The sequence below is a fragment of the Myotis nattereri genome (assembly GCF_964212035.1).
Source record: "Myotis nattereri genome assembly, chromosome: 9".
Classification (NCBI taxonomy): Eukaryota; Metazoa; Chordata; class Mammalia; order Chiroptera; family Vespertilionidae; genus Myotis; species Myotis nattereri.
Genome location: NC_138084.1, coordinates 22,198,497 through 22,486,854, shown reverse-complemented (window position 1 = coordinate 22,486,854; position 288,358 = coordinate 22,198,497). Strand labels below are relative to the sequence as shown.

The 288,358-nt window shown below is 41.3% G+C and overlaps 2 protein-coding genes across 7 annotated transcripts in view; one reads left to right on the top strand and one right to left on the bottom strand.

Annotated features, from left to right (window-relative positions):
- The window catches only part of ARL14EP (ARF like GTPase 14 effector protein), a 9,635-nt gene extending 3,769 nt beyond the window's left edge, over nucleotides 1-5,866 (top strand). For both annotated transcript variants that reach the window (XM_081098167.1, XM_081098168.1), the window contains exons 2-4: nucleotides 864-1,365; nucleotides 3,075-3,202; nucleotides 4,260-5,866. In XM_081098167.1, coding sequence (XP_080954293.1) covers nucleotides 940-1,365; nucleotides 3,075-3,202; nucleotides 4,260-4,488 — 783 coding nt within the window. In that variant the 5' untranslated portion in view covers nucleotides 864-939 and the 3' untranslated portion in view covers nucleotides 4,489-5,866. The remainder of the gene's footprint in view (nucleotides 1-863; nucleotides 1,366-3,074; nucleotides 3,203-4,259) is intronic.
- A 70,821-nt stretch (nucleotides 5,867-76,687) lies between these two features.
- On the bottom strand, nucleotides 76,688-246,614 carry MPPED2 (metallophosphoesterase domain containing 2). 5 transcript variants are annotated; one of them, XM_081099567.1, is made up of 7 exons: nucleotides 246,521-246,583; nucleotides 241,572-241,820; nucleotides 194,244-194,425; nucleotides 157,459-157,684; nucleotides 84,297-84,412; nucleotides 81,100-81,213; nucleotides 76,688-78,081 (listed from the first exon to the last, which is right to left on the bottom strand). In XM_081099567.1, the coding sequence occupies exons 2-7, from the start codon at nucleotides 241,697-241,699 to the stop codon at nucleotides 77,963-77,965; spliced, it is 885 nt and encodes a 294-aa protein (XP_080955693.1). In that variant the 5' UTR covers nucleotides 241,700-241,820; nucleotides 246,521-246,583; the 3' UTR covers nucleotides 76,688-77,962. The 5 variants fall into 5 exon arrangements, with proteins under 5 accessions (XP_080955693.1, XP_080955694.1, XP_080955695.1 ...); XM_081099568.1 differs by lacking the exon at nucleotides 246,521-246,583 and adding an exon at nucleotides 245,697-246,084; XM_081099569.1 differs by lacking the exon at nucleotides 246,521-246,583 and adding an exon at nucleotides 245,430-245,505.
- Between the last annotated feature and the right edge of the window lie 41,744 nt (nucleotides 246,615-288,358).

Sequence of the window (288,358 nt, the reverse complement as noted above, 5' to 3'; positions counted from 1 at the left end):
TGCCTTTTTCCACATGGTTAGGCAGTTTTCCAAGCATCTTTCATTAAATCCTTCTTCCATTAATGTGTAATGCCCACTGATTTATAATACCATATGTTATACATCTTCCTCTTTTCATGGATCTATTTGTCTATATTATGCTGATACCAGTTTTCATTATAATAGTTTTATAGTAAATGTCTTATTCTGTTTTTCTTCATGATTCTCTTGGCTTACTTGGACCTTTACCCTTCCATGTAAACCATTTTACTAAATTCCAAGAGGAAGTAGGCGGAACACCTGATGGGATTTTTATTAGAATAGTTTTGAATTTATAAATTCCTGGAGAATTGACATATTTACTATAGACTTTCCAAGGCATATTTCTTCAGCATTTATTAAAAGTATCTTTTTTGTCTTTCTGTTTGATAATTTTGCCATAAAAGCCTTAGGTGTCTTTTTTAAGTTTTATATGTTTTGTAAGGTATCTTAAAGTGCTTTTGGTTTCCAATATTTTTGTTGAATTATCTTGCTACTTCTAATAGTTTGCTAAAACCTCATATTTTCCATGTAGATAGTTAAATAATCTTTGAGTAATATTTCTTGTTTCTTTCTTTTCAATTCTGATACCTTTTAATATGGTGTTAAATGGAAGCTGTGACAGCAGGTATTACGTAGTTCTGACTTTAAAGGAAATGCTTCTGATGCTTCATGATTAAATATAATAATATTTCTTGTATACTTTTTGTTAAATACCTTTCTTTTCCTTTTTTGCTAAGAGTTTTCTTTCTTTTAAACAAGTATTGAGTTTTATCAAATGCCTTTCAGTTTCCCAGATAAAACATTTACAGCACAAATCTGACTCTCTTTAATATTTTCTTCAGGGTGACCAGCATATCACTTATTGGAGAGAGGTCAGTTGCTCGACAGAATTAAACAGGAAATTTGCTAGAATCAAGAATGATGGATCCGTGTTCAGTTGGAGTTCAGCTTCGTACCACAAATGAGTGCCATAAAACTTTCTATACTCGTCATACAGGTTTCAAGACTTTGCAAGAATTGTCATCAAATGATATGCTTTTACTTCAACTTAGAACTGGAATGACACTTTCTGGGAACAATACAATTTGCTTTCATCATGCAAAAATTTACATTGACAGATTTGAGGATTTGCAGAAGTCATGTTGTGACCCCTTTAACATCCATAAAAAACTAGCCAAAAAAAACTTGCATGTAATTGACTTAGATGATGCCACTTTCCTGAGTGCAAAATTTGGCAGACAGCTTGTACCTGGTTGGAAGCTTTGTCCAAAATGCACACAGATAATCAATGGAAGTGTGGATGTTGATTCTGAAGACCGGCAAAAAAGAAAACCTGATTCAGATGTATGTATAGTAGTTATTTTTTTCTGCTATGTTATTTCTACACCATGGGGTTTTGTTTAACTATAAGGAAATCATATTTACATTATTGTTTACTAGAGGCCCAGTGCACGAATTCATGCACCAGTGGCGTCCCTCGGCCTGGCTGGCGGGATCAGGCCGAAACCAGCTCCCTGACATCTCGCCTGGATTGCGAGAAGGCACAGGCCAGGCCAAGGGACACCACCAGTGCACGATCGGGACCAGGGAGGGATGCGGGAGGTTGGCCAGCCGGGGAGGGACTGCGGGAGAGCTCTAGGGCATCTCGGGCCTATCTTGCTCAGTCCTGATCAGCCAGAACCCAGCAGCAAGCTAACCTACCGGTCGGAGCATCTGCCCCCTGGTGGTCAGTGTACGTCATAGCAAGCGATTGAGTGGCCTTAGCATATCATTAGCATATTACACTTTGATTGAACGGATGACCAGACACTTAGCATATTAGGCTGTTATTGTATAGGATTATACTAATCAGCATGCAGTGAATGTAAAGTTGGGGAAGTGAAAATAAATGGTGTTTCTAAATATTTCTAGATACCTAGATCAGGGATTTTCAACCTTTCATCTCATAGCATACATAAAGTAATTTCTAAAGTTCTGTGGCACACCAAAAAAGATATATTTTTGGCCAATGGACAAAATATACAGTTATAATTTTTATTTCATTTACACTGGACAGCTGTTGTTGTGTTGGCTGTTGTCGTTTCTTTATTTGACAGTTTAAGGGGAAAGAGGTCAGTTCCCCTGACTAAATAGTCCAGTATTGCATGTTTTAAAAATTCTTGCAGCACACCAGTGTGCGGGGGCACACCAGTTGAAAATCTCTGACCTAGATTGAATGATAAAGAAAGTAAGTTTGGGAAAGGAATAACATAATATGCCCAAGACTCTCTTTAACCATATTAAAACAACTTAAGATTTCATAAAGCTCTCTTTGGTGTAGAACAAGGACAAATATGTCAAAGGAGCACTGCTTAAAATTTCTATTTGTAATTAATTTATAATTCTTGCAGCTGGGAAGAATTGTAATTTTTCATTATATTAATAAGTCAAGAGGTAACTAAAATTTAAATTATGTATAGTGCTTTCCTTTGGTGCTCCCCCTAGAGGCATATCTCCAGGACTCAGTGGTATCTTGCAGTTCATACTAAGTACTTGCTACTGTCACTTCACCAGTTTATTTATCCATTGCTCTTGAGGAATGTATCACATAAAGCTGTTTCCCCCAAGTAACAAACTTAAACTCTTCACCATCAAAATTTGTAATGCATTTTAGGACTTATTCTCTGCTTTTGAAAACATAATAACAAGAGAAACTTTTCTTAAGGACTCAGGATCATTAGTAGGACCCTCAGGTTATAAAGCAGTTTTTCTGACTTCTCTCACATGTTGGCAACAGCTATTTCAGTTTTCACCGTGTCTGTGCCCTTCCTCTCCTATATGCCAGAAATTAAAATTAGGTAATGAAAATATTACATGTAAATTACCAATAAATTTTTAATATGGTCCAGGGCTGTAAATTTTGTTGTACTTGGGCTCTAAAACCTTTTTTTTCTTTTTTTTTTGTGAGTTCGAGACTGTCTTCCAGGTTAAGGAATAATCTGGATTAACAGTAAGTGAAATAGTAATAAAATATGACCTGATGTCAAATTGGTAATTTGTTTACCTTTATTCAGGGAAGAACTGCTAAAGCTTTGAAATCATTACAGTTTGCAAATCCAGGAAAGCAAACTGAATTTCCTCCAGAAACTGGTAAAAGAGAAAAAAGAAGGCTTACAAAAAGTGTAACCTCCAGTTCAGACAGGTAGGCTATGTGTTACTTCCGACATATGTTAACTTTCTGACTCATATCTGTGTTGTTCTCCTATCTTTCTCTTAAGTTTTGAATTTTCTGGGTTAGTATTTTAAATTGGATAATCTGGAATTGGTAAGAATATCTGAAGGCCTCATAAATAATTGACATCTTTTTCAACTTGAAAAATTTGTTTCTAAGAAAGTATCAATGAAGTGAACAAGATAATATTTTTGCATAAGAATTAAAATAATTTAAACAAATTATTAGAATTAAAGTAATTGAATTTTTTGAAAAGCATTGATATTATATAATTGGTATATCTGCTGTATGAGTGGCAGCAGGAAAGTAAATTTTATGAGAAACTTTATAGGTATGAAATGGAAAAGTTATGGTACAGTCACCAGAGTGAATGAGGAAACTAAATTGTTTAGATGTGACTTTTTAAATTGAGCATTTCTAAAATATAAATTGATAAAGAAATATTAGTATAATCATTCAGAATTTTCTACAGATTGCATTTATTCTATCTTAAGGTTTTCTGTTGAGTCATATAAGTATTTTTAAGTCAGATTTGCTGTAATCCATCAAAGAACTTGAAACAGATTAGTTGCAGCATAAAAACCAGTAGGGTAGTACACTGTAATAAAAATAAAATGATATTCACAAAGCAGTAAAGAGATTGGTAGCCAACAAAAAGTACCTCTATTAACTACCCACTTTCCTTTTCTTAACGGTAAGGGAAGTTTTAACAGAAATATACCTATTTTTGGACAAAGTTCTTGTCCATTCTTTTGTTGAGTTGATTTTTCAATGGACTTTGAGAGGAATTTTAGGCTTATTGTATTTGTGTCAGTTCTTCAGAGTAGTGTCTCTTCTGACGAGGAGTTCATACTACTCTAACTGTAGAGTAGCCTTGAGTCTGGTAAGTCATGTACCAGTCTGGTAGGACTTCATCCCTAATTCAGAATATTTTATCTCCTTAAATTTTTCCATTACCTTATTTTCAATTAAGTATTCAAAAAGTAATATACTTGTGAGGTGTAATTCGCCTGTGTTTATTTTACAGACAAGTGATACCAGCCAAGAGTAAGGTCTATGATAGCCAGGGTCTCCTGATTTTCAGCGGAATGGACCTCTGCGACTGCCTGGATGAAGATTGCTTAGGGTGTTTCTATGCTTGTCCTGCCTGTGGTTCCACCAAATGTGGAGCTGAATGCCGCTGTGACCGCAAGTGGCTCTATGAGCAAATCGAAATTGAAGGGGGAGAAATAATTCATAACAAACATGCCGGATAATTTGTAGCATTTCATTATGGGATCTTTAAAGTACTTTCTCTATTTCTAAAAGTCTGTCATTCTTAAATGCATTTTAAAGTTGATTGCCAAATGACAAAAATTTGAAAACTACCTTAACATGCACTCAACCAGCGCTAATATTGTGAATTTATTTCAGCAGCCACTTAGAGCCTATCTGGGCCAATGTAAACAAGTAAGGCATAAGCACTCCTCAATTTGCACAATTCACAAAGCCACAAATTCCGATAACAATGATTTAGTTGAATAACACCAGTTCCCTAACAGTACAGTTCAAATTTCAGTTTCCAGGATATATTAACCGTGAGTAAAGTACATGAAGTAGTCACTGTGAATAACAGATGTATTTTATGATCAGTGGCCAATCACATTACTTCTCAAATTCTGCTGGAGGTTGGTCACTGCACATCTGTTAATCAGCCCACTTTCAGACAGCAAAGCATACAGGTATATTTTCTTGCCCCACATGTGACATTTTATAAAAGTAGGTAATGGAAAGAATGGGCAAATAAATTAAAAGTGATAATGCCAGACAGAATTGAGATTCGAGGTGAACGTTAATGGAGTTGTAGAAGAAGTCGCTGATCATGGGAATGTTGACAGTGCTGCTTTTCAACCTAGAGCCTCTGGATATGCAGCCAGAGAAATTTAGTGGCAGCAAACTTCCCAGCATAAATGAGGAAAGGTTTTGTCCCCGAGGAAGTGATGTTAGAAACTTCACATTAAAGGAAATTGCAGAAATATTTTACGACATTCAAAGTACAAATGCTGAAATATGGAAACTAATCCAAATTTAAAGGAGAATGACAATTTGCTATGGTATAAGTTACTGGACAAAAAAAAGCAAGCACTGTTTAAATGACTAGATTAATTTTTTACAATGAAAGAACATGAATTCTCAATCTTTCTAATGTTTTAAATTACAGTGTACTAAATACTTTTATAATTTTTCCATTTACATTTTAACTGAACAGAACAAGTATCATTTTCCTCATTGATTATTAACAAAGATTGGCCATTTTTTTATGATCCCATACTATCATGCAAGGCAAGAACTGCCTGTAACTGAGAAAAGTGCTTACTTTAGGAAAAATTAATTTTGATGCAGTGGTTGAGTACTAAACTGTTTTGGGAATAATCCACATATCTGTACTAAAATATGCCATTTCTTCTCCCCACTTAAACTCTTCAAATAAATGTTTTAATACTGTAAACCTTTCATTGTTTAGACCATGCTTTCTTGGTGAAAATGTGTTCTTTGTCGCAAAAATCTTATTTCTGTATTTAAAGCAAAAATATACATAAGTATATAAATAGATGTTGATTGCAATTAGAGGACTAAAAAAAGACTCCTTAAGGGAATAATAATAACAAATAGAGAACACTGGTTGAGACTATAAATTATTTGGAAATTGAAACTTGATGTTGGGATTTTTGTGGGTGTTGTTTGGAGGATGGGGGTGGGTGATAACTTCTCTCTGCCCTTTATTTTTTTAAAACATAAAAAAATATGTTTTAAAATACCTGTTCTAAATCTTTCATTATCTAGGATACTGCCACTAATCTAGATTTTTGTCTTGTCTTCCCTAAATATAGTACTTTAGTTGAATCAGATGAGCTTAAAACAACTTGAGATATTTTTTAGCCATTGAAACTATAAATTTATACAACCAGTTTTATTGACCAATAGAGGTTTATTTTTATTTTTGTACACTCTTAGTATCTCTTTACTTTGTTGGAATGCCATTTTCAGCCATGAAATTAACAGTCATTTTTAAGATATAATTGTTCACTGACCTAGTTATCAAAAGTACAGTTAATTCCTTCATTTAAACGTTTCAACACCACTGGCAAAAAGAATATTTTAGCTTCATATGCTTAAATAGCTAAATTTTCTTAAATTAAGGAAATATGTTCTTATAAAGGACTTAAACATAGACTCCAATTTTGTCTGAACTTCCAGGATCATTAGACCTTCTTAATTGCATTTCTGCCATCATTTCTTAGAGACTGTTTAAAACGAATATTTTTTCAACAGAATACATGACTTTAAAAAATTCAAATATTTTAATTTCAGCATTACTTAGTAGAACACTTTTGTGTTATTTTCAAAGATAGTAAGTTTTTCAAGGGAAAATTTTTTGGAGAACAATTATCAATTATGCTAGTATTTCTTTATTGTGCCTATTTAGGTGACCAAGTTTTTAACGAGCATGCTAAAGGTTTGTAGAGAACGATATATCTGATTTTTATCACAAGTCCACTTACTGTTTTTTAATTTCAGAAATACAGAAAACAATAAAATTTTAACATTTTGCGGATGATTCAAGGTGGCTAAATTGTTTTAGAATGCTATTACTCTTTTAAAAAGCAAAAATATAAGTTTAGTAACATTTAACGTCTGCTGTATGTGGCTCCTGGTGGAGAAGTTAATATGAGACCACAAACATTGATCTTACACAATGTTTTGGCCACAAATGTTAAAAGTAAAAATGTGTGTATACTTTATATTTGAATAAAATAAATGGCATCCCATGTGATTTTTCTCCTGTGTCTTTTTCAAATATAAGAAAATAACTTTGGAATATTTTATGTACGATTCTTCTGTTTTTAAAATATTACATCTAGTTCAATGTAACAGGCTATTCTAAAACTGCCTGGCATGGATTCAACTAAGTAATTTTTAGCAGATGTATTTTGAAGCATACATATATGTATACATATATAGGCAGTGATTTATTAATACAGAATATAATTTTAGTAAGTTCTAGCATAGTTCTTAACTTTTTGGAGATCAGAGACCCCTGTGAAAAGTTGATGAAAGCTATGAACTCTCCCCAGAAAACTAATATTCATGTACAGTAGGTCCTCCGGTTACATCAGAGATCCGTTCCTACTGATTTTGCCAAAAGTCGGAACCACCTACATAAGCACCTACTTTACTCACATGGAGCACATACTCAGTTCCATGTGATGAAGTGAAACAGTAAAAAAAAATTAAAAGATAATTCCTGACCTTTATTTGTGGTAAGTAATAGAAAACATAAAGCACATACATACATACATCTAAATGATGGAACTTTTTTTTATAAATACTGTAAATGGGAGATGGCAACGTCACCATGAAACAACATATGTCGAGTCCGATGTAACCCACATAACCCGAGTGAAGCATCCATCATATATAAAAACTGCTGTTTGAAATTTTAACCCTGCTATTTCTGGCTTCTGTAAATGCTTGCTGGCTTAAATAATAAGGAAAATAAGACTACTCCCATTTCGGAGACGTCATTAAACCTTCTCCAGACGAAGTTATTAGTGCTGGCGTCAGGCCAAGCCTTTGGTAGAGGTCCCAAAGCCCCAGCACATAGGGCCCTTTAAGATCTTGCAAAGGGAACCGGAAAAACCCCATATTTGAGAGACAAAGGTAAAATAGTATAAATATGGGAAACTTCGTGTGTGATGGCACCCAGAATTTGAGAGACATTTTCCTCTGGGCTCCCGCGTAATAATAAATGTAACTCGCCGGAACCGGTTTGGCTCGGTGGATGGAGCGTCGGCCTGCAGACTGAGGGGTCCCAGGTTCGATTCCGGTCAAGGGCATGTACCTGGATTGCGGGCATATCCCCAGTAGGAGATGTGCAGGAGGCAGCTGATGGATGTTTCTCTCTCATCGATGTTTCTGACTCTCTATCTCTCTCCCTTCCTCTCTGTAGAAAATCAATGGGATATATTTAACAAAATAAATAAATAAATAAATGTAACTCCATCTCTCTAAGCGTTGCTTGGTTCTTCTCTGGTTTTTTTGTAACACGAGGATTGTTTGTACTCACAAATGTTCCATGTTCAGAATCCCTGAACATGGATTGGAGTTCCTGAGTAATAGGAAATATTCTCTAAACCATTTAGTTTTTTTTTTAACCAAAGGTGGCTGTCTGAAGTGTACTTTGGTTTGTTGAAGGTGGCTTTTCTTTTTTTTTTTTAACAAAATTGGAGCAATTCAGTTTTTTGAAGGAGCTGTTCCAAAAACTCAGCTCCCACTGTGGCCTCTCATTCTCACCCCTGCCTCCGCTACCCTTTCCCCCGCCCCCCAAAAGGAAATTTACAAATCAAGTAACAATGTAGAAAACAGGTGTCTTCAATGGACGAGGCTCTAGTAATTAGAGATTTTCCATTTCACTGTGGGTTACCCTACTACAAAGAGTTTAACATCCTCCTTGCGAATGCGTGTGGTACTGCCTTGGTTTTTGCTGACATCTGCTGGTATCTTCATGAAAATAAACCACAGCTACTACTGGCCACTTACTCTCATCTCTTCTAGGTCAAACTTTAAACACTGGTAATTACATTGAAGTGGGAAATTAAAACAAAAATTCTAAAAGTAGAAAAGCTTCTCCTGTTAGCCTTCTTAGGACTTGCCCAGCAGTTGTCCACCATGGTAGGTTTAACTTTTAAAAATATGAGTGAGGATGCAAAAGCATGCATAGGCACTTTTTGGGTTGCTTTTATTTTTATAAAGTGGCAAAACTTAGAAAAATGATGTTTTTATCTACGTATCTTTTTTAAATTGTCAAACACTTCATTGAATGCTTTCTTGATTTAAAAGGTGTAATAGGCTTCCATAGAATATGTATCCCAACTTGTAAACTTTTTGTGATGGTAAAGTGCTGAGGTTTGACTCATTTTACCAAGATAATTTAACTTCTAGAAGATGGAGGAAATTGACCAGATAAAGCAATTGGGTTAATAATGCTATATCTTTAAATGCAATTTGAAAATATTTAACTACAGCTTATGAAGTGGCACAATTAAAATACATTGTTTTTCCCCGTGATTGACACCATGAGGGAATACTTCCTTCGTGACACCTAATGACTAGAAACTTCAATTTTTCATTTCATCTCACTACAAGCAAACAACTGTTTTATTCAGGAGTTGCCAGAGTTTTATTCAAGGGTTTCTAGGCTATGGTTTTGAGATAAACGGGCTTACTAAAAATAAAGTGTGTGCAAGCATTGATAAAACTGCCAAAACCTGAAACTATCAACTTCAACGGCTAACATTTGCAAACACAAAAGAAGTTGTAGGCTCATGATCTTCATTGGAAGCATGCTGGATAATACTTTTTTTTACCCAATTCTTTTCACAGGCACACTTTACTTTAATGAAATAAAATAAAAACCAGACGTTAGCTCAGGGTTCAGGATCTTTGTCCTTTCAAGAGAAAGAAAACATCTAAAATCAAGTTTGAAAACCTCAATACAGTCTTTAATTGGAGACCGTTTGAAACAATTCAAAATGTAAATAGGGGCTCTGTAAATACCTCTTGTTATCAACAAACAATCAGAACAATGAGATAAATCCAAATTAAATTGGTTTTAATTGTTTTAAATTCTGGTAGCTGAAATTTATTATTTGGACTTCAAGGTAGTATTTACTTGTATTCTTTGATGGCCTAAGATAAAATAAGGGTGATACTGGTACCGTGTAAAAGGTTTTTATGAGATTCTGGGTAAAGCACAAACTTAATTTTGGCATTAAGATAGGTAAAGTTGAGTCCTAGCGGGTTTGGCTCAGTGGATAGAGCATCAGCCTGCAGACTGAAGGGTCCTGGGTATTTCAGTCAAGGGCATGTACCTCAGTTGCAGGTTGGATCCCTGGCCCCAGTCAGGGCACATGCGGGAGGCAAGTAATTGATGTCTCTCTCTCACAACGGTGTTTTTCTCTGTCTCTCCCCGTCTCTTCCACCTGCTCTAAAAATCAATGGAAAAATATCCTGAGGTGGGGATTAAAAAAAAAAAAAAGTGATTCAGGATGTTCAGTGAACTGTGGCATCATTAAGGTTTTTATCTCAGACTTCCCCAAAGGTTAGTTGGCCTTTTGATTTGGATTGCACTTTTACTGTTTTTCAGTTTAGCATAATATAGTGAGATCAAATCGCTTAAGAAACGAGAGCTTAGACTGCCAGTCTGAAATGACCTGGAGAGAATTGTCCACTTGAGTTTTTTTTTTTTTTCTTTTTGGGAAATGAGGTTTTTAAAAATGCCAACAGCTTCTAGTCACTCAAGGCTTAGTGAATGAGATTATGCAAAGAGAATTTCTGCATAAAATATAGGCCCTACTATTTGGGGCATGCAAATCAGATTTCTTTTTCCAAAATAATTTGGCTCATGGCATTCCTAAATTGGGCCACAAGAGGACGTTCCTATAGGAAATGTTGAAATGAAAAAAGAAACATTTCCAAAAATTTTCAGCAAAAGTTTGCAACTCATTCCAAAAGGTATAGTTGAACAAATGCATATATTCTCTTTGATGTATTTGTATCAAAGAACTACACATAGATTTAAGCATCAGAGAACAGATGAAGATCCCTAAGAAACCAAGCCTCACAACTGTGACACCCACAACCCACGTTAGAAGGCTCCTCTTTTAAAAGAAATGGCCCTAGGAGATTCTTTACACTCCAAATTTCATTTTCTCCTGCTCCCAACTGATTGGGTTGGTGGGAGACCTGACCCAAGGAAAGCTAATCTTTATCTTGGCCAGAGGCTTATAAGTTGGACAAATGTAAAGGAAACACTGCTCAAAGGAGAAGGTGATTAACTGCACCAATCAGATTTGGGAATTTATTTATTGAAATTTTTAAGAATTTATCTTTATTGTTGAAAGTATTTCCCATTGACCCCCTCCACCCAGCACCCACCCCATCCCAGGCCTTCACCACACTATTGTCTGTGTCCATAGGTTATGCATATATGCATATAAATTCTATGGTTAATGCCCCCCCTCCTCAAACCCCCAGAAGGTAAGGAGGAAAGAATTCAGTTTATATTAGGAGAGATGAATTGACAGAATAGCTAAGGCACTCTAATAGAATGCTAGGGTTCTATACATAAACACTCGGGAGGCAGCAATTGCTAGGGCTGCCACTGAGTTATGGGAGCTGCTACGAGATTTATACATCTGTTATGTCTCAGAAATAGCCAGTCTCAATGAGGCCTGGCCACACAGTCAAGATCCCTCTTATTTGTGTACTAGAGGCCTGATGCATGAAATTCGTGCATCACAGCCCCAGCTGCCTTGGCTGGCCCTCGCAGCCCCGGCTTCGTCCAGAAGGTCATCTGGACAGTTGTTCTGCTGTTTGGTCTAATTAGCATATTAGCTCTTTATTATATAGGATGAATACATCCAACAAACACTCCATTACTAAAGAGAATCTTAAGGAGTTAGTTCATTCACCCGAAGAGCTTTACTAATGAATACTCTGCCCTTCTGGTTTAGAGAGAAGAGACTGGGGGTGAAATGTCATGCTGCTGCATGTTAGTAGGTCTGGAGTAGGAGCAGAACATTTGCATTTCTAGCCAGTTTGCAGGGGAGGTCGAAGTGGCTAGTCTGGGAACCACACTTGAAGAACCACTGCTCTTCAAGGGTGGTTCTCAACCTTGTATGCACATAGAAATAACTTATGGAACATCAAAAAAATTCCTTTACGTTGGCCTTACCTCCCAGACACTTGATTTCATTGGCCTTGGGTTTAGACCCAAACTGAGCATTGAGAGGCCATCTTCCTCATAGCTCAATGTGGGGATCACTCAATTCAAGAAGATAACTGTGACAGCTGATTTTATGTGTCTACTTGGCTAGGCCATGGTATCCAATATTTGGTCAAACATGACTCTTGATGTTCCTGTGAAGTTTTTTTTAGATGTGGTTAGCATTTGTATCAGCAGACTTTGAATTAAGCAGATTACCTCCCATAATGTGAGGGCCCCTCATCCAATCAGTTGAAGGCCTTAAAAATACTGATGTGCCCCAAGGAAGAAGGAATCCCACCTCCAGACTGTCTTCAGACTCAAGCTGCACCATCAACTCTTCCCTTGGTCCCCAGAATGCAGATTTTTGGCTTCCCAATCCCCAGTTTTGTGATCCAATTCCTTACAATAAATCTTTCTCTCTATACATCTTCTTGCTTTTATTTCTTTGGAGAACCCTGGCTAGTACAATAACCTAATTAGTCTCCATTCCAAATTGGTTCTCAGAAAGTCCTGGCTCTAAATCAAAGAGTATAAACCCTTAACTATGTTTTTTCCCTTATATCCAGCCTTCACGTTAATATTAACGTTAAAAAAACCCAAAAAAACATTGAAACCTGTAAAGAATATTTGTGAGTTTATTTGAGCCAAACTGTCAGCATATGTCAAGAAGCAGAACCTCAATGAATTGAGATAATGCTCCGGAGAATGGGGAGTAATATCTTGTTTTTATAAATTACCATCCAAAGGAAAATACCTAAGTGGGCTACATGAAATCCTTTATCTGGCCAAGATAAAGATTAGCTTTCCTTGGGTCAGGTCTTCCACCAACCCAATCAGTTGGGAGCAGGAGAAAATGAAATTTGGAGTGTAAAGAATCTCCTAGGGCCATTTCTTTTAAAAGAGGATTTCAAGAGGATTAAGGAGGTGGAATAAAGCAAAGCGGGGAAACTTCTCGGATAAGATAAAAAGTGAAATGATGGACATGTGTTTCTTTTACATAGATGGATACAGGACAGTTTAACATAATTAACAGAACAGTGAGGGAATGTCCTGGTGCCATTTGTTGTGCCCTGAGGGGTCCGGGAAAAAAAGGGAAGTTACAAGTTACCCAGACATTTCACAGATATGTTATCTTTGAGGCAAAAAGACAAATGGGCTCAGTAAAGATCTAAGTTGATCTTTGTCAGGGAAAATACTGGCCTAGGATATGACTACCCACTATATAACCTGTTTGTAAATATTTAATTTTCAGACCATCTTTTGTGGTTATTGTAGGTCTTTGAGTTTGCACAACCACCATGCAGGCCTTCCCTGAACTAGTCAGGTTAGCATATGGTCCCTTTTGTCCACAATATATAAGCATTCTTGAATCTGTTTTAGGTTTTTTGTTCATTTTTTCTCTACCACCCAGTTAAAAATCTATAGTGTATTTTAAGCCCAGTATTAATTCCCCTTTTTGCTGTTAGCACTTAATTTAACTTTCAGCAGCCACCCTTTTACTCTCAGACCATGTAGTTCAAATGGCATTGACCTCTGTGGTTCCAGGGGCGGGCGCAGCACTAAGTCCTGGCCTTTGAGAATGCAGCATCTCCCCAGCCTTAGAGAATGTTTTAAGGGCAGGTACATGACTAGCCAGGCCAATCAAAGCCAATAAACATCAGCTTTGCTGGGGCTAGAGAAAAAGAGATGCTCTTTTTTCAAGGAGGCTTGCTAAGCTTATAGATTTAAGACTGGATCTATTGGTGGCTGATCTGGACAAGATTTAAGAAAAATCTGCCTTAGAATGAAAACGGAAGTAAAACAGAAGCCACAGTCCATGACAGACAGGATATGAGTACCTGGATTTAGTTACATTGGAAGTCAACCTTGAACTCAGTTACATCAGCCAATCATTTTCTCATTTTCCCCACGGTTGTCCCTTAGGTGAATACAAGGTAGTGACCAGATGGAGAGTTAGCTCTGTTCATATAAGTATAAACCTCACCAGCGTTCAAAGGTAAAATGGCCTGTTTAAAACCCCTGCCCTGAACACTTACATACAGTCATCCCCCCTTATCCAACAGTTTCGCTTTCTGCACTTTCTGTTACCTGAGGTCAACCACGGTCTGAAAATATTTAATGGAAAATTTCAGAAATAATCTATAATGGTTGCCATTCTGAGTAGCGTGATGAAATCTCGCAGGGCCACTCCTTCCCGCCGCCCCCGCCCTCCCCCCCTCCCCCCCTCCCCCCCTCCCCCCCTCCCCCCCTCCCCCCAATGGGAATCATCCAGCCTCTCCACCCTGTGCAGGCCCCCACCCGTCAGTCACTTAGGAGCCGTCGGGGTTCTCATACTGACTGTGGTGGTATCACAGCGCTTGTGTTCAAGCCACCCTTATTTTACTTAATAATGTCCCCAAGGCGCAAGAGTGGTAATGCTGGCAATTCAGATAAACACCATGAAAAGCCCTAAAGTGCTTCCTTCGGTGAAAAGGGTGAAAGTTCTTGACTTCATAAGGAAAGGAAAAGAATCATACACAGAGGTTGGTAAGGTTTAAGGTGAGAACGAATCTATCCAGGAAATTGTGAGACGAACCTATCTATGGAATTGTGAAAAAGAGAAAAAGGAACTTGTGTTGGTTTTGCTGTCACACCTCAAACTGCAGAGTTACAGCCACCATGCATGATGTGCTTCGCTAAGATGGAAAAGGCATTAAACTTTATCATTGGCATGTGTGTATAGGAACAGGCATAGTCTATATGCCTGAAACTGTCCACTGTTTCAGGCGTCCGCTGGGGGTTGAAACATATCCCCCGAGGAACAGGTAGGGGAGGGGGAGCTACTGTACATTTTAAGGAGGGGGAGCAAGCAGCTGTGACCTACAACTATATATTTCTCCAAATCCTTGCAGAATCTTGTCGCTCACGGACCTTAACTCCACTTTCTTTTAAGGACAAATGTAGCATACACTGTGGTAATTTGCTACTCAGGTCTGAAATGTTATAATTAAAAATAAGATATTTGTAATTAATAATTAATGATAAAGAAACAGACTATCAATGTTTGGTAGTTTGGTTGGTATTCTTTGCTTTTTAAAAAATATATATATTTTGTTGATTTTGACAGAGAGGAAGGGAGAGGGATAGAGAGTTAGAAACATCAATGAGAGAGAAACATCAACCAGCGGCCTCCTGCATGGCCCCAACTGGAGATCAAGCCTGCAATCAAGGTGCATGCCCTTGACTGCAACCGAACCCAGTGCCCTTCAGTCTACAGGCTGGTGCTCTGTCCATTGAGCCAAACCAGTTAGGGCAGTATTACTTGCTTTCTAAGCACTTAGAGTGTTTGAAAGTTGTTTGCGTACCTGAAGCATTCTCTCTGTGATTCTATGTTTCATAGCTACAATTCAGTTGTTGGGGGAATGACCAGAGATTTTTAATAGCTCAGTCTGAATTAATTAACTTGTCAGGCAATTAAAGGTATTTAATTGCCTCAAATCTGTGATTTGTAATACATTGCTAGGAAAGTTAAATTTAAGCATTAACAGCCTTGATTCTCCTTCCCTCTGCCCTTACAAGACACAATTCTGCGTGACCGAAGGGAGACTGAGGCAGAGGCTCCCACCAGAAGAAGGGGAACTCAACACCCACTCAGCACTTTCCGTGTGTCACTTCCAGTGATAACGGTGCCAGATAATTAAATGTGTAGTGACTTTCTGGTATTTGATAGTCTTTTAGAAAGCTGCAATTTTACTTATGATAGGGATATTTAGATGCTTTCATCTTTTTTTGATGTTCTATATTGATGCATTTTTAAACTTTTTTTAAATTTTAAAATTCAATAAAATAAATATAGATTATCCATGCCATGAATTTCATAGGTTCACATATTTCATAGGTTCACAGGTTTCTGCTCCAGATATAATTGATTCCCTTGGAAAAGTATACACCTCTAAAATGTAGATAATTTAGAGAAATATTTGGTTTGTTAAACCTTTGCCACTAGTCAAAACTTCTGTAAAAATAAAGAGACTTCAAGGAAAGAACTTGTTTTTATATTTCTGATTGTTGGCTTTGGACTTCAAAACTTAAAAAGCTGATTCTATGCAATTAACTACTGGGAGAGACCTAATAATGAAATACCCGTTCACACATATTGAGTCCAACTCTTAGCAATGCGCTACCTTTCTTAAGCTTTATCTCACTTCACTTTCACAGGTGGGAAAATCTATTAGGTCTTCCCATCTAAGTCCTACTTACCTGCTACTCCCCCCCCCCCACCAGTTTTACAATACAATACAGTGTTATCAACTATAACCACCATGTTTTACATTGTATCCTTAGAACTATTCATCTTATTGCTGAAAATTTGTACACTTTTACTAACCTTTCCCTCTCCCCTCCCCCCAGCCCTTGAAAAACCACTCTTTAAATCATTATTTCTAAGAGCTTGACTGCTATTGTTTTTAATTCCACATATAAGTGATCCTATGCAGTCTTTGTCTTTCTTAGTCTGGTTTATTTCACTTAAGCTGCTGCTTTTATAATTATGACTTAACAGATGAAGAACCTGAGGCTCAAATAATTTAATAACTTGCCTAAGCTCAGATAGCTTATAAATGGAAGAGAGGGAAATCAAATGAGGCCTGTTGACTCCAAAGTGCAAATGCCAACCTATATTCATTATATCATACTTTTTTCATTTATCCTACACATATGATAGTCTTCCTATTCAGGGTTCATTGGAGCTATTTGATGGTTTAGGTATTATTATAATTTATTACTATAGCATTATTATAGTTAGGTATTGTTATGGGTAGTTAAGGTGTGTTCTGTAGTTAAAACTTTTACCTACTCCTACCCCAGCACTAAGCCACCTCCATAAAAATTATTGCTCTGCCATTTCCAAAATGTTTTTGTTTCCATTATGAGGAGACACTTTGAAGAATAAAATGTACTCATGATAAGTGCTAACAACAGCTTTTCATTGTCATTGGGCACATAATTGAATTGTGTTTTAGCTCTAACTTAAAAAAAATATTGATTTTAGCAAGGAAGGGAGAGAGAGAGAGAGAGAGAGAGAGAGATAGAATCACCAATGATGAGAGAGAATCATTGATTGGCTGCCTCCTGCACGCCCCCTACTGGGGTTGGAGCCCGCAACACAGGCATGTGCCCCTGACCAGAATCAAACCTGGGACCCTTCAGTCCACAGGCCGACGCTCTATCCACTGAGCCAAACAAGCTAGGGCTTAGCTATAACTTTTAAAAATCCTTTGTGTCCACCTCCAATTGTATGATGCCTATATGTCCAGCAGAGGGTGATGTTTCTCTACAAACTTCCAATGAGACTTCTGACCTGCTTTGCAGAAGATAACCATTTAGAAACCAGATTTCTTAAGGAAGAGTCAGAGTGTTATTTGCTTAAATGCTGTAGGAGGAAAATGTTTCTTCTAAATATTATGTAGAGAAGAGAAACATTTTCTTTCTCAATCACCTCATTTTAATATAAGTAGTTCTTTCACCTGGAAGTCAAATATTCTATTGAAGTTCAGATTGTAGGGGAATATTTCAGAATCAGTTCATACTTCAGTTACAAGTCTTTATAATCTAAAGAGAAGAATGTAGGCTTTGGTGTTAGACAAACCTGAGTTTGAATGCTGTCCCTACTACGTCCTAAGTTCTGTGACTTCTGACAAATTGCCTGGTTGCTAGAGGCCTCAATTTCCTTGCATGCAAATTAGATGAAGAGCTTAATTACAGACATTCGCTCAATAAAGGGCAATATTCTAAATTTCTGAATCAGCAGCCAATCTGAGCAAAAGTATATGAAATCTGCCTTGAGGATGAGCCTTGTCATTTCTATTGTGTTGCATAAAACACAGTGCTTGGCACATACTACATATTCAATAAATTTTGTTGAATAAAATGTTTTAAAATATGAAAAGAAACCAGGAAGCTCAAGATAAAACTAATATTGGAGTATAACAGGTGTATTTCATTTCCTTTCCTTTCTTTTCCCTGCTAAAAAAAGTTCCCTCCTTTCTTCTTTGAGTGGGGAAAGTGAATTTGACCAAGTAAGAGTAAGGTTTGAAGAATGAAAGAAGGGAAAAGGAAATAAAAGGAGGAGCACAGGTGCCCAGATCTGGGCAGGAGGGAGGCACTCTTGGTTGGGCTATCCAACTCAACTCCCACCACGGAGACATGGAGGTGAAGGGGAACTAAAAGGGATGTGAGCCACAACATCAGAGATTTAGATTAAATGCTTCATTTAGAGGCCCCACAGGAAAATAATATCAGGAGAATCCCTTCAGAATAAAACAGGAAATAAAGAGCTCCTGTGACTCTCTATGCAAAGGCCACCTGAGCAAAATCTGACCATGGTTGGGTTTACCAAATGCATTTTCCTCCCTGTTGCCCTATCTTATTCCAAAGTTCCTACCTACGCAGCCTGAACCACCAGAAACTATGTATCCGATTCACTGGGTCCCATCAAGGAATAAATACCCTTCAAGAATTTTCTGAAAACTAGGGTTTGGAGAGAGTCTAAATATAAAGAAACAAACCTGAGTTGTTGTTTTTTTTTAAATTTAGAAACAAGGTGGAATATTGTTTTATTCTTTTGTATAAGTCTGAGCCAGGTCCCAGTCTTATGAGCTAGGTGCTTCAATTATTTCAATTTGAAATTCCATGCAATAGCTTTATTTTGTTCATTCCTTTGTCTGAGTACCTGCACACCAGCTGACTCAGTAAACATGTTGCTTCAATGAATGAAGTTAAGCAATATGCATAAGCCACACCATTGGTTAGAGGTGAAGCTGGGGTCACACCTAGGCTGGCCTAACTCCAGAGACTGAATTCTAGACAGTGCCCAATCTATTCAAAAGTGAACAGACAGAGTTTGCATCTCTCTGTGTGATCAGCATCAAGCAGCCTGTGTTGGTTGAAAAGATTCATTACCTGGAGAACTTAAAAGGCAGGATGAACAACTTCAATTTAGATCATTGTTGGATGTGATGGAGTGCTCTTCAAATGGGTTTGCATGGAGTGAGGGCAGGGGTGGGGAGAAGCACCATCCACTAAGCCCTGGAAAAGTGCTCAAAACCCAAGGCAACAAATACCTAAGTGGAGGAAGCAAGACATATGAGATCAGAAGCCCTGAGTTTCAGTTCAGGCTCCATTACTAGCTGAGTAGCCTCAGGCAAAATCACTCAGTGTCTTTGAGGTCAGTTTTGTCATTGGTGAAAGTGGCAATGACCATGTCTAACATTCAAGTTGTAAGGATGCAGTGAGATGGTTGAGGCTACCTTGTAAGTGCTCTGTACAAGTCTTAGAATCATCATCATCATCATCATCATCATCATCATCATCATCATCACTACACAAGGTTCAACAGAATTACAATATGAGCGAGACCTTGCATTTCCATCCAGTCTTACAGAACCTGAAGTTAGTACAATCTTGAGGGCCCCTTAAAGGAAAGAATATAAAATTATAAATAACCATTCAGTACACTGTTTGAAAGGGCTTTGTTGGGTCCACAGCAAATGCACCTCTGCCTCCCTGAGAAGTGGTGTAAGAGTTGTCAGGAGCATGGACTCAGGGAGGCACACTACCTGGGTTCAAATCCTGACTTAGCTGTAGGACCTTGAGCAAGCTACTAAACCAATCTGTGCCTTAGTTTTTTATCTGTAAAAAGGGTTGCCATGAGGATTAAATAACATATGTAGTGGTGTTGGCACATAGTATGAAATATATGTGCTCACAGCCATCATTTTTTCCAACCTCCTTTCAAGGATCATTTCACTTGGAAGAATGCAGTGTGTAGTGGGAGCTGTAAGGAAGTACAAACCTTGAGTTCTGGGCAGAGGAGAAGTTATATCTGCTTGGACAAATCAGGAAAGACTTCATCAAAGACAAACAGGGAAGATTTCAGGAGGCAGCACATTTGAGGCAGGGAAGTAGCCCCTACACAGACTTGGAGGCCAGACTTGGTTGACCTATTTTGGAACAACAAAGGTCTACACTCACAGACGAGGGAGGAAGTGAGATGAACCTGGAAAGGTAGATAGGGTCATAGTGTGAGGGGCCTTGGGTGCCGGGATGTGGAGTTGCAGGCAGGGGAGAGGGGATTGGAGCATGTGGGCTTGAGGAAGATTAACCCAGCAGCAGGACAGGTAGAGTGGGGTCAGTGCCTCTTAATCTTCCTGGCAGTAGGTAACAACAGTGACTGGAGTCCTTCTGCATTCACAACCCAGACAATGTGAGATATGCCACCAACAACACATTGGGGAAGGCAATCATTTCTTTCAAGTCTGACTGGAGAACTTCCAGTTTGTAGTTTTCTCATTTTTCCATTCTTATTAGTGACTGAATTGAGTTTCTCATACCAATTCCATGGATTTGAAAGGTTGGAGGGTTTCTGACTATGAGGGAATGGAATTGTCACTCATCCCAGTCCAGGGTCCTTGTAACCTAGACTCTGACCAAAGGCTGAGGAGGGCTTCTCTGGCATGGGCATACTAGTACTCTCTCTCCTATTGGAAACTTGTCCCATCCTCTCATCAAGACTACCATTTTGCAAGATGTATTTTGCTGCCACCTTTTAGGGTGCATTTTCTTGGGAAATGAAGTGCTTTCATGCAGCTGCCTGGCATGTCGTTTTCTCCCCAGGCAGGTGGGGCTCTTGTATATAGCACAGTGAGCAACCCACACAACTGTATGTGACAGCCCAGCCATGGGGCATTTGGCGTGGGGGGTGCTCCCACGTGTTTCCACCCCTCTGGGAAAGGCCATTGCTATGTGTCCCCCTGGGGATTCTGCCCCACTGGGCTCAGTTGGTTGGGGAGTAGGCATCTGATCTCAGTCAAGCCAATCAACAACCTTTCCTGGAATGTTTAGAATTGAAATTAAGGAGAGGATCAGCCTCCTTGGGTGGTGGGAGCTGTAGGATTTGAATATTGGGAACACCCACCAGCTAGGTTCCCAGGATATGGAATAAGATATTTGCTGAAACCGGTTTGGCTCAGTGGATAGAGCGTCAGCCTGCGGACTGAAAGGTCCCAGGTTCGATTCCAGTCAAGGGCATGTACGTGGGTTGCGGGCACATCCCCAGTAGGAGATGTGCAGGAGGCAGCTGATTGATGTTTCTCTCTCATCGATGTTTCTAACTCTCTATCTCTCTCCCTTCCTCTCTGTAAAAGTTCAATAAAATACATTTTAAAAAAAGAGAGATATCTACATAAAAGAGAAGGGTGCTCTCCCAGGAGAAAAGTGAAATGCTCGTTGAATTTGAGTGTCTTTTCCTATTTGCCCTGAGGACTAGCTCCACCCTTGTTCCACTCTAGGCTAAGTGTCTTGTCCTTTCAGAAAGTTCCTTCTTCTTTTTCCCAAACTATTTTGAGTTGGATATGCTTAACTTTTGATCATATACCCTTGCTCTCACCCTGAGCTCAATAATGAAAACTTACCCAACCTGTTTCCCTTCTTTTCAGTGTGCTAAGGGTTAAACAGATAACCTCATTACTGCTAACACAGAGAATGATGTGTTAAATCCTAATAATCACAGTGAGTGCTTTCATACTGCTTTTTAAGTTTCAAAATTTGAAGCCAAACATGATCTAAAATTATTCATTTTTTTAAATAATCACTCTCCCCTGCCCTGTATCAGTTATCTATTGCCACATAACAAGTTACTTTGAAACTTAGCAGCTTAGAATAACAAGCATTTATTAATTCACCCTTTTTGTGGGTCAGGAATCCAGGTGTCACTCATCAGGGTGCCTCTAACTTAAGGTATCTCCTGAGGTAGCAGCAGTTGTCAGGTGGGGCTGCAGGCTCATCTGAAGGCTTGACTGAATGATTATTTGCTTCCGAACTATAGGTAGGATTCCGTTCCTCATGGGCTGTTGGTGGAGAGCCTCAGTTCCTCCCTGGCTGTTGGCCAGAGACCTCCCTCAATTGCCACATGGTCTCTGCATAGAGCAGGTCACCATGGCAGCCGGCTTTCCCCAGAGTGAGCACCTGAGACAGCAAGACCAGAAAGCCCAGTGCAGAAGCCCCAAATACATTGTGTAACCTAATCTTGGAAGTGACATCCCATTACTTTTGCCATGTTCTATTCATCAGAAGCAAGTCAAAAGGTCCAGCCCACACTCAAACAGAAGAGATTACAAAAGGGTGTGCCCATCCAGAGACTGGAACCCCTGGATCCATTTTAGGGTTGCCTCTCACCTATCACATGCCCCAAATTAAAACTGCATCTTCAAGACGCCTAGGTGAAATAACTCTAGAGGTCAGGTTTTTAAGGAAAAACGGGGGTTGGGCGGCGGGGGGGGGGTTGTAAAGCAAAGAGGACTATTCATCCAAAAATTATAACTGGCAGCTTGTTTGATATTTTGAAAGCATCGTGCAAAGTGGACACGTCTCCCAGAGGGATCGCTCTGTGATTCTGCCATCCATCTCTCCCTCTCCTCAGAGCATGCTAATTTCATCATTTTTTTCCTTTCCATCTGAACTGAAAGTCTTGCCTTCCAGACAGCACGAGTGAATGGCACTGCCTGCATGTCAGAAATTGCTACTGACATTTCAATTTTGCTTAATTTTTTTTCTTTCTTTGAAAGTATTATGGAGAAAATTTACATTTGAATAAAAAGCAAATAGTGCATGTCAGAGTAAGCATCAGGGAATGTCAAATTGTTTTTTTCCAATTACAACTCTATTTCAAATAGGGTAATGCAATTAAAGGATAATTACTAGAAGCACAAAGCCAAGGTTACGATCAGAAATGGTTACCCTTTCACTTTAAGTCCTGTCTTGCTAAATAAAATATTCCTGAGGGGCAAGTTACTGTTTGAAAATAGAATACACTTATCCAGGAACAACCAAACACTTGGCAGTGTTGACCAAAACACGTATTTGTGCATAAATACGAGTGCTTTAAAGAGATGAAAAGACAAAAGGTGAGCCGCATTTCCCTTGGCTTTATCGCTCTGATTAATAATGTGATAAACTAGCTGTAGGATGCAATATTAATTAACAGTATATTAGTTGCATTTTATTGCCAATAACATAACAAGCTCTGAAATAGTAGTCAGACTAAACTGCTGACGTGGGCTCTCTGCAAACTGAGCTGTAGTTTGATTTCTCGTTTGTCCAAGTGAAGCATCAGCAACTGAGCAAAACCAATTACCTCCAAACCCACCAAGCCCTGGGCAGCAACTTAGTGCATCTGAGCTTTGCCCAAATGTTATTGCTTTCGAATTAGAGCCCGGTCTGAGATGGGGCACCGAAGAATTTCTACAGCTGAAAATAATTCAATACGGCAGTCTAGTTGTGCAACACTTCTCAGAGGCAAATAGAAAGCGAAGACGCCCTCCCACTTCCAGACATTTTGAAGCCATGTGTGTCCACCCACTTTTGGAAGGCAAGCCTGGAGGCACAGAAGTCAGATATGAAAAGAGGGGCGTTTTGCTGACTCCCTCAAGTCACACTGTTGTAGGAGAATTTCCAGGTTGTAGTGTTCATTTCTGAGGGGATGTCCTGGGTTTGGGTGGGGGACACTTTAGGAAAAAGATGCGAGGCCAGGAATGGGAAGGAATGAGGAGGCTCAGATAACGGAGGCGTTATCTCACCTCACTAGGTAGTGAGAAACTCTATAGCACAAACATTCAGGTAAAGAGAGAAATGATTGTGCTAACATACGGTCTGAGTAATTAAAGCATGGCAAGGTGCAGTATAGGTTCCTGGAGAAATCCCTGTTCGTTTATTTATTTACTCCTCTCCCCAACTTCCCTTTATTTCTCAGCTTCGCTCTGTCTCTCCCTCTCGCTCTGTTCCTCACGCTTACACACATACAGTCATTTTCTATCCTCTTATCTTGCTCAGTTTCTTTCACAGCACTTACCACTCTCCTAAATTACATTTCAGATCGTTTATTTTTTCACTTACTTGTTTATTGCTTGGGTTTCCACCAAACTATACAGTACACTCCATGAGGTCAGGGATGGGTCTGCCTGTGCGTTGCAGAACAGTGCCTGGCACATGCTAGGCACAGAACTAGTGGAACCAAAGAATGAACCCGTTCACCGAACTTACTCGTACCAAATGCCCAGCTCTGAGGGCAAAGGATTCCAACGTGATGCTAATCATAGCTGATCATTCGCTGGAGTTTACTAAGTGCCCTCACGAGCTCAAAGCTTTACGTACAGTATCCTATGTAATCTCACAGCAACTCTGCAAAGCATGTGTTTCTATTATCCTTTTAAAATTATTTTTTAATTTATTTTTATTATCAAAAGTATTACAGATATCCCCTTTGTTTTTGTTTCATTTTTTTCCCATTGACCTCCTCCAGCCCCCCACCCATTATTTTTAATTCAATTTTTTTTTCAAATAAGAACATAGAGGCTCAGAGAGCCTGGTTTTCTTAGTGCCACTCAGCTAGAAAAAGGTACATCCATGAATTCAATGGTGTTTGCCACTCCGACTCCAGGCATTGCATTCCAAGATGAGTATGATACAAACATCCTCCCTGACAATCTCACAGTCCTATACTTTGTCTTAGAAGCATCCTTGCCTTGCATGGCCAGGGGGAGAATGCAGCCCTGAATCCCAAAGGACTGGATATGGACCTTTGCCATTCAGGAAGGTCCCCGCTCCCGGCAGGACCTGGTGTCCCACGCTGTTCTGCCTGGGTGAGGTCAGATGCTGCTAGAGGCTCGTGAGAGCAGCCTACATCCTCACCGCCTGCTTCCAGGTCTGTGTGTGAGCCCAGCAGCTGTCAGGGATCCTATTTACTTTTAGTAAATCTAACAAATGGAGGATAAATAAGTGATGAGTCTTCTGCCTCAGAGAATCCAGCAGGGGCAGGACCCAGCCAGGTGCCTGGGAAGCCAAACTCTTTTCCAGCATTTATAGCTGAATTCCAAGCAGCCGATACCAGTTCAGACTGCAAAGTTTGTATGTATTTTACAGGTCACAAAACCATTCCTCTCTCTGGTCCTTTGGAATAAAGAAAGTCCCTCAGCCTAGTCATCCTACGAATTTTTTTCTCTAAAAGATTGAAAAAGGTCTCCCTCGGTTACAATGTTGTTCATGTCCTTTGACCAGAAAGACTTGGAGAAAAACTTCAGGATTGATCTGAGGGACGCAGAGCCCAGGTTCCATTAAAGTATATTAATGCCAAGGTCTGTGCAATTAGTGAAAAGTCAATTCCCATTACTAGTTAACACTATTGAATATCTGCTTTCTTTAATAAAAAGCCATGTCCAGCACAAAGAGAATAAATCAATAGGTTGGCTGCATTTAGATCTATTCTGCCTTCTTCGAAAATGCACAGAGAAACTCCCTGTCAGAGCTCCACTGTCTGTCTGCCAAGCTCCGTCTGTGAGCTGGCAGCCAGCCCTGCCGCCTTTGCCTGGAGTCTTTCATTAGCACGATCTCGCCTTAGCTCTCCTTTCTCTAATCAGAAAGTTGAGTTTTACCCTGTGCTTAAAAAAATCCTTTGTGTGAGCTTAACCTTGATCTGCCTCTGATTTGGACTTGCTCAGAAAACAAGCCATCAGCAGCTATGGATATACTTCTAAACCCCAGCGTTGGCTAGCATCAGCCCTTCCTCAGGCGAGGAGAGTGTGGGGTGGACACAACCTCCTACAAGAGGCCAAAGAACCCTTTGCAGTTGTTCTCAACCTTCCTTATGCCATGACCCTTTAATACAGTTCCTCATGTTGTGGTGACCCCCAATTTCATTGTTACAAATTGAAGATAATTAAAGCATAGTGATTAATCACAAAAACAATATGTAATTGCACAGTGGGACCTTGACTTACGAGTTTAATTCATTCTGAGACCGAGCTCGTTACGGAGCTCATTAAGGAGCTCGTTAACTCAAATTACTCTATCAACTCAATGCAAAACATCGGCTGAGAGACAGCTGGTATCTCAAAAAACTAGTTAGTCAGGACACTCGTAAGTCAAGGCCCCACTGTATATGAGTTTTCTGATGATCTTAGGCGACCCCTGTGAAAGGGTCGTGACCCACAGGTTGAGAACCACTGCTTTAGGGTGTCCCCTCAGGCACACCCTTTCCATTGTTTTACATCTGGATAGCCCTATCCACTGCCAATTTTGGAGGCAGCTGGAATGTTCCAGATTTTCAATTGCCAAGAGAAAAAAGAGATACACCTGCCCCTGAAGTTTCCAAGACCTCATGCAAAGTAAGGACATGCACCCGCTGCCATGGAGACTGCCCCTCCGTAGCTACGCCTGGCTATCCATCTTCCGTGTGGCCCACGAGAAGGGGGAAGCTGCTCATTATAATACTTAGTTTATTACAGATCACAAGGACCCTTGCACTCCACTGTCTCTCATGTCCTTGGTGATTATATGTAAGTTACCCTTAAGTTGGTACATTGTATTTCCATGAAAGTGAATCACATTTCCCCAAATCATTTTATTTTATTTACTAGAGTGCTCAGTTTTTTATTGAAAGGGGACTAATATCATTTTCTTCAGCTCAGGTTTACTGTGCAGAATTATTTGGTATTCTTTCTGTATCATTTGGACCTTATTTTTATCTGTTGGTCTGTATGCACTGGTTCAATACTTCTACACGCATTCTCCCTCCCAGAGCATCTGTTTGCAGGGGTTAGTAGGCTTGGTAGTGATACTAGTTTTTGTCATGGTTTCAGTGAAAGAAACTATTTGAATCTCATTCCTTTCAAGATTCAGCAAATCAGTATAGATTGCTCTAGGTTTTTCAATTACTTCAGGCCTATTATTTCTCTACCAAAGAAGGTAGATATATCTAAAGAAGTGAGAGCTGGCTGAACCTATATCTGCTTGTTCCTGTTGCAGGGACCCTCCGTGCCTCTTGCCCTGACCCCATTCATCATCCTCAGGTTTGGTCTGCCATGCCAACCATCACAAACCAGATGCTACACCGTGAAACCAAAGCATGAGCCACACTCCTGTTGTGGATGCTTCCAGAAGCCACTGAAGTCATCCACTGTGGTTGGAGAATTAAGGGGAGGGATTTCCTGTGCCATCTCATGGAGCAGCTTGTGGGGTAAAAGTAACTGGAGCAAACAGTGGCAATTCATTCCACGCTAATGCAAGGAGGGGAAGTGTTCGAGCATGAGGAGGCATTTATGGCTACGCAAATAGCTAGTTTTCCTTCGCAATCAAGGTGATAGATTTTGAAAAGGCAGGTTTATTAGGTAACAAGGCAAGATCAGACAGGATGGCAGAGTGTTCCCAATAGTTCCGATGCGTCTGCCAAAGGGATGCTGCCTCAGGAACAGGTGATTGGATCTTTGTCATCCCAAGTAGATGAAGGCTGTCTACTTGGCCGGAAGCAGTGACTGAGTTCCCATTTTGGGGTGGAGTTCACAAAGTGATAGGCAGGCATTATCAAGAAATGAATGCAGGATGAAGTATGGTAATTAATGTTGGGAAATGAATAAATGCAGTCCCAAGCATTCTGTCTGTATAATGTTTATATAGGAAAACTGCCTGTTAAGGGTTTGGCAGCTGTCTTTGGTCCTTTAGCAAATCCCCCTGAGAGAACACTGCAATGAATAGGAGGAGGCAGAATTGGATTAAACAATTTCACTTTTGCAAAATATGAAGAGATGTTTTAAAACTTCAAAATTCACAGAATTGTCTCAAATGCTGCAAACCTTATGAAACATCAAGCAGTTGACCTTTCTTGCCTTCAAGACAGTGTGTGTGTGTGTGTGTGTGGGCGGGGGGTGTTGGCTGGGAAGGCTGTGAGAGAGGTTCCCCACTCTGTAGCGCTCATCTTTGCAGGAGGCTCAAGTTGCCAAGCCAGAGTTGGCAGAAGAGCGGCCCTATAAAATAGCACAGAACGGAATGCACTCTCACCTTTGAGTTCAAGTGCATGTTGAGATTTTTATCTGAAATGAATTCTGATTAATATCAACTTGGACTGAAGGGGAAAAACATTCAAGCATGTGTTTATACTTGTTGATATGCATAAAGGATATACCTAAATCTGAGTCATAACCTGGAAGAAAAGACTGTTGAGAAATGCATACCACAGATACTGTCTTACCAAGAGAGTCAGTCTGCCATATCCTATGAGAGAAGGGAAATTTGTTTCAATGACATGTGTAATCTCCCTGCAGCCTTAAGAGCAAGCTATAGTTGAGGACCCTCAACCCTCCTCACAACACTTGGTTCTTTTCAGTTATTGATTCAGTTCCTCACTCTTACACTTCATTTTCCAATCATTTTGGAAATGGACATACCGTCCATGGGTGTTTTAAGCCTTGTTGCTAATACAGAGAGAGGAGAGAGGGCTGAGTTCCATGTTCTGAAGAGAGCATTGCATCCATGACCATGGACATCACACCCACAAACAAGAGGACAGTAAAACAAGCCCGCCTACGGTTGATGATAGCAGATTCATACCGTCTTCTCTCTCTATTAAACCTGAGCCTTTGCCTTCAGCCAAGTTAGATCTCTCAGTGGAGAGAAGATGGAATTTCCAAACTGGCAAGATTTGGAGCTTGGCTGGATAAGCCAAGAAGAAATAAGTTGTTTCCTACTTCTTCACTCTTAGCTTGCAGTTTTCATTCCCTGGATAGATAATCTTACATCATCTATTCCTCTTTCCATGTTTTTTTTTTGTTTTTTTTTACCAGAAATTATTTTAAAAGTTACAAATTAATGGTTTCCCATCTCACTCAGAGTAAAAGAAAAGTCTGTATAAGGACCTCATCATCAAGCCACCAGTCAACCCCTCACCCACCCGCATCATTCCTTTTCCAACCTCCAGGCGCCATGCCCTATGTGTTAGTTCTTGAACATTTAATGCATGTTTCTGTCTCAGGGCCTTTGCACTTGCTATTTTCTCTGTCTGAGTTGCTGTCGCTGCAGTGTACACATGGTGAAGTCAAGTCCTAATTGTAACTTTCTCAATGGAGACATCCTGAGCTACATTACCTAAAATTTTTACCTTCCCCTCCTCCCAAGAAATTCCTATCCTCTTTTCTGACACACCATATTATTTACTTTTTCACTCTTATTTAGTCTGGCTCCCCAATGGAATGAAGACAGTATTTTATTCATATCTATGTCCTTGGTGCCTAGAACAAAGCCTGGTATGTAGTAAGAACTCAATAAATATGTATTAAATTAGTGAATGACTATCAATAATTTACCTGGGAGATTTCCATCTCTCCTTCATTCACGTGTAAAGGCCAGGTGTTTTCATTGGAGACTAATAGCATCAACACCATGGACTTCATTGCAAATGACTACCAGCTCTTACTATGTGCCAAGCCTTATGTGAAATGCCATACATCAGTTATCTTATTTAATCTTAACAACCAACCCCTGAGCTGAGTGTGATCATCCCTGCTTTATAATGAATAAATAATGAGCCAAGGAGATCAAGTAACCTGCCAATGTTAGCATATTAGTATGAGGAGGAGCTCAAATACAAGTTGAAGTTAGTTTAACACGAGAGGATCTCAACGAGAGGGTAATTTTGCACCCTTCCCTGGACATTTGGTAATGTCTGGATTTATTTTTCACTGTCACAATCGGGGAATTGCTATTGGCAACTAATGGGCGCATATCAGAGATGCTGCTAAACTCCCACAATGCACAGGGCCATCTCTCCCACAGTGAAGAATTATCCAGCCCCAAAGGTCAATTGTGCTGAGGTTGAGAAACCCTGGTCTAACTCCATAAACTGTGTTTGTTCACTTTGCAGTTTTGCTTGATTAGTTGCTAGTGGGAGTGAAAATAGCACCAACCCTTTGTAAAGCAATATGACAGTATTTCTTGAGAGTGCCAAATGTTTTCATATCTTCTGACGCTGCAATCCTATTTCTGTAATTGTGGCCTAAGGAAATAATATGAAATGTGGGAAATGCCCACAAATATTTATCATGACATTATTTGTAAGAGCAAAAATCAAACCACCTAATGTTTGGTAATCAAGGAATCATTAAGTAAACTCTGGGATACCTATTTGTTGGAATATTAAGCAGCTATTAAAACTATATTTTTAAAAGTTTGTAAAGAGATGGAAAAATGCTTAGAAATGGTAAATTTAAAAAATTAGGTTTCAAAATTACCTATGCAGTATGATTGTTAAAAATAACAAAAATTATACATACAAAAGAGGTGAAGCAGAAATACACCCAGTGGTTGGCAAACTGCGGCTTGCGAGCCACATGCGGCTCTTTGGCCCCTTGAGTGTGGCTCTTCCACAAAATACCACGTGTGGGCGCGCATGTACAGTGCGATTGAAACTTCATGCCCCATGCGCAGAGGTCAGTCTTTTGTGGAAGAGCCACACTCAAGGGGCCAAAGAGCTGCATGTGGCTTGCAAGCCGCAGTTTGCCGACTGCTGCAAACTATTAATAGTGCGGTAGGACAAAGGCTGGTTAATTTCTTCCTTTTATCTTTCAGTACTTCCAAAATGTTCTTTAGTAATAATATACTCATTTTATAATGGGGAAAATATCATTTCAAAAAAGTAAGGTTTTGTGTGTGTGTGTGTGTGTGTGTGTGTTTGTTTTTTTTTTTGTAAAAAGAAAGAGAGGTGAAGAGAACAACATAGTACCTAAAGTGAACTTCAGACCTGTCATGGTGGATTTGGCTCTTATATGGATTTGTTAACTGTGTTTAATTAGTGTGTGTTATTATTTATTATTTCTTTTAAGTAATAAAAGAAAGGCATGCTAGTTATGTTGTGGTAGCTGGAATTAGCTTCATCATTGCCAGCTTATAGCTACCGAAAACATTGTACTCGCTTACCTGACATTTGTTTTGTAATGTTTTAAAAACATTTGGTTCCATTAAATCAAAGAATTCCAGTCTGAGAACCAGGACTGCTTTTGGGGCAGCTCTCTTTGGGGTCCAAAGGAGCACGTGGAGGGGAGGATGTGCCTGGTTAACCTCCTTGTGTGGACATCTGAAAGCGAGAGCTATGAGTCAGGTGGCTAAGAGCGTGAGCTCCGGACTCCAACAGGCCTTGACTCAAATCCCAGCCCCATGCTCCCAGAGTGTCCTTGAGTGCGTTCTTAAGCCTTCTGTGCCCTCTCTGGACCCCAGGCCTATGTTTAAAACCTCTAGGAAATGCTGTCACACCTCACACACGCTATGCTCTTTGAGTGCTGGGACTTGGGACCGATCACTTGAAAGCTGTCCTACAACCGGCCTAGTTCTTCATCCTCATCCTTCACCCCACTTTCCAGAGATGCCTTTAATCTCAAGAAAACTGGACGCTTAACACACAGAAAACATGACACCACCGCTGACAGCCTCATCCAGCGTGCTTTACCTTTTAGACTTTGGTTTCTATTCAGCCTGCCTGCATCCTGTGGACTGATGGGGGTAAGGCTTGGCTCTCTGGTCAACTACAGGCTGCAGCCTAGACGGAATAAGAAGAATAGACAAAGCAGCCACAGGGACAGCATCCTCACTCACTTAGACACTCTTTGGGAAATGAAAGAACAGAGAACTCAGTTATTTAATTAACCCTCAGAGTCTCTGGAATGTAAATATTGTCTTTGTAAAGCCCGGAGATCTCTCTTGTTTTCAACCCACAGGCCTTTATTTCTGCCTCTCCTTCTATTCTCTCTGCTCTTGACATCTCCCCTGTCCTCTGTAATGCATTGTTAGATGACTTGCTTGCACAGAGGGACAGGATTCCCCCCCCTCTCCAAATTCTTTAGGTGTTAGAAATTTTCTCCCTTATCAATTTTCCATGGACTGGCCCTCTATTCCCTAATGGCACTGGATTGGTACACACCGCAGACACTGGCCCAGAAACAAAAGGAAAAGCAAGAAGATAGAGATACACACAGCCAGCCTCCCTGGCTATTCCCAGTGTGTCCCACTGACAATGCTATGTGGAAGGGAAATTGTTCTATCAGCGACTGTGTTAGATTCATGACCCCACCACAACCTTGAATTGGCCTTTAGTTGTCGCTGATGGGAACTGAAGAACAGCGCCTGTCGACATGATTGCTACTCTCCAATGAATCAGAACATACAGGGCGAGGAGCAGCACATTAAACCAGCTACAGAAATATATCACTGTACTTTTATATAGATGTATTGCTTTTGCCCAGGCATATAAATGATTGGGCCAGCCACTTATTTTTTTTCCAAGGACTATAAATTTAAAATAAGCTAAGGGTTTTAAAATTATGTTCTTTTTAAAAAATCAAGGTAGCTATTTTAAGGCAACAGTCAAATATTTAAAGATCATCTTATATGGATATTTCAGCCACTGTCACTGGGAGGAAAATGAGCACTTGCCACGGGCACTCAGGTTACTTAACGCGCAGGCACCGACTGATCATGCGTTGTCATTTGCTAATTGATCTTTTAAAAAAGTAAATGTTTCCCATATTTACTTCCCTGCCTGCTTACTGGAGAAAGTATAGTTCACAAATTTAAGTTGTGATTTAAATGGACAGCGAGCATATCTACCAGCCTAGAACAAGGTGCTGTAAGAGTCAAGGCATTCAGAGAAAGCTAAGAGCTAGCAATCAATGACTCTTAAATGTGGAGGTTAAAGGGTCCTCTTGAGGCTGAAGCCAATGGACCCTCTTCCCAGAAGTGCACGTGTATGCTTTCACTTGTAAGCAAAATTTTTCATTTTACTTCAGGGTCTCACAAACTTTCTGAAGCCCCTCCCTGGAGCCCAGGTTGAGATGCCCTGCCTCTGAGATTATCTTCTAAAAGCTACTAGAGGCCTGATGCACAAAATTCGTGTAAGAGTAGGCCTTCCTTCCCCTGGCTGCTGACACCGGCTTCGCTCTGGCACCCGGGACCTGGGCTTTGTCCAGAAGGTCGTCCGGAAAGACGATAAAGTTGGGGCATACTGTGAAGAGGTGATCAGCTGTAAAACATGGCTCAAGTGGTTGATAACTAATAATAGGTAAAGCAGAGATGCTTGCAAATGGTTTACTTTGCAGAAGTATGTACAGGTGAGAAGATGCAAAGGTTTACTTATAACTGCATCAGTCTCACTAGTCACCATCGGTAATAAGACCTTATGTTGTCTAACCCCTGCCTACTTCCCTCACATTACCTCTTAACTCTTTTCTCCTCACTCCAAAAGTGCCATATGACCTCCCTTCTAATTTCTGGCTCACTACGTTTTTTCCTGCCTCGGGTTATTTTTACTGCTGGGCAAGCATTTTTAATGTTCTAGGCACAGTTTGAACAAGACCACAATATCCCTCTTTTGTGGATCTCATATTCTGTGGAGGGAAACAGACAAGAGATGCATGAATAAATCTATACGTTTGATCATCTCAAATGTTAGGAAGCAATTAAAGTAGGATGATGATGGGATGGATAGTGACTGATGAGTAGCCACATAATGCCTTTTGGGGGAGATTTTAGCTGAAATGGGAGAAATGAGGAACCGCTGCAGATTAAAGAAACCATTCTGCAGTAGCAAGTGCAAACGCCCTGAGGCTGGAAAGAACCCATAGTTTGGAAGGTCAGAAAGGAGGCCATGCAGCATCTGATATGCTCTCTCAAGGAGAAACTTAAAATCTATGCTGTTGCCCAACTCCTTGGCATGCCATAAGCAGTTGTGGTAATTACAAATTCAGTGCTTTATTTCCCTGCAATAATTTTGAGTTTTTGTTAGAGTCTGGATTTGGAAATTGAGGTAATTCAAGACATAATTTGAGACAGAGTGATATGAGGCCCAGAGTGGTTAAGTAATTTGCCCAAGGTCACACAGCTAGTTAAGGAGTTAGCTTAGTGGAAGAGACCAAAGGAAAACCCTGGCTTCTACATTTGCAGGGTAATGTTCTCACACCATACCACTCTGCCTACCACTCATCTTCATATAATTTACCCAAGTTGCTTTTTTCCTGAAAACCAGCCTGGAACTGGGCTCCATATGCAGCTATGGCCCTGAGACACGCCATCATGACATGATTTTTAACTTTTATGAAATGTTGTTAAAATCTAGCTCAGGGTTCCTGATTTTGTGACTTTACCTGTAGCTATAAATCAGCTAAAAATCCCTCAACCCTAAAGGAAACCAAACAGCAGCCTCCCTCTGGGCCAGGCATTATGATCAATGAGACTATTGCAGGTTCCGAGTTCTCACGAGCCTCTGCTTGGGCCTGCAATAGAGACAGATGGCCTCCCAGTACTGGGTGTCCATGTCAAAGAGGGTGACCTTCCCCCCACCCTCCTTTGTCCCACTGAGCTCCAAATAGTAACTGACCTGACAGCAGTCTTGATTCTCAACAAGCGTGGGAATTCTCTGATCTAATGGAATCAAATTATTTTTTAAATGTTAAAATATGGAGATGAAGCCCTAACGGTTTTGGCTTAGTGTATAGAGCATCGGCCTGTGGACTCAAGGGTCCCAGGTTCGATTCCAGTCAATGGCATGTACCTTGGTTGTGGGCACATACCCAGTAGGGAGTGTGCAGGAGGCAGCTGATCAATGTTTCTCTCTCATCGATGTTTCTAACTCTCTATCCCTCTCCCTTACTCTGTAAAAAATCGATAAAATATATTTAAACAAAAAATATGGAGATGGATGAGTGAAATATTTTGGGTAGCTATAAACTGGCAAAAACCGAGCTTAATTCCAGCCACTACTATATAATTAACCATTTTTTTGTACCAGTACTGAGTTTTTGCATGAAAAAATGCTAAGAAAGGGTCTAGTCCAGTCAGATATTGTATTGAAATGCCCTTTGGGTAACAAAATGTTAAGAAAAGTGAACTCTTCTCTAGTGCTTCTGATAAAGTTCAGGTTCACAGTCCTCTCCTTCAGCATCTGAAATCTATTCTCTCTCTCCAGCCAATTTCTCTCTCCATTTTTACCCTGCTGGTGGGAATGTAAATGAGCCGTTCCTCCACAGGCACAATTTGGCTAGTGGATATCAGGAAACTCTAAAATACTCTGTGGACTTTGACCCAACAATTGTACTTCTAAGATTTGATCATAAGGAAACCAGAGATGCCTACACAATAACATGGCAAGATTTATATGGCAAGATAGTTACAGCAACCTTATTTATGACTACAGTCCCATTGCAGGAAGATTCCTGCAAGAATAGGGCTTCCTGAGGCCAGAGCGAACAAGCCCGCCTTGGCTCCCTTCTCTGTGCCTCGCTCCCTCCCATCTCCACTGCCTCGCTCCCTCCCTTCTCTGCCACTTTGCTCCCTCCTGTCTCTGCTGCCTTGCTCTCTCCCATGTCTGCTGCCTCAGCTCCGCTCCCGTCTCCGCTACCTCAGCTCTGTTCCCTTCTCTGCCACTTTGCTCCCTTCTGCAGCGCTTGGCTTCCTGCTACACTGTCTTCAGTCTTCACTCTGGGCCTCTGTATGCAAATTAATCATCATCTTTGTTGGGTTAATTTGCATATCGCTCTGATTGGCTTGTGGGCATAGTGGAGGGATGGTCAATATGCATGTTTCTCTTTTATTAGTGTAGATAGTGAAAATAATCTAAAGGAGATTGGAATATCACAAAATGTGTTATGTAGAAACTGGTCTCCTAATAGTCTACACCAGGGGTGGGCAAACTTTTTGACTCAAGGGCCACAATGGGTTCTTAAACTGGACCAGAGGGCCAGAACAAAAGCATGGATGGATTGTTTGTGTGAACTAATATAAATTCAAAGTAAACATCATTACATAAAAGGGTATGGTCTTTTTTTTTTTTAGTTTTATTCATTTCAAATGGGCTGGATCCAGCCCGTGGGCCGTAGTTTGCCCATGGCTGGTCTACACACACACACACACACACACACACACACACACACACACTTGTTTAATTAAAAATATTTGAGATAAACATACTATAGCCCTCTTTTGAGGAGTTACAGACATATTAGCAAGAATTTTCTCTATAGAATTTCTGCAATAAAGAAATCTAACAATGGTTGAATTTACTGTTTCTCAAATTCATGTGGTCATGGAGCCTCTTTAACATAACATTTCATGATATGTCCTGCACAACATACATCAGGAACTGCTAGGTAAAATGAATTTCTATACCTGTATTATGGAATGCTTTGCTTCTATTGAAACAATGTAAAATAAGATTGATTTTATGGGATAAGTGCTGATGATGTATTGTTGAGTGGGTGGGTGGGGGAAGTAGATCACATAACATGAATATTTTATCAGCCTAATTTTGGAAAGAAGATGAAGGTGTATATAATTATAGCAGATTTGATCTCTCAGTGATGGAATTACTGATGGTTTTATTTTTCCTTTGTGCTTTTCTAAATGTTCCCAATTTTCTATAATTAATAGGTGTTAATTTTCCTAAGAGAAAAATATTATAGACCTTTAAATTTTTTATTTTGAAATAATTTTAAGAGTTACAGCTATAAACTGAATGTCTGTATCCTTCCAAAATTCTTATGTTGAAACATAATCTGAGCTGTGATGGTATTTGGAGGTGGAGCCTTTTGGAGATGATTAGGTCATAAGAATGGAGCCCTCATGAATGGAATCAATGCCCTTACAAAAGAGGCCCCAAAGGTCCCCTTACCCCTTTCTGCATATAAGAATACAACAAAAAGACAGCATCTATAAACCAGGAAGTGGGCTCTCACCAAGTCTGCTTGCACCTTGAACTTGAATTCCCCAGTCTCCAAAACTGTGAGAAATAAACTTATATTGTTTATAAGACACCAGGTTTATGGCTTTTTTGTCACATTCTGTGACAGTTTTTCAGTCTTTTCTTGTCTTTAATGAACTTGATTTTTTAGAGTCCTGCTGAGTTATTTGTAGGATGTTCCTCAACTTGAGTTTGTGAGAGTGCTTTCAGGCTGTGTTCATGCATTTCTTACATATTGGCAAACAGTATCACGGAAATCATGGTGTGTCCCTGTCAGCGCATCATATCAGAAGTTACATGATCCGGATCTATTTTATACTGCTCTTGTTAACCTTGGTCACTTAATCAGTATCTATGGGAAGATACTTTGAGATGATGAAAATCCTGACTCTCATCACACTTTCACCTACTAATTTTAGTATCCATCATGCTGTTTGTCTATAAAAGTTATCACTGTTGTGTTTTCTTAATGGTGATTTTTCTATTTTTATTATTCCACGTTTGCTAATCGGGAATCTACTGTATGAAAGAGTTGTCCCTTTGCCTCCATTTATGAACTCAATTATTTTATGTGGGTATAGACTAATGATTAGTTATTTTGTTCATTACTATGATTTTTTTTCTCAAACCAGACCAGAGTTGACCATTCAGAGCCCCTTCAAGTTCATTTCTGTGTCCTTTTAACATGCCCCCATCCTTTTTTAGTATTTCTTTACATCCTGGCACACAAAATATTCCAGAAGTATTCTGTGCTTTCCTTTCCCAACCCTTGAATCAAATATTTGTCTAAAGAAAAACCTATACCTGGGCACAAGACATGTCTGTTGCGACCAGGGTATCATTGCTTCTAGGCCCTATCGGTGGACAGAACTTGAAAATATACAAAGTGTTCTCACACATGCAATCATAAATATCTTCATTTTCAAGTCTACTGTGTATCTATCTATCTATCTATCTATCTATCTATCTATCTATCTATCATCTATTACCATGACTTCATGCTGATACCTGATTCTAATCAAGCTCTAAAATATTCATTCTGGCTTTTCCCCTTTTCTGTTTTAGAACCATTTTCTCCCACAGCAAGAGACCTGGCTCTCATTAACCACAATACATTCATTTATTTGTTTAAGCATAGAACATGTGTAAAGAGTTTCAGAATTGCCAGCTCATAGCCCTGTGAGAAAATTAAATTTACCAACTGAAATACAGTATCTGTATAGAATTATTTCTGTCTTTAGCTGAATAATAACCAAGTACTGCTTTCCAAAGTTACCTTGGTTCTTCTCTTCTCTCTTTTTCAGTATATATATTATTAATTTGTCATACAGTTAGGTTCATTTTTATTATTTGTATTCCATTGGGGATCTACTCACATCCTGGTTGATTTTAACTTTTTAAATTTATTTTGGGGATATGCTAAATATAACAGAGCTATTTATTTAAAATCTAGAGGCCCAATGCATGAAATCTGTGCAAGAGGCTCAGCCCTCGCAGCCACAGCTTTGTCTGGAAAAATGTCCAGAAGGTTGTTTGGCTGTCCAGTCTAATTAGCATATTATGCTTTTATTATTATAGATATACCCAGAGAAGTATCACTCTCCCCGACCCCAGCTACCCCTTTCCCATTATCCCATTCTTTCCATCCTCTTGCCACCCACCACCTCTCGGTAACTAATTCAATTAATTTCTAATTTTGCCTTTCTGTATTTCTTTTGCACAAATGAGCAGATGCATACATATATATGACTATAAATACCCTTTATAATTTGATTTTTTTAAATTTAACAACATATTCCAGAAGATAATTCAATTCCTTTTTTTTTTTCATGGTTATATATTGAATGTGCCTGCTACATATGTATGAGCATTTAAGTTTTTTATGATATTTTGCAATTACAAGTAATGAGGACATTGATGACCTTATGAATATGTATTTATAAATTGCTGGACATATATATTCAGTATAAATTCCTAGAAGTAAAATTGCTGAATCAAAAAATAAGTACATAGATAGATTTGTTAGGCATTGCCAAGTTATACTTAAGAATGGTTGTACCAATTTGGATTCCCATCAGTAATTTATATGAGTGCTTGTTTCTCCATAGTCTGCTGGTTAATTTCACCAATCTAATAGGCAAAAAAATGTATGTAGATGAATGTTAGTGCACTTCTCTAATAGTGATTGGTGGGTATTTTTTTTTATGTTTAAAAGCCATTCTATATCTATGTTTTGTTTTGCATTGTTGCATCATACATTTGATTCTTTTATCCTTCACATTTTAAGAGTTCTTTATGTTCTTAAGTGGATTAACCCATTGTGGTATATATAGCAAATATTTCTTTCCCAGTTTGTTAGTTATTTTTTGACCTTTTAAAAAGGTGTTTCTTGACTTGAGAATTTTAAATTTAATTTTATGTGGTCAAATTTACCAAACATTTTTTTGCCTCTAAATTTTATTATATACAACTAGAGGCCTGGTGCACAAAATTTGTTCACAGTGTGTGTGTGTGTGTGTGTGTGTGTGTGTGTCCCTCAGCCCAACCTGCACCCTCTTCAATCTGGGACCCCTTGAGGGATGTCTGACTGCCCTCCCCTGCAGGTCTGGTTCCCCCCAACTGCCCTCTCTTTCAGGCCTGGTCCCCCCAACTGTCCTCCCATGTTGGCCTGATCGCCCACAACTGTCCTCCACTGCTGGCCATCTTGTGGCGACATCTTGTGTCCACATGGGGGTGGCCATCTTGTGTGTTGGAGTGATGGTCAATTTGCATATTACTCTTTTATTAGATAGGATTTCAGTGCCAAGGAAAGTAAGAACTTACTCTAGGACCTTTTACACCTGAGAGAGAGTAGGGAAATGGAAGACTCAAACACTATGTAATAGTGGATTCTATTCCTGATAAAACGCTCATACATATGGAGCTGGCACATTCACTATATACCCATCATTTTAGCTGTCAGATCTTTAACAAAGTATTTAGCCTTTTGGAGCCTAGTTTTTCTCATCTGTAAAATGGGATGGTAATATGTACCTTTTACTGCCATGAGGATTTGAAACACTTAATTCACTGCTTGGTACTAAGGAGACATTATCATTATCATCATCATCATCATCATCATCATCCTTCTAATTCTGATATTTTGTTCTCATCATTATCTTTCCAAAACTACACCCCTCCAGAACCTTAGAGATTTTCACCCATTCACCTGTATGTTCATTTAAATTGTTCTCTTCCCTTCCTGAAATACTTTATCTTTTGAAATGCTCTCATGTCTTATTCTATAATAAATTTAGAGAAAGTTCTGAGGATGAATGAGTTAACATCCATGAGGCACTCCGAGCTGGGAGATAATAGCATCAAAATGAGTTTCATAAAGAATCCTAATTAACCCAATTTATTATCACCTTATCTCTCCAAAGCCCTTTCCTGGCCTCCAGCGCCAAGTTCAAAGTTTTGTGGTCATTCCCGAAGGACACATAATCCAAAGAACCAGGAATCATCAGCTGACTCTGGTTATTGTCACTACCATAAAGATACTCATTGGAATTCCTATGGTCAAATGCACTCTTCCTTAACAGGCAATTCCTGTTCAGTTTCCCTGTGAAACAAAACAGATGCCCACAGGGAAGTCTGATGACACCTTTGTTTTCAATACCATTCGAAGCAAACACAACCAAGACTATTCCCTTAATCCTTTGGCAGCTGCTTCTAAATTATTTGAACATGATGAAGTCCCCATCTACCAATAAGTTAAGTAGGTGGAGGTGCTTCCTTATAGAACACAGATGTCTTGCAGGGAAACAAAAATGTCTAAGGGCCCTGTGGGTGGGAATGGATTTTCTTTTAGTTAACTGATGTTTGCTTTTCTCATTGCCTTATTCCCAAGGCGGTGATTTGGACATAGTTGTCCTTCCACCCTTTTGTAAGTCCTCAGTGCATGCAAATGATGGAGGGAAACAAGAGTGGAAGTGACAAATGAAAGGTAACTAACTTTACACCTTTGCTGTAATCTGGGCACTACACAAAAAATATATTTCAGTGGTTCTTATTCAAAGAAATACTGCCCCTAAGTGACATCTGGAAAATTTGTAGAGCCACTTTTTGTTGTCATAATAATTGAAGAGTACTATTGACAGTTACAAGATGGTATAATAAAATGTAAATATTTGTTCTTTGCCCAAGTTTCCTGGCACAGAGACCCTAAAATCCTTGGAATCTTCAGAGTAATGAGTGTCTTTTGTGTTCTAATGAGATGGGTCTTAGGCGAGAGAGTCGGGGATGAGGTGGGGGTATGGTCCCTAGATAGCTTTAGAATGGATTCTAGTCACCAGAAAGGCAAGCCATAATTAGAAAATTAGAATTTTCAGCCCCACTCTGTATTCCAATTCTACCCCCACCTCTGGGGAGAGGGGAGGGGCTAGAGTTTAAGGTCAATTACTCATGGCCAATAATAAAATTATTCATGCCTAAGTAATTCTTAACGTAAAAAAAAATTGAAACCTGTAAACAATTTTTGTGAGTTTATTTGAGCCCAACTGTCGACATATGCCGGGAAGCAGAACCTCAATGAATTGAGATAATGCTCCAGAGAATGGCAGGTTACATTTGTATTTATACATTGCAATCAAAGGAGGGACGTAGGTGGGTTACATGAAATTCATTGGTGATAGATTAAGGAGGTGGGACATAAAGCAAAGTAGGGGAAACCCTGGGATTGGATAAAAAGTAAAATGATGGACACTTACTTAGGTGGGTGGGTGCAGGAACAATTAACATGATAATGAAGGAATTTGTGGTATCTGTCCTGGCGCCCAGCACATTTGGTTGTGCCCTACAGGGGCTCCAGAAAAAGGGAAGTTACAGGTTATCAGACATTTCAAGGGTATGTTATCATAGATGCAAAAAGACAGATAGGCTCAGTTAAGGTAAAAGTTGACCTTGTCAGTGAAGATACCAGCCCAGGATGTAACTGCCCACCATAATTGCTTTTAAAGTTTAATTTCAGACCATCTTTTGTGGTTACTTTAGGTCTCTGAGTTTGCAAGACTGCCATGCAGGCCTCCCCTGAGCTTGTCAAGTCAGCATGTGGCCCCTTTCGTCCACGTAATGAAACCCATAAACAATGGGATTTGGAGAGCTTCTGAGTTGGTGAACACATTTCCATCCAAAAGGGTGGCATGTCCAGAGATGGCATGGAAGCTGTGCACCTTCCTCCACCCCATACTTTGCCATATTTCTCTCTTCTATTTGGCTGTTCCTAAGTTGCATTCTTTATAATAAATCTTTAATAGGAATTAGTATAGCTCTTTCCTGAGTTCTGTCAAATTATTGAAGTTGGGGTGGGGTGATGGTAGTGACTCCCAAATTTTGATGGTCGAGAAAGATGGAATTATCTTTCTCTTCTTTCCTTAGAAAATACTACAAAATCATTGTCAAAGAGTTGTTTAGAATATTAATTCAAACAATGTAAGAATAAAATGTATCAGAGAGGCGCCCTGGTCCGTGTTGCTCAGTGGTTGGAGTGTTGGCCCGCACACTGAAGGGTCGTGGGTTTGATTCTCAGTCAAGAGCATATGCCTGGGTTGTGGGTTTGATCCCTGTCCCTGGTCAGGATGCATGCGGGGGCAACCAATGAATGTCTCTCTCACATCAATGTTTTTTTCTCTCTCTCTTTCTCTCTCCCTCCTTTCTACTCTCTCTACAAATCAGTGGAAAAAATATCCTTGGGTGAGGATTAACAACAACAACAATAATAATTAATAAGTAAATAAATAAATAAAATGTACCAGAGAGGTAAAGGTTGTAAGCATCCAATTCCAATGTGTGGCAGTGGGATTTCCTCCCACAAAGCAATTCTCGTATACCAGCTGGGTGTCCTATAATTCAATCCCATTCTGACACTGTACCTACAGATAGCATCAGATCCCACAGGCTAAATCCCACAAGACTGCCTCACTCCACTTCAAACACCACTGGCAAGTCCAGGATATTAGCTAGGCTTCTCACAGACCAACTACAGCCAGGAGAGTCCCATGACCCTCTCCTTAGGTTCTATTAACTTGCTAACGAGACTCACAGAACTCAAACATTTTAGTTACTAGATCACCAGTTTACTATATAAGGTTATAACTCAAGAACAGCCAGATGAAAGAGATGCATAGGACAGGATATGTGGAAAGGGTGGAGAGCACAGCACTTCCCCAAATTTCCACAGGTTCACCAACCCAATGTTGTGGGGGTTTTTTATGGAGGCTTCATTACATAAGCATCATTGATTAAATCATTGGCCATTGGCATTGATTCAACCTTCAGCACCTCTATTCTCTCCAAAGGTGTGTGTTGAGGGGGGTTGGGGGATTGGGGATTATGGACTGAAAATTCCAACCCTCTAATCATGAGGTTGGTTCTCCTAGCAACCGGCCCCCATCCTTAACTGCAGTCCAAAGTCACCTCATTAACATAACAGAAGACACCTTTATTATTATCGTCACTTAGAGCAGTGGTTCTCAACCTTCCTAATGCCACGACCCTTTAATACAGTTCCTCATGTTGTGGTGACCCTCAACCATAAAATTATTTTTGTTGCTACTTCATAACTGTAATTTTGCTACTGTTATGAATCGTAATGCAAATATCTGATATGCAGGATGTATTTTCATTGTTACAAATTGAACATAATTAAAGCATAGTGATTAATCACAAAAACAATATGTAATTATATATGTGTTTTCCGATGGTCTTAGGCAACCCCTGTGAAAGGGTCGTTTGACCCCCAAAGGGGTCGTGACCCACAGGTTGAGAACCGCTGACTTAGAGGAAATTCCAAGGGATTTAGGAGCCTTGTGCCAGGAAGGGGAGGAAATTCTAATATATTTTTCTTTTTTTTAAAAAAAAATATATCTTTATTGATTTCAGAGAGGAAGGGAGAGGGGAGAGAGAGATAGAAATATCAATGATGAGAGAGAATTATTGATCAGCTGCCTCCTACATGCACCCTACTGGGGCTAGAGCCTGCCACCCAGGCATGTGCCCTTGACGGGAATCAAACCCAGGATGCTTCAGTCCTTAGGCCAACTCTCTATCCACTGAGCCAAACCAGGTTGGGCTAATACTAATATATATTTCTTAATATAAATCACAATGTCACAGAGGTGTGTTGGACAAATAATAAAATTATGATGTTCTTTTCTGGAGTTTGTGATATTTTGGACTAGTGTCAGCTTTTTAAAATGTATGATTTGTTGTGATTTATTTTCTTATTCAAAATAAATACTTACTTTTGTACCTCACTTTGTATTAGGAATTTTATGTCTTTTTTCTTACAGAAGGCCTCTCAAATTGTATAAACTTCAGGTTTCACAAAACTTGGATTCATCCCTGCTCAGGAGGCCTTAGTTAGCTATTTTCAAAGTGCTATCAGGCAAATATGGTTTGTTTCATATGATACTAGAACTTTAATTAATGGTGGGAGCTACAGGACAGACTTAAGAAAAAATAATTTCATATTCAAAGCCTTCCAAAGATGAAGAGGGAAGTTATGCGGAGTAGTGCATTCCATGACAGTGGAACCATTTTAGTAAAAGTTTCATAATCATTTGGCATGGCCATTGTCATGTGGGCCCAAGCTTCGCAGCCTGGTTAGGTGTAATGAGCTTTCATATATACCTTGATGTAGAGTCTGTGCTTCTTCCTGTCTGTGTACCTTGGACCCCTCCTCATGCCCCCAACTTGGCTCTCACAATAGACTCTCAGGGAGTAGTGAGACAGGTCAGAGTAATGAGGGCAGAAAACAAGGAACACAGCAAACACAACAATCATTTTATGAAGAAGAACGGAAGTGAGCTTAATGGTGTGGCAGATTCAGCAGCTGAGAGGGAATTCACAGCAGACAGTGTCTAGAAACACCTTCTACCAGCTTCCCAAAGACCTAATCACGTCCTAAGGGAAAGGCCCAGTTTCTCACTAACAGTGAAGGCAGTTGCTTTGCCATTAACCTTTTTAAGGGGTCATTGCCACACCATGAGCTCAACATGCCACCCAGAAAATGTAACTGAACATCAGTTTTGCTGTTCCTCTTGCTTAACTGTTTTAAATGTCCTTGAACTGCATTTCTCCACCAGGCTTAATTTTATGGATTGTGGATTACATTTACTGCTCAGCAATTCTTGCTCAGCCCTGGACAATCGCAGGCCTACTGAGTTGTTAACTCACATGGTCAGCATTAATGGCTGAGACTAGTTATACCAAATGACTGCAGCATAGCGTCATTAACACCTGGCCTTCGAGCATCCCAATGAAATCAGCACTTTGGTTCTTCTTTTTCACCCAGCAAAACCCCGAGAGATGTGTGTAGGAGTAATGACTTGGGGTTAACTGTGCTTATCTTCCAAGAGTTCAAATTTCTACCCGAGCCTTACTAGCAGTCTTATCTTGGAAAATTGTATTTGAAAGCTGCAGGGAGGCCAGTTTTCCCATCTTCTGGGCTAGTTATAGAATTCTAGAGACATATGTGACTTCACTGTCCATGGAAATTCAGTAGGTTATCCTGCTCCATTTGTTGTTTCCACTGGCTCAAATCACGTGGTTAGAATTCCAAAAAGTTATTGTGGAAGCTACACAAAGCTTTAGGATAATATAATTTTATTTTTTTATTAGAGGCCCAGTGCACAAAACTTGTGTATGGGGGTGGGGGGGAGGGTCCTTCAGCCTGGCCTGCACCCTCTCATAATCCGGGACTCCTCGGACATCCCTCTTGCAATCCAGGACCGCTGGTTCCTAACTGCTCGCCTGCCTGCTTGTCTGATTGCCCCTAACCACTCTGCCTGCCTACCTGATCACCCCTAACCACTCACCTCCCTGCCTAATCATCCCTAACCAGTCTTCCTGCCTGCATAATCATCCCTAACTACTCACTTGCCTGCCTGATTGCCCCTAACCAGTCTGCCTGCCTGCCTGACTGCCTGATCACCTTTAACCGCCTCTGCATCAGCCCCCACCATGGTGGCTTTGTCCAGAAGGACGTCAGACATCCAGAAGGTCATTCGGCTGTCCAGTCTAATTAGCATATTATGCTTTTATTATTATAGATTTGTGTTGATCCTCACCCAAGGATATTTTTTCATTGATTTTTTAAGAGAGAGTGGAAGAGAGAGGGAAAGACAGAGAAATATTTATGTGAGAGAAACATATCAGTTGGTTGCCTCCTGCATGAGCTCTTACCAGGGCCCGGGCCAGGGAGGAGCCTACAACAGAGGTACGGAATTGAACCAGGACCAGTCTGCACGTTGATGCTCTATCTACTGAGTCAAACTGGCAGTGGCAGGATGATAGAATTTTAAAGTTGAAAAGAACCTTAAAAGGAATTTATTATTTGCATTGCTAGGTCTGAAACATCTCAAATAAAGGTGACTCAAACCTGCGCATATATGACCTACAGCCTAAACCACCATATCTATGGATCAGGATGAACACCCAACTCCTGTCAGATGAATGAGCCCAGGGGAGCATAGTGCAGTGAGCATAACTCGTCTCTGACGGGCATTTGAAATCATTACTAAAGGACTCCCAGTTCAGTGCTAATAACTTTGTCAACTTTTCCAGGTCTTTTTCTCATTTTGTCAGTCCCATTCAGAGGAGATTGTTGTTTTGTGAAAGGCTGACATGTGTCGGGATGCTCAGGTTAACGGTGTCTGCAATTCTATTTAGGAGGAGAACGATGTGCAGCTGCTGAGTGGCGAGTGGGGAGAGAATTCTGAAACGTCCTCTCCTGGTTCACTCAACCATCCCTCCCACTGCTCCCGTGAAGGGGAGGTTGACAAATTCCTGATATCAAAACCAGCTGTCAGGACAACACAGCCTAATAGCTGTCCTTGTCAAATGCACCAATTAATTCATCTGACTGTCAATGCTAGGATAATTGATAGACTGCACAATCTGGCTGAGTAATGAAAGTTGAAGGCATTACTAAGTCCATTTTACCTCCTAACAGGTCTTGTGGTAGAACTGGGGCTGTCAGAACTGGACCAAGAAACCTGTGTAAAAGTGTGTGTGTAGGCAGTGAGGGGAACTATAACTATGTGATTAGTTCCCCCAAAATATTGCCAGAAAATGCTCAAAGGAAAATATGGCAAGTAAGTAAACATTCTACTGCTTTATTCTGAAGTTTTCATATAGACACATTACTGCTTGAGGATGCCATTAAACACTGCAGTTGCCCAGGCTTTCTGCACTCTTTACTCACTTTGCCAGAAGTAGAAAATAGAAATCTGGATCAACAGAAGTCTAGCCAAAGGATTTGGTAGGAAATATTCTTTATTCTTATGACAGGATAATCCAATGACTAACATGCAATGAGAACACTCTCATGGCTAGAGATTTTTGCTGAATATATGAATGAATATATATATTCGATAGATAAATAGATAGATAGATATAGATATAGATTAGATATAGATATAGATATAGATATATGGCTAATATGCAAAGTATCCCCTCAAGAGTTCAACTGGGAGATCAGAGTTTGATCACTCGCTATGACACGTGCTGACCACCAGGGGGTGGCGCAGAATGAAGGAAGGCCCTGGATGGTAGCCAGAAGGCCCCAATCTGCCCCGATTGCCAGCCAGGCCTAGGGACTCTATCCATGCACAAATTTTGTGTACTGGGTCTCCAGTATAATATAAAACATTGTGGAATTCCAGGGTGACAGTCCCTATTACAAAGTTCTTGCAGGGAGGATAAGAACTATCTGATCTGGTAGACTCCCTAGTTCTGGTAGAGTTCCTAGGAGAGCAAAGGGTCATTTCTAATGAGGTCAGCTAGGAAAGGGTAAGTAATATAAGCATAACCAATGGACACAGATGCTAGGGGGTTGAGGGCATGTGCCGGGGGTGGGAGTGGATGGGGAGAGGTCAATGGGGGAAAAATGAGACATATGTAATACTTTAATCAATAAAGAATAATAAAAAAATGGGCAAGTAGGTACAGTAGTTCTAAGCAGGCAAAATGTTGAATGTAAGGGTCCCAAGATCTATACCTGTGAACAAGTTTGAACTCTTGTCTGTGCATTCTAACTTTGCTACATGTTTCTTATACTAATTTATACTATTTGCTGAATATGGGCCATCCTCAACCCAAAGGTGATAGTAATAACAATAATGTGATTTATTGAGCATTTACTACCTTCAGGAACTTTGCTTAGATTTTATATACATAATCTCATTTAATTCTCACAACAAACTTATGAATTAGATGTAAGTAAATAAACATTTTTAATGTGCACAGACTTCTAGCCCAGAAGAAACACCTGTGATTTCCATCTCAATTTTCTCCCTATTTCTCCATCCCAAAGAAGAGGGATTCTTCCTTGCTAGCAGATGGGCTAAACACTAATCTAATCAATTAAATTCTTATAGAGGAGAAAGGTGGAAGAATGCCTTGTTGATGGTTTTGAGGGGTGTAGGGTTTAATTTTTCAGAAGTATCTGAAGTGAGAGGCTTGGAGCAGCTGCAGGAAGTAGATTAAGTGGGAGGGGGAGTATAAGAATTGAATAAATATTGCTGTAATCCAAGTATTTAAATCATCTATAATGTCCTTTGAAGGATGCCAACAAAAACTAAAATAAATTTTCAACTCCTTTTGGGCTGTTGAAATCAGGGCTTATTATATGTGACATCACTCTGAGGTAGAACTCCATGATCTCTAAGTTCATGAGGATTAGGGCATAAATATATGTCTACCCATCAAAAGACAAGGATATTGAAACTCAGAGGAATACCATAACTCACCCAAAGCTTTCAGTACCTTTGTGAAACTGCGATTTAGCAGCACAGATGAAAATACCCTTTTTTACATTTTTCCCCGTGCTATTCTGAAACAGCCCCATATTCAACGATTTTACTTGGCCTCAAAGCCTCAACTCAGAATTTAACTGCTTTTTTCTCAGTAATAATAATACTTTTACACGTTGGGTACTTACTATGTGACAGGCTATCCCAAATACTTGACTTGTATTTTCTCACAGAATCCCCTGAAGTGGTTATTATCTCTGATAGACAGAAGGGAAACTGAGGCTGCGGGAGATTACGTACCTTGCTCAAGGCTGCACAGCTCCAGTACAGTGGTCGTCAAACTGCGGCTCGCGAGCCACATGCAGCTCTTTGGCCCTTTGACTGTGGGTCTCCCACAAAATACCACGCGCGGGCGCGCATGTACAGTGCGATTGAAACTTCGTGGCCCATGCGCAGAAGTCAGTATTTATATGGACCCAGCTCTGCCTAACTGCAAGTCCCTGTTCCCTCTCCTGCTTTAGGAACATTGTGATGCTCCAAGGAAATGCAAATCCTTACTCTTGGGAGTGACAGGTTGAATCTTGCCCAGAAACATTCTAGGCATCCTTCTCACCTTGGCCTGTTTTCTTTGTGATTGTTTGCCAGTTGGTCTACAATAGCCACATCATTGGAATAACTTGTGTACACAGAGGAGGGGATGTCCAGCGGGGGATCTGGCCCTGGGGATTAGCTTCCTTGGAGGAGCCTGATGGATAAGCTGGGATTTGTATAGGCAGGCAGTCTTCAATTTGGATTTGTCAGGATCAGGAGGACTTGTTTCTTTTCCGGCAGTAATGTGAGGCTTGGGGTGAGTTCAGTATAATGTTTATTCACCTTGACTATGATCTTTAAAATCATGACCATATTTCTCAAGCCATCACTTAAGAAAACACAGGCATAGATTTGTGTAGTGTTCCAGTGGAAAGTTTTTCTTGAAAAGTAAAACATTTTTCTTCTTACACTTCATGTTGAATGAAGTTATTTAATGAGGGGGAAAAAAGGAAGCAAGGTCCTGTCTTGATTTTTGCCCTAAGGATCATGACTATGAGGTCTCCTAATTGTACCAAGGTTCTTGCACTAGTGAAAAATAGGTATTTAGTGCCCAATAAATTTGTCCTTCCTCTTCTCACCCACCATTCCAATTCAGGAGGCTTTCATTTCATTTCATTTCATTTCATTTCATTTCATTTCATTTCATTTCATTTCATTTCATTTTTACATTGGCCAACTGAAGCTGTCATGTTTGAGAGCTAAATGTGTTGTCCTGCGTAGGCATCGCATCCATCAATTAATGTTTCTGCCTTCTGTGCTAAAGGAATTATCTCCAAGTTCATCTTGATGAATTTTTCTCTCTACCTCATTACCCAAGCTAGCTACAGCAGAGACTTGTCATGTTTAATGGCGACTATCTTACACACATTCTGATTCTTTTGAATGAACACGTGCCTGTTTTATAGAGGCCCATGAGCATCTCACTGGCTATTTTTGCATTAAAAACACTTAAATTGCAACAGCCATCCAAGACCCTTGTAAAATGAAATAAAAAATTATAGAAGTGTTGTTGTTTTAAGTGAAAGCCCTTGAATGTGAAATTCAGAATTTCTTCTGAATGCACAACTGAGAATTGAATCACACTATATTTACACTAATGAGCTTTGATTTTTAACTTACTTTTTTAAAAAATCTGAATACATAGTGGTAAAACGAACATTAATAACTACTAAGCTCCTAACATTTTTAGAATGCATTTAAGTTTTATAGCACAATCACATTTAATTCTTAATTGCTCCTCAGATGGACCTAAGAGATTTTATTAGAGGAGACCCTCAGTCACTAAGATCCCTAAAGTAAATTCCTTATATGTTTCTTTGTGTTTACTTGCCTGTTTTCTGGGTCTCTCAGTAGAATGCAAACTTCATGAAGGCAAGGGGTCCTGTCTATATCACTGTTTCCCCTGGTATATAGTAAGTGGTCAAAAATATTTGTGTACAAATAATCAATAAATAATTTGTTCTAAGTAGCTCTATTTTCTGGATAATTAACAGTGTGGATTTAAAAAATCTAAATGAATTTATTGCTGAGATGTACAAAAGGCTTTCTTGCCTTTTAAAATATAGCATATTGTTCATAATCTAGCTATTTCTTGGGTGTACAAATTATTGTTGAATTATTACCAACACCTTGTTATATATTTTACCACCATGATTTTAGGGCTCAAGACATATCAGGGTCTTTGCCTCTACCTTAACTGACCTAGACATTTAATATTTTGAATTCTTGTGTTTTCTGACTTTAATAATCAGTGGCAGTTGATAGCATCGATTTTATTTCAGTAACATATATTGAGTGCCTCTTATTTGCTAGATGTCATAATGATAAAAGACAAAATAAACAAACAAACAAACAACAAAACAAAGACACAGTTCCAATGCACAGGGATCGTGTAATTGTGTATCCCTGATGTCAGTGCCCAGGAATTCTTCTCATTTGAATTGGCTTTGACTCAGTAATGAATGTTATGTAGTGAGTTTGGGAATTAATAACCAAGTGTGTTGGCAATATGTGTAAAGCATGAGAAAGCAGGTTTAGAAATAAGGCGCCTTCTATTTGTCCTGTTAGGAGATTTTGTGTGTGGAGTGGATGCTAATATATAGCCTGGTGTTTATGGAGGACTTTGTTTAATAGCATCTGATTCTCAACCATGTTTAGAAGACCATGTTCTTTTTATTTTTATTTAGTTAGTTTTGTTAATCCTAGCCCATGGATATTTTTTCCATTGATTTTTTTTTTTTTTTAGAGAGAGTGGAAGGGAGAGGGAGAGACAGAGAAAGATAAACGTCAATTTGAGAGAGACACATTGGTTGCCTCCCACACTCGCCGCTACCAGAGACAGGGATAGAGCCTGCAACCAAGGTACATGGCCTTGACCAGAATCAAACCCAAGACACCCACTGAGCCAAGCCAGCTAGGGCGCGACCATGTTCTTTTTAGAAGAGGAGATCCATATGGTAGAAATGAAACTGAAACCTGAAAGAATAAATATCTTGTCTGACTTTACATTGCTAATTAGAAGCAGGGCCACAACCAAACCTTACCTTTCTTGATTGCTAATTCTATATATTCCCTACCAGATCACAGAATCACAAGACTTTGTTACGAAATGACAAGGCACCTGAGTAAGCCTTGTGTGCATCACTGTGTAATTCGGCCAGTAGCTTTCCAAAATAGGGGATAAGAGTCACTTGTCTTTTTCCTCATTAAGCAGCTGTCTTATGTAAATCTGTTAATATCAAATCACATAAGAACAAAGAGCTGAGGCAAAGTTTTGCAATGTGTGTTAAAGGGTCAAGGACTAAGGATAAATAGTAACAGACATGGTAGCCAATTCAAAAGAGAGTCAGGTGTAATCTCTTGCTATTCTCAAATCTTAAGCTTTTATAGTTGCCCTAGGTATTTGTTTAGGTGGAGCAAAAGCCCCAAGTTTGGAGAGAATGCAATGTCAATATAGCTTCACTTCATGTGACCTTGTGCTCAACACAGGCCTTTCTTGGGCTTCTTGTTCATATTTGTTTCTGGAGTTGGGTCTCTCATGGCTCAGTCTCCTATTGTCCTGCTTTCTGACTTTTCATGGTAAGTGTTGGCATTTATATTGATGGATGTTGTGCTGGTTCTTCAGGCAAGTGCACTGTTGCTGGACACAGTAGCCAGAGGATCTGCCCAACATACAAATCAAATCATGTCATTAGACTACTTAAAACCCGCCACTGTCTTCCTACCCAAATCAGAATAAAATGCTAAACTGGAATTTGTTGTGTGAGTAGAACGTACATGTTCTCCACAACATATATATATATATATATATATATATATATATATATATATATATATATATAATAGATGTATAGATATATATAGATAGATAAATATGAGGTGATGGATGTGTTAATTAGTTATGTGGAAGGAGTTCTTTCACCTTGTAAGACGTATATCAAATCATTATGATGTACAGTTTGAATATCTTACAATTTTATGTGTCAATTAAAACTAAATAAAGCTGGAAAAAAAAGGAATGAAATCCTAAGTCTAACCAGGGCTGCAAGGACTGGGATGATTTGGCACTTGCTCATTTCCCTGCCTCTCTCCTCCCCCACCATGCTCTGGCCTCGTGGGCCTTCCTTTCTCCCTCTTTATTATTGGGAGCTCTGCACTTGTTCTCTCCTCTGCCTGAGCCCTTTTCTTCTACATCGTCATGTGGCTGCCTCATTCTCATCACTTATGTCTTCACTTAATGTCCTCTCATCAGAGATATTTTCTTTGGCTACTTTCCTTAATATCACCCACCCACCCTACGCAGTCCCACCCTTCTTCTTCTTACTTGGTATTTTCTTCATAGGGTTTTTCACAATTTGAAATCAGTTTTTAAATTTGCATTTTATTATCTTTCTTCCCCAAAGGAATGTGAATTCCACAGGGGCAAGGACTTTTAAATTCTTATTTTCTGCTGTTTTCCTAAAGCCTAGAGCAGTGCCTAGCTCATAGCAAGGGCTCAAAGTTTGGCTGTTGAATAAATGAACAGAACACAATTTAAATCACCTTCCTGAACTTCAGTAACTCTCATCACTGCAAGTCCTTTGTCTTGCTCTTGAGCTCATTCACAAGTCAAGCCCTTCTGATTGTGTGCTGAACTTATAGTCCTTTGTTCTTGCTCACACTCATACCAGTAGGGTCATTATAAAAAACATACTAATAAATGTATTTATAGGTCACACATAATAACAGTAAAAACAATCACCATCATCAATTGAGCACATGCTAAATGCTGGACTCTACACCCATCTCACATTTATTTCTGTCACCACAGTCCTGCTAAGTAAGTGATAGAATCCATGTCTTGTGGCCACATATTCATTATATCTCCAAAGTATGTGCAGGCTCCCATGTTCCTCCCAGCATGCTTATCAATGCTTATCAATAAACTCCTATTCTGAGCGGCTATTCTGTCAGGGACTGAGGACAAAAGAGGCTCTCATTGTCGGGATAGGAAGTGAGAGTGGTCTCAGTGCTCTGACCACATGGAACTAGAGAGACACTGTCCCCATGCTCTGCTGCAACCAGAAAAGGAGCTGAGCAACAGGCTTGGGAGGGGGTGGGAATGACCCCCATTGCAACCATAACTAATTTCCTGTTTTGGGAGCTTGGTAAGAATTCTTTGGGATTCTTCAGTGCACAATTCTATCTCCTCTCTTGTTTCAACAGAGGCCTATCTGCAACAGGAATTTCCATGGTGCCCCCTTCTTTACAGCCCTCCTCCACTCCACTGCACTCTACCCTGTGACAGCCAATACCCAGACCTGACCCTTTCAGAGTTGAGAGGTAGGGACCAGGGGGAGGGGCGGCCAGGTCTTGTCCTTGGCAGATGCCTGTCATTGATGTGGGGGAGGGCTTTGTGGAAAGAAGATGGGAGCCTGGGTGTGCCCAGCTGGAAGCCGCCAGTAATTTAACACTCACAGATGGAGACTGAGGGTGATATGATACCCCCAGCTGTCTGCTACTGCTGCCTTCAAGGCCCCCCTCGGCTGCCTGGGACTCGGGATGCTTTGGGAAGGGCCCGGTGCGGGTGGGGGCAGTCTAATAAAGCAGCTGGTCTATTAGAAGATAAGCTTTGTGGAGAATCACACAATCATTCCGAATCCCCCTAATCCCAAACTTTATTGCCCTAGATAATAAGCTTTGGTGGCGACGCTCCATTGAAATATGGAATTGTCTGCACGCTGGAGGCACCTGCTGTGTCACTCAGCTTTGGGCCGGCAACTGCCACGCACAATTCAGGGGCAGGTGCACCTCGCCTGCCTCAGCTCCGGAGGGACAGAGGACAGCCAAGAGGGCCGGCTATGCTCCCACGAAGGGCTCCAAATACTCTGTACCCAGGAGGCCTGACCAGGGCTTCAGAATGCTCTCTCTGTGACTCATGTATTGAGCTGTTTTGAGAAATTGGGAGAAAAGGAGCAAGAGGGAGCATTTGCCTGTTGGGGACCCTAGGGCTTAGAAACCAGTTCTGTCTGCAGACAGACCTCCATGGTCAGGGACTGATGGGTGTTGCCCTTCCTCCAACTCCTTCTTGCAGCTGCTTTAGGGCCACCTTGGCTCAGGCTGTTTGCTCTACCTGCCGGGTCCTCCCCTGCCCTCTACCTGCATGTCCACCTGGGGAGATTCCCTGTCCCTTCCTCTGTGCCCCCACACAGATTTATGTGTCTTCTCCTATGTGCCTCTCTAGTTCTTGATTCATGTCAGGATTGTCGCTCACATGACATAATTAATCAAATCATCAATTAAATGCTTCTATTCCTGTCTCCTCCACTAGACTAGGAAGTCTTTGAGAGCAAGGACCATATCTGATTCATCTTTTTATCCACAGTACCTTGAAGATGAAAAGAAAAAGAGACCAGAAGCAATCTAAATGCATATAAAATGAAAATCCTATGTGGCCATTTAAAATAATGAGGCAGATCTACACAGTCACAGGAAATGAGGTCCAAAGCATATTGTTAAGGGAAGATAATGCAAAGTGCCAAACACTGTAAGAATGTTATGTTAAAACAAATAATAATGACAATATGATAGCAATAGTTGCCTCTGGGCAGGGCACTAGGAAAGGGGTTATGATGGGTGGAAGGGAGACGACTTTTACACTTTCAACCTATTTGTGAGATGGAAACTTTTAGCATGTGTGAATATTACCTTTTAAAGAGGTGGAAAAAAATCCACTTGCATATGTAGAAAGGTATTTGTTGAATGGAAACATAAACACACCTTATGGTCAGGTTGCTTGGTCTTACTCTTCTTATGCATTGTCCAAACGTGATCCAGAACAATGGGATGTGTCCAGCCAAAGGTATTTGCAACAGATAAAGGAAATGAATGATATGAGTTCTTTCAATGCAGATGAACATTTGGAGCTGGAACAGGAATTTGTCAGTTACCGTCAATCATCTAAGAAGCAATGGGTGAGAAGCTTGAACGGTGCAATGCAAGAGCTGCCCGAGATGCTTTGGGGAGGCCTTGATGCTACCTGCTCCTGGATGGACAACTACGGGAGGGAAGAAACCACAGGGGCATTTAATGAACCTCAATTTGAGGAATACTAAATCTGGCAAGAAACATCTGTAAAGAAAACTGTCAACTTTTCCTAATTGCTCTGGTTAGGATAAAAATGTTTAAGTTCCTCTTATTAATATATTCTTTCTCACGTCTCCTTCTCTCAACTACAGTTATAGATGCCCTTTCTAGAAGGTCTGCCCTCCCTCAGATGAACATGACCTAAATTATTTGGCTCTCTCTCGAATGGTGTATTGATTACTTCCCCATTCCCATAAACAACCTCTCGGCACCTCTCCAGGGGACTGGCTGTACTAGGTTAAATTAAGAGCAATCTTGGCTTTTAACAGAACCTCTCCACCAAGCAGTTGCCTTCCAGGAGTAATTCGTGAGTTTAATTTATGATCATAACAACCTCTGGCAAGGCTGACCCCTTCCTCTAACATAGCCTTTAGTTATAGAGACTGGGTTTGGAGACCCTTGGTTAAGGTTAGGTATATTCCCCAATCCAGGAAATAGAATATGAGTGAATTTTTTTTTAAAATATATTTTATTGATTTTTTTACAGAGAGGAAGGGAGAGAGATAGAGAGTCAGAAACATCGATGAGAGAGAAACATCGATCAGCTGCCTCCTGCACATCTCCTACTGGGGATATGCCCGCAACCCAGGTACATGCCCTTGACCGGAATCGAACCTGGGACCCTTCAGTCTGCAGGCTGACGCTCTATCCACTGAGCCAAACCGGTTTCGGCAAGAATATGAGTGAATTTTTGAATTTCTAATTTCCCACTCGAGTTCAAATAACAAATTCAACAATATTTTTTGAGTGCTGGCATGTAGTGAGGCTGTCCCTCACCAAATGTGTGGTCACCCACAGAACCAAATTGAGAGCTCCATTGAGGCAGAAGTGGCGAATCCTTTTCTTTGCAAATGGCATCATGGGGATTGCCCATCCTCTATGACAGTGGTTCTCAACCTTCCTAATGCCGCGACCCTTCAATACAGTTCTTCATGTTGTGGTGACCCCCAACCATAAAATTATTTTCATTGCTACTTCATAACTGTAATTTTGCTACTGTTATGAATCGTAATGTAAATATCTGATATGCAGGATGTATTTTTATTGTTACAAATTGAACATAATTAAAGCATAGTGATTAATCACAAAAACAATATGTAATTATATATGTGTTTTCCGATGATCTTAGGCGACCCCTGTGAAAGGGTCGTTCGACCTCCAAAGGAGTTTCGACCCATAGGTTGGCAACCCACAGGTTGAAAACCGCTGCTCTACGGGTTAATGTGGCAATGAGTTCTTTGTGGGCCCCTGCTAAGCTGCCGTGTGAATGTTTGCTTCTATGTTTTCATAAAATATGTGGCATGTAGCTGTGGTCATGATTCTGATGGGCAGAAATTCAGGAACTCCCTGCTTTCTGTCTTCAGGTGGGATTTGGGATTAAAATAATTCTCAGTTAGCTAATGAAGAACTCAATAAGTCTTAATGGCTTCACTAATGTATCCCATCAGGCACCGTGCCTCCACATTCCCCTGTTTTTCTAGAAAGTCCCCTATTGTTTCTCTATGGACTGCCTACTGAGTTTAGTTGCCTTTTCCTGCTTCAAGGAGCTTCCAAGAGCATGAGTAGATAGGGCACCCTTAGTTTTAGGAACTCCACAGCTTACCTTTTCCCCAAGGCAGAATAATATAACACAACCAGAGTTTGGGACATTTGAATAGAAGTTAATCCATCAGCACACAAAAAATGTGCAAGCTATTCAAGATCTTCATGGGCCCCAGATCGCCTACCTTTTGGAAAGAACATCCCAGATCATTGATTCAGGCCTCATGGTCCACATTAAGCATATTTGTATATTAAGTGTTGAAATGCAAGCAATTAGTTGGAATACTATTTGCAGATATTCAACTAAATATTCATTAATTTTGATTTTCAGCACTCTTTGAAAATATTTTCCAGACCTCAAACATTGTAGTCTGGGTGCCTTGCCTATGCTGCCCAAAGGATTAAAGAGTCCCGAAACCATTCTTTGTTCTCTGGCGGAGTTTATGGTAATGAGGCAGGATTCAGAGAACATAATTTTCATTGAGTGCATTGGGGCAGCCTGTGAAGTGTGCCACAGAAGTGTGTCTGCTGAGTATGCACCCTCACATTGCTCTGAACTTCAAAGGAACACTTCCAGTTCGTCTTTGCTCTATAACAGACTGTTCCAAAATGTGGCTTAAAACAATGATTTTCATTATTTTTCACATTCTGTAAATTGGCTCCAATTTTGCTCTGCCAGATTTGCCTGCATTCACTCAAGCAGTTGCATCCAGGTGGAGGATCAGCTGGACTCAAAGGTTGAGACAGTGGCATGTGTGGGAGTGGGTGCTGGCTGTGGGCTGGGAGCCTCACTTCTCTCCCATTTGGTCTCTCATCGTCAAGGGTAGACTAGGTCAGCTTCTTTGTATGGTGGCCTCTGGGCAGCATTCAAAAGGTGTGGAAGTAGATGCTCAGAGCAAGTCATACCACCAGTCCAGCTTCAAGAGGGTGGAGAAATAGACATCTTCCCGGGTGGGAAGGGTGCAGAGTTACAGTGCAAAGGGGTCTGGACACGGCAGGGGAAGGAATTCGCAACCATTAAGCAACATACCACAGCCGCGCCACAGCCGGACTATAGGTCCAAGGAGCGAGGAGAAGGAAGTGTCCAGAGCCTTCAAGAAGCAGGAACACTGGGTCTGAAACACAGACCCTGTGGCTTTACTCACCCTCCCCCCTCCCCCACAACTCCCCGCCCAACCTCTCCTTTATAAACGGCTGGCCTGATGAGGGTAGCGGAGCAGCATTTGGCTAAAAAGGCACTGGTCTCTCAAGTGGTCATTTTGTCCTTTCTCTTGTCCTTCTCATCCACTCTGTAGTGAGTCTATTCCTTACCAAGGAAATCTCGGACAGGTGCTTGGAGAAAGAACAAACAAACATGGCCCCAAAATGATACAGTAGGTAAAAGTAGGCTTTCAAATCAAAATGCCCAGGTTTGAATAGAGATTCTATTACATGTTGGCTATAATATATGAACAAGAGACATAAACTCTTAGCCTCAGCTTCCTCCTCTGTAAAATGGGGTGGTTATTGCATCTTTAACAGATTTTAAATCATGTGTATGTGTTTATATGTGGATTCGATGAGATAATGTGATTTTGCTTCAATATCTTTTTGTTAGGCATTTGTTAAGTCTTAAATATTAGTTCTCGTTATTTTTCCAAAGACATAGACATCAAACCAAAAAGAGTTGTCTGAAATGAGCATCTTAACACATATTGAAAGAATGCCAGTACAAAACAAAAATAACAACAACAATAACAAACAAAGAAAAATTCAACCTCTCCAGTTACCTTGATATTTAAAGCCCTACTGTTGTGCTTTAATGTGGGATGGGGAGTAGTGTGAAAATGGTATGCATCTTGTGGTCAAACCAACCTGGGTTCTAATCCTGGCTCTGCCATCTACCAACTGTGTAATTTTGAGAAAAATACTTACCTCTCTAAGTCTCAGTTTTCTCATTTGCAAAGTACACACAATAATATCACATACTATTACACTAAAGGAATAGATATGAAAAAAGGTAAGGTATGTGAAGCACCTAGCACACAATAGGTATACCAGTTCCCTTACTTCTGCTTTTTGAATTTCTAATTTTCCAATTGAGTTCAAATAACAAATTCAACAATATTTTTTGAGTGCTGGCACGTAGAAGATGGTGATTGACTTGACTCTCACAGTTTTTGTGTGTGTTTGATCTGGGGTCTTTGCCAGGAGCCACAAAATAAGCTTCCCCTCTCTTGAAACATCAAATACGTTTTTGTCCTATTGACTGTTTTCACTGTTCTGTCTCTTTAAGGAAAAGACCCTGAACAGGCTGCTCACCTCATTAATGCTAAAGGCTGTGAGTTTTTTCAGTTCTAGTGAACTCTGCGTGACCCTCACAGACAATAATTGCTTTAACATAGGGTTAGGCAACAGCAACCAACTTGTCTAAATATAAGCCAGGGCTTAAAATACAACTTAACCTGGGAGATTTAAGTAGGTAAAGAAGATGGCTTCTCTCCGGAATTGCTTCTTGATTAATCACCCCATCTGAGGCCGTTGGAAAAATGACAGTTTTCAAACAGGGCTTTAAATGTCTCCCGTTCTACTTTTCCCCACTGGCAGGAAGCCAGTCCCTATAAGCCAGTGGTTCTTAAAGGGGACAGATTCCCTTGGATTTTCTGAGTTACACCGCTCAGGAAGAGAGTGGGGTAGTGATGGGAGGGAGTGTTCATGCTCCTCACTTAAGGTTTGCTCATCTTCAAGATAAACTCAAGGAGCCGTCTTGTGTTTAAAGAAGCAATACCCGGCGAAGAAGTGCACATTTTCAGCTGAGCTCAGGGCTTAAGGAAAATAGGCTGCACTATGCCCACTAGCTTATTGCCAGACACATTATCCAATACCTTGCCATCTACACTTGGATCCAAGCATTTCATCAACTTGGCTCTGGTCTGCCTTCTGTCCCTCTTGCTGGCCTGTTAATCCTAGGGTTTTTCCCAGCCTTCACTTCTCTGTCATCCATGCCTTGACTCTGAGAACCTTTAATTTGTAGCCAATCTGGAGATCATTTCCCATCTATAGTTGGTTCTCTTTCTCAAATCTGGGTAGTCTTACCTCCCTTCCCTACCTGCTGGGCACCCATGGCACCCCTAAAAGATACTACTGGACAGTCTCCTCCCCTCCGTGTCCTTGCCAATGGACAAGCTGATTTTTGCTCTTGACATCATCTCTGTGGTCTTCAGGTGACTTTGGCTTTATCATCTAGGACTAAAGTATGCCTCCAACTGATAGGATTTTTTAGACCAGAATTCCATCTTGGCCTTGGGTAAGAGATTTTCTTAGCCAAGGAAAACTTCTTCTTGACCTTAAACCAGTAAGCTCTGTACAAGGATAGGTTGGCTAAGTGGTTCTCACATTGTGTTTCTCATCCATGCCCTAGGGTTCTGCAAAAGATTCTCTGGGGATCTCACACTTGGTTTCAACATGAGCAGTTCTTCTCTGACCAGGCTGGTTTACCATAGTGGAGTTCCATCTAAGACTGCCCTTTTTGTCCACATCGTTCATCCCAAAATATTTGCATAGCTCCCTCCTTCTCATCCTTCGTGTCAATAGTTCAACTGTTTTCCACAACCATCCTATATAAAACAGCAACACAAACACAACCTCTAATTTCCTATTTCTCTTACCATAGTATTTATGCCATCTGTCATACCATATAGTCATTACTTATGGTGATTCAAGTTCCCATGAATTTTTGTTATGTTTAGTACTTCAGTCCCTGCACCTAAAACAATGTGTACACATAGGAAGTACTCAGTAAACATTTGTGCAATAAATGAAACATCATAGTTACAGAAAGAGTGCCCTAGAATCTTAGGGTATTATGTCTTGTTTATCATAAATCAGAATGACTTCTTGATGGATTCATTTTTCTTTCTTTTTATTTTATTCTATTTAAAAATTAACATACAGTCAATTTGACTTTTTTTTTTTTTTTGGTATGTTGTTCTATGAGTTTTAACACATGCATAGATTTGTGTAACCATCACCATTACAGTCATGGTACAATACAGTTCTATCATCCTCCCCAAACTCCCCCATATATATGGTCCCTTTGGAGTCAAATATTCAACCCCAAATCCTTGGCATCCATGGATCACTATAGTTTTGTCTTTTTATCATATAAATGGATTCATACAGAATGAGATCATTGAGACTAACTTTCTTATCTTTGAGATTCATCCCTGTTATTGTATTAAAGGTTTGTTCCTTTATATTGCCAAGTAGCATCCCATTGTATGGAGGTCAAATTATATTTTTAATGCCAAGGAGTATTCCTATGTATGGATATACCACACTTTGTTTATCCATTTACCTGTTGACTAACATTTGAATTGTTTCCAGATTTTGGTGAGTATGAGAAACAGTGCTGCATACATTTGTGTACAGGTTTTCATGTGATCCTAAGTTACCATTGTCTAGGGCAGCGGTCAGCAAACTGCGGCTCGGGAGCCACATGCGGCTCTTTGGCCCCTTGAGTGTGGCTCTTCCACAAAATACCAACTTCTGTGCATGGGCCACGAAGTTTCAATCGCACTGTACTTGCGCGCCCACACGTGGTATTTTGTGGAAGAACCACACTCAAGAGGCCAAAGAGCTGCATGTGGCTCGCGAGCCGCAGTTTGCCAACCACTGGTCTAGGGTAAATACCCAGGTGTGGGATTGCTAGACTATATGGTAAATGTATTTTTAATTTAATAAAAAGTCTATTAAACTATTTTCCAGGTGGCTGTACCATTTTGCATTCCTATCAGTAATGCATGTATCCTCATCAACACTTGGCATTATCAGATTTTCATTTTTTGCATACTTTTTAGCCATTCTCATAGGCATGTATTGGTATCTCACTGTGGTTTTAATTTACTAGTAGTATCAGTTGAAATATGTTTCTATCCCTTCACCATAACCATACTGTCTTGATAATCTATCTTGGTAGTAATTATTAAAATCAGGTAGAATGAATCCTCCAACTTCGTTATGGAATAGTTTTCTAACCTCTATCATTACAGGAGAAAGGAGAAAATAAAAAACAAAACAAAACCAACTTTTACTGAGCAATGTGTATGTCATAGGCAGTAGATCAGGGGAACTTATAATATTTAATTTTTAAAACAATGCATTCCAGGTGGATATTATTTTCCCATTTTTGAAAATAATTGAACCTCAGAGAATTTTAATAATAAGCACAAGACTGTGTATTTCACATAAGGCAGAGCCAGATCTTAATCACAGGTCAGAGTGACCCTTAAGCTCACGCCCTTTCTACTGCACAATAGCTCATGCCAACTCTTCAAATTATGGAGGTATGGAATATGCCTGAGAATACCTTGGATGTTCTGCTGGATTTAATTTTTAAGAACTCACTTATGTTAAAAAAAAACAAAAAACCCTCTCTGGTTTCCCAAAGTTATTTCGTTCCCATGGTTAAGATGCAAACATATTCTTATTTATACAGTCTGAACAGACGGTTTCGTTTGGCCTCTTGAAAAACTGTGCCGAGTTAATAATCTAAGAGTAGATTGTCACACTGGCTGCAGGAAGATAAATAATCAAGGATTATAAGTCTTTAATTTAATATAACTTATTCTCATTAATTAAATGCCAATTACCTGCTTGTCTTTCCTGGGAACTGGCCTTTGCAATCAATCTTTTCAGAAACGTTGTACACACATGCTCACAGAGGTATTAATATCACTCAAGATTTACAGGCACTGGACTCTTTGGCTTAAACCATCCTCAAACACTCTACACTGTAACCGCAGATAATCGTCATAAATTTCCTGATCTTTGACCTAACTGGTTCTTAAATTTCCATTCCCTAACGGGCTTGAGGAGTTCGTATTTATCATACTGAGACGCTTACTTCTAAGGATCAATGCGTTCCAGCAAGGCTCTGGATTTCAGAGCTCTGACCCATCCTCCTACTTGGGGTGTTTGCTAGTCACAACAGATGAGAATCCTTGGGACTAAGAGAGTCCTCTGTCCTGACTCCCCTGTGCAAATCATTTATTCACGGACAACATAACCTTGCAAAGTATCTGGAGCAACGACTCCTCAGAAGCTTTTTGAATGCCCCGCCTGAGCCGATTTAAGCATTCAGTGGCAGCATACATCACTGCTGAAAATATTCCCATTCCAGCCTCTAGCAGTTAGCTGTGTGTATCCGCAATTTTTATTACATTTCTTATCCTCTAGACTGCTTATTCCTCATGCTTGTATATAACTACAACTTTTATTAATATTTTTAAAATTGATTTTTAGAGGGAGAGGAAGAGTGAGGGGGAGATAGAAACATCAATGAGAGAGAAACATAAAAAACGCTAGGCTGTCTCCTGCATGCCTCCCACTGGGGATCGAGCCTGCAACCTGGGCATGTGCCCTGACCAGGAATAAAACCAGTGAACTCTTGGTGCATGGGTCGATGCTCAACCACTGAGCCACACCAGCTGGGCTGGGTGCTATAAATTTAAGTCTTGCAAGTGACTGGTGGTTTTCTTTTCGGAGTTACGTCTTCTAATTCTGCATTTAAGCTCAAAACAAGGAGACAAAAGAGGAAACTAAATTTATTGAAGGAAATCCCAGGTTTACTTGCAAGCTCAGAGTCTTAGCTTCCCACATGTGATCAGCTTCCACTCTTTCTTTTCTTAACTTTTCAATTTGAATGCCCAGAATAGAATTATTTCCATATCAATCATTTGTTGACTTTTTTTTTGTTGGCTTATTTTAAAAATTAAAATAATTATGTATGCACATGCAAAGTAGAATTTAAAGCATAGAGAAATACAGGGGAGATAAGTCATACAGCAACCACTGACATCCATATGTAATTTATTTGAAAATGGTAGCTCACATGCAGGCACTATTCTCTGCATTCATTTTCTCACTGACTTTCTCAACAATCCTATGAGATCAATACTGTTATCACTCCTATTTTAATGATGAGGGAAGTGAGGCTCAAAGAGTTTAAATAATTTGATCAAAACCTCATAGCAGGAGAGTGGTAGAATCCTGACATGAACCAAATCTGCCTGTTTGACTCCAATCCCATGCTCTAAACATGGCACTAAAAACATGAGTTATTTACCACCATCTCAGATTCATCTCAGATTCATCTTTTCAACCTGTGACCTAGCTTACCATATAACCAAAGATCAGTCAATTATGGGTCTTTAATGTGGGCAGTTTCAAACAACTTCTAAGAAGCACTTCACAGCTTAACCATGACTAATTCATTCCTGAGTTTGACCAATTCATTTCTCCAATTTGTAGGAAACAAAGGAAACTGGGTTGAGGATTTCTTAACAAGTCATTATTCTTGCAAAGAAACATGATACTATTGATTCCTATCAGTACATAAAAAGCCTATAAATTATTGTAGCTTTTCCCCCTTCAGTAGAAAAGGTAGATTGGCATCAATTTACTTATATTCTTTCAACTAATCTCCATGAGTCATTAGTAAGATGGTAGGGCTAAAATTGTTGTCCTTGTCCTCATTAACACACTGCTCTAACCTAAACTCAACCTATTCCACTCATTCCCAAAAGGGCGTACTTCTAGGTCTTACATAAACCTGGCTATTGTTTAGATTGGGGTGGTCACATAACCTGGGTCCCAATTCATTGACCAGGAAGAAGCTGATCAAATGATTTTTTTTTTTTTTTTTTACTGAATATCAGATAGAAGATCCATGAACAACTACTACTGAGGTACCTAGACATTTTTGGTTTGTTCCCTCCCTAGACTTGCTTGTTTCTTGCTATTTTTAATGCCTATATCCTTTTAGTGAATTGGAACAAATTTGGGTTTCATGTAATGAAATGTCACCCGGAAAAGGGAGGTGTTTTAAACTTTCTTTAATATCAGAAAGAACTCTCTGGAAGTACAAATGGGTAAAGGTCCACCCCCTAAGGAGCATAAGATGGTATGTGTCAGACTTGAGTTATCTTGCCCACAAAGCACCAAAGGGTTGCCTTCCTTCACTTCAGTTGGGCCCAGGTTAATTTTGGTTGGTTGTAAATGGTGTTTTTATTCAGGGGGCATGGGACATATGTGGTAAATGTGAGGACTATCCTATGTCTTATAAAGTGCTAATTGCTTGTGAAAGATGCTTTCCCAGTGACACACGAGTGTGATGTACCCTGGCTGCTGGCTCTTCCACCACAATTTCACGACACCATCAACCCTTACACCAGAACCTAATGTGACAACATAGAGGTTGTCGTTTTTGACCTTGGCAGGATCTGGAGACATTAAAGATCAAATTGTCTATTTTTAAAAAATAAACAACTTAATGAAGACCTAATCACCCTGCATACTAAGTTCAAGCACAGGACTTAGAAGCCAACCATTTTCTCATTAACACTGTTGTTAATTTTTCATGCTGTATCCAATTTTCTCTATGTCTCAGACTAACCATTTACTCTAATTTATTAGCTTAGGAATTGCCAAATTACAAAGGTGAGAAAAAATTATATGTTTTGCCTTTCCTTCAGAATTAGACTCTCAGCCCTAGGAAATGGAATTCTTCACTAAAGATATAATTTCTTTCCATCCTTTAAATTGGTATTTTATCAAATCTCTGGCCTCTGGAATGTTGGCAGGCATTACCCAGAGTAGACTGTAATGTACTGTTTCATGTCTTTGTAAAAGTCATTTTGCATTTATCTTCTGAATTAGTTTTATCATTTTATGAACAGTTTAACATATTTACTCATGTGTAAATGAACTGTAGGTGAAGATTAGAGAGGCTTCATTTGCAGCAAAGACCTCACTAGAGTCTTTAAAAAAAAGATTTTAAATTGTGGATATCAAATTATGGCCATAATCTCTAAACTTTAAGATATTGCTTTTAAACAAAACAGACAGAAAATTTCCAAAGAAAAAAAGAATACATAAACACACACACACAGAAACAAGTATCTATATCTGTTCTCTCTCTCTCTCTCTATATATATATATCCTATATAATAAAGAGGTAATATGCAAATTAACCCTCATGCCATAATGCCATCAAAAGATGGTGGCATGCATGGGCGGGGGTGGGGCTGGCTACTCTGTGTACCTGCCACTGCAGTTCCCACGGCCCCGTGGGGGGGGGGGGTTGGGCGGTGGCGGGAAGTCTGGTGGCCACTCTGTGCACCTGCTGTTGGGGTTCCCGCAGCCACGCCAGGGGGCAGGTCCCTGCTGCTGCTCCACGTGGCTCCCACTGGGGTGACCAGGCTGGCAGGGGAGGGAAGTTGGGGGTGAAATCAGGCTGGCAGGGGAAGGAAGTTAGGGGCAATTGGGCCAGCAGGGAAGGGCAGTTGGGGGCGATCAGGCCAGCAGGGGAGTAGTTAGGCATCAATCAGGCCAGCAGGGGAGTGGTTAGGAGCAATCAGGGAGGCAAGTGGTTAGGAGCCAGCAGTCCCAGATTGTGAGAGGGGTCCCAGATTGGAGAGGATGCAGGCTGGGCTGAGGGACACCCCCCAGTGCACGAATTTTGTGCACTGCGCCTCTAGTGTATATGTCCTATCTAATAATAGACAAAGATTGAAATTGACCATACCTTCGCTACGCCTCCCATTGGCTAATCAGCGAGATATGCAAATTAACTGCCAACAAAGATGGTGGTTAATTTGCATACATAGGCGCGAAGCGGCGGAGCGAAGACTGAAGGTGGCTCTGGCTGCCGGAAGGTGCCTCCGGCTGCCAGAGCTGCGAGAGGCTTGAAGATGCCTCTGGCTGCTGGAGCAGTGAGAGGCTTGGAGGCGCCTCTGGCCTCCAGAGCTGCGAGAGGCTTGGAGGCGCCTCCGGCTGGAGCGAAGGCCTGGGCCCAGGGTGCCGGAGGAAAACCGGTGCCAGAAGCCAGGGGAAGGGAAGGCCTATTGCATGAATCTTTTCATGCAACAGGCCTCTAGTATATATAATATCCTATATCATAAAAGCCTAATATGCAAATTGTCCCCATGAGAGGTCATTGGACCAGGAGACCAGGAGTTCGACTGCTCGCGATGATGTGCACTGACCACCAGGGGATGACACGAAACATGGCGGGCATTGGTGATGCGCTGGGGGTGGGAGTGACAGGGATGGAGGTGTGGTTAGAATGCAGGGTGTCTGCCGAGCTCACTGTCACTCCCCCTGCTATCCTCCCCCAGGACACCAGGGCCCACATGGGTCCGGTCAGACTCCCAGTGGGTTTGCGCAGGAGCCGGTCTGTGAGGCTGGCTGGGAGAGAGTGCGCTGCCTGCCTGGCTTCTGTGCAGCGCTGCTGGGTGGCCCAGAGGCCCACGCTGCACCCCGGCCTGTGGTGTCCGGCTGCACTCACCACATCTCTGAGTGGGAACTTGGGCACTGTGACTCAGGCAGAGGGGGGCACGTGGGGGCCCGGGGGCCCAGGTGCTGCCCAGTGCCCAGAGGTCAGCTGGGACCTGCCCTTCCATGCCAGACTCTCATGCTTCAATTGCTGGCCAGGCCTAGTGACTGCACCTGTGCATGAAGAGAGAGAGAGAGAGAGAGAGAGAGAGAGAGAGATATCCCTCCCTGACAAAGAGTCCTGAAACTCAGCACTGTACTAGAGAAATATTAAATACTTGCGTTTATAGTTAATTCTTCAACTGTAATTAGAGAGACATGTTTGTGAAAAGAAGTTTTTTGACTGACTTGGAAGTCAAAAATGTAGGAATTCCTAAAACTGTAGGAAAGTTCAGGAATTGCCCCAAAGCTTTAAAACAGTCAAGGCCCTGGCCATATGGGAGATACATTCTATTCTTATGTGGGTGTCCATTTCAACATGACTTTGCAGATCAAATGTTAACATTAGCCAGAGAAGTTCTAAATCCTTAAAGAGTAGGTCATGTACTCATTAGCCTATTTTAAGATGGATCATCCATGCAATGAAAGTTTAAAGGCTTAAAACTTTAATTTCTGAGATTTAACATTAGCCAGACCTCTGTGGAGTACATATGTGCACTCCTAACTACATGGTCCAAGGGTCAATTGCTTTGTATTCATTTATTTTTCCAATAAAAGGTATTTATTAGCAAACATTCGTAAATAAATCTACGGATACCTTTTCCTGTTTATAGACATCATGGCCAAAACAACTGAGCGTTATGAAATATAAACCATGGTCTGCAAAAATCACTACAGAAGATTGAGACTGTGTTTTGCAGGACAGCAGGTGGAGCAAACAGAGCAGCTGCGTCTTAGGAGGAAAACAGGCTCTTCTGCTCTGATGCAGGTTAGACTGCTGTGGTTAAGGTTTTGGTTGAAGCCTCTTTTTGGCCCAACTCTGGACTGAATCTTATGCTACGCAGAATGCCTGACACAGAGTGGCCACATGATAAATATTAGTTACGTGGTACATGGCCATAGAGCAGTGATGGCGAACCTTTTGAGCTCGGCATGTCAGCATTTTGAAAAACCCTAACTTAACTCTGGTGCCGTGTCACATATAGACATTTTTTGATATTTGCAACCATAGTAAAACAAAGACTTATATTTTTGATATTTATTTTATATATTTAAATGCCATTTAACAAAGAAAAATCAACCCAAAAAAATGAGTTCGCGTGTCACCTCTGACACTCGTGTCATAGGTTCGCCATCACTGCCATAGAGGCACAGATTTGCATCCCTGACCTCAAGCTAACATTCCCCAGGTGCATGTTACTGGCCACTAAAAGCACCTGAAAAGATACTCTATTTCAGTGGTTCTCAACCTTCCTAATGCCGCGACCCTTTAATACAGTTCCTCATGTTGTGGTGACCCCCAATTTCATTGTTACATTGAACATAATTAAAGCATAGTGATTAATCACAAAAACAATATGTAATTGTATATGTGTTTTCCGATGGTCTTAGGTGACCCCTGTGAAAGGGTCGTTCGACCCCCAAAGGGGTCGTGACCCACAGGTTGAGAACCACTGCTCTATTGGGTGTGTCATCCCACTTCCAAACCTCATTCCTGAAAATGAGGACTAAAACAGAATCTCTTTGACTTCAGGTGAGTAGTAGAAACATTTCCTAATAAACTCAAAAGAACTGTACATAGACTCAGCTGAAGGATGGCAATGACAATTTTACAAAACTTTCGTATGAAAAAGAACTATGTCAGATGGTCAACATACATCTCCCTCTAGAATGCCTTGAGGTCAGCAGTCAGCAATAATTATTTGGGGGGTTGTGAGAGAAGAATGCCTCTACTGAATTGCTTTTAACATTGGTCCAAAGTGGTGGTGATGAAGGGCCTCTTTAAATAGCTTTGAGAATGCCGAGCTTTAAAAACAGTAGGTGATGTCCTCAGCATCCCATCCCAGCTATTCACTGCAACTACTACCCACAACCACAGAACTACTGGCATGGATATAAATATTCATATCAGTAAGTGGGATATTGCTGAATCCACAAGTATGGCTGGAATAGCCTGCAAACTGTCACTTCACTGGAGATATACAATTTATTTATTGGAAAAATTCTTTTTTAAGAGTAACATCCTCACAAAACAGTCTCACATGTGCCACTGTATTTTTTGTTGGGAAAAAAAAAATACCACCACATATAGATTGTGATGAGGGGCCCAGCTTCCCTGGTCTTCTATAAAAGCCAGCAGACCTCCTGTTAATGAAACAACCAGGCTACTCACTCAAGGATATCCTGATATCTGAGAAGGTAAATTCATTAATTCATAGTTTTGAGAAAGTAAATAATCAAAAAGCGTACATAAGTCACACATATTGACCTGGGAACTCATTCCGCTTTGGACCCAGATCTTTTGCTTTCTCTCCTTCCTATTCTCATGTCCTGACTCCCACCTCCCCTTTTCACTGAGTAAATTTCTCTGCATAATCTCTGAACTCAAACATATTTTATGGCTATTCTGGATATTGTACCCATAGACCTCACCCTTCTTGGGAAGATGACCTATTAAATACAAATACAAGAGAAATGCAATGCCTATCTACCCTAGTGGCTGAATCTTTTCAGATTTCCTAAGACATGAAACCAACTTCCTGCTCCCACAGCAACCAGTGGTGTTATAACTAGCTCCAGACTTCTTATTTTGGTTATTCAGCCCTTTGGAAAACAATGTAAGGAAGATCCTTATCCTTCTGTACACTTATTTCAATTCCATTGGTACCCAGAGCTATAGTCAGCCAAGGGAAAGGGTTAACTTGTTATTTGCTGGACATAGTATTGTTGAAGTAGACACACACACACACATCCATTCACTCTTTCTCTTTCACCAGAGATTCTTTAATGCAGAAACAAAGTGTGATAAGTGTGATGAGTATCACTATTTTTCTTATTTGTATAAAATTGATTCAAAATTTTTTTTTCAGGTAAAATCCTCCAAGTTATATTTTTCAGCTTTTAAAGATAAGAACTAAGAAGATAAACATGTTATTTCAAATCTTGCAACAATTAATGTTGCAGATAAGAGTCCTGTGTTTAAATTTCTAGGATCCTGTACGATTTATGCTTCAAACCTTTTCTCTTCATTATCACCATCACCTAATAAGATAAAGATCTTTATGGATGCCCCCTTCTGATGTCTGAATCAGTACCAGATCTTCCTTAGAGAATTCCGTACTCTGTCTTCTCTCAAGGAACCTCCAGAAGAAAATAATTATCTTTATGTTCCTATTTATCTTCTATTTCTGATCTACTGATCTATGCAAAACTGAGGAGGTGGTGGAGCCAGGTATCTAGCATGGGAGATAGAGTTCAAGGAAGTGGGATAAATTGAAAGAAGGAAACTGCACTATACATGTAATTCCCTTTCTGTTCCTGGTATGTGTGAGTTCAAGCGAGCTCATGTGGGAATCTCCTTACTTGTCAAATGCCCACACACACAGCATCAAAGGCCAAAACCCTGGTTTCCATACCTCAATCCAACTCCAATGATCATATCCACAGGAATACAAGCTCTTGTAACTGAGAGTTACAGACCCCAACGGACAACTGGACCTACTCCCCAGGAAACACTGGTCAGCAGGATATCAATGCAGCCCAGGCCAAAGTCACCCTTCAATACAGGTTCAGAACAGCATAAAGAAACACGTGCTCAGGGCAGTATTTCTCCGGGGAGCTATTTCAGATTCCACATCAGAGTAACTGGTGGCCTTGGATAAATCATTCCTCTCATTTATGTGCTGAATGGGAGAAAACAAGTCAACAACTGATGCATGCAAAAGCATTTGGAGGTGATGGATGGAGACATTATGGTGCATTCCGTCAATGGCATGCCATTAGAGAAAACCATTTCATAGAGTAAATTAAGAAAACAAACCAGCTACGTGACACACTTGAAATTGCCACTGACCAGACCGGTTTTCCTCGGGCAGGAATGAGGCGGCATGGACTGATGTTATCATTGTCACTCCGGATCCATTTCCTAGGTTAGCTGCCCGTGCTTGTCTGAGACTTACACCCCAACCCGCACTTCCCCAAGATGATGGCCACTCACCTAACTGGAGAAACCTGTGTATCACAGACCCTGACTTTCTTTTATTGCTGTCTTGAACTAGTATTTAAATCTCTAATTGCTATTTAGCCTCATATGTTAACATCTTGTTTTCTTCACCAAATTATGTAAACCTTTCTTGGCAAAACCTGGGTCTTACAAATAAAGCTTATTACTAGCACAGCGCTGGCCTTATAGTGTTCAGTAAATATTTGCTGATTTTTATCTGTGATTAACTTCTCCTGTCTTTCTCCCACACCTGGCTATTGTCTGGCAAATGCTGATTAATTCATTGAAAAAGCATTTCTTCAGACTTAGGTACTGGGAATGCAGAGACAGAAGACCTGGTCACTGCTCTGACTTCAGGGAGCTCAGGCACACAGCAACAATCAGAACCTGGTGCAGGTGGAAGTATTGTGGGCGGGGAGGGGCAGCAGGTGCTAGGACAGTGGGGGAGGGGCGAGGAGTGTCTCAAAGGATGCTGTTCTGCGTATGGGCAGGGGAATTCAGGGAAGGCTTCTAGAAAGTATTAGTCCCTTTAAGATTGTTGTTAACTAAGCATTATAGCTGGTGTGTGAAAGGGCATGTTAGTGAGCCCAAGCATGGAGCATTGGGTTCCAAGTCATTTGCTATTTCAGGAGCCTCTACGGCAAAGCTCAACCTATTGCCAAGGTCAGCCACTAAGGTCAGAACAGAAATGGGCTATGAAATCTCAGGCCCTTCCCCTTGGTAAGCAGGCTCTGAGAGCATTCGGATGCACCTCTGATAACTGTGGCTTCATAAAAATCAAAGCTGATTGATGGGCGCAGGCCCTCTGCCTCCATGTGTTTAGTCTGCCCGTGCTTTTAGTACCACTGTGGCTGTGCTTCCTAATGGAAATGCATTTCTCACTCTCACCATTACCCAGATATAGATGCTCTCAGATCTAAAAGGCCGCTTACCTCAAGGTCTTTGTTTGGTAACGCATCCCTAATTCAGGAAGGAAGCGAGAAGGAGTCGAGAAGAACCCACCACAAATGTTTGTCGGGCAGTTGAGAGAGAGAAAGAGAGAGAGAGAGAGAGAGACAGGAATTTAAAGAGTTCAATTTATGTTTGGCTTGAGTTTGCAGCTCCATTACCCGGACTCAGTCCAGTCTGAGGAATTCACTTTCTCTAGTGAAGGGCACTCACACAGAGAAATAAGCTAAAGGCTTCTTTTTGCTGGTTGTTTTTTTTTTTTTTTTAGGATATTATGATTGACAATGTAATAAAACCTTCCATTTACTTAATAGCTCAGTGGGCCCAGGACCCTATGGATATTATCATATCAACTCTGACATCCATTGTGAAGTAGGAATTATTCCCATTCTATAGGCGTGGAGTCAGAGGCCGAGAAAAGCAAAGCAGCACCTCCAAGGTATCCAGATGGCATAACTAAGATTTGCAAACAAGCATGCCTGATTCCAGTGCTGGGCGCTCTTACGACACCCAGTGTCTCTCAGACTGGATAGACACATGCATGTTAAAACACATGACAAAGAGCTGTCCAAGTTCAGAGTTAGACAAGGCAGAAACCATACATCCATCTCTCTTTCAGGAGGAGGAGCTGGGTGCCCACCAGAGTTGTTGTAGATGGACTGGTGGACAGGAACACTCAGAGGTCAGATTCTAAGGTTTCTTTTAAATAATTTGGTTTAATGATAATAATAAGCCACAGATAAGTGGCTCAGTCTCTGCTATAAAATCACATTACGTCTGGCCAAACTGAGCTCTCCATCCAATTATCCCTGAATGACAAGCTGAAAAAGCCGTTCATGATAAACAATGCCAAGGTGGGGCTATCTCTTTGATTTGCTGTGTGACCACGGTGGTGCCTCTGCCCCTCTCTGAACTTCTCATGAGCTGCAGAGGCTGACTTCATACGGGCACTGGAAAAAAGGGAGGCTTCTCAGAAAGGTTTTTGAACCAGAGGTGTTCTCTTCTGTGGAAAGACAGGATAGAGGCAGAGAGGTAGAGGTGAAATCTTCAAAAGGAAGAGATAGTAGCGCTGAACTTCTGGAAGAGAGAGCATGCATGCAGTGATCCTGCTACTTCTCTAAGAAGCTGACGTGCAGAAATAGCCTGAAGCCGCTTGTGAAACCACCCGTTTATTTAGCGTCAGAGAAGCAAAGACTGCGGAGTCCTGGAACCCTCAACACATGGGCCCTCTCCCCGCTGCTAAGCAGTGTTCCCAAATGCCTCAGCTCATAGTCAAATTCTCAAAACAAAGTACAACTTAACTCACGCTAGTTTAATAATTCAACAAAATGTGCCCAAAACTTTTAGGGAAGTGAGAGCAGGGCATGAAAAGATACTGGGAAACCAAAATAATATATGGATGCAGACTCTGTCGAAGCAGCATTTCCTTGCAGGATAAGGGTTTGGGGAGGGGAGCAGTATTCTGGGCACAGCAAGTGTTTTATCTGCAACTGACAAATCCCAAATCCTCCAAGCTTCTGTTCTCCCTACTTAGGACCTGGGTCACAGTATTTATTTACTTAAGTGATGGAGATGAAGGCAGGCTTAATGCTGGCCACCTGTCGGAATTAACAGTAACCTGCCTCTTAAAGCGATTTCAGCGACCCCCGGACACCCAACAACTTTATAAGACAAAAGGAGATTGGGAGAAAAAAAATCACTATGACGAGATGTCTTGAAGGGGAGAGAGATGCTGAGATCCACGGGTGCCATTTAAAGCAACATGAAAGAAGGCAGGTCCCTTCCTATTCAGAGATTAGAAGGGATTTTGCAAACTCTGATACCCAAACTGAAAAGGCAGGACCTCTTATCTGCCTCTTGCAAATGTCCTTGGGGTTCTTCATATTCTTATGAAGGGAGGTTCAGTATGGTTTCCAAGGAATGCAAACAAACACATTTTCTCAGAAATAGTGCCATTGTGCTCTTGAGGGTGAAGCGTCAACAGACAGGTCCTGCCCGGAGAATCTCGAGGCAGATTGGGGCACCTCATTTAACAAAAGCACATGCACCATTCCTGGATCTTGGGCAGTGATCTCCAAATATTAACTCACATTACAAGTTACAACAACTTCACCATCACCCCTGAGACCCTACATACCTGGCCCAAGCAGCAGGGTGCTAGTTGGAGGTGGAGTCAGGACTCACAGGCACCTGGCTCTAGGCCAGCCATGGGCAAACTACGGCCCGAGGGCCGGATCCGGCCCGTTCGGCTGTTCTATCCGGCCCGCGGAGCCGAAAGAGCGGAGGGTTCTCTTGCTCTCCCCTCCGCTCCTTCACCAGCAGCAGTGTTAACATGGCAACGTCGGGAAACACGGCCGCAGCTCCTTCTTCTGAGTCCAGTTTAAGAACCCATTGTGGCCCTCGAGTCAAAAAGTTTGCTCACCCCTGCTAGGCTCTGGGCTCTCAGCCACTGGGCTCTGCTGCAGGCAGAGGGGAGGTGGTTGGCCGTAATGTTATCACAAAGCTATGTTGATAGGAAATATCCCCAGTGTTCTATCAGCTCTGATTTCTGCTCCAGGGGCAGGGTGATGAAAAGGGCATGAACTACGGAGTCAGACAAACCTGGTTTTGGACCTTCTACTTTCCTAGAGAAAGTTATTCAACTTTTGGAGCCTAAGTTTCCCATCTATAAAGGGAGGCTTAGGTAACCTCCCCCAGGGTTTTGTGAGGATTAGAAACAAAATCTGAGGCCTGCTCAGCCGAGTGCCCGGTAATGGAAAAATAGAAAGTCTGTCAAAGCCATTTCTAAGGTTTCCTTGTTCCAAGGCCGAGCGGAGACAGCCTCCGGCCTTTGGACAGTCCTTCTGGCCCCGCTGGAAGCAGTTCGTGCCTAGGAAGTGGTGAACCTGGAGCGGCTGAAGGAAGCTCAGCCCCTGAGCCTGCAGATTCTGCAGGCTGGCTGCTTCCTGCCCCCACACAGTGAAAAGCAATTTTAGTAAGTGCTAAGCTTAATTAGTTTGTGTCCAGACGTGCTTTCAAGGGCTGTGCACGCACACCTGTCATCATGATCCGTGCCCTGTTTCTGGAACGCCTGCTTTTCCATAAGTCAGAGCCTAGCTCCTTGGTACAGTGACTGGATGAAATATTCACTCGGTCGACCTCTCACTCCAGCTCCCTAGAAAGGGCCTGAAGTCACACCCTCTTCTGCTGATGGGGCAGGTCAGAGGAGGGTTCACTGCTCACAGAACGTCTTAGCTGCTTACTGTGGTTGTGAACCACCTCCGGGTGGGAAGCTGGGGTGTCTGCTCTGCTGGCTCAGTGTCCACCGCAGGCTCTCAGTGGAACTGAGACAACTATGATGGCCCAAGATGACTCTATGTGAGTCTGAGCTGGATTTCTGGCCTAGAACATTCTTTCTGTTCTCCTGGTATTGAAATCAAGAATTGTTTTCTGGAATTACCCCAAAGAATCTCCAGTGGGTGGGAAGGACGGGAGGTGTGGATGAATGCAGCTCCACAGGCACCGGAACGTAGACATTGGGGATCTACTGGAGATTCGAAATCATGTTGCTCCTCTTCAATGGCTCTTCAGAGAAAATAAAAAAAGAGGTAACACTGTTTCCGTACTCCACTGCCTGCCGCCTCCTGGCTGCTGCAGCATCTTAGTGGCACACATCATTAAAAAAACAGTGAGGGGGAGATGAAAACTGCTCCTGGGGACAAATGGAAATGTGCAGCGGTTACTCTATTCCCCCCTGGTTTCCTTTCTCACGACCACTCCCGTGCACAGTGGAACCTCCAGACTTCACTGCATAGTCACTCTGTTCCCACAGAAATGACAATGGCCAAAGAGAAATCTTCATCCTCTGAAACCTATGGCAAGATAGATGACAGCATGATGGAAGGAGAGAGTACACTGAGTGCCTTATCGATCCACCTGCCAGCCCGTGAATGGTGGGTAATAAAAATTTATTGAAAATTAGAAAAAAAAATGTCACCGATTCTAATTCTTTTAAAAGGGAGCACTGATGTTGCATATGAATACCCTCTTCCCCCTTTCCACAGGGCTCAATCACCATCCTCCCACCAGCCAACCCTCCAAGCAGCACAGTTTTAAAAATCTTGCAATTTTATTTGCATATAAAGGCCGCTAGATATAGAATATCACAATAAATTTAAAGAAACAGCTGCTTTCCTAAATTTCATTAACAAGGTAACATAAAATAGAATAAAGCTCAACAGCATTTACAATGGGAAAACAGAAATGACTATTAGCGACAATATTTTGTGCTAGCGAAGATTGCATCGACACACAGTGCAAAATGGGGGGAGGGAGAGGAAGTAAGAAGACAATTCAGGGTATTTAAATATAAAGGACAACTAAGCCTTATTTTCGTTAGCTTCCATTGCATCCATTTAAGTCTATACACGCCTGTAACTGTACCTAGATTTGACTCAAGCTCTTTAAGACCTTGAGTTCTGAGAAAGTGTGTGAGCTCCTCAGCCTCCGGATGCCCTGCTATACAGCATCCCTTGCAGCTCTACCATCCTTGGCAATAGTAAACTCCTAACTTAGTCATAATACACAAAAAATACTTATATATATAAACCCATATTAAAAAAGGAGTCTTGCACACTCTTTTTTTTTTGTACTGCATGAAATACCTGCTCTTGACAGATTCCATTTCCATATTTTTAAAGCTAAAATAATTTAAAAGCAACAAACAAGGAGACCTTGCATAACCACAGTATAGATCTCACTAGCTAAGCCATCCTTTAAGACGTGGGCTGTTTTCTTCCCTTAACACAACTTTCTTTAGAGTGAGAGTGTGAGGGGAAGTCTATTTCCACGCCGACTTTTGTTGAAAAGATTCCTATAAATCTGGGCCCCATCTGCAGAAAAGAAGCATGACCAAGAAAACAATAATAACAAAACATCAAAAAAAAAAAAAAGTAAAACAGTTCAAACAACACTCTTAAACAGTTGTGCAAATCTGGTTGGTTTTTAAAACACTGCCTACCTGTTTTCTTTTTTCTTCCAGCTTAAAGCATATTAAAATAAGACTTTTATCACCTTTTAAAAAGAAAGCTTGGCTGTCCTTTGGCGAACACTAACAATTTACAATGGCGTGGCCTTTGAGAAAACAGAAGTCATTTTACAAATCCACAATGCTCCTCTGATTTCAAATGGATACCCCATTTAAAAATAATAATAATAATAATAAAGAAGAAGCACAACCTTTAGCATCATTTTTGTTGTTGTTGTTCCAGGAATTTACAAAAAGAACTCACAGGATTTGGAAATAAACAAGTCAGAGAATGTAAATTTATAATTAGAAAAATGGCAGTTTATAGACCTTCCCTCACATTCCAGTTGGGCATTCAGAGCTTCAGGAATTCTGTGGGTTTGGAAGGTCAAATATAATTGGAGGGTTGGTCGGTTGAAAGCTGACTGTACACGTTGAGGCATTGATGTAGGTTGTGTAACCGTCGGTCATGATGCCATAACCTGTGGGGAGACAGTGTCACGCTTACTGCCATATACATAAATAATAGTGACTCAATGAAGGGCCATCAGGCAAGGAAAACAAAACAAAACAAAATCTCTGCCAGTGGGAAGTGAGATGAAATTCACTGGAGCCCCCTCAGACATAATTGCTTTCAGAAGCGGCCTCCAGATTTTATTCTACTTTCTTTAAAAGGAGAATTCTCTACTTCAAAGAAAAGTGATTCATTTTTCCTTATTTAAATACTAGATCTGTCAGGGAAAAGGCTGTAAAATGCCTTTACTAGGGAGAATATATAAATTTTCCCCCCTCTTTTTAAAATAGGATTTTCATTTCAAAGCCCTATGCTAAATAACTGCTGAGTTCTAGGGGACAGAATGAGTAACATAAACTCAGGGTCACCCACACCCACACCCCACCAGACTTCCAGACGAATGAAGAAGGAAAGCGTGTTGGGAGAGGAGTCTATGAAAGGATATTTACACTTGCCTCCATGGAAGAAAACAGGAAGTGATCATATCTTACTTGAAGTGTGTGGCTTTGGTCTGAATTCCATTTCATTCAAAAGAGTCAAGTAATCAAAGGTCCAAGTGACTTGGAGAAACATCACATAGGACACTGCTTCCTAAGCTCACCTGGACACCGGCTTAAGCTAAAACACTTCCTATATGCAGTATAGATCCCCTGTGACCTATTGGAAGAAAGCTAAGGCATTTTCTCTGGGTCTTTGGTAGGTACAAATCCTTTTATAATGTTTGACACGTTGAGAGTTTCAGCATGTTTGCCAATTTGCCCATTTCCCTGGATACCTTGTTTGCCTAGAGCAGTGGTTCTCAACCTTGGCTGCACATTAGAATCACCTGGGAATCTTTTTAAAATCCTGTTTTCTGGGCCTCATCCCCTGGAAATTCTGTTTCTTTGTTACTAATGTTGTGGCCCCACCCCATAACAAAGAAACAGAATTTCCGGAGGATGAGGCCCAGAAATCAGGATTTTAAAAACATTCCCAGGTGATTCTAATGGGCAGCCGAGGTTGAGAACCACTGGCTTAGAGCCTCTGCAATGGAATTTGTCACTCTATGTTGGTATCAGGCTCCACAGCACTAAAAAATATGCCTATGAGAAAATGAAATGACCAGGACTTACAGAAATAACTGAAAAGGGTGTTTTTTTCTCCCCCTGCCAAATTGCTACAATTTCTCCAAGTAAGCCTGTGGAGAGCTTAATGAGGGTCAATGGAAAACTCTCTTAAGAAAAGAAAAGAGGCATTTAAACTGTGCACTGTTTAGTTCTGGGGTCAGAAAGTCTTGTTATCTCTCTCCATCAGGAGGCTGGTATTTGCCCTCTCTCTGCCCTCTTCAGCTGTCTTAAGCGAATAAAATCGAGACAAGTTTATTTGAATATGATCTCTTCCTTTTTAAGTAAGGTTATTATTTTGGGACTTCAGTGGAATTCCTCAATTGCCTGGCTAGTTTAAAGCTAATAAATGATTAAAAAAAAGAAAAAGATGAAATGCAAACCCATAGGAATGCTGCAGGAATTCCAACCTGATCATTGCCCCTAGAAATGCCGATTAGACATGAGCTCCCATTCCCCCACCCCCATATCATGCATCAAGCCTTAGAGAGGTGTGCTCCTTTTCAGGGAACACAGCTCGGTCAGCGCAGGGTGACACCCACCCTTGGGGAGCTACACCCCTGCTTTCCATCCTCTCAGCCGGGGCCTATCCTGGGAGCTTGCTTACTGTTTCTGGCCTCAGTAGGATGATTTCCAATATGCTCTGTATTACCTGTCTACACCAGGAAGCCACTGGATTTGTGGGCTTTGAAAAGCAAACATGTTTGTGGGTGTTTTGTGTTTTTTTTTTTTTTTTGCTTCATCGGGTACACAAACCTAAACACCTCAAATGCAGATTTCTGAATAACTTTAGAGAACAGCTATACACAGGAGATGGAGAGAATATGGTGGTTGCCTAAGTACACATACCCACTGCACACAGACGTGTGTAACTGGGAGAGACCAGCAGGGCCAGAAAATCGAAGGCCCACGAAAGAGGGCTCAGTTTCCACTGGTTTGCAAAATGGAGGACAGACAAAACCTAGAACTCTGAAGGTCCTTGGAAGACTTTCAGGTTCTGTGAACGTGACTCTAGCTTACTCGGAAAGGCAGAAAGCGGCAACTGGACCAGTTCCCATTTAGGGGAGATTTAATTATTCTGTTTAACCTCAGCCGGAGCTAATAGTGCTAACGATTTCTGAGAAGTCTGAAATGGTTTTCTGAGGTTAGCAAGAAAATGTCTATTTGCAAATGTACTGGTTCCTGCCACTTCTGTTATACAGCTCTCTCTGCATGTCCAAAGTTAGTGTGTGTGTGTGTATTTCAGAGAGGAAGGGAGAGGGTGAGAAATAGAAACATCAGTGATGAGAGAGAATCATTGATTGGCTGCCTCTTGCATGCCCCCGACAGGGGATCGAGCCCACAACCCAGGCATGTGCCTTGACCAGGAATTGAACCATGACCTCCTGGTTCATAGGTCCATGATCAACAACTGAGTCATGCTGATTAGTTTTTGAAGACTGTCTTGTTTTCCTGAGTTGCTATGGAACACAGTATTTAAAAGTAGGAAGAGGCCATGGGAGTTATTGAGTCTAACAACCTTGAAGAGAAAGGCTGTCTTTTATTACTTCATGGCGGTCCTACTGCAGTGGTTATCAAAAATTCATCATCAGAGCCCCGAAACTCCAGAAGTTGTTTAGGGGAAGTCTGGATTTTCTATAAGGTGGGCCAGACCTGGTTCCTTCTCTCTACTATGTTTAAAATAGAGCAGCTCCATATAAAATATTTATCAGCTTATGTGCAGGTGTTCCTCCTAACATTTTATGTGATGAGAGGGTTCCGCTGGTAGAAAGAGTTTGAAAACCACTTCTCCAGTTACTCCCAGGGCAGCCAAGGTCCCCTTTGTGGAAGGAGATCATGGGTAATGACACAATATGTCATGAACTCCTTTCTTCTGGTCTTACCTTCGTGAATTCCACCAAACACGTGGAGCTTGGGTCGGACTCGCCTCTGCACTGTGTTTAAGAGCTCCACGCAGCCCACTCTCTGAAGCTCCTTTGGAACCCAGTCTCGAAAACCTAAGGGCAAAATGCAATCAATACTCTTAATTTTCTTTCTTCAGGTAAGGCTTCATTTAGACTTTCAGGAAGCCATAACTCACAGAAGGTTTATTACATTATCTGTAATACTAGCCTCCCCATTAAAGCTCACAATGGCTTTTAAGGAACTTTTCACTCCTCACTTTGTCTTCTTTAGGTTCTTGAAAAAAAAAAAATTTTTTTTTATTTCCCTTTTTTTTTTTCCTGTTAATTAACTTTTTTTTTTTCCTGTGAGGGATTTGATTTATGCAGCCATGGGTTTCAAATCTTCTTCATGAGCTCAATGACACTCATTCCTGGCAGCCCCATAATATCTCTTTCTCTCCCAATTCAGTACCTTTCCTTTTTTATTATACGTTAGCAGTTTACTTCCAAGGTAATTCAGAGGAGACAATGTGCGAGGCACTGCGGCAAACTGGCCACAAGATACCTAGCTCTCTTTAGATACATCAACTCTTAACCCTTCGAGGTTCCTGATGACCAAAGCTTGGGAATGCCAAGTTCCTCTTCCAGCCTCCTCTCTAATGATAGGCAACAATGGTGACCTTGTGGTGGCATGCAGGGAGCCAGGGCTAATTGACTATCTTTATGTAAAAGCCACTTAGTTCTACACTTAATGCAGAAAATCCATAAAAACTGACATCAATTATAGCAAAAGTCAGCTATTTGAATGATTATGATCCACATGCCTCAACAGGATGGGGCATCAGGAAGGCAGGTGGGATGAAAGGCTAAATCATAATCAGTGGGAATCCATTCTGTACTCCATTAGGTGATTTCTATTATTTAGAAATGATCCAGCACAAAGGGACAGACAAGTTTATTCCACTTTGGCGAGACTGGGGAAATGAAGATTTAGCATCTCTGTAAAGACATGTTCCTTGGAGTGTGGGCAATGGCCAGAGAGTCTGGGAAGAACATCAGATAAAAGTGGGGGCCCCATAAAAATCCAACCATGGGTTTTAAATTTTGTTAATTAGAGGAAAAAGTCCTTAGCTCACAGCAGTTGGCATATTCCCTATTCCTTCGTGGATGTGTTTTCCTTGAAGGGGGTACATATCTCATTTCATATACAATATCCAGAGAAAACATCTTGCTCACAACATAATAGTAAAATCCTATGTTGTGGTGGCTTCCCTTCCCAGGAGGGGAAATTTCAAGGTCAACCCTCAACCCCCAACCCCCACCTCCCTATCCAGCATTTGCATAAGAATCCCAATCACTGTACTTTTATTTTGGAACTCCAGAGCTTACCCGACTCTACGCACAGCCACTCTCTGGACACTTCATTTTTACTATAAAGAGAGAGATGGTAGCCTCCCTTTTAAGGACATCTGAATTCTTAGGAGGCTAGAATTCAGACTCACTGTTATTACCACTTACTTTTGTACCAAAATTAATGACTTGATGAAGTCTGTGGATCACTCCATCTGTCCACAGTTATATTCCGAATAACCCTTCAGGCATGTAAATGTTTCGATGCCGAGGATGCCCAAGTCCCTTACAGTAAACAGCCAATGGGAAATCATGCTTGCACCCAACCAGGCTGCTTGGGGAAAGCATCAAGTTGGATGGGATGCTATCGCTGGAGGATCTCACTGGGTAACTCAGAATATTTCACTAGCAACTTAATGCTGTAATTAGTCTCTACTGTTGCAAAATACTAAAATGAATTAATTATGACTTGATAAAGATTGTGCATAAGTAAAATCTTTTAAGCCATGGGATGGGGTAATACGGAGGAGGGAAAAAGCATGGGAGTGGTGGTTCTGAAGCACTGAAGACGTCAGAAGTGTACAAATCTACAGTCTCCCATCTGCAACAGGCCTAGCGCCCTTCTCTTGCTTTTCCTGCATTAAAATGTGCCACCAGCTCACGGCCGGGTTCGCCCTTCCGCTGTGTCTCTGTGACACACAGAACACTGTAATGGCGGGAAAGCAGCACTCGGCAGCTTGGCGGTGAAAATATCCACAAAGATTAAAATCCTATTAGGGGATGACTCTTAGACTTTTATTTTGGGGGCTCATAGGGGAAGAAAGTGACATGGGTAACAACCCCAAACCACAGGGAAAAAGTTGGTAAAATCACTTATTCCTGTAGTAAGTGTTCCCCATCCTCCTCTTTCCAAATCAATGTGATCGAGAAAACTTTTCTAGTATACCAACACATTTGTTAAGAGGGTATGTGTTTGTTTGTTTGGTTGGGTTTTTTTACCACAACTTAGAAGGAAAATTATCCTACTAAAAGGGAAGCACCTGAATTTCCGGAGCACAGCTTAGTTTGACAAGGGAGGATCCTGAGTAGATGGGGGGAGGGAGGTGGAGTCAAGGTGGTAGTCATGTTTGGAATATCTGTGTGGCTAAGCTAAATCATTCACAAGCTCATGAATAACTAGAGGATTATTACATAAGTCAAATGATCACCTTTTGACCTATAATCTGGGTAACTAAAGGTGGCCTGGAAGCGCCCTGGCAATCTACACCTGGACGCAGGCTCCATCTAGGATACATATCCTTAAGTAAAATTCAACGTAGGTCCTTATTTAACACCTTAGCTAAAAGAAACAATGAAAGGATCCTTTTCTCACATAATCAGCACAATGGCAAACTTTAAATATTTCCCAGGTTATACTATGATATGGAAACAAACAAAAAAAAAGAGCTCCTTTAAACAAAAGTTTCCTTCATTTCACTACCATGCAAAAGCCCTGTGATTGGAAAGTCCCTGTCTTCCTCCCATTCCCCGTCCCCGTACTCCAAAGTGAATACAGTTCTTAAAATAAATTATCAAGCTCAAAAGACTGTGGCGCTCCATACTCATTTGATTCTCCCTGACTTGACTAATTCAAAAAATTTAATTTCAAGAACACCTGTAAGCCCAGCAGAACTGCTGAGTTTAATCATCATACTGGGTTTCTTTAAAGACATCCACACTTTTCTTTTTGTATTCACTTTTTTTTTTTTTTTTTAAGAAACATTATTATGGCCCTGAAACATTTATTCATTATGCTTGCAGGGAAAAGGTGTCTCCTACGACAAAAGGAAAACCAACCCTTCACTTACCTAGAGGAGGTCCATGTGTCATGAGAATGTCGATGCCCTCGGGGATGAGGTTCCATTTGTCCAGCAGAGACTGACCTCTGGGTAGGTTAAAGCCCCATCCATTAAACCACGGGGTCCTTTGGGGAGATAATGCACATGGTATCAGGCCAGCAGAGCCTCGTTTCTGCCCGGCAATATTTCCCTCTCGAACTCCCCCCGCGGTTTGCATGGCTCTCTTTTCTCTTTTTGATGGTTGGCCCTGGCAGCGGGATGCTTTTTTGTTGTCTGCTTCAAAACCAATCCATCTGAGAGCCAGTGTGGAACCTGCGAATTGTTCAGCTAGACACGGGCACACTCGCCTTTGCAGTAGAGACTTTCCCAGCAGACTTCTATCAAACTCTTAACAATGCTTTGTCTCCCCCCAAACCTCAGAGCTTCCGAAGATGCTCTGCCCAGATCCGAAGCATTTCCACCCTTCCTGTAATGCCTCAGAGCTAAGAGATTCCATCCGTCAGTACCTCTTTTCCCCATCACTGTGGAACTACTTCCCCAGAAAGATGCTCACTGAAGTCCTTGGAGAGAAGGACAAGTGCTCTGAAGGCAGAAACTGCTGTATGTGGGGAACACCCTGGACTGAGAATGCTGGGAAAAACGTGGGGGCTCTGAGAGGTGAGAAGGGACACAGTGAACAAAAGGCCAATGTGGAATTTTCTTCCTGATACCAAAGGGAAGGTTTCTGGAGACATCCCTGGTCACTCTGGAATCTACTCTCCTGACAGTGAGTATGAGCAGTCCCCCCCGGCAAGGAACTTGTGCTCTAGAAATGAGGGTTTGGGATCAATGCTATTGGGGGGGGGTGTATTTTTATCCATCCAATGAGCATTTCTAACTGGAGCTGAAAATGTCTCTACCATTTATCATAACAGGAGAATGACCAATTTTTCTCTGCAGTTCCCAATGCTGTCCTATTCCCAAACATCTAGCTATAACCATTAGTTTTTGAAACGGATTCTTTTGTTCTGTAGGAAAATTCCAATTTGCTACAGTGTACATATAAAAGACAAGTTGGCCAATTTTCTGGTTTAGCCTTTTCTCCTTCAACTTAAGCTGCCTCTTCCATGCCTACTGAAAGAGGTGAACCCTGTGTACAAAGTCACCTGGGCAGTCACAGCTAATAACACAAGGTGCATTCTTATTCAAAGCCAGTCTCGGCCCAGACCAATCAGATTCTCTTAAGACTCTGAACTCAGAAACGCTGACCCACCATTTACTTGGTGGTGGACAAGCGTAGTCAAGGCAACTAAGAGCCATGTGAGAGTCCACGTAACAGGTGAGAATCTCAGTTCCCTGAGGAGGTTTGAGAAAGTTCCAGAGATAAGAGACTGTGTAGCCCCAGTGAGAAAAAGAGAAACCAAGTAAGTATCTGACTTGGTTCCTAACTGCTTTCCAAGTTCCTAAAGCCATCCTCAGGAAGTTTACTTGTGTTAACAATAGTAATACAAGAACAATAATTAGAATAATAGTTTAAAGCTACTATTTATTGAATGTTTATGTCAAGGTACTATTCTAAGGACTTTATTTAACAAGCTCATGGTGTGGGGACTCTGATTAACCCCATTTTACAGATGAAGAAACGGAGGCCCAGAGATTTCAAGAAAACACAACCAACAGATTGGACATGAACCCAAGCAGACCAGCTCCAAAACCCATGCTCTTAACCACCATGCGATTCCTCTTTCTATACCACCTGGATTAACTTACAACTGTCTGGCTCTGTACTCTTCTGTACTCTTTCAAGGTTGAGTGTTTTGTTGCTTGAAGCTAAATGTACTCTTAACTGGAATAATATACCTATGGCATGGTTCTGAAATCCAGCAATAAGATGGTGAAATGGACAGCAGTAAGATGGTGGAGTGGACACCAATGGTTTTTCCTGTTCAGCTCTTTCCTCGTTCTTTTGGTAACGGCACCCGAATTGCCTGGGGACTGTCTTAGCCACCACACAGATAACCTGGGCTTGAAAACCAAACCACCGCCAAGAAAGCCAAGAAACAGAACGCCTTGATGACTCTGCTGGACATGGGGATCCAGCTGCGCCTGAAGCCAATCGCCACTCGCCAGTCACATGTTACTCCCAAGTGCATAAGCCAGAACCGCTCCCCCCCCCCACATTTAAATCAGCTTGAGTTAGATCCTGCTTCTTGCATCCAAAAGAGTCCTAATATGTATTGCATTTAATGTAGAAATGACCTGTGTGCCTACAATTGGCAATGATCTCTCCCCACCCCCAAGATGTTTACACTCCAATTCTTGGAACCTGAAAATATGCTACCTTACATGGCAAAGGGGAATGAAGGTTGCCATGGAGTTCAGGAGCTAATCAGCTGATCCCAAGAGAGGGCAATTATCCTGGGTTACTAGGAGGCCTGGTGTAGCCACAAGGTTCCCTGAAAAGTGGAAGAGGGAAACAGGAGGAGATTGAGGGATGCAGGTAAGAAGGACTCAACCTGCTGTTGCCGGCTTTGAGGCTGGAGGAAGAGGAGCACCAGCCAAGGAATGTGGGCAGCCTCTAGGAGCTGGAAAAGAAAAGGAATTCTCCCACGGAGCCTCCAGAAAGGAACACAACCCTGCTGACGCCTAGATTTCAGCCTAGCGAGACCGTGTCAGACCCCTGACCTACAGATGGTGAGGTAATAAATATGTGTTGGTTTAAGCCACTACATTTGTGGTGATGTGTTACAGCAACAATAGAAAACGAATACAGTATCTAAAATGTCTGAGCTGGGTATACAGTTCATGGACCGTGAGTGGCCCTGGCCTCACGTGCTACCCAGCATACGTTTAATCAAGGCAGCCCTTCCCCCGGCACACGGTCTCGCTCAGTTAGATACAATGCAGACGGTTTCCTCAGAGGAGAAGGCAGCGCTGGCTTTCTTACCCAGTCTGCCAGGGAGGTACTGGGCGTCGCAGGCATGTGGACGATGCCAGGTAGATCCTTCCAGAGCTCGAGTAGTCCGTCCCGTTCTCTCTTGTCTTCTAGGCCTCCCTGCCTTCAGAATCTGACACATTTTATTAGGGTCTAAAACAGCTTTCCCAGTGTGAGATGCCCATCCTTCCCCCACATTTTACAATGACCCTTTTCCATGACTTGTCTTAAAAGTAAAAAGGAAAAGAAAAAAAGGCAAGTTCAGAACCCAAGGAAAACTCCAGTGAGCATTTTGGCCCATGAGAGAGAAAAATAAGCAAAAACATCTGTTTTCCTAGATTTTGAAAACAAGCGTCTGGGTCTATGGTTCCTGCCTGAATGGCAAATAAAGAAGGGTTTGAAAGAGCCCCAAGCACACCCAAGTCGCTGGTACAATGAAGGGCTCTGACTTCGCTGCCAGGGTCTGACTGCGGGCAGCCTCCGACCCCCACGACATCCCAGGGGCTTCCAGCCTCAAAGAAACAGGACTTCATTTTTTCAGTCTTTCCCGTTTTCTTGCACAGAATTTTCTTCTTAGAAACCCACAGCCCTATTCCCCCAGGAAAGGCTCAGTTTTACAACGGCACTGCCAAAGATTAAGACAGGCCTGTGGTCTACAGACGCCCCACATTTCATTTGGCGAATGTTAAGCTTGTGACAAAATCCAGAAGTTCCCGAGTTAAGGGGACACTTCAGAAATGCCTGGCTTTTATTTGGACTCAAACCTTGCATGTGTATGAGAGCAACAGAGAGTTAAGTTGTAGGAAAGGGAACATTTATCAAGGCCCTGATATGCTTTCCATAGAGGTTGTGCATAGACTATTAAATCTGATTTCTCACGACAATCCTTGAGCTAGGTATTATCAGCTTTATTTTTAGATGAAAAAAAAAAAAAGCTGACGATTAGTAATGTCATGTAACTTGCAAGCTCGGATTTAAACCCAGATCTGCTAGCTCAAACGCCTGTGCTTTTCCCTTGCACAACGCTGAAATAAAACCGGGTAGCCCAATTCCAGTTAGGATATCACTCACGTAAAGTAGAAACAGGGCTGCTCCATACAATCTCTCAGGCTGTGCACTGTACAACCCCGGAAGGTGCCTGGCATCGTAAAACAAAGTGTGACTTCAGCAATGTTGCTATGGCTTTTCTGGGGTTTTTTTTGTTCCTCTAGATCAGGGGTGGGGAACCTTTTTACTGCTAAGGGCCATTTGGATACTTATAACATCATTTAAGGGCCATACAAAATTATCAACTTAAAAATTAGACTGCTATATTTGGTCAAATGTTTAAGTAATTCACCCTAACGCTTTAGCAAATATACAGCCCTTGGGCCAGACATTCTCCACCCTTGCTCGAGATAGATCCTTTATTTAGGTAAGGCCTTTTTCACAAGACAGTGGCCAGGCGATGGGAAAAGCAGACCAGGGATGGGTTCCAGAGTTATCCCAGCCTGGCGCAATAAATGGGGCATACAGAAGTCGGGAGACCCGTGTGCTAATTCTCATTCTGGCATCAATTCACTAAGTCACGTGGACCTTAAATAAGAGAAGGATCCCCTGTGGTCCCGTTTCCTCTTCTGAGGCAAGAATGAGTGGGTGGGTTTGATTACTGGTTGTCAGGATTGCTTTTAGGATTGCAGACATCCTTTGCAGAAGCCTGTACCCAAAGCGGGTACCAGCAGGGGCGCTCCTGCTGCGGGACTGGGAAGCAGCTCTGGACCTGCTGGCTCACTCAGCCCCTCCTCCTTCTGACCGACACCTCTGAGCACACCTGGGAAAGCCTGGCCCTTCATGATCTGCCTAGGAGCCCAAATCCTAACAGTCTAGAATTCTGTGCAGACCATCGATGTTCTGAGTAAATCGCTTTCAATGAATTATCTAAATTGCCTGAATGGGACTGAGTCCAGTGTGGGAGAACTAACTACATAACTACCCAGAGTAGAGACAGAATGTGTCAGCATCAACGAAGGATGCTTTATGCAGTTGCGTTTCCACCCATGACACCCCAGCAGTGAGCCCAATGGGGGTTCGCTGGCAAACATGTGCTGCAGTCGCATCGCAGTCAACCTCCAGCGCCCCACAGTGGGTTTTGTTCTGTAGCGATGGGGTCAGGGGAGAAGGAGGAGGGAGGGATCCAAGGGAACAATGTCTGTTGCCTCAGCCAAGGACTTAATAATTAGTGGTGACTAACAAATACCACATGGGAACCAACTTGTAAGAAAATGTCCCACAAAGCGCCCCTTTTGCCAGTGGGCCAGTCGGAGCTCACAAGCTATCCCCTCACAGAGAGGGATGAGAAAACCCTGGAAGAAAGGGAAACTCTGCAGCCGCCTGAAGCTATTGGACGGAAGAGTCGGATGGATGGAAGCCAGGGGTGCTTTCAAGGGGCCCTCCCTCTTGCTCTCGGAATTAGAGGCACTTGGCCTCTCCCCGGCTGAAAGTCAGGAGCAGGCGCTGAGGGAGTTCGCCGAGGCAGAACTTGTTTCCAACAATGTCAATACAAAACAGGTTTTCTGGGAGGAAGCAGGTGGAGATGAAATCGCAGCAAAGGTCATCTGTGTTTGCAGTACACAGTGCTGTGGGCAGCAGGGAGGTGCCGGACCATAAATCCTAGGCTTGGACAGGTGAATGGCTGTTTACTCCCCCGCCAACTTCAGTGGGGGCTGGGCACACTCCAGGAAAGCGAGTGGTCTCTCAGCTCAGGTGGGCTGCTCGGGTTCAGCCCTGGTGTTATCAGTGCCAACCATTTCTCCAGGGACAGCGGGGTCCAGGGCAGGCTATAGCACAGAGACCTGGGACTCCTGCTCAGACAGCCTCCCGGGTGCCTCCAGCAGAGATGAGGACTTGGAAGCTCCAGGGGGCTCCACTGGAATTCCGCCTGGCAGCTGTGAAGGAGAAGATGCAAGGGCTCACCTACCAGACCTAAGAGCTGGTGTTCTGAGCATATCGCTTAGAGGTATGAGATCCAGAGGGTTCTGTAAAAGTGAGCCACTCTTGTTTTGGAGACAGTGGGTCTGAGCATGGATCATGGAGTCCAAAGACCCATGTTCAAGTCCCACATGTGCTACTTACTGGCTTCTCTGAGCCTCTGTCACTCATCTTTCAAATAGGAGCAGACTATCTGCCTATGTGGATAAAGTGAGACACTTTAATGTAAAACTCTTGGCAGAGTATTGACACAAAGCACTAATGTGCAGCTTTTAATTTGCATATGATACATATTAGCAGTATGATCGCAGGTACACACCTATACACGCACACACGCACACATGCACGCACACACGAGTTGCTCATGTTGCTTTCTCTCTCTACAATTTCCCAAGCTATGGCTCATCAAATCAGAGACAGTCCAGCTCCAGACTTTTTGAAAAGTCCCCAATGAATAGGCAAGCATTACTAGATGGCTAGATAGAGCCTGATTTCCTCCGACTGATTACTTATTAAACGGCACTTCCTCAGTTCACTTCTGAGTGGAAGTTTTTCAGAAAGGCACTCCCTTGCTCGCTGCCTGGCTCAGTCTTGCATAGACAATCCCGTGGAATGTGCGAGCACAGGGCAAAACGGTTAGTCAAGGCTGCTTAGCCGCTAGTACAGGTGGTTAGATTTTGACAGGATCTTAAATGGGGAAGTTCAAGGAAGAAGGTTACTTCGGGTCCTTGGAATATTTATAATAGAGGGGTCGGAGAGGTTCCCTGGAGGAGCTGACACGCCACTTATTAATGACATCACCGCCGCCTGGCACCTCCACTAAGCAAAACCCAGGATCTGGGAGCTGGTTAGTCCCCATGTACACTTTCTTTTCTAAATGGTGGCGTTTCAGATACCTTCTCCATGTCTGGCATTCCCAGCTGCTGTGCCATCGGCCCGTCTCTGCGGGCACAATACACCAGGTCCAAGAGGAGCTAATTTAACCACCGCTGGTTAGAATCACTCCGCACTTCACGGCGCCTCTCACATGCCATGGGGCTGTCATGATAATTCTTGATCTTGAGCTCACCTGACAGCTCAGTCCTCCCCTGGCTGCACAGCCTCCCATCCGTTAGAAAGCGCAGCTTCCCCGGCACCAGATGTGTCGTCCTGAATATCCGACGAAAGGCAGACACCTGGCCCGCTCCCCACCTCGCTTCTTTCCTCTGCTTGCTCTGGAGAGCCAGCCTTCCCCACCCCAGGTCCCTCCACTCGGCAGCCTGGAAGTTACTTACTTTCCCACGCAACTGGATAGATGCCTTGCAATAGCCCACGGAGGGACTTTGCACCTTGTGCAGCAGCAAAGCGACAGAGAGAGAGAGAGAGAGAAAGAGAGAGGGAGAGAGAGAGAGAACACTTAACTTCAGGGTGAGATTTACGCTCCTGTGCAGCTGCCTGGCCCCAACCATGGAGGCTCAGCAGCCACCAAAGGCAGTGCCGGCTTCTCTTCGCTCTGACTCTGTAACTTGGTCTTTGTTACGAGGGCCTTGGGATGAAAAGAGATACTGTTTTGATAAAGGGCAGGCCTGGGTGAGTAATGTGGTCCGCATGCCGGGACAGGACAGGAGTAATCATACCCGAGATAGTCACCTGAGGCCCATGAGCCCTGAGCGGGGGCTTCATAAACCGAGGCGGCCCGCACTCCGGCCTTTACAAACATGCCGACGGGGTCCCCTCTGTGTGACTAACAAGGAACAAGTGTCAGAATTAAGCCTCTGCTGCCCCTTTTCCTTCCCTCTCCCCTCTCCTGGAAAGGAGATGATGTCAGCAGAGTTTGCCTCGGGAACCAACGGGGAAAATCACTGTGACCTGTTTTTGAACTTGGTGTGCCCTGAATTATTAAAAATCACAGCGTCCGCCCGGCCCTCCCAAGCATACCTGCCTTTAATCTTATAAACAAGTTCAGAGCAGGAAGAGGAAGATTTTCAGTCCATTTCCTTCCCACAGGGAGACCGTGCCCATCCATTTCACAGCAGGGCAGGGGACAGACACGCAGGACTTCTGCCTGGGCGGGCAGGTGAAGCCAGTGTCGCACATGTCTTGGTGCTTCCAGATGTGTCTCTGTTTTGTGGCTGAGGAACCCAGGGGACCAGTGCCAGGGTGCCTGGCCAGAGGGTGGGCTCTGGCGCAGCAGCTCCCAAATGGGAAGTATATTGACATCTAAGCCCCAGCTGGGAGAATTCCTCAAACAGGACGTCGCAGCACCCATCATCCGGGTTTCACAGAAAAGAGGAGGCTCAGTGGATGGCGAGAAGCAGAAACAGAAGAGCAGCATTCACCGTTTCCCTTTGTGTTTGCAATCATTTTTTACCATGGTCTAATATATACAACATAAAACTTAATTCTAACCATTTTTAAATGTATAATTCAGTGGCATTAAGTGCATTCACAACATTGTGCAACCATCCCCACCATCCCAAACAGAAGCTCTGTGCCCATTAAACAGTAGCTCCCAATCACGCTCTGCCCACAGCCTCTGGCAACCAGCATCCTGCATTCTGTCTCTATCACTGTGACTATGCTGGGCACCTCATCTAAGTGGAGCCATGCAACATTTGTTCTTTGGTATCTGGCTCATTTTCCCCTAGCATAACGTGTTCAAGGCTCACCCAGGCTGCTGCATGGATAATGCTTGAAATTCATTCCTTTTTATGAATGAATAGTATTCCTCTGCATGGGTATGCAGCATTCATTTTCTCAGCTAAGGGTTCTGAAGGTCTAGGATGCGCCAGGCACTAAGGTAGACACGGATGCTAAGTCTGAGTCCTTTTCTTCATGAAGTGTGCAGTTCCTGGGTTGAAAGCCCAGTGAGGATGGGTTCGGGGTGGTATTTGAGTTGAACTAAGTTCCCAGGATAAACCCACACTCACCACGTCATAGGTAAAGTTGCCCTGGACAGACGTCTTTAAACTCTGGCCTTTACTTCCAAGTAACCTCATTTCAGAGTAACTTGGGGAACATCTGAATGACCTGAGAATTCATCCAGCAATTCCAAGTACAGACTGTCCCCCAGGTCAGGAGCTGACAAGTGGCATATTTGGCAGGACCTCTCATTTCCTCATGCACACACGTTCATAAGGCTCTTCAACTGAAACCAGGACCACAGAACACAAAACCACATCCTAGTAAGAGATGGAGCCTGGAGGGCAGCGTGTGTCACACACCTGGCTGGCTCCAAAGCACAGGACAAAGAGGACAGTGGAGGAGGTGGGAAGGTTGCCAAGTACTCAGGCAACTCGGCAGAGAGCACCTGCAGCTGCCTCACCCCCCTTCCCTGCCCCGGAGACATGTCACAGAAACGTAGCAGGTAGACAGTGTTTTTCTAACTTAGATTTTCCAAAAGAGGGGTGGGGGGGAGAGAGAGAGAGAGAGAGAGAGAGAGAGAGAGAGAGAGAGAGAGAGAGAGAGAGAAGGTGAGTTCAGGATTAGCTAGATTTTGTCTTTACAAAGCCAACTCTTAAAAATTGATGGACAGATGAAATCTCTATTCCCCAATGGAGAACAATACAACATTTTATTATGTGTAACTTAGTTTAGAATGTGTGAGTGTGTGTGCGTGTGCGTGTGTGTGTGTGTGTGTGTGTGTGTGTGTGTGTGTTGTCACGTACTTTTACATCACTAATGCTGGCTTCCTTTTATACTATTTCATATTCTAGGGCCCCAGACAGATATAGTTGGGGAGGATTATGCTGTTAAGAAAGTTTGCCACTTGGAAAATAGATCCAAAGAGAGTAATTGATAAGTGGACAATAAAATACTATGTAGCCATTAATTAAACATAATAAGGAAGCCTGGAAGCTCAGTGACTTCAGTCTGCTTCACCACTGTGTCCCTGGCACTGGGCACAGGACAGACACTTAAGGATTTGAGCTGACCTGAGTTAAGAATGAATGTTCATGAAGAGTTTATAACTTACATGCAGATATGTGTATTCTTGGATGGTCAATGGAAAAGCAAAGTATCAATTTGCTTTTCAGTATGAATTCAAGTCTGCAAAAAATGCTAGGGAAAGAGAAACAGACCAACATGCTGAATGAATGGCTATCTTAGGGTTGGGAGAAGGATCAAGAATGACTTTTTCCCCCTTCTTTCTGTTTATCTATTTTCTACTTTTTCTATACTGACTTTATATAATTTAGGGGAAAAAATCAGTGTATAAATCTCCATTCAGCCAAATGCAAGTGGAGCGTGGAAGGAGATATCTGGAGAATTCATTATCTGCTTAGACTAGACTCTGACTACAAAGCAATTTCCTCCTGGGGGTGAAGAAATTGGTGGATTTGGGGCACGTTTGTTCAGGAAGATTATGTGGGGCTTGCCTTTTCTTTCCCCTCCTCATCACCATCTGTGGGAACAGAAGGGCTTCTTTAGTAGCAAAGGTCTTGTGTTCATTCAAGTATTCAATACACACTTACTGAGCGCCTGCTGTGTGCCACGCACCCTCGTGGTGGTCCACCTCTCATTTTACTGAGGAATTCCAGCTTAAATGTGGGCAACATTACATAACTGCATAGTCCTTTTGACAAATCAATCTAACATTTACCAGTTCACAATAAGCCCAAGTGGTGGGCAAGGTATTCATTTTAGAGAAAGTATATACAGAAATAGGAATTTCAGTAACTTGCCCAAGGTCATTGACAGCTGAGATGGCATGAACGTAATTTTGTAGTCCAGTGATTCCATGTGAAAGGTTAAAAGTTAGGTCTGGGTTCAAATTCTGACCATTATCTGCTCAGCAGTGTGACCTTGGGCAAGTTTTTCTGTCTGATCTCAGATTTCTCTTCTCTAAAGTGGGGATGATAATACCAGTCACACAGATTGGGTGTGAGCATCGAATGTGATAATATATGTAATGCATTGAGCAGAGTAGTTTTCCACTACTAAGAATCAGGTACCAGCTCTTATTGTCATCATCATTATGGATGTTACTATTATAAATATTAATATCACCAACTCTTTGGGTTTTGTTTTCTAATTTATCTTCTTCGTATCCCTACCAAAGCGTGCCTTCTCTCCATTTCTCAGACTTAGAATGTGGGCACCAAAGAAGTGGCTGAATCTGTCTCGAAGCAACAAGTGATGGGATGGCATTCGGCTGCTGTGGACCAGCTTCGAATAAGGGAACGGCACCTGGCTCTTCCAACTTACTTGCTACATAACCCGGAGCAAGTAAGCTCTCTGATCTCCTGCCTCCTTAACTGCAGCAGGGTACCAATTCCTATGAAACTTGCAAGGTCACCAAACAAACGCGTGCGTGTAAGCGAGTAGCAACTACAGGGAAAGTGTCTTCTAATTCCCACGTCACTGGCTGCCCGTGTTGCCTGTTTGTGCCATTTGAAAAGCTCAGAGGGACTGGAATGAGTGACAAGTAGGTCAGATGTAAGTTAAACTGTTGGCCCCATTTATCTACCATTTTGGCTCGAAACGACTCGTTTCAGTCCAGACCATTTAGCAGAGTGAGAACTGTGACGGGGCATGGGCAGTACACACCATCAGAGGAATGAGTGAAAAGCTGAAGCTGCCCCTTCAATTCAGAGGTTAAAGCAAGCAGACAGACCTGGTGTCTCCCTGACGGTGTGCCAGCCAACCATGTATTATTAATTGGGCTCAGCAGACATTATTGAGCACCTTCCCCTGCGAGGCTCTGGCAAGGCCTCCAGGGAGATCTGAATACAATGAGAGACCATCCCAACCTGCCATCTGGTTGGGATAACGAGATAGTCAAAATTGTTCTCTCTTTCTGCCCATTAAAATTCTACTCAGCCCTCAGGGCTCAACTCATCTCCCCAAGAAGCTTTTCCCAATGCCCTCAGCACTTTGTCTAATTGTCATTTGTGAAATTTACCATAGTCTGCATTATTACTGGCCTATGTGCGCACATGTGTGTGTTTTAACTTATTTCCGTCATTCCTACAAGCATTTGAAGCAAAAGTGGGGTTATGAATATGTCTATCTTGCCCAACAGACTGTGAGCCATGTCCTGTTTATAGTAGGTTCCCAAGATCTAACACAGTGCCTGATACATAAGAGATGTCAAGAAATTATTGACAATGATAAAAACAGCAAGAGAGTTTGAGTAAGTGCCCAAGCGAGTAATGGGATGGGAGGTTAGGATGGGGCAAAACAGATTAAGGTTGGGTTTTTAAACAACAAAAACCATTTTAAAATACTTTACTATCACATGGGCCTTTGCTGCCAAATATGTGACTACTCAGAACTCAAAATTTGGCTTAGTGTGAATTGTGATGTACTGTAAACGTGAAATGTCATTTTGGATGCTTCTTACAAAAAGAAAAAAAATGTAAAAATACCTTGATTTATATATACATTACATATTTATATGATAATGATAAAATATATCATTGAAATTAATTTTACTTGTTTTTACTTTTTAATTAGGCTATCAGAAAATTTTAAGTTACATATGTGATTTGTTATATTTATATTAAAACATGCTATCACAGACTGCATAAATGTGTGTACTATGATTCAGTAATCTCTGATTAGGGATTATCTATACTAATAAAAGGGCAATATGCTAATTAGACAGGGAGACCTCCCGGGAGACCTTCCGGACATCCTTCCAGACAAAGCCATAGTGGTGAAGCCAAGGCAGAGGCGGTTAAGGGTGATCAGGCTGGCAGTTGGGGGCAGTTGGGGGTGAGCAGGCTGGTGGGAGGTGGCAGTTGAGGGCAAGCATGCTAGCGGGGGTGGGGGGCAGTTGGGGGCGATCAGGTGGGCAGGGGAGGGCAGTTAGGGCAGGGGAGGGTAGTTGGGGGCAATCGGGCCAGCAGAGGGGGCAGCTAGGGGCCAGCAGTCAGACATCCCCCAAGAGGTCCCAGATTGGAGAGGGTGCAGGCCAGGCTGAGGGACCACCCCCCCATACATGAATTTTGTGCACCCAGGCCACTAGTATCCCAATAAAGTAATCCAAAAGCAAGGAAAAATGCTATGTGCAGTTATTCAACACAATGTCATTTTTAAGAGAAGATATTAGAAACAAGTATATCTTAAACACTCCACAAAAATGAGAATGATTAAGAAAATTACTATGATTGGAATATACACTAATATGTATATTATGCAAGCACTAATTATGAGGACTAGGTAGCAACACAGAAATCCTTAAGACAACATTGCTTGGAAAAACTAGCCCCCAGCACAGTGTTTGAATTTACATATAATCTGCATGCAGTTCTTTCCATCACTCACTATTCATTTGCTGAATGATCACTACATACCAGGTTCTGCATTCAGGGAAGAAGGGAAATGAAAGGGGACCCGGAGACAGCTAGGTAAAAAGACAACTGGATGTACAAATGTAAATGTATACAGGCGAGATGGCCACCTGAAGGAGGTCACACCTAACCTTCCCTGTGATAAGCAATGACTGGGAAAAATGTGAGGAAGAACAAAGTAGCTTATTCTTTGGGTCGGGAGTGGGATGGAGTTTTCCACAGATTCCCAAGCTTTCTTGAATTTCTATTTAAAAAAAGGCAAGATGGAAATCAGTGTCTGACTCCACGGTGAGCCTCTGGCACTGAGCAGATGTGCACTGTTGACTCAAAGAGGAACTGAACGGTCCTTAAGAGCGAGGCTCTGGAGTCAGATCCATGTTTGAACTGGTGCTAACACCTCCTGGTGGACCACTCTTGAGTCTCAGTTTGCACATCTGTACAATGGAGATGATCCTGGTATCTATATCTACTTCATGGTTGAGTAGATACTTATACATTATTGAGAAAATTAAATAAAATCATCCATATAAAGTTCTTAGCATGGGGCTTGGCACATAATAAGCACTAAATTAATACTGATCTGATTTTATTTATTTTATTTTATAAAATATATTTTATTGATTTTTTTACAGAGAGGAAGGGAGAGGGATAGAGAGCTAAAAACATCGATGAGAGAGAAACATCAATCAGCTGCCTCCTACACACCTCCTACTGGGGATGTGCCCGCAACCAAGGTACATGCCCTTGACCAGAATCGAACCTGGGACCCCTCGGTCCGCAGGCTGACGCTCTATCCACTGAGCCAAACCAGTTAGGGCTGATTTTATTATCATAAAGATTAGAAACCGAGCTCAATATAAAGGATCAGGATGACAAAATAAAAGGGTGGGACCTTGCCTGGTCCTAATGCTACTTTCCAGTTATACTGAGTCACTTATTTTTCACTTTAGAATCTTTTATAGCCATTGAATTTACTCAACCACGGTTTCTTCTTCATTTTTTCTATACCTTGAAGGATGATGAAATTATAAATACTCTATATAACATGATAGTGAAGTAATTTAACCGGAGAATTATTTAGGTCTGCTCTCTCTCACTCAACAGCATAACTCTTACAAAAGCCAGACTGTACTCTCATTTCAAATTCCACTCCACTAACCCCCCCTCCCCCAGCCAGCATGTTACTCATTCGGTTCTAATCCACTCAGAGTATTGAGCACAATTTATCAACCTCCAGGTGATCGCCCGTTAGTCGAAAACAAAACCAGGTCAATCGTTTTGTCGGTGTTTAAAGAGCGGTTGATGAATTCAAGAAATTTGGAAAAAGAAACATTTCATTTTTCTGATACCCGGTCCTGCTCTTTCTCCAATAAAAGACTAAACACATTTACAAGAAAACAGACCTTTTGTTTTATAAATAGAACATTGTTCAAGGTTTTCTAGAGGTGTCTGCTAAAAATAGAGGGCTACAGTTTACTTCTTTATAGCTTTCAAAACAAAACCCAAAAGCCTGAGCTTAACTAAACATGCTATATTTCTATTTTGAAAGGTATCTTTATGTGAGCCAGGCCTGATTTCTTGAAATGAATTCCCCCGAAATTAGATTTCCTATGTTTCTACAAGGTGTGCCTATGTAAAGTAATGGCACCATAGTGGTTTTTATTTTTTGACACCATAGTGTGTTTTGTTTTGTTTCAAGCATATGCCCCAGAATAAATACAACTGAATGTTATACTTCCATCCTATCAAGTACTCACAGAATTCCTCTGAAAATGGCTTACTTCGAGGAGTATAATAACCATTTCGATGTATAAGTCTAGGTTACCTGCTCACAAATTAACAGCATTATTGGGAAACTGAACCCACTAGTCCCTGAACTGTGGATTATGGAACATGCTGTTTCTAGGTTGCCTGGTTGGGACTCATGTGTCATGTTGCAGAAACAATGCCAGGTTCCTGGGCAAGTCCCCAGCGGCCAAGCGAATTCATGTGACTAACCTACAGTGACCATGATAGTGCTAAGAGCTCTACCACTGCCTAGACTGTGAGTGGGAAGAAGGGCTGATTTTCAGGTCTGAATGCCAGGAACACAACTCTCCTTGCCCTGGTGACACTGGTCCCCAGTCTGCAGCTCAGGGGAAGCTCTGGGGCCAGGAGTAGAGATTAACCCCTGGGGCAGAAGTGAACAAGGCTTCCAGGTGTAACTTTCCAGGGAAGTATTTCCCCTACTAGGTCCCATAGATCAGACCTGCTGAGATTGTTTGAAATCACAAAGGGTTTTATGGTTAAATTAGAGGCCCGATGCATGAAATTCATGCAAGAGTAGGCCTTCGCAGCCCGGCTGCCTTGGCCCTTGCAGCCCCAGCTTCGTCCGGAAGGTTGTCCAGAAGGTCATCTGGATGGCCGTTCCACTGTTTGGCCGTTCGGTAAATTTGCATATTATCCTTTTATTTTTATAGATAAGTTTGAGAAATACTGTTGCTTTCCCCCTCCACTTTGGGGGTATAAAGTGAACATTACCACAGGAAAGAATCTGAGAAGCCTTGCTGGACAGAACTATGTTTAACTTGATGTAACTGAACACGATCCAAACATATTAGGCCCCTATGAATCCTGTGCCAATTTCTTCCATAGTGCCTATTAACAACAGCTAACATTTATAGAAGCTTAAGATGTGCCAGGTACTGCTCTGAGCACTTTACATACATGAAATCATTCAATGCCCACAGCATCCCTTTGAAGAAAAGGGAAAGATGAACCGTATTTGTGAATGTGGACACTGAGGTAAGGAGAGGTGAAAGATTTCCCAAGTCACACAGACACCCCTGTTTAGCCGCCATGCCCAAATAAACCCTGGAAAGCAATGGGCTTGAAGGTCCCTTTAGGAAACGGTCCAACAGGTAGGCCCAGGCCGGCTGCAGGTCGCTTTCTTTTCCTTCATGTTCATGTCCTAGCCCAGGAGTCCTTGGAAGATGGATTTGCAAACTTTCTAAGAGTGACAAGCAAGTCTCCCTCTTTTGCAACAGAGAAAAAAAAATCTAACAATAGGCTTTTATTCATAAGAGACCTGAGGAAGATTCACCCCCACCTCAGCGGAAAGGCTTACTTGATCCTGGTGTATTCGCTTCCTATTGTCGCTATACAAGTTACTGCAAACCTAGTGGCTTAAAACAACATACATTTATTATCTTAGAGTTTTGGAATTCAGAAGTCCAAAATCAGTCTCATTTGACTAAAATGAAGGTATTGGCAGGGCTGGTTCCTTTTGGCAGCTCTAGGAGAGAATCCGTTTCATTGCCTTTTCCAGCTCCCAGGGGCTGCCTGCGTGACTGTGACCTCTGTTTCTGTGGCCCATGTTCTCCCACTCTGACCTTGCTGTGTATCTCTTATAAGGGCCCTTGGTATTACACTGGGCCCACTGAGATAATCCTGGATAATCTCCCCTCTCCAGGTCCTTAATATAAAAATATTTGCAAAAGCAATTTTGCTTTGTAAGGCTTATAGATTTGGGGGATTAGTATGTGGTCATCTTTGCAGCGGTGGGGGCATTATTCTGCCTATCACATTGGCGTGGCACTGCTGGGGAGCTGAAGCGGAAGGTGAGTCTGAAATTGGCAGGGGGTGGGAGGGAGGAAATGGAGATTCCTCTGGGGCCCCCAGCTCCCACTACATGGGGAGAGAGAAGGGACAAGGTCATGGGGCTTCTCCCTCCCTCACTTGACCCCTTTCCCATCACCGCTCAGTCAGCTATGAGGGCCCCTGAACAGCAGAGGTGAGATGAATGAACAAGGCAGGGACGCACTTCTCAAACAGGTGTGTATTTATGCCCCCAGGGGCATGGTTCTATGCTGGGAACACCTGAATCCATAGATCATCCTGATTCATCATTCAGGAGCAATAATTTTCCTTAAAGATACTGAGCTTTCAAAAACTGAAATCACTGTTTTCATAATATTATAAGTACAGGTATGTTTCTGGTTCTTCTTAAAAACAACACTTCTTTAATCTTCCTGGTTGGCAGAGCGTACCAGGTATAACACACTGTACCTTCATCTGGTAACAGTGATGTTTAAATAAAGTAACACCTGCAAGTGTTTAGATCAGTGCCTGGCACCTAGGAAGCTCCCAGTAAGTGTCCCGATTCGATTTGTTGCTGCTACCGCACCATTATTAAAAAAATTTTACAGTCACCTGCCAGGTGCTTTCAACACTAGCTCCTTTTAGCCTCACAACAACCCTATGAGATACGACTCATATTTTCTCCGTTTTACAGATGATCAAATGAGGACAGGTCTACAGTGTTTAACTCACTTGATTAGGATCCCAACTCTGCCCCCAGAGCCCACATGTTCAGTGTTTCCACTTCTCCTTGGAATCCACAGCCCAGCTTCCGCTGGGGCCAGCAGAACGGGTCACATTTGCCAGTTAAATCAGAGTTAGAGCTTTTAAGTGAGCTTCTAAGAGGCTCTTGTCTGCAGGCTTCCTGAGTTATTAATTCTTCAAATAACAAACTTCTGCTTACTTCCTTTTTGGTGCCAGGGTTTTAGAAAGTGAGCGAACCAGAATTTGTATGCCCCACTCTTCCTTAGTCACTGTTACTCTCTGATGACCCCCCATCTCCTGTGTGAAATGGCCACAGCCTCCTGCTAGTCAAATACCTTTTAATGAACAGTATCAAAAGTGGCGTTGTTTGACTTTTCAACTGGGAAATCCTAGGAGTCAGAGTTTTGCCGGCTTTCCCTAAAACAGAAAACATTGAACTAGTAGTGGCAGTGACAGTCAATCACTGTGGCTCTGCATCGGGAAGAACACCTGACAACTTCACTCTGCCTCTGAGGATGCTGGCTGAGCAGCACGGCACAGGGAGAAAGAGAGAAACACCTCTTTCCAAACTTGACAACAGGGACAAACAGGCAGCTTTGGAGTCCGAGAGCAGAGACACTCAGCCCATCATTCATATGGTATCTCTTTCTAGAGTGGAGTCTTTCTTGGTTTCATGAGCTGGAAGTAACTGGGGCTCTGCCTCTACCAAACTCCCCATGTCAATCACAGTGGATCAATCCCTAAAGGCAGAGAAGGGATTTGGTCTCAGGTCAGCCTGTCTATAAATTTCATGTTTTGTTTTTTTCTCCCCTGACAAGACACAGGATGAAGGAGCTCGGGAGAGCACACTCAGCGTAGTACAGCAGAAAGGCACTACTGTCAGGCATCAAGAGACCTGGGTTCTAAACCTGCCTTCGAGTTAGAAACAGTGGTGTCTCTTGCGGTAACTGACTGAACTCCTTCATCTGTCCTGGGGAGTGGGTAGAGTGCTGATGGTCAGTATATATTTTTTTCACTAACTGTCCACATAACCTGCCAACCTGAGATAACAGAGATTGGTACACAAGTTATGTAATTTTCTTTTAGTGTCTGCCTTAATCTCTAAACTGTAAGCTCGTGGAGGGGAGGTACTTTAGTCTCGGCTATATCTCCAACAGTGCTTGTGCCTGATAAACATTTATGAAATGCAAGGACAAATTCTGGAGAGGCAGCATGGTGCAGTGCAGTGGTTCTCAAACTTGAGAGGAGAGGCCCACTCCAAAGTTCAGTAGGTCCAGGCGGGCCTGGAAGTGTGCATTTTTAATGAGGTCCGGAGGTGCCTGGGACTGGAGTTTGAGAAGCACTGGCTTCGTGGTAGAGTTGGCTTCTGTGGCAGGCTTCCTTCGTTCAAATCCTGGGCGTGAGCTTAACTTAGCTCTGCACATCAGCTTCCTCATCTGTAAAAATGCAAATTACAGCAAAACCTACCTCACACACTTCTGTATGTAAAACACTTCCAACAGGACCTGGTATTTCATAAATGTTTTATCTGTTGTTATGATCAGGAGATTTTTCTTTCCTGCCTTGATGCTTTAGTCTGTGTTTCTATTAGCTTTTTCCACACACACACACAAAATGAGTATGTGTAATTTGGAAATCCTAGCTTTCACCCCAACAGTTACTCCAGACATGGCTTGGACTCACATTTTCTCCATTATGATCTATGTAGATTCGGGTCTTTGCGGAGTAACAGAGAGAGATTTCTCACGTAGTCAGGTAATTTTTAAAGTGAGCACCTTTATCTTTCAAATCAGGCAATATCTAGGTTCCAGCGATAAATAAAGACATTGCCTCTTGCCCGGATAGCATGGTCATGGTGGTCATCTCCGGATGGTCAAGGTCCTGTAGACATCACTTCTCTGAGCCTGCCTGGGCTGGCCATGGGAGGTGCAGAGAGCTTCCTCTATTTAAGCTGAAGGAAATTAGCAGTGGAGCAAATTAAAACAACAATCAGATTTAAGTGGCCTCTACCAGGAAATTAACTTTAATGGATATTGTCATCACCAGGCCTACCTCCGAGTTGCTCTGCTCACAGCATTGGGATGCAATAAAAACTAGGGCCTAAACGCCGAGTTACCCACCCACAGCTCATAATGAATTTTCTTTTTACTACCTTATGTTTGTTTTAATATGTTCCTTTCCCTGTTCATTCAAGCTTTTCTATGATTCTATTAAACTGATTGCACACCTCTGCAAATGATCGCACACCTTGCCTGAGTTGAAAGCTCAAGGGGATTGAGAGATGGATTCCTTGCTTTCTCACTTTCTTTTAAGTGAGAGCCGAAAGGTTCCTTTTCTCTATCACATCCCAACCCTACAATGGCAAGGGTGCGTGAAAGGACTGCTTTCTATTTCTACATGAGGCCTGTTCTTGTAGGAGAACAAACACCTGCCTTGTTATCTGGGTGACGTGAGCTGGGGCGCCTCTGGAACCTCACTTCTTTCATTTCTAAACTGAGCCTAGTCACCAGTCTTCCTCTACCCACCTGGCCTGTGAGCCACCTCCCTTCCTCATCCAAAACATCTCTAGATTCTATATTAAAATATAGGCTGGGGGTTCAGCTGTCATCTTGTCTAGCTACCTCAGAATCAACACATCAAGATCAAGAGATCAAGAGCAATTCAAGGAAGGCAGATAGAGTAAATCAGACCTCTTGGGAGAATCTCTGACTTATTAACAAAACTAGAGGCCTGGTGCATGGAAATCTGTGCACTGGAGAGGGGTGTCCCTCAGCCCAGCCTGCGCCCTCTCGCAGTCCAGGAGCTCTTGGGGGATGTCCGACTGATGCCTTAGGCCTCCCTCAGTGGGAGGAGACCAGCAGGCAGATCGGCCCCACTCCCTGATAGCCCCTCCACCGCCACTGCTCCCTGATCGCCATCCCCTCCCTCTGCCCCCTGGGGCACCTGCCTTGGCTGGCCTGGCGCCACCTGCTAGCTGGCCCTGCCCTGCACCGACCGGTCATTCTGCTGTTCAGTCGATTTGCATATTAAGCTTTTATTATATAGGATGAGTCTCCAGGGCCAAAAAGCAGGAATTTGGGGGGAAACAGAGGTGATGGGCCTGTCCAGCCTGTCCATCTGACAGCAGCACATGCTTGGTAAACAGTATGTATTCTGGAGCCAGACAACTGGGTTTGAATTCTTGTTGGGCCACTTCTTAGCTGGGAGAACTCTGCAAACCTCACTTGCCTCAGTTTTCTCATCTGTATAACTGGAATGGTCACAGTTTTTCTACCTCAAGGGATTATCATGACGCTTAGTTAAAATATGTAAAACAATGAGAATGTCCTTGACACATATTTGTTAAAGGAATAAAATGCATTGGACCCTACTGTGTATGAGAGATGACAAAGAAATGTTCTCCAGGAGTTCATGGTCTGGTAAAGGAGGCACTCTGAGAAGAAAGTGGTGTGTGTGTGTGTGTGTGTTTGTGTTTGTGTGTGTGTGTGTGTGTGTGTGTGTGTGTGTGTAGTGATGAACTCTAGTTGGAGGATAATTAGAGTAGCTTCCATTTATTAAACACTTATTAGGTGCTTTTGCCATTTGTCCTCTATTTAATCCCCATAAGAGTTCTTCAAGTATTATAGTCTCAAGTAACTTATGAAGGATAAGACTACGAAAGCTTAAGTTACTGAACAAAGAAGTCACAGCCAAGTGGCTGAGCTGGGACTTGAATACAGAGCTGCCTCCCTTCAAAGTTCATACTCTTTCTCTTGACCAGATAAAGAGGTGAGACACTTGGCAAACCATGTGCCATTCATCTCAGTAGAAACAGCTGGGGAGAGTGGGCAAAAGACTAGTTTTTCTTTCTCTCTTTAACCCACAGATAACTGTGTGACCTTGGAGAGATTACCGGTCTCCCTTGGGCTCCCGCGTGGAAGACCGTACTAATCTGTGTCCCTCTGGCTCTGCCTTGTAGAGTTATTGTGAGATTAGTGGTGATAACCAGGGCAGCCCTAGAAGCATTTAGAATGCCAGAGGAAAGCAAGATGCTCCAACTCTAGCCCTCAGCATACAACAGCCGTAGCTGCCTGATCAGCCTCCCTATCTTTCTCGAGTTTATTACGTGCAGTCTTATCTCCTTACCCAAATGGAAGCTCTAGGGGGCACGGACAGTATCGTCCCTTCTTCTTATAATCTTGCAGAGGTTGCCTGGTGTTAGACACACAGAAAGAACACATGTAACAGGGGCTAAGAAACAGGACTCCAGCAAGAGAGAAAGATTTAAATAGAAAATGCCAAAGTGTGTCCAAGAACTCATAGAAAGATAAGGAGTTTAGTAGAACAAGTCAAGCAGGACTAAAACAAATGAACTGGGAGAGGAACACTGTCTGGTTCTGAAATAGCCCGGGTTCAGACAAACTCAGGTTAGGCCCTTGTACTTCCAGATTCAGAAAAGAACGAGCCCTCCAAACCTCTAAAGGTTTGCCAATCACTAATTATGTGGCAATTATTCTATTTTGGGCTTTTGCTAATGAGATCTGGGAAGTGTCTTAATTACCCAAAATTATGAAAATAATTTCAAACTTGACTCTAGGGCTAGTTTTACTCCACTTAGGAAGAGAAATATAAATGAATGTGCACGGGGTTATTTTTTATTAAAAAACAGTCTGAATTTGCTGGAACGCTAGGTCCCTACTGTAAAGTCAAATCTATAGCATACGGACAACTTTAATGTTTCAGGCTCATTTGTGGTGTCACTATTATGTTTAATAAACTGTTAGTGGATTTAGGTAATTTCTAGAAAAAGGCTCTAGAAAGAAATTCCAGTCCTTGCCAAAGGAGGAGAAGGTGAATAACACTCTGTGCTCAAGGTGGCTGGAGGTGGGGGATGGGGGAAGCTGGGGCATAGTTTAGAGATGGAAGTAGGGAGGGTAAGAAGGAATAGTAAGCTTGTCATATACTATACGTTTCTCCCTATGAATTTCTCCCTATAGCCAAGTAAAAGTGAACATCCTCAGATAACACTACATACTGTCTGTATATACCTTTGTTACGTATGACCTGTTTTTGTGATATCATTGCCTCAGTTGCCTTGAGTATAAATCAAGGTGTTAATTGTATCACCCCACGGAGTTAATTAGAGGCAACACACAGGGTGTCCAAAAAATGTATACACAATATAATAGCTAAGAGCTCAATTTTGAAAAAGAAATGTATTTTAATAAACACTGCCTTTATAATTATTCGAAGTGTGTGTATACATTTTTGGGGGATCCCCTAGACCACTATAACCTGTGGGCCAAATCTGGCTTGGTGACTACTTTTGTAAATAAAGTTTTATTGGGACACAGCCATACCTATTGTTTTGTGTTTTGTCTGTGGCTGCTCCCACACTGCAATGGCAGAGCTGAGGGGTCACGGCACAGATGATATGGTTTGCAAAGTTTAAGATATCAACTGCAAATACAGTTTGCAGAACAGGGTTCCCTACCCCTGTTCTAGACACTAGCACTGAGTGGATAAGGGTTATGAGGGCAGTAGCAGAGGGGGTAGGTATGGTTATGGCATTTTACAGATAAAAGAAGAAAGCCCAATAGGGTAGCAAAGCTAGTAGGTGCCTGGCCAAGGCTAGGCCCGGCAGTCTGACTCCAAAACCCAGTGCTTTTCCCACTACACTCTACTGACATGCTCATTTCACTCAAAAAGCCACCAGGGCTAAGCTGGCACTGCCAGCAGATCAGTGGCCTCGCCTCTGACTTCTGTATGAGATATGCCTGCTTATAAGTCCTGCTTGCTTGGTGTCACCACAAGAATGCATCCAGTGGACACTAAGACATCCCAACAGCCATGCTTTCCAAAGTGTGTTCTGTGGAATGATAATAGGCCTTGAGTTAAACACAGGGTGCCGTAGTCAAACACATCTGTGAAGAGCCGAGTTACAGTAAAGAGGTTTCTTTACTCCAGGACTTCTCAGAGCCTTTAGTGTATCAGCACACAAGGTGAATCTCTAAGAGGACACGGCAGCACCTCCCACGGTGATCTGTCTCCCCGCCACCACGCTCCATTCCATGAGTTACCCAGCAGGACCGGTGGTCTGCAGAACACTCCTTTTGGTCTCAGACATAATATTTCCCCATTCGTAGGAAGGGACTACACCCGGATGATATATTTCTTAATTAATGAAAAGAAATTAAAACTAAGGAAATGCCCTTTTAATTACAACTGAAGCATTTACTGACCAAATAGTTCCCAGGAGTTATTACTAGAAACATATGCCTTCCAAAGCTGCCGAGAAGAGATTCAAGTAGCAGTTTCTGCTCCTTCTAATCCTCCCAGACCTTCCTAATTCTGGGTTGACCATGAGACAATCACGATCATCTGTTCCATGTGGCAAATGAGAAATGGAACAAGTGAGAGATCGTGTTTTTATACAGCAGTTGCCACAGTCCCCTTCTTTAAACCAATCACTTTTAGAAACATCTGTAATGTATGAAATACTTCCAGTTGACTACAATCTTGTGGTAATAGCTTAATTATGCCTCCAAAAAAATGGCCCCTCATTCCAGGAGCCTGGCAACAGATCTGCAATTCTGTGGTTCGGTCTCATATTTCTCTCCCTCTATGTCCTTTAATTCAATCCCAGTGATAAAAATGGGAAGCATTTCTGAACCTTTCATGCCCCAATGCTGTTCCAGTGCCATGGCCGCATCTTCTTGGACCCCTTTCTCTTAGACATGTTTCCCCATTCTTGAGACTTAATGAGGACAAGCGCAGGGTGGGTGGGGACGGGGGGGGGGGAGGGGGGGGCGGCTCCATCAGTCTTCAGAGCCCGCCCTCTGGCTAGGTTAGGCTACCCTCTGGCTCCCTACTTATCACGTGGAAACACGTATCTCCCTTGAATTGCTCCTGCACTGCAGTGTAAATCCTAGAAGGCAGGTGTTGTTTTCCACTGAATCCTTAGAGCCTGGTCTAGTGCCTGGGCCGAGCGGATATACAAGCAACATTTCTGTTTGCTGATCTCTGGCTCCTTGGAATAATGGGCTCAAAGATGGCGAGAAGGGAGCATTTCATGTATGTTTGAAACAGCTGGAATACATAGACAGTAAGCCTCGTTGGGGAGCTGTGGAAGGAGGTGGGAAGAATCCTAGGAACAGAAAAGCCCCTCCGGCATGGTAGTTTCAGAAGAAAACCTGAGGCCTTGGAAGGGGAGAAAGAAAGAAGGCTACTCTCCAGGCAGAATCCACTGGGATCGTTCTGGGGAACATGGGGCTCACGTAATTAAGATCTGTGATGTGGGTACATAGTCCAAGGAAGTCCACGTTGGAGAACCGTCTCTGATAGGAGGGGTCTACAGAAGCAACAGAAACATTTGCTGATCGCCTACCACGTGTGAAGTATGTCAGAGCAGCAGGGCTGAAGGGTATGAGATGAGACACTGCTCCAGATCCCACCAACTTCATGGTCTGATAAGGGAATCAGATGTAAAAATACTTTAAATACTGTGCTAAGTGTGGGCATTCATTCCTTACTCCATCCATTCAGTTACTGAGCACTCACTGTGTGGAGGCCGGAGGGACCACCCGCCTGGGAGAATGCCAGGTGACAGTTCAGTTGACTGTCCACTGGGACTCTTTTTTTTTTTAAATAGTTATCACTATTAAACTTTGATTCTAATCTGTTTGGATCAATCATTTGAGAAATTCCTTAGATACAACATTAATATTTCTCTTTGCTTGCAGTCACACAGATTCCTAAAACCAGTTCTCCACACCTGCTTCCCCGTCCACTCTGCTGGGATAGAAAATGATATATTTTTAAGAAACCATAAAATAGAAACAGCAGTTATGTGGTGAAGATAGTAAAAATGACAGTGGTAATCATTAATGAGAGTTTCCTCTGTGTCAGGCATTAATTAGGCCTACGCTTATGATTTCACTATCAGTATTGTCTGTCTCCAGCGGAGGCATCTGAGGCTTGGCAAAGTTAAATAGCTCATCCAAGGTCACCCAGTACAGGTGGGAGTCAAGCTCTGGTCAGCCTGACTTCAGGGTCAGTGTCTGGTCTGTCTCCTTGAGCTCCTTTCACATGGTTGGAGGGGAGGGAGTGAAAAGGAGGGGCCAGAGATGGGGGGGAAAGAAGACAGAGAAGGGACAGAATGTGTGTGTGAGAGAGAGAGGCTAAGCAGTTCCCAAAGATGGCACAGAAGAAGGTGGAAGGTAGCCAGGCTTTGCAGCCAGACAGAGCAGGGTTCAAATCTTCACTCGGCAGCATGAACTTAGGGAATAGGCAGCGCTTTGTATGCAATTGGGGTAATAAATTGTAGATCCCTCCTCTGGCACCTTCAGTCTCAAGAGAATCACCAGTAACTAGAGTTTGATGGAATTCTGTCTACTTGAAAACTGTCTGAATTGGTGACATTTGTCATAAGAAGGAAGACTGCATAACTAAATACTAGGAAACTCATTTAAAGCAGGGATGAGCTCACCTTGGGCTTCTCCCCAGGGCCCAGGTGCTTGGAACTGGGCATTGCTCTCAATCCCCGTTTGATATGTGGGTGAACCCAAACTGCTAAGGGATGCAAGATGTTCTGGGGGAAAAAAAACAACACAAAACCTTCCCAAAGCAGAATAGTTTTGTGTGTGTGTGTGTGTTTTTTTTTGAGTACTTGTTATTTCGTGAGAGTTGTAGCAAAAGCCATTATTTGGAAAGAAAAGTGATTAAAGTTTTTTGTAATGAGTTCTAAAACAAGTAAAGTAACAAATGGTTATTCACCAGGAAAGTAAAAAAGAAACTAGGCCAGATGGAATCGTAGTGTCAGGTGAAAAGTTTGGTGGTAAAGCACAGAAGGGTAGAAGATAGGAACTGAGACAGGCCACATGCTGTGCATGCTATCTGCATTGTAAGCTACTGAAAATAAAGCCACGTGCTGGGAGCAGAGCTGTCACTTTCGATGGCTCCAAATTGTTTTGCTTGTCTCACAAAGTGCTTCAAACACATCAAATGCACTTGCCTTTCTGAAGATGCTGCCTATAATAAGACGGGAAATTAATAGTGGTTTCTGAATTACTCTCAAACACACAAACAAACCATCATCCTTTTTTCTTTTTTTTCAGATGGGACACTTTCCCAAGATGACCTAACTCTAGGATAGCTAAATCCATTTAAAATAAACATTCAAAATAAACTCACCTCAGGGCTGACACAAGAGGTAAAATACACATTTACTGGGATCCCAAATAATTGTTACAGGTTAAGGCTTAAAAAGAATAAATAAATAACTCACTTAAAAAAAAAAAGACTTTTAGTATAATCTTACCCCATTCCACTTTTCTTTTTGGTTTTATATCTGTACTCTTGGGCTGTGCTGGTTTGTTGGAATTTTCCCCAGTTGTTTATTTTATTCTAGTTAAAAATTTATAAACTTTTCAGTAACGCACCCAAACATTAAAAACTTAGATGCAGTCACGACAGCATTGATTTCTTGAACTCCTATAACTGTGTGCACCAAGGAACTAGCCGCGGCACCTCCTTAATTAAATAAATTCCAGGATGTCTGCTGACTGGATTTGTCAAGACTTCGGGGAGTCAGTGATCACTCACGTTGGGATGAAAGGACAGGACACACAGCAATTTCTAACGGCAACTACATTAATTTTTCCCCTCTTTGGGAATTGTGAAATTAAGTTTGGGGGTGAAGAGCAGTCCTTTAAAGCTTCCATCTTCTCTTTCCCTCTTCTCCCCTGACAACACCTGGTCTAGGTTTCAGCGGCTGCCTGAATGACCTGTGACAAAGGGAAATGCAGAAAGCAGAAACCAGGTTGGCCTCATTCAAATGTTAGTGGGAGAACTAGGAAGATGAGGAAGGGCTGGGAGGGTGAGGCTGGCAATAGTGGGGTTACTGTCCAACCCCTCACAGCACAGATAGAAAATAACGCTCAAAGGGTGGGATTCATTTGTTGGGAGACCCTCAGGGACCTACATTCCACACTTTCTGACTCCTAGGCAACATCTTTCCATTCCTGAGCTCTTCTTTCATCTGTCACTAATTAATGTAACCTTTATTTTTATTGTGGTAACATATACATAACGCACACTGGACCATTTTAACCATTTTTAAGTGTACAGTTAGTTCGGTGGCATTAAGTACATTCACGTTAGTGTGCAATGATCACCATCTTACATCTCCTTAACTCTGTCTTCTCCAACTGAAAATCTGTATCCATTAAACAGTAACTCCCCCTTCACCCTCCCTCAGCTCCTGGCAACCACCATTCTGCCTTCTATTTCTATGAATTTGCCTACTCTACGTACTTCATATAAACAGAATCATAAAATCACTGTCCTTTTGTGTCTGGTTTATTCCACTTAGCATGTTTCCAGGGTTCATCTATGTTGTGGCATATGTCAGGATTTCCTTCTTTCTAAGGCTGAATAGTATTCCATTGTATGTATGTATATACATTTTGTTTATCAATTCATCTGTTGGTGGACATTTGGGTTGCTTCCGCCTTTTGTTATTGTGAATAATGCTGCTGTGAACACAGATGTATAAATATGTGCTTGAGCTCACATAACCTTCAATCTAGCAACTTCCCCCTTCTCTGGGGTCACTATTGTCATCTCTAAAATGATGGTAGAGGGACACAGACCTTCTTGAGTACTCCATTTTCTACTACTATGATCATTCCTCCATGGACCACCCAGTATGTCACTAAGCTGACTGCAGATAGCTGTTAACCCAGCCTGAATGTAGGGAGATACAAAATGAATAGCTTTGCACTCAACGTCAAAGGTTTCGAGTTCCTTCCTGGCCCTGGAGATTCCAACTGCATACAGGAAATGAGATCTGCTCGAGGACCCCGGCAAGTTCCCTCTCCTGCTCTCTCCTCCGAGTGTTTCCTCCATTGGGAATTCATCCTGAGCAAAGACACTTGATTCAGCTCAACCTGACAACCACTACTGAGCACCAGGATCTATGCTTGGTATTCACAGACTTGATCTTGGCATCCCTAAAGGTATTTTCCTTTGGAAGATACTATGATGGAAAAATCAGTTAATTTGCTGCAAAGGAAAAAGGAAAAGTGTACAGAAGCAGAAGAAACACCTCCTGGCACGTCTGTCCACATTTGCTTGCCTGCAGAAGCCTCCACACTCTGCCAGGCTGTTCCACTCTTCCTTTCAGGCAGGATTTAAAATATCTACTGAGCTTGCTTTGCAAAGCAATGAGAGAGCCCCCTGTATATCTCAATCTGGCTCCTGGCTTCCCTAGCCATCCCCTCCTACAAGCGCCCCACCGCAGAGGCGGGCGCTCCCCTCTGACTCCACACTCCCATAATGAAAAACAAGACTGTCGAGACCCCCACCCCAAACCCCGTGTGGAGTTCCAGTCTAAAATGACTTTTTATGGCCAAGTTGCTGATTTCCCTGAAGACAGCGACTTATAATGGAAAAGTGGGCATTTAACGCAAGTGCTCTTTGTGTAATGGTTTTGCATCAGCGTTCTGAGAAGCCGGCAGCCACAAAGTTAACATACCGTGTTTTCTAGCAGGGACAGAGAGGAAGGAGGGAAAGAAAAGCTCCTGAAAACAAAAGGTCATTTGATTTGATAACATTAAGAGAACGTTAGATGTGTGCTCCATGACCTGGCCTGAATACGCACAGGGTCATTCTAATCAGACAGGCCAGTGTCTGTCCGGTGGGCTCACCCTGCCCTGGAGCCCGTGGCATCGAGTCCTATCAGTACGTGACAGCCCAGTGGACCAAAAGCCATGGAATTTCACATGAGTTCAGAACTTCTGACAGCGTAATTTGATAAAACTCCCAAACCCACAGCAGCCCGTTGTGTGGGCAAACTATTCATTTTATATTCACCTCCTTGTCGTGTTAGTGCAGAGGTCATCTAAAGAGGAGGCCTAATTAATCACACTGTCAGAGGCAATGAGGAGGAGCATGTTAATAGGACTTTTATTTCACCCAGGAAAGCGGCGGCCTGACAGGGACCAGGAAATATGGCCTGGGTGTTGCTGTTTATTAGCAATGCTGGGATCGGTGGTAACAGGAGCCACGCAGCGTGCAGTTGATAAAGTGCAGGGTGTCAAGCAGCAGCAGCAACTCGAAATTAGACTGACAAGAGCCAGCACTGGGCGGATATTGATAGCTGGTAAATAGGAAGCCAGGTGCCCAGGGGCAATGCGGGGAGGGTCCACAGCCAAGAGGGGTCCGTGCAGTTAGGTGGGGGCAGGGAGAAAGGCAGAGCTTGGATTCCATCCTCTGCTGATAGGTGAAAGGGTCTGCTTCCCGATGGATCATTACTTCATTCCACCAGTATTTCTCCAAAGGCTCCTTGCACCAGTCCCTGTATCAAGTGCTGGGATGCAAAGATACACAAGGTGCCAATGCTATGGTTCTGTTGGGGAGCAGACTGCCTTAAAATATGAAGAAAGCTACCTTTATTCAAAAGAGAAATTCGTATCTGCACTCAAGATACAAAATTAACAATGTCGGTGGTTTACAGAATTGACACTCAGGAACATGGCTCAGAATCCCTTGTCTGCTGTCAATATCTACTACTGAGGGAGTATGTTGTCAGAGGTGAATGAGCATCATTTGTGGGGAGAATGAGCCAAATCACAAGCCATTTTCACAGCAGGGATCTCCAGTGGGGGACTGAAGATGTCTTCATGTCATTCACACTGAAACCCGTCTATGCTTCTTGTAGCCACATCCCAGGAAAGAGCCGTGAAATTCAAAGGAATCAGCCAGCAAAGGAATCAACAGCTCCTGGCTCCTGGGGTGGACGGGGCTCTCAGACTGGACTTCCTTCCATAAACCTGGCACCAATGCCAGGTGCCCACTGGGCAACCTCATTCTCTGCTGCTGGAATGTCACACAAGTTCAGAACTGTTTTGTGGATTCCACAGATGATCATGATACACACTAAAATGTTACAGCTTTATACACTGATTCTTACAACAGCTTTTGGGGGGCTGCTGCTAGGTATCCAATGTGATCTATAAGAAAACTAGAGGCCCACTACATGAAATCGTACACAGGGGGTGGGGGGAGGGTCCCCTCAGCCCAGCCTGCACCCTCTCCAATCCGTGAGCCCTCGGACATCCCTCTCACAATCCGGGACCACTGGCTCCTAACTGCTCACCTGCCTGCCTGCCTGATCGCCCCTAACTGCCCCCCCCCCCCCGCCAGCCTGATCACCCCTAACTACCCCCCACCAGCCTGGTCGCCCCACGCAGCCTGCTGTTCAGTCGTTTGGTCGTCCCTCACTAACCCCCCTGCAGGCCTTGTCGCCCCACTCAGCCTGCTGTGTTCGGTCGTCCGTCCAGTTGTTTCGGTCGTGATGGCCCCTGGCTTTTTATATATTAGGATGGACAAGCCATTTTAGACAAATTTCTTCCACAAGGACACAATGCAAAGGGACAATATATGTTTGTAGAAGGCATTCCCTGACAGCCGAGAGGAACATTCCCCCATGATATTTTTAATCCCCTTCCAATGTTTCTTCATAGCACGTGTTCTAATTGATAACTGCTTTTGTTTTATTCATCTGTTTACTTGCTTTCTCTTCAGTCTCCTCTACTGGTTACCACAGCAGCATGATATATATATATATATATATATATATATATATATATATATATATTTGTCAATATATATATCACAGAGCCTGCACATTGCAGGTACTCCACAAATTTTTGTGGAAGAATGAATGAGTGAATGTACCTAAGTACAGCTGAAAATAAAAGTAATCAGATTATCATGAATCTTAAAGTTCTGCTGTGTTTGACTATGATTTCATTGCTTCTGTCCAAAATATTCACTAAGCGTCTATTACTGCCAGGCCTTATCAGACCTGGGGCTTCAGTTAACAAAGCAGCCTGGAGTCTGCATGCACGGCCTCCTTGTCTAGACCAGAATAAATAATAAATATAATGACTAAGACACTATCAGTAATAACAGGTGTGTTAAATTGGTCCTATATTTCAGGATGCATAGTGATTTGTACATATTATTTCACTGATGCTCACAACTGTCTTATAAATTAAACGTTAAGGGTCCCATTTTACAGGTAAAGATCGGAGGTCTGCCCAGGTGAAGTAAACTGCCAGTGACCAGCCATGGGCAAGTGGGGGTACTGGGCTTTGACTGCAATGCCTGGATTTGTAGGATCAGCCATAGGGCTGCACCCAGGTGTTTCTAAAAGATCCGAACAACAGACACAGAAAAATAATAGCTACATATGTGAACATCCTTGGACCCTACTCTGCACCCAAGTTTTGCAGTCAACACTTTAATGGCATATGTCTTAATGGGGGTTTTCAGTTTGCAAAGAATTTCCACACAAGTCACATTTCACCCTCAGAGACGCTCTCTAAAAAGGAAGAGAGAAAATATTAGCCCCTTTCTCTTGAAGAGGTAATGAGCTTGGAAGTCTGCCTCAGTGCCACATGGGTGGTAAGCAGGACAGTCTTGAACTTGGTCTCGTGGTTCTCTGCCTTCCCAGGATCATTTTTAATTTTTGCATTTACAGGATTCATGAACTATCCCAATGGATCCTTGGAAAATAATCTGTGGGCAGCACAGTACCATGAGATGGGAGAGTAGCAGCTTGACATGTAGCAAGAGTCACATGGGGTCTCCTCCCAGCCCCACCACTAACTAGCTGTGAGGATTTGGGCAAACCTCTGCTCTTTTCTGGGCTTCGCTTCTTCCTGCTTGTAAAGATGATGATGGAATCCTTGACAACATGATCTGTAAGCTACTTTCCAACTCTGACACTCAATGGGAAGCTCCATCTCACTCCTTTTTGCCTTCCTTGCTTCATCTTTTAGCGCTTTTACAACATTCTGGAATTAGATGTGACAACGCTTGCCCCCCTGCTGACCTGACCCACGTGCAGCAGGAAGAGAGGTCTCAGATGGAGGGCAGTGGTCTTTGTGGGCAGGTAGCACCTGTTATGATGAATAATGGAGAGTCTGAATGCCCAATGCCCTCCTATTTATCATGTATGCCGGGCTGATTCAGAACCTTTGCTACTGAGGAATCTCTATCTTAGGGCCACAACTTCTGTCTTCAGGGAAACCCCTACCCTATCATGTCACTCCATGGAAAATGCTATTTTAATATTAAAGGAAGCTTGTTTCCAGGAATGTCTGCTGGACTTTTACCATTTTCATGTGTGTTCCAACAATGTTAGAGGAACTTTTCAAAGAATACAGTGCTTTATGCAGTGGGCCTCATTATCACAGAATTGAAAGGGCTGGAGGTGGCATTTTTTAAAATCTCCCTGACAGGCTGCAGTGGGGGCAGGGATCAGTTGGAGCTTTGGAGGCAGGAGGCCTGTGCCCTAGTTCCCACTCTCCATGTAACTCGATGCCTTCGTGGGCAGGTTGTTTAACCTTAATTTCTTAAATTGAGAATGGAATCACACCAATTAAGCCTGCCTCAAAGGAGCTGGGGAGTAGAAGGGAGCCCTGAGATCCCATTTCCTGCCTCTTCTCATTTTGCCCTTTCTGCTCATTTAATGCTGCCTCAAACCACCTCAATTGGTCACTACTGAATAAAAGCAGAAATCAGTCCGTTTCATGTCTCTGCTTAATCTTCAAGGGCTTTTCACTGCCTAAGAATAAACCCCAAATTCCTGATCTCTGCATAGAGTCCTGGCCGGCACCTACTGCTCTGGCTGCACTGACCCCTGGGCGCCCTTTACCCTTCCACCCCAGTCTCCTTCATCTTGTTATTTCCCGTTCCCAAGGCCTCCTCTCTCCAGCACTGCCAAGTGGCCAGCGTTGAGTCATCCTTCAAGATCTGGCTTAAACAGGACCCCGTCCAGGAGTGTATGGCCCTGTCATGGTCCATCTTGCAGTATGAACACTTCTCTGTATACATCCATGAGGACCTTTATCCAGGCAGTCTCTGCAATATTGTCATTTCGATGTTCTAGGTCCTCTCCCTCCCCTCACTCTATCAGCATTCCTCTTGGGGCCCTTGCATCAGGATTACCTGATTTGCTCATTAGAAACAAAGACTCTTGGGTCTCATTCAAACCCACCGAATTACAACCTCTGGAGGTGGGGTGCGACTTGTGCGTGTGGAAGGTGAGAATCACTTCACTTGGGTGTGAGCTCTCATGTGGCAGGAATCATGCCTGATTCGCTGTGTGTCCCAGAGCCGAGCACCGTACCTGGCACTCGATGAACATTTGTGAAAGAGTGAACACAGGCAAGTGAAGTCTGAGGGTTTGAGGTGAAAATGAGTTGCCCTCGGATGTCATTCTGTCTTGCAGTGTGGAGCTATAGAAGGAGCTCAGAGCCCATGGCCTGCTTCTCTGTCAGCATTCTTCTATGTGGCCCTGCACAAGGATAGTGGGAATTTACAACAGCGGCGTCTGAGAAAGGAGGGCATTGGGGGGGGGGGGGGTCACTGCCGATGGAGACAGTGTCGAGGAGATCCTCCTGGCTGAGGATTTAGAGCAGACAGGACCCCTCATCCAAATGTGACTTCCTAGAAAAATCAGCAGGCGTTCCTTGCAAGGATGTACAATCCAGTCATGTGCTCTGGGCCCCGAAGGGAAACAGCCCCTGTGACAGCTCAGAACATTAAATAAATACAAACGGCCAGACTACCTGTAGCTAAAATCAAGCCTCTGGGGACAACCACATAGAAGCCGATGGATTCCCTGGGACCCTTCCACTGAAAAGAGAATGTGGGGTCCAAGCCTGAAGGGGTCTGATGTCGCATCAAACTGAGGCTCAGCCTGGGAAGCCTCCACACCTGGAAGGGGCTCCAGAAAGACATAGGGAAGCGGCAGGAGTGGGTGAGCTGCCTCGGTGTTATTTGCAGGCCCTCAGGCATCCTTTAATTTAGGTTTCTTCTAAACAAAGTCTTTGAACTGAGGCTTTGCAGGGCCCCTAACAAAATGAAGATGGAGACCACTTTATTTTATTTTGGGGACAATCACATTTCTCTCCAGTAGGCCAATTTCAAAACTGGCTAATTTTGTAAAAGGTATACCGCGGCCCCGACACTTGCCTTTGGCTGCCCATGGTGACATTCGCACTGAATTGGTTTCCTTAGACATTAGGAAAATAACTGATTTTCCCTTCTTCTGGGGAAAATTTCTGGTCATTTTCTACAGTTTGCTCTGTGATTTTGAAATGGCAGATTTCATTGGACACTGATAAGACCAAGCAGAGAAAATGGTTTTTTCGACTCTGAGCTTCCCCAGTTGGCTCCAAGGGGCAGATGCCCTCCTGCTATGGTGAACTTGATCACGGCTCGCTGGCCAGGAATCCCGGATTTGGTCTCTCTGGGGCTGGCTCTGTTTCCCTGAAATACTGGGACAGCATTTTAATGACATCTGCATGCAGCAGGAGTCAAGGAGGGAACTTCCGGTGCTCTCCCAAGTTGCTGTAGTACACAAAGGAGGTCAGGGAGTGTCACTTCTTTCCCAAAGAGGTCATCCCGGATCTTGTCTTCCTGCCACACACACCTTTTGTTTCATGCATTTCTTTGAGCTGGCAACTAACTTCTTCACAAGATTCCAAAGAGAAGGGAGCTTCTTTTTCTTTTGGCAAGGAGACTATTGTTGCTTGAAACTAAAGAGATATCTGCATCTTAATTCCCATGACATTGCTCCAGGAATCTTATTTACAGTATGATAAAAACCCGGTCCATTCTTACAGCCTCATTAAAGCCAAGCCTCATTTAACTAGGAGGACATTTTTACAATGGGTGTACTGGCGTACTGTGATAAATGGCTGTCTAACATCTTTCAACAATGGCAGGACTACAGACACACCACGATGTGTATAAACACAGCATCAGTTTAACAATGCACAGGGCTGAATAGCAGGAAGTGAAGGCAAGCATTTTCCTTGAGCATTTGTGTGTGTGTGTGCATGTGTGTGTGTGTGTGTGTGTGTGTGTGTAGGGATAGGGGGAAGGAGGTGAGAAATTCACTGGAGGAAAAATTCACGAATATTTTTAACAAGTTTAATATTTTGCTGGGGAGGGTAAAGATGACTTTTGAAACTCATGACCTAATTTTTAAAAAGTTTTCCTGAAATTTGATCATTTGATTCCTGAAAGATAAAAAGGGCTGGAAATAGAATGAAAATGACCTTGTTCTCTCTCCTTATATGTATAAAAAAATCTTATACCTGAGAAATGAATAGAATGACTTGTGAGTCTAGGCGACTCACCATTCTGGAAGCTGAAGTCCAACTTGCTTATTCAAGAGAAGGGACAGGTTGCTGGGCAAATCAAAACAACCGGCGCCAAGCTGGATCCCAAAGATCAAAGACTTTTTTATTTAATTTTAACCAGAGGGTCTACAAGCTCCGCGTTTTTTTCTCTGTGCTAGAGAATCTAACCATCACCTTTATATTATTTATCACTGGGGCCTCTTCCAGGTACCTAGGTGCCAAAGGGTGAAGCATAAGGCTTCCTAAATTAGGGAAGAACCTTAAATGTACTAATACATTTAGATCCTCCCCGGATTCTCACTGGCCTCTGATATAATTTCATAGCAAATGCTGTTGCATAGGACAAAGTAAAGCCTCTAGTGTTTACGCTGGGGACTGGGGTCTGACATTCTGTCTAAATGAAATTTCCCAGTTGTCCCACGCAGTCTTTACCTGGATTCCACGCTAGCAGTTTGAAATGTCACGACGTATTGCTTCAGTGACAGGTGAGCCAAAGCCAAAGCAGTTGGCTGGCACTCAGAGCAAACAGGCCTGGGAATAGGCTGGGGTGCTCTCCCCCCCTCCTCGGGCGCTGGCCCAGCCTCTGCGCCACGAGGCGGCACTGCCAAGGGGGACCCAGAAGCTCTGCAGGGACCCTGTCACAGGCTGACCAGGAGGGATGGTGCACCACTGTCACCGAAAAGAAAGAACACTCGATCTCTCTGTCTCTTTCCCTATCTGCGCTTTAAGGATAAAAGGCTGCCTTTTGGAGCGAGTTTTGGCAACAGCCCTATTTTTGTTATTAGAATATACATTTAGAACTAAAATTAGTATTCCATCAAACTAATTTTCATCGTGTTAAAAGAATTTCAAAAGCTAAGTACCTATCTTTAGGTTACTTGCAGTGCCCTGGTGTTTGTCTTCTTTTGAATACCAAAAGGCAGCTTCTAGAACCTCCCCCTTCCTTCCCATAGGGGAGGGGAGGTAATCAGAAGGCATGTCTTCGAGCTTCAACAGTGTAAATCAATTAAGCATCGCTATTCCCCCCAGGAAGCCATCCCCTTGCAGATCAGCCCGGCTTAATATGATGAGATATGGGAGCTCCCTGCTCACAAAGGTACAGATTCCTCACCTGGACAGTCCTGCCATGACCAGAGCAGCCTCTGGGCACACCCAGGACTTGCTAACCTGCCAGGCATTCCACTCAGCTCTTTGAGACTGATATTTGGATGCCTGTGACTTAGTTTCCCCTCTCTGACACAGACAGAACACTGGCCTGGGTAATGTTTCATCACACCCTGAATTCGAAGCTTCCGGGTCCTGCTTTTGAGGTAGAGCATCCATTCTAAGAATTTAAAACTCTTTCCAGACACGATCTTAGTCGTTCTTTACAAATATCATTTTTTCATAGAAAACCTGCACTAGTATGAATAAGGGAGGAAACCGTGTACAGATTCCTTTAGTTTTGCTTGTCGTTCCCCATAAGAACGAGCAAATAAAGAATTTGGGGAAATTCACCTGGAGAAGAGACAACAAGGAAAGCAGCAAATTCCCTTTGAATGTCGGAGGAGCTATCGGACGTGTGGACTAAGGCTTAGATGGATATGGGTTCAACCAAAGAAAGTTTGCATAGAACATAATGCCTTGCCTGACGAATGGTCCCCAGTTGAGAGGAACGAAGGCAGAGCAGTGCCAGAGGAGGGGATGAGCACCCAACCAGCAAATCAATCCTGACCATATAGGGGGTAACAAGTGTTCTGGCCACATTCCATATACTGCTTGGGAGGTTAAGCAGAGACTGGATGAATTCATTCTCATTCTCTCTGTCTCTATCTCTGTCTCTCTGTCTCTGTCTCTCTCTCTGTTGTGTGCACATGTGTAATAAAGGTATGCTGCAGAGGCACTGGATGACTAGATAAAATTTAAGAACTGTTGCAATCTGAGATTTTAAAATCCTAAAAATCAAATGGAAATAAGAATGGAAAGAAATGGCCTAGCCTCCATTCCCATTTTTTTAGCCCACTTTTATTTTTTGTAGGCACAGTGTATCTACTTTAGGCCTTTCCGATGTATTACACAGTGCCATATGGTTTCTGATGCACTAGTAAGACCCTTTCCATCAGTATTGTCTTTCCAGGAAGGTGAGGCTCTTAAAGCGCTATGAGAGCACTGATTATTCATGCAACCACACAGCAGCAACGTGAACAAAAACTGGTTAGACTGACAAATACACAGCAACAGGCACTAATTCCCACCTGGAGTAAAAGTGATCTGCAGCCCTGTTAAAAATTAATACCTCATCTAGAGGAATAAGCTGTAGACAGAAAATTCAGTGCCTGGCAGGGGTCAATCTTCTTCTTAGGCTTCATTTGATAAACTTTTATTTTCAGTCCTTTAAAGGGAGTGGAGGATTCACTCACAGGGTTTCAGTCTCTCTGAGAAAAAGACTCATCAGCGTTTATGGAATGAACCCACGTGCTCTGAGAATGCACACCCAACACTACTTCCTGGACATGTTCTAAGGTGCCGGGGTCCAACCCCAGCAGGTCCAGGGGTTCCCAAAGGCGTAGACGGAGTCGGCGAAGAAGGAATGACACGGAGACAGCGTTCAGTTGATCAGCAGCCTAGCCAGGATCTCCAGCCAAGTTCTGGTCTGGATCTCCAGCGAAGTTCTGTTTAGGATCTCCAGCCAGGTTCTGTGTCCATGTTCTCTTGCTAGGTTCTCCAGCCAGGTTCTCCAGGTTCTCCAGCCAGGTTCTGTAGCCATGTTCCCTCGCTAGGTTCTCCAACCAGGTTCAGTCACCAGGTTCTAGTCAGGTTCTCTTGCCAATTTCTGTAGTCAGGTTCAGTCCAGGATCTTTTGCCATGTTCTCTCGCTAGGTTCTGTCTCTAGGTTCTGAGGCCAGTTTCTGTCCAGGATCTTTTGCCATGTTCTCTCCAGCGAAGTTCTTCTGTCTCTAGAGAACGTTCTGTGTAGGTTCTGTGCCTAGGTTCTGTCTCCTCTCTGTCTCCTGCTGTCTTGTTACATCTGTATTTATACCAGTTGATTCAATCCTATCAATCTCTATTTCAAAGGTTAGGGCGTTTCTTATCTCCATTCCAGGGAGTAAAGATTATGTAGCTTAAGCATGATTGTTCATAGTTAAAGTGATTAATTACCCGCCTGGCACTTAGTTAAGAGGTTTTATTCCCTCCCTAACTTCAGGGGAAAATCCCTACCTGGGGAAACAACCTTTCTCAGAGACCTTGGTTAAAACACATAGTGCCTAGAAGGTGAGCAAACATATTAAGAACAGTATGCCATATATGCCAGGTCCCTTGAAACAGCAAGCATGGACCAGCTCCCGGCACTATGGAAAACAAGAAAAGGTGGGGACACCATGGGGTAGGTTTTCCCTTTGGTCTGTGACAGGGTTCTCTCTGAGACTGGATCCTTAAAGATGATATGCACCCATGAGAAGAAAGCTCACAAGGATTTTCTCACTCATGTTAGTCTGACATTTTGACTTTCACTTTTTCAAAAACAGTCCTTTCTTTTTAAGTTGCTGAAAGCCGATATTCTCCTTAAGTCACCTTAAGTCATGTGAGTACCTTAAAATGACCGCTTGGTATTCTTTTCTTTTCTTTTATATATATATATATATATATATATATATATATATATATATATATATATTATTGATTTTTTACAGAGAGGAAGGGAGAGGGACAGAGAGTCAGAAACATCGATGAGAGAGAAACATCGATCAGCCGCCTCCCGCACACTCCCCACCAGGGTTGTGCCTGCAACCAAGGCACACGCCCTTGACCAGAATCGAACCTGGGACCCTTGAGTCCACAGGCTGATGCTCTATCCACTGAGCCAAACCGGCCAGGGCCCCTTGGTATTCTTAAATTGTTGATATGTGCCCCAAGTTTGTAAAGTTTCAGATCCTAATTATATATCAAAAGTAAATAAAGCTCCATGAAGAAAGCTAGTATTTAGTCAGTGCTCACTAAATTCCAAGAATCGTTACATACACGATGGCTTTTAATCTGCAAACTAGCTACTTCACAACCTTTATGTTGATGAGGCTCAGAGAGGTAAAGTAACTTGCTTAGGGTCACACAGCTAGTAAATAACTAAACCAGGCCTTACACACACTTCTATGTCCAAAGCAACACTCTTCCCAACACACTGGAGGACTGCAGTAACGTCTGCAGTATAATGGCATTCTCGAGTTAGCAACAAGCATCATCTTGGGTTTATTTGTGGGATGCCACATTCTTATTTGGGGGTTAATTCAGAATCTATGTTCCCAGAGTGAAGATACAGTTGGGTAACAGAAATGAACCAATATGTATTAAGTTCCCAATTTCCAAATGTCCAGTGCAACCTCTGACGCTGCAGCACCTAATGTTCACCGTATAAGGTATTCCTGAGACGTAAGACAGAGAGCCCTTCCCATGGCATGTGATTCACGTCACAGTGGAAGGAGCCCCTCACTTGAGCGCCAAAGCCCTGCCTGGGCTCTCATTCTGGCTCTTCCAGATCAGCACCTGCCATCACTTCTCAGTCTGTTTTCTCTTGTGCCAAATGAGAGACGCAGAGCAGATGATCTCAAGGGTCCTTTTCAGTTCCACGCATGAGAAAATATTTGAGGTTGGGACAAAAAACGGTTAAAACATGAAATAAGGAAGCATGAAATGTTAGAGATGGAAAGAAACTCGGAGATCAATTAGTACAATATTTTGATTTTATACTTAAACAAAGGGAAGGCCCAAGCCATCCAAAATTACACCACTAGGAAGTGGACCATGTATATAACTGAGTTTCCATCAACCGTCCTTCTACAACACAGAGTAGAACCAGCTTAAAATGACACATAATTGAAGGGAAAATATTTTAAAAATCAGCAAAAAAAAAAAAACAACCCACACACCACAATTGTTATATCTCCACCAACACAGATCATGAATTAACTGGACTTTAATTTATTTTCTCCCCACTTTTATAGGAAAGATGTCCCCAACAGGTGTCAATTTATAAAAAGTGATCCTGCCCTAACCAGTTTACTCAGTGGATAGAGCGTCGGCCTTCAGAGTAAATAGTCCCAGGTTTGATTCTGGTCAAGGGCATGTACCTTGCTTGCGGGCACATCCCCAGGAGGGGGTGTGCAGGAGGCAGCTGATTGATGTTTCTCTCTCATCGATGTTTCTAACTCTCTATCCCTCTCCCTTCCTCTCTGTAAAAGATCAATAAAATATGTTAAAGAAAAAAGTGATCCTAAGAATAAATACACAGCCAACTCAAACACCTATAGCTTCAAAGGCAGCTGTTCTCACATTTTAATGAGCATAAAAATCACCCTGTGTGCTAAGGTGTGGGTCTCCTGCCCCCGCACCCCAAAGGTTCTGATTTACGTTGAGGCAGGACCCAGGCATGGGTTAGAGGAGCGGAGGTTGAGACGGAGACCTGTATTCAGGAACTTCATGTTTGAAAGCTAGATAAGTGGGGTCAATAAAATTTTGTTAATTATGGTCACCTGGAGGCAACAGATGACCCTGATTTAAAATTCATAGGGCAATTGTGAACAGTTATTAAAATAAATGAGTTTTTCACTTAATCTTCAGAAATTTAAACTTTACCCAAACGCTCCACCCACCACAGATGACTGTTTATCAGTATTGGGTTATTTTCTGTGCACAATGTTATTCAGCACATTCACAAATAAACCCAGTTTCCTAAAGTGGGACTTTCATAGGACCATGGAATATCTGGTTTAACACAGACAAAGTCACTATGACAACGCTAATTGTATAATAAGAAAACCCATAAACATCCAAGCAGAGAAAAGAAAAGCTAAACTCTAAAGTTTAACAATACCGCGTCTCGTGAGGTTTCTCTGCAATTGGAAATGTTCAGTCTTCATAAGAAAGAAGCCTTTGCAGCCCCTTTAGGTCATGTTATAAGGAGAGGCCTTGACAAGATCATAAAATATTCAGTGTAGCAGCTTTCGAATCCACCAAGTTTCACACAGAAGCCCTTTCTCTGGGTCATATTATTCCAACATGTACCTCGAGTTACCAGAGTTACATGAAATTGGAAATAATAATTCTCCTGCCCCTCCTCGTCAGCCCCAACTGCCATGCGTGCGGTCAGGTTGGATTACATAGACCAGCATCAAACATTTTTCTCTCTGGAAATCCTGGGAACATGTGTATCGGGACAATCAGTTTTGTCCAAGGGTGGCGACTGTTTTCAGAAAGCCAAACGGATCCTCTTTTTCCAGAAATGAAGAGACATGGTTTGAACTATCTGGAGACCAACAGAAGCAAGGAGCGCTTAGGTGAGACTCAGGCTGGTGTCGGTTCCATTTTGTAGGACCCTGGGCATTTTATACTTGGCACAACCAAGACCAGGGGTGCCCTAAAATGAAGCAGCGATGGACAGATGAGAGTTCCATGCCCTGCTTCTGGCATTTTCAGTTTATATCCAGAGGATCCTGTGTTCTTTGTGAAAGCTGGCTTTTCTTTTTTATATCTGTTATGCCATATTTTTTCTTACCTTTTTTAAATTTCCAAATTGTATTTGAAATGGATAGTGATATACATATTCTAAAAATATCCCAATATCACAGCATCCAGAATTAATCAATTTTATGTCTTTTTTAAAAAATTTTCACTTCTTTACTTTTTAAAAAAATTTATATTTATTGTTGAAAGTATTACAGATACGCCCCTTTATTTCCCCATTGGCCCCCTGCACCCTGCATCCACCCCCAACCCAGGCCTTCACCACACTATATTGTCTGTGTCCATGGAGTATGCAAAAATGCATATAAGTACTTTTATATTTTTTTAATGCATTTCTGCTTTCCTTGGCCACAATGAAAATGTGGAGTCCAATCTCCCACCCTCTTAAAATGGAAGAAAACCCTTACTGACGAGAATCAGGAATCCACAGTCCCATATTTCTGGGGGGTAGGGTGGGGTAGGAATTCTATCAGCTAAAAAGAACCTGATAGATTGCAGATGGAAATGTAAAATGGTGCAGCTGCTGTGGAAATGGTATGGTAATTTCTCAAAAAATTAAACATGGAATCACTATGTGGTCCAGCAATTTCACTTCTGGCTCTATACCTCGAAAAAGTGAAAGCAGGGATTCAAACAGATATGTGCACGTTCATGTTCGAGGCAGCATTATCCACAATAGCCCATACGTCCATTGACAGATGAACTAATAAACGAAATACAGCATATACATACAAAGGAAGGGAATTCTGACACATTCTAGAACATGGATGAACTTTGAAGACATTATGTTGAGTGAAACAAGCCAGCCTTAAAAGGACACATCCTGTATGATTCCACTTACATGAGTTACCTAGGTAGTCAAACTTATACAGACAGAAACTAGAATGGTGGCTGCTAGGGCTTGGGGGTTAAGGGAAATGGGAGTTACTGTTCAATGGGTATAGAGTTTCAGTTTGGAATGATGCAAAAGTTCTGGACACGGTGGCAGTGATGGGTGCATGACAATATGAATGTACTTAAGGCCACTGAACTGTACACTTAAAAATGGTTAAAATGACAAATTTCATGCTATGTATTTTAATCACAATAAAAAATAACCTGATAGGGAAACAGTGATGCCAGACCAGAGAGCCCATGAATGGGTCTCGGTTAGCATTTGATTTGTGCCACAGCACAGTTAAGTCTATCCCTGCAGGAGTGGAAAGGATGCTCTACCTCCTCACACCCCAACATCAGGACGACGAGTAGAAGCCCTGAAGGCTGTCTAGATTGCTACAGGATAAAGAGATGGATGTAAATGGCTCAATAGTACAAAGCGCAGCACCCAGAGACAGGAGTAGGATGAAAAACACCTTAAAGAAGAGAGAATGTCCCCTGGAAGTTTACTACAACAGTTAAATCTTCTTTAGAAAGAGTGAATGTTCTTTAAGTCTTCCCATATTTAAAGGAGAGCAACTTGACAATTTAATCTCCAGATTTCCTCAAGTCTTATTTCAGGTTCTGCAGGTCATGTATTTCTTATTACAAATAGAAACTTAGCTACGTTACAAATGATCCTGTGTAAACACTTAGGCAGAGGTGCTGGGCACTCGCTGTCTCGCCTACATTCATCTGACCAACTTGTCAATTGTAATTCAACAAGTTTGTAATCCTCCTGCATGTGTTGCCAGACTCAGGGGGGTCTGGGAAGTGGGGTATGTGGGGAGACCAGGGAAAATATTGCAGTTACCCATACAGCGATCTGCATGAAAGAACCCGGAAAAGTTTGCCGTGGTTCTGGGCACATTTTGAGAACATAAAACCTTAAGTTCACATTCAACACCTGTTCTTCATTACCCTCTATTTTCTGGGGTAAAGACACCCCCGTTACCAGGGAGCAATCAAAGATACAAACATTCCTTTAACTTAACAATCATCTGAAAGCAGCAAAAAGCAGAATGCAAACAAAACCAATCCTGCAAGCACCAATCCCCAGCATGAGCTCCTTTATGTTATTCTATAACCCATCTGGAAAGAGAGAAAAAGAAATCATCTTAACTTCCAGATCCAACTTGGGCATGAAGGAATATGAAGAGTTCAGTTTATGCTCTGCATAAAATCCAATGCATAAGAAATGCAAATAATTTAAAATTATTCAAAGTTACCAAGGGTCTTTTTCAAAGTACATTCAGAAATATTCCTAAAAAGGAAAGGGGAAATAAGTCACGCTTAAGTATTATGTTAAACAATTACTTCCTTCATTTAGGGGGGAAAATTCTGTTTCTATTTCTGGCCCTCAGTCTATTTTCCTGGAGTAGATCTCCAAAAGAAGCTTACTAACGGCCAAGTACTTGCAAACAAGGAGTCCAATAATATCCCATTCCCATCCACTCTAACATCCACATAACTGATTAAATAAAAAGCCACTGTAGTAGGTTTAATTGATGGAAACTGAAATAAATAGATGTATTTATTACCCACATGGCAAAAAGTATGGAAAAGGGCACAGTCCCTATCATCTGGGATTTATTTGATGGATGGAAAGTTTAATAAGAATCTAAAATGGCACATATGAAGAGATTTTAAATCTGGGGGAAAAAAAGGGTCATACAGCAGGGAGTGGGTTGGGGAAAAGTATTAACTATTGGAGGAAAGAAAGATGGATTTTCCTAAAGAACCTGTGGTTTAGAAAAAGACAAATACAATAGTTATGAATAGTTGAGTGACTTTAGAATCGAATCTGTCAATGTGCACTCCAGGTCCCTACCCACGCCCTGCAGAGCAGATCTCTGGGCACAGGTGGGCATGTGAAGCACTTTCATATTCTCCATGCAAGTCTTCTGTGCCTTCCAACTTGGGAAACCCTAGCCGGGGACTTTAAACTTACAAATATTCCAACTCATAAAAGAAAGAGATGTAATAAAAGTCCCTAACAAATGGTCTCTGCACAGATTTGTCATTCAGAAAGGTTTCTCAGCCATGTATTCAGGCCAACTGTGAAATATCAGTTACAACAGAATACTGAGAACCACTGAAAAAAAAGAAACACCAAGTAATTGTGATTGTGTAGAGGAAACGAGCTTCAAAGGGGAGCTGTCCACTTCCTGCCCCCGTAAGCAGCTCAGAGTGGGCCCTTGTTAGTTGCTTTCCCACACTCATGCTTCCATTTCCCCACAACCCTGCCTTCCATTTGGGGATCCACGGTAAGCTGACTGCACGTCACGCCCAGCAAGGTACAGCTTGCAACCGAGGCTGAGGACATGAGTGCATTCCATCCCTTTATCCCTGACTGTGCATACAAGGATGGAGACATGGCCCAAGTCAGCCCACAGGGCCAGCTTCAGGATTTGGCTGAGTCTGCCTCCATCCTACATGCGGTCTCTTTCCCTGTTAGTCCCCAAAGCCAGTGGCAGCCATTTGGAACGCATGAAAAGACATTATGTCTGAGAATGGAGCCAACCTCTAAGAAATGGAAAGGGAGAAACAGTGTCACAGTCACTTGTTAAGGCCATCTTCAAGTCTCCTCTAAAGCCATATCTACCTTTGAATTTTTCTAATAGGTGAGCCAATACATTCCATTTGTTCAAGCCAGTATGGGTTATGGCTACACTTACATTTTTTACTATGGTAAAATATTATTCATCTAAGGCTAGGTTAAAACTTATTCATACAATGTCTAAAAGAACAAGTTTCAATAACATTTAAGCCATTAGACTATAAGTAGTATATAGAAAGTATTCAATAAAAACTTGATCACTTACATCGATATATGTTATCTTAACCATACAAGCACTCATTACAATTAAGTGAAATGATAAATACATATCAGCCTCTTTGATTTTATCTTTTTTTCAGAGCTACAGGTTCCTAGACTTGAGGATTTCATGGACTAGTAAAATTTCAAGAAATGTTTTAGGTACCCACAAGCTTGTTTTTATTCTACCATGAAAGGATGCTAAAACACAAACATGCATACACACTCACATACACACATACCACACTGGACCATCATCTACTACATTTCATTAAAAAACAAACACCTAACGCTTAAAATGTAGGGTTACCATAATTTCAAAATAAAGAATGATTCTTCCCAAGAAATTAAGTTGATAACATACAATGAAAATACCACACACACACATTTTTTTCCTCACTTCATCATCATAATGCCATGAAAGTTTACATTTTGTTTCTTGATATACTTGACTTAATAAACCATTTTGAAACTTTAGATGTTCACTAATTCAGACGGCTACCTTTCAATCATCTGGACAAACCGTAAGCCTTTCATGTGTCTGTTCTGAGAAGAGTCTCCAATCAAGTTCAAAGAAAAATCTAGGAATAGTCAAAGCTGTGACTTGTTGCTCATCTTCAATCAATTCATTTTTACGGTTTAAATTTTATAAAATCATATACTTTTTATAATTTATTTTATATTTTAGCTTCTTTTGTGAGCGTGCAAGGATTTAGATGAGAAAGTTCTCAAGGAACTTATTGGGTTGGGAAACCCATACTAACTAACACCCATGAGATACCTGGATAGCTGGCAGGCTTTCTGGTACAATCCAACTCAGGTTTGGTATTAAGCAAACTGAGTCTTATTCCTGTTTCCACTACTCACTAGCTACGTGATTTTAGACAAGTTCCCTGTGGGTCTTGGCCTCGGGCTCTACACAATGAGGGTTAGCATACCTTCCTCATAAGGCTGTGAAGATGAAATCAGATGTTCAGCAGTTTCTGGCACATGGTACACTTTGCACATTAAACGTATCTCAAGTAGTTCAGGCTGAAACTGCATTTAGAGTTCATGCAGGCATGTTCATTAAATAGGTGAAGCTGGAATATTAGAGTAATTGGAAAAAGTGATGGGGTCTATGGCTCATTGGAGCATCCATGTACCACAGAAAACCTTTAAACGAATTTATTTATTTGCTTAAACAAAATACTGTACATGGAAAACAACACATCTGGAGTCCAAATATAGCCCTAATTTCCAGTTTTGGGCCCATGGCAAGTAGAATGTGAAAAGACATGAAAAGAGTTGAGGGTTTCAGTGGATGGAATGTCTTCGAAAGCTGCATCCAAGCTTGTAGTAGTTACAATGCCTTCCCTGAAGTAGCCACTGGCTAACGCATACTTTATTCCTGTGCACAGCACTATGGGTATCTGATATTCTCATTTTACATTATTTTTATTTTTGGCCCACCTATTTCTTGTTAGAATGGACACTCCATGAGGGTACAGACTTTGCTCCTCAGCCTGGCAAAAGAAGGTTTCCCATAATATTTGTCGAGTGACTAAATGAAAGTTATTATTTGTTTCTGTGGATTTCTACACAGAATCACTGCTTTCAAATTCAGAATTTTAATTTCTGGAATTTAACAGGTTTATCTCAGCCCCTTGAATGATGACCCAGCTAGGAGAGCAATGTCTGACAGCCAGGTAATTCAATACAGGAATTAACAAATGGAGAATTAGTTTCAAAGGTGTTAGAAGAGGAACTGGATTTAGTAATTAATTGTAGGATGCCACTGTGCCCCCTGGGGCATAGTGACAAAGGGAGGAGGTGTTGTTGCTGGAGGCCAGGACCACCCTGACAGCTGGGACCATAAGGACTCACCCAGCTGGGCCCACTGAGGAAAGGGCTCCCCAGGGAAGCCGGACTCCAGAGCCCAGCTAGAGGTCAGAGAGCAAAGGAGCTGGGAATCCTAGCTGGCAGCGGCCCATCTGCCCTGTGATGCAGAGAGGGGCAGGACGAGGACCAGAACAGATCTGAATGCAAAGCGCAAAGGATCAGTGCAGCCTCAGTTTTAAAACATTAATACTTTAAAAAACAAAACAAAAATGCATTAAATGTGTGATCATGAAAGTAAAAAACAAAACAAAACAAAAAACCACAAACAAAACCCACGAATACTGACGGTGCAAGAACACACAGGGACCCAATCAAAGGCCAGGGCCTGAGCTGGCCCTCTATTATCTTCGCCCACTTTAAATGCTTTTGAGAATTCAACTAAAACAGGACTTTTGGGCCCCAAATACCTAGGGAATATCTGGATGCATGCACTTGAAAAGATAATTATTGAGGCCTGTACCTCCATGCCATTCTGATTCCTTACCCTGAGCCAACTCTACTTGGTAAAACGAGGAGGCTATGTCTATAGCTAAACCTATGTGAACACACTTCTGAGCCTCTGGAACAACAGTGTGTGTGTGTGTGTGTGTGTGTGTGTGTGATGTTATAACAAATACTTTAAGCATATACACATAGCTCACATTTTTCCCTTCACACATGACAGACTAGTCAGCAGAAATACTAATCTCTGTTTGTTGTCCTCTGCTTTTCTCTCCCTTATTCCAAGAAGGTCTTTGTGTTCCTTTGCCTCAGGGGTGTTTATATCATGGTTTAAGTAGAAGTTGCCAGAAATACCACCTGCCCCCACCCTTCCTGACTTTTGTTTTCACTGAGAGCATGAAGCTAGGTCAACACGCTGGGGAGGAGGGCCCTGGGGCCAGGGGTGGAGGTGAAGGATTACAAGAAACAGTCAAGATAAACTGGAGGGGGAACTCTGCAGTTGAGACAGGAGGCCAGTCAGGACTAGTGAGGCCTGGGCGGGAATTCTGGGCAGGGGGCGGGGTGGTGGTGGTGGGCGACAAGTCCTCAGTGTGGTGTCCCTCAGGAGGACAAATCATGTCCTAATTCTCAGCTTGTGCAGATGTCCCCCCGCCCCTCCCCCCCCCCAGCCCATGTTAGGGAAAACAAAGCCATCATTTGATTTCAAAGGACCATTGGAGGCCAAAAAAGGGCCCAACAGCAGTGGACCAAAGTCCAGAGGGCCCCTCCAAATGTCCTGGATCTTTCCAAGGCTGGGGGCTGAGAGCCAGGGCAGAGGGAGCCTCAATCAAGGGTAAAATCTAATTTATTCCTGCACTAAGGGGTGAGGACTCAGATTTAGACCTATTTCAACTGTGAAAGCAAACAAACAAATAAGTTGATATGCAATGTCTTGTGTCTGTATATCACAGCGGAATAATATTCACACCTGCTACACATTTAAATGTTTAAAAACTTAAGTTGCTGCTGCAGAGTTATAGCTCACGCCTTGGGCTTTCATCAGTAAATGCAGCTGTGAAATTGCTGGGGGTGGAGTGGGGCGGGGGGCTGGTGACATTATCCTGATCTCGGAGGTGGTCTTGCTGATAGTGAGACAGCACGAATGTCCCTTAGACTTGGGGGGACCAATCCCACATTCTACAGAGAAGGCAACAGAGCCGAGGCCCCAAATTCAAGGCAAAGATGCCACAGATTACAACAGTGGTTCCCAAGCTTCAGTCCTCATGTACTGGAGGCATGCTTCATTTGCCACATCTGCGCACCACCTGCACTAATATTTACCGAATATTTCTCTACATATGGACTCACGTTTATTACTTAAACAAATTTATTCTCACCCTAAACAACAATACTCGTGAAGGCACAAGGTTGGTGTGCTACATATACACATATCACATGTGCGCTTTTCAGTATGCATGCAATAAACACGAAACTACCAAAGAACAAATGTTCGTCTGTGCACGCCTTACGATTATGTCATGCTTCGTTAAGTGGCATAACTTAGCACAGTTTGGGGAACTGCATCACATGCATTTCTGTAAGAACTATCATTGCTCTGGGTGTTCAGATGGTATTTTCTCTTCCCTTTGATCAGAGCTTCCAGACTTTGATAGCCTTCTCATGATTATTGGTCTGAATACAAAATGCTACTGAGAGAGGGAATGAGGTGGCGGGGGGGGGGGGGGGGGACAGACAAGGGAGGGAGAAAGGAGAGTCAGAAGGAGGAGGAAGAGATGAAATAATCAGGAGAGAAGGAGAGAGAAGAAAAAGAAAGATGTTTGGGCAAGAGATCCAACATTGACAGCATAGGAACCTCTGTATTTGGGTATTTTTGTAGGAGCAATGTAATCACACCCGGAAGTCTGTTTATCAAAAACACGTTACCTCATCAAGAGGCAGTATTATCCCTAAACAATGGCACAAAGCTGGTCCCAAACATAAACCTGAAAATAAGAAGCATTTATGCTCTCATATTCCAGATTCTCCCAGAGCCTCTCAGAGTTCACCCCGTTACTTGGTCTTGGCCTTTTCGATCTATGGAGACTTACCACCCAGCCAGCCCTCCCTCTGCACCTTCCCCACTCACCGTCCTTATCGGCTCAGGAAGAAATTTCTGCAAAGCTCTTCCTCTGGTCACTGATATCTGGGAACCAAATCCATTAAGATATTTTTGATACTTACTCATGCTATTTTGAATGTCTGGTGCACAGGAAGGAACTGATAAAAATAGAATTACAATGCCCTTACCGCCAAAGTAGCAAAGGGGCTGATTAAGATTGATGTCTGAATAAATATACAATAGCAGACCCAACATTTTAATAGCCTTTGATGGAAACAGAAAAAGAGTGCACTTTTCCCTGACTGTGTACATTTCTATTCCCTTACCAAGTACTTTTTTCCTAAAAGATGACTCCTCTTACTAGTATTTTCAAAGTCATGTAGAATAATAATGACAATAATATAAAATAATGACTAATATTCACTGAGAACTGACTGGATGACAGGCATGGTCTGGGAAGTTTACATGTGCTAACTCAACCCGATAGGGAGGCCTGGATACTGTTATTTCTTTTTCATAGATGAGGAAACTCAGAATTAGAGATGCTGCAATAGCATAGCAGAGAGATCCAAGCCCAGTCCTGCTTCTCCAGATAAGTATATTAGCATGGGAGTTACTTAATCTCTCTTCATCCAGCCTCCTCTGTAGTGAAAGGTATCTAAAATAAGGGGTTTTTGAGGACTAAATGAGAGGTACATAAAGTCTTTCAGAGAGTGCCTACCACAGAGTAAGCCCTCAAACTCTACATCACCACCACCACCACCACCATCTTTCCTTCTTCCAAATCCTCCACTGATTAGGAGGAATATTCTCTCTCTCTCTCTCTCTCTTTCTTCTCTCTTCTCTCTCTCTCTCTCTCATTATAATATATTAACCTTTCTTCTGTATGTTGTTGGATTTGATTTGCTAAATTTTGTCAAATATTTTTCTGTCTGTTCATGAGGAATATTATTACATAATTTATTTTTTTGGGGGGGATAATGCCTCTGTTAAGCTAGCCAAAAGATATTAAAAAAAAAATTCCCTCTTCTAATTTCTGCATTTATGCAAGTTTTTGATATTTCTTCTTTGTATGTGTGATGAAATTCATCATTAAAGCCACCTAGGCCTGAAGTTTTCTTGTTGAGAGGTTTTTGAAAATGAATTCTATTTCATTATTATCTACAGGACTTTTCAAATTTTACGTTTTATCTTTTGTCTTTTTTTTTAGTAAACTGTATATTTGTAAATTGTCCATTTCACCTAAGTTTATTGGCATGAAGATAGTCATAATAATTAATCTCTTATTATATTGTAACTAGAGGCCCGATGCATGAAATTCGTGCAAGAGTAGGCCTTCCTTCCCCTGGTTGCTGGCACTGGCTTCCCTCTGGCACCTGGAACCCGGACTTTTCTCTAGCTGCCGGCAGGCACCTGGGCCCCAGGCTTCCCTCACAGCCCTGGGTTCCTCTGGAAGGTCGTCCGGAAGGATGTCCCATCTAATTAGCATATTACGCTTTTATTATTATAGATGTTTCTAAGAGCTGTAGTGATAACTCTTTCATTCTTGGTATTGGTGATTTATATTCTTTCTTTTTCCTTGATCAGTAGAGGTTTATCAGTTTTGCCAATCTTTTCAGAGGTCAAGTTTTAGCTTTGTTAACTTTCTGTTTTCTATTTCACTGATTTCTGCTCTTACCTAAAGCAATTCCTTCATTCTAGTTACTTTGGAGTTGGTTTTGCTTTTCTTTTCCCAGGCTCCATAGATGGAAACCTGAGGTAATTGACTCAGGTCTTTATTCTTTCCTAATATAAACATTAGAGCTAAAACTTTCCTTCTAAGCAGTGCTTTATCTGTACTCTACAAATTGTACTGTGTTGTATTTTCATTGCTATTCATTCAATTTGAAATCATTACTAAATTTGGGCATCTATGACTCATTTAGAAGCATGTTGCTTAATTTCCAAATATTTGGAGTTTTCAAATGTGTCTTGTTATTGATCTCTAACCAAATTTCATTGTCTTGAGGGAATGATTTTAGACTTTAATGTGTGTGTGTGTATGTGTGTGTGTGTGTATGTTTTATTGATTTTTTCAGAGAGGAAGGGAGAGGGATAGAGTTAGAAACATCAATGAGAGAGATACATTGATCAGCTGCCTCCTGCACACCCCCCACTGGGGATGTGCCCGCAACCAAGGTACATGCCCTTGACCGGAATTAAACCTGGGACCCTTCAGTCCACATGCCAACACTCCATCCACTGAGACAAACCATTTAGGGCAGACTTTAATGTTTTTTAGATTTACTGAAATGTGTTTTATGGTCTAGCATATAGTCTACCTTGGTGAAAGGACCATATGCACTTGAAAAGAATGTAGTTGGGTAAAGAGTTCCACAAATATCAATTAGGCCAAAGTGGTTAGTGATGTTGTTCAGATCCTTGTATGTTTTACTGATTTTTTTTTTTTTTGGGGGGGGGGGGTGTCTAGTTTTACAATCAATTAATGAGAGAGATGTGTTAAAATCTATTATGGAATTGTCTCTCTCCCTTTAACAATGTCAATATTTGCTTCGTGTATTTCTAAGGTCCAATGTTAAGAATATATATATTTATGACTGTTATGTCTTTCTGATGAACTGATCCTTTAATCATTATGTATGTCCCTCTTTATCTATGGTAATACTCTTCTTAAAGTATATAATGTGATATTAATTGGGCTATTCCAGCCTTTTTATACTTGCCATATGCCTGGTACACCTTTTCCCATCTGTTTACATCAACCTATTTGTAGCTTATATTTGAAGTGCATCTTTATACTTAAAATGTGTCTTTTTAAAATAAAATATAGGTGTTTTCTTATTTATTCAAATAACCTCTGCCTTTTAAATTCATTTCATGTAATTATTCATGTGAGCAGATACAGGTCATCTCTATTTTCATTTGTCCTTTGTTTTGTTTTAAAATATGTTTTTTATTAATTTTTTAGAGAGAGAGAGAGAGAGAGAGATGAAAATATTGATGAGAGAGGGACATTATTGATTGGCTGCCTCCTGCACACCCCATACTGGGAATTGAGCCTGCAACCTAGGCATGTGCCCTGAATGGGAATCGAACCAGAAATCTCTTGGTTCCTGGGTCAACAGTCAACCATTGATCCATACCAGCCAGGCTCTTTATCCTGTGTTTTGTTCTTCTCTTCATCCTTTCTGGCTTTTTTTTTTTTTTTTTTTGTATTAGTTAAAATTTTTGGAATTCTATTTTACCAATTGGCTTTTAAACTATATATTATATTTTTAGGGGTTATTCTAGGTTTATAGTATACATCTTTAACATTTTACAGCCAAGTTAGAATAATATTGTACCATTCCACATAAAATGTAAAAGTCTTGCAATCATGTAAGTCTCCTTACATTATTATATGACATAGTTGTCATATCCCATCTACAAATGTTATGAACACAAGAATATAACCAGTCATATGCAGTTTTGAACATAATCAGTGGGAAAGTAGATTTTTATACCCATCTAGATATAAACCATTAGTTCCCGAAGATCTGAGTTCTCCTCTAGTCTCATTTCCCTTCAAACTGAAAAATGTCCCTTAGCACTGCTTGTGTGCTTGTGGTTTGGGTTTGGTAACAATAACTTTTCTTTATTTCTTTATTGGAAAATATTATTTTGTTTTTAGTCTTCAAGGATATTTTCATTGCCTGTAGAATTCTGGGTTCACTGTTTTTTGCCCTCCACGATTTCTGATATGAAGTTTGATGCCATTTAAATCAATGTTCCCCTATAGCAGTGGTCGGTAAACTGCGGCTCACGAGCCACATGTGGCTCTTTGGCCCCTTGAGTGTGGCTCTTCCACAAAATACTGACTTCTGCGAATGGGCCACAAAGTTTCAATTGCACTGTACATACGCGCCTGCATGTGGTATTTTGTGGAAGAGCCACACTCAAGGGGCCAAAGAGCCGCATGTGGCTCGCGAGCCGCAGTTTGCTGACCACTGTCCTATAGGAAATGAGTTGTTTTTCATCTCGCTGCCTAAACTATTTTCTTTGGTTTTCAGCCATTTGACTATGATATCCCTATGCATAGTTTACTTGATATTTTTCCCTATATGGAGTCCAGTGGGCTTCTTAATCTGTAAATGTATGTCTTTCACCAAATTTGGGGATTTGGGAGCATTATTTCTTCAAATAAATTTTTGGTTCTACTCTCTCTTCTCCTATGGGTCTCAATTTTCCTTTATATTAGACCTTTGATATTGTCCAATAGACACCTGACAGAGCTATTAATTTTTGCAATAATTTTTATTCTCTTCTTTAGACTGTATAATTTCCATTAATCAAGCATGGAGTTCATCCACTCTTTTTTCTTTCTTTTGGTCTATCTGCTATTAAACCCATGCAATGAATGATGGATCCAGGCATTATACCTTTTCCAAAATTTCTACTTGGTTCCTTATTTTTTATATCACTTCCGATATTTCCTAGCTTTCTATTCACTACAAATATATTTTCAACCCTCACTTAGCATAATTATAAGAGCTGCTTTAAAGTCCTTTTCTGATAATTCTGTGATTCATCTTAAGGTTGGCCTCTGCTGATTGTCTTCTGCCTTGACAATGGCCCTCCACATGTCAATTAATACTGTCTATTTTGGAGGTTATGTTGTAGAGACTCTGGATTGTGTTATATTTCTCTGAAGAATGCTCATGATTTGTTTCAGCGGCAATTCACTTGGCTAGAATCAAACTCTAAACTCTGTGGTGGGTGGTGTAGTTCAGTTCTCAGTTCAGACTGGTGGTGCAGTTCAGACTGCATTCAATCTGTCCATGCACGTGTGGCTCAGGAGTCGCCCAGAGACCTGGGCAGAGTTTATATACAGATTTGGGGGCTCCTTTTAGTTCTCTCTTTTTTTTTTCTGAAACTCTCCCTCACTTGTTGGTAGCTCTGGTTATTCTAAACTCTTTCAAATAGTTCCTCCTGCCAAAAAAAAAAAAAAAAAAGGAGTGCAGGCCCTTCTTTAGAATTTTAGCCACCCCATGCCATAACTCTAATTATGGCTGCCCTCAAGGAAAAACCAAAGAAATGGAAAACTCACTTTATGCCAGTTGCTTCCTCTAAGTGTCAAATCCCCTCCAAAAATCTCCCTGTGTGTGTGTTTGTTCTCTAAAGCCTAAGGTGTTATTTTTTGGATTTCCCTCCCCAGAATTTATAGTTATTTGTGGATGGTTCAATCTGTTAGGAGTTTATTCTTTCATAATCATAGCAGAAATTCAAAGTATCATTTTTATAAAGATCTACACCAATATTTAGATATGTGTTCATTAAGATACATTTAAAAGAGCTAAAAAAGGATAAAGATAAAGTTCAAATTAATTTACCCCTGGAGAAAAAAGATAGAGGGAAACACCATAATAATACAAATTATTGTCTGAGTTCTAGTGCTCTGGCTGTGTGTGTGGGCTAAAGGTTGTTCGCTACATTATTCAGAAAAGGATAAATAACATGATAATAATAGGGCTATGCAGAGACCCGCAATGGCCGTGTGTCATGAACCGAGGACTTTGATAAATTTAATTCTGTCCATCTAAAAACAAATGTGCACAGAGTCCTCATCTTGTCCTTAGACTCCTGAAAAGTCTCAATACCGACATGATTCTGAGAAGCTCCAGTCACAGGGCCTATGAACTAGCTAAGGATTTATGAGATTCATTGATAGGTGAAATTTATGGGCCATTCAAATTTAGGCACATCTTGGACACATGGTTAATAATGAGAACCCCCCTAAATAACGTTGTGGTTTGAATGAGAAGGATAAAAAGACAAAACCAGGCATGTGTGTATTGTTTCTTTGTTCACAATACGTACAGGCTGTTTGAGACAGGAAAAGTTCCTAAGGGTTTAGAAGCAAGGAATAAGAATGAGCAGAGACTGAGCATAAGAACGCTGAAGCATTGTCAAGGCAGGAGAAACCTTCAGCTTGCATGCTTAAAAGCTTGTCCACATGTCAGGGACCGTGGGACATTTTCCCAGAGGGGACTGGACAGGGAGCCTCTCTGGTCTTAGTATCTTAAACTAGGCTGAATGGAACACCAGGGAATATGCTGGAGGGAGGGAGATCACACTGGCCAAAGGGGTGGAAAAAGTGATGTAATCAGAGTTCTTTCCCATCTCTAATTTTATGACTCTCTGTAAAAAAGAAGAATTCAAACCACTTCAAAATAAGATCACCGGAGACCTGGCTTGAAGACTAGATCTATTGAGAAAGAAGTTGATAAAGACCTACTTTCCTGGTTGATAATCACATACCATGCTAAAATATACCTTCACCTGACTACTGCTTCGTAGCAAATACAGGGTAAATTTATAAAGGAATACAGACGACTTCTCTGGGAATCGGGCACAGCAGGGGGATAACCCACAAACAATACCACTCAAAATTAGGGCTCTGTTTCCCAACAACCAAAAGCTTGGCAAATCACGCCCCATGTTTTATTTCTCAGGATGTTTAAAAGAGCACAACAGAAGGCCCTTTTTCTCCTGCTTGCTACCTGGGTTGATTTTAAGGACTCTCAATGACAAACCACTAGAGCAGTGGTTCTCAACCTTCTGGCCCTTTAAATACAGTTCCTCATGTTGTGACCCAACCATAAAATTATTTTCGTTGCTACTTCATAACTGTAACGTTGCTACGGTTATGAATCGTCATGTAAATATCTGATATGCAGGATGGTCTTAGGCGACCCCTGTGAAAGGGTCGTTAGACCGCCAAAGGGGTCGCGACCCACAGGTTGAGAACTGCTGCACTGGAGAAAAGAAGTACCGTTGGATTTTATTTTCTTTTTTCCTACTTGTGGCCATTAATAGTAAATTGTCTGTAGTTTACCAAGTCAAAGGGGGAAACATCCTTTTTGTTGCTTTCACTGAAACATCCATGAAAACACATTTTAAAAGCTTAACTTTATAAAAGTACGTGTGTGTGTGTGTGTGTGTGTGTGTGTGTGTGTGTGTGTGTAAAAAGGGGACTGAGAAATTTGCTAATTACAATCAAATTCAAATCTCCAATCCAGTGAATACCCCTGTGGGTGTGAGGAAATGGCGCCTCTTTGGGGAAAGGTAATCCTAATTATGTGGCATGCTAGAGAGGCACCCAAGTTTATGTCAGGAGCAGATGCTGATAAGATATGCTCCAAAGGAATCGTGTCTGGACTGTTTCAACTGGGAGGGTGTTGGTGTAATGTTGGTATTTAGCTGTGATCTAGAGGCCAGCAAAGGTTAGGTCGGACAAAGCAGAGCCTAATGAAGCTGCTAGTGTCTGGGGTGAAGGAGCCACAAAGCCTTTCAAATTAGCAGCTGAATACTGACACTCATTAGTGATTATATATGCAAGGGCTGCAACTTAAGCCCCAACCACTAAAACAGCCTAGCCGCTCTGCATACACACAAAGAAATAAAGTATGTACAAAAATAAAGAACTGGAACCTTTTCAATGTCTTCCCTTTCGCATTTTGACATTTTCCTTTAAAAAAAAAAATTGACAGGACTGCAGTTACCTTCCAATTTGGTACTGAAATAATTACCACCACGACTAAAATGAGACTTCATTTATTTTTAAATCAAGGAAGGTCTAGTCACAAATTGCTTCTGCTAAGTTCTGTACAAGACATAATACACTCTTGTTAACTAACAAAACCAATAAATCAGGCTGAAGCACTTATTAAAGTATCTTGCAGCACTAAATTTATCACTGATGACAAATTTAATTTGGGACTGTGACAGTTTGCTCCGTGCATGTACAGTACTCCAACAGATTTCTTTAATTTTGGGGGAGAAGGGGCCTGCAGAATGGTCACTGCTGAAATTTACTAGAAATTTTTAGAGATGTAAAAGAATTCCAATAGGAAACTGTGTTTTTCCCACAGCGTCACTGTCCTTAGGAAAACTTATGCATTAAAGTTCCTTTCCAGCCAATTCTATCATTCGATGTTAGAGTTAGCAGAATTTTAAAAATGGTGATAATGAGCATTTTACGAAGCAATTTATAATCATCACTCAGTTAACCCACACTCTATCTCCATGGTTAGGTCACTGCTTGTCCCTTGCTAATGAAGATAAGAAAACTGAGATACGGGCTTTCTCCCTATCTAACCGGTAGGATAATTTCAATCTGTGGCACAAGGGAGGGTGGGAAGAAAAAAAAGAAAGGACAATCACAAACTTGTGCTGGGTTTTATGGTTAGTCAACACTGTAGTTCATATTCTCACTTTAAGTATCAAATGAAAATTACATCCCAAATACACATAAAGTTATTATGAATAGGCAACTTTTGCTCAACAACCTACTTCTAGATTGTCTAATATGAATAATGCCTTATTTTCTCTTCCAGTCAACTGCCCTGTGCAGCTTATTGTACAACACAGCCAGGCTACACAAGTTATATTTTCTATAAACTTTTCCTCCTCCTAAACCACAGCTCTGCAATTGTACATTAGCATTTTCTTACTGTCTTTTCAAACGGTATTTTCTTTCTTGACAATGCAATCAGCATATAAAAACCAAATGTCACCGCCTGGTCCCGTTTAATGCAAACTGAACACCCTAAACCCCAGCCTGACAAGGGGAATGCGTTAAGCTCCGGGACAAAAGCATCCAAGTCGACCTGTTTTGCAGACTGATTAATAGAAACAAGCTCCAAGGACTAATCACAAGTCGAGCGAGCCCTGTTTTGCAGATTAATAGAACAAAGACACCCGAGAGGAGGGGAGGTTACAGCACCGGAATACAAATAAGCAAAGGTAGGCACCAGGCTTTCCTCCACTGAAGTCACATCCTATAAAGCCAGACCCACAGACCCCAAGTCCCAGGGTGCCATGTTCAGGGATAAACCAAAACAGGGCACCAAAGAGGTCTGGGTTCCCTCCATCACCCCAGCACTAAATGAACCATCTAGGCGCCGCCTTCTATGGCGATTCTGATGTAAAAGAGGAAACAACATTTTTCCTCAGAATGAGGCTGGCCCTGGGTGCTCTGGGGAATCCTTCCGTGTCACCCCGGCAAACCACAGCACTTGTTGATGAGGATGGACGCAACCACCTCCCCAGCAATGGTAATCTGTGAAGTGTGTGTGTACGCCCAGGCCCACAAATAGACAGGAACTATACACACAGGGTCAGCATAATGTTAGAAGAGAGTTCATTGCAAAATTACCCCTCGACACAGATTTTACAAGAGAATGTGGCCTTTTTTTCCTGACTGTAAAAAACAAAGACTTGCCCACTGTAAGAATATTCAAAATCCCATGGAAGTAGAATGAAAGAAAGAAAGAAAAAAAAGAACATGCGTAAGGGAACATCGCTGTTTGACTTGTGGTGTAGTACCTCTGAGTTTTCATTTTCTCTGTATATTTATATGTTTTTGGTAATGCTATGAGCCCTCTGTATATTTTTAGTGGAGAGATGGCTTTTGAAGTGCTTACTGCTAAATATGAGAAGAAAAACATATCACTGCTCTCTGATGACTGATGCTAATTCTTGAATGACTTAAAACCAGGTGAATGTGTGAATTTTTACTGGAATTGTACAGTTTTCATCCGTGTGCGTATCTGGTTCACTGAAGAGAGTTTACACAGCTTGGGAAACAATCTTCAGGAATTTAGATGTCTGGCTTTTTGCTGTTGTTGTTTTTTTTTTGTCTCGGTCCCAAGAAGAGGATTAGGTTCAATGGACAAAGAGAATGCATTTTCCCCTGGCATACATGTATTCCGCTTTATCAATAATCTGATTATTCTGTTTATTGCAATAATCGAGGAGGGAAAAACATTTGTAATGAATACCATAAATATCAACAGTTACAAATCTCCAAACTGACTTCTGTGTACTGTTAAGCCTGTGGTCTTCAGGCCAACCGAACTGCAGAATTCCAAACCAGTGATCCTGTTTCTCTCAGGCTTTTCAGAACAGAGTTCAAACTCCACAGAAGGTCATTTCTATAGCAAATAACCTAAAAAGCAATACCCTTGATACCCTTCTTGGTATCAGATTTTCCCTCTAACAGAAATACTGAACAGCATATAAACAGGGTTTTTGAATGTACGAAGGTGCTCAGTACCCTGAAAATTCCCTCGCCTTCCATGGGCCTGTCTCTGAAGCTGCTGCAAGCCACAACTATTCAGAACTTGTCTCCGGAAAGAGCTATTTAAAAGCACAGAGGTCAAGGCCACACACTCCCTTAGGTTCCCCCCGTTTTTCCTACTCATGCTGCTGGACCAATAGGTAAATTCTTCTCCTTGCAGAAGTATACCTTTTTAAAGGAGAGGCTGAATTTGGATTAGAAAATAAACTAATCTTTGCTGTTTCATGTGGGGGGAAAAAGAGAGAGAGAAGCATGAGGAATGTACACTAGCTGAGGCATCGTAAGCATAGCCTAAAACCCTCATTCTTTAATGCTTCCTCTGTATTAATTTATATAAACAATATAAAAGCAAACCCTACAAATGGAGCTTCTGAAATTTCTTTTCCACAGTATTTTTTCCCTTAAGTCATAACACCAAAGGGTAAGAAGTAAAAAAATGTAATGAAGTGGCTAATAATTGCCCGGTGGCATTATTTCCAAATAGTGTTGCCATTATCAATTTGTGCATAGGTGTTAGTCTAGCATCTTTTGCTTATTCTGAAAAGATCAAAGCAAGAAGGTGTTTTCTATTGATTCTTCATTCAAAATAAAAACAGAGGCCAGATGATGGCTAGTGAATTGGGTGGGAATTAGACTTTTAAATCATGAATGCAATAAAAAGTCCTCCCCCTCCCCCAGCCTAAAACTTGTCTTCTATAATCCTCTTTTTAGAACCAGGATACTCTGAGCCATTTCCCATCGCTCACAAAGCCTTGTGTGGCATGAAAACTCAGAACATCTCATTGGACTCAGTGTTCAGATTGAATATGTCCCATAATCTCAATACATACAGTAGCTTGAAATGTAGTGAGAAAAAAATAGAGTAATCTCCAGTTATGAAGCCAGGCAGGCATCAGAACCACTTAGTCTTAAGTGCGATCATTTTGTACACAGTATGTTAAAAAAAAAAAAAAAAGTGCATAGCCAATTTTAGGAAAAAAATGGAAAACCAGTGTGCCTAATCTGGACTATTTTTTTTACCCTGGCAAACACAGTATTGGTTTTACTTAGCCTTCAGTGTTGATGTACTAGGAGTTCATATGAAATTTTAGCACCACTTCTTAAAAAATGTGAGCTATCCTAAACCCACATGCCAGACATTTAGACCTGAAAGTATCTAAATTACCCAATAAATATCACCAGCACCTTCAAAGGCTGTCTTGGGAAGTTGTATTCTGGGAAGGATCTTATTTACACTAGCTAGTTCTTAACTATTTTCTCCAATTTCCCTTTTATATACCAAGTGCTTCTCTTTGTTGACTTTTCATTTTTCACTGAAAATTTCATACTTGGACATTACTAGTCATAGTAACTGTATTTACACTTTAACTAAGCTGATCTTTTCTAATATATGAGCAAAACTTATATCCCCTCCTGAATTAATGCAGATTTGTAATTCATCTTTTCTACATTTTACAGGATGTAGACACATTCTGTTAATGCAGAGGCTGTCAAATTTGTCACTAATTTCCTGGGTAAGCAGTCCTCATGGAACATTCCACATTCAATTTATAGTTCCCATCCAAGATTACCTTTATTTTTCTTGGGTGGAAACACAGTACCAAGTGTTACTGATATATTCAAAACGATATTCATGTAAGTGACCTTAAAAATGCCCATATGTCTTCATTTAACAGACATCCATTCACTCTTCTATGTCTTTTGACTTAGTGCAGCTGATATATGGAGTTCCTTCCTTAAATGGTTTGCAGTTATCCAGATCATAAGCAACTTGCTGTGCAAAGAAACTGTAGAACAATTGCTTTTAAAAATTCTCTCTTTCTCATACACACACAAATAGGGGTAACCATTTTCCTAGACTAAGTTTTCTATTCACCTCATTTCTGCTCCTTTTTACTCTCCCCTTCTACACTGGTATACCATCATAAAAAAAGAAAAAGAGACGACCAAGATGGCGGCATAGGTAAACACCTGTGCTTGCTGCCTCTCACAACCACATCAAAACTACAACTAAGGGACAAAACAAATAGCATCCAGAACCACAGGAAAGTCGCTGGCTGAGTGGAAGTTCTACAACTAGAAGGAAAGAAAAAAGCGCATTGAGACTGGTAGGAGGTGTGAAGGTGCGAAGGTCCGAAGGCGTGCGTGAAACGGGCCAGCAACTGGGTGTGCTGTTGTATTTTTCAATCAGGAGAGAGATATAAGCTCCCGATTGCTCTGAACTCCAGTTCCGGGCGAGACTCTGGGGGCCCAGACTCATACAGGGAGAAACTGGACTGTCTGGCATCGGGCTGGAACACGAGGGCAGCTTTCTCTCAGAGGTGCTCGCAGCGATCACTGCTCCTGCATGGGGCCGCAGGACACAGAGACCCGAGGACCTCTCCGGAGCAGGGCTGACTGGCAGACATTGCAGTTTACTCTGCCCTGGTGATTCCCTGAGACCCTGCCCCACCCAATTTACAACCCCACCCAAGCTGTGTGCAGCGGCTTTTGCATATCAATGGCCTGTCCTTTTGCTACCTAAAACCTAACAAACTGCAGCTGGGTCAGAAAGCTCCAAAGCTTCCAAAAGAAGGCCTAAGGCCTGGCAGCAGCAGCCTGCATTGCTTCACAGCTGGGCCTCATCTGGGCACTTCCAAACCCCAAACAAAGAGGATATAGAGTTCAAAACCACGGTTATAAGGTTACTCAAGAATCTTCTAGAAATCTCCAAGAAATTTAGTGAGACCCTCAAGGATATCAAAAAGGACCAATCAGAAATTAAGAATACACTGACTGAAATAAAGAATAATATACAGAGATCCAACAGTAGAGTAGAGGATCCCAAGAATCAAGTCAAAGATTTGAAATACGAAGAAGCAAAAAACACCCCACCGGAAAAGCAAAAAGAAAAAAGAATCCAAAAATATGAAGATAGTGTAAGGAGCCTCTGGGACAACTTCAAGCGTACCAACATCCAAATTATGGGGTGCCAGAAGAAGAGAGAGAGCAAGATATTGAAAACCTATTTGAAGAAATAATGACAGAAAACTTCCCCTACCTGGTGAAAGAAATAGACTTACAAGTCCAGGAAGTGCAGAGAACCCCAAACAAGAGGAATCCAAAGAGGACCACACCAAGACACATCATAATTAAAATGCCAAGGGCAAAAGACAAACAGAGAATCTTAAAAGTGGCAAGAGAAAAACAGTTAATTACCTACAAGGGAGTACCCATACGACTGTCAGCTGATTTCTCAACAGAAACTATGCAGGCCAGAGGGAGTGGCAAGAAATATTCAAAGTGATGAATACCAAGAACCTACAACCAAGGTTACTCTACCCAGCAAAGCTATCATTTAGAATTGAAGGTCAGATAAAGAGCTTCACAGACAAGAAAAAGCTAAAGGAGTTCATCACTACCAAACCAGTATTATATGAAATGCTGAAGGGTAATCTTTAAGAAGAGGAAGAATGCCCTAACCAATTTGGCTCAGTGGATAGAGAGTCAGCCTACAGACTCACGGGTCCCAGGTTCGATTCCAGTCAAGGGCATGTACCTTGGTTGCGGGCACATCCCCAGTAGGGAGTGTACAGGAGGCAGCTGATCAATGTTTCTCTCTCATTGATGTTTCTAACTCTCTATCCTTCTCCCTTCCTCTGTGTAAAAAATCAATAAAATATATTTTTGAAAAAATGAAGAGGAAGAAGAAAAAGGCAAAGATAAAAATTATGAACAACAAAGTGACAACAAATACATATCTACCAACAAGTGAATCTAAAACTCAAGTGAATAAAAAATCTGATGAACAGAATAAACTGGTAAATATAATAGAATCAGGGGCATAGAAAGGGAGTGGACTGACCATTCTTGGGGGGTGCAGGAAGAGATTAGACAAAAATCTTACAGTTATGGACGAGGACAGTGCGGGGAGGGTAAGGGCATGGGGTGGGGGTGGGAACCGGGTGGAGGGGAGCTATGGGGAAAAAAGAGGAACAACTATAATAATCTGAACAATAAAGATTTATTAAAAGAAAAAGAAAAACAAACAGCCCTGGCCAGTGACTCAGTTGGTTGGAACATCATCCCATACAGCAAAAAGGCTGCAGATTTGATTCTCGGTCAAGGCAATAACTAGGTTTTGGGTTCAATCTCTGGTAGAGGTACATCTTGGAGGCAAATAATCAATGCTTCTCTCTCACACTGATATTCCTCTCTCTCTCTCTCTCTCTCTCTCTCTCTCTCTCTCTCTCTCTCTCTCCCTCTCTCCTCTCTCCCTTTCTCTCGCTCTAAAATCAATGAACATATCCTGGGGTGAGGATTACAAAAGCAAACAAACAAAAAACCTAGCCATTACAAAGTTACACAATTGCTACTTTTCAGGGAAGAAAATAATACTTACTGAGCATTTCCTGAGTGCCAGAATCTTAGCATAGCACCATCATTACATTTTAATTTCATGAAATATATACTGAATAGTAAAAAAAGAAAAAGAAAAAGAAAAAAAAGGCTGTGGGGTTGAACTTCTTGGGAAATGGGCATCCTTGGGTAAGTTATTTAACTTCTGTAACCAATTTTATCATGACCCATGTGGGGTTTGTAAAATTACCTTCTCTATAGGGTTGCTGTGAGGCTTCAAAACAATGTTATATGAAGTACCTGTTTGTGGGTGATGCTCAATACATAGTAATTATTATTTGCATACCCATTTGACAGATGAATTTGCAGTTCAGGGAAATGAAATAACAAGGTAAGTGAGTTAAAGGAACTTATGTAGTTACCTGAACTCACTTGTGAGAACATCTGAGCTATAGGAGAGAAGTGCGCCCCTGGAAGGCAAAGCAGCAGCAGTGTATGGGAATCTGGCAAAGGTGGGTCAAGACTGTCAATGGAGGCCTAGAGGACTCCCTATCTGGTAACACCTGGAGAAATTCGCACTACTCTTAGTGTTCAGAGTATAAAGTGAGAAATCCATGTTTGCCAAATAGCTTGAAAATAAATGGCACAGAATCGACATGACTTCAGTTTAACTCTAAGAATTCAACCACTGAGAATTCCACTGTTGCAAAAAGAGAATATGAAATACTGGTAACTGGTTTCTAATGTCCAAAAGACTTGCTGAGGGCCCATCTGGTTTAGCTTCCTACCAAACTCACACCTCATGCTGACTTCCTTTACCGCAGCTTGGAGATGCAGTCTCCAACTCTAATGGAGATTTCCATGCTGCTCACAACCTGGAGATAAGGCATCTGAGGGGAAAGATGGCAATGAAGAGCCTAAAACTATTGTTGGAGCCTTCCTTTGAAGACTCTAACTGCTTTCAAGTTAAGTTTGTCCAACTACTCCCATTCTTCACCTTGACTAAACCTGCACACCTGGAGAGATGCTACTATGCTTTCTGTATTGTTGAATGTTCAGGAAGGATCTAGATATGTTCATGAAGCTCATGAATATAATTTAGCACTCTGTTTGATTCCATTACATTCTACCATCTCTGGTCCTCCTTGTAGATTGGTGGCTATGCTAGATCTTGTATTGGAAATACTTTCTTTCCTTTTGTAACTGGGTGTCTCATCTGTGTAGACCTTCAGCCTATCAACCATGGGCACATCTCTACTGCCACCACCCTTACTCATCCATTCTTTCAGCAGATATGGACTTAGCATCCAGTCCATGCCAGCACTGGGCTAGCCTAGGGTATGCCTAGAGAACAAAGTCAACAGGATTTCTGCCCTCATGGAGCTTATAGCCACTGTAGAATCCCTTCTACCCACCAGCAGCAGCTTTGGGTTAAAAAGAAAGCTGTCAGTTTAACATGAGAGGTTGAAAGAGCACCCGGCAGCCAGCCAGCTTGGTCTCAACGTGAAGGTCCAGGCCTTCTCTGTAGCCTGGTGTCTGGACTCTCGCCAGGCCTGACTTCAGTGGGGGCACGTGGCCAGCGTTTTCTTCTCGGTGCATATGCCCAGGGCTGCTGTCTCTCTCACCTGCTACTTGGTTCCTGGGAGGGAAAAAGCCACATGCACCTCACACCCGCCCCCCTGATGGGTGTGCAAAGCAAACGGAAGCTGTCTCTATGGAGCAGAAACACCAGAAAGACCTGGTCCAGGTCTTACAAGAAGTAGATTATTCATTTTTAAAACCCTAGTTTCCAGAGCACACCATGTAAGAGATAATGGATCGTCCCTTGGTTCTGTCACCTCCACATTCCTATTTCCCCCCACAGGCACCTTATCACTGGGTCCTGAGAGCTCCTGAAGCTTACTGGCTTGGACTTCTGTCTGCCCTTTTTGTCACTAGATGGACACAGCCAGAGCTCTAAGTGGCTACTTCCTGCATTGCCTCAGGTCAAGGAGCAGAGGGACATCAGCGGTTACTAGGATACCCTGGTTTAGTCTAAAGAACTCAGCAAAGGAACTCGGGATTCTAGCCCCTCTTCTCCCCAAACTAACTCTGTGACTTTGGGCACGTCACCTTCTCTGTTAAAAACTCTATCTTGATCTCCTGCGTCAACATGGGACAATGCCCAGGAGACCTATAAACACTTGTAAATGCTGGTTATTGTTGCTTTCAATACATACTCTGCTGATTTTGATTGCTTAGAATTGTTTTACTACTTAAATTTTAATTACTTAGGATGATTGTGAAGCCCAAATGTGATAGCACGTGAAAACTCTGAGTGAAAAATACCATCCAAATGTCAGTTTATTATCATTGTCTGCTGATTGATTTTGTCTCTCAGAATGCACAGGCAAAAACTTAAGGTATGCCAGTGGCTGATACACAACCAACACTTCTATTCCCCATCTGTCTATACAACCACCACCAACACATCAGAGAAAGGCACAGGACAGGCCTCCCAGGTTTGGACAGAGTGGGAGGAAAGGTAGGTAGGAGGTGGCTTCAACATCACCAGGTCTGCATACACCGCCTTTCGAAATGGTAGATGCTGACACAGCCGTCAATGGGAGGTAGGAAGCCAAGGGATTGGCTTTGCTTTCTCCTTTTTCAAATAAACAGGGCAATTGTCAAACCATAAGTGAATCGGACCCCAGGCAGCTTTAAGAGCAGTCAGCTGTATTCAGAAACAGGCAAAAATGTAAACAGAGCCTGAAACTTTAGAGCAGGACGGGCCTGACCATAGGTTTCATTATTGGAGAGTCTGTGGGCCCTGAGCCAAGAAAAATGAAATGCTAGCCTGGGCCTTTAAACAGAATCATGTAAAAGCGGAGTGCATATTTGTTTAGCGCACGCACACACACACGCACACACACGCACACACACGCACACACACACACACACACTCACACACACAGACCTTTTCTGTGCCAATACCTTTCTGAACTCTCCTGAATAAAAGTCGGAATCCTGGGAACGTGGTACAGAACCAACATTGTGTGTATAGTTCTGGTTCTTTGGTGTGAAAGGGCTTTCCTGCTGAATATGGAGATTTTTTTTTTTATCTCCTCCTCCTCTTCCTTCTTCTTTCTTTGGCCAAGTTAATGACAAAGTATGACTGCGATCATAAAATAAATGAGCCCATTCCACCGATCCCCAAATCTGAATTCTATCATATGAACTGCCAATTGGTTTTCGAGTCCGCTCACTCAATATCTGCTGTTAATTTGTTTGCTATTTTGAGAACTTGAAGACTGTCATCAAAGTACATGATGCATTACAAAACTTATAATTGGAAATTAAAACATCTGACGCTTTTCCGACAGGGTAAACATAAAGCACTCTTGCACTGAACAGAGCAAAGAAATGTGAGCAACCTTGTGGCTGTTGGTATGCAAGCACAATGACCAATGCCGCAGAGTGGAATCAACACTTAACTCCCACTTTGAAAAATGCTGAGAAAATTACATCTCAATGAATGAATGAACTCAACATGTTTATGATCCTAAATGGGGGGAAGCAAAAAGGGGGGGGCCGGGTCCTACTCACACTTTCTTTGAAAATGCAACTCTATGGGCTTTCTCTTGCTATTTCAGCCATTTTAGAATTACGTTGCCTAGGCTCCAGATCTAATTTTCCTGCTGCAGAAGTTAAGGCACTTCCTCCACAGTTACTAAATCTGACAAATTACACCTGGGTCTACTCTAACATGAAAAAGTGTGCTCTTTGTTCCTGACCCCTTGGTCAGCCCAGAGATCAAATTCCTGCACGTCGGAAAGCCCCACTCATATTCATTAAAAGCCACGGGAGACCGGCTCTGCACTGCTGTGGAAGAGGGGACCGAGGTGCAGGCTGCTGCTGAACCCCACAACCGCTCTGCTCAGAGCAATATAGACTCTACTTTTTGTAGCTGGGCTGCTGGTCAATTAGCACCTGGATTTTTTTTCTCTCTAAACAGTACCTTAGAAACAAAAGAGCAGCTGAAATCAGAAAAAAAAAAAAAAGGAAGGGGCTAGTGAGTGTTTAAATGCCAAGTTCCATGAGTGAGTTTGCCAAAACTTGCTTGCACTAAAATGCTGGCTGCACAGAACAGTAACCAAAAATACAAAAATGATTCAAAAATGCCACTGTCCCTCTACCCTGGCCAGACAAGCAGTTTGTTACCACAGTGGCTAATACTGGACAGATTAGAGTGTTGTCTCCTCTTTCTAACCATCCTCAGCCTTTGGAAAAGACATTACAGAGCTGAGTGATCGTAAAGAGGAAATCAGGAAGCATCTTGGCGGCAGAGAATCAACACGAGGGATACAAGAAACCCACAAGCTTTCCTGTGGGGACAGCAAAGTCCTAGGGGGACCTAGCTGCCTGCAACACAGACCCTCTTCTTCTGTCCCCCGAGGAGGGGGAGAAAAACATAACAGGAGAAGTTAAGAAAAGGTGTGGCTGAACTGCAGCTCCCAAAGACGACAGCACATCCTGCCTGATCTCTTTCTTTAAGATTCCTGGAATAACAAGATGGTGAAGGAAAATAGACAGAAGCCACAAGAAGCTGTCAAAAGGCCTCTTGAGGCAGGGGTGTCCCCAGGAAGGCATCAACTTTCATCCTCCTTCCAGGGGAGCACCTTTCTCCCTGGACAAGTCACCCCACTTACAACGTCTTCAGTGTGGGCCACTGAATTTCCCCAGACCCAACAAACCATATCCAGCTGCCTCCCTTGGGCATCTAAGGAGTAGCGTGCACTCCAATTGTAAACACACGTGAAAGCGCTGCAGTTGTCTGTTATTTTCCACATACATGTTCCCACTACATGGTAAATCAGGAGATACTGCTTTCATCCTCCCTGATCTTTAGAAAACTCTCCTTACATGTTTATAACTTGTAATATTACAAGCTGTAAGCATGTAATGAATGTGGACTAATATTCCTTTCCTGTAGGAGACCAAGTCACATTTTTTAGATACATGAGTCATAGCTATCTTCCTGGTCAGATGGCAATTACTTTTGAGAAACCCATGACAGGATGGAAATCTTTAGTATCTAGGTTCTTATTTTGATTTCTGTTTTATCGATTAGCACCACTTACAAATCAGCAAATCAGAGAACTTAATATTTCCTCAAAAAAAAAGTCATTGGAAAGGCATACAAATCAAATGTAAACCTGTTCCCATAGTTTGGGGGGGGGGTGGTTTACAATATCTAATGGGTTACTAAGCAAGCATTCACCAATGGGAGAATCTCAGGGAAGGAAAAACCTAACTTCTGAAGCGAGAAAAGTGGTAACTTAGCTTCTAGTTGAATTCTTAATAGCAAAAGAGGTTAAAAAATGTATATAAGATATTAAAATAATAAAGCAGGCCCACAAAATCCCGACTTTGAAGATTCTGACTTTGGTGACGTTACAGTGAGTGGCACAGGAAGAGACCAGTGCAGAACCCATTGCCCCTGTTTTTGACAAGAGAGAAGTTGAGAGATTCACCTTGTCACCCAATCAGCAGAGGCTAGAACCCACCCCATCAGACTCCTAGTGCAATAGTCTTCGTATGGAGTGGACAAAGGTACAAAATAGACTGGAAACACCAACCCCACTATATCAGTAATAGCTTCTCAAAGGCTTACTCGATGCCAGGAAGTCTTCTGCGTGCTGCGGATGCATTAACTCATCTATCCTTCTAACAACCGCGTGAGGGACGTCAGGCTGCTATCTCCCACTTCAGAAATGAGCAAACAGATGCATGGAGATGTTCAGAAACGCACCCCAGGTCCCAGAGCTGAGTAAGTGGGATATCTGGTAAAATCTGCTCTCCCTGCACAGAAATGCTCCTGGAAGCTTCCCTAAGTCAGTGTTCAGATGATCAACAGTCCTGGGAATATTAATTTGGACAAAACAGCGTCACAATAAGACCCAAATTCCTGAAGCCTCCAAAATATAGGATGCGACTGGAATTTCCTTTTCACCAACCTCTGCATTTTTCGTCCAAAGACAAAGTAGCAACAATTCCTATGGATGAGACAAATTCCACGTAGAGATCTCCTTTGCTGTAGTGAGGTGCTAGGCAGGAAGTAGTTCAAACTTTCTGGAAACCCCAACAAAATATGTACAAAACCAACCTCAAGACAACATTTCAGATGGCTAATGGTGCCTATTTTCTTATCTTTACCACCTTTTCCAATATTCACATAAAATTCCTGAATAATATGAATCCAGTGCAGACATAAACTTTGTCCGAAGTTTATACCACCACCAAACATGAATTACCTATCATCACATACCATATTTGAATTACAATGGTATGTTTTTTATTTCTTGAGATGCTCCAAAATCTGCCCTAGGATCCAAAATCACTCCCTCATTCATCACAGCCCTAATCTGATTTAGTTAAACCAGACGCTACACAGGTCTGGGTCTGCACAGAGAGGGAGGAAGTTTGTTTGCTATCATCACTTCCGCAACTATCAACCCAGGGATCTCGGAAAGTTCTGCATGTTCAGGAGTAGCCTTCAATCTTCTGTGCCCTTTGAAGATTTTTCTGAAATCATCTGAAGTTATTGAATAAATGGCCGGGACTCCACACAGAGCTTCTCTGTCAGTCAGAGGTCATGCCTCAACTACCAGAGAGTCAGGACGAAGCGGCTGAAACGCTCCCTCTTTCTCCTACTGTTTACCCAGAAATGCTCATATCAACCTCCCACTCTACCCTGAGGTTCGTTTTCAGGTTCCTGTTTAATAAGACTAATTTCTGCTGTTTATTCTCTTTTCCCTTTACCGCCTTCTCACATATAAAGTAATTAATTGATATACATCAAGAAAGCTGGGTATAGCCACTGCAGATAATAACCTCTGATTCCCACACCATGACCACCGCCACCCAGCCATTCCATGTACCCTGCTGTCAGACTCAAATCAGGAGGCTGCCATTTGGTACCTGTGTGATTCTTGAGCAGTTCTTTAACCTTTCTGTGCCAGAGTTTTCTCATCTGCCAAATAAGAATCATAACAGTGCCTATCTCTTAAAGAAAGATCTTTTGAATAAAGGAGATACTAGATATAAATAGGATTTAGAATAGTGCCTGGCATACATAGTAAGGATTCAGTTAAGAGTTCAAAACCATTGCTAGGCTGATTTTAACACAGATATACTTCCTGTACCCACTCATCAGTCCTTTCGGATGCCAAATAAAATAGAAGATATCTCAACTTTCTATGCTACAGAGGACAAACCAAACTGTCAAATGCGGTAGCCAATCTGAATGTACTCTCTTTGTCCTCTTCCAGCCTTAACCTGCAACTCCTGGGGCAGGGCTGGAGTACTTCTCCAGGTTGGGTGGGTAAAAATTAATTCTTCTGCTCTATATACACATGGAACGCTGGAAAATTACATAAATTATAAAAATCCAAGACTTGTTTGATATGGATGATCTATCTGAACTGTCCCATTTTAAAGATGAAAAATCTGGCTCTGAAGGCTCCAGACCCTATAAATACTTAGTGGCAGAGCCAAGGCCAGAAAGTTATTAATTATTATCCTAATAAAACCACCTAAATCCATTGCAAATGTCACGTGACTTAATCTTCATCATAACGCTCTAAAGTGATTATTATTTTCACCCCCTTAGAGATGCAGACACTGGGGCTCAAACTCTGTCAATTAGCTTCTTCAAAACCAGACAACTGATGACTGGTAGAGCCAAGGTCAACATACTTCTTGACTGGCCCCAAAGAATATGCCCCTGCTCCCAGCTTTCTAGATCTCAGTGCTGAGGACTCTAGGACTGAGCTCGCAGCCTGTGACTTCCTAACTGCCGCTGCATCCGCTTTTGAAAAACACAGACTCCTGGGCTCCACTTCAGGAAGCAGAATCAGTCTCCGTGGGCACGGCTTCAAAATCTGTATTTCGTCAGAGTTAGTGATTCTGATGTATTAGTCAGAGTTGAGAAACCCCAATCTAAGCAAGCTATTTTATGAGTGCTCCAGTTATCAGCTGAGAGGGAAACGAGTGACCGAAGGCGGATGGAATGTTCAGTGTAGCTGAATCTGCACGGAGAGGAGCAATGGAGACCTTGCCCCAAATCCATCTGTGTCCCACTGAGGCATAAGGAAGCCTTTCCCACATCTGCCAAAGCCCAGGTCCCATCGATATTGCCTAAAGACATCTGCATCACAATGCAAACAATAAGCACAGCCCTCCCCAGCAGTGCCAGACGACCGACCGTGTTCTGTCCGAAAATCAGCAAGAAGGTTTCTTTCCAGCCTCGTCCTTTTCATTAAAGCACCAAAGTCTGCATGCACCACGCTTTCTTAGCGCTGAGCAATTCAGAGGGCAAGACTCTTCAAATGAACACTTACCAAGGTGCACCGTATATCCTGAATCCCTTCACTGTTACCTCCGAGTCTTGTAAGTAAATACTGTTTGTCAGGAGGGACTGAACGTTGTCAAAGTCCTCTGGTTTCAATTTGGACACAGAGGGGAAACGGTAGTAGTCCTGTTTAACGAGGTCTGCCATGAATTCCTTATCAAATGTCAGTTCATGATTCCCAGCAATCACTATTTTATATTCATACGGCAGGTTTCCTGAAAGAAGAAGAAGAAAAAAAAGAGCACCAATTAGCACGTTCATTTCCCATCACGAAGTACAACAGCCAAGATTGCGTGATTAGCAGCCAGTATGCCCAAATGAAATAGCTCATGCATTCCTTTATATTTCCATGGGAACCAAAATTTATGACTACTCCTTTATGCTAACAAAAATGACAATAAATGGGAAATGGAAAGCTTCTAAGAAGCTAAAAAGCTACTAAGAAGACATTAAGTTTTCTGGTTCCATTTCCCTCTTCTGTATGCTGCAGAGTCACTGTGATGAATCCAGCAAAAAACACTTTAATCACGATCCTTAAAAGAGGTCTGGACTTGGTTTAGTCCTCAAAAAATAAGCAGACCACACTGTAAGGCATGTAGACATAGAATCACTATGTTTTATGCCCGAAACCAATATAATATTCTATGCCAACCATACTTTAATAAAATATGTCAACCAACTATTCTTAACAACTTAGATAACCGCTAGATTTTTAAACATATCCTTCATATAAAAAACGTGGCACAGCCAAGCATTCCACAATTTAAACAAATGAAAGGAGCTCCGTAATACAATTTCATATGTAAGTTAAAGTCTACCTTTGGACTCAGGAATAAAAAGAACATTAATAATGCCTCTCCCTCCCCCCATTAGCAGGCTAACTTTCCACCCACTGGGGATGGGAAAAGAAACTGTAAAGCTTAACCCCCTTTTAATATTTATGGAATGGAAATGGGAGTTCTCGGTGTGTGCTTTTTATGCAAAAGTTTCTCGATCGAAATGAGATAATTCTGGGAAGAAGAATGAAAGCTATAAAGGAAAACCCAAACACCAGACTTCTGCATAGATTTATAATGTTTGAATAAAGTACAGATCATACATATTAATAACTCACCGTGATGCTATAAGAACCAAAATCCAAAGGGAGATAGTGTCGGGCAGCTGTCCCCATCCTGAAATTAATGCCCTTTCTATTCGTTTTCATTACCCATTCCTCAACCCTCACCGCTAGGCTGCTACTCATTTCATTTTATTTTGAAAGGAAAAAAAGGGAGGGACAATGGTGCCTGTAATTCCAGCTTCCCGAGGCTCCTGGGTCCAACGCAAAATGAATGTTCCCTGCTATCCCAGGAAGAGTGAAAGTTACCACAAGCAGGACACTGGATACACTTGTAAAGAACTGGTCCTCACCAGCAAGCCAGAGTCAATGATTTAATTAATGAAGTTTAGTGGGGAAGAGAATTCTTTTTTGGGGGGCAGGGGAGAGGAAGGGGCAAATTTTGTCATGGGTCCACATGGATTTCAGCAATGCAAACTGTAGGGACTATTACACTGTGAAGTCCACAATCCCAGTAGCACACTGCAAATGTATCTGCCAACAGTGAAGGGATTTTTAAGATTGCTAAAATATGCTTTGTAATGCTACTGGTTTTTCTTTGGCTTCCACTTTTTAGGCATCTAACAGCAATAAAATAGCATATACAGCATGTAGGTTAATGGGGAGGCTAAAGAGAGCGATGAAGGAGTCAGAAAATAAGAGAAAGGTGGAACTGAAAACACAGTGGCCAAGTGTCAATGGGTATCCTTGGCTGCCAGCCCAGGATGCTGTGACATGCCTTTGGCCTCAGTTATTTGCAAGGTGGACAGCTCGTGGAAAACAGAAAGCTTCTCTCCAATGCATGTTTATGTGAGCTTATAATCTGCACTAGCATAATGCAATAAGGAGTGCAATGCATATATTGTAAACTACCCGGATAATGATAATATTTTGCACAATTCCTTGCAATCAAAATACAGATGAAAGATACATAACAGGCTGCAAATTCCCAGCACTGCACACACTGGAAACTTGTGAGATGCCCCACAATTCTAATATCAAGGCTCTGTGACCCCACTGGCTTAACACGACACACCCAATTCACCTGTGTTCCTGAGTCCAGAACGTTTTCCTGGACAGTAAATCTGTTCCAAGGCAGGTCCTACCAGCGTGAATCTTTGAGCAACTGTATTTGTACAAGTCACACTGTAGCTGACCGGTTTCCCTTTAATCATTCATGATGATGGACTCACTGTAAGCCTTTTCTTTATGCACCACCGCTCTTGCAATAGGGCTTGGCTTCTCGCTTTTTCCATTTTAGAGCTTTGGTTCAGAGATGGCAAGGGTGAGATTGTGAGGCAAGGCAAAAGGAAGTACATGTTTCCCCTTCAGACCAGTGTAAAAAAAATAAAGTAAAACTGCTGCAAAGTAAATCTTCCTCAGGAAGATAGGACTCCTCGGGGTCTTTTAAATCAAATTGGGAGACGCGACATAAAGAAGTAGCCACCAAAATGAACAGCCGCAGAAACCGTGATGAAATTTACACACTGCCAACAAACTCATCTCTTCCTGAGAATCCAATAGTAGTTTCCAACTTCCATTTTCTGTCACCTATGTTATGAGATTGTCTGACATATTTTCTTTTTTTGCTGAACTGACCTTTCATCTATAATCTGCCAACCTTTATGTTTTATATGAAAAGTGTAAGCAGGGCAACTGACAAACCTCCTGTTACTTGACAGCATTTTATTTTTTTCCAAACCATATTAATTTGAAAGTTTCTGCAGTCAAGCTCCAAACTTCTTGGTATTCAAATAGCATCAAATAAACAGATGCCTGCTTTTATCTATTTTATTCAGACTTGCCTGAATAAAAAAACCAAGACCACATGAAAAAATTCTTGCTTTAAATGACCTAAGGCACTCAACCAACTAACCAGTCCCATCTTTCCCAAGACATGATATATGTCCTACTTGTGATATACAAAATTATTTTAGGTGGAATGGCGATAAACTTTTGACAAAATGTCAATTTTTTTGGTATGTTTTAAAAATACATTATCTGAAAAGTATACTGTAACAGTGCAAATAACATAAATTCACTTTTCTCTTTTTCATTTTTATATAGGGTGGGGCAAAAGTAAGTTTCAGTGGTTCATATGGAAAATAGTATAATAATTAATAAATAATACAAGAATAAACTGTGTTTTGCATACTCACAACTGTAGACCTACTTTTGCCTCAGCCTACATATAATACATGAGATGACTTAAAGAAAACTATTGAACAAATGATTGTACAGATAATTCACAAATATGGCAAATAACAGCACAGCTAATTCACAGATATGATGATGGTAGCAAGTGATGCATAATATGTGGGAAACTAGTCCATTGGATCAGGTTGGAGCTATAGACCATGGTGAGGCCATAACTTCTTAGAAGCAGCAATTAAGTCTTATTCTAATCTGTATCTTGTATTGTATCTGTTATCGTCTAGTGCAGTGGTTCTCAACCTTCCTAATGCCGCGACCCTTTAATACAGTTCCTCATATTGTGGTGACCCCCAACCACAAAATTATTTTCGTTGCTACTTCATAACTGTAATTTTGCTACTGTTATGAATCGTAGTATAAATATCTGATATGCAGGATGTATTTTCATTGTTACAAATTGAACATAATTAAAGCATAGTGATTAATCACAAAACAATATGTAATTATATATGTGTTTTCCGATGGTCTTAGGCGACCCCTGTGAAAGGGTCGTTCGACCCCCAAAGGGGTCGCGACCCACAGGTTGAGAACCGCTGGTCTAGTGGTATCACATAAATAGATGCTCACTTAAAATCTAAAGGATAATGAAAGCCAGCTGAATCCTCACTGCTGCTCTGCAATCCTACTTGTCCCACGTTCTTGCTGCGGCCTGTCCCCTAAGCAGTCACCTCTTTAGCTTCCAGGCTCCTTTTGACTCCCCTCTTGGCATACAATGTGCCCTCTGACCTCAAGGTAGGCTCTCTTCACTCCCTCCTAACTGTCCTATCACTCTGTTTGCATAATCTCATCTTTCTAAAAATTGGCCTCTTAATCCCATTCCTCCCACTCCCACTGGCACTTTCCTTTTCCAGACAGCTCTCTGATTATATAGGATCTTTCTCTCTATTTAATCCTCCTCCTTAGTGAGTTTATGTTTCCCCACCCCAAGAAAACAGAAAACAAGCAGCCCTTGACACACACACACACACACACACACACACACACACACACACACACACGTACCTCACCTACAAACCTAAACCACCCCTAACTTTTGCTTCTTCTTTGAGATGCTTCCTCATTTCACTTCTATACTTCGGAAAAGAGAATTCCAGAGGCTAGCAACTGGTAGTAGGCCAAATTCAGCCCACGGGTATATTATAGTTGGCCCTCAACTGTTTTATTTTATTTTTTTTAATTGAACTAATATTTAGAAAACTGGATATCTGGTTTTCTAGCTTACTTTGGAAAACTAAAAGATCAGGCAATGCTGACCTTCAGTCTGCCACAGACCTCCCCACTCTCTATTACTTCTCACATCTGGCCTATTTATCATGTTTGCCTTGCCTGATGGGTGACTCTTATCAGAATTCGCAACTTAGAGCCAAATGGTTACTCAGAATTTACCCAAGAAAATCTGGCTTCTGTTTCTATTCTCTTCCAAAAGCTTACCCTGGAATGTTGATAATAACCTAATAGCCAGGACAAGACTTTTTTCTCCCTTCTCACCTCTATTGATCACACTGCAGTGGCATTCCTGTCGCTCAAAGGATCAGTTCCCTGAATCCTGATGTCCCACTCTGGTCTCCTCCTCCCTCTCTGATGTTGCCTTTCCCCCTCTTCTTCTTCAGCTCCCTCTGCATCTTGGCTGTCTCATTACTTTCTCCCTCTTCATCTTTACCTCAAAGGGTATTACTTAACATATTTTCTGACGGCATGTTTCCCATTTCTGTTCTTTGTGATTCAGTTTTTAAACTAGTACAATGAAACCATGGAGGTGGCCTGGAGTCAACAGTGGGGACTCCAGACTTTGCCATGCGTCAGCTGCATAACCTTGGGTGGAGTCCTTATGTTCTCTTAACAGGCACTAGCAAACGTGGGAAATAACTGCATCCCCCCATAGGTTGTTTTCAAGATAAAATGAGAAGAAGCTTCTAAAGCACATGCATGATATGGAGCACAAACAACCAGTGCATGTTAATTATTTTTCACTCCATTTTTTTAAGTTTTGCTCTTTGCATATGACATGTCTCCCCCTAGACTATGAAGTCTTTGAAGGCATGAACCTTGGCTTATGGTTCTTTGTTTTATACAAGGTACCCAGTTCAATACTGTCCCAATGGCAGGCACACAGCTAGTATCTGTTGAATAAGTGAAGGAATGAATGAACCTCTCTAAGATCTGCCAGGAGCTTCCTTAGAATTCCAGGAACTGAGCTTGCCATCTGGGCTTCGACAAGATTTAAACCAGGGTCATGCTGTCCCCCTGAAGTGTCATATTCCCTGCTTCCAAATCCAGTCTACCCAAATAATCTCCAACAACTATTTTTTAATACAGTTTCCTGAAATATAAGAAGGAGGAAAATAATAGTACTACCCCCAAAGTTTGGTGAGCATTAAGCAAGATACTGCATGTAATGAACCTACAATTTCTAACACTTCATAATCACTCAGTAGTTGCATTATAATAATTATTATAACGATTAACCTTCCCAGTTGCTATCCAAGAAAAATATCAGTTTATCCACAGATTGGATCACTCCCTGGTCACAATGGCAATAGTCTAAAAAAAAAAAAAAGCATTTGCAGATGAGAATGAAAACTTGGATTTTTCAAAGGCAAGAACTGGCATGGTCCAAGGTGCCCTTCAAGTTGACAGAAGTATTGTTAAGGTCATTAAAGCATCTGGATCTAGAGGTGGGTGGTCTATGAGGCTTCCAAGCTACACACAGTACAAACATACCCACCTCTGTTGAGATGATTCTAATCTTGCAAAATGTATACCTGAACACACCACTTCGTTCCTTCTTCTGTTGTCCCATGTCAGCCATCCCGTCTAATATTTACTGAATAACAAAAAAAGTGCCAGGATCGGCTTCTCATTCACAGTGACTAGTATAACCTGGGACAGATAACATCCAGATTCCATTTCTCTCCAGTGACTACTCATTCGGAGCGTCCCTAATATCTTCATAGAATCAGATGCGTGTGCAGAGAGGAACGGAATATTCAGTAAAGTTGAAGATCTTCAGGTACGCACATGTCTGATAAATCCACAGCAACTTTAAAGCAGACATACAGCAAACTGTGTCAAGGTCAGCTCCCTTCCTTATCAAAGTCTGGACATTTAATCTGTCACTTAACGCGGCTCCTATAAATCACAGCACATGAACCCAGAAGGAGCCACAGAGACAGCCTGATGTGGTGATTTGAAAGCTGTGCCCCATGAGCCTTGGCGACATGAGGAAAGAGCCAAGGGCGGAAGGGAGGGCCCTGCTTCCCTTTATTTTACAGTTCAGGGGAAGATTTCATTTGACGAAAGGTATCACTGGCTTAAAAATATTAAAAAGAAAGACCACTGATTTATGCAATTCCATTTCAGTGATGAAGAAACAGTGCGAGGGAGGTGCTGCCACTCACTAAGCAGAGTCACAGGCAAGGTTGGTGGCACCAGAGGGACAAGAATAGCTCCTTTGCCTCCTGTGCTAGTTTTTCTTTCAGGTGATTTTAGATTTTTAACAACCTTATGACCAGTGGTTCCTAACGTGGGGCACACGTCCCACAGGGGGGCAATTTGATTTTTAAGGGGGGCAGTTGGAGAATGAGTTATTAACAGTTATTTGCATTTCTTATGGTTCTCGGGGGACTCATATAGAGTATATAAATACATATTGTGACATATTTATGCATTTCAGTTCTCTATTATATGTTTTGAAACTGTATTTGCTATTTTTTCACATCATTCATATTATTATTATTAACAATTTCTTAGTGATTTCTTCCTCAGTACTTCAACTGTCCTTTCCTTCTTTTATTTTTCTCTTTCATGAGTGCCATGTTCTTTGGAAGCTTGTTTAGACCAAGTCAATGTCCTTTTAGGCTTTCTCCACAAGAACAGAAGTTCACTGTTTTGAATAATAAGAATTATTTGTCATGGGGGGGGGGGGTGGCCATCAAGATTTTAGAGATGCTTAGGTGGAGCATGGCCAAAAAAGGTTGGAAACCACTGCTCTAGACCTATCTCAAGTCCTCCTCATATCATTCTTCCACCTACGGTGATTTTTTCTCTAGTTCCAAGCAGCTATGGCCCTTTTTGTTTATGCCATGAAATAGAACTCCCCATTTTTAGATGTTTGCCTGGCTGTGTCATGGATTTCTCCTCCAGCGGACATTGAGCCATGTCAGCCTCGCAACTCTGACAACACACATCCTGGCTCATTTCAGGCATTCCCCAGATACTACTGCAGCTATGGGTGTAATTTCTTACCCTCTAGCTCCCAGAAGAATTTGGGAGCCTACCCAAGAAGGGAAGGTCACAGACTTGAGAAGGAGAAGAGAAACAATGCTCCTCTGCTCAACTTTAAAAACGTGTTGGCTCTATTAGGAGAACTAAGAGGAGACTATGACTGGAGAGTAGAAGTTCAAGGTAATAAATCTAAATGCCTCTATGGGGCCAGAGAGGTAACACAGAAATGTGACTTGGACTAGGTGGAAGTACTAGAGAGCAGTAAGGACTAGCGCACATGTGCATCACCATCTTAAAATAAGCATATGTAAGTATTGCTTTGGCTGAACAAGTTTCCTTGCTAACTTGCCCCTACCCGACACACCACTAGTAAAAATTAATGTCCCTCAAGATTAAGTACCATATAATTGCAACCAATTTTCTGTTACAAATCATTATAGAATGTATTCCTCTAGAAAACTCAAGTTCAGGTCAGATAAAAATCCAAAGTCAATTCCAGAGCAGTCACTTTTCTTGGGAATCTTCTTGCCACCTGCTAGAAGTCAGCTCCTGCACCATACTCTTCATTCCTCATGAGTAGGGAACGGTGGGAAATAGGGGCAACCACATGGCTAATGACAGATACCACCTTTTCTATGCACCATTTTAATCAGGCGAATTGATTGCTCTCTCCTATTTATTCTGCTAAAACCAAGAGGGGAAATAAAGGAACCAAGAGCACAACAGTAGTTCTTTGTGAAGGAGAACATCCCAAAGAAAACACCGCTTGTTGGGTTTCCTGGGTAAAAGAAAACCTAGTTGTATAAAGTTGACACATTTCAAGATCTCCAATCCTTATGCCCACTCCCCTCCATACTCCGAAATTATAGACTTTGAAAATAAACGAGAAGATAAAAATTGTTTGTGGCTTAACCCTTATGTTAGATAAAGCTCACTATGCAGCAAGAAGAAAGCAACAGAGATGACAAGACAGAAAGAGAACCTGCTGTGGCTCCCAGATGCCAAACTCACAGGGCACAGCTTTCGGGCCCACTTTCCCTTGCCAAGGTGCAGGAAAGAAACTAACTTTCTGAGATTAAAAAGAATAAAACAGACGTATAGTCAGGTCTGTCATCATGGGACTGGTTCTAACCAAAAGAGACAATCAATCACATCTCTGAAACCTTCAGCCTGCATGGGGCAGCGCCAAGGGCCTGTTTCAAAACACTGTGTCCTTATGCCAATATTATAAAGGGACCTTGCTGTACCCCCCAGGTGGATGAAAGAAGGCAATGTCTTCTGTTTAAAATGATTATGCCTTTAATATCATGACTCTAGCAGAGAGGGAGAATGTTCAAACCCTTAAAGTCTCTCTATTCCACTGAGGACTGAATAATAATAACTTGGGCTTAAAAACTAGCCAAGCAGAAAATTTTGCAGGAGTAAGAAAGGAATAAAAAATACCAATGCTTTGAGGAGAAGAACTCTGAGGCTGTGGAATGGGCTAGGAGATAGGTCATCTACCAATAAATTCCATCACTAACAATTACTGGGGGCTAATATCATTGAAGGGCTGAGTCCAGGGAGGCAGGGAAAGGGCTCTCTCAGCTATACTGGGCAGAGACCATCTTTCCCTGCTAACACCTAGGAAAATGCTTGGCACTGAGTTGGTGCACACTGTCTACCCCATTAAGTGAATGAATGAACCTCCAGCAACCCCTCTCGGCTCCATGGTTTGCACTCACTTGCCTGGGCTGCAAAGCCACCAGAAACATTCAATCAGGGTCACGCTGTCTCTGACCTCAGTCTGTCCCCCGTCAGGCTCCATTAATGTTCACAAGTCCTGACAGCTCTAACGTTAATACTCACACTTGCTGATGGAGCCACACAGCAGGTTCAGACTGCTACCTTCTCCTCTGAAACTCATGCATTAGGGTTTCTTCCATGCTTGCAATGGGAAACCAAGTCTAAGAAATATTAAACACAGAAAACTATATTACAATGATGTCAGGACTGGCCAGAAACCCAGGAGAAAGCAAGGAATGCCGAGTGAGAGTCCAGCGGCCTGCTGCAGGAATCAGGGCTGGGGTAAGAAGCCACAGCTGAAACTCTCCCTCCTCCTCTTCGGCCTTCAACGAGAAAAGAATCTCAAGGCACCAGGAGAAGTTATAAGCCTCAACCTATACAAAGGAGACAAAACTCCATCCCCCACGGAGGAAAGCAGACCACCTCTGGACCTGAAAAGTCACCAGGATATGGCACCGAGGACAGGTAACATAACGTAGGAGTGTAAACCATGAGAGGACAGGCCATACTAGTATGCATAACTATGTACGAGGGACCTGCAAACAGCTCAGAAATTTCATTCTTGCTCAGCAGCAACTGGTTTGCATGCATTCCTATCTCAACCATAACTGTATCCAACAAGACTCTGTGATTTAAACACACACACACACACACACACACACACACACACACACACACTATAGAAACACTCATTCACGCTCATATATTTTAAAAGACAATCATAACATAGTAAAAGTGAATGACAACATCCTCTTCATTTTCCAAATGAGTATCTCTAAGTTGCCACCCAGGCCAGCATGATGTGTTCTACAATGTGAAGCTGTGGTGGTAACTGTTACCAGTAGTGTGGCTCCAATTATACTTGAGTATTAGGATCTGGCTGGACAACTGGAACCATAGCTGGTCTCTACACTGTTTTTTGTTTATACCACCTTCTCCTTCCAAATGAAAGCCCTGTCTTGTTGGGACAGATTTATATCCCGTACAACAAATTCGATCTGAACACACTAAACTGGATCCAACTGAGGGTTCCACTGGGGAGTCACAAGAAAAATTCGGTTAAGACTTTGTCAAGACTCATCCCGACCAGCTGTGTGCATGTTCATATCACTCAAATGTATTGGAATGTAGAGACAGATGGGTTTGGGGGTCAGACAGATTTAGGACCAACTGTCTGGTTCACTCACTTCTTACCTATGAAACTCAAACTTAAAACATGTTATTTAACTTTCCCTTTATCAGAAAAAGTGAGGATAATTGTACAACCTACATTACAGAGTGGATATGCAGATTGAGAAAGATCTATAAAGGACCTAACCCTACCCGGGCACAGAAAGGGTGATTGTTATTATTATGATTTTGATCTTGTCCTCTGTTTTGCATTGTCACTTCATTCAGGATAAGGGGTCCATCTCCTACTTCCTACCACCTTAAAGGAGTATTCAATGAGTATCTTTAACAAACTGGTAGTGTTAACTGACAAAGTCTATGGCGAGCTGAAGAATAGTATGTTGTTTTTTTCACCAGAAAAGCCTTTAAAAAATAACTAAGAAAAGGTGTTCCTTCCAGCAATAATTATAAGGACGAGTGTCAATTATTCTACTGAATAATTAGAGGAACAAATGCAAATCCTATGTGTTTGCACTGTAAATCATTCAGTATGGTGGAAATAAAATTAAATAAAAATAACACGGGTATCAAGGCTATATTCATTACATCCAGTAATGATTTTGAGGCTTTTTAGATTCCCTCCCCACCTTAAACCTGTGGAGAATAATAAAAAAATCTTTCCGTACTATGTGGTATTATTTTTGCATGCTGAAGCAATGCCTGGGCAAATGAATGCAGGACGTCGCTGTGCCGTGATTCCAAGGGGCTGGTCCACAGAAGCCAGAGCAGAGGGTTGACAATGGAAATAAAATCTCTGCCTTAACAGTGCCACTGGGGCTAGATGAAAATGGTCTTCCAGAACTTGATTAAAACTAAATTGAAAAAGAACATATTTGGCTAATATTACATTAGACTAAAATATAGAAATGAACCCTAATACTCTTGAAATCTAATAAGAAAGAGCCATCTCAATTTCCAAACTTTCAAAAGCATATTCTTTAAATGCATCACAGATCAATTTACATGGTACTTTTGCCAATAAGCAAAACCAAATCCCAGGTTCCAATTGGCTTATATTGGAAAGTGTGAGAGCAAATGCTAGAAAATGCAATTACTGCAAACAAACTCCATTTTCTCTCCTCTGAAGGGAATTTCAGAGAATATTTTATTGCCATCAAATAATATTTCTGAAGGCATCAATACACAATTCTATTTTCTCTTCAGAGTCCCTACTCACTGTATAATCTAATCCACTCTACAGAAGATCTTGAAATTTAGAGAGGAGCCTACGAAAGGGGATATTACCTTGCACATACATCCTATGTCAATTTCAATAATTTGCACTCTGGACAGGAAGTTGCATACAGCAAAATTTAGGGCCAATAAAATTGACTTTTTCTATTTTATAACTTGAAATTTTAATGAAGCATTTCAAGAATAAAATTTTAAAAGAAACCTCTCAGGGAAGGTTATTTTGATCAATAGTGACAGCAATGAGATGGAGAGAATGGAGACCACATTCATTTCCTCTCCCATTTCTGCTTCTCCCCCGCCCACAACTGGAAAAATTTTCCAATAAAAACTCCATATCATCAGAAGCTACACAGAAGACTTCCTGGGGAGTGTGGAATCATGAAGTGTCCTACTGATAAGGTTTTTGTTTCACGGAAACACTAGTTCCAACATCTCTTTCCTTCGGAATAGCTTTGTGGCCTAAATGCCACCAGCCTCCGCTCTAGGAAGAAGGAGCTTAAAGGATGCTGCAGGAGAATTCTTCAGGAAGAAAGAACTTCTGCAAAGTCCATCATGGCATCGGGGCCCAAGGTCTATTCCACATTTTTATTCCTTACCCATATGTTATGCTCTGAATGTCTGTATCCCCCTAAAATTCATAGATAAATCCTAATCCTCACAATAATGGTATTTGGAGGTGGGGCCTTTGGGAACTGAGTAGGTCTTGAGGGTGGTAGCTCCCATAAATGGGATTAATATCCTTATAAAAGAGCTCCCTAGCACAGTGATGACGAACCTTTTGAGCTTGGCGTGTCAGCATTTTGAAAAACCCTAACTTAATTCTGGTGCCGTGTCACATATAGAAATTTTTTGATATTTGCAACCATAGTAAAACAAAGATTTATATTTTTGATATTTATTTTATATATTTAAATGCCATTTAACAAAGAAAAATCAACCAAAAAAATGAGTTCGGGTGTCACCTCTGACACACTTGTCATAGTTTCGCCATACTGCCCTAGCCCCTTCCACCATATATAGGCACAGTGACAAGGACCTATCTATGAACCAAGAAGAGGGCTCTCACCAGAACATGACCATGCTGATATCCTAATTCTGGACTTCCCGGACTCAAGAACTGAGAAAATAAACTGTTGTTTAACTCACCCAATCTGTAGTATTTTACTGTGGCCGCTCAAGCAAACAAATATACCTTCCTATAAAGTAGACTTTGTTTAATCTATTTTACACACTGAAGTTGAGGTAATCTTATATGTGTTTTTTGTTGTTGTTTGAATTTTTTTTTTATTGATTTCAGAGAGGAAGGGAGAGGGAAAGAGAAATGGAAACATCAGTGATGAGAGAGAATCATTGATTGGCTGCCTCCTGCACGTCCCACACTGGGATCGAGCCCAGAACCCAGGCATGTGCCCTGACCGGGAATCCAATCGTGACATCCTGGTTCACAGGTCAGCACTCAACCATTAAGCCATGCTAGCTGGACTGAGGTAATCTTATAATACAGATCTCATCATGCATATTCCTTCCACATACTCTGCCACTTTAAAATCTTCCTAAAGTCCCTATTTTTGCCTACAGACAAAAGACCACACTCCCTGCATGGTATGTGCAACTTATCAGATCTGGCCTCACAGCCACTCCTCCAATCATATCTTGGGTGGCTCTGAGCTTGCCAAGTGCTTGCAGTTCATAGAATGAGCATTTGTCTACAGGGCTCTCTCTCCCACTTGACTAAGACCTCAGGAGGGTCAGACTCTATTCCATTCATCTTTGCATTCTCAGCAGGCTTTATTAATTATTTATCAAGTGAATGAATAATTAAGAAATAATTTTATCCTGGCTAAGAATCATGTGATATATATTTGGATTCCAGATGGCCTTAAAGTGTTACAAATCCTATTTTTATTTATCCTAGGATGGCACCAATTATATCCATTACAAGGTCTATTATTCATTTGCAATGGAGAAACTAAATCTGATTTTTTAAATCTGTTATAAAAGGGCTTTTTGGGAGGGGAAGGCAGATGGAGTCAAAAATATTGGCTTGCAATAGTAAAAACTCAATTTTGTTGAAGGAGTGAACAAATAAATAAATAAATGAGTGAACGAACTATAGGCATCACACAAATAATGTTTCGATTTCAAAAGAGAAGAAAATTACTGCTGTTGCATGGGTTAACATTACTCATTTAAAGATTTTTGCAGCCTTTGTTCCCAGGATTGGGTAGTTCAGAGGAGATAATCAATAGTGGAGTTAATGGAATAGCCATTCATTATTTGAGTAAGTTGCCTGTATTTCTTCTTTGTTGTAGCCCTTCATCTGAAAGTTTTCACCCCTAGGCCTCTCAGGCAAATCACTGCTGTTTTGACAGCTGGTTTTGCAGAGGCCACTCTTTACAAATGAACCTACTGCCCTGGCCAAACAGGTCATGAGTGTGCATCTTCTCAGGCCCCCAGTCACTGGGTCAGCTGAAAGAATCCACTCGAACATACTTGCAGGGCCAGCTCTTCCCGTTGGCTTCCAACAGAAAAAAATCAAGAGGCCTTTGACATCTTATCCTAATTCAGGCTCGCTGACATTCCAACCTGAGAGAGTCTTCAGAAAGCAGAATCATGCCTTCCATGGAATGGAAAACTACCATCCAGCAAGGCTATAAGGATTCCTCTAGGTCACCCAATGAGTTAGCTGCAACATGGAACTCCTGCTTTTGCAGCCCAATATTCTACTCCTTTATCATGTCATGCAGTTACAGAGTCAGTTTTTGAGTCAAAGAGTGTTGAAATGATTTTCTTTATAGAGCAGGAAACTAAGGTTCAGGGAAATGGAGAGCCTTTTCTAAAGACCACGCCCACAAGCATGAATCCTGACTCCTAAAACCAATCTGCCACTACCCGCAAGTCCTGTCCAATAATCCCCAGGACATATGGTCACTCATTTCTTCATATCTCACAACACTCAGGACTGCTCATGTTCATGGTTGGGATACTTATTCTGTTCTATTTTTAAACCTCTACTATTATAGTTGAAGACCATTTTCTTTCATTTGACCCATGGACAAAGCATCTGTTTTGCAACCTTAACTGTGAGCTTAGAGTAACTTAGGATAACAGAAATGACTTCTCTGGATCCAGCCACTGTCCTCCCAAACTCTCCTATCTCTGGCATTATTATTGAGGCACTTTTGATGAAATTCAATGGTAAAAATCTTCCATAAGGTGAACATCCCAATTGTTACTTATTTTTGTCCATCAGTAACTAAAGGGCTATGTTTGCTTATTTTCAGCCAATGTGGCACCCCTTTTCATGTCAAATGTCTAGGTGGTTTCTCAAGGTTCTGTAAAAAAGGTTTTCTAGACAATATCTTCTTATAACACACTAGAGGCCCGTTGCACGAAGATTCGCGCAATAGGCCTTCCTTCCCCTAGCTGCCAGCACCGGTTTTCCTCCGGCACCCAGGACCCAGGCCTTTGGTCTGACCCCAAGCCTCAAGGCTAGGCTTCTCCACTGCGGCTGCAGCGAGGTTTGGCTTCTCCGCTCCGGCCTCAGCCAAGCTTGGCTTCTCCACTGCAGCCGCAGCGAGGCTAGGCTTCTCTGCTGTGGCCATTGTGATGCTTGGATTCTCCGCTCCAACTGCAGCGGAGAAGCCAAGCCTCTTCAGTCTTCAGTCTTCGCTCTGCGCCTGCATATGCAAATTAACCCACCATCTTTGTTGGGTTACTTTGCATACTCATCCTGATTGGCTGGTGGGCATAGCGGAGTGATGATCAATTTGAATGTTTCTCTTTTATTAGTGTAGATAGATTCAACTCAACCATAGTATTTCATTTCCATTTGTCTCTGAAACACTACCAGCATTTTTCATGAAGGGTCATTCTTCTCCCCATGGGAGGTTAGGCCAATATCATTGATTCTTAAGTGCTAAAATTGCAGGTCAAACTTTTTGAAAAAACAAAAAACTATTTTTTTTTTCAAATGAATTCCTTTGTGGTGTTTTGGCTAGAAACTGGAGATTAGATACATTAGTAAAAAAAAGAAGCACAATGTATTTTTGCAGGGTATAACATACTAATTCACAACTGAGAACTCCAACCACTACTATTCAAACTCATTCAAAGCTTGTGAAGTTGATTCCTTACTAGGAAGATCTGGCCAGATTTCAATGCTTCGGGTTAAACTGTTCTTACTTTTTAACTCTGTCATGTGGCATTTCACTTTCAACTCCACATTCTCAGATTCACCCACGTTGTGGTTTCCTTTCCCTGTTGGGCTCATTTCAAAGTTCTGCAAAGTCAAGTCATAACCTCATTTTCTAATCCAGCAGCCTTAGGGAAAATAAATCTTATTAGGTCCCATGAAATCTCATTAGATTCGTGACCCTTTCGAAAGTCAGGATGAGATTTGATAATGAAATGGGGTCCCAGAATGCCCATGAAATGATCACAGTCTTTCTACAACATTCAACAACTATTCCCTGGGGACCTAGGGTGAGACAGGTAGTGTGTTGGGTGTTGGCTAGGAAGGTAATGAATAAACAAAATAGAAAAGGGTCTCTGCCCTTGGGGAGCTTACACTCAGCTGGGAGCAACAGAAAAAGAAGTAAATACTTACTAACAAAGTTCAGATTATGATCAATGCTAGGCAGAGAATTAGCAGCTGCTATGAAAGAGAGTAACAGAAGACATCTGATCAAAGGAGGTAAGTGTCAGTCAACATTTGCAATCTTGTCCAGGCTTTTAGCAACAATCAGTTAAGATATACAAGAAACAGACTTCCCCGATCATGTGTAACATAATGGAAGGAGGCAGGAAGCATGCACACACACAGATGTGAGTGCAGCCCCCCTCCCCCAGAGATGTTTACAACAGTATTCATGAGAAAGAGGAATATGATAGAGCAGTGATTTTCAACCGATGTGCCTCAAGAATTGTTAAAACATGCACTGTCTGACTATTTGGTTAGGGGTACTGACCTCTTTTCCCTTAGGTTGTCAAATTAAAAAATGACAATAGGCAACACAACAATAGCTGTCAATGTGAATGAATAAAAACTATGCCAATTTTTTTGTTCGATTGGCAAAAAAACATATTTTGGGGTGTGTGGCAGAATTTTAATAATCAGTCTATGTGTGTCACGAGATGAAAAAGGTTGAAAATCGCTGCTGTGAGCAAAAGAGAAAAGTGACATTTTTCAAGATGAAAATAGGAAACAGGTAATAAACATCTTAAAGTGCTACCCCAAGGCTGTCTCAGTTCCCAACCAAGCCATGCCACTGTACTTGTCCCTGAATTGCAGCAAGTCATACCACATGGACTCCATTCTAGGAAAACAGTAGGCTACTCGCTCCAAAGTTCAAAGCAAAGATATTTCATTACCAGACTCATAAAGCAGACACTGTTGGTGGCCTACTCCAACCCTCACCCCAGCTTTCCGCGACAGCAGAGCCCCTAATTTCATCCATATATTCATCCCTGGGAAGCCATGTACCCAAGAAAGGTGTGCCTATTCTTACACCCCAGGGGGTGGATCTTGATGAATTCTATTTCCCTTGTCAGTGACTGGTTTGAAGAGATGCATGTCACCCAATCCTAGCCAATGAGACATGAGGGGAAGTCTGCTGAAGGGCTCCTGGGAAATGGTTACCACCTCTACAAACAGACAATACAATAAGGGAATGGTCCTCTCTTTCCACTGAATATTGTCATGTCTTCATAACAAGCCCGGAATTTGAACAGTCATTCTCCAACCTCAGGGGCAAGGTTAACATGTGAGAACAGGAGAAAGAAATACCAAATACCCTGGGTTCCTGGAAATCATCACTGGGTCCCTGTATTACAGGATTTTAAAAAATGCTTTACTCCTCCCAGCTTCTTCTTATCTGAGATACTAAATCCCTTGTTATTTAAACCATTTTGTTTCTTCCAGCCAAAAGCCTCCTTACTGATTTAACACACTATGTTTACACTTCCACATGCTTAATTAATACCATAATGTCTCTCCCAAACAATGCTACTGCTATACCCTCTATTCCTCCTGACAACAGCCTAGTAAGAGATCCTAAATCATGATTTCTGCCTCTGGCAGAGACACTCAGAGTCCCTGTAAACAAAATAAATGATGATGACAATTATGAGGCTTCGAACAGATTCAAGTAATACTTACCCTCTAATGGGCACAGCTCTTAAAAAATGTATATATTAATCCACTTAACGCTATGAACTAAGAACTATTATCCGCTTTTACAGATGAGGTAACTGAGGTATACAAAGGTCATGATGAAAAAGAACAGCTTTGCTAAGGGTGATGAGGACATGCAGACTATATCCCTGAACTTGACAATAGACACCATCATAAGCAAGAACAGGGCAGTGAATTGGCAAGAGAGCCACAGAAGAGTTCATTAAAGTTCCAATTATTTGCAAGCACCAGTAGAGAACCTGATTCAATAGGTCTGAGCTAGATTCCAGGAATCTGAAGTTTTAACCAACCTCCTGGTGTTAAGCAGTCAGGTTTAGGAGATAGGAACTCGAAACTAGAGAAAACTGAGCTGCCCAAGATTTGTGGGACTTAATAAGGTAAACTGAGCTGATCTATTAACTCCATCAGATTGGTTCGATAACCTGAATTCTTTATAGCTTGGGATTTAGTGAACTTGTTCCCTAAATCCTACAGGATACAAAGAGTTCTGTGCGTTTTCTTGTCTTCCTGACAGTCTTATTCACATACTAGCCTCAAATTGCTTCCAAGATACGCCAAGAATGTCCTGCAACAGCCTACAATGGGAAGAAAACTTAAAAATCCCACCAAGCCTAGGTCACAGTCATTTTGGGAACTTTCTAATACAGACACATGAAAGTGTGGATTGGCCAGAAAGAGTTAAAATAAAGCATGTGGACATGGTCACTATGGCAGTTTTCTGTCTACCAGAGTCACAGAGCATGAGTGTGACCAAAGACAAATGATGTTAAACTGACCTGCAAATGCATGGCACAGGAGCAACCACCTATCTCCCCATGCTACGACGTGGCAGTCACTGCCAATCAATCATAACATCTTTCCCACTGAGTCTGGATGAGCCAGGAAGATCCTTCTTAACAAAATGCTTCTGGGCCGAAACTCAGAACATGAATAAAAATTAAGATCTCTCGCGAATAGAAGCAAGAGAAGCAAAAGAAAAATACCGTGTGTTCATTTTCCAGATACTCTTCTGGTGTATCCAAGTCTTATTATTACTATTTCTATAGCTCCTCATGTTCCTAAAGGGCACCTGGATAAATGTTTGCTGAATTTAATTTGTTATTTTTCCCCCTACTACTTTGGCCAAAGGATTCAGCATTTCCCTAACAGGAATATTAAACTCAGCATAAGCCATGAAGTCCTGGAACCAAAACAGTTAATTAGCAAGTCACCAAGACTTAGCAAGAAGCAGGAGACACGGTTTAGGATGCTGCCCATTTTTCTTGTAATAAAGAAAATAAAGACAGTAATTCTGAGAACGTTTATTAACCCCCCAGTATGGGTAACTGCCATCAGCTGTGGGTCTGTTAGTCTTGCATTAACATAAGCTACTGGATTTTGGTTTTCAGTGCCACAGTAATGCCCATGATACTGCCGATAAGTGCTAACGCTGAGTTTTGGAAACCATGCCCTGTGTCTAGCAAATGCTTTTAAAGGAATTTCACTCTCAATGGTTGCTTGCCCAGGAGAAATTCATTTTATGCTAAAAAAAAAAAAAAAGTAAGAAAGCAAACAAGGAGGCATTCAATTGAGCAAGCGTTTTCTTAACTCATTTTAAGATAATCTCTTGCATTCATCAACAATTTCTCCAGTGGGCAGAACCATAGAAAAACACTTTGTATGGTTTGGCTGTATGCTCGTTCTATATTGGTAGACAACCTAAAATAATGAAATGGTGATAAAACAAAAAAAGGAAGGCTTTGTAACAGTCAGGGCACGCCAACCAATTTTAAATTGAATTACACAGCCTGCTAATCTTTATGATGGGATACAATTTCTTTCAACATTATGCATTATACTAAAATTTGCAGCGTTTTCCCCTTCCCACTTCTTGAGCTGAGAGCCACCCCCACGCACCTCCCCAGTGATACAGCTTCTCTTGGACCCCAAAAGCATTGTTCCTGCTGCCTGGGAAGGCGGGGCACGGCTTGTGCAAGATTTCATTTTTAAAGCTATTGTTAGTTGTGTGCATTTGTATTTCACACCAGGGTATACACACAGTGTTACGAACACTGGGCATATTTTCCTAAGACACATTTCTAAAGAGGATAGATTAAAAAACACACATATGGTAAAAGAGATTTTTAAAGCCAACAATATTGAGGAGCTTGTTACATTTTAAAAACAAATGTGCAGAACACTGCAGGCTGCATATCTGATGAAGCCGGTGCACTTCAGAAATCTGAACTGCCCAGGGTTAGAATGGAAGGGACTGCACTGACGCAGAAGCCTATCTATTTGGATCGTGTTTTTTGCTCTTTCAGTGTGTTTTTCTCACTCTTGGAGTAGAGAGGGGGCAGAACTTATTCTGTAGGCATGGTCGAGCTCAGGCATCACCCCTCTAACCCTGATGAGGAGAAGGAAGAACTGCCTTGACAAGTTCCTAATCCTTCTTCCTCCTGCCATGGGAAATGGAACTTTCAAATTCACCTTAGTAATATTTCTAGGAGACATGACCCTTCTTAGAACCCCTTCATCTTAGAATATGGAATCTTACTGTGTGATGCATTGGGCTTATCGATATATATAAAAGCCTAAGCGACCGGCTGACCGGCCGATAGCTATGACATGCAATGACCACCAGGGGGCAGACGCTCAACGCAGGAGCTGCCAAGCTGCAGTGATTTGGCAGCTGTGTGCATTCTCAGGTGACACACCCGGAACCAGAGAGGAGGGAGCCTGATTCCAGGGTGCGTCACCCAAGAACCATCTTCTCGCAATCTGGGACCCCTTGGGGGATGTTGGAGAGCTGGTTTCCGCCCGATTCCTGCAGGCCAGGCTGAGGGACCCCACCGGTGCACGAATCCATGCACTGGGCCTCTAGTTTATAATACAAATAAAAGACAAACCTGTATACACTGCCTTGTGAACAAATTCATGTTCCCTATCACGGAGCTATACCTATGACTTTTTTAAACATGCAAGGCAGGCAAAGAGACCATCTATAAGAATAAAAACTTAGGTCTTATTGTGGGAGTATATGGCAAATGATGAGCTACGGAACAACTACCAGAAACCACACACAGTTTCTGGTTTAGATCTTTCTAGAAATTCTAGAGTCTAGACCAGCCGTGGGCAAACTACGGCCCGCGGGCCGGATCTGGCCCATTTGAAATGAATAAAACTAAAAAAAAAAAAAAAAAAAAGACCGTACCCTTTTATGTAATGATGTTTACTTTGAATTTATATTAGTTCACACAAACACTCCATCCATGCTTTTGTTCCGGCCCTCCGGTCCAGTTTCAGAACCCATTGTGGCCCTTGAGTCAAAAAGTTTGCCCACCCCTGGTCTAGACACTCTATTAACTGACACTCTCCAGTCCCTGTGAGATACATATCGACTGCTGCTCACAACACACTGACTAATGACAGTCACAACTGTCCCTGGTGACACCAATGCACACCGGCTCCCATGTACAGCATCCCTAAGCCACTTACATTTATCTAGTTTATGCCAGCTGGACTTTTTACCATAATCACCTAATGTCATTGTGTATTACTTAAAATGATGACATAGGAACATTAAAAGAGTGTATAAATTTGCTGTTGCTTAGGGAGTAATCTACACCACTTTAAAAAGGAAGGGGGAATGAATCATAAAAATCTAGAAATATTTGGCACTCGGAGTGTTTCACAAGCATCTTTCCATTCTGACTCGCCAATACATACACTAAAATGGAAGCATGACAAATACGGTGAATTTTTGATAAAGATGATAAATTATGTGGGATTTTCCCAGGAAAGACAGTGCTGATCTCCAATCACTGTGAACAAAGGAAGGGCTTTGGCACAAGTTCAGAAGACTGGCTAAACCGTGCACATCTATATGCTGCAAGTTACAATAAAAACATCCAGCTACGTGTTTATCATATACTGAGTGCCTGCTCTGCCTGACTTTCTCATTAACTGTACCCTTTCCAGTCCCTGTGACAGGTTAAGGGGGCTTTGGCTGGAGGAGGAGCTGTGTGTAGCACCTGCTATAGTTGTGAAGATGGAAATTATTCCCAGTGCCACCTCAAACCCCAAGACCTTATCTAGAACAAGCATCCAGCCCCACCAGCGTGACTCAGTGGATGAGCATCGACCTATGAACCAGGAGGTCACAGTTTGATTCCAAGTTGGGGCACAGTTTAGTCTCTTCAAAATGAAAATAAAGTTTACTTCCCAACCTTATTTTCAGACAAAAGAGAACAATACAAACTAGAGGATAAGTGAGATTTAATTTACTGAAATGACAGAGAGAAGGGAGACAAGAGAGGGGAGACAGCACAGTTTAATTGTACTTTACCCTGAAATTAGATGGGGGGAAATGTGCTATTTCTTTCCTGCTCCTGAAATTTCAACAGAATTTAAGAAACATGGGGGAAGAAAGTATATTTCAGTTTCATGGTGCACCCAAAACTTGCTGCAATTACATCTAAATCCAGTAGATCAATAATGCATGTTATAGTTAGCTGCTTAATTATTCATTTTGGATGTACCAAATAGGGTTTTAAAACAAATTCCAGATGTGAAAAAAGCTAGGCAATGCAGGCAATGTAATCAAAACTGAAAGCCATTTCCCCCAATGTTATTTTTCCCCCCAGAACATCATAAAAATCTCTAATTCTCAAAATTAGGAAGAGACATTTTGATAAAAACTTTACATATATATTTACATTTATGTGTTCTATGGACTGTTACAAATGCTAAATAAAATGCTCTAATATCAAAAGGTCACAAAAGTGACAGAATAAGAACAGTAACCAAGGATATGCATGCATAAGAAGTAAAAAAAAAAAAAAGGCCAAAAAAAAGAATGTTAAATAGGGACAAATCAAAATAGAAGACTAATTAAAGGTTGCCGTATGGGTTGCAAAGGTTGCTTACTACCCAAGAGTGTGAGTGGGAGTTGAATGCCATTCCACAAGCATGTAGTGCCAGGTGTAACGGACGCCTCTTCAGACTTTGTACAAAAGCACCTCATGGGCCAGCAGCAACCCTGATCAGGAATAACATACTGGAAAAACTAAACATTTTTTAAATGAAAATGCACAACGATTCCAATCTCCTTCCCCCACAAGAAAGCCAAGAATAAACAAAACCAAAACCAAATATAGGGATCTAACTGTGAGTTTTGCAATAAACCTCCCTTTCCCCCCTTTAGGCTAAATTATGAATGCCCACTAACCAACTATCTATGTAATAGCCAGAAGGCCTTCAGTCCACAGCTCTGGAATGTGCCTTCACGTTGCCACAAAGACAAACTCAGCCAGGCCAGACACACGCAGAGAATCTGAGTGTGCAAGTTTCCAGGGCCAGCAACCAAGCATCCAGGCTCTTTGTATCTCATGACTTAGCACTTTTTGACCAGCAGTCCAAAAGCCTTCCATCAGACAAACCTAGTTTACTTAACATTCATTAATGATTTCACTAATTCTTAAAATTAGTTGTATCTCTTGGAGCAAAAAAATGAGTTAGGTAACTTTCTGAGGTAAATGTATTTTCTGGCCCTTACCAGGACAGTGTGAAAATTAGAAACAATAGAAATATGGCACCCCTTAATTCCCCATTGCCATCCATCCCGAGATCCTGGGTCCCAGTCTCCCTGGGTACCATGGAAGGAATCAGGATGCAGAGCACAGCTACTGCCTCCTTGGTCTCTGTGACCTGGGCTATGGTAGACTTCTTTGTGTGCTTGCTTGAGGATCGAATGAGATAACAAATACGTTAGCAAAAGACCCACAGCATCTTGTCACTAAACATATAGACATACTAATTTTATAGGATCAAATTTCTATTATAACCCCTCACTCTTACTTAAGGGTAAGAAAATGAGAAACACTGTTTTGTTTTAGCTTGATTTGGCTTGACTTTTAAAACAGATTGCAGTGCATTGTAGGGCCTGCACAGAAGACATTTCTATAAAAGACATTATTGGTTTTATTTGGAAAAATCTGAAAAAAGTCTGTAGGTTAAATTATAGAATTGTATCTATTTATATTTCATTTTGAAATCTGTAGTGAGTTAATGTAAATGAATATCCATGTTCTGAGAGAAGACACATTTAAATACTGAAGGTAAAGGGGCATGGAGTCTGTAGCTTACACATAAATACTTCAGGAAAAATTATATAAATAGAAAGACCTACAGAGAGAGAGAGAGAGAGAGAAAGAAAGAGAGAATATGCAAATAGCAAAATGTTAACAATTGGGGAATGGGGCTATAGGGTATATGACAGGTCCGTGTATTATTCTTGCAACTTTTCTTAAGCTTGAAATTAGATTCAAAATAAGTATAAAATGTTAACTGAAAAATGATTCATCAAATGGGATTGCCCACTGGTGTGAGAAGTGCTGTCTGCACATGAATGGCTCTTCTGGCACTTCACTTTGGAGTCCACACTCTACTTTCCCCTCCCCCGCCTAGCCTGCTCGGGGTGCAGGAATGGCAGGGCTGAATTATGCAGACAGTGCTATAATTATGTCCTCTTCTCTTTCATCTTCCTTGCACTACTCCAAGGGAGCATGTGTAGGGTGAGCTAATGATTTGCTGCGTATCTCCGATGAGTACTATATTATTTGCATCATAATATTTTCATTTCTTCCCCCTGCACATAATGCCATGTTGACAGCAAGGTCAGTTAAGTTACTATAAGGGATTTTTAATGAAAACAATTATAAATTAAAAATAACTGTGTTTAAAGCATTTAACAGTCACTAGGGTCAAGTGATTACAGCAGTTACAAGACCCATGGGACGTGTTCACACCAAAACAAAGTGAATAAATTACCTCAGCTGGCGCATGTAATCACTAAGTGACCACAGGGGTCAGGCAGAGTGGAACCCTGAAGACTTTCACGCAAAACCAATAATGAAAATTTATCAGTCAAAAGGTGGCGGGGGGAGGGGGTACATCAAGAATTAGTGAGTCGAGCCATAGACTGGAAGCAGAATGGACTCCCCATGCAGCTTGAAGAGCCAGGAAAATGACATTCAAAAACCCAGGGGACCACTGGGGGAAAAATTCCAGGAAACAATATGCAGATAAGGCTGGGAGGATGTGGGAGAGCTCAAATGGAAGTGATCTCTTCCATATTGGCAAGATAAAAGCCAAACCAAGGGCTACCTACCTATAAGAATAACTGTCCTTATCCAGAAACCTGTGGTGGGATGTGGACATGCATTTGGAGGTCTACAATACAAGACAATGAAGGGTGTGATGTTAACAATAAAATGATCACGTCTAACAATTACAAGGTACTTGACAGCTGAGAATGCTCCTCAAAAGTCACCCTCACAACTCTGTGTCTATTTCTCCTTGTTGTAGAGAAAAAGTGGCTGAAGATCAGGGAAGCAAACACATTTTGTTGATCGAAATACAAGTAGGAAGTGAAGAAAACCAGACATTTATTGATGAGCCCTCTGGGAGTGTCATCTCAGGAGACTCATCATCGAAGGAGACTAGAATCCCTAAACTAATGTGTGCTGATGGTCTGAACTTAGTACGGAGGGGAGAAAAGGATGAAGTCCAATTAGGGAGGCAGGGCCAGTTTCCTAACAGATAGAATCTTTGATGTAGGCTTTAAAGCAGGGGTCCTCAAACTACGGCCCGCGGGCCACATGCAAATACAAATATTGTATTTGTTCCCGTTTTGTTTTTTTACTTCAAAATAAGATATGTGCAGTATGCATAGGAATTTGTTCATAGTTTCTTTTTTAAACTATAGTCCGGCCCTCTAACGGTCTGAGGGACAGTGAACTGGCCCCCTGTTTAAAAAGTTTGAGGACCCCTGCTTTAAAGAATGAACAAGATTTCACAGAAGAAAGGGAACAAGACTGGCAGACAGGAGGTGGGATCAACAGGATTGAAAATTCAGTTACTCAGCAAAAATGTAGAGTGCTTTGTACACACATAGCCCTGTGTTTGTGACCTCATCGACAATATGGAGGACCACCCGTTCTCCTGTAGAGACCCACCACCTGATCTCGTGGAGCTTACTTACTTTCATTCATCTATCCCTTCACTCAATGCATGTTCTGAGCCACTCCTATGACTCAGGCATTGTTGTAGGTATAGAGGATACAGATATCATGGAGCTTGCATTCAATGGAGGAAGACCAACAATAAGTAAGAAGACACACAAGTAGCAAACGTAAGATCTCACCAAAGAGTTGGCATTTGAGCAGAGACCAACAACAGAGGAAGTGCCTGGGTTAATGATCATGTGGATCAGAAGGGGAATGAGGAGAATGAGCAGTATTTGGAGGAGATGTTAATTCAACATTGTGATATATTGATTTTGAGGCATCTATCATCTATGGCAAAATAGTCTCCAATTAGATGCAAATGTGTGTGTGTGTGTGTGTGTGCGTGTAGATAAAGATTAAATCAGTACTACATTCCATAAATCAAACCTTAAAGAATGAGAATAATCTCCCAGGTTTTGACGTGCAGAATTAACATAGAAATGGCATCACGCCCAGGCAGAAGACAAAGTCTCTACGCCTGGGCCCTCCACTAACAAATCTGTGTGAAATTGGCTAAGACACTGAAACTCTGTGAATTCTAGTTGCCTAATTTATAAAACAGGGAGATAATACAGACAAGCCAAGGCTGGATGCTAAGGGCAGTAACACCGCTCTCTTGTTCGCTTCTACATTCTCCGTGGCGGAAGACTAACAAGACACTGAGATCATATGCAAATAACCTTTTGAGGATGAAGCCCCTTCATGCTCTGGTATGCAAGCATCCTGCTCTAGGATTTAGGATCACGTAAATTCTGAGGGCTTCAATTTTCTCTCTCGGGCCAGAGGGTTTAGAAAATTTGGGGACTTTTTTGTTTCCAAAGAGCTCCTTTTCATTTATTTATTTATTTATTTATTTGTTTATTTATTTATTTATAATAGTGACAAAATTGTCATGTAGTGAAATTCAAAAATATTTTGCCCTTTTCAGTAAAGTGTGTACCTGGCTTTCTCTGCTAAGCTGATGAAGCAATGGTTATATGAGTCTCGCCCATGCCTGTTTCTCTAGGCCAGTGATTCTCAACCTTCCTAATGCCACAACACTTTAATACAATTCCTCATGTTGTGGTGACCCCAACCATAAAATTATTTTCATTGCTACTTCATAACTGTAATTTTGCTACTGTTATGAATCGTAATGTAAATATCTGATATGCAGGGTGTATTTTCATTGTTCGCAACCCACAGGTTGAGAACCGCTGCTCTAGGTGATGGAGATATTTCAGCAAAGGAGAAAGCAGGAAGTTTTAGAACTGAATTTTGGAAGAGTAGGGACAACACCCAGGGACATTAGCTCTTGTCCACAGCATGACCCCAGTCTGTCCTCCCACCTTTCTGGATCCCCATCCATCCATCAGCAAGACAGAGATAATGCTGTCTGCCCATATCGACTTCCCCGCACCATTATAAGCATTAATGATCTAATATACTCCAAGGTACTCTGAGTCCTTTGGAGAAAGATGCCATATGAATTAGAGGCATTATAATTAATGTAATTTAAGAAAATGGCTGGCCATAACAAAGAGGATTCGGTTCACATGGATCACAAATGACCTAGCCTCATGTCCTCCGGTCACTAACAATCCTTTCTAATGAAACAAAGTCCAGTCTTACTTTTTTGAGCATATTCAACTATTCTGTATTTATGTTCTTTTTTAAGTACTTTACATAATTCTATATCAAAATTGAACTATACTTTCAAGTTAATTTTGTTCTTATTGGAGGAAAAGTACTTACCTATGAATACGACCATGAGATAATTCACTTTAGCATAAAAGATTCTTTAACATAAAGAAAGACAAGTAGATAATAAGCATGAATCTGTTATTTGGGTTAAACAAATATATGACAGACAAGAAAACGGGACATTTGTATCCTCATAATAGGATATGCAGTCAACTCATAGACATTTTTGGAAATTCTAGAATCTCTTTATTTTTTTTTTTACAAACTTACTTTGTTAATGATAAATAATTTCCTTGCATAAGCAATTTTGTCAGAGTGTAGCTTCACAAGTTATACGAATGAAGCAGACTGAATGCAAAATAACACCCTAAATAATTGCGTGACATAGAAAGAGAAGTTTTTACATAAATTATAACTTGAGGATGGTAATAGGGGAAATCAAATTATGAATCACAAACTGAAAAGTCTAGCATGTTAGATATGGTTTTTGTGAGCAAGTTAATGATTAAGAAACTCCTTTGACATTAAACTCCAGACAATGCGAGTGAGAGAATTCTAGGCTATAAGGAACTCTGGTAGGTTCTCCTCTGCAAGTCCTGGGGAGTCATCTAATTAAAGCCTCAAACCTTTGCCTCTTTATTAGCTATGACTATTCAGTCGCTATAACCATTCCAGCGAGGCTCCCCTGCTCAAATCACTTCTGAAGTGCCTTTTCTGGGAACTGTTCTGCAGTTGCCATTAGGTTATATCATTTTTTTTTTTAAATTGGAGATTGTCCATCTCCACTTGCCCACTTCACAAGCTCCAGTTCCTACTGGTTTTGTGCAATTGCAAAAATCAGTAGCCTTAAATGTGCAGACCATGCCTGAAAAGCATGGGGTGTCAGAGTTGGAAAAAGCAGCTGCAATTTGCCCGCAGCCTGGTGCACATGAGTCTGTAAGACAGGAGCTGTTGTGCAGAGGTGACTTCCAGAGGAGGAGGGTGGGTGACAAGGAGGGAGGAGGGAGAGAGTCAGGTTCAAAATGGGGCAGAAGGGAGATGACAGGAGACTGAAACAGGGATAGGAAAGTGGAGGCCTGGCCCCTCCGGTGTCGTTGAGAAGTTAATTAGAACCTAAAAGCATATATGTGTGTCAGGGTCTGGGATGCTTGGAAAGGAGATGGTGCCACGTTTCTGGTGGCCAGGCAGGGCCACGTGGCTCACCGTTTTCTCTGCTCCACAGGCAGACTGGGCCACATGCCTCAGGTCACTGGGGCACAAAAGACTGAAAGGCCGCTCTCCCTAAAGTCCTGCCCTCCCAGGGAGTAAGAAAAACTCACTGACAGGGCAGGAAGGAGGAGTCATGGCACTGGCACACTTGGATAATGTAATTTAGCAGCAGGTAACATTACTGACCATTCACTACCTGTAAACACTGGATACATGTGCATTCACACATGACACAACAGGAAATACACCCATTGTTAACAGTGATCTGTGACTTGTAGGATATACTGGTGATCTTAATACTTTTTCTGTACATTATCTATACTTTTCACAAAGAATATGTAAGATTTCACAATTAGAAAAAGAGTTTGTAGTCATTTTTAAGAAGCCCTTACAAGGTGAAGGTTTTCTGCCACTAAGGAGATTCAAAAATATATGACACAAATTCTTAAATACTGCTTAGGCTATTATGGGGAATCTTTAGAGGGAAATTTGACAATACATAATAAAAGGGTGTGTGTGTGTGTTTAAAGTATGTATCAATTGGAGCAATGTTTCTAATTATAGGAAGATATCCTACAACTATAATAAAAGACGTTTGTAAAGAGAGAGCAAGAAGGATGTTCATCACACCAGTGTAGGTAATAATAAAAGAATGAAAACACCTTAGGTCTTCAGTAATAAGGAGAGCTAAATAAATTAGAGTACACCCATACAACAGGATGCTATGCTGACACAGAGCATGACGTGCTACATTTTTTAAAGTTACAGGATAATAAGAAAGAGGTGAAGGGATTAAAAACTAAAATTGGAAGTTACAAAATAACCAAAAGGATATAAAGTACAGCATAGGGAATATAATCAATGTTTAATAACTATGCATGGTGCCAGGTGGGTACTGGAAATATCAGAGGGAATACTTTGCCAAGTCTAACCACTCTACCGTACCTCTGAAACAAATACAGAATAAGGCTGAATGTAAATTGTAATAGAAAAATAAAATCTAAAGCTCTTTTTTTTAAAAAAAAAAAAAAGAAAGAAAGAAAGGAAGGAAGAAAGAAAGAAAGAAAGAAAGCTGTTTGGTAAAATAAAGTAGTGAAAAATTTTAAAAATAAAAAATAAGTTAAAAATAGTAATTAAGCAAAAAAAAAAATCCTTAAAGCATAAAGACTGCCACTATTAAGGATATTCAACATAGAAATAGAAAATAGAAAAAATTCTCAAATGCTATACACCAAATAGTAATTACTCTGAAAAAGAGGATTACAGAAGAATGCATATTTTCTGCTTTGCACATGTCAAATACTGAAAATTTTATAATGTATATGTATCTTATTTATATTGAAAGTATTCTTTGGGGGGGGGGGAGTCTTACTTATTGATGTAGCCATATTAATTGATGTAGAAAGTTATTTATAATATAGTGTTAAGATGAACAGACTATGACATGGTATTACTGTAATCTCTCTATTTGGTAAAAATATGTGTTGTGTGTATGCATATGTATTAATAGAAAACAGTCTATAAAGAGCCACACTAAATGTTAACAGTGGTTATCTCTGGCCACGGGTGATTCTGTTTTCTTCTTCCATGTATCTCTATTTGCTAGGGTATCTCTATGAGCATATGTTACACGTATTCTAAGAGTAAAATAAATAGCTCAGGCTGTGAAAGCTTCTCTGAAAGCCCAGCTCCAAAACTCTGGGCCAATAGCACAATCACTGGAAAGAAACACAGTCTCCCAATATGATTGTTGTGAAAGGGACAAAGTTGATTTGTATGTCTAGGATCGGGGATGTGTGTTTCAGTTACAACCATGTCTAATACAATGCTTCTACAGATATGAATAATCCCTTTCTTAAGATTTTCCTTGGAAGCATTTTCTTTTTTTAAATATATTTTTATTGATTTCAGAGAGGAAAGGAGAGGGGAGAGAGAGATAGAAACATCAATGATGAGAGAAAATCATTGATAGGCTGCCTCCTGCATGCTCCCTACTGGAGATCAAGCCCGAAACCCTGGCATGTGCCTTTGACCAAAATCGAACCCAGGACTTTTTAGTCTGCAGGCCCATGTTCTATCTATCCAGTAAGCCAAACTAGTAGGGCTGGAAGCACTTTTCTTCTTTCTTTCTTTCTTTCTTTCTTTCTTTCTTTCTTTCTTTCTTTCTTTCTTTCTTCTTTTTTCTTTCTTTCTTTCTCTCTCTCTCTCTCTCTCTCTCTCTCTCTCTCTCTCTCCTTCTCTCTCTCTCTCTCTCTCTCTCTCTCTCTCTCTCTCTCTCTCTCTCCTTCTCTCTCTCTCTCTCTCTCTCTCTCTCTCTCTCTCTCTCTCTCTCTCTCTTCTTCTTCTTCTTCTTCTTCTTCTTCTTCTTCTTCTTCTTCTTCTTCTTCTTCTTCTCTCTCTCTCTCTCTCTCTCTCTCTCTCTCTCTCTCTCTCTCTTCCTTTCAGGCCTGGAGAAACCGAAGTTCAGAGCTATTTAATGACAACCGAGACCAAAGAAAAGCTATAATTAAAAGTTCATGGCCTTGGAGTTTGACTGACTAGATTGTTATATATAAAATTTCAGCTGAAGGAAGAGGCCACCCAAGAACCCTGCCTTTCTAATTATAATATTGGAAACAAAACGACAACAACGACAAATCCTTTTTAAGTATTCCTGCACAGTATAAAGAAATGACGAACAATAGCCAACTGGCTGTTATACTCTGAGGAGTAAAGGAAAAGGAAGTGAAGAGAAGGGAAATGTAGAGAAAGGAGGATAAGACAGCATATCTCTATTAAGAATTGTAGCCGAAACCGGTTTGGCTCAGTGGATAGAGCGTCGGCCTGCAGACTGAAAGGTCCCAGGTTCGATTCCGGTCAAGGGCATGTACTTGGGTTGCGGGCACATCCCCGGTGGGGGGTGTGCAGGAGGCAGCTGATCGATGTTTCTCTCTCATCGATGTTTCTGACTCTCTATCTCTCTCCCTTCCTCTCTCTGTAAAAAATCAATAAAATATATTAAAAAAAAAAGAATTGTATATTTTTAATGTTTGAGCCAAAAGGCAAAGCAGAAAAAAATTATCATACCTTTAAGTTCATTCATTCACTCAGAGATTCAACAACCATTGGTGTTCCCCACTATATCCCAGGCCCTTTATTCAGAAGTGGGGGTACAAAGAGCAATGGTTAGGAGACAGACAAGTAGACAATCACATAGCAACTATGAGAAGGGCTGGCTGCACACATGCCTGACCAATGGGTTAAGGGAAACAACCAGCTCTTCAGGCAGAAAGGATGAATGAGTTCTCCTAAAGGGAGGGTCATTCCAGGAAGTAGGAACGGGGTCTGCAAAGGGAAAGAGTGTGAAAGGGCACAGGCATTTGGGGAATGGGAAGAAATTAGGGGCAAATAAAAGTGGAAATAAGAAGGTGGATGTGCAATCAAATAAGATTTCCTAAGGCTCATTTGTGCAGCATCCATGGGCAGATTAGCAATATTGAAGACAGAGGCTGTTCCACAAAAACACCTCTGGCATGACATCAACCCATCTGAGACGCTGAGTGTGCCTATCTGTGTTAAAGGAGGCTGTTAGTCAAAGGACAACCTTTTACCCAGGTGATGGTCCCTTCAGTAGGGATCCCAGGCCCCCGACTGAGAATAGAGAAAGACAGAAGAACACACTTGGCAAGTGGAGTCTGGTGGACCCAAGTTCAAATCCGGAGGTCACCTCCTAGTTGGATAACCTGAGGTAAGTTAACTTCACCAAGACTCAAGTTTCCTTATAAGTAAAAATCAGAAGCTAATACTTACTAAATAAGTTAGTATGAGGACTGCATGAAATGACGCGTGATTGAAGGGTGGGGAGGGGTCGAGTATTTAGACCCCACCACCCAGACAACACATGATAGTCCAATCCCTCCTCATTTAAGCTGGACTCAAGTCCAACTTGGCCATTCATTATTTGAGTGGCCCCAGACAATTCATTTAATGTCTCTCCTGCCTCAGTTTCCCCTTCTACTGAATTTGGAGGTGGGACCTCCAAGCCTCTTACAGTCCTAACATTCTGACCAGTTAGTATAATTGTTCAGAGGGAGGCTTCTTTCCAACCTCTGTTCTTATACCTGTTGGTGCCCCGTCTTCCACTCTAAATCTTTTAAAATCATAGTGCCAGAACCTTCTAGTGTCTGCCTTTTGGATTTTTTGACACTAGCTCTGTTGTCTCCCTCCACAAAATCTGTTGGAAGTCATCCGTAGGCCAAGGGCTGTGTTAAGAATGATACAAGCTTTATCACAAAGTCTATACAAATGAGGACATCAAGGCTCAGAATATTAAGCAATTTATCAAGGGTATGGAATTTAACGCTGGCTCTTCCCAGCTGCTCCTGATCGTTATAAGTTACACCACCTCTCCATCCTCTTAGCTATATCTAGTTTGAGTTCTATCTTCTTATGGTCCTGTGCTATGCTAGCTTAGCCCATAAATTACTTTGTATTAATAACGTTATGTGCTACACCTGCCAGATGACATATGTCCATATTAACCAGGATCCATCATCTCTGAACCAACAGGGAACTCATGATGGGATTCTCAGGCCTTGCAGCTGGTAGGTCAGGGTGAGATTCTAGGCACGCAGGACTTTAATACATCTCTCAAATAACAGAACATGATCAAACAGCTACTCCACTTCCACCTGAACCTGCCAGAAGCTATGGCATTTTAGTTCAAGCCTAAGATCTATGAGCCTCCCAGCTGCCATAAGAGTACTCATATCACAGACAGATAAAGGAAGAGGGCTCATGCTTTGGGGTAAGACAACTCCAGGTTTACGAATTGAGTGCACTTGGGTGGATTTTTTTAGCTTCTCTGAGCTACTTATCCTCTAAATCAGTGGTTCTCAACCTTCTGGCCCTTTAAATACAGTTCCTCATGTTGTGACCCAACCATAAAATTATTTTCGTTGCTACTTCATAACTGTAATGTTGCTACTGTTATGAATCGTAATGTAAATATCTGATATGCAGGATGGTCTTAGGCGACCCCTGTGAAAGGGTCGTTCGACCGCCAAAGGGGTCTCGACCCACAGGTTGAGAACCGCTGCTCTAAATGATCTTGGGTAAGGTAACCCAACTGAGCTTCAGGTTCCTCATCTATAAAACTGGGATAACATTCACAACCTTAGATGTTGTAGAGATAGAGGAGTGCCTGGCCTGTAGAAGAAACAGATGAGTCTATTGGGAGAATAAAGGAGCTTAGGGACGGTCAGGTTGTTTCCAAAATCAGGGTAGTCTAGACTAGAGTAGAAAGACGGAAATCAGTTAAAGATTCATTAGACCCTTAAGTAGCTGCTGAATCTGAGGACTATGCTGGTTGAGAGTTGGATACCCTATTATGGCATAAGCCCTAACTGATCTGATCCTTGATTCCACACTGCCAGGCCGCCTGGCAGCTGTTGCTGGAAGTATTTTTTTCAGGTAGAGAGGTTCCCAATTGAGCCAATGGGTAGAGTGTAATCACACACCATCTCTCCTTCCGAGCACCATGAGGTTGCCAGGGTAACTGCACGATTCTGGCCTTCCCTGTGGGATCTCTACTCCTCTATCCACATCCCAGTGGGCTCCCTTCCTTTGGCCTTACATTCTGCACCCCCAGCTAAGACCTCGCCCTCCTGCCTCAGAAGATCAGAGAGGAAACAGGAAGAGAAGGAACGGACCAGGCACCTGGATCTCCACATTTTATTTCCTTATCATTTTATTTTCTTAGTTACGGCACATTTCCATTTATGAAGTACTTTCCCTTATAAAATATCTCACTGTTGACTTCTAACCTACTAAATAATTCCTCTGATCTATTCTTGTTTTTACCCTCTAAATATCTGTTGATGGTTCATGCACCACATTCCCCATTCAGTTATTAATGGCCCACAAAAACTTACTAGCAGCAATCATTTACTGATTAATCTGCACAACAATCCAGAAAGACAGGTAGTATTAATCCTTTGTTCTGCACAGGGAAACCAAGGGGAAAAGAGAGGTTAACTTTGTTGGCCAAGGTCAGTGGCTAAACAAGATTATAACCAGGATCTATCTTGTCTTATATTTCTGTGAACACTTCCCACTGTGTTATTCCCTTTCTGCACAAATCAATGTTGTCAAGGCAGCCAGATCATTTCTATGTTGAGGTTCAGTTGTCACAGAACATCTTAAAAATGTCAAAAATTCAACCCAAAATAATTTTGCCTGCTAGTAGCTCATAAATAAAAGTTGCTAAAATGAAGAGATGATAGTACTTGAAGGCAAATTGTACAGAGGCAAAAGAGAAGTGAAAAGATGTGGATTATAGACCTAGCTTCTGCTACATGGAGACGCTGAGAAATGTCACTTAACTTCTCTACACCTCTGAGTCAGCTGTAAAAACCTAGATTATGCTGAATGGCAATCACGGTATGTGGCTGTTTTAAATGAGATGATTGAATACCTATGAAACCAGCACAAAAAATAAAGCTCCAATATCCAATGCTGCCAAGACTGTGGTAAAAGTGGTATATTCATTCAGTTAATTAAATGCACAGCTACAACCCCCATGGAAAGCAAGATGACAACAAGAACCAGAGAGATTTTCATATCCTTGACTTAGTAATTTAACTCATACTTTATTTTAGCTTAAGAAATAAGTCAATAGAAGCAAAAAGACATATACAAACCAAATGCACATTTCAGTGCTAGCTATCAGAGGAAAAACTGTTATTGATTGCAATGTTCATTATAGAGGGATGTTTTATTAAATAAAAGCATAGAACCATATACATGTCATGTTGCTATTACAAAAGATAAATATGAAAATTAGACAAAATCATTTAAAATCTTACGGATACTATTAAATGAAAATAACCAAAAGTAAAAGAACAGATATGTAGTCTGATGTCAACCATATAAAATGTGGATTGATGTGTAAGAGCACAGAAAAATTCAAGAGTTATATTATTAGTTATACTTATTAATTTTTAATATTTAACTATTTTTAATGAATTTTTCATTAACATATACATTTTCTCAATTATTTAAAAATTTCTCTGACCATGCTTTAAAATTTCAACCTGAATTTCTGCATAGTTTTTGTCGGCTGACATATTTATTCATGACATTATTTTTTCCAGAGTGGTTTTTGCTTTCTACTCTATAATTCTTTACTATCTTTAGATACTTTAAAATCTCAGAACCCTTGCATTTCTTTCCTTCACCTAAGTGGATTCTAACAAAGATCTGTCGTCTTATCTAGCTATGAATAGCCAACCCCATGATTGCCTTGTAATGTTAATATTTGGCAATGCCTAACCTAGGAGTCAACATGCTTCCGATAACCCTGACCAGTGAGGGGCCTCTACAGTAACCATAAAGTTGCCATTACACTTTTCAAAGTGCAGAGGCAGGTTTCATACTCCAGGTTTTTAGAGTTTTACAGCAGGTCATTTTATATTTTCCGGGGTCTAAGACACCCCTCTGGTTCTCTTTAGAAAGCTGCTCTCAGCTACACTGTGCTAGGACCTTCCCTTCATAGACTTTTACATGCTCCTTCTCTCCTTAGAAACATTCTCTTGCTAGTAGGTCATTTGTACATCTTTGCTCATCATATCTGGGAAAGATTGCAGAGCCAATGAATTAAAAATATGATTCTAGGTCTCTTGTGTGCCAATGAATGCCCTCATTAAAACAGAATGAGTAGATAAGATTGGTTTCAAAGCTTTCCATCCCTCTGCCCCAGAGCCGCCGAGGCCAGGCTCTGAAAGGATGCACAGTAAAATTAAATATCTAAAAATTCATCTTTAATTAACAGAATTGGATTAAAGCTAGACACCACGGCATATCATACGAGAAATGGCTGAGCTGGCTTCCAAGTGCTCTAATTCAATTAGGACGCAGTGAGTGACACTCGGACGGGAAAGGTTAATTGGGGGCGCCAGAACGCAATCATTCCTTACCTAACCAGTCATTAAACTTCTTAACCTCTGAGGGCAGTCCCAGCTCGGTGAAATCGCCTGTGTGGAGAAGGATGTCCCCATAAGGCATCTGGATACCATCTGTTCTGGAGTGTGTGTCTGAGATGCAGACAAACCGCGTGTGGCCCGCTGGTTTTGGAGTGTCATATGGGATGGGGTCGACCCTAAAGTAGACATAACAGATCCCGTAACAGTTAAATATATTAGAACCCTCGTAATTGTCATCACACATACATACCAACTGATATCCGTGAAAGCACCCAGACAAACTGATGCAACGGCAGAAGGGACCATTGTAACGAGGGGACACTTTTGAATGCAAAGGAGATAGCATCACCCACCTACAATCCCAATGGGCAAATTTAAAAAGTTTTACTTACCTGGTTTGAAAATTAAAAAGACTACCTTACGGCAGAGGTGGAATTAACCCAGGAAACTGATAGAATGATTAATGGTGAAGGTTAGGGATACTGAACCCCAACTGGGGAAGCAAAATTATGCTATTTTGTCTCTCATCATGCTCCAATTGATCCCACTACTCATTAGGAAATGACTAACTAATTTATTCCTTCTTAAACATGCATAAGTCAGGCAATGAACTAATTTACGAAGAACACGGCACGTGCTTTGCCAACTGAGATGTGGAGAGACATATTAGATAGTACTAATATTTAATATCCTTTCCAGAACCGTTTGTATTTTCAAGAATCTTAGGATCTTGTTGTGTTTGCTAAGAGATTCTCAAATCAAATTGTGGGGAGGGAAGGTGATGCCAAAATAACATAGCTTTTAAAAAACACACAACATTCATTGGATGTCCAAAAACTTTGTCAGCTCGTTCTTTACCACAACAAATTATCTGTAGCCCCACTAACACCTGAGGCTGCTTGGAATGCCTTGGGCAGAGATTCCATTCAGTACAAGAGTAAGCCTTTTAATGAGTGTCTATAGATACACATATGCATTAATATATGTATAGTTTTAGAGACCTAAGCACTGTGAAGTTATACTAGGGCATAAGAATCAAAAGGCAAAATGATCAACCCAAAGCAAAGAAAATGAAACAGAACATTCTCATTTAATTGAGTGTAACAAAATGTGCTAAATAAACTTGGTAAAGAAATGCAAATCTGGCTCTTCAAGCATACAGTTTTAATTATTTAAAGGGCTGGTAGCAGAGTTAAGGATGCTTTAACTATATTAACACTATGCTGACAGCTTCCTTTAATTTCTCTGTAGGAATGCACACTTACTTTGGATCATGGGTGAAGAGAAGCAGTTATAGCTGTAAAGACAAGGTCACGAGAGAAGCAAACATGCAAAGCAGAGATTACCATGCGAAACGTTAAGTAAGGACCAATATTTCATATCATATTTCATATCACAGCCCTACCCTTGACAGTTAACATGCGGCAGAGAACACACGGAAAGTCAACATAAGAATCCCTATACATCTTGCTCTGCAGGCTTGGTTTAATTTTTCTTTCCTTTTCCCACTTTTTCAAAAGAAAGAACCCATTTTAACAATGCAATTGTAGTGAGGGGAATAAAGACATCCGTATACATCCTCATTGGTCTTGCATTTCTTTCACAGTTTACCTTTTAATTTTATTTTATCTTTGACAGAGAAGAAGGAAAGTCAGAAAGAAGAAAGAGCTTGAAGAAGACAGAAAGAAGGAAGAAGACAGGGAAGGACTGTGAACTGGTTAACACAGTGGATCTAACTGGAAACCCAAAAGAAAGTTTACTTTCTGCAAAAAAATGAATAGATGTTCCCTGTAAAGGTTAGAAATTAACAATGCTGTTACCATGGAGAAAATGCACTAATCCACTGAATTTTGTAAGTAACCGGGAAATGCTCCTGATTGTATCCAATGTTGATTTTTCTAAAAATGTATGAAGAAGTTTGGTACCTTCTTTTCCTGTACTGAGGCTATTCCAATCAGTCGCAGGCTCTAATCTTATCATGATACCCTGTCTTACAAAAGTAGTTCACTCAGAGAATGAATGATTGGGTTGTTCCCTGCTGCAGGAGACCCTGTCACCCTCTGAAAGCGACAGGTAATATTCTATCCCTCAACCTACAGTTAGGACGCTCACTGGAATGGGACCATGCACATTTCTACTCAGCCCACCCACATCTGAATGAAAATTAAATAAATTAACCACTGGACTTTAAACACATAAATTCAATATTATGCATGTCTTTAGTTTCCAGTTCCCCTCAGTAACTCAGATAAGCTACGGGCACAAGTAGTGCATCAACATCCTTTATGAGCCCATCCGAATTCATCAAAGGGATGTCACAGTCATCATTTTGAATGTATTACACAGAAGGTAGCACAGATACAAACCCTTCCCTGTGAATAGGTCCCTGTTCTATGAATCTACTCAATTTAAAGAAGCAAATCATCATGTGGTACCTAAAATTGTTTCCCAGCTTAGGTCTATATTGAGCAATAACTTTCCAAGACTATTGGAACACCAATTATTGAATGGCTGAAACTTCCTTCCCCATGCCGCCACCTCCTCCAGAGAAACTAGTAACTATCCAACAGATTGAACATGAAATAAAAGCCAAGGAATAGAAAAAAAAAACAGAAGACAGAAAATAGGGAGAAAATGTCTTTGAAAGGGTGGCGGCGGAAACGCATGAGATGGTGGTTCCGAGAGGCGGGAAGGGCTCTCCTGGGACCGCGCCGCACCTGCACACGACCCCCCACGCGGCGGGTGGTTCTCTGCTGCCTGGAACTGCGGGCCCGGGCCTGGGCACTCCCTCCCTCTGTTATGGACCCTGCAGGTCAAATTGAAAGGGCAAGTCATCTCGGGGCCTCGCCGCCGTTGTGATCGACTCCCTGCTTACCCGCGCTGGGGCCGGGGGTCCTTGGGGCCCTCGAGGCCCGGTCGGAGAGGCCGGGGCCTACGTGGGCCAGCGGCCGGGCCCGTGAGGCACAGCCTGACCATGCTGCTGACGGCCTCGGGCACCGAAGCCCCAGCCCGCAGCGAGAGCCCGGCGCAGGCCACCATCCGCTCGCCGCCCCGGGACCTGACCTGCGCGACAGCTGCGGTGGAGGAAGAGCCAGCGACCTTATGCCAATCGGGTGTCCGCACTAAGTTCGGCATCAATATGGTGACCTCCCGGGAGCAGGGGGGGGCTACCAGGTTGCCTAAGGAGGCGATCGCCGGCGCCCCCGGGGACGAGACAGAGGACATGGACTTCCTATCTGGGCTGGAACTGGCCGATCTGCTGTACCCCCGGCAACCAGACTGGCCCCTGGAGCCCGGGCTCAGCTCGCCCTGGGGGTGGGGGGGTGGGGGGAGGAGGCTAGGACTGTGCCCTCCATCTTGCCCTGGGTCCTCCATTTTTGGACAGAGCCATGTGCTCGGCAGGGCTTCTTCCCGGAAGAAGCCTCTGCTAGCCACACCCAGGATTTCTCTGGACTAGCCAATGATAATCAAGGGAAGTGCACGCCATCACTATGACCACATCCTGTGTAATGAGACACCGACTGGCGCCTGGCCAATCGGCGGGGCCCACAGTCCCCTCTCCTGCCCTTACTCCACCCCCCTATAAAACCCACAGTCCCATCAGGCCTCGCTCTCTCAGCCACTGGGCTTGCCGTTGTGTGGGTGAGTGTGGTGGACGGGGAGCACAAGCTAGCTTGTATTAAAGGACTCTTTGCTTTTGCATCGGACTGGCTGGCTCCCTGGTGGGCTCTTGGGAATCTTGAAATCTGGGCATAACAGTCTTATTATTCAACTGAAATAAAATGAGTCAGAAGTATACAGAAACAGTGGCGGAGAAGGCTCACCTATCACCACCACCAACTTGATGTCATCAAAGAGAAACAATTTGTAGGCACTTAGGAGAGACATGGAGAATTGATTTAGGTAGCGGCCTGGGGAAGGGGAAGGCCTAAAGATGCAAATGTGGAATTTATATACATCCCCTGACCCAGAAACACTGATATCCTTTGTTACCCACAGGACTAAGTACCAGAAGACAAGACGGTGCAGCCTGTCAGAGCCAGCTGCAGGATAACATGACAAATGTCACCTGGGGGGTGATAGGAAGGAAGACATTTCCACCCAAAGACATTCAGAGCTGCAAATAAGACGTCTAGTAGAGTAGGCAAGTTGCAGTGAATATAATTAAAGTCGAGACAACCCTAGGGAAGCTACTATTTCCAAGTTGAGCATTTGGTAAACACTTTGAAAAGTAAGAGAGACAAACATTTTCACTGTAAATGCGTGTGTAAGGGGGAGCCTGATGGCCATGGCAACATTTACCTATTCACATTGTGTGAGACCCTCCTGCTACATTTCCCCTCCTAGTTAACATCTTTACTGCTTACTGTTTATGCTGCAGACTTCTCAAATGATCTAACATTTCCCCCAAGGCACCATGTCAAATATCCCAGGAAGTAAGTCTCTTACCAAGGCAATCTAACCCCTAGAGCCAGATTCAAATATCAGAATGAGATTGCACGTACATCTGAGTACACCCAGGGGAAAACAAGATGACATGGGAAGACGAGAAGAAAACACGGGATCATAAAATCCCAGAGCTGGACAAAACCTCAGGGGCCACTGGGTTCAATGCTTTATACAAAGTTTGAACACCCTCCCCTCTTCCTACCTACCTGCCATAAATTTTCTTTCCAAGGTTTCCAGAGAAGGGGAGGTCCTGGGCCCGCTCCCCTCCCCCAGGGCAGCCCATTCTGGGTTTTGATAGCTCTCCTTGCTAGAAACTTTTGGATCCAGAGTCTGCACCTCTGAGAAAGCTGAGCACAGTCCAAAGAGACTTGGCCTGGAGCCTGAGGACTGAGTAACAACTTTGGCTGCGTTACTCACTTTGGACAAGTTATTTCATTCTTTTGGTCTTCATTTTTTTTTTCTCATTTGTAGGATGGGAATAATAATGCCTAACCTGCTAAGTTGCTATGGGGATATAAATTGTCAAGCATTGGGTCTGGCACACAGCACGTGCTCAGAAAGTAGAGGTGCAGAATGATGTAAGAGTAGAGCACGTTCAGCTACACAGCCAGGCTGTGTGGCTCTGAATCCCACTCCATATTTATTCACAGTGTGAGACCAAGCAAGGTGCTTAACTCCTATGCCTTGGTTTCTTCATCAGTAAAATGGGTATAAAAATAGTACCTTATCTCATAAGACTGCTGTGAGGATGAAGAGGGATAACGTGTTCAGAGCATGCAGAACAGTGTCTGACACACAGCAGACAATAAATGTTAAGGCTTTTTTCACTAGCTAGTAGTATTTTTACAACTATTAATAGCAGTATCCTTTAGTTTCTCTGACCTCCAGTTCTTCTGTTACAAGGAGATAATAACAGCTACACATAGACTTTGTGAGAATTAAAAGTCACATACACATCACCTAGCACAGTACAGGGCACATAAACCACAGTAAACAAACACATTTATTTCCTACTGTCACTTCCTTAACCCTACTTCTGAAATGACAGAGAATAAGAATTCAGTCCCTTTTCCATCTGATAGTCCTTCAAATATCTGAGGACACATATGATAATCCCCTGAAAGCTTCTCTACTCCAGTTGAGGAGCCACACTTTCTTCAGCATTCTTTGTGTGATGGGATTTCACATGTCCTCAGAATCTTGGTGATCTCCCAGGTGCAATCCTATTGATCAGAAGCCCTCCCTCTGCAGTGTCAGAATTCCCACGGGCCATGGGAATTCCTGGACCAGTGAGCTGTTTCTCAAAGACAAATGCAAGTATAGGCGACAGAGAGTCGACAGTGCCGGACACATGGGCGGACTTTCCTAGAGGCCTGAGCTATCATCTTAAACCATTTTCTAATCAAGTCTCTAGGTTTTGTGCCAAGCCGCAAATCTTCCTCTTGAAACTCGATTGTCAAATGTTTACATATCTCATTGCATATTCAAATAAATAAACCATTCTTATTTATTCAGTCTTGGCACATTAGGCTTTTTTTTTTTTTTTTTTACCCATAAAAAAATAATATGACAGTATTATTGCTTCCACTATGGAATCCTCTCCTGGCCATATGTGTTATTTTTTCCAATAACAAATTCATACAGCCTTGCAAGTTTCATTGCTAGATCTTCAGAAAAGCTGTTATCATGTGGTTTGTTATGATGTGGGTTTCTTTTTTAAGGCCATGTGTGCAATAAAAGCCTCATGTACACAATTAGCCTAATAATTCAGTGTCAGAATAGAATATAACCCCTACAAAGCATTTTAGAGGGATCTGAATGTATTTACCATCCCCCTTGAAAATCTTGATGTTGTTGCATATGCACTCCACTGACTTTATTTTTAAAAAGTTTTCCAATGTGACATTAAAGCGTTCATTTTTACCCAGAAAATTTAGATGGCTTGAAAAGCTAAAATTATTTGTGATGTTACACCACCCAGTCTATATATAGTGTTAGACAAAGATAAGCAAAACCCACTAGCAAAACAATGAATAAACAAGTACTAAGCTTAAATTAGTAAAATCACAGAATTTTGGGATTGGAAGGGACCTTAGAGATGACCAAATCCTGTGTTTCATGTCTTTAAATTCCCTGTTCATGGTTTTTGCCCTACTCATGTATACGATTATTTAGATTTTGTTGTCTCTTACAGTTTTTGCACAGTTTTTTTTTAGTTTTGCCCTAAATAATGGCATCATGAAGTCGTGAATTGGATATGTGCTGGTTGGATTTTCAACCATACATTAAAATAAATAGTAACTATTAAAATTCTGTCTAAGGTTTGTCCACTCTGTGGAACCAGAACTCAGGTTTTCTAACTTCCACTTCCTTTCCCCACCACTTAATTTTGGGAGCTGAAAATATGCCTGCACTTGGAGAATGAAAATGATACAAATTTAAAAATGCCAGCAAATCAATTGCCTAAACTCCTATAGTCATTAATATTTACAGACTGCTCAAAATGAATGGAATTCACTATCATACAAAAAAATTCTAAGTTTTAATGCTCTGGGAACTGACCCCTCAAAGTTGAATGGAGTCTCCACTGAGGGAGTGAGCAACATCGAACTTGATTTTTAGAATACTGATAAAGATAAAAAGTATTCGTGCTCAAGGATGTCCAGGCTGATGTGGAGACTGACTGTGTTCCAAAACATAGGTGTCTTCAGAGGAACTACTTTAGTTAACGGAAAAGCCCTCATTAAAAACAGCCCAGCATGTAGAATCCAGGGCTGCCTGCACTCTCTCCACGCTGGTTGGCTATTAGCTGTGACCCTGAGCAAGTCATTTCCCCTCCTCTAGCCTGTACCTCAAGTGTGAAAAGAGGGACAGAACCAAATGATCCCCAAGTGATGAGCTGCATGGTTTCTATGGCACTATTAACTTGTACAAGACTTCAGAAACAACCCCGTCTCCTTCGTAGCTGAAAACATGTTCTTTTCCTTACAGTTTTATTTTGTGTTCCAGGCAATCTATAATGATAAAGGTGTAATATGCTAATCAGACTGGATGACCTTCCGGACAAAGCCAGGGTTGCGAGGGCAGAGGCAGCCCACCGCGGGGACCCAAGGCAGGGGAGGCGGCCACTACTGCGGCAGCGGCGGGGGGCCGAGCGCCTTGCACGAATTTTGTGCATCAGGCCTCTAGTGCAAAGATAAATGCAGTCCCTATCTCTCCAATTATAAAGAGAATTAGCAAGGCTACGTATAAAGATATGTGGAACTGCAATTTCGGGCTATAGACAGAGCGTCCAGGTATATCTCGTGTAAAAGAGAACAAAGGAGCCAAAATTCCAGTTACCACAATAAAACCAAAATGAAAACATACGGGATTTAACTAGGTGCTTCAGAAACGGGGCTGCTCTCCTTTTCCTAAAACTAAGAGCTGGTAAACTTCTCCTAGCTCGGGCCTCATGCCCCAGAAGAGACATGGTGCTGAGCCACATAAATATATTCACATTTGTACTACGGACACCACTTCCCTTTAACCGCTGAACTGCTGTATCAACAGTGTTCTATCACCAACTAATTACAGCTAACAAAACCCACTGCGCAGAGTGTGTCTCGCCTGTTTTTCCTAGTACAAAAGTACAGTGCTGACATTCAATGAATATTAAGTGGTCATGATTTAATTCTTTGAGCACTGCATGTAATATGAATTCATGGTCCTTGTACTGGTTCCATTTGAGGTGTTTTGGTGTCCGTCAAGCTAGCTACTGTGCAAGCCACAGAAGCCTCTCAGATGGCATACTGTTGGGGCATAAGTATCCCAGTGGATAGAGGTGTACTGGCCAGGGTTAAATGTTTCCACGCCTTTAACCTAGCAACCAAGTCAATGGGCTTACCTGAGGGCTGGCCTTGCATTTGAGAAAAGAAGCCGTGTGACACTGTACTGCATGTATCATTCCATACTGTCAGTCAGTCAGTCAGTCAACAACCATTTCTTAAGCACCTACTTGTGTGCCAGGCGCCACAGTAGGGCGCCACAGTAGGCTCTGGGACGATAAAGAAGCAACAAGGGTGGGTCCTTCCGAGATTCTGCAGTTCATTTGTCAATTCATTATTCGACAAATGCTTATTAGCACGCCTGGTTTCTGCTCAGTCATTCACGGTATTCATTTCACAAGCATTTATTAAGCACCTTCTATGGACCAAAGGTGGTGCTAGGTGCTAGGGAGACAGCTATAACCAAGGCAGAGATGTCCCTGGGATATGTAAACGGGTGACTTACACAACAACGTGCAAAGTGTTATAATAAAGGAGGTGCGAGGCACTGTGGGGAAAAGGAGAAATGCCTGGCATTGCTTTGAGAGCTGGGAAAAACAGGGGATATTACCGTGGGCAAGAACACAAGGTAGTGTGTCAACTTCCAATGCCTGGGACAAAGGGTCTTAGGCTCAGAAAGGAGAGGCATGAGAGTGGCCTGAAGCTGGAACATGAACTGGGACTTAAACAAGCACTAGGCTCAGAAAATCAATTGGCAGAGAAGAGCTGATCAGACAACAGCAGCAGGGTAGGGACGAGCTTAGCGCATTTAGGGACTTGTGAGAAAGGAGGCATGGCTGGGGCAGAGTCTCTGTGACAGTGAGCAGTGGAAGGTTTGAAAAGCTGGTGGGATTGGGGCCAGACCACAAAAAGCCAGACTGTGGGGCCTGAACCAGCCCTGGAGGCTGTGAAAAACATCCTCCTCCTCCTCCATCATCCACTGAAAGGTACAGGGTGGGGAGGGAGTCACCAAGAAAGCTGGCTTTTAGGAAAGGCATGGTGGCCTCATGCAGGGTGTGAGGGTGGGATGGGTGGGGTGGGAGGGCATGAAAGGAAAGGAGGCTGGCTGGAAATTAACTACAAAACCCTAGACTTATGATGATCGAGCCAAGCCCAGTCAAAATGAAAACCGAAAGGAGAGGACATGAAAAAAGGCAGTAGAAACCCAATGATGGTATGATAAACAGAAACTATCATGAGTTTGACTGTAAATGAAGGTTGGAGACGTAGTCCAAAATGAATGACAACATCCTTCACCATTAGGTCTCCTGGAGCTCCATCCTGCCCCCGTTTTTATCATTGATCTGATGCTATGACTGAATGTCTGTCTCTTCCTCTAAAATTCCTATGTTGAAGCCCAAATCCCCAATGTGACAGCATTTGCAGGTGAAGTCTTTGGGGGGTAGTTAGGTCATGAGGGTGGAACCCTTGGAAATGGAATTAATGGCCTCATAAAAGAGGCACAAGAAAGGTGACCTCTGTCTCTCTCTGTCTTGGCCATCTGAGGACAGAGCAGGAAGGTGGCCTTCTAACAAGCGAAGAAGGGGGTCAGCAGACTACCCCATAGGCAAAAGAGTCCCAGTGCATGTTTGTAGGAAGAAGGACTAGAAAGAAAACACAACTCATTCCTCTAAATCTTGTCTCTGTCTACTTTTGAGCTACAGCAGCAGTTTCAGAGTTGTGACAGACTCCATCCATACAGCCTACAAAGCCTAAAATATTTACTGTCTGGACCTTAATCGGAAAAAGTTTGTCCACACCTAATTTTGTCACTCGATAAACATTTGTTAAGCAACAATATATGTTAGTCACCTTGTTACTAATAAGCATACCTGATAATCAGCAGCATCTACTATGTGCAATGGGCTTTTCCTGTATTATTACATTTAATCCTCTCAAGATCTTCATATAGGGTGTATGTGTGTGTGTTTGTGTGTGTGTCTGTTTGTGTTCTGTATTCTTCAAATTTTGCTTAAAGTTACCTAATAAGTTTGGGACTTTGGCTATGGAGCCTGACTAAACCATGATTCTCTACCTTTTGCTATGCAACTGTGTTTCTCCAAAGATTGGGGAAAATTTTAAGATTTTGGAATAAGCATCGTTTTAATAGAAGGCTGAGCCCTCTGGGCATTATCTGGTTCCATAGGGACACAAATTTTTATCCTTTGGGCTAGGTTACAAATTTGTAACTAACTGATAGATAAGTGAAAGCAATGCAAATTACTCTTATCTATGGGTGCAAATGAATTCTGCCTAATGGAGGTTCAATTGACTCCCTCCCCTCCAGGTTTGCATCTATTTGTAAATTTATTTCAACATTCTTTTATTTCAGATGAATCTGAGGTTTTGATTCCCTCATTTATTAATGAGTTAAATAAAATTTTTGAAGAAGAGTAGATTTTATATCTGTATGAGAGTCAGGATTCTTAAGAATTCTTCTTTTACAGAAGTCACCAAGACGACATGTTTACCATGCTGAACATCCCATTTTTGCTTGGGAAGGCATCGTCATACCAAAATGTAACCAACGTGACCATAAATTACATACACCTACATATACCTACATAGGTATGAGGGTAGGGAGAGTAGGAGAGAACAAAGTGATGAAGGGTCATGTCAGGGGTTCATTTATGTCACCTACAGCATCAACAAAACCTGGTTTTGGACCACAGCTCTGCCTCTGCCTAGCTTTGAGAACCTGGACAAATTACTAAACTTCTCTCAGGCTCAGTTATCTCATCTATAAACGGGGGATGATAACAGCAGTTGCCTCAGAAAGTTGATACAAAGATTAAATAACTATTGCTTAGAGCTATTTAAACAACTGGTTCACATGAAGTGCTAAATAAGGGTTAGCCATCATTATGAGGATGTTCCCATGAGAATATTGATGAAAGGAATTAGTTCTAGTTGGGGATGGGAGGTCTTCACACAGCGGTTATATTTTATCTGGGGTAGTTGGAGTTCACCAAGCTAACTGCTAAGGTGATGTCATTTGACATAAAAGGGGCAGTATTTTGTTTTTAAATAAAGACAGGAATGGAGATGAGGAAGGTGAGTCAGAGTACCAAGTTGCAGAAGGTAATTCCCTGGTGGATACTGCATTTCTAAGGTGACCTGGGCTTTCCTCAAGCTGTTGAAGTTTGTACCTCTCTACTTCACGGCTGTATAAGGACTGCTAAAGCCAAGTAGGGATGCGTCATCCAGATACCAATTTTCAAGACATCCAGACACCAAGTCAGCATGACTATAGTTATGACTACTCACCCAGTTCAGGCAGCCATCAGGAACAAGGGGTTATTTTATTCCAAACTTTACAAAAACAATAAGAAGTATTAGCCAAGAATGGCTGAGCCCAATGTACAGACCACATTTTATAGAGGCCAAACTTCATTAAAAGTACTTTAACAGCTTACATAATCTCTCTCTCAATATATATCTCTCTCTCTCAATATTTCTCTCTCCCCCCCCCCCTCCCCCTTCCTCCCTCCCTCCCTCTCTCTCTCTGTCCCTCTCACTCTCCCTGTCTCCCCTATACACCCAAGAAAATAATACACAAATCCAACAACTGCAATTATACACTGGTTCTTATCCTGGCCAGATCCAATTTCTTTCTGTGCCTGATTACATGTCATTTCTACATTCTTTATTTGTCTCCTAATAGTTCACATATAAAATTACCCTGTCGTATTTCAAATCAGTGACTTTCCTGGATACTTGGGATAAAGGGAATACACTTCAGGTAATTCTTACTTAGTTCTGTGTCTTGACATTTGCTAAAAAATTACTGAAAAGCACCGTGTTTGCGTAATTCTATCTGCTCCTTTTCATCCGTGCATATAACCATTTAAATGCTGGCCTGGAGTGTGAATTCTGCAAAACTGCCTATTGTAGCGCCCTGCAGCTCTGATAAGACCCAGGCACATCACCCCTCTCTTTCTGCTAGACGAGAGCAATGATGGATTAGATGAAAAGGAGGTTAGACCACTTTAGTTTTGAGGCAGGAATATAGCTTCCTCAAAAAGCTTCTCCTAAAAAAAAAAAAAAAAAAAAAAAGGAAAGAAAAAACCTTACAGGTACTCCCTGTGCCCTACTGTCAGATACCATCCACCCCCAGTCTCAGGAGGTTCTGCTGTGTGATTCTTTCAGGCTCTCTCCCTCATGAAGAGCTGAACACGTGACCACTGCCATCCATAAAGGCTGAAGTGAGTGTACTTAGCTAAAGGGCATTGCAATAATTTTTCTCTTGCACGTGAGAAAGTTAGCCTTGAAAATTCTCTGGCTCACTGCCTGTTTTTAAATCATCTTTTTACGGAGGGGTGGCCAATGGAGCATATTACATTAGAACCAAACTCCTCTCGTTCCCATATTAATTGCTTTTAAAAACAACAACAATAACAATTATCATGATGATGGTGATGATAATAATAGTAATAATAACAATAAAGGATGGTAGCCCCTATCAAGCCTCCAGGCTTGCTTTCAAGGCAGTGCTAAAGACGAGATGTTTTAAGAGGCAATGCCTCCAAATGCCCACCTTAGAAAAGCAATCCTGGCTGACAAATTAAACTCCATCGGGGCTGGCGGTGTTCTGTGCAGACGTGATTCCTTTGGAATCTAGGGTGAGTGGTGGCCTGAGAAAGTCACTGAAAAGATTTATACCCCGACTACAAATCAGCTTCTGATTGCAAAGAAATGATTGTCTTTCCCACCCATGTTTTAGCACACATATACCAGAAAAAAAAGTGAGAATCATGAACCCATATCAGTAAGCACAGCCTATCTAAAATACACTTTCTCCTTCTTTGTCTTGACTCTTAAAGAGGAGAAAGTGGGGGGATATCTGTAATACTATCAACAATAAAAATAAATGTTTGCTACAGGACCCATGGCAGGGCAGAATTCCCATGATGGCCTGGTGGAAGGGATGAGAATAGCCAGGAATTTTCATGTGGGTTTGCCAAAGCAAAACTCCGCTGAGGGCTTATGGCAATTTAGCACCCAGATAATTTTTACAAGCACTTAGCCCAAGAGATACGGACAAGCTCACACTTGGTGCTCCCACAGCTTGCTGGACTGAAGCGGTGGGCTTCTTTGTTCCTCTCCTCACTTCTCTGTGAAAGGGGAAACTTCAGCCAGGCGGGTCAGAGAGTCCCCAGGAAGAAAGGCACAGCCCTCTCCTAGGACCTCCCTCCGGGTCTGGTTCTGGCCGGCCCTTTATCGGTAAGAGAGCACAAACCAGGTGAATCTGTACATAGTGCTGCCGGGTTTCTGGGTTAAAGCGTTTTTTCACAAGAGTATAACTCACTCAACTTGTTCTCCGCAAACTGGATTCCTGTGGGAAAGTTCCAGTTACAACTTAAACCCAGGTCAACTATTTTGCCCTTTCTGACCTGCCTACTGTTCTCTTCATCTTTAACTCTCGCATTGGTACAACCCTTCATGCTTTTCCAAAAAGCTGCTTCATAAATAATCGGATCTCATCCTCACCTCTATGTAAAAAGAGCAGTGTTATTATTCCCATTGGACTCTAAGATTCAGATGGGTGGAGTGACTCACTCGTGGCCAATGTTACCAACAGATCGGGATCCAGGCTCTATGCTTCCCAAATCCCAGTAATAAAAATAATGGAATATAATGAATATAAACTGATGAACAAAAACAGATCCAGAGACAGAGAAACATCGATCAGACCGTCAAACCTTAGAGGGTAGGTAGGGGAGGGTGGGGGTAAGGGGGAGAGGGGAGAGATCAGCCAAAGGACATGTATGCATGCATATAGGCCTAACCAAAGGACACAGACAATAGGGGGGTGAGGGCATGGATGGGGGGGATGGAGGGGTAATGGGGGGATAAGGACACATATGTAATACCTTAATCAATAAAAGAAATTAAAAAAATAATGGCTACCATCAATGAATGCTTCTTACCATGCATCAGGCACCATGCCAAGCACTTGATGAACATTACCTCATCCATTCCTTGGGTGAACCCTATAAGGTGGTTTTATTAATCCCATTTTACAGATGAGACATACTGGATTTATGAGGCTAAATAATTTTCCCAAGTCAAAGATGCCATAAATGATGAAGCCTCAGTTACAAAAGGGAGCCTGTCTGAGTCCCGGCGTAGTCACTGTTATACTGACTCCTAGTCCAATACTTTTTTTCTACACACATCTAATGGTAAATTCAAGCAATGAAAGTTTTCTCCAGATCTTTAGTATTCAAATATTAGGTATTACTTTTAAATACCTAATAAACGTTTGAAATTCCAGTTTTGCCCACTCTGATGCTGTCCAACAGAAAACACTCCAAAACTATAAAGTGCTATTTTTGACAGGTATGCTTAGCGGTCCAAATACCATTTGGTTCCATCTCTTAGTTCATTTCACAGAAAAACAGATGTTGCATATAAATTCCTGCATGAAATTTACTAGAATCCCCAGAAAACTTTATGAACATAGTAAGTTCTCAAGACAAACAGCATGGATTCAAATCCCAAATATTATGAACTGACAATCTCTGGAACGAGAGCAAGTTACTGAGCCTCAGGCTTCAGTTTTCTCATGTTTGCATTAGGGATAAAAATACTTACCTCCCAGAGATGGTGGGAGAAAGTAAGGACAAAGCACAGGGCACAGTGTAAAGGACCAATCATTATCATAACTATTATCGTTTTACAGTTATTTCTGGCTCTGCAGAATTTCTCAGGATCGCCCTAGTTTCACTAAGTTGACAAAATCCGACTCCTCTCCTTAATGAAGTATTCCAACACTCTCTTATATCCTGAAAATAAAACACGCAGTACTCTAACTGGGAGAGAACATACCATCTCGTCATTTATAATTCAGCTCCGACTCTCAAAATTATTATTCACCAGGTACTATTAAAACTGTCAAGTCCTCTAGGTCACCCAAGTACTCGTGTCAAATGGGTGTTATTTTACACAAAGTAATGTGTTAATTCAGTCAAATAAGAGCCACCTGAGAAACCAGAATCACAAAGGACAAGCCAATTCCCCTGACCTACACAGGGAAGTGTGCCCAAAATATGAGAAATGATTATTTTACTGTGGAAAAAAAAGAGCTTTTCCCTCTCCTGATTATAAAAGATATGCTTAGTAAAGTTAGCAAAATTAAGAACATGTGCATAAAAAGCAAAGAAAGCTGAACCCCAGAAATAGTCACCAGTAACATTTTGGTATCTTTCCATTTTGTCTTCCCGCTGTGCATTTTTAAAACATAATTGGCATCATTCTGCACTCAGAATGTTATATTCTGGGATTTCTTTTCTTTTTGCTCCACTTAAACCATTATAACGTCAGCGTTTTCAATGTTGCTGCAGACTCTGTATAAACGTTTTCACTGGGTGCAGGATATTGCATGAGTTAGTGTTGTCATAATTTTCTTAACCATTTCTCTTTGCTGAACTCCCCCAAAAGGCTTTTAAGCTGTCAAGCCCAGGCAAGATTTCTAGACACACCACCTTAACAACGGGGCCTGCCTGTGGTCATGGACTGGGCCATTCTGGGAACTAGCTGCATAACTTCTCACCATTAAGTGAGAAACACCGTGGGTCCTACTCTCCAAATGCCAACAGACCAGAAGTTCAGCGATGTGTGAACCCCAAATGCCAGCAGTTCTGGGCACAATTACAGCAACTCCTCTAAGATAAATAAAATCATGTTCTCCACAGTCCTGGCCACCCACAGTGAGCAGAGGGAAGAGCACAAACACCTCCCCCACTGAAGTCTGTGCTCCAATGCAAACACAGGGCACAGACGTATCTGCTTCTCTCCTCTTCCCCTCTACGGTTCATTTCCAAAAATCGCTGTTCCATCACCACTCAGCACCATTTGCCACCGCCAACTGCACCATAAAACCTACTTTTAAAAATCACGTATCATGTTCGTTATATATTTTTTTTTCAGGGGGGGGAAAAAAAAAGAGAGAGATCTTAAAAATTCTCACCACAAGAAAAAAAATTGTAACCATGTGGTGATGGATGTTAACTAGACCTATGGTGGTGATCATTTTGCAATATATACATATGTCAAATCATTAGACTATACATCCAAATGAATACAATAGTATATGTTACTTGTATATCAACTAGAGGCCTGGTGCATGAAAATCGTGCACTTGGGGGATCCATCAGCCCAGCCTGAGGTCGGGGGTTTCACAGTCTGGGAGCCCTCTGGGGGATGCCTGACCACAGCTTAGGCCTGCTCCTGCCACCGCTGCTGTGCTCGCCAGCCATGAGTTGGGCTCAGGGTTTCTGGCTGAGCGGCTCACCCCCTGTGGGAGCACACAGACCACCAGGGGGCAGCTCCTGTGTTAAGCATCTGCCCCCTGGTCAGTGTACGTCATAGTGACCGGTCATTCCACCATTCAGTCGATTTGCATATTAGCCTTTTATTATATAGTATTTAATAACTATAAAAATGAATAGGAAAAAAAAGGTGGGGGTGAAAGCAGAGGGTAGGAACAAACAACATGGACCTTGTGTATAGTCACAGAATGCAATTGTCATGCTCACTCATTGCCTTCATGCTCAGCCATGACCATCATCTCAAGATCCAAAATTTAGTGCCAGGCCTTTCGAAATTGGGAACAGTGGTGTCAAGAAACAACTTGTGAATTACTTTTGCATTTCCCACAGTTAAAACAAAAAAAAAAACACAGATTTTTTTCCAAGCAGTGAAAGTTTCCACACAGAGAAGATATTTGTGAAATTCTAGGCACAGTAGCTGGAATTTTAAACATCTTCATTGCTCCTGTTAAAAACAAGGCTGAGAAATAGGATAGAGATTACTACTTCAAGTTGAAAGTCAGGATGGCCTGGTGGGAAAGAAGAGGCCTTGTCACAAGAAAAGCTGGGATTGAATTCTGATTCAAGCCTCATCAAGCAGTTTTCTTTGAGTATTAAATATGGCATCTACACCTCCAACCACCATCACTGGCAAAGAGCAGGAATGTCTTCCACTCTAAGGATTTCAGTATTATTAACAAAAGTCTGTATCACAAGAAGGAAGATGTCAGTGGTCAGATTGCACTAACGATTCATGAGTACAAATGATCATGAACAAAGTCAAGGACCTAGAGATTAAGAAATTGAGGACTACTGCTTCTCCTTTAAAAACACACACATATAATGCAAACTGAGAACTAGAGAGGTTAAGCATGCGCACCCTTCCTAGACTTCTTGGCTTGTCTTGGGGCAATTTACCCAACAGTGGATCCTCTGGACACTTTGTGAATTTCCTAACAACTGCAGGGCAAGGTTTCCTGTCCCCACATCGGTCCCCAAACCAAAGCCACAGCAGATTCATGCCACCACTCCGCTCAGTCCCAGATCTGGTGTCTGCACTGACCATACTCCAACCATAGATATCATTAAAAAAAAAAAACAAAAAACCTAACCCATGCCTCAAGCCACTCAGGGACAAGCCATTCTGACACCTGCCTCTGCTTTGCCTTCTCACTTCAGTTCTTGTCAATAGGCTCCTCCTCCCTTCTGTTCTAAGCTTTTCTAGTCTACTCCAGTTCCAGGCACTGCAATCAATTGGCCTTTGCCCTGTTCCTTTAAGGCTAGGCTCTGATTTTTAAATTTCTTCCCCCAAATTCAAGAATATCCACTAGAGGTCTGCCTCCTGTTACCACCTTCTTTGGGTTGGAAGAGCCCCCACTTTTGCTTGTGCTTAGGCCTAACACCACATGCTGGCCTCCCTGACTCTGGTTCACTGCTACACAGCTCTACACAGCCACATGACTTCATCCTTCTAAGACCTGCAGCTCACATCAACCCCTAATGCAGACAGTCTCCGGGACTCCAAAGACATGATGGGCTGCAAGATGGTCTCCTCCACCACTTCCTAGATGCCATTGTGTATGAGAACAGAATTATTACCACCTAGTTAACTCATCCCAGAGGACAAACCAGTCTCACTCAACTGTGTATTATTATTTTTTTAAGATTAGACTTTCTTTCTTTCTCCCCATAGGAACCACCTCAGTCCAGGTCCTCTGAATTGGTCATTCACCCATGACTTGGGAGCCCTGTCACTCCAAATACTACCTCATTATTGTCACTCTCTTGCTTTAGTGACATCAACTGACATACTGACAAATTTTTAGGATCAGAAAGCAGTTTTGGGAACCTACTTTACAACTTCCAGATAAGAAAACGAGGCTCAGACACTGAGAGCCATGTACAATCTCGAAGAGCATGTCAGTGGCACTTCTGAAGCTAGAGGCTCCCGGACCCTAGTCTCTCAGGCCACTGACATATTCTTAGATAAACTAGTGACCAAAAAAAATCCTTTCACTCTTTTCTGGAATCTCAATTTCTTCATCCCAGTCTCCACATCTTGATTTTACACTTCCATATTGTGTTCTTTGAGGAAATCTTTCTTGAAATGCACTTACTGTAAAGGTAGAGAACATCTTTGCTTTCTTAAATTTTTGCACTGTTTTGGGTGTTTAGTTGAAAGGGTTAGGAGTCTTGAGTGTTCACTCTGGAATTCCATGACCTGTGAGTGTGATGTTTCCAGGTGTAACTCTCCCCTGAATGATAACAATCCCAATGGCCTTGGAGAGGAAAGCCCAGGAACTAATACAAGGAATTGTGAGTAACTTCAGCCTAAAATTTTAGAATGCTTGAAATGCAAGGATCCTTGGAGACCATCTGCTCTAACTACTATTAGTTCCATTTTACAGATGAGGTAACAGAGACCTACACCATTTGCTTCTCAATTCAATATGCTTTTCTCCATGGATCCCCCAGCCTCCTAATAATGCCTTCCTCCATATTCTAGAGTAAAAAAGTCACCCTCGGTCATGCTTCTCTAATGGCCTCAATTAGGGGAACTATTCCAAAAGCATGTTTGTGGATCTGGATTGTATTTAATTCACACTTCTTCATGTTTTCAGTTCCACATGGTTTTATCGTGAGCATTGTTTTGGAAAAGAAAAGAAAGTAAAGTCCAAATCCTTAATCCATGGGTCTATCACTGTCTCCTTGATAGACTAGCATGACAAACTTGTATTTCATGAACCAACTGTGAAACCCAAGTCACACTGGGCAGCCTCTTCTAGACTTGGTTTTCTTTTCTGCAAAATGGGACTAATACCACCTCCTTCTGAGGGTTATGGTGAGAATTAAATAAAATAATGTACTAAGGTAGTTAGCATTTATCTGGGTACATAACAAGCACTCAATAGATGGCAGCCACATCATCATCATCATCATCATCATCATCATCGTTGTCATCATTATCTCTGTGGATTTTGCCTTGTTCTGTCTGGCTTGCCTTTTTTTACATCTGGTTTGTTAGGTCTAACTTAGGCTGTATGCCCTGCAGTCCAGAGGACTGAAGATGCCCTTAGGTAGAAAGAAAAAGTGTTCCCTAAAAGAAGTGTTTAACTAAGGCCAAGACAATAAAATAAAGGAAAAACATCAGAACAGAAAAATAGTCAAAATAATAAGGGTTAGTTTTAGACTCTCAGTTATAACAAATTTTGTATCAAACCTGAAACAGATCATGAATGGGCATTACATTGAAACATTTTCCCTCATAATAAATTTATGAGATTATCATTTCAATTTGTTAAACAGCCCCAGACTCAATCAGATTGCCTGGAACATAGCAGGAATTCAATAAATATTTGAATTAGTGAATTAATAAAAAATTACCATGCCAAATAAGCAAATATGTACCAAAATTCTAAAACAGCTGTATTCACCATTTTATTTATAAGACTAAGTTTTTTTTTCAGATTTTTAAAAAAATATATTGAACTTATTGGGGTGATGTTGGTTAATAAAATTATATAGGTTTCAAGTGTACAATTTTATAATACAATTATATAGTGTATTGTGTGTTCAAGTCTCCTTCAATCACCATTTTTCCACCTTTCACTCTCTTCTACCTTCGCCACTCCTCAAGGCTAAGTAAGTTTTAAAATAGTTCTATCTTAACTGGGGATATCAATCCAAACCTTTTTGTTGGAGACAATGTAAAATTTTATGTAATAAAAATATAAGATTTCAAATATATTTTTTGGAAATTTATGCACATTTTCACTTATTTGTGACTCTTGATAGCCCAAAGCAGTTCTTTATATCAAGACAAATTATTAGCTTTCACAATAGTATAATAAACAGAGCTATTTCACGTTCATTTGGAAATATTCTTCCCCAGTTATTGTGAGATTTAACAGTCATACATAGCCAAGTAATCTATTATGATTGTTAGTTTTCTTTCAAAAAATGGCCACTTGTTGGGTAACTAATCATTAAACATCTCCATCAGTCAACTTGGTCACCTAAAAAACAGAATGTGCAATTATTTCAGTCTCTAAGCTGACAGACAAGACTTATTTCCCATTTATAGAGGATCGTTTGGATCAACCGTTATATCAGCTTTCCAGTAGTCAGTCCAATACCTTTGTGGACAAGTAGAAAGCTGATATGCTACTATGTAATAAAAATTCTTAATGGCAATGATCATGAGGGGGGCTCCAACCAAATTTAAATTTTAATACTTGAGTGTGTTGAACCAGCACTATAAGGGCCTCTTAGAAAATAATGAATTAATAGGAGTGAAAATGATTACTGGGGCTGGAAAATATACTTATGTCTCCATAAACGGCTCCGAAGATAACTTCTAAAGAAATGGTTTCAGAACTATTCTCAGCAGTGTAGGTATTATAGGAATAGGTGATAACATCAAACAACCCCCCACCCCCTACACACACACACACACACACACACACACACACACTACTTTATTTATTCTGGTGAATTTGTTAAAAAAAGAAACAAAAAATCTGGGTCAGTAGTTTATACGCTTCAAGCCCTATTGTTTTCCATGAGCTGAACTTGACCTTTCTCTTTCCTCCAAAGCTAGAATTAAACTTTTCCCAGGTAAGAGCCGCCTTTCTTACAGATATATTGTCAACTGCTTCCCCCTTCTTTTTCTTTTGTTTCCTTCCCCTTTTCCTCCTTCCCTCTTTCTTTGTTTTCTTTTTCTCTCTTTTTTTCCTATCTGGGAACATACCAAAATGTGAAGAGAAAAAATTGAAAGTATAAAAATGCTTTACAGTCATAACCAATTCTTTTCAAACAGTTAGCAAACCTGGTCCTTCTCATTTTGGACAATTACAGCTGAGAGAAAGATCTGGTTTCAAAGTGCAGCTGCTCATTTGAAGTGGGATAGGCATGGTTAATTTTTCCAATGAGAAAATGGTGATGAATGGAATCGAAAATAAAGATATCTCTAAAGCTAAACTAAAAAAAAATATTTTAACTCAAGGAGGTCATCAATTTGGAAATATTACCCAGAGAATTTTCAAATCACAGAGAGGAGCTTTCAGAAAATCTTAAGTGACTACAAATGAAAAGTATGCCTTGGAGACCAGTTTAAATAAAAGTCACAGTAGTCACATATGCAACTCTAAACCCTGCAACATCCAGCTGCAGAGGGCTCCTAGGGAGGCCACTGGGATCCCACCGCATACAATTATCTTCTGTGTAAACCACACAGCAATAGTAACAAAGGGCTCTACAGTTTTTATTAATAAAAGCTTATTGCAGTTTGCAATAATATTTAAATTCTCATGACTTTAGAATATTATTTTGCAGCTAAAACAGATGATCCTTAAAACTACATCCCATAGGGGTCACACACATATGCTCCTTTTGTGAATACTCATTTAGGCAAATACAGTTAATTTGTACACTTCTGTGTATGTATGCCATGCTTCAATTAAAAGTTGACTAATTTAAAAGAAGTTATACTCAATCCTCTCCTTCCATATGAAATGCTTTTTTTCTGGATACATTTTTTTTAAAAAAAATACTGCAAAACTGCACATCTCCTTCAAAGTCGTATGGAAAAAAACCTGCACGCTATTTAGGAATGTTAATTTTTCTTTTGGGTTTTGTATCCTTAACTCTTCTCTTTTGATAGAAAAAAATATACCCTCTCATATTTTAAATTCCCATTCATCACATATAATTCTTCCTATTTATGCCTACTAATACCTTTCAGAATAACCAAAGATCACCATTGGTTATGGAGCACCTTCACTTTGTTGGTTTATCACTCTAACTGGCATGCTTTTTCTGAAAGCAGTCTTTACACTTACCAAAGGGCATAATCAGCACTCCAGCCTGCTGCCTTGTGGGATTTCATCAATAATGTAGTTAATAAACAGAGGCTTTGTGGATAACCGCATTGTTTTAGGTTAGCTAAGAACTCATACCTTTCCTTCGACTTCCATCTTAAAAATTCATGAATTAAGAAAACCTCAGTGGAGGGGGGAGGTGATCTGTGAAATAGGGCATTCTCATTTGTCACTGAAATTGCTGACTCTTGAAGTCGGCGTTTACTATTGGGTTAAATTATTTATTTTCAAGAAATAAGCAGGGGAATCTCAAAATGACTGTTAAGGTATCTGCCAGAAAAATACCTTTCATAAGAATCAATTAAGATAGGTATGTTTATGCTCGCCACTAAAAAATGGTAACGAACTGAAGTTTTTGGTTTAGTTTTATGTGAACCATTTTCTGTAGCCAACTGCCTGAAAAACGTCAGATTGCTTTATACTTCCACCCAACAGTGACTGGCATTTACTCTCAGTAAGCAGAAGTTGTCACAGACGACAGAAAGTGATTAGCAATCACTTGCTACACGACATGAGATAGTCTTAAAACTCCCATTTACCCCCTACGGAACCAATATCTCAGCTCATTCTGGAGAATGAGAACGAGGATTTCTCCAGCAACTAACATAAGTGAAAATATGAGCCCCAGCTCTGTAGAATGCAACACATTTGGTCACAAAGGAAAATGAAAGCAAGCCCCCTAATACTAACTCAAGACACTTTAGCTGGAGAAAAACAGCCTGCATCCCATAACATTTTATGATAGCAAATGAGATGCAGGCAATGTAATTTCACTTATGTGATTCACTTACAAGCAATGCAAATGCAATCTTGCTGATTACATTTAAAACAAAAGACTGAATCTGCTTATTTATAGAGCAGACCTATAGTCATGCAAACATCAGGCTCCCCCCTGCCCGGTGTGGAACAAAAAGAAAACAATCTGGCTGGAAGACCTTTTCATCACTGCAGAAAGAAAAATGATGTTAACGTGAACCCCGGCTTGACCCAATATGCTTAATAATGTGGCTTCTTGGTGCCCTTAATAGAAAACAAGGTCAGCTGTGTGTAATGTTAGCTGAGGTGTTCAGCCCGCATGTAAACAATGTCCGATGTTTTATTTGTTTTTTCAATGGCCATAAGAAAGTGTTCAGTAAGCACTTGCGCCTATGTTTAATTTTAAACCTTCATTTATCTGTGGGTGGGGTGCCTGTGTACACACACGTTTCTGTGTATGGACAATAGAAATGCGTGATTTCCACAGTGAAATGTAGATTGCTACATCCAATCTATTCATTAGCTGGACTCCTCACAATGCATATTTTATGAACTCTGCCCAGTAAGTTGGCATCTTGAGCATTCCAGAACTACTCATTTTAATCATCACCAAAAGTAAAGCTTTTGTAAGATAATTTTTCTATTATGCAGTTCCCCAGTTAGAACTCTGTGAAAGGTGCTGCCCGATGCCATCTCTGACCTCCCCAGAAAAGCAGATCTGGAACAATTCTCCTCCTTTCTGTGACGCTCAGCTTTTAAAGATCTAACAGTTACTTCTGGCTCATGACCAGCAACTGTACTGAACCAATGCCCAGCTGCCAGCCACTGCACCCGCATCCTAGGCATTTGGCTAGAGTCTTACTGATCACTAGATCTGCAGCACCCTAGGCAAAGGATCGTGGCCAGAGCCAACTTGGGCCCAGCTACAGTTTTAACAATAAAGAAGTTGAATGTGATACCTCACACCTTCCACAGAGCCTTCTCCAAGAGGAAAATCGCATGTGGCTGGAAATGCTCCTTGTGGAATGACTTGTGGCCCTAGGGTTTCTCAATCTTAATGAAGAAGACACACTTCAGTGGTCTACCAAGTGATGCCAACACGAATATGGATAACAGAAGCAATTTTCTGGGCAATAGCACAACTTCTTTTTAGTCAGAGAGACATCACTTCCAAATAGTAAACTCTAAGAAATTCTCAAAAATGGAGATGCCTTTGAAGTTACCCTCAATCGTTGATATTTAACTACAGTCAGGCCTCAAAACTGTACTCAAATTGAACTCTGTAAAATTTGTTTTGATGCATCTAACCTACCATCTTCATGTCTCTGAATGGAAAAGACCTAGAAGCACAGCACAGGTTTGCTCATTTCCACACAGCACTGGGCCAGAAACCATTTCACTTGTTTGGAATGTGAGCCATTATCCAAGCCCACGGCATATGGTTGCACACTTCTCAACTCCCACATCCCAGCAAAAATGCAACTGCTGCCCAAGTGTGCATAGTCTCCGAGTAATGGTTTCTGGAGTCCTGGGGTCCAGAAGCTACTGCCAGAACTGAGAGGAATCAAGGGACACCAGAGTGGTAAGAACAGGAAGAAATATTCTGAAATGAAAGCTAAGTGTGATTCTCCACGGCAGAAAATAGCTGCGCCTGTTTCATTCATACCACTTTCCATCGCAGGGTGCCTCCTGCAGAGAGCCTACCTCCTTTCATGTGTGGGACAAGAATCAGTCCTAAAGACACACTGACATTCTGGGGTATGTCTACAGAGAAAAATCAGGAAATGAAATGGGAAAGTAATGTAATAAAATTAAGTCAGATACCTGAAAAAATTCTTATTGCAGACATGTGCTTGAAGAAATTCTCCCTAGTTTCTCCTATTCAGTTAGGCTTTATTATCTATCTCAAACTGTAAGTTCCCTAAGCACTTTCTGCTCAGTAAGGGTCAGAAAGAGACACTGTACTGCAAACCAGCTGTCCTGTGTGACCTACATAAGGTATCTCAACCTCTCTGGGTGGCCAATAGGCCATTTGCAAAATTCTCTACATGTGCGTCCTCACGGTGAACACCAGCACATAAATATACAAAAATATGCCTTGATATTCTATTAGTTATAATTCGCACATGATATTTTTATCAAGTATTATTTAATTTAGGCTCGATTGTCTCCCTAAATAGGCAAAACACCCCTATTGATAGATGAAGACTGGGTGGTTTACAGTTCTACATTTTTCTGACAATTAGACTCAAGAAGACATTCATTTCTTCATTTCTTCATCAGTAACTACTTATTTATTGTGGCAGTTACTACACTGTGTCCTAGGGATAAAAGAATAAGCCGAACAGCCACGATCCCTGCACCCCCCATGCTACTTCCAGTAAATACTTATTGATTTATTTAATTGAAACATTTTCAATGGCATCCAACTTCCCCAGAATTCCCAAGCATCTTGCTCATTTACTCCACGTCCTGCAGATGGAATCCAAGACTCCCATCAAGTCAAACGATTCTTTTCCCTTATTCATTTAGTTTAGTGGTTCTCATTTCCCCATAAAGGTATTAGAGGTCTGTAGACTCACAAAGGAGGCCTTAATCACTTAATGCCAAAATATGAGAGCTGCCAACAAACCATCCTTCAGATATTGATGCGTGAGTGACAGGAGGGGGCAGGGTAGTCAGCAAACTGCAAGGAGGAACATGAAGCAAGTGATTTGGCAATGACTAGTGCTTGGGTGAGCATAATGACAGCGGGGATGACCCTCTAAAGAGGATGGGAAGATTTTAAACTCCTTGATAATTTACGGTGAAGATAAAACAACATAGGAAATACACATGAGAGGCTGTTTATTGATTTGTCAAAGCTGTATTTGATTACTGAGTCCCTGGACATGGCAGAGGTTTCGAGATCAACCAGCATCAACCCTGCCCTGGCAGAGCTTCCAGTCTAGGAAGGGAATGACTGACATCTTGGCTGTCCTCTTACATTTGCAAATGTAAATTTCAACATGGAGGTCAATGGTGCTGGACGGTTTGCGAATTTAAGTCACATGATCTTCCCCCCACATGAAGCATTGTTCTAGGCTCTGAGAAACAACTGGGCAAAGGGGAGGATACACACACTTTCTTCTACTCTGGCCAGAGGAACGCAGCAACTGCCTCTGTCTTGATACTTTTTACCCCTGTCCCAAGACCTCATAGTTATTTCCCTGGGTTATATGGACCAGAAAGATACACAACCACTACGTATTTTATATCTTTAATGGCTTTTCCCAATTCACCTCAATAGTTATTGGCTTTGCCTGCCCTTAGCCTCGTGTATGTGTGCACTCAAGTCTCTGGGGGTGCCATATCTCATCATCCCCAGCTGTCGTGGAAGCTGTTCTAGCTCTGATAACAATGATAACACCAATAGGAGCCAACACTCTGATAGGACTTACTGTGTCCCAGGTAATGTTTTAGGTACTATGCATGTATCAACTGACTTAACACTCACAACAGCTATTTGAGGTAGGTACTAATCCACCCCCCTCATTTACAGATGAGAACCCGGAAAGGTTAAGTAGCCTGTCCAAAGTCAAACAGCTAGTAAGAGGTAGATCAAGACTCAAACCTTGGCAACCTGGTTCTAGAGTTCATATTCTTAAACACTGCACTGTACTGCTTCTCTATCTCCTCACACAGTAAAGCTCAGGAACATATTCCAGACACTTAGGCATTTATTCCAAAACTACTTAGTAAAGCCTTGTATGATAAACTCGACTACATTTTCTTAATGTACTATGCATTCACACATATTTCTAAAATCTAACGAAGTGACCACAAAGAGGAAGAGGATGGTGGAAACAAATGCACCCAATTCTATGAACCTCGAATGCACTCATGGCCCCCTAATCTGACTCCACATGTGAGCAAACAAGATACATAAATCTGAGTAGATTGGTTGTTCATATAAACAATTCAGAGTCTTATCGTGCCTCTGTGAACTGACTCCAATTCATCAAAAATGTAGGAACAGGTTATATATGTCACCCTCCATTAACTGAAACACACCAATAAATTTCCAAAATGTAGGACTCAGCACCAAAAACATATATATAAATATAGATATAGATAATGGAGAAATCCCCACATCTATTGCAGAACTCTGTGCAGCCTGTGTCTCCTCTGTGCAGTCTGGGATCATGCATAATGCAAACCGCGCTGCTAACAGCAGGCGCGCAGCAGATAATTTACACTTGTTTTTATGGACACGAGGAACTGATCTTTGAAGCTGTCCCTAATGAGATTCCGCTTGGCCCTAACAGCATCCTGAGAGAGTGTTCCGGTTTTCTACTTGGCATCCGGTGCATATTTATAATGCAGAATACAAGCTCATTTAAATTGCACATGTGGATTTTGGTGTCTTTCCTATTTTACAGAAAGATTTTCGTATACTAAGGAACACTGACTCCTCAATTACTAAACCACACTTTACCTAAACAGTGTCACTGCCTGTAGCTACAGGTCACGTATCAAAGAGGCAGGTCCATCAAAGCGCTTCTACCTATAGGCCAAGAGATCCCCCAACATTCTAGACCACACTCAAGTCCAGAAACTCAATTACATCCTCAGCCAAAGGGCATCTCCAGAAAGCCTGATTATACAACACGTTCCTTGGGAGACACAGTCACAAGGGCAGTTAGGGAGAAAACCAGAAGTCAGCCACCTAAATTGAAAACTTCCTGCCCCAGAGTGCTGGCAATGCACACCTCACTTTCCTATTATCTCCTCTCTTTTAAGTTTGGTTTCATGTAAAATTCTTCCTTAAGCTCAGCACTTTACACGGGCTTTTTTCTTTTGATCGTTTGGTTTTCAAGAGGTTTGTAGTTGAGTCACCCATAATTAGAACTCCATTACATACTTACTTTAAATTTCATTTGTTTTACCTTTCAATCAAAACTTTCAAAAGGTTTTCAATTACTATATCACACTAATGTTGTACTGTCCGTAACTAACACAAATCGCAGATTTCTGTCAAAATAGTTCCACTGTAAGAGCTTGAAGAGCTTACTACTTCAAAAGAAAAAACAAGCCAAGTTGTTAAAAACATCCAAGTACAGAATAAAATTGCATGATTTCCATGATAACAAATGACCCACTTTCATGGTCTTCATTTCCTGGTAAACTCCACATGTTAAGGGTAGTTGTCAGTCAGATTCCCATTAATCAGGCTGAAACATATCCTAATTAATTTCACACTTCTGATAATTGTTGACTTCAAGTAGGATCAATAAATGAGCATTTTATACGGAGATTAAACAATATACTTCCTAATGCCTCAGTTTTTAAGTTAAAGAACAATATAGGAAATTCAAATGTTTAGGGTCCGTTGAAAATGAAACTGATGTTTATCCTGAGAGCTTACTACTGTCAATGTAAAAGTCAGCTAAAGGCAGAATACACTGTAGAGTTCGTATAGGAGTATCAAAAATACTCTGAGCTTAATCCAGCTCCATTCTGAAAGAAACACAGAGACTTATGTTATCCTTTTTAAAGTCAAGTCTAAATACATGCTCTCAAAATGAATGAATGATTACAAGGGAACACACAGTAAGAGAATGCTGAATCCTTGCACACACAACTTTCATTCATTCATTCAACAGGTACTTGGAGCATGTGTAATGTGCCTAACGCTGTGACAGTTGCTGTAGATGGAGGCAGGCATAAAATACAAGAAAAAGTAAGAGTTGCTGCCTTCAGAGAGTGTAGAGCCTAGTGGAAGAAAGTCTTTTCACAAACAATTAGAAAATACATTTATGATAAGTGTGACTGTGGGAAAGCATTACTTATAGCTACTCTGGGTTCACCTAATCCAGAGAGTGGGGATCAGGAGTCTCCTAAAGAAGTGACAACGGTGGAGGGAAGGAAATAGTATTTAGGGAGGAGGGCTGTGACATCATTCTGAACCACAAAGTTTGGGACCAGCCTGCTCTCTCCCCGCACCTCTCGGTACCTCTTCACTTGGAGAAATGAAAAAATACAAAATGCAGGGGGCATGCCTAGGAAGTTGGATTTACAACGTATGTATTTCCCCTTCAATGTCAGCACTGAATCCAGACAGGATTGAAGACCTTGGGAAGAAATCGGTGGACAGATCACCAAAGTTGGCACTAACTGCTGCCAAATGTCTGGCTGGCACCAATGTACAGGCTCAATTGGCCATAAAAAAACTCACTATAGTCTTGCTCCTCTCAAAGGAAATCATTTTGCAATCCACAATGTGGCTTACCCAGAGGCCAGTCTTAGGGGGAGGCCTTGAATTTGGAGCTTAACTCAATTGCACGGTTTAGGGCAAGAGTTTCAGGTTTCAGATGGGCAGTCAGGTAATCTGATCCCATCGGACTTTTAATGGCTTCTAAGAAATCCAAAGTGTGAAATCCTTTTCCCAGCCTCCCCCAGAGCAGTCTAAGGGTGCTTTATGCCAGCCTCCATTCTCCTCCCAGTCTCATATTCTACCCAAACTGTAATAAGGTCTGAGACATTAATTTAATACTCATTGCTTAATCTGAAAGTCTGATCAAAATCTGTGTTCTAGTCCCATTTGTTTATTTTTTCGTTTGTTTTTCTTGCCCTAGGAGATATATCAGTGAAAATATGTGAGATGTCTGAGATTTTACTGCCTATGTTTTCTTCTAGGACTTTTATGGTTTCACAACTTACATTTAAGTCTTTTATACATTTTGAGTTTATTCTTAGTTGTTATCAGCCCATTCAGGTTTCCTGATTCGTCCTGAGTTTTGGAAGATTGTATATTTCTAGGAATTTGTCCATTTCACCCAGATTATCCAGTTCTTTGGCATATAGTTATTCATAGTATTTTCTTACAATCCTTTGTATGTCTGTGATGCGAGTTGTTACCCTCTTTCGTTTCTGGTTTGATTTGAGTCTTCTCTGTTCTTGATAAGTCTGAGTAAAGGTTCATCATTGTTGTTTATCTTTTCAAAGAACCAGCTCTTGATTTCATTGATCTTTTGTACTGGTTTTCCGGTCTCTGTCATTTATTTCCACTCTGACCTTTATTATTTCCTTCCTTCTACTTACTCAGGGGTTTTCTTGTCATTCTCTTCCTAATTCTTTTAGTTGTAGGGTTCGATTGTTTATTTGAGCTTTTTCTTCTTTCTTCAGGTAGGACTGTAATACTATGAAGATCTCAGGATTGCTTTTGCTGTGTTCCAGAGATTTTGGGTAGTGTGTTCATTTTCATTTGTCTCCAGGAAGTTTTTATTTCTTCCTTGATCTCATTGGTAAGCCTTTCATGGTTAATAACATGCTATATAGCCTCCATGTGTTTGAATGTTCTTGAGTTGTTCTGCTGTAGTTGTTTCTAGTTTCATGCCATTGTAATCCTAGAAGATGCTTGATATTTCAATTTTCTTGAATCTGTTAAAACTTATTTTGTGTCCTAACATGTAGTCTATCCTTGAGAATGATCCTTGTATCCTTGAGAAGAATGTATATTCTGCTGCTCTGGGATTAAATGTTCTGCAAATATCAATCAAATCCATCTGACCTAGTGTGCTGTTTAAGATCGCTGTTTCCTTGTTGATTTTTCTATCTAGAAGATCTATCCGGCAATGTCAGTAGGGTGTTAAAGCTCCATCATATGACTGTATTGTTATCCAGCTCTCCCTTAAAGCCCACCAAAAGGTTTTTTTTTATGTGTTTAGGTACTCTATGTTGGGTGTGTTTATGTTTACAGGGGTTATATTTTCGTGTTCGATCGATCCATTTAGTATTAGGTAGTGACCTTCTTTGGTTATGGTCTTTTTTTTGAAGCCTTTTTTTTATTAGATATGAGCTACCCCAGCTTTTTTTGTTTGTTTCCATTTCCATGGAATATTTTTCCCATCCCTCTTCACTTTTAGTCTGTGTGAATCTTTTATTCTGAGGTGGATCTTTTGTAGATAGCATATATATGGGTCATGTTTTCTTATCCATTCAGCTACCCTATGTCTTTTGATTGAAACATTTAAGGCATTTTCACTTAAGTTTATGATTGCTAGGAACTTATTTATTGCCTTTTTTACTTTATACCTATGTTTCTCTCTCTCTTCATTTCTTCTTCTTCTTCTTAAAGCTGTCCCTTTAACATATCTTGCAATGCTGGTTTTTGCTGGCAATGTACTCCATTAGCCTTTTTTTTTTTTTTTTTTTTTTTTTTTTTTTTTTTTTTTTGCTGGGAAAGCTCTTTATTTCACCTTCAATTTTAAATGATAGCCTTGCTGGATAGAGCAGTACTGGATTCAGGTCCTGGTTTTTCATTACTTTGAATACGACATGTCAACTCCTTCTGGCCTGAAGTGTTTCTGTTGAGAAACCAACTGACAGTCTAATGCAAGCACATCATGTTTGACATGTTTGGTCTAATGGGAACTCTCCCTTGTAGGTAACCATCTCTCTCTTACTGCCTTTAAGATTCTTTCTTTATCTTTAATGTTTGTCATTTTAACTATATGTCTTGGTGTGGGTCTTTTGGGGTTCATCTAGATTGGGGCTCTGTGCTTCTTGGACTTGTGTAACTATTTTCTTCACCAGGTTAGAGAAGTCTTCTGTCATTATTTCTTTAAATGGGTTCTTTATTCTTGGCTCACTTTCTTCTCCTTCTGGCATCCTTCTGATGCAGTTGTTGTTAAGTATCATGTTGTCCCAAAGTTCCCTTAAACTATCTTCCTGCTTTTCAATTTGTTTTTCTTTTTGTTGCTCTAATTGGGTGTTTTGTTCTACCTTGTCTTCCAAATCACTGATTAGATCTTCTGCTTCATTCAGTCTATTTTTAATTCCTTCCAGTGTATCCTTTTTTTTCTTTCTTGTGTACTCACCTGAATAGTCAGGGAACTTCACCTATTTTATTTAGGTTTTCATTTTTTTAAATTCCAACCCGAAGCTAAATACGATTGGAAACCAGTAAGCACTAAGTTTGTTCCAAAGGAGTAGGCTCATTCAGATCTACTCTAGTAAAGTATTCAATGCTTAAGAGCAAAGCTTTCCAGTGTATTCTTGATCATAGATATGGTAGCCTTCATTTCCAACTGGTTCTTGTTCATGGTTGTAGTTTCCCCTAAGTTCCTTATAATTCTCACTACGTTTTAAGCATCCTTATAACCATTACTTTGAACTCTATATCTGATAAATTGCTTGCCTCCATTTCATTTCACTCTTTTTCTGGAGCTTCTTCCTTTTCTTTCATTTGGGAGTTATATCTTTGTCCCCCATTTTTGCTGTCCCTTTGTTCTTGTTTCCATGTATGAAATTGAACTGCTATGCCTTCCAGTCTTTGTGGGGTGGCCTTTTGAAATAGGTGTCCTGTGGGACCCACTGTTGCAGTCTCTTTGATCTCCTGAGCTGGATGCTCTAAGACTGACCCTTGTGTGGGTTATTTGGGCTCTCCTATTGCAATTGGGTCTTAATTGTTGTCCCATTCATGGGTGGGTTCTCCATTCAGGCTGGCTGACTATGAGGCTCAACGCCAACCATGTCGTGCAAGCAGTTATGCAGGTGCTGACAGAACAAGACAACACACAACAATACAAAACAAAAACATATAACAACAACAAAAACAACCGCTACAGAAAAGAGAAATTAGGCAAGAGTTAAGAGAATAACAATAATACAAAAGAGAAAAATACACATAGAAATAAAGGGGAGGGGGAAATATGAAAAAAAAGAAGAAGAAAAATAAGAACAAAGAATAGGAAAATAAAAATAGCATAAAAGAAAAGAGGAAGGAAATATATGAAAATAAAAAAGGGGAAAAAATGAGAAAAAAATAAGAGAAAGAAAAAAGTACAAAAAAACTAGAGTAAGAAAAGAAAAAGAAAAATAAGACTATGAAGGACTAAAGAGAGATAAAAACAATAACAAAGCAATAAAAAAATAAAGAAAATAATGCAAAACAAAAAGCAAAGTAGAGTTCATCTGGGCAGTGTTTAGTTTAGTACCTCCTAAGCAGCTCCCTTTGGATCTTGCTCTTATGTTGACTGCAGCTGACTATTTTGTATGCCGTTTCTGGGCCTCCTGGGAGGTAATTTGGTGCTAGCCACTGTCAGAAGCTGCCCACATTTTGCTCTTGACAATGTGATTGAACCTTTGAGCGACCCATGGTTTGTGGCTGCCTCCACAGGGCTTGGCTGTGTGCAGGAGGGGCCAGGCTGTGCCTTAGGGTGGGCTTGTTAGCAGCATGGGGCCTTGGGGCTGATCAGCAAACATCATAAGTACCTATATATCCATCTCCATCCATCTCTGCCTACTGGCCGGCTTCCAGACTTGATTACTGAAAAGGCTGTTTCTGAAAGGACTTTGGGGCAGAATCAGGAGGATGCGACCTCTGGGTCTCCTGTCAGGGGAGGTGCCATTCAGATTTCAGTGAAGATGGTGGGTGTGTTCCCCAATCCAAGCACCACATGTCTCAGTCTATCCCAGAGTATTTCCCTGACCTCATCCAGACGGAACCCCTTGTATGCAGTCTGGTGGAGTCTGCTGGAAGCTGGGAGTGTCTATCAGTTTTCCCACGAGGAGGAACCATAGTAGGATAGTGGGGGGAATGGCCCCACCCAAAAGTCAATCATTGATGCCCCCTGAGACTATTGAGACCTAAAGGCATAGCCTCCGCTTCTGCCTCCTCAGCAGAGATCAAGATGCAAGGTGGGGCAAGCAGGATTTCTTAGGGTCTACATCAAACTAAAAAGCTTCTGTACAGCAAAAGAAACCAGCAACAAAATTAAAAGTGAGTTCAGTGTATGGGAGAACATATTTGCCAATGATATATCTGATAAGGGATAATATCCAAAATATACCAAGAACTCATACAACTCAATAACAGAAAGACAATCCGATTAAAGAATGGGCAAAAAACCTCAACAGACACTTTTCCATAGATAACATACAAATGCTTAATAGACTTGAGAAAAATGTTCAACATCACTAATCATCAGATAAATACAAATTAAAACTATAATGAGGTATATCACCTCACACCTGCCAGAATGGCTACCATCAATAAATCAACAAACAACAAGTCCTGGCGAGGATGTGAGAAAAGGAAACCATAGTACACTGCTGGTGGGAATACATTTGGTGCTGCCACTGTGGAAAGCAGCACGGAGATTCCTCAAAAACTTAAAATTCAAACTGCCCTTTGACCCAGAGATCCCACTTCTGCAAATATATCCTAAGAATCCAGAAACACCAATCAGAAAGAATATATGCACCCCTATGTTCATAGCAGTGTTATTTTAATAGCTAAGACCAGAAGACAACCAAGTGCCCATTAGTAGATGAGTGAATAAAAAGGTGGTGGTACATTTACACAACGGAATACAATGAGGCTGTAAAAAAGAAGGATCTCTTACTCTTTGTGACAGCGTGGATGGACCTGGATATTATGCTAAGTGAAATAAGCCAGTCAGAGAAAGACAAATATCACATGATGTCACTTATATGTGGAATCTAATGAACAAAATAGGTCCAGCAGCATGGATGCATGGAACAGAATCACAGGTCTCAGAGGGGATGGGGATAGGGAGGGGACAGGAGGAGTTAACAAAAAACACATATGCATACATGCATTACCCATGGACACAGACAATAGTGTGGGGAAGGTGTGAGGTGGGGCAAGGAGCTGGGTAGACAGGAGCAAAAGTCGAGAAAATGGGGGACATCTGTAATATGTCAACAATAAAAAAAAAAATCTGTGTTCTAAAATGGTGCACACACACACACCTCCCTTACTCCCTTTAAAAAAACATCGAGAGAGAGAAAGTAAGAGAGAAATGGAAGTGGAATATGTAGAAATGATGTTTTATTTCAGGGACAATACTATATGAGTCCTTATGAGTCTGGAAGAACATTTTCTGGTCTCGTGGAAACCAAAGACAGCAAACCCAAGCAACAGCTACAACTCTGGTAAAAGGCACATCTCTTAGAGTTCCACTGTCCCAGGCAGAAGGCAGTAAACTGAGATAATTGTTTATTAAGTCCATGCCCTGGCTAACAGTAGGTTAACACAGACTCAATTCTTCCTTCCTAGTGTGGGAATCACTTGGGAGAATCCTAAAAACTTTAAGAGCCGGAGGTGGGGGCAGCCGGGGGTGGGGGTGGGGGTGGGGGGGGACACTTCTCAAAAGTAAACAGACACATCAAACTTAATGACATTTATTATTAATTATCGTACTTAATAATAGCTAACATGCAGTGAGCGCTGAGATACTGTGCCCAGTTCTTTCCTAAGCACTAAGCATCATGTAAGATAACCTTCACCATTACCTGTTAAAGCATATTATTATGATGCCCACGGTAAAGACGAGACACAGTAGAGAATATAAATAAACACATGCAAGGAGCATGGGGATGAAGACACAGACTGGATTCTGAATATACTTCTTTTTGGAACTCTTCAAGCGATTTTTAAAATATTTTCAAATGTGCCTACATGTCTGCTTAGCAACCACCACTCCACTCCCCAAACTCTCCCCTCCAAAATACACGCATTCATTCTTCCTCTCTCTCTATGCTGTTCTTCTGTTTATGGCTTTATTAAGATACTAGTCCAGCCCTGGCTCTTGCTGCCTGTGGTACAACACCTCGCAAAACAGCACTGCTGGTTTATAAGGTGATACAACCTTCCCTGCAGAGCGTGGGGGCATGATTAAAACCGACTAATGGCCAGAAAGCCCATTTTCATTCTACACTTGACAAAATAAACACCTCGTAAAGGCAGGTAAGCAGAAGCTACTTTTCACTCTGGACTGCTTGGTCTTAATAACCTTTGAAAGGGAGGAACCGATTGCAGGGCACTTCTAGCCTCTGGCACACACAAAACACAATTATGGCACAAGGAGACCACGGCAAAACCCCTTATGTAAAGTTAAATCATTACCCCACCCCCTTCCCATCTCCTCACTACAGACCGGTGCTGAACTGCAAAGGTTTTTTCTGGCTGCAGCAGTGGGATCTGACCCAGCCTGTCTTTAAAATGAGGACATTTGATTTCCCTAAAATCAATTCCCAAAAAGGGCTATTCCCCCCCGGGCCCCTCTCTTTTGTCCACAGCAAATGAAGCTCCACTTACATGTTGGAGGAAATATTACAAAACATTCCTTTTTTATTTTTCTCTCAAAGTGCAGAATTTATGGTAACAGATAATTAACAACAAATGACAAACAATCTGAGTAGTAAAGGTCCCAGTTTGGTTGCCAAGATGATGGGATCAAATTCCAAGATAAACAGTGGAGCGTGCCGGCTGCCATTAATGTGGTGGAGGGGTCGAGATGGACAGATGCAAAACAGACTAGCCATCCACCATCAAGGCACACAGTGTGGGGCAAGCAACCTCCCACGGGGTTACTATTTCCCTCTGAATTCTCCAGAGTGTCAGTGGGCGAGGGGGTGGGGCAAGGCTCACTCTACGGTGCTGCACAGGACACCCAAGCCTTTATATTTCACAGAGAGAGAAAAATAGCTTCTTCTTTGAACTGCATTACGGAAGAGTCAGAAATGCATACCCTTTAGGAGCCAATACCGCCTTCCCAACTCTGTTGCTTCTTCCCAAAGGTTTGCCCCTCCCATTCCTCTTTCCTTTAAGCTTGAGACAAAATAGGTTTCAGGTGTTGCCAGCTGTGCCCAAAATGTGAGGGTTAAGAGCCAGGTGAAAACAAGTTAACCTGTAAAAGTCAGAATCTGAGCACAACATATGGTCAGGCTCCTTGATACTAACAGATGGCGAACCTTGGGAAATCGCAATTGCAGATATTCTTACATTTCTCAAAAGTAAGTTCATGGTTCGCTATTTGTCAAACAGATTTTTTTTTAAAATACTGAAACACAAACCTAAAGTGTTGAATTACCTAACAAATTGTTCCTTCTCAGAGATCAAAACAGGCAAATGCATCCAATATTGGTATCTTAATCCTTTCAAATGCTGGATTCATTGGTATGTAGAATTAGCATGCATACCCCAGAAAGCCGAGATGCAGTTTATCTCCCCGTTGACTCATGTTTGGAGATACTGACACTCTCCTGGTGTTAGTCAAGCCCAAGACCAGGGACATCATAATTGCAAGAAAGAGTTATGAGCTAATGAATATATCTGCTAGGCCCACCCTCCCCCTCTCCTTCTCTCCTTTACATATACCCTCACTTTTCTCTTCGTCATAAAACATGCATCTTCTCATTACACGCCCTGCATAGCCAAGCAGGACTAATATATAAAAACTAGTAATTTTTAAAAAGAAGAAAAAAAAGGAACACATTAAATATAAGGCAGAACCAAGAGCAATGGGTATGATATTTGTGATTTTAAAAAAATCAATCTAATATAGTCTAGTAGGGTCTGTGGTTATCTTTGAAGTCTTCGGGCAAAGCAAAATGAAACAAAAGGGAGAAAAATTTTCCAAAACTCAGACCCAAAATAGAGCTAGTAAAATGTCTCTGTCGTAGCAAAAGGCTAAAATCTTTCAGGAAATTAGAGAAACATGCTGAGGTTGCTTAGCTGGTGGGAGACTTAATTTTTTCTTAATTTCAGCCTTTTAAGCCTTTGTGCAAAACACATTTTTAACTAAGTGTACAATATGTATTGGTCTGTGGCCCAAATACCACAAGTGAGCCACTTTCCTTAGCCAATCAGCATAAATGCCAAAATAGCCCACTGCAAGATGGGAAATGATATTTTTCTAACTCAAGAATTATCGACCTGGAAGGTTTCAGAGACTAGCTGTACAAAGAAATAAATGGGTCTAAGTAGAGTCCATGTCATGGTGTAGGGCCCTGCAATATTTTAAGGAAGCAACTGCCAACAGAGGAACTTCAAGAATGGTTTAATATGCACGTGGAATTTTAAAGCTCAATAGTATCGACTACTAAAAATTTACCTCTGTTTGCTTTATTAAATGGTGTTAGTTTTTCTTTTTTTTTTCCAACTAGTGTCAAGAGCTTTGCTACTTAATATAAAACTCCACAAAAATTTAAACCAACTAGGGGATCTTATATTCTTGATTTGTGGTAAGGAAGAGGAAACAAAAAGCCTACAAAAATGCATTTTCTTCTTTGCATACATTTTACCCTCCTACAGGGGCAGAAATGGAAAACAAGAAATCTTCAAAGCAAAATAATACAAAAATATGCAGACCCAAATACTGCAAGGGCCAATAAATCCAACCGAGTTTCCTCTCTGCAGAGTTAGTGTTTTTACACAAAGTCTCCAACTATACTTTGTACATTAAAACACACACACACACACACACAAAACGGCAGACTAACATGGTGGTCTGCACAAATGTGGTAGTTTTATCCGCACTGATATTGAAATAATAGCCTAATCATGCCAGAGTAGCTCCTGAAACATCTAGTTTCCAGTATGCTATGAAAATCTAAAAGGGAAAAAGACAATGGGAAGGAGAGAGCTAAGGAAATACTGCAAAGGAATCAAAACGAGCTGATGGATAGATCTTCCGAGACGCAGGGAGCTTTCTCTTCTTTGTAAAACAGTTCAAAACTACCTGGGTTTTTTTTATACAAAATGTGGTAGATACAGTGGCCCTACTTTGTTTTTAGATCTTAAAATATGCATCTTCATAAGCTCTGAGGTCTCCAAATTAAAACTAAATGTCTCAAATGCAGACTCTCTGTTACTTCCTGGTCAGCTTGCCTTGCCATTTTGCATATTTTTATCAAAACATTTCCATGAAAGACGTTTGAAAAAAAAACCCTGTATTTTGAACAAGGTACAGATTCAACCCTTAAGCAGAAGTGATAATAATTGTTTTCGTTTTATATGTCTATCCACCGATGGCGGCCACCCTCTCCCTAGGATTCTTGTTTTACCTCCATAAATGTAGGTTAAGTATTTCAGAATCTGAAATCCAGGAATACCATACTACAGAGGATCTGCTTTATGTATCAGAATTCTTTACCCTCCCAGAGAGTTAAATAACCAAAAACACAAACAAAAAATACCACCCAGTTGTGCAACATACAGCTAGGGCTCTAAGAACAAATCCATATGGACAAAAAAAAGAAGTCTGATTTTAGCCTGGCTTTCTAATGCTCGAATGCAAACAAAGAAATCTACAGAATAGGGGAAAAGTCAGCTGTACAACAAAGTCAACTGTCACGGACCACAAGATCAGTACCCTCAGGGAATATAGAGGAAAAAGAACTTATTTTTAAAAAGAAAGGGGAGAGGAGAAGAAAAATACCCTGTGTTTATATATGAGTGCAAGCTAAAAGGGCCATTCAGCATCTCCACGATGTATTTCAGATTGAAAACATTAACAAAAATTATGGCCATGCTAATGTGCGGGCCAGTGATAAATTTGTAATGAGAATGAGAAAGTGGCTTACCAAGAGAAAAATGTTTCGAATTTTTTTTTTCCAAGCAGCTAATGCAGCCCAGCTCTGTAGGAAAGGATGAAATTCTACCTTCTTTAGCATGTGCAATTTTACAGAGCCCCAGACATTCATTCATTCATTGATATTACTCTTCCTCCATCTGAGAGTTCGGAGGCATTTTTCTTCTCCCTCCACCATATCTCTATGATGTCTCCCTATTATATTCTTTCCCTGCAGAATTTCACTAATGATGAGGGATTTGTGTTCTTAATTTCAAATAGACTAAAGAAAAGATAAAACATAGAAGAAATCCTAAACTGCCAGAGTGAGACGGTCCAATGCTAAAGGGTATCAAATCCAATAGCTGGGGAGGAACCCAAAATTCAGAGAAGCCCAAATTTCTAAGGATCAGAGACCTACCTATTGACCAATCCAAGTTCCCTTAAACACCGTCAAGTCGTGTCCTACAGCAAGCTGTTTATTCACTGATACTATAGAATGCCAGCTTCCAAAAATGAATTTGAAGATGCTTCTTAAAAAATTCCACTTCAGGTAGCGGACTAAGAAGTAGGCAGCATCCTTGGCACTGCTCTCATCTTCCCACACATGAGCAAGTTGAATTCTACTGAAACAACGAATAAATAGCCTTTGGTCTATTCCTTGTTACCACCTAAGGAAGTGAGGCCCAAAGTAAGTAGATTTGCAGCAGAGGGAGCTTTTATTGCATATCTTGCAGACAAAGCAGAGGGACTTGTAGATACATTATATTTTTGTTATTCTTTAAAAAATGTTTTCATCAAAAAAGTATTACATAGTTGTTAAGTATATAAAGTAAAAATTGAAAGGCCTTTTATCCAACACTCCTTTAGCAAATTCATTCCCAAATTTATTCCCTACATAATCATCAGTAATGTTGGTATTTATCTTTCCACACTTTTATATTTTTTTAAACCAAATAACACAATTCTGTAATGCTCTTCTGTAATTTTGTTTTTGTACCTAAGGATACCTAATACAGCCCTGAAATAAATATTTACTTTCTACCACATTAAAATGAAACTTCAGATAAAAGAAACAAAATCCTTTAAGAATTTTGGCATGGAATGATCACCCAGACACCCTAAATGCTTCAGGTCAAAATGCCCAATTAAACAATGATATGCTATAGAATTCAACAAAGTAACAAGAGCATAAGTCATTGTCAGGTTTTATACCACCAAGAAGTTCAGAAATAAAAATATTAACCAACAATTATCTCATGCTCACCAAGTAGTGGAAAAAAACCATAAATGTTATCCCAACATCTGATTATCACATGCTATCTTTCAGCCATTATATGTCATATGCATCATCTCATTTAATGCTCACAATCATTATAAAGGGTCATTAAACCCATTTTACAGATGAGAAGACTGAGGTTCATTAATTTGTCCATCATCACCTATCTAAGCCTGTAACTAACTGGTGGGATCAGCATTTGTAGAGATCTATTATTTCAGACCTCATTCTAAGCCACCATATGAATATTGTTCTCATTTCCCAGTTCAAGCTGTGCCCTTTGCACTCAACCCTGGTCATTATGATTAACTCTTGATGCTTCTGTTTTAACCTCTGTCAAGTAGGGAGTTTAAGGCATAAATTGGGGTTACAAGGACCTGAGACCAGCCCACATGAAGGAAGGCCACTGTGATACCCTAGAGAACAACCAAGCAACACTCAGCTCACTGGATTCCTTCTCCCTTGGGACTGTCACTCCCATGGAGCAATTAAAGGTAGGTGAGACACTCCTAAGCTATGATCTAAAAAATCAGGATACCTGCCAACCCACCCAGAAAAATTTGCTGGAAAACACTTACCAGTAAGTTATTTTTTTTTATTTATTCATTTATTTATACTCTACTGATTTTCAAAATGAATGGAAACAACTCATAATTAAAAATACAAATGCAGCCCTAACCGGTTTGGCTCAGTGGATAGAGGGTCGGCCTGCGGACTGAAGGGTCCCAGGTTCGATTCTGGTCAAGGGCATGTACCTTGGTTGCGGACACATCCCCAGTAGGGGGTGTGCAGGAGGCAGCTGATGGATGTTTCTCTCTCATTGATGTTTCTAACTCTCTATTCCTCTCCCTTCCTCTCTGTGAAAAATCAATAAAATATATATTTTTAAAAAAACAAACAAAAAACACAAATGCAGAATTTATAAAACAACCATTAATGATAATATCTGCCATTTATTGAGTATAACCAAGCACTAAGCACTCCTCTAAGAAATTTACAAGTAATACTGTTTGTAACCTTTTAGGATAGGCACTACTTTATTGTCCACATTTTACAAGTGGAAAAACAAACAAACAGAAACCTGGATACATTTCTCGGTGTTTCATTGCACTATTAGAAAGTGGTGCGGCCAGTTTTAAATCCAACAATCTGATTCCCCTGGAGATGTTCACCACTGTGCTATAGTGTCTCCCAAAACAAGTACAAAAGAAGCAGAGCTAAGTAAGATCCCAGGATCACTTTGTAAGGTCATATATGATTGGATAATCACTGTCCTATACATCTGAAACTAATATAAAATAACATTGAATGTAAACTATAATTGAAAAATGAATTATTTAAAAAAAGAAGACCCAAGGGTATTGACAACCAAAGATATACACAAATGAACTAACTAAAACTGAAAATAAAATTTGTTTTGAGCTTCTTAACAACCAGCCCTCAAAGAAAAAGGTGAAGAATTAAGCAAGTGACCAGCCATCCTGGTTAGTGTGGGACTAATGGTCTCTCAAAACACAGGACTTTCAGTGCAAAAACTGAGATGGTTGGACACTCTACTAAAAAGTCCTGAGTCTATCTCTATATATAAAAGCCTAAGCAACCATTACAACAGAACGACCGGTAGCTATGACACGCACTGACCACAAGTGGGCAGATGCTCAACGCAGGAGTTGCCCTCAGCCCACAGGCCCCCGGGCTGGGATGGAGAACCATGGGGTGGGTGGCAGCAGATGTGGGTGGAGAGGGAAGGAGGGGGCGAGGCGAGAAGGCAGGGAACCTGATTGGCCCTGATCACTGGCCAGGCCTAGGGACCACACCCATGCATGAATTTTGTGCACCGGGCCTCTAGTATATATAAAAAACCCTAATATACAAATAGATCAAATGGTGGAACAACCGAACAACTGGTCACTATGACATGCTCTAACCACCAGGGGGCACGCGTGGAACATGGCAGGCGTCAGCAGTAGGTGGCAGAGCGCGGAACATGGCAGGCATTGGCCACAGCAGGATGGTGGAGCAGGTGAGCAGGGGCACCAGACCAAGGCGCGGTGTGGTGCCAGTCGCTGTCATCAGGGCGAGCCTCTGGAGGTTATTGAAAATTCTTTGCTCCTGCGTGCCGCAGTCCTGCCTGGTGCTCACACCTGCTGCCAGCGCCAGAGCCACCGCTCGCACCCGCTGCCAGTGTCTAGCGCTGGCCCAGGTCGCTCGGCACCATCAGCAGGTGCAAGCAGCAGCTACTGGCCTCAAATGCCCCTCAGGGTTTCCCCACCTCCCCCTGCTCCTGATGGGCAATTAGGGCTGGTAGCCACCTCTCATACCCACTGCATTTGAGTCTGCATTTGAGCCATGGCTCGCACCCACTGCCAGCACCTGGCACCAGCCCCGATCGCTTGGCACTATCAGTGGGTGCAAGCAGTGGCTGGCATTCCCAATCACCCCTCAGGGCTTCTCCACTTCCCTCTGCTCCTGAGGGGTGATCAGGGCCAGCCCCGCTCGCATCCGCTGCTGGCACCAGCCCTAATCTCTCTGTGCCATCAGCATGTGGGAGCGGTGGCGGTGGGATCAGGGTTGCTGGCAGACAGGGGGTTGGGGACCATGACAGGAGGGGCCGGGTAGGGGCATGGAGGATGGGCCAAGACCCTCCCCTGTGCCCATTGCAGCCTCAAGGCCCACAGTTCCTTTCAAGGTGCACGAATTTGTGCACTGGGCCCCTAGTATTTTATAAGGCCTCGGATAATTAAAAACATACAAAATCATTACAGTGCTTTCAAACCTACATTGGTTCCTTTAGCAGCTCCTCCCACCATCATTACATACTAAATAATTCTCTCAACAGTCTTCTTGGGAAAGATGAAAGGGTTATAGAAAAATAAAGCTCTATTAATTGTTGGTTTTCAATCAGCACATCTATTAGTGTGTTCAAGAGTCTGGGAAGAGGGGCACACAAATTCTGGGTTCAATTTTGCCCTGCCAACTCCAGCTGTGTTTTAATTTTCTTTCCCAAGGTCACATTGGATTGCTTTCTTTAAAAAAAAAACAAAAACTCCCTGCCTGGCCAGCATGGCTCAGTGGTTGAGCATCAACCTATGAACTAGGAGATCACAGTTCAATTCCCAGTCAGAACACATGCCCGGGTTGTGAGTTCGATCCCCAGTGTGAGGCATGTGAGAGGCAGCCATTCAATGATTATTTGTATCATTAATGTTTCTCTCTCTTTCTCTCTCTCCCTTCCTCTCTGAAATAATTAAAAAATATTTTTTTAAAAAGCTTCTCTACGTCACAGAGATGCAGGCCAGTGGTTTTTAGAAAGCTTGGTGGCAACCTCATCAGAACTCAAGGGTAACAGCAAACCAAGACCAAGCAGTAAACTTCTTAAAGCCGGTTGAACAACAGCTCTGAAATCATGATGGGCTTCATGAAGATGGGAGCAGGTCTTATGTTTCTGTGTCCTCCCAAAGCAACACCGTGCAAATAAATATTGTCTTGGTTGCCATCTTCATCTTAGGATGTCAGAGCTAAAAGATCCATAACTATCATTTAGTGCAAATGTTCACAGATGAGTAGACTGAGGCCTGGAGAACGGAAGTAAGTTGACCAAGGGAGGTCACAAGACTGAGATGAGACTATCTGAATTAAATGGGAAGTGAACTAGTAGTAGTCCTTAATTATGGGGAGAAAACCCCAACAAGGCTGCATGAAAGAAAACCACGGATCATTTAAGGAAGCAAGATTACAACTCCAATCTGGGTGATCTGTCATGGGTCTTCATAGGCCTCAATTGTAAGTGAAAAAGGAAAACAAGTGTTTTAAGAATCCCATGCAAAATAAATGAGTAACATTTCAAGTGGAAAAGACAACATATCTTCAGGGAGAGAAGCAAAGCCCTATGTGAAATGTTAAAATTTCAAAAAAAAAACCCAAAAAAAACTGAAGAAAAAATAAATATTGTATGGATATTTTCCAGCCAATTTAAGTTTCTATTTGGACTAAGGGCAATCTTTTAAAAAAATAATGGAGAGTAACATTAGCACGTTTCACCAAGATATTTGGATGCCTAGTATGAACCAGTCACTGTGTCAAGGTATGAAACATGAAAAAGTAAAGGCAAGGAAAAGGTGGGTCAACATCTTGAAAACAGGATACACCGTCATTCAAACACTCATGATGTTAAAACAGCTCAAAAAATTCCAATGAAAATCTCCAAATCTCAAACATTAATTTCTTATCTCAATGCACAATCAAATCAATGGATGGACTGAGCAATCAATCAGTATTTCTTGAATACCTGTTACCTACTCGATCCCTGCCTTTAAGAAATAAATGAGAGAGAGAGAGAAAGAGAGAGAGAGAACAATAATAATGGAGTTAGTACTGAAGTACATGCCAAATGACTAGGGGCATCATGTGTGGGGGCAGGGAAGGCACAGTCAGCTCGGACTGGGAGAGACAGAAGAGGTTTCATAGATGTAGAGGAGCCTGAAAGGGCTCTGAGGCATTTGATGAGCTGAGCATGGCACCAAGATGGAAAGGCTCAGGGTGTGCTCAGGTGACAGTGAGCCAACTTATGTGGCTGGAGCAAAGGGTTCAGGTAGAAGCCCTCAGTGGGTGATAAAGATGAAAAGGCAAGCTGGACCCAGACCATGGAAGAATCCTCTACTCCAAGGCAGGAAGGCAATCTGGAAAAAGGGCCCCCCAGATGTCTAGGCTACCATTACAAACCCCATTTGTCAAGCCTTTTTTTCAAAAAAGGTATAATCTGGTCCTTCGAATATTTCATGGCTAGATCTAAGCAGATCAGTTCTAAGGTTAAATGACCTTTGAATATACTTGTGTATCCACAGTTCAGGAGTGGAATCTCATGGCAACCAACAAGTGAAGACTAAGCTGAGATTCCTTGTCAGTCATTTTCCCAGAATCTAGGCCAAAACATACTTTCTTTTGCCTAAAAGGGAACAGAATCCAGAAAGTACTTTGCAATTCTTTAATGCAAAATGTCACCCCAGCAAAACAGAGCTAAAGTATCCTACGTCCACAAATCCTGTCACATACTAGTATTTGAAAAAAAAGAAATTATTAGAAATAGGAGAATAAAAGAAATCTTGAAGTGAATACATAGTTATCATTCGGAAAAACCATTTTAACAAAAAAAATATGATTTACCTTAAAACTTTTCCTTAAAATCATGCTAGCAATACTTCATAATCATGAATATATTCTGATTTTAGCAAGCATAAAATTCTCAGAAATAGTTTAGCATACAAACCATTTACAAGGATTTCTTTCTCGTTTTTGTTAGAAATCCCATCACATGGAAATTGAGTGGTTCTACTGGATATATTTTCAAAGTAGCATCCTATTATACACTAATATCCAAATAGTCAAAAAAAAAAGATCTTGTTTGGTTAGTGTTTCTAAATTTGAGTGTGTGTGTGTGTGTGTGTGTGTGTGTGTGTGTGTGTTGAGGGAGGGCAGTCCCACTATTTTTTTAAATGCCCAAATAAAACAATTACTAAAAAAACCAAAAAGAGCTTGTGACTTAGATATGCCCTGAGTTCAATTTTGCCAGGGATGGCAAAAACAGTCAACAGAGCTCTAACCTCCTTTCTCTCTTGACTATACAATAGTTTTCAAAGAGGTTTAGTCCTACTATGAAAGACGCATGTTAGCCATTGGAAGGGTCTCATAGAGAATGAGCACCAGGCCTTGAATAAACAAGGGAGATGGCGACCTTTTGCCCCATCTGCTGAAAGCCCCGCACATCCTGTGGCAGAGGAACAGAGAAAAGCTGGTGTGCATCCAGGTGCTGCAAAATCTGCCTCTTGATTTCTCCCACACTTTGTTCCTGAAACAGTTTAAACTGCACTTGATTTAAACAGTATTAGGGAGCGGGAGAAAAGTACAATTCCTGGAACCAAGTGCTCCACCGTCCCGTAGACCTTTGTTCCCTGTTTGAGTAGTGCACATGCAGCACACTTTCCACTAGCAACAGGCAAGGCAGCGGATTTGGCAGGGGCTGAACAATTAGTCCTGATTAGACCTATTTCCCAGCTAAATGTAAAGGGGTGGTAAGGTGAGGTGAGGGGGGAAACTAGAAATTTTCAAGAAATATTTCCTCATGGAGACAAGCAATACAGTGTAAAGCAAACTGAGCTAGGGGATCAGGAGGCGACTCTGCCAAAATTCACTGTGTGACATTAGGCAAATACCTTCACCTCTCTGATGTTATCCATAAAACGCGGGCAACCTACCACCACCCAAGAGAGGCTCTGAAAATCAAATTGAAAGTACTCTGACACTCTGAGGTATTAAACAGATGTAGGGTATTCTTCCAAGCGATAGTGAGGACCACAGATAAGCATCTGTTTTGCGAATCATAGGTCTTTTTTTCTCCCCGGCAAAAGTCATCAGTGACTTTCTTATTTTATGTCTATTTTCTTGATTGTTAGTTTTTAAAAGTTCATGAGCGATACTTACATATGTACATGTGGCGGCTGGAATCTGCTCTGGTTGATGTTGTAGTGCGTGAATGCCTGGGTGGGGTTAGAGCTGTATTCATCCACCGAAATGGTAACTTTGCCTTGAGAAGGAATCCCATGTGCCATCCTTCCTCTCTATAGGCATGAGCAATTCACAACTTTCCGGAGCGAAGGATGGAAGCAGGCATGGTGCGCTTCAGCCAACCTCTGAACCCAAGGATCTACTCATCAATACTGCTGTGCGTTTCTGGGGAAAAAAAAATTACAAAATGAGAACAAAGAAAAAGAGGGTGTTCAACTGTAACACCCGGACATGAAATTGGTTCCAGAAAAAAATCTCAATATGTATTGCTGTCTCGTGGATACCACCTTTTCCAACTCTCTATCCTGCGAGCACTTCAGAGTGGACATTGCACTCCATGTGACATGCTGGCTGCTAGCAAATCATTTCAATGGTGTTCAAACGAAGATTTCCTCTTTAATTATAATTATGGCACTTAACATGAATTACAGAAGGGCCATATCCCCAGTTGCCATGGAGTCTAACTATAAATGGTTTGTGCTCGAAGTGGGAGACTCTTCCTGCTAATTGGAATATCGGGTCCGTACAAAGTTGGTGTCATATAATAATTTGAAATCTCAATGCTTAACACAGCCGTGACATGCAACAACATATGTAAGTTTAAAAAGCTGTGCTCATAACAATACCTGTGTGTACCTGTACTACACGCATCATATATGCACACGTTAAACATATTTCTTTTTCTTTTACGAGGTAGCTCCCAAAATACATAGGTACTCAATGCCTACTCTACATATGCATTCAACTCCTGCAAAGAACTTTAGGGTAAAGCAAATCCTTCATGCTAAATCGAACATCATGTCTCTAAAGACTGCGGTCACTTGGGGGAAAGGCAAACACATCCAGGCTTGGACTACCGTTTTGGATGCATTCATTACCATCCCTCCTCCAGGCGGGAGGGAGCACTAAAGGAGGGGGACCATTACATCTCCCACCTGCCTCGTTCCTGCTTGTTGCTGCATAATTCTCAGTAATTAATTTCATACTTTTTTTTTAACCTTCCCACTAGTTTTGAATCTTCTTTTAAAGGTCTACATATGATTTGCTGCACTGGGTTCGGAAATGAGGATGTTTACTTTCATCGCAGGTGTGCAAAGACTGAGGAAAGCACAGCCCTGCGTGGAGGCTGTTTTCAGCGATCAGCGCAGTAGAGGAGCAGTGGTGGGCAGCACCGTCCTCGGGTAACCCTTGGGCAACCCACGCTCTTCCGTTAAGTGCTCCACATCTGAATCCGTTTGCCATTGTGCACCATTAAGCTTCTGAGTCTTAGCTGCTCGCTCAAATCAAAATATGTAGAATAATAAGATCAGATTTAAATTTGGCATGAAACACCTTAAATATCAAGCAAAAGGCAGATGGCCTGCTATAGGCCATTTATTTTATTATTTTGCAACCCGGGGCTTGTGTAGTCCTCCATATGCTAGCTGGGCTGAGAAATTCCACAGCGTTCCACTCAAGTCATTCATTGCCTTGTTCATCTTAGCAAAGCGAGTTGAACAACACCCAACCTTGCCTGCGTTCCTAATGTCCAAAGGCACTGCCCAGAGAGGAATCCCTGGTACGCTGGCACTTTAAACAGTATCCCTTTGGGTTCTCTTTCTTCTTCCTGACTTCATGGGAGGTATGAGTCCTTTAAGCACCAGTTGATAGACAAGCAGGCCAGTAGGATTAACGAAATTAAAGTCTTTCCCTGCCCCTCTGATGTAAGATATCTATAAGAACTGCTTACGAATCATAATGTAGCAGTTTTCATACCAAGTTTGCAGCTGTTTCCTTAATTTCCCCCACAATTATATTTTACTGTTATTTTGCAGAACAGTAAAACACAACACCTGCTTCAAATTGCAGTCCTGTTCTAAGTACTGTAATTCTCTTTTGAGACACAAAGTACCGAGACAGTACTGAAGCGCAAAACTGCATAATTGTGCCATGCTGAAAAGTAAATACAAATGAAAACATCTTCCTGTTATAGAAATGACTGCCATTAGCAAGAATGTTAGCCATCAAAGCACAGAGGAAAACACACACACACACACACACACATTTCCAGGCTGCGAGAACTTAAAGTGTTAGCACAATTAGAGAGTGATGTAAAAACTGCATGGCAATTCTCATGTTCCTGCCATCAATGTCTATTGTGTGAAATACAGAACATCAAGAAGTGAAGGAAACAAAATTCATGTCTAGACCATTGTGACCTCTCAGTAACAATCCTTGCCCTCAGTGCCAGAAACAATTTAAATATTTCTGGAACAAACTCACTAATTAAAATAAAATATACATACCCATTATATAAATATCTATGCCATGACTTATAGGAGTTAGCATTAGACCCTGCCATTGGAAGCCCAGAAGAGACAGGACTTCGAAGGTGATCAATTCACACTCCTAAAGTCAATGTAGGGGTGCCTTTTCTATCAAGTGAACATCTGTGCCTCTTTGCACCTTTGCCCCAGCAAGACAAACAGAACATCTTTTCATCAGCAAGCACAGGCTCCTATAACTCTGAATGGCTAAATGGGCGTCTGGCACCTCATTTGAATTCATCTTCACCATGTTCTCTTTCAAACGTTTTATCAAAACAGTGCACCTGCAGTGTCTATCTTCTTTAATCTGGAGTCCTTTGAAGAAAATGTCAGGCGGAGGCAGAGAGCTTCCAAACTTTCACAGGAACCTTTACAGACAAGTCAATAAGAAGCTATTTTTTAAAATGCTATGTTTACCCCCACTCACATCACAAAATGAACTTATCCTAAGAATTTTAAACACCAGCACCTGCATTTACCTTTCTTGGGTAAATTCTCAGAAATGGGACAAGGGTCTTCCCTCTTCTACCTGAGAAATCTGTTAAAAGCTTGAAACAAGACACAATGATACACTGCCTAGAACTATCAAGAAGCTACATCACCCTGCTTCACATATGTGGGCAGTAAAACCTTGCACATGATCAGATTTTGAAGCATCTCATCACACTTTCATTGCTTTTCACATATAATAAAGAGACCAGTATTCCTTTTTAAATTTTTCATTTTTCAACACATTTGCTCCACAAAACAAAGGAGCCCAGTACTAAATGCCAGGAATCCTAAAGAAAAATAAAAAGGGACTAGCATTGCCAAACATTCATGCTGGCGTTAGTTTGATTTTCTCTTTAAAAAAAACACACACACACACACCAAAAAAAAAAAAAAAACAAGTGAGCACATTTTGCATTTCCTAGAGAGCAGTCATTTCTCCTGTCCCTTAAGCCCTTAAGCTGTGCAACTTGCAATGTCCCCCTCCCCAGGAATCTAGTTGGAAAACCTTTTAAAGTTTGCTGGCAATGAAAGGATTAAACGCTGAGGAATTAAATAACTGTCTCCACCTCCTAGACACCAGAAGTCCAATTTACCAAAAGTTTCAAAGCGGCAACTCATGACCCCTCTCCCCGAGCACCGCACGGCATAGCCTATGGGAAAGGAGCCCGTGATTTCGTCGTTTAAGGATGCTCATTTTATTCACTTGCCCTAAGATCGCCTAACCGCCTGGCCAGACTTTGGAGCTCGCCCGCTCCAACTGCGCCAAATTTCCTTCTCCTCCCTCTGCTGCCCAGATCCAGTGATCGCTGAAACTCCCGCCTTTGCTCTTTCCTGCCCACCTCCAGTTACTCATCCCTGCATCCCAGAGCGATCCTCACAAGCCTTCCTGGCAGCTACTCCGCCAGAGTTTCGGGAGGGATGCAAAAAGTTCCACGTGCCGCTGTCCACAGAGCGCCCTCCCTTCCGCCGCACTTACACCTGAACTTGTCTCCAGCACTGCGGACACCGGGCTGGCACATTCTTTGGGAGAGGAAGGGCAGGACTTTTCTCCTGCGCCTCTGGCTACGCGTAGAGTCTATATACGGTGGGGCGGGGGCGCGGAATTCCCTACTTTGGATTGGTGTGTTTGTTTTAAATCGGGGGAAGGTGCGGGGGGGGGGGGGGCGACTTTCACCAACTACACACACACACACACACACACACACACACACACACTCACTCACTCACTCACTCACTCACTCACAGGCTCGCCCTGCCCTCCAGGCTCACGGCCGGCTGTCCGGGCGACAGCTCCCCCTTCCTTCCTGGAGCACCAGCGCGCCTTACTCGCTTAGTCCCCGGTTGCCACTGCCGTCGCCTCTGCCGCCGCCGCCGCCGCCGCCGCCGCTGGCACTGTTGGCGCTGGCGCTCGCGGCCCCGGCTCCGCCGAGCGCCTGTCTTTCTTTCTCTCCCGCTCCCCCAGCCCCGGGTTGATGGATGACCACTGGCGGCCCATGGCTCTGACACCGCGCCATCCTCGCAAAGGCATCATAGCCCCACGCCCCCGACGTCAGTCTCCGGGCGCGTTGGCATCCCCGAACCCTCAGAGCGGAGCCCGCGCCCGGAGCCTCCGCCGTGGCCTCCCCGCTCTCCGCCCCGGAGCTGCCGGGCTGCTTCCCAGAAGCCGCGGAGAACGGAAGGGGGAGAAGCCAGCGAGGGTTGGAAGGGGATGTGAAAGCCACGGATTCCCCCCTCCTCGGGAAACCTTTTCTTTCGCTTAAAGTTTTATTTGTGTGTGTTTCCCTATCCTGACCTGTTTGTGTTTGTTTGCAGATCTCAAATCAATTACATATTTTTCATGACCCGAATTTGCACTTAATTTGGGGTGTGCTGGGGGGGGGGGAGGTAAATATGCTATAAATCTACCCCATTGGGGCATCCTTCATTTCTTTTCTTGCTGGTGGATTCTAACCCCCTCCCCAATCTCCAGTAAAATGCCACCTTCGTCTCCTAGGCCGCAAACCCCCGGAATTCAAAGGCTTTACAAAGATAACCCTGTTAACGTGTAAATAGCAAAGAAACTCATGCCTCTCTCCAGAAGAAACCGTGCGGCAACGTTACTTTTTCTCGCCGCTCGTCCCCAGTCGCCCAGCCCCAGTCACCGACTCGCTCCGCCGGCTGCGATCGTGGAGACCGGAGGCGGCCGGGGAGAGCGAGGTCGGGGCGCGGGGACCGGGTGAGAAACAGCCCCGCGCGAGAGCGGCGCGCGCGCGGGCGGCCCGGGGGCGGCGGCGGAGCGCAGCCCGAGCACAAAGCTGCGCGGCGCCTTCCCGGCCACCGCACCGCGCCCGGGCCGCCGCGGGCGCCCGGGGTGCGGGCCAACACAATGCACCCGGGCCTAGGCCGGGGCGGCTCGAACGCACAACCCCGGGACTTTCTAGTAAACAGCTCGCCTGGCTCTCGTCCCCATCCCCATCCCCGCCGCCCGGCTTTAGCCGCTGCCCCTCACCGACACCTCTCCTCTCCGCCTAAGAAATCCCCGCGGGGGAGGGGGCGGGGACCGGGGGACCCCGAGGGGTCGGGGCCGAGGACTGGGGCGGGGGGTGGGGGGGAGAAGAGCAGAGGGGCAGGATGGGGAGTGGGAGGGAGACGCTCCGAAAAAAGACTTCGCTTTCGTTCGGGGGTAGAAAACGAGCCCTCCTCGGGTTCCGAACGGCCCGGGAAGCGCCCGCTCCTGCGAATGTCAGGGGCACCGGGGCAGCTGCGGTCCTCCGCCTCCGAGCCCCCCGCACGCGCCTCTGACAAGGCACCTCTCACCCGGGCTCCGCTTTGTGTGTGCATTTTTTCCCTTCCTCTCGCGCTCCGCACCGGGCGCCCGGCTGCCTCCTCCCCCTCCCCCGCCCTCCGCCTCCCTTCCCGGGGTGGATTACCTTTCCCGGGCTGCGCTCCGGGTCCGGGGGATGCCTTCAGCGCCCGGCGAGCCGGCGATCCATCGCTGAGCGGCCGGAGCCGGCGGGAGGCGCGCGGGGGGCGCGCGGGGGCGGCGAGGGGCGCGGGCGGGCCAGAACCTTCGACCTCCGAGGTCCCGCCGCGGGCTGGGGCCGGGGGCCGGGGGGCGCGGCGCGAGAGGGAGGCGGGGGTACGAGGGGGGGGAGAAAGGACAAGAGCAGCCTCGATCTGGGGAGAGAGCGAACGACGAGGGGGCGAGGAGGGAGAGCGAGGGCGCGGCGAGCCGGAGGGAGCGGTGCAGTGACAGGGACTGCCACTGGGGTCAAAGGAGCACAGCTCCAGGAAGCCCGGCGGCCAAGGCGCCGCTCCGTGCGCGCTCCCCGGCGGGACCCCGCGCCCCCGCGCGCCCCTCCTTCAGCCCGGGCCCAGTCGAACCCCCGTCGGCGCCTCGGGGCTTCGAGGTTGCAGGAGGAGGCGGAGGCAACTGAGGGCGAGGCCGGCAGCCTGCTGGCGCTCCCGGGTCAAACAGGCGGCAGGAAGCTGAGCTGCAAGTTCATCATCAGGAGTGTGATCAGCGTAAAAATGATCAGGGGGTCGGGGAGGGGTGCTGTGGAACCCCAGGACAAATAAAGGGAGTTTTCCCTCCAAAAGGGCGTCTTTTGCAACGAGAACACCCAGGCCTCCCACCCACCGACCTGCCAGGCGCTGTCTGGAGTCCTGGCACAGCTACAGGGCGCAGAGCTCGCCGCTGGGGCAAGGCGAGAGGCCTGGGGCACTGCGCTCAGACCAAAGAAGGCGACCCTGGGTCCCCTCCCATCGGCTGAGCTTAGGCTTTCCTGGGGGAGAGCTAGGCTCCTTTTCCTCAAGCCTGTCAACTCGCCAGATACACACATACACGCACACACCCCTTTCTCTCTGCAATGTTGTTCCTGGGAAAGAAAAGGCCAACCCAGCTGATAATTTTTTCACCTTCATGAATTAAGCCACGTTCAAGATAGGGAGTTGAGGAGAGGCAGACTCTAGCTGTTTTCATTTTTGTCTTTGGGGCACATTTCCCCCAAAAGATAAGCCCTTCTAAAACGTTTTAAAAAGCAAAGTTCATCCTATTTTCTCTGCTACTTTGGATAATGGCTGGGGGGTAGAGGTGGGGGGTAAAAGGTTTTCAGAATTGTATGCAAACAACATAAAACAACATAAGGAAAGGGAAAGCGGCTGAAATGATAGAAGACAAGGAAAAGAAGGCTTTTAGAAAACTTGGTTGGCAGGGCTGTCTATGAAAGATGAGGTGGCCCTGTGATGTTATGCCATTGTCAGAGCTGAAGGAATTGGACGGCAACCAGATTAATTCCTTTCCAGGAGTCAGACTCAAAGATCTAGCCATTCTCCAAAGGGAAACCCAATGGGTGTATGTGAGAGAGAGAGAAGTGTGCTAAGTAGACTATGTGACAACTGACTAGACATGCTGGCTGAAATTATATCCCCTAAAAATAAAAAGGAGCCATTTCAACCTGGTCTGTGGCCTCCGTGTTGAGACTAATTGGTTTCCAGGGTAGGGGGAGGAAGGGAGAGAGGCTGGTAGGAGCCCCTATAAAAAAAAGATCAAACGGACTTCATTTGAAAATATTTCCCTTTTACAATAGGCTTTCCTGGCACTTGAATTTTAAGTATCCTATCTCTTATGCCTGGGCTGAAATGAAGGAGGAAAGGGTCTTGCTAATGTATTTATTTTGTTTTACAGTGTGCCTAGAGTGTCAGTACTTGTCATATGTGCTGGGATCAAGGGATAGTGGCTATCCTTGCCCAGCACAAATCACAGCAAGCGACACTGACATTAAAGAATGCCAAAGATGGGGTGGGGGTACCTTTTTATTTTGTTTTTATTTTCCAGCCCAGCAGCAAACACTGACTAGAGTCATGTAAGAAGTGCTTAGTTTTGTTTCTCTTATTCTGTGAGTTAGCCTGTACTCCCCTTATCTAAATGTTTTGAATTTTTAGACTGATTTGGGATAATTTAATCAGTCAAAAAAAAAAAAATTGGCACCAGCCAAGCCAAATAACTTCTGTGGTTTTCTAACTTTTTCTTTCTTGAACTGATAGTCAATCAAAACAGCCAAATAGTTTGTACATGATTCTAAATCTATGTGCACACAGATTGGCACATTTTACAAGATATTTAAAGCTACAGAAAGTCAAGTGAGTGATCCTATACAAAGTTGATGAAAATTTGTATATCATTTTGCTGACTGGGGAAAATTTGTAACTTGCACTATAGGAAGAAGTCAGCTTCTACTGTGTCCCTGCTGATCAATTATCCACTGAGAGGTAGTGGCCAAGCTGTATTAGAGCTCTGAAATTTTATTCCCAGTAAGCTACCAAAAGAAAGAAGCTGGAGAAATGTAAGTGAATTTAAATAGTAAATCAGGAACAAAAGGAATTCACTTTTCAAATAATTCTCATGACATAGATTTGCACATATTGTGTTTTGTTAAATCATATTCTCCACCCATATAGCTACCTACACTAAAAGCGTGTTTTAAAATGATTGGATATGAACCATGTCTGTCCCCTGACATCAGCTTTGAAATATCAAGCCTCATTATACCAAATTGTAAATGCTAGAGGCTGGTACTTTTTTTTTTTTTTTTAAGATAAGTGAGCCTATAAGCTTCATTTTTTTGGTTATTGTTGGTAAATTCAATTTTTATTGTTTATAATGGAAAAGAAAAGAAGGACAAAAATCAAACGCCAAGTTTATGATTGCCTCTATGCAAATACTACACATTTTTTTCTTTAATGGAATGTAAATCTGGACCCTTCCTCCAGTGATTTCATCAAAGGAACAGGCAACTATGCTTTCTGATAGCCTGCTGCAATGTACTTTAAAATACCTTTTCAGAATGTATTTCGGGAAGAAAATGAGAGAGAGGAATGTGGGAGAACTCCAGGTGGGAGCTGGGAAAGTGAAAGCTGCTTCCCTGGAAAGCTCAGTCTTTAATTTGGAGTTGGCTTTCCTGCTCCCTATAACAGGTTTTTCAGTAATCCAGGGGTACCTGTGTATAACAATAGTGTGGGTTTTCTTCAGGAAAGAGAAATTTGTTGAAACTATTGCCACTTTATGGAGTAATTTTATTGAACTTTTACATGCTAATCTAACTCTAGGAACAACCAGCAACTATTTTACTTCTTCTTTTTTTCTTTAAATTGTCTGCATTTTTATCATTTTCCAGCAAAAGCCAAGATATGGCATGTGAAAAATCAGAGCTTGTTAGCAGAACTATTATTATGATGCGATTAGAAAATAACCTGATCCAACAAACACTTTTACTTTATTCAAATTCCTACCGTTATTATGTTTTTTGATCTGTTTAGAATGTTTTCACTGTACACCCCTCAAGTTTAAGATCTATGTCCTATATTCCTTTGTGTCCTTCATTCTTCTGTGCTATGCAAATAGTAGACATTTGGAAGTATTTGTTACACAATTGTATGGGTCGGTAAATGAGAAAGTAAGTAAGAGAATGCATGCATGAATGAAACAACGACACAATGAAGGGAAATTCATACCAGGTGGGCAGGGATGGAAGTGAATTCCTGAGGTCAGTGTTGGAGGGTAAGAACTAAGGACTTCCCATGGAGTTCATATAGCACATTTAAAGGAATTGGCTAATATCTTTAGAGACATGAAATAATATGTGACTGTTTCAGAAGCTGATTTTCTCATTGAGAAAATGAAGATTGTTATGTGTCACATCTGTTTAAAGGCAGCCTTTAAAAAAAAATCCTCACCCAAAGATATGTTTTTTAGTTTTTAGAGAGAGAGGTAAGGGGAAAGAGAGAGAGAGAGAGAGAGAGAGAGAGAGAGAGAGAGAGAGAGAGAGAAAACATTGATGTGAGAGAGAAACATCAATCCTGGACACACCATGACCAGAGATAGAATCTGCAGCCTAGGTATGTGCCCTGACCAGTAGTAACGCACAGCCTTTTGGTGTACGGGATGACGGACACTCCAACCAACAGAGCCACCCAAACAGGGCAAAGGGAGCTTTCTTTTTAAATACAGTAGAATGCAAAGAAAACAAAAATAATAATAATCTTGAGTAAATTTTAAATTTTACAGAATAAATGTACCAAGATGTGGTTTCAATAGAAACTTATGTGATTAACCTGACTTTTAGATATATCGTTTTTTTAAGTCCTCAAGATAAATATATGCATTTTTTTTGTCCTTTGTATTCAAAATTTCCTGTTGGTTAACCAATAATGATTCAGGAAGCACTAGAACTGATGATATTTCATTTCATAAAATAAATTACATAGGCACTATCTTAGAAAGACTAAATTTAATCCTGCTTTGCCAGCCGTGTAAATGATAAACATGGAGGCTCAGAAACACTAATTCTTACCATTCTTACTAACCAATATCTTGTATGCATCAACAAAGAAGACTAATATTATTTATGCAACAAAAATTTTAATAATTAGTTTAAAACCAAGGTGCTAAAAAGCATGTGTTAATGTGTTTTTCATCCTAAAAAGGGTGTGTTCATTGAGGTAAAAACCAAAGTAATCTCTTTTGACAGATGGGCAGTATGGAAAACCCATAACCACCTGATTAAAGAAAATGTATGTGGGAGTTTTCAAGTTTAATACTTCAATTTGACAAGATATATCAATATTTTGAGTATGCAATATATAATGTAATTTTTCTTGTCAGCAAAAGTAAATAAATGAATGAATACCTTTTTTTAATTGATTTTGAGAGACTAGTAAAATCGAAAACCCATTCCTCTCTGTATTATTACTGTAATGGTTCTGTTATTCAAGAACTATTTTTTAAGCTCTGCTCTGTCCCAGTCAGGGTGCTTAAATCATGTTGATAGTCTAATGATGCAAAAAGCAGAGATTTTCCTCACATTATGGAGTTTGTAATCTCAGGAGCTTGGGAGACTGACCTTAAATAATCACATAAATAAATAAAGAGTAGATCTATGAAAAGGAGAGGCACCTGGTGCAAAAAATAAAAATTCCACACACATTTGGGAGACTTTTCTCCTCTGAAGTTGAGTGAAAACTTCCCTGATGGAGGAAAGTAATACAAGGATGTCTTAGGAAAAAGAGAAGCAGAGCCCTGACTGGTTTGGCTCAGTGGATAGAGTGTTGGCCTATGGACTGAAGGGTCCCGGGTTCGATTCCAGTCAAGGGCATGTACCTTGGTTTCGGGCACATCCCCAGTAGGGGGTGTGCAGGAGGCAGCTGATTGATGTTTATCTCATCAATGTTTCTAAATCTCTATCCCTCTCCCTTCCTCTCTGCAAAAAAATCAATAAAATATATTAAAAAAAATAGAGAGAGAGAGAGAAGCAGCGTGGTGGGGTGCTGAGTGAGGAACTGCATGGTACGTGCAAAAGGGATCTAGATCTGGATCTGTAGGCAGAGGCCAGAACTGAGGGGCCCAGTTTGAAGGACCCAGCTAAGGCCTTGTTCAAGATGTTTGACTTTATCCTGAGGGCAACTGGAAGCTGTTTAAAGATCTTAAGTAGAAAGGCTAACATGATTACATTTGTGATTTGAAAAGGTCACCCTCCTCCCAGTGTGGAGAATGGATTTTAGGGACTAGAGTGAACCTTGGAAGGTCATTTGGAGGTGATGGTAGCCTTCAACAGGAGGAGATGAGACATGGAGAGTCATGAATGGATTTGAGATTTGAATAAATTTTATGTAATAAAAACAATGTTGTTGTTTTTTAAAAAAAATTCAGAATCGTAAAATACTGGCTGAAAGCATGGTAGTACCCAGACAGAGAGGCTGGGTGTCATACTTACCTGATGACGTCCTTTCTTAAACCCATTATGCCACTCACAGGCAAGACTTCCTACGTCTCCAGGCCATCTTCATTCTATCCCGTAACCACTTTTCAGAATCCCATCTTGACATGAAGAACTGCAATCTTAAATGCAATACTGGCATAACATGTCACTAATCTAACTTTTTCCCCCAAATATAAAGATCCTAAAATGTATCCCCCTATTTTTGGCCCACAAACGGACATGTTCTTATTTCATATGAGATATAAATTAAGTCGCTATGGTCCTGCTTAGCAACGCAGACTGCTGAAAAAAAAGATGCAATGGAAATATATTCAAACATTTTATGACTTCTTTAATGACAATTATGTTTTCTAACTTTACCCCTTTCTTGGCATTTCTACATTTGGAAGGCTCCATCAGGTTCCTTCTTCTGTTCTCATAGTTCCCCATCGTGACCTTTTATAAACAAAATAAAATCGGCCCACAAGAGAACAGTTGAAGAGCCAAGATTTAAGGCACATGCTTTTACTAGATGCTAAAATAAAAAGAAAGTTACTGGAGGGTAGTTTGAAAAAATCACAGCACTATATCAAAATCCCTATTTCACAGGAGGAACTTTAAAAATATTAGTCTTTTTCTTTTCATTTGTTTTCTTTATCTACTCATTGTTTTTGTGAAAATTGGAAAACAGGTAAAACATAATTTTTTAAATTAGCTATAATTTCATCATTCAGAAATGTTCACTGTTAACCTCTTGTTATATAGTTTTTCTAATCAAATTTATTTTTAAAAAAATAGAATAAAGTTTGGTTACAGTTAAGGGTATAGTGTAGTAATGAAGAAAAGAAGCAGGGCTGGAATCCCATCTCTCTTTTACTACCTAAGGTTGTTTAAATCTTAAATGTACCTATTTCATAGAACTGTTACAAGGATTAAATTAGTTAATATTTTTAAAGAGCTTAAACTAATGACTAGTACATATCAAGCAATTATTATACAGTATTGTAATCCATTTCTGAATATTTTAATTTAGAAATGCCTTGGCAGGTTGCTCAGTGATTAGAGCGCTGAGCCAGGGGACTGAAGGATCACAAGTTCCATTCCCAGTCAAGAGCACAGACCTTGGTTGCGCGCTCGGTCACCAGCCTGGTCAGGGTAGGTATGGGAGGCAGCCAATTAATGTATCTCTCTCACATTGATGTCTCTCTCTGTCTCTCTCCTTTCCAGTCTCTCTCTAAAAAAAGAAAGAAAGAAAGAAAGAAAAATCAATGGAAAAAGTATCTTCAGGTGAGGATTAACAACAAAATTAATATATACTTACTGTAAATGAATTAAATACCTTAGTATATTAAGAAGTAAACGCTGCCCTCTCTTCCTCATATCCCACCACCTATATAACCTATTCTTACACATGAATAGAAGACTATGAACATCTTTCCATGTCATTAAACATCTTTCTATAGCTCTATATACTATAACTTTCATGAAAAGAAGTGCTATGGATGTTACAAGTTCAGAATATCCAACAGTCCATAATTCCATTTCAAATACCGTACACATAGTACAATCATAGAGATTATTTTTAAAAATGCTCCTTAAGAATTCAGTAGTCCTAAAACATATTAAGAAAATTTTTCTGATATTCATATTAATGGGAATGATTGAGTTGTTTTTTTGTGAGACCAAAATATTTGCATGTCATTTATTGTTAGTTTATTAATTCCCCACTCTTTTTTTTTTTTTTGAGGCATGAGCAATATTCTAAAAAACAAATGGAGGAATTTACATTTTGGTAGCTGCAGTCAGTTTTTGGTTATTTATACTGCTTACATAACCAAAAAAGTAAACAAGTAAGCTGAGAGTTCGTTGAGAACTGGTGACTCATTGATACACCAATTGTTGATATAACATGTATTTGCATACTTCAGAGCTGTCAAGAATATATAATGGGCCCCAATCTATAGCATTCATTTGACAACAGGAGGTTTAAGAAGTGATGGCAATAACATGGGAAAGTTGTAGAATTTAAGGAAGGGCTGATGTAAGAATTTTTTGGAACTTGGCAGTTCTTTGGCAAATTGTATGGCTGTTGCTTCTCCACCACCCGGATATGAAGTATATGGAAGTGTATATGACCAGTGTTTATTTTAAAAGATATGCACATCAAAACTATATCGTCTGTGGTAATCCTCACCCTGCAATATGTGCACAGGTTAATCTAGGTATATAAATATAAGCGTGTTTGGGGCCAAGGGGTTGGCCTGGTGGATTCTAAGATTTTCATTTTAGAAATGGCTGCCCTAGGAGAAAAATGTGTCCCACAGCAGCTAGTATCTGCCATCTGAATTTGCTGTTGGCGAACTGGTCCTTGCATGTCTTCGAAACATATGGAAATTGATGATGAAAGTGGCTGGTGTAACTAGAAATATAATTTGATGAAAACTGAAGCAGTGAACTGTGAGAAACTGTTAAACCAGTGTCATCCAACAGTGCTTCAAAAATAATGAAACAGAACCACCAGCCCTTTATGAGTAATACTGGGCCAAAATGAGAAAAGCACATGGTAGATACAAAAAGTTGAAATATATGAGGTAATGCTCTTTTTAATTACTATTATTACAAAGACCACTCCAAAAGTCTCCACCCAGACTCCTTCCCATTTATCTCTAAGTAGACAATGACATCACGTCTCCTCCAAATCATTCAGACTCAGGGGCCAGAATTGGCTCATTCAATCCGCAATGCCATGTTGGGTGTTGGCACGACACTTAAAGCCTCTCTCCACATTATCCTCAAACTGAAAAGAGCATTTGATGGTGGCCAAATGATTTTAAATTTTTTCCTCTAGACTTGAAACACTCAGAAAATCTGAAGACCCAAAATAGGGATAATTATAAAACGTCACAGAAGGAGAAAACTTAAAAAGTGAAAAACGCTCCCGTCACCTGAAGGCTAGCAGTTCGTGAAGTCCTTAGAAGTCATTCCGTACGGGCTGAGCTGGAGGAAAAGTCAGAGGTTGCTTTGTTCTTGACTCTGAGTGAAATCAAAACCTACCCCGACTCTATACAAAGGCAACCGTGGGCCGCCTTTTCCTTGCTTGGTAGATGCCACTAAGCACACGTAAATGACTTACATCCAGAGGAGCCTGTGATTCTGTTCAGATTAATCCATGTCTCGGGCTGGCAAAATGCCTAAGTACAATCAAAGAGGGGGGTAGAAGGCTGCCTTTTCAAACAGGCTAGAAAATCTGTACCAAAAGATCACAGGGCGACAGAGACAGCTGGAAAAATTGGAGCTGGGGCTCTGATTTTCGTGCCAGTGGGACACCTAATGCAAAGGGAATGTGGAGGATAGATGGAGAGTTATGTATGTTGTGTAGTTCCACGATACTGTACTTACACAGAGGTAAAAATGTAACCATTTAGAAGTAATACTGTAACATAACACAAAAAAGCTTTGCTGTTGCAATGAATGAATACATCAGAATCCAGCAACAAGTGGCTAATAAAATAAGATGAACACATACAAAGAAAAAACAGGGAAGCAGTAACTCCAAACTTAGTCAATAAAAAGGTGAGGTGTCTCATGCATGCTCCTTAATAATCATTTCTTTGGAAAAGTAGTCATAACCAGTGTTTAAACACACATAGAATTTTCTGCAAAGCTCAATATACTTAGGGCATGAGGGGTTTTCAAATTAAAGATTTTAGGACATTTGTACTTCTTAAGGAATGTGTATGATTTTTCTTGGGGTTTAGTAGTGATTTTCCTCAAAATGGAGACTAAAAAAAGCAAGGTATGCAATTAATTCTCTGTATGATCTCTTTTTGAAGGAATCTTTTCACTTAAGGTGCTGTTCCCTATAATTTTGGTCAGATGCAGGGTGTCATCCACAGCTGCAATGCTGTGTGGAAAATGAAGATCACTGCAAGTTTTATTGAGATGTGATGAAAGTCTCTGGGGTCCATGTTGATTCAGGCTATTTTTTCAGTCTCTAACACTCTGTAGCAGGAAGACAAGGAAGACCAAAACAGTTCCTATGAGAGAGAGAGAGAGAGGAGAGAGAGAGAGAGAGAGAGAGAGAGAGAGAGAGAATATTTGAACACTGAAGGTAAAAGTTAAATCCTTAGATATATCAGTAGCTGGACTCACAGGCATATACTTTCCTCTTCTCTTTGATCTCCAACAACTTTATCAATAAAAGAGTTTAAAAGTAGAGATGGCCAATCAGGCAATTACATTAAAAAAAAGTCCTTCTGGCATCTTAGAGAAATTGGCTAATAAGTTCCAGGAGGAGAAACGGAATATTCCTAAAAACAACAAACATATTCCCTTCCTTTATTATTTATTTTACAAATTTTCATCTTTAATAAGGCAACCTCATATTTTACATACTAATTATATCATTTGCTATTTTTCTAACATATTTTTCTGACATTCATGTGCTCTCACGTTAAAATTCGATGACTAATAATAGACTGATAATACTTATTGGAACTGCATTTTAATTTTAAATGTATACACATTCACTGAAGCTTTTTAAAAAAAACAGGATTCAAGTACTCTAAACACATATATACATAAACTCATGCACATCTACTACGTAAATTCTCTAAGCAAGCCTGGTGAAGATAAAACCCTAAAGCTAATACCTAGTGAGGCCTCTATCCTGCCTTTCTCTCGTCACTTTCCCCACCCCCTGGTTTTCCAAATAAGCAGCAGGCCCTCAGGGCTCTTTGAACTCACTGGAGTGTTTAGCGCCAGCAATCACTGGTTCATGTAGCTTATCTTTTCCTGGTATTTCTATGGGATTTAATAGTTCCAGGCTGGCGGAGGGAATGAAAACTTCTGGGTCTGTTTCTGGAAGCACTGCACTCCCCATTGCCATTTGTGATAAACCAAATAACCTTTCTGAGCCTCAGCTATTCTCTTCCAATCGAGTTTGTTTTACAGCAATAGAGGGAGACTTGATAAAACAGCTGGAGGTGTTCACCAGTGAAGCGAAGTCTTCTTCTGAGCTGGGTAGGTGTGTCCAGTAATTAAGTAATGAGTAAGGACCAACCTCTTGATGGTGATATTAATTAAATATCCAACATTAAAGTGGCATTTACTTGCCAAGGGATTAATAAAACAGATCCTTAATCTATCAGGTTGGGATTCTTTAGTTATAAGTAATAGAATCTGACCCTGGCAACAGGGAGTTTATTGAAAAGTAACAGGATTCCATCAATGGGAAGGCTCAGGGTTGGGGATTAAATTTTCCAAAAATGATTGCACCAATATCTATATAGTTTGTCCCAAATGTCCTTCTTACAATGTGATGTTGACTAGACTCTGTGGAGAGGTGGGAGGGTCCGCGTTCTTTCCCCTTGAACGTGGGTGGATTTTTTATGAAGTTTCAACCAAGAGCACAGCAGAAGTGACCTCGCAGGACTTGAAAGGAGAGGTTAGTAAAAGAGATAGGGTTTCTTGTGAATCTTTCTAGAGGGGTGGAACTTTGGATCCCTGAGCTGCCACGTAAGAAGTCTGGCCGCCACTCTAAAGCTACCAGGCTGGATAGGCCATATAAAGATTTTGAGAGATGCCCAAGGAGCCCCATCTGTTCTGGTCCCCAGCTGTCCCAGCCTTCCCTGCCAGGCGCCAGACATGTGAGCAAGCCTTCAAGCCCTGCCTGCAAGCCACCCCAGGCAAGAATGAGTAGAGGTGAAACTAGCTGACCCTGCTGAGGTCTGCCCAGACTGCAGTCTGCAGCAAAATAGATGTTGTTATGTTCTTGTTTTAAACCACTCAATTGGGGTGGACTGTAACAGCTATAGTAACTGCAACTCTTCAGAGGAAGCAGGAATTGAGGAGCGAAGAGTTGGGAACTAAGAACTAGAGAAACATCCCGCAACACTGGAAGTATGGTTGTAGCATTGCCACCAGGAAGACTCGACTTGATGTCTCTTCAATCCTGTATCACTTGCTTAAGAGTCTAAGTCCTGGAGGGTACATCCACGGACCCAAATGTGACTGTAAATGCACCTTCTGCCTGTACCTGAGAGATGCTGGAATGGTTTGGTAAGAAAGAGCCCCCAGCGGCTGCTCAGACTCACCTCCCAGTAGGGAAGCAAGCACCTGGGTTTGTCATCCCCACCAAGACTATAACATGGGGGGAAAGAAATTGGTGTGTGTTTTCAGAACAGCAAATGGATGACAGATGTCAAACAACAGTGAGTCCAGTCAGACCACATTTCATCCTACTACAATATATAATTGTCTTTAGTTATAACACCCTTAGATACAAATTAATTGCAAGTAAAATGTATGTCTTGTCTGCTAATTGTGTTTTGGGAATAACATTATTGAAATAGTCTTCCAGATAAAGTCATTTACTGGGTGTTAGAAGATATTAGGCTTCTTCTTTCCTTTTTAAGTGATCTTTAATAATTTAGTATTTAGCACTCAGTCCACAAAATATTCACAAATGTAAAACAAGAGCCTGCAGATTATAAAATTACTCAGAGCTGCCTCAAACCTTTTTTTGCTGTAATTAAATTATAATCGTTAAGTATAGTGCCTTCCTGAGTTCTATGAGTTGTTCTAACGAATTACCAAACCTGAGTGGGTGATGGGTAATTTTGAATTGTAGCCAGCAGCTCAGAAATCAGGGTGCCTGGGAACTCCCCAGTCTTGTGGAAGACTGTGCTCTTAACCTGAGAGGTTTGGCTTAATTCTAGGTGGCTGGTGTCAGAAGGCATAACAGGCACTCCGAGGCATCTGCAGTACCATGTTGAACAAAACATCGTTTCCTAGCCTCATGGAATTTAGAGAGAGATAAAAATGAAAATATCATCAGAAAGTCAAACATAGAAACTCCTCTGGGTACAGATGAGGTAAATTTCCAAAGACTATTTACAAGGCTATTTGTTCCAAAGTCCAAAATGATTCCCTACAAGGGTTGAACATATGCTCATCAATTAATGGTATGTTTCACTGTGTTTCCGTCATAATTCTAGGCCACTAATTAGCAGTTTTCATCATTCTCACTGCTTGTACATTCACTGGACATAAGGAGATTAATAATACTCCCAAAACACCTCAAAATTAAGCACAAACATAGCAGGCACAAGAGAACTAAGGAAATTAAAAAAAAGGACCAAGATTAAAATGACTGGATGACCACTTCCCTCTTCTGTCGTTGGTGAGCAAAACTGACTTGGCCTTGTTCCAGGGCAAAGCTCTGTTTATACCAACGTCTACGAATTTAAGTGGGGCTTCACCGGGAGAGGATATACATCCACCCATATAGATGGATCAGTGAGTGGCTTACTTAGGTGGAAGCATAAGGAAAGCTTCTCAATGGCCTGGAAGGTGAATACAAATGAGTCAGAGTGGGGACAGCACCACTGAAGGAAGAAGGTTTAACAGCTACAAAGATCCTAAGGCAGGAAAGACCTGGGCACATTGAAGGCAAAGGGTAGTCTCCCTTGGGAGTGTGTCTGAGAGTGAGGAAGCAGATAGGGGAAGGCATCTGCCTCTGCAAGCTGGCACCAAGGCTCAAGTATGAGATCTAAGTGCTTTACTTGACACACACATCTAATCCTCTTAACCCAATCCTATACATGCCATTCTTATACCCATTTTATTGACAAGTGAACTGGAGCCCAGAAGACAAACAACTCATTTAAGATGAATGAAGTGTAATTAGGATTTGGACCCAGGCATGGGACACCATACAGGGCATCAGCTAACATACTGCGCTACCTGCCTGAGTAGAGGTGGACACAGGGATTTCTCTAGAAGCTCCTTGTCATGACCTGAGTCTTTTTGTTGCCCCCCCCCCTCCCCTCGTAATACCTTTCTTCTTCATGCCTCTCCTCCAGTTGACTTTCTGTGCTGCTAAATTCCAATTCCTTTTCTCCTCTGCTGATTTTTACTATTGAGATACTTACATAACATTAGGAAGTATGTGGGCTTTATGCCAAAACAAAAGAAAAAAATCTTTATTGGCCGAATAGTGAACTTTCGAAGCACCTGGAAAAGAAAATTGTTATGTGAATTCAATAAGCAAACAATCCCAAATCTCAGTTTCTCCTTTATTTTTGCCAGTACAGTTTTGAAGTGGTAACAGAGAAAGCAGCAATGTTGCACTGAAGCTCTAATATTATAATTTCTGTTAAGAGAGTTTGGTTTTTTTTTTAAAAAAAAAATCCATTGTAACTTTCTGCTTCTAGAAAAACTGTAGTTCTCAGAACTCCAATATTTAAGGATATTAATGAGAAATATCCAAGGGAAACACTAATCATTTGAGGGGGGAGATACATTTTCTGTGTCCAAAAAAAAAAGATATTCCTGCGTTGTAAGTGGGCCAAGTTATGAGAATTATTCACAGACTTTTTTTAATAGCACTTAGCAGAGCCGTTAGGATAATCTATGCTCTATTGCATCATGTGGTACGTTCAGAATTTGGCATTTAAGTATGATACATGTTAAATTGAAAATATCCACTTGTTAAAAAGAAAGAGTAAGAGAATTCTATGAGTGATTTTTCACCTGTCAGAGGTTATCGGAAGCTGTAAGTCAGGAAAAAAATGAAAGAAAAAGATGTAGGTTGCCCAATAGATTAATACTACTCAGTGAACCTCCAGCCTCCTCGGTAGGTTTTCCATTTGACTAGCAAAGAAGTGAGACTTTGACAATGACAGTCATGGGCATCTGCTGCAAAAGTGGTCAAGTAATATGCAGAATCTGTGCAGAATTTACAACATTTGTAGACTATGTACAGAATATGATGTCAACTTTATAAGAAATACATTGATTTTAATAGGGGGAACCATATGAAATTGTCAATATTTAACTGTGTGTTTTTTTTAATCTACAAAATGTCAGTTTTATAGGGTTCAAGTTAATATTTTAAGATGTGAGTAAAACACAAAGCCATGATATTATTTTTGGATTCTGACAATAACTGCAGTTGCCCTGGTATTTGTTCCAGTTTTCAGAAGCTATGGTGATTTGAACATTTTTACTTCCTGCTTGTATTTTGAAGTGATGGCCTGAAGAATAAATAGGGTTTAAAATGTCCTTTCACTTTCTTACATATTATATCAGATTCGTTTGACAGAGCAGACACTTTCAGAATTATTGTGGACCCAAACAAATAAATCATAAATAGATAATGCACAACATCTATTGATTGGGTTGAGTAATTTCTGTGTCAACCCAAATAGCAATTAAATGGCAAAGAGAAGCAAAGGCAGCTTTGCCTCCTAGGAAACTCAACAGCCACAGCAAGGGTCCCTTGTTTATATAATAACTAGAGGCCCAGTGCACAAAATTCATACACTGGTGTGGCAGGTTGCCAGCTCAGCCTGACCTGTGCCCTCTCACAGTCTGGAACCCCTTGGGGGATGTCCAACTGTCAGCTTAGGTCCGATCCACAGGAGCAGGGCTAAGCTTGCAGTCAGACATCCCTCTTGCAGTCTGGGACCCCTTGCTCCTTATCGCCCACCTGCTCGCTGCTCCTTAGCGCTCCTTGGAGGTGGGAGAGGCTGCTGCCACTGCCACTGCACTCACCAGCTGTGAGCCTGGATTCTGGCTGAGTGGTGCTCCCCCTGTGGGAGCACACTGACCACCACGGGGCAGCTCCTGCTTGAGTGTCTGCCCCCTGGTGGTTAGTGTGCATCATAGCGACTGGTTGTTCTGGTCATTCTATCATAACGGTCACTTAGGCTTTTATTATATAGATAATTACAGAAATTAAAACAAGAAGAATTAAGGAAGTACTTAAGACCTTGGACCCATGATTTAGACATATGGGATTTACTTTATCATTAAACTGTACAGAGAGTCCTCTCCAAGACTGAAAATAAAGTGACTCATTCAAATGTCAACTAGTTGACAGATTATTTCCCCCTATATTTTATTTTGAAATATTTTAAACCTACAGAGAAGTTTCAAAACAATACAGTGATTATGCATGTGCTAGCCTAGATTCACCAATTGTTTAATTTTTTATATACATTTAAAAATATATTTTTATTGATTTCAGGGAGGAAGGGAGAAGAAAATAGATAGAAACATTAATGAGGAGAGAGAATCACTGATGGGCTGCCTCCTGCATGTCCCACACTGGGGATCAAGCTTACAACCTGGTCATATGCCCTGACTGGGAATCAAACCATGGCCTCCAGGTTCATAGGTGGATGCTCAACCACTGAGCCACATAGGCCAGGCTAATTGTTACTATTTTGTTCTCCCTCCCCAAACCTTTCTTTCCTGTGAATGGTTCTATCTCTGACAGTCAGAAAGAAGCACAGATATATTTTAAGGTGGTTTTCAAGGATCTTTTCATGCTCTTCATATCAGGTGTGAATGTCTCCCTTTTCTCAGTTTAAAAAACATGTCAAAGATTCATAGATAGACCTGTCTTTGGAAGGTACCAAGTTGCCTCAGGAATTCACTCCTAATCCAGCCCTTTCCATAAAGTTCTAAAGTTCATTCCTTCAAGAAAGAGGAAGCAGGGATGGTAATTTTATCATTTAATCCACAGGGCATGTCAGTGACAGTGATATATTCACTTGTTACCCTCGGTGACAAAACAGAATTCCAACAAATCAATTTAAAAGGGGGAGGGATTTTATTATCTTCCACCTATCAAGGTAAAGTCTAACTCCCACAGCTAAATCCTTTGGGGAATTTGTGTGTGCTTCTCACCTGATCTTGTGCCTCTTCTGGAATAACCTGCTAATGGAGCTCCCTGCATCCAGTTTCTCCCTCACTCTCCAACTCCTCCTGCACACAGCTGCCAGGCCAACATTCTGGTAAGCCTACTTTGATCATGTCATTCCCCTGGCCAGAAATTGTCACTGATGTTCTATGTCTAACAGGTTAGATTTCAAACTTTTTACTCTAAGACTGACATTTAGCTGGTGTGACCTGATATGTCTGTTAAAATATTAAAATACTGGCTGCTGTTGCTCAGTGGTTGAGTGTTGACCTATGAACCAGGAGATCACCATTCTCTTCCCTGGTCTGGGCAAATGCCCAGGTTTTGGGCTTGATCCACAGTAGAGGGTGTGCTGGAGGCAGCCAATCAGTGATTCCATCTCATCATTGATGTTTCTCTCTCTCCCTCTCCCTCTCCCTTCCTCTCTGAAATCAATAAAAATATATTTAAATATATATTTAAATATATTTTTATTTATTAATATATATATTAAAATACTTCCATACTGGTTGGTAAAGAAGATCACTCTACTGACTGTAAATTACTTACTGATCTAGCCCAGCAGCAGCTACAGCAGAGAGCAGGGGGGCTTGGTAACAGTACTGGTGTGAAGGGTGTGGTTGATGGTGATCGCTAAGGAGTAAAGCTAATGGAGGTGGTGCCAATGGTGGTGGCCTGCACAGCTCCTGTCAGCTCCAAACCAATATGTCATCCTTGTTTTAGGTCTTGCCTTCAGACCACACATTCAGTCCATTAAATATAAATAAGTAGATTAAAAAATCTGTCCGTGTCTTACCATCAGCCCCACCACAATCTAGTCCAGCCCTCCATCAGCTCAGTCTTCACATCAGTACATCCTCCTCCATTGACCAGCCAGAGTGACCTTAATGCTTCAATCAAACATACAGGGCACTGCTTAAAATTCCCAGTGTGCCACACTGGTGTGACTCAGTGGTTGAGCGTCAACCCATAAGCCAGGAGGTCACGGTTTGATTCCTGGTCAGGGCACATGCCTGGGTGGTGGGCTTGATCCCCAGTAGGGGGCTTACAGGAGGTAGCTGGTCAATGATTCTCTCTGATCATTTATGTTTTTTTCTCTCTCTCTCCATCTCCCTTTCTCTCTCTGGAAGCAATACAAACATAAAAGAAAAAATTCCCAGTGTCTTCCTTGCACATAGTAGATGAATCTTCCACTATGATGCCATAAGGATCCCGCCTACTCTCTGAGCTCATCTTCTCCCACTCTTCCCTGGCTCTACTCACCCTGGCCTAATCTCCATCCCTTGAATATGCCAAATTTGTAGCCAGCTCAGAACCATTAGTGTTTGCGCTTTCCACTTGGAGCAAACTACATACATTTTGCTTCATGATTGCCTTCTCTCCCAAGTCATGTCTTTAATCAAAGACACTTCCTCAGAGAGGTCTTCCTGGACCACTTTTGAAAACTCTCTCTCCCCTATTCTAGTCACTCTCTACTTCATTATCTCATTTACTTTATTGTATCACAGAGCACTTGAAATCCTCTTCTCTCTCTCTCTCTCTCTCTCTCTCATAGTTTACAATTTTATTTTCCATCTCCCTCTATTGGACTCTAAGTTTCTAGAAGGCAGGGTTCTGCTTTATCATTGCTGTACTTCAGCACATAGAACAGTGCCTGGCCTAACACGTGTTTGTTCACTGATTGTCTGAGTGACAAAAGCACAATGCCTGGCACATAGTAAGTACTCAATATCTATTTTATCATTACAGTATTCTATTTATTTATATATTTTTTGGCCTCCCTCACTTTTTTGGCCTCATCTTTCTCACTTTTATATACCAGTATCAGTACTATGCTTGGCACTAAGCTGTTTTTGTTGAACCTATTTTTTATTATAATAAATTAGAGGCCTGATGCACGAAGATTTGTGCAAGAGTGGGCCTTCCTTCCCCTGGTTGCCAGCATTGTCTTTGCTCTGGCCAGAGCCACCTTTCCGCCTTCCCATGCTGCCCAGAGGCCCAGAGTGGCTGGGGTGGTGTGGAACACCTGTGTCATCGCCATGGCGACGATGCAAGCATCCCACCCTGCCCTCCAACACTCGGTGCCTGTGTATGCAAACTAACCTGCCATCTTTGTTGTGTTAATTTGCATACTCACTCCTGATTGGCTGGTGGGTGTCATGAAGGTATGGTCAATTTGCATCTTTCTATTTTATTAGTGTAGATAATTATCAACCTCTTATAAAGTTCAAACAGAGACTTCTTGGGGTAACTGTGTCCTTTTCTTTCTTTCAGTTTTGACTTTGGAAAAATAAAGACCAGATTTCTTTAAAAAAATTTAGTTATAAATTCCTCAAGTTATACATATTTCCCATAAAACAAATGTAAACTGGCAGCTTAGGGGTTCAATATAGCACTTGCGTATGATTTGTATTTTCAATGTACATTTAAAAATAAAAAGAGTGCGTTTCACTTGGGAAAAAAGTATATTTTCAATTTATCTCTCTCTCTCTCAGAAAAAGAAGAAGATCTGGATTTAGTGAACCCAACATCATGCCACGCTTGGGTGGAGATGAGTAACAGCTGCTTACTTCAACCTAAGTATGAGTCCTAGGGGTTGTTCTGGTCTTCACCCATCCTTTCTCATTCATGTTCACCTGCTTGGATCCCTGGAATAATTTGAGTTTGTGATTCTTATTGTAAAGAAAGTTTCCATAAGGGGAATAGTTTATTTATTTTCACTTCTGGCTAGATGGAATTAGAATCTTCCCAGCTCATCTTATCCAGGATCCTGACTTCATTTGATGAACTCAGAGTTAAACAAGGAAATTTGAGAAAGGAAGCTAACTTGGATATAATGGGAGAGAAAGGGGAGCAGGTAGAAAACAAAGAGATTTTATGGGACAAGGTTTTTAAAATAGAATATACAATTACAAATCATGCAACCAAAGGTTTTACTCATTGATAATGTGCCATGATTATGAATAATTATAATTAAAAATAACATGATGAAGACATCAAGTTCTATGTGAGGTAATTTGATAAGCTATGAGATTAGCAGTATCTCAAAAAATTCCTGGAAATATCTCAAATTCTGGGAAATTATCAAAAGTAAACTAATGTTCATTCATCACTACTTCAAGACAGAACTATTCAAAGCATGTGTGTTGACCTGAAAGGCTAACACAGCCATGGGCAAACTACGGCCCGCGGGCCGTCCGGCCCGTTTGAAATGAATAAAACTAAAAAAAAAAAAAAAGACCGTACCCTTTTATGTAATGATGTTTACTTTGAATTTATATTAGTTCACACAAACACTCCATGCTTTTGTTCCGGCCCTCCGGTCCAGTTTAAGAACCCATTGTGGCCCTCGAGTCAAAAAGTTTGCCCACCCCTGGACATGTCACTTCTGGGTTTACTAGATGAAATATGCAGATATTGTTTTAGCCACTAGCCAAGTCTTGTGACATGAAAACTAAGTTTGGATAAGTGCTATGCTCAAGACACCAGAAAATCATTTCCTGTTGTGTCTCAAGAGGAAAAATAATGTTTCAGGTTATAAGAGGGACACAATTATGTCCTTGGTTAAAAACAAAAAAGAAGTAAACAAAACAACAACACATTCCAATCATAGAATAGCAAGAACAATAATAAAGCAAAGTAAAATATGAACAAATATTCAAAAGTATTTTGGCCACTACTTGATGCACTGCCAGAGTTCTAGCATACCTGACGATATTGATGCTTCCTAACAAATGCTTGTGTTTCAGAAACTTGCTTCTAGGGCAGTTGTGGGCAATCAGAAATAACTTTCCTAATTTAAGCAAGTTTGTAAATAGTGTTTGAGTTTTACGTTTAAGCCAGAGAAAACCTAGAAATATATTTTCCATAATTGAGGAAGAGGCTTAGCAGTCTTTTATGGTTAGGGAGCAACGCAGAACAGGTCTCAAACTTGGGAACAGAGGGAAGTAGAGGCAGGAAATTGCAGAAGCTAGGACTCTGGTAGGGGCAATAAAAAGTCCAAACATGAATGTGAACAGAATTTCTTTGGTGGTTTTTCCAGAAAAGCTCTTTAGAGGGGACTAACTCAGCAGATAGGAACAATCTGTTTGGCCTTCTTTGTTTTTCCTGCCCAGAGTGCAGACGTGATGGCTGGAGCAGCAGTGGCCATCTTGGAGTTGTGAGCTGACTTTAAGCATGAAAATCATGTAGAAGAAAGACAGAATGACACTGGTAAATTTGTGAATTCAGGAGCTCTTTTACTAGCCTGAGTCTACCTGTCTTTACACTTCATTTACATGAGATAAACATGGATCTTGTTTAACTTGTTCATATTTTAGGTCTTTGTTCCTAGTAACTAACACTATTTGTAAGTGATATAAGGGACATAAAGAAAATTTATTGGGACTCTTTTCTTTGCCAGGCACATTCTGAGGATAATAAATGAAAGATATTACTCTTACTTTCATAGGACTTAATTTCTAGCAAGCAAAGGGGTGACTATAATAATGTTATGAATGCCTGTATGTTAGAACACTTAGGAGGGACACTCAATCACACTTTGGGCATTCTTTTAGTCCAATAAAAATTTTTATTATTTGGTCATGATGCTGATTTAGCTAAAAAATGTTAATATTATGCAACTGTATAATACTGTACTGAAGGGATTAGATTCTTACATCTGATCAATCCCCCCACACCCCCAGTTTTCTTCAACCCAGTGAATGGCATCCCTCCCCCAATTAGGACTCTCATTTTGTCTTTGGTGATGTGTCTAGCTGTGAAGTATTTTCATTTACCTTCTTAGGAATAGTTGGGCTTTTTGAATCTGTGGATTGACATCTTTCATCAGATTGAAAAATCTGTAGTTATTTTCTCTTCAAATGTTGCTTCTGCTTATTATCTCTTTCCTATGCTCCTGACAGCATTAAGTGCATATTAAACCTCTCCCTGCCTACTCTTATGTCACTTTTGCTCTCTTCTGCAGTTTCCATCCTTTTGTCTTTTCCTGCTTCATTATGGTTATTTTCTTCTAGATCAGTAATTATCCCTTCAGCTATGTCAACTGCTCATTGAATTCTTAATTTTGAAGTTGTAGTTTTTAATTATTGAATTTCTATTTGGTTTCTTCTTAAGCCTGTTTTGTCACTTTTTTAGAGTTTCTGATTCCCTATTTAAAATTATTAAGACTGAATTTCATAGTCAACTTATAGTGTGTGATTTAAAATGCCAGGCTTGAGATTGTTAGTTGGTCTATTTCTTTTGGCTCTTATGTCTACTAGGTTTGTATTATTATTTATCTAATCTCTTTGATTCTATGCTGGGCTTGAAACAGTATTGTAAAAAAAAAAATTGTGGAGGACATTTTCTTCCTCTAGAGAAGATTTTCTTTTGTCTTAGGCACCTGTGCATTTGCAATTAAAGATCATTCTAATCCAATTTCCATGCCTGAAAATTTTCTGGGTCTCCCAGATGACTAGTAGCTGATGCCATCTGTGCAAGGGTTGATTTGCTTCCAATTCACCTAACTTTAATAATGCAGCCCTTCAGGGTCCCAGGCTGAGGTAGAAATGGCTCAGTAGAGTTCCCACTTTTGCCAAACTTTAGACTCTGATTTTTATTCTCTCCCCCCACCCCCCCCACCCCCCAACACAAGTCAATTTCTGGACCTCCTGTCCTAGATGGACAAATACAAGACAAAAATAAGCTCAAATACTCCGCTCACATCTTTGGCTTTTCATCCTCATTTGACCTTAGTCTATTAATTTCTCACTTATTTGTTAGCTGCTTGGTTATCTCTAAAAGGTTAAAACAAAACATGTATCCCACCAGCATTAGTAGTCTTCAGTAATGACTTGAATGATCTAATCTGCTAGTACCAAAAGTAGAAGTCTAGTTCCATATGTTTCTCTCCAAATTATATCTGGAATCCATCTAATTATTTCCATTTCACTATCAACATCCTAAACACCATTATCTCTTACCTAGATCACTGAAATAGTCACCAGTTTTCTGGAGACTTTGGTTGCTTCCTTGAATCTAAGGTATCTCAACTCAGACTATGAGTTTTAGGCAGACTACATTTTTTGTTGTGGATTGCAGCAGGGGAGGAAGGAGCTATCTTGTGCATTGCACAGAATGTTTAGTAGCATCCCTGGACTCTACCCACGGATGCTAATAGCACCCCTCCGCCTTGATTCCCTGTTACATGAATGAAAAATGTCTGTAGACATTGCCAAATGCCCCTCAGGGACTAAGTTGGGAAACACTGCTTAAATCTACCCAAATGCACAGCAACAAAAGTAAAATTTAAAAATATGTAAGTTGTTCACCCTCCCATTATTAAAAGCCCTTTAATGGCTCTAAAAATTATTCAAACTTCTTGTAAAGGCTTTCAAGGCCTTACACGCAAGGGTTTCTGCTTATAGTCCTAACCACATCTTATGTCAATTTTCTGTTCAGACTTTATATTGTAGCCACATTGATCGTTTTCCTCCACAAATTTTTCCCACCTATCAGGCTACTAAACATTTTGTGTAATGCACAATATTTCCTTTGCCTGGAATGCTTGTACTTTTGCTTTTCATCCTGTAGAACTCAGTTTAATTGCCATTGCCTTAAATAGGCATTTTGTGCATGAGTGAATGAATGAATGAAGCAATTTTAATTCTAGGCCAGATGAAACATCTTACTCAAGACCCCCTTAACAAGACAAGACAAGCCAAAACACACAAAATGAAATATAAAACCTACCAACTACTCTTACCCCCTCTAACAAGGTAACCTATGATATTCTGATTTGCTGAGTCTCAGAAAAGGAAGTTCAGAAAACACAACTGGCCAGTCCTCAGGACTTTTTTTCTGCTCATTCCCACCCCCCCCCCAATTGTTCCTCAGATGGTTTCACAATTCTATGCTTTATGACCAAACTAATGGTTTCTGAACAAGTTAAAAACAAACCATATTTTTTATTTTTGTATTTCCTTTACTCTTTCTTCATATGTCTTCATAAACTTCCATTTTAAAGTACATGCTGAAATTATATAGGTCATATTTCTCAAAGGGAATGATATCAAACGGATTTTACTACATGCTTTCTTAATAAAAAGCATTAATTCAACTTCAAAATTCTTTCTTTTGTATTTAGATCTGAAGAATGTTAAGTGACGGAATTTCTATTTAGCCCATTATCTCAAGTTTCAACATAATGATGCTTCTGCCTTGAGGTACAGGTTAGTTTAATTCTTTAAATCTCGGTTGAAAGAATTCTGGAGCACTCTATTATAATAACCAGACATTTACATTAACTAACTTCCTGATGGAGGATAAACAGTCTGCAGATGCTGAATATGGAAGGTAGGAAATAATACTCATTCACAATATTTTCCACTATTCCTTCTGCAACTGGGATTATAAAAGATAGAGTGTTAACTTCTATAAAAGAGGGTTTGAATTGACAAGACTTGTCCAAAAAATATTTTGAAACAGTATCCTGTCTTTTCATATGTACAGTTTATCATCGTTACTTACACCAGACTATGAGAAACAGATGTAAGATGTCTGTAGTTGTCTCTTGGGAGAAATAAGTAATACTAATGAAATACAGATTACGCTTAAACAGATAATCAAGAAATTAAAATTTATGGCACTGAGGAACTCTTGGCATGGGAATGATCTACTTGAAGCTTCTGAAAACAATATGCACCTGAGAAGAAGCATCAGATATGCTGACAAGAAAAAAAAGTAGTTGATCTATACACTCCTGAGCTATTAAGATACAGCCCTAGGAATATTCTGAAGTATAAATAGTCTAATTTGCATGTTCTCAATATGAATAATATATACAGCATTAATCAGGATGTAACTATAGGAACATTTGGGAAATTATGATTCACTTATGAAAGAGTAAATTACATTCTACAAAGGAGAAGGCACATGACAAATAAATATTTTCTCTATATTCTCAGGATAGGAAACCAAAATAAAAATTGGCAGAAAAAAATGGGAGCTTGGTGCAATGGGAAGATGCTGGGCTGAGAAAAAGGAGTTCTAGCTTCAAATATTTGCTCTGGCTCTGTGACCTTGGGGATGAGGCATTTACTTTTTTTTCTTTTAAACTAATAAGGTTTAGTTTTTGGAGAAATTTTAGATTTGTGATGAAATTGAGCAGAATGCACAGAGAGTTCCCATATACCCACTGTTCCCACAGACAATCTCCTGACAACCAACATCCCACACCCGAGTAGTACACTTGTTACAATCGAAAAACCTTCACACATCATTATTCCCGAACACCCCTGGTTTACATTGAGGTTCACTCTTGATCTTGTATGTTCTATAGGTTTTGATTAATGTGAGATGATGTGTGTCCACCATTGTAGTATCTGTATATATAAAAGTCTAAGCGACTGTTATGGCCGGACAACCGGCAGTAGCTATGACATGCACTGACCACCAGGGAGCAGACACGCAACGCAGGAGCTGCCCCCTGGTGGTCAGTGTGCTCCCACAGCCAACCTCCTGCGGCTGGCCAACCTCCAGCAGTCCCTCCCCGCCCTGCCGGCTGTGGTCCATCCCCCTAGCCAGCCGGCTCCTATCAACCCTAATTGCCAGCCAGGTTGAGGGATCCCACCTGTGCACAAATTCATGCACTGGGCTTCTAGTAGAAGTATAATACAGACTAGATTCACTGCCGTAAATTTCCTCTGTTCTCTGCCGGTCCATCCCTCCTTTTCTCCTAACTCCTGGCAACCACTAATTTTTCATTGTCTCCATGGTTTTGCCTTTTCCAAAAAGTCATATAGTTAGAATCATACAATATGGAGCCTTTTCACATTGGCTTCTTTCACTTAGGAATATACATTTAAGTTTCCTCTGTGTCTTTTTTATTGCTTAATAATTTTTTTTAAATTTTTATTTAAGTGCTGAATAATATTCATTGTCTACCTCATTTAGCCATTCACCTACTGGTGAATTACTTCCATTCCATGTTTTGGCTATCTGGACTAAAACTGTTATAAATATCTATACTGGAATACAAGTTTTCGTATGGACATATGCTTTCTACTTTTTTAGGTAAATACCAAGGAGTATGATTACTAGATCAATGGTTATTAAAAATTGATTCAACTTCTTTAATAGTATAGGATTATTCAGATTGTCTATTTCTTCTTGTGTAAGTTTTTAGAAATAGTGCTTTTCAAGGAATTGGCCTATTTCATCTAGAATATCAAATTTGTGGGCATAGAGTTTTTTATAATATTACTTTTATTGTCCTTTTAATGTCCATGAATTCTATGTTAATGTTCTCTCTTTTATCCCTGATTTTGGTAATTTGTGTCTTCTCTTTTCGTAGTTAGCTTGCCTAGAGGATTACCAATTTTATTGATTTTTTTTTTTTCAAAGAACCAGCTTTTGGTTTCATTGATTTTCTCTATTGATTTCCATTTTTTAAATTAATTTATGTTCTAATTTTATTTTTTTTCTGCTTACTTTGAATTTAATTCATTTTCTTATTTTCCTATAATGAAAACTTAGATTATTGATTTTAGATCTTTCTTCCTTTCTAATATAGAAATTGAATGTTATAAATTTCCCTTGAAACACTGCATCACACATAAATTTAATAAATTATATTTTTCATTTCATTTAGTTAAATATATTTTTAAATTTCTCTTGATGTTTTATTCTTTGACCCGTGTATGATTACAAGTGTGTTGTTTAAACTCCAAATATTTTGGAGCAGGTTTTGTATAATTTATCTCTCTTTAAGTTTGATAACATGTGTTTTATGTCCTACAATGTGGTCTTAATTGATGAATGGTTCATGAGAGCTTGAAAAGAATCTGTCTTCTGCTGTTGTTAGATGAAGTAGCCTAGAGATTTCAATTACATCCTGTTGATTGATGGTGCTGGTAAGTTTAACTATGCCCTTACTGATTTTCTTTCTATTGGATCTGTTTATTTCTGATAGAGGGGTGTTGAAGTCTCTAAATATAATAGTGAATTTATTTATTTTTTCTTTGCAGTTCTATCAATTTTTGCCTCATGCATTGTGACACTCTATTGTTAGGCATATACACATTAAGGATTGTTACGTCTTTGTGGAGTATTGATTTCTTTATTAATATGAAATGCCCCTCTTTATCTTTGATATCTTCCCTGTTCTAAAGTCTGACCTGTCTAAAATTAATATAGATACTCCTGATTTCTTTAATTAGTGTTAGCATGGTATATCTCTCTCTATCCATTTACTTTTAATTTACTTGTGTCTTTTTATTTTTAAGTGAGTTTTTATAAACAAGATATAGTGGGGTATTTCTTAATATACTCTGACAATCTGTGTCTTTTAACTGGTGAATTTAGACAATTGCCATTTAAGGAAATTATTGATATAGTTGGGTTAATATCTACCATATTTGCTACTCTTTTCTATTTATTGCTATTGTTCTTTGTTTCTATTTTTGTCTTTCTCTACTTTTCTACCTTTTATGGCTTTAATTAAATATTTAATATGATTCCATTTTCTTTCCTTTTTTGGTATATCAATTATATTTTTATTTTTTCAATGGTTGTACTAGGTTTGTAATATATGTTTATAATTAATTCAAGTCCACTTTCAGATGATACTACATTGCCTCATATATAGTGTAAGTACTTTATAGTAAGAAAATGTTTCTTATTTCCTCTTCCTATCTCTTATATCCTTGTCTTTCTCTACACATATATGTAAGCATACATAAACATATATACATACATAAACATACATAAATTAACACATTGTTGCTATTATTTTGAACACATGTTTACCTGATCAAGTGATAATTTAAAAAGTTTTATTTACCTTCACTTATTCATTCTCCAGTGTTCTTCTGTTACTTATATCGATCTAAGTTTCTGACTGGTATCATTTTCATTTTCTCTGAAGAACTTCTAACATTTCTTTCAAGGCAGGTCTACTGGCAACCAATTTCCTCAATTTTTGTTTGTTGAGAAAATCTTTATTTCTCCTTTACTTTTGAAGGATAATTTTGCAGGGTACAAGATTCTAGCTATATATATATATTTTATCACTCAACACTTTAAATATTCCACTCTCTTTTCCTCTTTTTGCTTTCTTGTTTTCTGAGACATCAGATGTAATTGTTTTTTTTGCTCCTCTATAGGTAAGGTATATTTTTCCTCTGCCTTTTTTCAAAATTATGTTTTATTTTTTTTATTTTCTGAAGTTTTAATGTGATATGCTTACATGTTTTTTGTTTGTTTTTGTTTTGTTTTGTTTTGTTTTTTTAGCATTTGTCCTGTGTGATGTTCTCTGAGCTGCCTGAATCTTTGGTTTGGTGTCTGACATTATTTCTTATTCATTATTGCTTTAAGTAACACTTCTTTTTCTTTCTATCTTTCTTCTCCTTCTGGTATTCCAGTTACACATATTGTTATACCTTTTGTAGTTGTCTCCCAGTTGTTAAATATTGCTTTTATGTTTCAGTTTTCTTTCTTTTTCACTTTTGGTAGTTTCTAATGTCACATCCTCAAACTCAGCTGTGTCCTCAGCTGTGTCCAGTCTACTAATGAGCCCATAAAAGGCATTTTTAAATTTCTGCTGCAGGGTTTTTGACATTTAGCATTCTCTTTTGATTCTTTCTTTCAATTTCCATCTCTCTGTTTATATAATCCATTTGTTCTTGCATATTGTCTACTTTCTCCATTAAAGCTGTTAATATATTAATCATAGTTTCAAAAAAAATTCTGGTCTGATATCTCCAACATTCCTGCCATTTTGACTTTAGTTTTGATACTTGTTTGGACTCCTTAAACTGTGGGGGGTTTTGTCACTGGGTAAGACTATTAGACCAAAAGATGCTCCTACAGCTCTTATATTTAGGTAATTACAAGGGTTTTAGGAGCTTTGTGCCAGAACCTGGGACAGAGATTAAGACATATATTTGCTTTTATTTCACAGGAGGCTAGCAAGCTTTCTGGGACTCTTTTATAAAGCGCGATCCCATTCCAAAGGGCTCCACCCTGTGACCTAAGCACCTTCCTATCGCCTCCAAATACCATCACATGAGACATTAGGATTTCAACCTAAGAATTTTGAAGGGAAACATTCAGACCACAGCAGTGAGACAGATAGGAAAGAGTGTGTTGCCTTCTTTATACTAGTACAGTATTTGGCTTCCTGACAAGCCAACAGGGCTGACTTTATTTTTTGGCCTAAACCCTCCTCAAAGATGTACTTTTATTGTTAGAATCAAGGGGTTCCCCGGCCTAGTGGGGAATAAAATATAAGATCCTTTTCAGTCTGATGACCATCTATACTAATAAAAGGGTAATATGCTAATTAGACCAGATGTCTTTGGGACATCCATCTGGACATCTTTCCGGACAAAGCCACGGTGGCAGGGGCTGAGGTAGAGGTGGTTAGGAGCAATCAGGCTGGCAGGGGAGGGCAGTTAGGGTTGACCAGGCAGGCAGGCAGAGGTGGTTAGGGACTATCAGGCAGGCAGGGGAACAGTTAGGGGCAATCAGGCAGGCAGGCAGAGTGGTTAGGGGTGATCAGGCAGGCAGGCGAGCAGTTAGGAGCCAGGGGTCCTGGATTGTGAGAGGGATCGAACCTAAACTGGCAGGCGGACATCCCCTGAGGGGACCTGGATTAGAGCGGGTGCAGGCCTGACTGAGGGACACCCTCCCCACCCCTCCCCACCCTGTGCATGAATTTCGTGCACTGGGCCTTTAGTATTATATAAAAGATGGCACATGAACATGTAGCAAGGCTTGCTAATTTAGATGTTGTTGAGGAATTGCTGTTTAAGCTGAGAATTGAAAAGTCAGTAGAATTTAGCTAAGCAAAGAGTATAGGAGTGGGGATGGGTTGGTGCAACTTTTATGGAAAGCAAACTGAATACATAGTGGAGTGACTTTGAGGAAGAAAGCCTAATTTGTAACAAAAGCTGAAAAACCAGTATGACTGGATCCCTAGAGAATGATGGGAGATAGGCTGGGAAGATAAGCAGAGGTTAGACCAAGGAGAACCTTACAAGTCACTGAAGTTTTAAGCTGAGTGACCAGGCACTTAGCAAATATTGTGATTGACCATCACAATAATCTCAAAGTTGAGAAACAATCTCAAAGTTCATACATTTCCTTGAACTTTGATATGGCAGACGCTATTTCCATGGTAACAGAACTGCAGTTGGTTTGAGGCTAGCAACATACCCCCAGGGGATAAAGCAAAATAGATTTAATACAATCATGTCTATTTTCTTCCTGTTTGCCAGTTACTTATTATCTCAGCTTCCTCTGTGTTGAGGAGTAGCCTATATATAGCCTGTATTTGGCCAATCGGATGTAAAGGAAGTATCGTGAGGGCTTGTATTAGTTTCCTATTACTGTATCACTGCAGCAAATTACCACAAACTTAGTGCCTCACCACAAAAATGTGTTGTTTTTTTTTTGAAGTTCTGGAAGCCAGAAGTACAAAAGCAGTCTCATTGGGCTAAAGTTGAGATTTCAGCAGGGCTGCTACCTCTGGTAACTCGACAGAATCAGTGCCTTTTCTAGCTTCTGGAAGCCACCTGCATCCTTGGTTTGTGATTCCTTCCTTACTTCATTTCAACCTCCTGCCAGTCATTATATCACCTACTTCCCTTCTGTGTCAAGTCTCCCTCCAGACTCCCGCTCATAAAAACAACTGTGATTGCCGAAACCGGTTTGGCTCAGTGGATAGAGCGTCGGCCTGTGGACTGAAGGGTTCCGGGTTCGATTCCGGTCAAGGGCATGTACCTGGGTTGCGGGCACATCCCCAGTAGGGGATGTGCAGGAGGCAGCTGATCGATGTTTCTCTCTCATCGATGTTTCTGACTCTCTATCTCTCTCCCTTCCTCTCTGTAAAAACTCAATAAAATATATTTAAAAAAAAACAAAAACAAAAAACAACAACTGTGATTATATTCAGAGCCCACCCAGGTAAGCCAAGTTAATCTCCCTTCTTAAAATTCTTAACTTAATCACACATGCAAAGTCCTTTTCCCATGGAAGGTAACATTCACAGGTTCTGGAGACTAAGATGTGGACGTGGTGACCATTATCCAGCCCACCAGTTGGCCTCTGGGTAAGTTTTACTTCCTGGCAATTGGAGAGTCCTCTTTTCAGTCTTCCCTTCCATGCTAGAAATTTTTTGGAGAAACTTACTTTTTTGTAGCTGTGCCTTTTCATGAAAACTTTTTAATTTTTCAGCATTATTGAAATATGATTGCCAGGTAAAAATTGTATGTTTTTAGGTGGTAAAATACGATTTTTTTAAAATATATTTTTATTGATTTCAGAGAGGAAGGAAGAGGGAGAGAGAGATAGAAACAGTAATGATGAGAGAGAATCATTGATCGACTGCCTCCTACATGCCTTCTACTAGGGACTGAGCCCACATATCAGGTATGTGCCTTGACCGGGAATCAAACTTGGACCTTCTGGTTCATGGCTTGATGGTCAACCACTGAGCCACACTGGCTGGGATAGAATATGATTTTTTAAAAATATGTTTTTATTTAGTTCAGAGAGAGGAAGGGAGAGGAAAAGAGGAATAGAAACATCAACGATGAGAGAGAATCATTGATCAGCTGCCTTCTGCTGATGTTGTTTTTTAAGGTGTACAATGTGATGATTTGATCTACATATACATTGTGAAATGATTATCACAATCAAGTTAACACAGAACACTTAAGATCTATTCTCTTAGCAAATTTTAAGTATACAATACAGTATTATTAACTGTAATTATCAGAATTTAATCATCTTATAACTGAAAATGTGTACACTTTGACTAGCGTCTCCTCATTTTCTCCATCCTCCAGCCACCAGCAACCGCCATTCTATTCTACGGTTATTTCAAGTGTGCATTTTTAGATTCCACATGGAGGTGAGATCATACAGTACTTTTCTTTTTCTGCCTGGTTTCTTTCACTTAGCACAATGTCCTTCAGGTTCATCCTTGCTGACATTTAGATGCCTGGAGGTTCTGTAGCCATTTTATAAGCAGTATGTGATCTCAAAGAATGAAAACCCCACACACTGAAGACAAAAAGAACCTGTGTCCTTGAGAGCAATGCCTCCAGATTTCCTGTTAGGTGAGATGGTTGTCTTTTCTGTTTATGCCAAAGTTAGTAGGTATTGTTCCTTGCATCTGAATACTTGCATCCTCAGGGCTCCACTTGACAAATGAGTTTTGGTGCAGTTTGAAGCCAGGAAAATGTTATGATCAAGATCTTAATATTAATATAGAAACAAAGACTTCCAGGGATAGAAGTAAATAAAGAGTACATTGGAATCGGCCTCTTTGTTTTAGAGATTACTAATTTGAGGCTCTGAGAGGTGATAGAGTTCTGCCAAGTCAACTAGTTCACAACTGGATTGTACTTTTATATCCTGGCTCCTGATTCAATAATCGCTCCTATGAAGCCTTAGGAAATTGAAATGGTAGATTTGAGGGGGAAAAGGCAAAGAACAAATATGTTAGGCTTCCCCCGGGGTGCAGGCTTTAACCAGGTTTCGAGTTCTTCTAACATGATACAATTTAAGGAGAGCTCTTGACATTCAGTGACAAAATTTATATTTAAAAGGCTAAGGTCGTGACATAGTAAAGCACTCTAAGGATGTAGGCAGCGAATAGCACGAGTAACTGATGGTTGTTGTTATACAAGAACAAATAAGTTGAATCTCTGCAATTAAAGGTGGTCCCATGTCATTGTTGCTTCATGGGGAGGAGTAGGCACCTGGATTTCTTTTTTTCTCAGGACAGCGCTATCCAAACAAAACACGGTGTGTTTCATCGCCCATAATGGAAAGTGCCCGTCACTCCTTGAACATCATCATATAGTTGGTGGCCGGTGGATAATGGAGCTCTGAGTGTCAAGGTGACTGGCTTTCAATGCACACAAAACTAAAAATTATAGACCTGTCATTCCAGAGGCAGGCCACAATTAGCCGTCTGTGCAACTTGAAATTTCCATTTTGCCAGCTGAGTAATCAGTTGAAGGGAGGTTTTCATTTTGGGTGCATTTCTGAGTCTTTTGTGTGCCCATCTTTTAAAATGTGGATTTTAAAGTAAATAAACAATGCACTTAATCAGATGGAATTCTTTCTAGAAACACCCCTTTCCTAAACATACTGGCAAACTCCAATATTGTTATAATAGTAATAACAATAATGTGACAAAACAATGTAAGCCTTGGCTATTTTATTTAGGTTTAGTAAAAGTTCAAGCTAAAAAATAAGAGTCACGCCTTAGTACTAGAAATCAAAACTTGGGAATTTCAGTCTTAGAAACGCTCACGGACTCAAAACTGTCCATTTACCTGTTTTTTATTTAGATCTGGTTTCTCGTTCTACATCTGAATTCTATCTTTCCTCTATCCCAGGCTTTTAGAGCTAGAGAAAATGATACCAAAGTGAGGTCTATTGGAAAATTGTATTGCAATTTCCATTCAATTGCTGTGAATACAGTAAAATCCAGTATTCTGCAATCTCAGATCAGACTCTGGACCATTTAGTTGAACCTGGATCTTCTCTGCCCTCCTTGTCTCAGGCCCCTAGTCCACATTACTCTCTTACTTGGATGATCCCTGTCTAAATTTAAGTTGCCAAACCACAAGGACATAAGTGAAGTTGACAATTAGTATGAACTAAGAGCAGGTCAAAAGTCTGAGATCAGAAGTCTTTTAGGGAAATTCTCTCTACAAGTCTTGGAAATCTCATGATTTTATTGAACTTCCATCCTAGTTTTGATTATTGGGAATGTTAGGAAAGGTTACAAGGAATAGAAAAGATTTGCCTGACATAGTAAAAGAACTAAATTTATATTGTATTGAAATAGGTCCTAACTAGACTGTTGATAATGAAATATTGACCATTCTATTGTTTTGAATGACCAAGTGTCATATATTTTACTGCGAATTGATTTCTGAGCCTCAGTCAAGGAGTGATTGAATTTACAAATAGAGTCACTGCATTGTGTAACTCAGATTATGCAAAGATCATCCTACAACAGCAACTGAGATATAACCTAGAATTTGGTGCATGGTTTCTCTTTTATTTCTCTGTTTTTGTCAGTGTATGTATTTAGTTTTTAAAGGACCAAAAGACTTTCCTTTTCATCTCTCTAGAAAAAAGGATATAACATAGGACTATAGGCGCTTTGACAATCTATTTTACAAGACTCTAAACCCATCAATCGGTTAATATTCTGTTTTTTGCTTAGGAAAATAGTAAGCTTTATCGTTGATTCCTAATGATTAGCACAAAAAGGGGAAAGCTTTTCAAAACCAAGATAGAATCTCTTTAATTCCAAAAGTATCCATTTAAGGAATATAAACTGTGAAGATAAGCAAAGGGGATTTTCTCTAAAGAAAATCATTTTCAAATGAACAGAACAAGCAAATGTGGACTTAATTAGGTGGAGTCAGATGGCTATTAATTATTCACCTTTCCAGGCGAGAATGGCGTTGTTGCCAAAGAAATGAAATAAGGCATGCTGCTGGCTTCTTTCCCTTTCTTTCTGTTGCTGCTGCTCTGCTCTGGCATTGGTGGAAGAGGAGATAGCAGGAGGCAGAATGAAAATCTGCCTTTCCCTTCACAACTGGGGCAGATTGCCTTTGGAAAAGGCAGTTCCCTCCATTTGAATGAAATGTTACTATCTGCTTTGAAACATATGTTTGGAGCATACACATACTCACATGTTATACTCTCTTTAATACTTTAAAAACAGCTAAATAAAGGTTGTCTTCATTTTCATATATTCTAGACTTGGGGATACTAGCCAAAGTGGCCAATCATTCAAATGGATGATAATCACACCAGGATTAAATCTGTTTACTTTGCACAATCTCTTTTAAAAGCATTTGTTAAGCATCTGCTCCCAGGTAACATTTGCATGGTGCATACGGACCCTATAAATGAAATATACTTAAAACCAGCACAATAAATGATCAACATTTATCTGAGTACCAATATGGTGTTAGTTCCAAGTGGCAGAAAGTGGGGTTTGAAAAAACCTAGGGATAAAACTTAGCAAATTTGGTTTCTAGTCCTGATGGTGATAGTGACTCCTTGCTACCTACCTCTCAATATTGGTCAAATTATTTGGCAGGGTGTATATGTATGCTGGATGCTGAGGAAGTGTATGACAGAATGGGGCTGGAGGGAGTACAGGCAGAGAAAAAGTCACCAAACCTGAATAGTGTTTCTAAGAAGTGAAATGACTATGTTAACATGCCTACATTCGAATTATACTCGTACTGTGCACCCTTTTAAGTCTTTAGGTCAGCGGTTCTCAACCTGTGGGTCGTGACCCCTTTGGGGGTCAAACGACCCTTTCACAGGGGGTCACCTAAGACCATCGGAAAACACATATATAATTACATATTGTTTTGTGATTAATCACTATGCTTTAATTATGTTCAATTTGTAACAATGAAAATACATCCTGCATATCAGATATTTACATTACAATTCATAACAGTAGCAAAATTACAGTTATGAAGTAGCGACGAAAATAATTTTATGGTTGGGGGTCACCACAACATGAGGAACTGTATTAAAGGGTCGTGGCATTAGGAAGGTTGAGAACCACTGCTCTAGGTAACCAAATGTTAACTGCCTTCTATCGCCAAGGCAACCAGTACCCATGAAGACAAAGTGACTTGGCCCACATTGGACAGCTTGTCAATAGCAAAGCTGGAACTAGATCCTAGCTAGACTCTAAGCCTCTGATTTCCTGGGTCAGATACATTTTTTCCTAAATGAGTTGTTTTAACCCTGGGACTCTGAAAATAAGCAACCTTTTCAAAGTAGCACCAAGTCCTTGTGTGTTGTTTCAAAGAGCTCCTTTAAGAGTTGAAATAACTATATCATCTTAACAAGACCATTATAAATTTTAATCCAGTATAGAAAAATGTGATTTAGTTATATGTTAATTAAACCATCTTTTAAATTCCATGACTATAAAGGAAAAGAACTGAAGATATGTAGTTTAAAAATCCATTCTTTATTCAAAAACAAGTTGCTGGGGAAGAGCTTATGTAAAGAATAGGAGTCAAAAACAGTGAATCAACTTGTGCAATGGCTATCTAGGGAAGATTCCTTGGCAGAGCTGGAAACTGCTCAAAGAAATACGTATTTGTAGATATGTGCCAGAAGTTTGCATTAAATTTAAATCAGCTGATATTATTTTAAAAAACAATATTCCTTTTGGTAAAGTTTAGTAATCATGTAAGAAGTGTCTCTTTCTTAGGGAAAGGAGTCAAATTAGACAACAGGTTTCTTAAAAGATGAAAAGATCTATAAAAAATATTGCGTCATACTAAACTTTCTATTTCTATTAAATATAAGAGACTTTAGCCTCTAAATTAAGAGAATTCCAATGCACCTCTGCAAATATATATTTTTTCTTATTAGTTCCTGCATTTTTAAGAAAGGTAGGTGAGTCAGAAACAAAAGAAATGCTATGGGGAAGGTTATTTGTAGACAAATGTAATGAATAAATTAAACTACAAATTAGTTCAGTACTAATAATGCATTCTACTTCTCTTCCAAATCTCAATTTATTACTATTTTGTAACAGGCTCTCTGCATATTATAACTCACTGATGCTGTGGTATTGTTTTTCAGGGGAAAAGTGCCATTTTTTTTTTCCCAGTGGACTAGAGGTTAACCGAATTTTACAGCTTAAACTATTCCTTTTGTAGTTCCAGAATTATGCCATTACTATAAATTTTCTTAAAATTATGTGTACATGAAGATTGGCCATTTAATGAATGTATTATTCTTTCTTAAGATTATAGGTGGGCTTATATCCCATACTGAAGTGGTCATAAAATAATATAGTGATTGCTTAGTCACGCTAATATTGAAAGCAGAGGTTTGTGGTGCATCTTAAATACCAGCATTCTTAGTCCTCTAGTTAAAAACAAAAAGTCATGTAGTAGTGGTTTATCTCTCCCTCCAACCCCCCCCCCCCCCCCCGCCCCAATTCATCTGGCTAAGTTTTGTGGGGCTCTTTCTTTTCATGAAAAGTACTGTCACATTATGTGCGTGTATCTGTCACTGGATCTGAATTGCCTGTGAATTCTACCTTGAACAGATACCCCAAACTGGAGAAGGGAAAATGTCCCCCTCCTGAATATTTTAGACTCGTATGAGTTCTCTAATATTTTTGTTTTTGTGCAAGGCCGCTCGTAAGGCAGCCTGGAGCCTTAGACGCTGACAGGCACCATTAGCATTAATGCTGTTCTCTTATCTCCCCTCTGCTCCCCCCTCGCCCTTTCTTGTCTGACGGTTCCCTAACATCGTTGACAAGGCTGACACCACCAATCAGCTTCGACGCAGCAAGGTCACTGCTCAGACTTGACTCGTGATTGGCTGCTGCGCTTCAGCGTGTTATTACTGTCTGATTTGATCGGAGGCAGGGGGTGGTCTCCAATCAAACAGAGAAAAGGTCCTAGAGAAGGTAATTAAATCCTGTCAGAGGCAATTATCGGTTCCAGGGCCATGACTCTGGCCCTGAATGCAGATGATCTGAAACTGTATTCTTGTAGAAATTCAAGAGGGCTCCTGGCAGGGTTCAGCTAGGCATAAAGGAAGCAGCAGGCTTTCTGCAAACAATGCTGCTCTGTATTTTGAATCTTCCTGCCTTTTCCCCCCTTTCCCCGAAGCCTTCTGTTTTCATGATCAAAAATATTCCTTCTCAGGTCACATTCTCATTAATTTAGTAGACAAGGTTTTCCTTTCTTGTACGTAAATAATGACAAGTTTTACCAAAGAACTTCTGCCCCCAACACGGGCTGTAACAAACAGCCTTTATCAAGGCAAACCAAAGCATTCAAGGGAAGGCGCCAATCTGTAGTTTAGGGCAAGGGAGAGAAACATTTAAAGCCTCGAACACGGATGTCCTGTCCGAGGTGGACCCTGCCCTGTCTGTTTACACCTTACCAAAGGGCATGATGGAGTTTGCTGCTGTGACAAACCTAGAAGTTTCTCCAAGGTAGTCTGGTGATGGCAGCATGCATTTAATGGCTAGAGTTTTTTAAGGATAGAAAAAAGGCTGCAGCAGATTTCAGTATGTGAAAATAATGCCCTCCCACTCCCCCCTGCCCCCCAAATTTTAAACTGTCGCCTGGAAAATGGAAACGGAAAGAAAGGAGCACAGCATTTTTTATTGGAAAGGGAAAGCAAAGACAAACACTTAAGTGCACTTTTGTTCATATATAAACAGAAGACTTCAGTTTTGTTCCCAGTGTGATTCCTCTTAAACTGTCATCAAAGATGCTTTGAGCTCTTCTGGCAAAACTCAGTGATTGAGCATCGACCTATGAACCAGGAGGTCATGGTTGGATCCCGGGTCAGGGTCTATAACCGGGTTGCAGACGAATCCCCAGGGTGGGGCCTGCAGGAGGCAGGCATTCAATGAGTCTCCCTCATCATTAATGTTTCTATCTCTCACTCCCTCTTCCTTCCTCTCTGAAATCAATAAAGATACATATATATATATATTTTAAAAAGGTGGTTTTTAATGTGCTTTTTGTCCAAGAACCCAGCACTAGAATGTAAACCTCTCTCCAGAGTCTGAAAAATATTAATTGTCCTAAATAGTATCAACCAGTTTAGCATGTGTGAAGGTGCATAATAAAATTTCCATATCCTCACTCTGTTGGCTTTAACAGACTTTCTGAATTATTGCACTCAATAAATGTCCACTTTCCAAATGGAGAGCCATGATTCCACTCTTTGTGTTTTGTAAGCATGCATATTTTTTTTCAAGAATTAAGATGGTCCAAACACCATTAAAACAATTTCTGCATTGTTGCTGATGAAACAGTTTCAACACTAGTGTTTCTCCCTAGGGAACAGTTAACTTTCCTCTAATCTTGCTTGTTTTCTTTCTTTCTAAAACACCATATTCCTTAATATGTCTGACTTTGTTTTCTTGAAGCATAAACAGATGCTTTAAGCAAAACATTTTTAAAAAGTAGTCCCTGCTACTAGTCCATTACTCAGGATGAGGTATCAGGCTGGGAAAGAAATTAGAGGAGAAGATGTTAAAAACAATGAAAACTGCTTTGGACACTGGAGACCTTAAAAAAAGGTCTCAAATCCAAAACTGCACACATGACTGTGAAAATGATGTGCAATTCATCCCATATTGTGTTTTGGGAACATCAAAGGTTTCATCAACTTTTCTAATAAAGATAAAATAGATATGTAGATGGGAGCAAACTGCTCAGGAACCTGGCAGCATATTTTAGAACCAAGGTTCGCTGCTGTTTCAGAACCATTTTGCTTTTCCTCTGTTGGAGTGACAACTCTGTTACATTTTGAGCTGGGGTGTATATTTTTCTTTGGCCAACCATTGTATATTATTGCGGAGTTAGTTTATTTGGTTTAGTTTGGTTTTGTATTGAAGGGGCAGCTGTTTTAATGAAGACACCTCTTCTGAAAGAAATCCTTATCTGTGAAGAAAAGAAACAGCTTTTGTAAGTAACATTTTAAAAAGATTCAAATATTTCCCCCTGATGATTAAGATCAGTGGTTCTAAAAGAAAAAAGGATCACATGTGCTTACCTACTGAGGAGCTCTCTCTGCTCAACTGTCATGATTGCCTTTGCCCCAGATACATCTTTCGAGCTCCCCCACTAGAGTGGGAGCTACTGGAGGGCAGGGATGGTGTCCTACTCCATCTGGTATACCCAGAAAAACCAATAAATAGAAGATAGTATCAATCCACAGACCTTTACAGGACACCCATAAGGGCCTCTGTGAGATGGGAACCACTTCCAAGTTGAAATCCTGGTAATGATCAGTAACTATATATTTAATAAAATAATTAAACAGGATTCAATCAGAGAAAGGGGCTAACTAAAATATCCTGTTGTGGAGTGGGCCCTGACCTGAGCTGTTACCTAGTTTAATTGTTGCTCTAAATAAAGGTGGAAGCTTCTTTGTGCTATTACTTAATCCTGTGGCCATTTAAGCCCCGGCCATTACAATAGTCTTCCTGCAAAATAGCTGAGGCCATTAGAATCATAAAGGTGGGCTGTCTGCATGATGTGCCTTTAAAAGGTTTGTAAACAGAACTCTCCAGGAAACAGTGTGTTGTATTCAATATTCAAATACATCTTAAAGTTGACAATGTTTATGCAAAACCAAGAAAATAAGTTACATTTACAGTATCTCCTGTTTGGTTGCTTGGTTCAGTATTATTGGAATGGGAGGAGAGGATTCACCTTTTAGCTAGTCTTTTTGAGATTTCTGGTGAGGTTCCTACTAACACCACCACAGGAAGCCCATAGGGGTACATTTTCAGGATGGTGCATAAGGGAAGAATAATTTATGAACAGTGATAAGAGCTGGGTATGCAATATCCCCACCCAACACCAGGGTAAGTGTACCCCACTGATTGCTGAGTGAACTGAAAATACTTGAGTAAATAAGATAAAAGCCATCTGCAGTTCCTTATTTGTAAGTTGGAATTCCTCAAAAGCAATTGGAAAAAAAAAAAAAAAAGACGTGACATGAAAATCACTATGAAGCAATGTGTACTAGAACTGTATATTTTTTAAAACGGGGGTTGGCAGTGAAAAATTAGCTGGGCCTTCTACATAGGAAATGAAAAAATTAACTTTCACTGTTCTGTGATGTTGCTATAAATTCACTATGTTGCAAGCTGCATACGGACCCCTCAAGGGATCTGAAAAGTTATCAGATTTTATTAATTTATTGGCTCTGCACTGAGGTATATTGTAAACCAATTTTAAGTACTTCATTTCGGTATTTATTCACTGCTTACTGAAAGGAGCAGCCTTTCCTACAAACCCTGAGGGTTTCCACAACCAGTTATATTATGGCTTTCCTTATCCTCAGGATAAGGAAATATAAATATAAATACATTTAAATGTTTTATTTGATGTTTCTTAAAGGGTACTACCTTCATTCTGATTTGCAAAATTAAGGACACATTCTCTCAGGGGTAGCATCAGGGTTGTGGATTGCGGGTGTCATTGATGAAGGATCCCCTTTTCCTATTTATAATAGATGCCAATTTTACTTCCTTCTTCTGGAGAAAAAAAATCAGAAAATGTTGATGGCAGAAATAGTAATTTTAGAATGAGAGTGAGGTTAACTAAAAAATATTATTCCATTTTTATGTGACATTCAAATTTTATTGGTATTTTCTATGCTAAATCTGGTAACTCTGCTGCCTGACCCACAGTGATACCTGGAGCCACAAAGCATCGGCAGATAGAGAGGTTCTCCAAACATGACGGCCACGCTGAGTGTCAATATGAAAACTGTCCCTCGTTCAAATTTCTACTAAGAATTTAGAAGTTAGTTTTGTGCTTCTTACCTTTTGTCATCTCTTTTTTAAAAATTCTTTATTGTTTAAAATATTACATGTAGTATTACATAAGTCGCCTTTCCCCCATTGACCTC

Excerpts from the sequence above, each read along its gene's own strand:
- MPPED2 (XM_081099567.1), bottom strand. The coding sequence starts at position 241,699 with ATGGCACATGGGATTCCTTCTCAAGGCAAAGTTACCATTTCGGTGGAT. Across the intron at positions 194,426-241,571 it reads CAGCCGCCACATGTACATAT|GGTCGACCCCATCCCATATG; the intron begins GTAAGTATCGCT and ends TGTCTACTTTAG. Across the intron at positions 157,685-194,243 it reads GAAGTTTAATGACTGGTTAG|GAAACCTGCCGTATGAATAT; the intron begins GTAAGGAATGAT and ends TTCTTCTTTCAG.